Here is a 202,988-nt window from a genome sequence, read left to right on the forward strand (position 1 = left end):
TGGGCTGAGCAGGCAAGGTCTGAGATGCACATCTCCTGCTAGGGAGTCCTGAGTACCTTCCAGTAAGCAAAGCCAATGCATTATTAAGTCCGATTGCCTGAAAAGACTGTCCTAGAAATGTTTCACAGTGCTGAACAAGTCATTATGAGACAGCTTTGGAGGGTTTGGATCTATGACACTTACAGGACCATATCTGTGGCTTTTTCCAGGCAGCTGAGTTACTTTTTTCCACTTCTTCCTGCCTCTCCTTTATCAGCAAGCCCCAAGATCTCCCATTCCCCTTGGATGATACAAACAGATTTTCAAAAGATGGAAACAGTATAGAATATCTCAGTGTTTACATGTATATTGGAATATTTTCTGTTAGGCTTCTTTATATTTATTTATTTGGCTGTGCTGGGTCCCAGCCACGTCATGCAGGACCTTTGATCTTTGTTGTGACATGCAAACTCCTAGTTGTGACACGTGGGATCCAATTCTCTGACCAGGTACCAAAATCGGGGGTCCTGCATTGGGAGCACAGAGAGTCCCAGCCACTGGACCACCAGGGAAGTCCCTCTGTTAGACTTCTTAAAATTACAAAGAATTTGTGCTTGGGAAACTTTTAAGTACTGTAGGGACACAAACTGAAATAAACATGATTGTTTTCCTGAAGGAGTTGACTTCATTATATTAAAGTATCTTGACTGAATATGCGGGAAGAGAGATGAGTTAATACAGGGTCCCCACTTTTTTTTGCCCTCTAAAATCCACACTCTAGGACTTCTGTAGTTTGTAGTTTTGTTGCTAAGTCACATCTGACTCTTGCGATCCGAACGACTGACTGTAGCCCGCCAGGCTCCTCTGTCCATGGGATTCCCCAAGCAAGAATATTGAAATGGGTTTCCATTTCCTTCTCCAGGGGATCTTCCCGACCCAGGAATCAAACCCCGGTCTCCTGCATTGCAGGCACGTTTTTTACTGAGCTACAAGGGAAACCTATAGTTTGAGGGATCCAATGATGATGCATGGGCAGGGCCACAGCAAGGTCACCCACACCCCATTCCTTAGAGTGAAATCTGGGGATGCCCCAGGCTTTCCTACACCTCCCATGGCTCAGGCACCCTGTCGCTAACCTGGCAGGTTCTGCTTAGCTCTGCAGCCCCACACTTTAAGAGGACATTGTTTACTTCCATGTGCTCATTGCTCAGACTAATGACTGGATTTGGGAGAGCGATACTTAACACCTTCCTGTTTACCTCTCTAAGGAAGGCCTGCCATATATATGTAGAGAAAAAGGGCCTCTTGGGGAATGGAGATTCCTCTGAATCTTTTTGTAGAATTTTCCTTCCCCTGCCTCCAGAAAGCAATGACAAGCCTCTATCCTATAGGAATGGAATCCATCCCCTTACATCTAGGAAAAGGGATGGATTCTGAGGCCAGAGTGTACCTATAACATTTTTGGATGCGTGCTGAGATATCATATATTTCAGTCCTCTGGCTGAATCTATTGATAGTCCAGTGCTGCAGTGCCAGCTCCCTTCTCATTACCAACCCCTCTACACGTGCTCCTTAGGCAGAAGCTGTTACTATGGAAATACATTATTTTTAAAAACAGAAGCAGCCCCAGGCTTGGGAAGTATCTCCAGAACAAACCCACACGAGCAAGGAGGTTAATAGGCTGTCTCTTAGGATGAGGGGGGTCAATATTCCATGTTCTCAACCTCTCTCAGGTGGGTATCAGCTGGACCTCTGCCAGGCACTTCTGTTTAGGACAGATGCTCTGCAGCTACACACCCAGAGCCTAGCTTCGGCTAGGAACCAAGAAGCTACGGAACCTGGGAGTGTTGGGATAAGGGGTTGATGCTATCCACAGGGGGTACCTCCTTTTTAACCCCACAGGCGTCCAAACTATGGAAAGCTAAGGAGCGTAGGGGAAAGCAGAGGCGGCATCTCTTTGAGTGCAGTTACTCTTGCTTACTCTTACCTTGAGCTCAGGGGAGCAGAGTACCCCCGATTCCAGGATGGGGCGGGGTAGTTAAAGATCCCGCCTATTTCCCACCCAGGAACCTCCTCCCCGTTCCGCTCCTCCTCCCACAGTCTTCCAGAGCTGGAGTTCCCGGCTCCCTAAGCCCCGCCCCCGCGGGTGCGGCTCCTTTAAGGCAGGGTGGGGGCGGGGGGCCGGCCGTGTTGTCAGTGTCAGCTCTGCGCACGCAGCCCTCCGGGAGCCAGTGCCGGCCCGTGAGCCACAGCGTCTCTGCAGACGAGTCTCCGCCCGGGTCCGGCGGGGCGCCCGCCGTGGGAGGAGTCGGGCGCTGGCCGGCGACTAACCCGGGTCGCACTGGCGGATCAACCGAGGAGGGCCCCGGACTACGGAGAGAGGGACCCCGGCGTCGCGACCCCCCAGGAACCTCCTCTTCTCGATCTGTGGCACCCCCTAGTCCCGGGCACCCAGCCCCGGAGAGCCCCCAATCCCGCGCGCCCAGCCCCGGGGGAGCCCGCCCCCGCCCCGCGGCCCGCCCGGGCCATGCTCCCCCGGGGCAGCGGCTGAGCCTGAGCTGGAACCGGGACCGGAACCCACGCGGAGCATGGATCCGGGTTGGGGGCAGCGGGACGTGGGCTGGGCAGCCCTGCTGATCCTCTTCGCCGCCTCACTGCTCACGGTGTTGGGCTGGCTGCTGCAGTATGCCCGGGGCTTGTGGCTGGCGCGGGCCCGCGGGGGCCGGGGCCAGGGACCCGCCTTCGCTGCCGAGCCCGCCGTCTCCCTGCGGGAGCTGGGCGTGTGGCGCTCGCTGCTGAGGCTAAGGGCGACTCGGGCCGGCGCACCCGAGGAGCCAGGCGTCCGGGGCCTTCTGGCATCTCTCTTCGCCTTCAAGTCTTTCCGGGAGAACTGGCAGCGGGCTTGGGTTCGAGCGCTGAACGAGCAGGCCTGCAGGGATGGGGTGAGTTGGACAGGACCTAGATGGTCCCCCCACTCTGCCTTTTTTTTTTTTTTTTTTTAGAGGAAGGACTGCTCAGGCCAGGAGGATCGTATGGGGGTGGGGATCAACTGAGGAACCCCATGGCATCTCTTCCCCTCTGGGATCAGAGAGAAGGGTGCAGGTGTGACTGGGCATTGTGGAAATCCAGCTATATCCCAAATTTTCTATTCCTGTGGTCTAGGTACTCTGGCTCCAAACCGGTGCACAACTTGCTGTTCTCATAGCAACACTAATCCCTGTGCCCCAGGGCACTTCCGCCTAGCCTAGGTGCTGGTTGTGTGTGTGGGGGGGGGGGGGCAGTGGGGGGAGAGCAGGGCTGGCAGGCTTCGAAAAGAGACAGGTGCACCTGTGAAAGAATCTGCCTGGTCCTCTTGCCACCACACCCAGTCAGCACTTCATGCCCCAGATCCCTGGTGTGACCAGGCAGGTCCCTGAGAAGCCTGAATCCCACCCTTCACCCCATCCCTCAGTAATTTCACTGCTCCAGTCTAACACATCCTTCTTCATGCTCCCTGCCATGTCTGTGTGGAAGGAAAGGTGTTCAGGTGGAAAGGAGACTGACAATCCATGGCCCTCCCAGCATATGAGCCTAGAGCAGTCCCTTGAGGGTCAGTCACAAACCAGCCCAGCCTACTTCCTCCCATTGCGCCACCAGCAGCTGGCCTCCTAGGAAGTGGGGCAGGAAGCATGGTCATAAGACTGAGGTGGGAGTGGGAAGTGAGACCTCCTTGTCTTGGGGTCCCCACTCTTCTTGGCCTTCACAGCCTGTGAACCGCCTCGCTCAGAAGGTTCTCCATTTCCAGCCACCACTAGTTGGAGGGCTTCACTCAACTAGCTGCCCAGATGCCTGGAAACAGAAGTAGACACACAAGAAAGTGCTCTTCCTCCTTCACCCAGCTGACCAGAAAGCCAGACAGCATCTGTCAGTCTGCACCATGAACTCAGTCTTCCACCCAGCTCTCCCTGTACCTTGTTCCTCTGTCAGGACTGACTCCCCAAGACGACCAACTCCCCAAGACAGCTGACTCCCCAAGACAGCTGACTCAGCTGGACATTAGCCTCCCTTGGAGGGGGTGGGAAGATTGGGGTTCTAACCACCCATCTCCCTTGGCCTGACCTTCAGACAAGACTGCTACAGTAACAGAGAAGTTGGCTTTCCCCAGTTTGCCAGGCAAATGAGCCCTGTGGATTTGTTTCTGTCTGTGCCCCCTCCTCAGTTCTTCCCATCCTGCTCCCTGGATGGGGCTGCAGCAGCTTGCTTCCACTATGGAAGAATTAGGAAGCTCTTACAACACCTAAGCTAAGCAGCTTTCTGCTCCCTAATGCCACCTTGCTCTCTGCCTTGAGGAATTAGCCAGGTCCCTGGCTGCTGAGCCCTCTGAGCTTGCTTTTCTTCCCAGTTCCTCTGGTAAAGTTCCCCCATGCTGAGCTAGCCTTCATCTCCAAGAATATGGGTAGAGTCATACTTTGTGCCTCCACATCCCATTTAGCTGGAAGAAGGCTTAGTTCTTGTCTTGAATAAGTGGCTCTACTGCTTTCACCCTTGGCTCAGCCGTGTCTCTCCCTGCCCAGCTAGGATATATAGGTGGCACCAACACCTTTATTATTATTTTTTCTATGCACACCTTTCTTCAGGGGTAGGGAAGAAGGTAGGGGGAGGAGGAAGGCTCCTGGCATTCAAGGAGGAATCTAGGGTCTTCAGCTCAAGGTGATCTGGTCTCTGAGGTGGTCTAGCTCCCCAGGTCTGCCTCACACCTGCAGACCCCTGAAGAGGTGTGATTCAAAAGAAACACTTCCTGTCCTAAAGCCCTGTGCCAAGGAGGAGCCAGAAGCCAGCCGGCAGCTGAGGCGTCTGCAGTGCCAGGGCCTAGCCAGCAACTGAGTAGGTCAGCCCTGCGGGGGCAGCTCCAGAGACCTGACCTTATGCCCACATTACTCCCCAGAGCTCCATCCAAATCGCCTTTGAGGAGGTGCCCCAACTCCCACCCAAAGCCAGCATCAGTCATGTGACCTGCATAGACCAATCAGAGCGCACCATGGTAAGGGTCTGATGGGTACTGCCTTCTTTAGGACTGGGGTGGGGGCTGATCCTGAGTTCCCTTTACTCTGAGGGTTCTAACCTGAAGTCTGTGAATGCCTTAGGAATCCCAGAATTGGCTTCAGGAGGTCGGAGAATCCCATTGAAGTTACAGGCAAAATGTAGTACTTGTGTGCATATCTGCATTTTTCTGGAGAAGTCTGAATTTTATCATTCTTTTATGAATTTATGACCACTCCAAGGGCTTCTCTGGTGGCTCAGTGGTAAAGAATACGCCTGTAACGCAGGAGACTCAGGTTTCATCCCTGGGCCGGGAAGATCCCCTCAGAGAAGGAAATGGCAACCCACTCTAGTGTTCTTGCCTGGGAAGTGCTATGGACAGAGGGGCCTGGCGGGTTACAGTCCTTGGGGTCACAAAGGAGTTGCAAAAGAGTTGGACCCTCCAAAAGGTGATTCCCAAGGGAAACTGGAGAGGGGTCTGCTGACCCACTCCCAGGCAGGACAGGGCAGGGCCGAGTTGAGCATCTTCCTCCATGCCTGACCTTGCCTCCATGCCTTGGCTGTCTCAGGTGCTGCACTGCCAGCTCTCTGCTGAGGAGGTGATGTTCCCAGTCTCTGTGACCCAGCAGTCCCCCGCTGCCGTCTCCATGGAGACCTACCACGTCACTCTGACACTGCCTCCAACACAGGTGGAGGGGGTGTGGGAAATGGAGTTGGGCAGGGGGCGGGAGGTTCAGTTGCCTCTGCCTTTTTGGTTTGGTTCCTCTCTAAGATGGAATTTGGGAAGAGAGGGTCCTAAGGGGTTGGAGGAGTCGGGCAAGTCAACCCAGTCCCTTTATCCCTTGTCCCCAGTTGGAAGTCAACCTGGAGGAAATCCTTGGCGAAGGCCTGCTTGTATCCTGGGCCTTCACTGATCGCCCAGATCTCAGCCTGACGGTGCTTCCCAAGCTGCAAGCCAGGGAGGTAAGGGGAAAGGGCTGGAGAGAAGAGACAGAACAGGGAGGGGGAGGAAGGGCTGAGGGCCTCACTTCCTTGTTCCCCTCCCTGCAGAGAGGTGAGGAGCAAGTAGAGCTCTCTACTATTGAGGAGCTGATTGAGGATGCCATAGTCAGCACCCAGCCAGCTATGATGGTCAACCTCAGGGCTTGCTCTGCCCCTGGGGGCCTGGTGAGTAGGCACTCAAAGCAAATAGTTTGCGTGCGTGTTGTCTCCAGTGTACTGTGTTGGGATTCTTGCAGCTCTTTTTACCTCCTCCTGCTCTTAGGTTCCCAGTGAGAAGCCACCCATGGCGCCCCAGGCCCAGCCATCCATCCCCAGACCTATCCGGTTATTCCTAAGGCAGCTTCGAGCATCTCACCTGGGAGGTGAGCTGGAAGGTGAGAGCCAGAAGCTTCTGGTGGGCTACCAAAGCTGTGGCTGCAGGCATTCCTGGCCCCTCTGCCCAGGGTATTACCTTTCTACTACTCAATGGCCTCTCAGCTTGGATATGAGCATTTTTACGTTTGTGGTTCCTCACAGGCACTGGGGAAGTGTGCTGTGTAGCTGAGCTCGACAACCCCATGCAACAGAAGTGGACCAAGCCCACGAGGGCTGGGCCTGAGGTGGAGTGGAGCGAGGACTTGACATTGTAAGGAGTGACTCCCCAGCCCCCACCCCTGCTCCCATGCGTGGACTGAGATCAAGTCCTTCCAGCGGAGCCCTGACATGAATCAGCTGTTTTCAGCTCTTAAGTTTTGCTGTGAGCCTCTATTGTATGCCGGGCCCTGGCCTAGTCCCAAGGGCTACAGACATGATCAAGATGCACCTACCTCAACCCTAAGTTGATCACCAGCTCAAAGCAGAGACAGATGTGCGTCAAGAAGATGGTATAAGTGCTCCAGTCCAGGTTTATAAAAAGTGCCACGGGCATGCTTAGGTGAGGGAGCTTAATTCCACAAAAATAAAGATCAGAGTAGGCTTCATGGAGGAAGTGGCATTTAAACCACACCTTTGAACAAAAGTAGGATTTCAACAGAGTGTGAGAGACCAAGGGTTCACGGCAGAGGGAACAACATGAGTAAAAGAAAAAGAAGGTGATTCAACACAGAGACTGGAAAGGCAGGAACCTGGAATTTCTGAATGCCCAGCTGAGGAGTATGGTCCCTGCTCAGCCCTGTCCCATTTTCTAAGGAAGAGTCTGTATTTAGAAGCATATTGGAGCACTTGTTCCATCTTATTTACATCCATCTCTCTCTGCCTCTGGGCTTCCCAGGTGGCTCAGTGGTAAAGAATCTGCCTGCCAACGCAGGAGATGCAGGTTTGATCCCTAGGTTTCGAAGCTCCCCTGGAGGAGGGAATGGCAACTCACTGGTTCTCTTGCCTGGGAAATCCCGTGGACAGAGGAGCCTGGTGGGCTTTACTCCATGGGGTCGCAAAGAGTCAAACACAACTGAGCATGCATGCATGCACTCTCTGCCTCTGGCCTGTGATCAATTCAAGGGTGGATTCAGTTTGTTAATCTTCCCCCTCCCTGCCCCACCTCTTGTTGGCCACAGGGATCTGGGCCCCCAGAGCCGGGAGCTGATCCTCAAAGTGCTGAGGAGTAGCGGCTGTGGAGACAGTGAGTATGGGGCAGGAAGGAGCATCTCTGGGTGGGTGCTGAGTGGGGCTGCCTGGTCATGGACCCAACTCACAGTGCCACCCCTTTCCCCAGCTGAACTCTTGGGCCAGGCCACACTGTCTGTGGCCTCCCCTTCCAGACCACTGTCCCGAAGACAGGTGTGCCCACTCACCCCTGGGCCGGGGAAAGCCCTGGGGCAGGCAGCCACCATGGCAATAGAGGTGAGAAGCTGCCCCCGGTGGGGAAACGGGAAGACCCAGGGGAAGGCCAGTCCTGAGGCCCTGGCTCTTTCCTTTTTCCACCTTGGCAGCTTCAGTATGAGGAGGGTTCCCCCCGGAACCTGGGCACTTCCACCCCCTCGACTCCACGCCCCAGCATCACACCTACCAAGAAGATTGAGCTGGACCGGACCATCATGCCGGATGGCACCATTGTCACCACAGTCACCACTGTCCAGTCCCGGCCCCGGGTAGATGGCAAATTAGGTAAAGAGGAGGAGCCTGGGAGTCCAGCTCTAGCCAGGGGCCCTGGACTGCGGATCTATGGCAGGACAGGGAGGGGACAAAGAAAGCCCTAATTCCAACTCCTCCTGTTTTCTGACCACATCTTCCATATTGCCTATGCCTCTCTCAAACTTTCCCTTGAAAGTGAAAGTTAAGTCGCTCAGTCGTGTCTGACTCTTTGCCACCCCATGGACTGTAGCCTACAGGCTCCTCAGTCCATGGAATTTTCCAGGCAAGAATACTGGAGTGGGTTGCCATTTCCTTCTCCAGGGGATCTTCCTGCCCCAGGGATAGAACCCAGGTCTCCCGCATTGCAGGCAGATGCTTTACCATCTGAGCCCCCAGGGAAGCCCTAAACTTTCCTGTACATCTGTCCATTTCCCTAACTAGCCCTCTCCCCTTTAAGCCTGGACCTACCAGCCCCCACAACAGTACTCATACTTCCACCTCCCCAAGTTCCCCTCTGTCTTTTCACACGTCTATCTTCCCTTTTCCCAGCCCCAGCTGCCTAATTGCCCCTCTCTCACCCCTCAACCTCTAGCAGCCCTTGGGACCCTCCAACAAACCCAGTGACCTCAGTGGCAATTCTACTCCAGGGCCTCTCCATGACATTTCTCCCAGCTCTACGGGTCCCATGGCATTACCCCTCCTTCCACTGGACCCCTATGCCATCTCTGCACACTCTCGGTATTTTCATGCCCTTGGTGGTCCCCCTGGCTCTTTCCCACACTCCTATTGGTTCCTGTGGTATCTTTTTGTCCCCGTGGCATCTTCTTAGTCACCCCTGTGATTAATCATGCCTTAGTCGTGAGTCAGACAAAGTCTGCCTCTCAATAAAGACAGTAGGGGGTGGGGGCCACTCTAAAGCACCTCCCAGCTCACTGACCCTCCCCCACCCACCAGACTCCCCCTCCCGCTCCCCGTCCAAGGTTGAGGTGACCGAGAAGACGACGACGGTGCTGAGTGAGAGTGGTGGCCCCAGCAGCACGTCCCACAGCAGCAGCCGTGAGTAGGGAATTGGGAAGTATGAGTGGTGATTGACACCGGAGTCCCAGAGTCAAAAACCACTTTGCGGGGGGCACAGGAGTTCAAGTCCAAGAAGGAGCTGGAGAGGAGTCAGGTTGCCCGTCTTCTGTATCCGTCATCCAGCAGGGGAGAGCCACCTTTCCAACGGCCTGGACCCTGTAGCAGAGACAGCCATTCGCCAGCTGACTGAACCCAGTGGGCGGGCAGCCAAGAAGACACCCACCAAGCGTAGCACACTTATCATCTCGGGTGTTTCCAAGGTAACAGGGCTCCGGGGAAAGGAGGGGGGCTCGGGAGAAAGCCCTCATGGGTCACTGTTGCCCGTTAAAACTTGTCCTTCCTGCCAGGTGCCCATCGCTCAGGATGAGTTGGCACTGTCCCTGGGCTATGCGGCATCCTTGGACGCCTCAATACAGGATGATGCAGGGCCCAGCGGAGGTCCCTCCTCACCTCCCTCAGACCCCCCAGCCATGTCCCCAGGACCCGTAGATGCCCTCTCCAGTCCCACGAGTGTCCAGGAAGCAGATGAGACAACACGTTCGGACATTTCTGAGAGGCCCTCCGTGGATGATGTTGAGTCGGAAACAGGGTCTACTGGTGCCCTGGAAACCCGCAGTCTCAAGGATCACAAAGGTGAGGTGATATTGGCAGCCCTTCCTTTTAAAAAAAAATGTACTTATTTATTGTGGGGTTATGCTGGGTCTTGGTTGCTGCGTGCAGGCTTTCTCTATTTTCAGAGAGTGGAGGTTACTCTTTGTTGCAGTGTGTGGCCTTCTCATTGTGCTGGCTTCTCGTTGTGCAGCACAGGCTCTAGGCGTGCAGGCTTCAGTAGCTGTGGCTCCCAGGAGCTAGAGCTCCAGCTCAGTGGTTGTGGCACACAGGCTTAGTTGCTCCAAGGCATGTGGAATCTTCCTCAACCAGGGATCGAACTCATGTCCCTTGCATTGGCAAGCGAATTCTTAACTATTGTGCTAGCATTGTTCCACCCCCACCCCGCTTTGATGCCCAGTTTCATCACCTGGGTCCCACTGGACACTTAGGGACATGGGAGCCTCAGGCCAGTCTCCTCCTTCCTCCTCCAAGGGATCATCAGAGTTCCCAGCCTGTTTCAGCCATGCCAGAGTAAAGACTGGGGTCTTGCTACGTTGGGTCTTGGCTTGGATCTTACAGGCGCGGGTAATAAGAAGAGACGCAAAAGTATTTCCCTTTTTTAAAAAACCTCTGTTTTTCTCTCTTCCCGGATCTAAGGGCAGATCTTCCTTCCCTTATTCTTTTCTTCTCTCTTTCCTTTCATTCTGTACTCTCTCCGCTATAAGAAATCCTTCCCTAGGCCAACCCTAGGAGTGTGACTGTAGCAGTGACACAGTCGGTGCATACCTGTGGTAGTTCTACTTTATAAGGTTGTAAGACTTGCCCCAAATATCCTCCTCCCTCTGCCAGTGCGTCTCTAACTATTTTAACTATTTATGATTTATGGCTTTAACTATTTGTGATTTAAGCCTGCATCACTTCTTGGGATAATGAGGGTCCTAAGTCCAAAGCCTGCTGTGTAAGCACCTTTCTCATTATATTGGTCTTGAATTTACCCCTTTAAAGTTTTCCAGACATACTGCTCTTTGCTCACATCCTGGAATCTAGTCAACAATCAAGGTCAACCCACTTTGTCCCTTTGTGATTTTACAGGCTTTTAGGAACACCTCTGCTCAGCTTTTTTCTTTCTATAGTAAAGAGGCCCAACTGTCGGTCTGTCCTCACAGAGTAGCCAGCCCTGGGACATTCCTCCTCAGGAGTGCACATAGAACCCCATGAGCGCCGCCATGTTTTTCGCAGAAAGGGCATGTTTTTTCTGTTCCGTGCCTTGGACCCCTTCATGCTCTTCCACGCTCTGCTCCCCACCTCGCCCCTCAGCCTCCCCTCTCCCCCTACAGTGAGCTTTCTGCGCAGCGGCACGAAGCTCATCTTCCGCCGGAGGCCACGTCAGAAGGAAGCTGGTCTGAGCCAATCACACGATGACCTCTCCAACACGGCGACCACACCCAGCGTCCGAAAGAAGGCTGGCAGCTTTTCTCGACGTCTTATCAAGCGCTTTTCCTTCAAATCTAAACCCAAGGCCAATGGCAACCCCAGCCCTCAGCTCTGAGGGCCCTGTTCACCCTCTGAGCTAGGAGAGAGCGGGAGTCCTCTCAGCCCTTTCCCCACATTCCCTTCCATTCCCCTCCCTGGATTCCCAACAGCCTGGGCCAGGGAAGCCCCCCGAGTTCCAGGAAGCCGTATCCACCCTGGGCTGTGGGGCCAGCTGGAAGGGTACTTGCAACGGGAAGCGTGTGAGAAGTGGACACCCGTTGCCAAGGACATAGAAGAGGGAGTGGGTGGCTGGGAGCAAGAGGAGGCTCTGTCCTGACACCTGTGGGCATTCCTCAGGCCCGTTTGCCTGCTGTTGACACCCACCCCCTCAGAGGAGTCCCAGGGTGCTCAGCTCCTCAGATGATCCTTTCTCCCTTATTTATTCTCTTTTCTATTTATACGTGTGGTCCCGGCCCCTCAGTGAACAGTGGATAGAGGGCATCTCTCCCAGGTGACCCTTCTCTCCTGTCCGAGGAGGGTTGGCAATTCCCTTTGGGATGGGGCTCCCACACCTCCCTCAGGTCCCCACCCCGACCAGCACCAGTGTCTGCCTCTGAGGACATTGGCAGCTCATAGAATGCCGGGCTGGTGCCCGGGATGGGGGGCAGGTACTCCCCACTCCCTGCCTCCCCTTCTGCTCCTCATCCCTCCCTCCCCCTTTATTACCGTTTTTGTACTTGATGCCTTCTCTGTGACCAGTGGCTCTGTTGGAAGGAGGGAGCCAGGAGCCTGCTGGGAAGCCTTCCCCAGAGAGATGGCTTTAGGAGTCTTATTTACAGACTGGGTGATGATGGAGCAAGAGTAGGGTTGCCCCTCTGTATAGTGGGAGATGATGATGTCCATTGCTGTGTGATGGCTTGGAATTTAATTTATTAAAGTCAAACTGGAGTTTATAAACTGAATAAATGGTCATCCTTTGAAAGGCAAATGGGTAGTGAGGCTGTGGTGTCAATCGAGTGGGAGGATCAGAGACAGGGACCCAGGTAGGGGAGGTGACACATACATTGGGTCTGTGAAGTTCTTGCACAGAGGGAGGGACATGTGGAGAGAGAATGGGAGTGCAGTGTCTTTGAAAGGTCAAGTTGTAGTGATAATTTCAATCAGGAAGAAAAAAAGCCTTTCAGCTAATACAAGCATCTTCATTCCCCTTCCTTGAACAGGCTGCTCCTCCTAGAATATAGGAGAGTCTGGAGTAGAGGCTCTGGATCTAGCCTGGATCTGAGTCCCAGGTCCACACATAATTATCTGCATGACCTTGGGGAAATTATGTAACCTCAGAGTGCCTCAGTTTTCCCATCTGTAGAGTGGGGACTGTGATTAATAGTAGCTATCGTTTGGTGTGGGTGAGAAGTAAATGAGTAAAGCGCTTAGAACTCAGCTGGCATACAGTCAGTACTCAATAAGGGTGAGCTGTTGCCTCAGAAAAGACAGATTGAAGGGGGAAGTCTCGTAAGGGTTTCATCATAATAAAAAGTCTTTCACTCCTAAATGAGGGCAAGTTTCAGGGGATTACGACACTAGTAAATTCAAGGATCCTGGTTCCTGTTCTCCCAGACCTTACTCAGGACTTGAAGCAAATAAGCTGCCGCAGGATGTCAGACAGAGCACTGAACCAGGGACAGAAAACCTGGGTTTACCACAGACCCTGCAAGTGACCTTGAGAAGTCCACTTCTCCTTTCTGGACCTCAACTTCCTCATCTCTAAAATGAAGAGTGGCCGAGATAATCTTCCAGGTCACTCCAGCCTTGACATTCTGACTAACCTATATCACAGAGGCTTTAAGGGTACCTGCCTTTGGTGAGTCAGCTTGGAGTTGTTAATATTCCCCCATGTTCCTGTCCATACTAGCCAGAGAATACAGAACATTTTGAAAGGGTGGCAGAATATGGATATTTGGTTCATTTGTACAGAGTGAAAGTGAAAGTTGCTCAGTCGTGTCCAACTCTTTGTGACCCCGTGGACTATACTATACTTTATTTTCTTGGGCTCCAACATAACTGCAGGTGGTACCTGCAACCATGAAATCAAAAGACACTTGCTCCTTGAAAGAAAAGCTGTGACCAACCTAAACAGCATATTAAAAAGCAGAGACGTTACTTTGCCGACAAAGGTCCATCTAGTCAAAGCTATGGATTTTCCAGGAGTCATGTATGGATGTGAGTTGGACTATAAAGAAAGCTGAGCATGGAAGAACTGATGCTTTTGAACTGTGGTGTTGGAGAAGACTCTTGAAAGTCCCTTGGACTGCAAGGAGATCCAACCAGTCAATCCTGAAGGAAATCAGTCCTGAATATTCATTGGAAGGACTGATGCTGAAACTGAAACTCCAATACTTTGGCCACTGACTCATTGGAAAAGAACTGACTCATTGGAAAAGCCCGTGATGCTGGGAAAGATTGAAGGCAGCAGGAGAGGGGATGAAAGAGGATGAGATGGTTGAATGGCATCACCAACTCAATGGACATGAGTTTGAATAAGCTCCGGGAGTTGGTGATGGACAGGGAAGCCTGGCATGGTGCAGTCCATGGGGTTGCAAAGAGTTGGATATGACTGAGCGACTGAACTGACTGACTGGACTATACAGTCTATGGAATTTTCCAGGCCAGAATACTGTGTAGCTGTTCCCTTCTTCAGGGGATCTTTCCAACCCAGGGATCAAATCCAAGTTTCCCCTATTGTAGGTGGAGTCTTTACCAGCTGAACCACCAGGGAAGCCCCAGAATACGGGAGTGGGTAGCCTATCCCTCTCCAGTGGATCTTCCCGACCCAGGAATCAAACCAGGGTTTCCTGCATTTCAGGCAGATTCTTTACCAGCTGAGCTACCAGGGAAGCCCAATTTGTATGAGAAATATGCCAAATTCTAGTCATCAAAACTCAAAGAGATTTGTCAAGCTCCTTCCCCTGATCTAAGAAATGAAACTCTTATTTGTTCACAGAGGAGCAGTTTATCAACATGACAAGACAGCCAACACACTGAACTCAGAATTTCAGAAGAAATTTTTTTTTTTATGAGAGGCCAGGTATTCAGGTTCCTCCTGGATCTGTGGATTGAGTTGTTGATGACTGGAAAACTTAGTTTCCAGTGCTGAGCTGCCTGGTGCAGTCACCTATTTTGTAGTGAAGAAGAGTCTCATCACTTTTCAAAAATAGAGATTTAAAAAATGAACGCAGAGGAAACACAAAACATAATTCAGCTTATCCATTTTCTACTTTCAGGAGAGATCCAGAGTTTTTGATGAGTATGAATTATGCTTCAAGGTTTTGTGGCAGCTTTTAAAGAACAAATCTCAGGATGTGTCTTGAATTATCCAGCTAAAGTTGTGGCCTGTTTTCAAGAGAAGCAGATTGAGATGGAAGTAAACTATGCTAGACAGCAAAGCACTGTCTCAAGTTTTGGAAACGTGTGCGTTTCAGAGATATCCTGAAATTTTTTCTCTGTAAAAATTGAGTCTACACAGCTGTGTGAATGAATTTTTCTTCAGGAATTGTTAAATTAAAGCCAAGAGCCATCTATGGTGGTTTAATTCTGAATTAAAACACGGCTGGCAATTTGTGAAGTATTACTAAAGCTATGTGCTTTTGAATGGATAAAGTTGATAAAACATTTTTGTTACTCGAATTATATTTTAAAACTCATTTTAAAATAGGGACAAAAGTTAATCACTGTTAGTAAAAAATTTCATGCACAAATTTCTGATTTTCTTGTGACTTCTACTTTTTATGGCATCTTTAAGTTCATTTTATTTATATTGAACATTTAACGGGTTTTCTGATTTTGTAAACTATATAGGCTTATATTTAGGCTAGAAAATATATCAGTCCTAATGAACAAATGGCAACCCACTGCAGTGTTCTTGCCTGGAGAATCCCAGGGACAGGGGAGCCTGGTGTGCAGCCGTCTCTGGGGTCGCACAGAGTCAGACACGACTGAACAGAGTTAGCAGCAGCAGGGTACATAATTTTTAAACAAATATGTCTTGGATGCTTACTGAGTTTCAGTTACTAGGCTAAGCAATGGGGTTGTAGAAAGTCACACACATACACACACTCCCTGTCCTCCCTCACTGAACTGAGTGAGTCAGTGCAGAATGCAGACAAGTTAAATAGGCAAATACAATACAATGTGTGCTCAGTCATGTCTGACTCTTTGTGGCCCCATGAACTGTAGCCTGCCAGGCTCCTCTGTCCAGGAAATTTTTCCAGGCAAGAATACTGGAGTGTGTTGCCACTTTCTCCTCCAGGGGATCTTCCCCATCCAGGGATCCAACCCTCCTCTCTTGCCTCTCCTGCATTGGCAGGAGGATTCTTTACCAGTAGCGCCACCTGGGAAGTGTGATAGATCTGTAATAGGGAAACACAGAAAAGGGATGTCCAGGAAGATTTCCAGGAAAAAAAAAAAAAGCTTCTTCTTTGAGACCAGAAGAATGAGTAGGAATTAGTTCCCATCAGTTTCAGAAGATTGTTCCAGGCAGAGGAAACATTAAGTACAAGGCAGCAGAGGAAAGGCGGCTACGTGCGGTGGGGAAGCTGAAAGAAATGCGGAGCTGGGGAGCAGAGAGTGCGGTCGAGAAGCACTCAAGATACGATGGGAAGTATGCAGGACCCAGATGCTGAAGGGTCCAGAGAGCCTCGTATGGTTTGGGGCTTTGGGGGTTTGAGCATTTAAAGCAGCGAGGTGGTTTGATCAGATTTGCTCCCTGCAAAGATCACTTTGAGAGCTCCGTCGAGAATGGTTTGGAGGGAGGCAGGAGTGACCGCAGGGAACCAGTTGGGTCAGTGTAGACATCCGGGATGGACGTAGCTAATGGTCAAGAGATGGGACTGCGAAGCTCAAGAAAGGGTGGCGGGGGAGGGGGGGCTTGAGAGATCCTGTGTTAAGGGGGCAGAATTTATAGGTCTTGGCAATGGAATGGATATGACGTGTGAGGGAGGAATCAGACATGACTGCCAGGTTTCAGGAGTCGTTCACTGAGACTGGTAACAAAGGAGGCAGAGTTGTGGGAGGAAGAGAAGATGGCCTAAGGAATACTGATATTTAAGAAATAGGAAGATTAAGAAGGTGAAGGACCCCCAGTTTGGGCCGAGCAGGGTTCGTTGTTCTGGGCACCGAGCCTCCGACGCCTCTTCCTCCGCCTCTTCCTCTGTCTCAACGCCCACGCGGCCAGCTGGAGCTGTAACCAACAGGAGGAGGGAGACCCCTCTCGGCTCACAGCCCGAGCTCGGCGCATGCCCAGTGGGTGCCGTGCGCCGAGCCTGCGCAGTCGGGGAAATTCGGGCCCAAGGGAAGCCTGCCTGCACTTAGCCTGCAGACCCGCGGCGTCCACAGCGCTACCTTCCCGCGCGGCCCGCTGCCGCTCACTCCCGCCCCTTCCGTGTTTTGGTCGCGCACGGGTTCCGTCAGTAGCAGTGGCGATTGGCTGTTAGAGGGATTTGAGAGCGACGATTGGCTGTCGTTGGCCGTCACTCCAGCTCCCCTCCCGGACACGGTGCGAGGTGGGAGGGGAGCTGGAGAGACCCGGGAGCTGACTGACGGGAGGTAAGCAGGGGATGCCGGGGATGGCGGGGTAGCATCGGTCTGTCTTTTGGGCCGGCTGCCGAAGCCAGGCACTTTTCCGGTCGCTTCGGCGAGGCGCTCTCTTGCTGCTCGGCCACGCTGTCTGCCTGGCGCCTGCAGCGCCCCCAGCCCCCAACCCCGACTTACTTTCCAGTCTGGGGCTTCCTTGCAGCTGAAGCACGATCGCCGCCACGCCTTAGGGGGAAGCCAGCGGGGCTGAAAGGGGGAGGTTTCCCTGCCCGAATGGTCTCCTTCCTTCTCTCCGAATTCTACCTGTGCTCCAGAGGCCCAGTCCCCACCGCTAAGGCAACATTTCCTACTTAGCCTGCCGCCTGTCCAGCTCCCTGTCCAGCTCCCCTCAACGGGCGCTTTGTTTTGGTGGTTGTTTAAACACGTCAGAATCTCATCTCTTCGGCCAAATTGTGAGTCCTTAGAAGGTTCCAGACCTTGGTCCCTCTTTTCTTGCATACCATTCAGGGTTCATTCTCGGTGCCTTGCGTTGCAATTTATACTCAAGTATTTGCTCGTTGCTTCTTACCATGATTCCCTATGAAAGGAAGGGTTAGGAATCCTTCGGGTTTTCCTTTTGTTGATCTTTTTGTAGCATTCGTTCTTGGATCATCTAATTCTTAGAAGCAAGGATACGAAGAGCCAACACTTGTTGAGTTAGGCTAAGCATTTTAATATCCATTATGTGTTTTAATCCATAAATCAGTTCAGTGAAACGGGCATGATTATTCTCGTATTAATAATACGTGGGAAACCCGGGCTTAAGTGACTTGCCTGAGATCACAGGGCTAGTAAATGTTGGAGCTTTCTAATCATATCAATCGATTCCCTCATCCACTGCTGTGATATTAATATCCTGTTTTACATTTAAGGAAACAGGTTCAGAGAAGCTAGGTGACTTGTCCAAAAGTAAAATAATGTTATAGATTTACTTGAACATTAAAAGAGCTCTTAGTAGGTGTGTGCTGGCTCTGCAGTTAGAACTGGAGAGAGCACAGACCAGGCTTTCTAGGAGCTCACAGCTTATTGGAGGAAACTTACAAAATAGCTACTCAATAAAGCATGCTTTGGGTATTGTGTATATGGATATGATGTCTTTGGTGAGGAGGGAATCAAACATAAAAAGGTAAGACAGGCAGATGGAGGAGGAGAACAGAGCCATGCTCCCTGGCTTTGAATTCTGTTTCCATCACTTCCTAGCCTTGTGATCTTGGGTAAATTACTTAACCTATCTGGGCCATTTCCTCATCTGTAAAGTGGGATAATCAGGCTGCCTACTTCAATAGGATTGTTGTACTAATGAGTTTTTATAAATATAAGACACTTAGAACAGTGCTTGGCATGTGCTTGCGTGCATGCTTAGTCGCATCTGACTCTTTGCCACCCCATGGACTGTAGCTCTCCAGTCTCCTCTCTCCATGGAATTTTCTAGGCAAGGATACTGAAGTGGGTTGCCATTTCCTTTTCCAGGGGATCTTCCCAACCTGGAGATCAAACCTGCATCTCCTGCATTGGTAGGTGGATTCTGTACCACTGAGCCACCAGGGAAGCCCAGGTTTCTTATACCCTCTGTGCTGCTGTGTGCTGTGCCTAGTTGCTCAGTCATGTCCAATTCTTTGAGAACCCATGGACTGTAGCCTACCAGGCTCCTCTGTCTGTGGAATTTTCCAGGCAAGAATACTGGAATAGGTTGCCATTTCCTCAAGGCGTCTTTAGAAAGGGGTTTTTGGTACTTCCCTGGTTGTCCAGTGGTTAAGACTCCATGCTTGCAAGGCAGGGGTTACCTTTTTAGTCCCTGGTCAGAGAGCTAAGATCCCACATGCCATGAGGTGTGGACAAAAAAAAGGGGAGGGGTTCCTTTGGTAACCAGTTAGATATAGTAGGTTCTTATACTTGTAAATATGAAAGATTTTATGCATTTTGTATTTTCTAGGGTTTTCCCCTTTCATTGTATACTAAAGTTCTTTTTCAGAGTTCCCGCCTCTCTGAAAGGCAAGAAGGAGCAATACCGCACTCCCTTCCTGGGTACCACAGTGAGAGTTGGTGAGAATCCTCAAGGAGGTGATGCTCAGGGGACAGAGTCAGGGCCTCTTAGTGTCTTTTCTTCCCCCAGAGATTTTTGTGTGCAGTGTCACCTGTCATTCTGTGTTTTGTTTTAATGAGGGAAACTATCCTTTTATTGTTCCTCAGACTCTGCTTCTGGAGGCCCCATCACAACTGGGCTGCTGAGTTAAAGGGCAGATTTCTAGGCCTAACCCCAGCCTTCCCAAATCTGAATCACTAGGGCAGGAGCTGGAAACCTCTGCATTTGTGTGCATATTAAAGGTTGAGAACCTTTTGTTTTTTATTCAGCTTTCTTCAATGAATGTTTATTACCCACCTAAGTGTGCCTAACACTGTGTATACCCAGTATAAACTGGACAGACACTGCCTCTTATGTGAAATAGAATTGACATTTTTGTTCGGAGGCTATTAGGGCAGTGGTGAAGTAAAGCACCAGATAGGTTAGGCAAAAGGAGTGTGTGTGGCACTTCATAAGTCTGATGGAGTGCTTAGGATGTGATCCAGTGAGAAATAAGGAGCTTCTAGGCTCATCTGTGTGCATAGGAAAAATGTGGACTTTGGAGTCAGCCTGACCTAACCCTACCCTCTGGTGTGTGATCTTGAGCAAACCAGTTAACCTCTCCGGGCCTTATGCCCTTATCTACCAATGAAATTAAGACCAGTGCTTCCCTCATAGGATGGTGTTGGTAATTAGATGACACAATGTGCTTAGTAGGTGCTTGGCGTATAGCAGATTAAAAGCAGAAGGGTTTGTTATCCCCATTCTGAAAATAAGGGTGTTCAGGAATAGAAGGGTTAAGCTTACTTGGCCAAGGTCACACAGCTAAGTAGGTGGTGGACAAAGGAGTCTGAATCTGAGCTCTGGGTCTTCAAAGCCATCTTTTTGAACCTGAGCGTTGTTCTGCCTTTTGTAGGAGTAATTCCTTCTTGATGGGTTGCTCTGGAGCTCCTTGAAAAAGTGTCTGTTAAAGTTCTTAGCTCAGAGCCTGGCACATGCTCAATAATGTCAGTTTGTATTCTCCATTCCCAAGAACACCAAACAGCTTCCAGGGGTTTGAAGAACTGCTACTCTGTCCTTACTGAAAAAGCACAGCGTTTCTCACAGGTCACTGAAAAACATCTCTTGGCTCTTGGCTCTAGGCTGGCTGGCTGTCCCGTGTTAACCCCCAGCAGCCCTTGGATGGAATCCTTACAGGTGCTGATTTCTTCCTTCTCTAGGGTGAAGGCCATGCCGCCGCCTGGGAAAGTTCCCCGAAAGGAGAACCTGGGGCTGCAGTGTGAGTGGGGGTCCTGTTCCTTTGTGTGCTCGGCCATGGAGGAGTTCTGCGAACATGTCACTCAGCACCTGCAGCAGCACCTGCAGGGCTCTGGGGAGGAAGAAGAGGAGGAGGAGGACCTGCTTGGTAAGGAAGCAGGACACAGGAAGGGGAAAGAGTTCAAGGGATGGTGGAAAATCTGACTCTCCTTGCCACAGAGGGAGAAGGCAGCCAGTGAGAGTGGTGGTTTATTTTCCTAATTGTGCTTTTTTAATTTGTTTATAAAAACATTATAGACTCATTCTGGAAAACTCATTCAGCAAGGATATGTGGAATGAACCTTTCCTCTTGCCATTAAAAGTCAATTAACTGACAGTACCTTAGTGAACATTCTTTTTGACCTCTCTCTGCATGTATATATATAAATTTGATAGGATTTTATTTTTTTTAAAGGATCATATTGTACAAGCTGTTGGTAGTGAAAGGTTGTTGAATCACAACGCCAGGATTCTTGGCCCCTGGAGAAGAATTCAATCCGGGGCCAGAGACGAGGCTTGATCCTCAGAGCTTTTGTGTAATAAAGTTTTATTAAAGTTTTAGGAGATAGAGAAAGCTTCTGACATAGGCATCAGAAGGGGGCAGAAAGAGTACCCCCCTGCTAGTCTTCAGCTGGATGTTATATAGTCACAAGCAGCCTGTTAATGAAAGAAATGTCTCAAAACTCAGAATGGCACCAGGCCCCTCACCCATAAGATGTATTTTGGGATAATCTTGGCACCAGATGGTTTATCTTGGGCCATAAAATGATTAACTTGAATCTTGAAGAAGAGCAGATCACCATACAAATAGTTTCATTTACATAGATTAGAGGAACAATATCCGAGTATAACACTGGTTTATCAAGTAGGTTCTGAGCCCAAAAGGTAGAACCGACTTGAAAACAGAGTTTGGGGTAAATGCATAGTACATTAGCATAGCTTAAGATAAACATTTCCATAAGAAAAAGGCATTGGTTAACTTCAGGTGAAACCAGATGTCATTATGGCAACACAGAAGTTTGAGAGAAACCTCCTTTTAAATTTGTATAGAGAAGGAAAAAATATCGCCAGTTTGTTTCCTCTTGCCCCTTAAGAGAGAGGAAAATGACACTTGCAGGCTGTTTCCTCCGTTTGGAGACCCCTGGCCTTCCTGCCTGTTACCCTCTCAGTAGTCTGCTTTTTTCACTCTCTGGCAGTGTTTTTATGTATTTATTTAACAGTGACCACCAGTTAGGAATGCATTTTATGTCACAACCCTGTATAGAGAAGTTAAATACTGAAAACAATCCTTGCCTTGATTAAATTTTCTGTGAATTGTTCTATTTTATTCTCTAATTAAAAAGAAATTGTGATTTGCAGTCCTCTAAATTGATTTCACTACCCACTAATGGGTCATAACACAGTTGGAAAAAAACTTCTACAGAAGGTATAGAGACAGCTCTCCTTTCCCCACCTCAAATTCCGTTTGAATCTGGTGACTGTAACCTATAACTAATAGCTTCAAAAGTCAAGTAATATTTATACAGAAGGGGAATTAGGTGATTATTATATTTTTAAAAGTACCTACTTTTCAAAACAAGTAAACCTCTATAGAGCACTGAAAATTTGGTGCTTAGAGAGATAGGAAGTAGACAGGAATAGCTGATAGGCCTTCCTGGAGAAGGCTGATCTTGGGCAGAATATGGGGGAAAGAAAGACCTATGGTTTGACAGGAAGGAGTGGGAGGCATCCCAGGTTCCTCAGGGAACAGCAGAAACTCCAAGCCACAGTAGCAAATGCCAGCCACACCTGCTGTGTCTGAGTCACTGGCACTGGGCTATGGACACACTGTCTCCCTGCCTAGACCATGCTTCCTCTCCACCTGGTTGCAGTTTTATATTTATGCACATGATTATTTTGATGTGTTTTTCTTCCTGACTGAAAGCTGTGCAAGGGTAAGGACTGGGACTCTTTTTGTACTTGTTGTTGTATTCCCAGTGCCTGGCATACAAGTAGTAGTCATTAAATGCTAGCATTTGCTAGATGAAATCCTGGTATACCAGGTCATCCCAGCCTGGTCCCTTGCTGCTAAGTGGAAGGAGAGCTTTGGAAAGGTATCAGTTGCTTCCTTCTAAACCCCTTTTTGCAGAGGAAGAATTCTCCTGCTTGTGGCGGGAGTGTGGCTTCTGTTCTCCGGACAATTCTGCTGATCTCATCCGCCACGTCTACTTCCACTGCTACCACACCAAACTGAAACAGTGGGGACTGCAGGCCCTGCAGAGCCAGGCTGACCTCAGCCCCTGCATCCTGGACTTCCAGAGCCGCAACCTCATCCCTGACATCCCCGACCACTTCTTGTGTCTGTGGGAGCACTGTGAGGTCAGCAGACAGAGCCAGGAGTAGGGATGGAGAGGGGTTGGGGATCTTAACTCAAGACTCCTTAATCCTTTCTGGGATACGCTATGTTCCTAAAGTTCCTGCTAGTAGCTTTCCTTCATTTCTGGGTAGCCCCTTGCTCAAACTTTCCTATCCCCACCAATTAATTTGGGAGAGAACCAAGAAGCCCCCCTCTGGACACCTGGGAGTAGGAGTCCCTCCACCCATCCTCAGTCCTTACCCCAAGTTGCTCCTGGCACAGAACTCCTTTGACAATCCCGAGTGGTTCTACCGGCACGTGGAAGCGCACAGCCTGTGTTGTGAATACCAAGTAGTCGGCAAGGACAACAATGTGGTACTCTGTGGCTGGAAAGGTAGGGCCACTCCTTAATTTCTGGCTTCTAAAGAAAGTTTGGGGTTGCTAAGGGACCAGGGCAGCTAGGGGCAGGACCAGTCCTGCAGGGCAGGGTTGGCTGCTGGCTGGAGAGACTTGGGGGTGGCTGGAGAGACTTGGGGGTACCAGACCCTACTCTGGGGGTTTGTGGCTGGACCTGACCAGGCCTTCCTTCCCAGGCTGTACCTGCACCTTCAAGGACCGCTTTAAGCTTCGAGAGCACCTCCGCAGCCATACCCAGGAGAAGGTGGTGGCCTGTCCCACCTGTGGGGGAATGTTCGCCAACAACACCAAGTTCTTAGATCATATCCGTCGCCAGTCCTCGTTGGATCGTAAGCAGTCGAAGAAGAAGGGACATAGGTGCAGGCTGTCCTACTTGGGGTGGTGGCTGGGGGCACGTTCTCAGGAGAGGGGGCCCCTCAAGGTTTCTGCAGCTTAGCTATATCTATCTTGAGGGCTCAGTCACCTGGCACAGTCTCTGCTGATGGGGACTCATTAGACGTTGTCACTCCATGCTTACTCTGTGCCACGACTCTTATCTCAGCGAATCCTCACAGCGGCCCTATGAGGTAGGCTTCTTATCCCCCGTTTTTGCAGATGAGAAAACTGAGGCTCAGATTAAATCACTTACCTAAGATCACACTGCTAGTAAGTGGGCAAGCTAGAATTCTAATTCAGGTTCTCCACTCCAAGTCCCACGCTCTTTCCATGATACTAGGTCCATCCATAGTTCCTCAAGCTCCCCTCTTCTTGGGTGGTTTCCCTCTGCCTGGGGGGGTTCCTCTCTCCCAGCATGCTCTCCTCCTCTCTGCCACCCCCCCACCTGTCTTCTGCCTGACCCCGTGCAGAGCAGCACTTCCAGTGCTCTCACTGTTCCAAGAGATTTGCCACAGAGCGGCTGCTGCGGGACCACATGCGCAACCATGGTGAGTAGCCGGCCACACCATCCTCCGGGCCTGCCCTCCAGGCTTCCGCGAGCTTTGCGGCCACAGACTCCTCTCTGCCCCTCAGTGAACCACTACAAGTGCCCTCTGTGTGACATGACTTGCCCGCTGCCCTCCTCCCTCCGAAACCACATGCGCTTCCGCCACAGCGAGGCCCGTCCCTTTAAATGTGACTGTTGTGACTACAGGTAGGAGGAAACGGGGTGGGAAATCACAAAACCTGGGTTCCAGGATCCCCCATGCTTTCTGATCCCTCCTGACTTTTCTTGGCAGCTGCAAGAATCTGATTGACCTCCGGAAGCACCTGGATACCCATAGCAAGGAGCCAGCCTACAGTTGTGATTTCGAGAACTGCACCTTTACTGCCCGGTCGCTGTACTCTATCAAGTCGCATTACCGAAAAGTGCATGAAGTGAGTGGGGCTGATGGTAGGGAGGGGCCGGCAGAAGGGTGGGGGTTGCCTGGGGCGGGGAGAAGCTGGCCTCACTCTCCCCTCCCCACCAGGGAGACTCAGAGCCGAGGTACAGATGCCACGTGTGTGACAAATGCTTCACAAGGGGCAACAACCTCACTGTGCACCTTCGCAAGAAGCACCAGTTCAAGTGGCCCTCAGGGCACCCCCGCTTTCGGTATGTCTCTCAATCTCCCCCCATACCCGGATTTCTGCATTTTTTTCTTCATACTTTGCAGCAATTTAAAAACCTTGAATTTGATGGTGCTCTGATGTCCACTATCTCCATTTAGGCTCGAGGAACCTCCAAAATATTGGTGGGGCGAAGAGTATTTTTCTAATTTTTGAATCCAGGAAACAATACCAAACCCAATAAATGCTCCCCAAAGCCCTGCAGCCAGAACCAGAGCCCAGAGCCAAGGGTCCTAATCAGTAGCTTCATGACCTTCTATAAATCCTTTGACAGCCCTACTGTCCAACACAAACAGTTCCTCTCTCTTCCCTCCCCTCCCTTTCCTCTTTCTTTAAAAAAATATTGGCTGCATCAGGTCTTAGTTGCAGCACACATGATCTTCATTGCAGCCCTACTGTGAAGGCTTCTAGAGAGAAGTGCAGGCTGCTCTCTAGTTGTGACGTGTGGGCTCTAGTTGAGGCACATAGGCTTAGTTGCCCTGTGGCATATGGGTTCTTGGTTCCCCCACCAGGGATTGAACCCCCATCCCCTGCATTGGAAGGTAGGTTCTTAACCACTGGACCACCAAGGAAGTCCCTCCCTTTCCTTTCTGAGTAATGAGCTTTCTTGCCTTTTCTTCTAAATATTATACAATAAAGACTTCTTTTTTTGTCTTTAACACCCATCACTTAGAATCCCAGGGCTTTTTCCCTCCTATTATCCCTTACCTTGCCAGTCTACAGCCTGTGTCTGCCCCCCGTCCCCGCCGTTCCCCCTGCCCCTGCTTGCTGTACCCTCCGTGCTCCTCCTTCACCAGGTACAAGGAGCATGAGGATGGCTACATGAGGCTGCAGCTGGTTCGCTATGAGAGTGTAGAGCTGACCCAGCAACTGCTGCGGCAGCCACAAGAGGGATCTGGCCTGGGAGCATCCCTGAATGAGAGCAGCCTGCAGGACATCATTCTGGAAACAGTGCCCGGGGAGCCAGGACCCCAGGAGGAAGCTGAAGAGGAAGGTGGGGGCGGTGAGGGCATAGCCCTCCCGGCCTCTCAGGACACGTCCAGCCCTATCATCCACGTGGTGAACCAGACCAACGCCCAGGGCGAGCGGGAGGTCGTCTATTACGTGCTGTTCGAAGCCCCAGGAGAGCCCCCACCCACCTCTGAGCCCCCCTCGGGGGGCGTCATGGGAGAGCTTCAGGGAGCAGCTGAAGAGCCAGAAGTCCAGATGGTGTGAAGGCTGCAGGCCTTGACCCTTGCTACCTCCAGGCCCTGGAGTCTGAGCCAGGCTGGTGGCAGCGCCCCTAGTGGGCAGTCCTTGTCAACGGATGCCTTTAGGAGTGATGCTGAGAGTAGCGTGGTCCACTCTGGAGCCAGCTTGCGTCACTCAGCGGGCTAAGGGGCGTCCTTTTTCAGCCAGTCCACATTCTTTGGTGATCCTGAAGAGTTTTGATTCTTTGACGGGGGGGCACCCTGGTTGTGTGTGTTTTCCTGTAGAGAGGACTAATGTCAGGCTTAAAACCCTAATCCCCTAGACATGCTAGAACAGGGATGAAAATCCATAGTCAGCTCACATCCATTCCTATCTGTAGGGGTCCTTGGGCCCAGGGATGCCAAGTAACTGATCCCTCCAAGGGCCCTTTCCTCAAAACCAGCCAAGGCATTTCCCTCTGAATGGTTCCTCTTATAGCCCCAAGGACTTTCATGGTTATCCTCAGGGATGGGATTAGAGGCACTGAGTTTGTGCATAACAATTGTTTTTGGTAATAAAAGAAACGTGTGGGCTGTTACTCATTTCTTCTTCCTTACGTTTGGTGGATTAACTAGGCAATGAGGAGATGCCGCTGCCCAGAAGTGGAGCAGAATAGTTAGGCTTGTTTCCCTTTTTAGTGACTGGGGTTGGTTTTGTTTTTAACTGTCCTTTTGTTCCCTGCCTTCCACCCCCTCACCCCACCTTTGGTGAAATTCTCCACTTCCTCTCGGAACATCCACCGAGATGGAGGTCCCAGGCATAGGCCAGCAGTGGGCAGTAGAGCGCTGGAATGGACGAGTGGAGCGCACCAGGGAGACGAGCACCCGACTGTGACCGTTCTCGGGGCTCTGGTGCTGGGTAGAGCCCGGCGCTTCGGGGTAGGACTTCTACAGAGGCGGCTCGGGGAGGGGTGGGTGTGAATGGCCATAGGGAAGAATGGGTACTTGGAGTCCCGGAACCAAGTTAGAAAGGTATGTGTCTGAAAGTGTGTTTTCCTGAAGAAAAGGGTCTTGTTTTTTCAGTAGATTCTTAAAGGGGTTGGAAACTTTCAAAACATGAACCATTTTTTTAGGCCTGTCTAGTCACATCTTTGGAGAAGGCAGTGGCACCCCACTTCAGTACTCTTGTCTGGAAAATCCATGGATGGAGGAGCCTGGAAGGCTGCAGTCCATGGGGTCGCTAGGAGTCGGACACGACTGAGTGACTTCACTTTCACTTTTCACTTTCATGCATCAGAGAAGGAAATGGCAACCCACTCCAGTGTTCTTGCCTGGAGAATCCCAGGGATGGGGGAGCCTGGTGGGCTGCCGTCTATGGGGTCACATAGAGTCGGACACAACTGAAGCAACTTAGCTGCAGCAGTCACATCTTAGCACTGTGTCCACTCTTAAGAGTCTCTGCCACTCTCAAGAGATCAAGGAAATATTCTTGGGTCTTGGATGGGCAGGAAGCTATCTCCCCCTTCAAAAATTAAATGTAATTCTTACTACAAAAAAGTAGTTTTTTGTGTGCCTGTTGCTGAAAAAATTCAGGAAGAAAAGTCAGTTAATTCCATTAGCCATTTACTGAGTTCTAAGGGTACAAAGATGGACAGACGGGTAAACGCAGGCAGGACCTGCCCTGGAGGGACTTGCAGTGCAGAGGTGAGGAAAGACCTAAGTGAGTGGTGAGGGCTCACTGAGGAGACAAAGAAGGAGCTGACAGGATTACTTGGGGAAGGGCTTCAGCAAAGAAACGAGTAGAGCTACCATCTACAAAGGGGGGGCAGGTTATTCCAGGCAGAAGACACTAGGCCTGAAATTTAAAGAGGGACTTCGTGGTCTCAAGCACTGAGGGCCGTAGGTTGTAGAGAGCAAGAAGACTGGGAAAGAAAGCAAAGCCACCTGGCAGGACTGCATCAAGATTTAGAATGATGATTCTGGCCACGATGGGGAATGAGAGAGCAGGCCGACCGAAGTTAAGGGGTTGCTGCAGGAATTCAGGCAGGAATTCTGAGGGCTTTAAGGTCAAATCAGTGTAGATGTTCATTTGCCTTTGCAAGAGCCCCTTCAGGAAACACCAATGTGTTCACCATATACAAAAATAAACTCAAAATGGGCTAAAGACCTAAATGTAAGACCAGAAACCATAAAATTGCTACAGGAAAACAAGCAGAACACTCTGACATAAGTTGTGGCAACGTATTTTTTGGATCTGTCTCCAAAAGTATAGGAAACAAAGCTAAACAAATGGGACCCAATTTTTAAAAGCTTCTGCATAGAAAACCTGTAAACAAAACACAACCCACAGGGGGAAAAAAAAAATATTTGCGAATGATACTCAGAGTATCCAAAATATATAAAACAACTCATGCAACTCAACTCAAAAAGAAAAAATTAGAAATTGGGCAGAACTGAATAGATGTTTTTCCAAAGATGACATGCAGATAACTGTTAGGGAAATTAAGATGGAGGAAGTCTTGTTCAGGTTTCAAAGACAAGAAAGCGGAGCAGGCCTCTGACCTTGCTTATGACCTGCCTTGACACTGCCTTGACCTCCCTTGCCTATGACGTTCCTGCTTGTGAATGCACTAATTGGTTCCAGTAAGGTGCATGACACTATAAATAAGATAGAGATTGAATCTTGAAATTCTCTTGAGCCCTGAGAATCTGGCCAACTCCCCAGGACCTGAAAAATTTCATAATTCACAAGATAAATAGCTTTGTAGAAAGATTAAAAACTAGAGCTGCATTTTTCTTGTAAACATGACGATGTCAGTTTGAAACTTAGAATTGTAACAGGGAGTCCCCAGAACTGCAATTTGAAGTCTTGCCCGTGGGTGGATGCACTGCCTGGGACCTTTTCTCAGTTGGGACTCCAGATGCTGTTACACATCCCAGTGCTGTTTGGATGTTAGTCCGGTTCAGTGATGTATGTGGTGTTTCTCTCTGCTGTTTCTATTTCTCTTTTAATGGTTGTATGTTGAAAGTGAGTTAGATACTTCTCTATTAAATATTCAAATTTTTTATTTGTGTATAATGAGTGGTTACTTTTGTTAAGGAATCCTCCGAACCTGAAACGAAACTTAGAACTTTCAGCAAAACAATAGCCAACAGGCATATGAAAAGATGCTCAACATTGCTAATCATCAGAGAGATGCAAACCAAAACCACAATGAGATATCATCTCACACCTATCAGAAAGGCTATTATCAAAAAAGAACACAAATAACATGTTGGTGAGGATGTGGAGAAACAGTTCACTGTTGGTGGGAATGTAAATCAGTGCAGCCACTGTGGAAAGCAGTGTGGAGGTTTCTCAAAAAACTATAAGTAGACCCACCATACCATCCAGCAATTCTGCTGCTGCTGCTGCTGCTAAGTCACTTCAGTCGTGTCTGACTCTGCGACCCCATAGACGGCAGCCCACTAGGCTCCCCCGTCCCTGGGATTCTCCAGGCAAGAATACTGGAGTGGGTTGCCATTTCCTTCTCCAATGATGATAGTGAAAGTGAAAGCGAAGCCACTCAGTCGTGTCCAACTCGCAGCGACCCCAGGGACTGCAGCCTACCAGGCTCCTCCATCCATGGGATTTTCCAGGCAAGAGTACTGGTGTGGGGTGCCATTGCCTTCTCTGACCCAGCAATTCTACCTGAATGTATATCTGAAAAAAAAAAAATGAATTCAAAAAAATACATGCACCCCAATTGTCATAGCAACACTATTTACCATTGCCAATATATGGAAGCAACCTAAATGTCCATCTGAACTGAACTGAACTGAAATGTCCACCAACAGATGAATGAATAAAGATGACGTAGTATGTATGTTCAGTTCAGTTCAGTCCAGTTCAGTCGCTCAGTCGTGTCCGACTCTTTGCGACCCCATGAATCGCAGCACGCCAGGCCTCCCTGTCCATCACCAACTCCCGGAGTTCACTCAGACTCACGTCCATCGAGTCAGTGATGCCATCCAGCCATCTCATCCTCTGTCGTCCCCTTCTCCTCCTGCCCCCAATCCTTCCCAGCATCAGAGTCTTTTCCAATGAGTCAGCTCTTCGCATGAGGTGGCCAAAGTACTAGAGTTTCAGCTTTAGCATCAGTCCTTCCAAAGAATACCCAGGGCTGATCTCCTTCAGAATGGACTGGTTGGATCTCCTTGCAGTCCAAGGGACTCTCAAGAGTCTTCTCCAACACCACAGTTCAAAAGCATCAATTCTTTGGCGCTCAGCTTTCTTCACAGTCCAACTCTCACATCCATACATGACCACTGGAAAAACCATAGCCTTGACTAGACGGACCTTTGTTGGCAAAGTAATGTCTCTGCTTTTCAATATGCTATATAGGTTGGCCATAACTTTTCTTCCAAGGAATAAGCGTCTTTTAATTTCATGGCTGCAGTCACCATCTGCAGTGATTTTGGAGCCCCCCAAACTAAAGTCTGACACTGTTTCCACTATTTCCCCATCTATTTCCCATGAAGTGATGGGACCAGATGCCATGATCTTCATACATATATATACAGGAATACTACTCAGTCGTAAAAAAATGAAATTTTGCCTTTTGCAACAATATGGATAGACTTGAAGGATATTGTACCAAGTGAAGTAAATCAGAGAAAGATAAATACTGTATGATATCACTTATTTGTAGAATCTAAAAAAACTAACAAGCTAGTGAAAAGAAGCAGATTCACAGATACAGAGAATGAATGAGTGGTTACTAGTTGGGAGAGGAAAGTGCGAAGAGACAAGATAGGGGTAGGGGATTAAGAAGAGACTTCCCTGGAGGTCCAGTGGTTAAGAATCTGCCTTCCAATGGAGGGGACATAGATTTGATCTCCGGTCTAAGAACTAGGATCTCATATGCTATAGAGCAACTAAGTTCCATGTGTGGCAACTACAGAGCCTGCCAGCTATAATAAAAGATCACGCAAGATCATGGAAGATCCCACCTGCCCCAATTAAGACTGGACACAGCCAAAAACAAATAAAAATATTTTAAGAAAAGAAATACAAACTATAATATATGAAATAAGCCATGAGAGGAAATTCTTTGGTGGTCCTGTGGTTAGGATTCTGTGCTTCCAGTGCTGAGGGCTTGGGTTCAATCCCTGACCGGGGAACTAAGATCCCACAAGTGGCACAGCCAAGAAAAAATAAGCTACAAGGATATACTGTATACACAGGGAATATAGCCAATATTTTATACTAACTACAGATGGAGTATAACTTTAAAAATTGTGAATTACTATATTACATACCTATAACATACTGCACATTGACTATAGTTCAATTAAAAAATATCTTTATAAAGAAGGCATTGAAAAGGTAATTTTAAAAACTGGCAACCCAGAGGAGAGAGGAAAAGCAAGTGAAGACTCCGTAAGCAAAGCTACTGCATCTCCAGGCTCACTCCTCTAGGATCCTGTGTTAATTTGGCTACCCCACACCCACTCCCTCCACTAAACAAGTATAATTCTGGTTCCCCCAATAGGCCTTCAGATAGCTGAAGCAACAGAAGTTCTTTGTGCTAAGCACCCTCAGCTTCTTCTAAACTTCCTTGTGTTGTGCGGTTAGGGGTCCCTGTTCCATCCCCACATCCTCGGGGCCTAGGGCTTTGGTAGTTATACCACGTTCTCAGCTTATTATGAAGCCACTGCCCTCTGACATACCTAAGCCTTTATATGTGTTGTTATTGCCCAAACCATGCTTCACTTTGGATGTCTGCAGTGGTGATCTTGGGCCTAACAGCAGGCCCTCGTGTTTATCCTCATTAAATTTTGACTTGTTAGATACAATTGACAGCTGTCTCAAAGTGGCACGTTAACAGGGCCAAAGGCAAACCCCCAAACAAAGGTTAGAGACCTTTCTCCTAATCAAGACCAGATAAAGACGGGGGCTGGCTACGACTCTGTGCTCCTGATGCGGTGGACCTGAGTTGCATCCCTGGTCAGGGTACTAGATCCCACATGCCTCAACTAAGTGTTCAGATGCTGCAACTAAAAATTCCGTATGCTGCAATCAAAGATCCCAAGTGCCACAAGTAAGACCTGGCACAGCCAAATAAATAAATAAATAAGTTTTAAAAATTATTAAAAAAAAGACCTGCTGCTGCTGCTGCTAAGTCGCTTCAGTCGTGTCTGACTCTGTGCGACCCCACAGACGGCAGCCCACCAGGCTCTCCCATCCCTGGGATTCTCCAGGCAAGAACACTGGAGTGGGTTGTCGTTTCCTTCTCGGATGTGTGAAAGTGAAAAGTGAAAGTGAAGTCGCTCAGTCATGTCCGACTCTTAGCGACCCCATGGACTGTACCCCACCAGGCTCCTCCATCCATGGGATTTGCCAGGCAAGAGTACTGGAGTGGGGTTCCATTGCCTTCTCCAAAAAAAAAAAAAAAAGACCAGATGAAGACTAAAACCTCTGAGCCCTGATGAGAGTATGGCGCTCCAGGAGCCCCATTCTTGTGTATAATTCAAAATGAAAATATTAAACTGGGAAGCAAATATAAGGAAGAACAGTACAATTATGCTTTCACAAACATATATTTATAACCTATCAAATTCTGACATCAATTTCTTTCTTTCTTTTTTTTTGGTGCCCATGTTTTGCTGGTGTTCTAAGCAATGGCGTGGGCTGCCCCTTGAGTGGTTACTCCAGCATTTACTGATGCCATTCATTCCTCAGCTGAGCAGAGCTCTCAGGGTCAGGACAGCAGCCGGGGAGAAGGGCCTTGCCTGCCATTTGTATGGGTCACACCCACACGAAATCCCGTTGCTCTGTCTGGACCATGGGGGCAGCAGAAGACATTTTGACCTGATACTGTATGATTCTGGCTCTCCAGGAGGAGGGGATCCAGGGCTCTGTGTGCCTGGGTTAGAAAGTGCTAAACTGGAGAGACAGAGTATTGGGTCTAAGCAGTCAGATGCCTATGGAAGATATTAGAGGCTGGGGGTGGGTGAGAGCAGATCCCTGGAGGGAGCAGCCTGCCAATACTAATTTGATTAGAGTTTCATCTAGAGTCAGATCGTGGTGCCTGAAGATTAAGGAGACACCTGTCTCACTCTTCACAATGGGGTGAAGGTAGGAAGAGAGGGCAGGTGGTCCAAGAGGGTGGAAGCTAATGCTTCTTTTCTCTTCTTTGGAGCAAGTCCCTAACCTCCGACAAGAGCAAGGAAGAACTGAGCCAGTAGAAAAGAGAAATATTTCTCCAAAATGAGAAGAAGGAGAAATAGTCATGGGGAAAAAAGTCATTTCTGTCAGATTATGATGTAGGGGATATAGACTTTCAGTGAATGAATGAATGTGGGCAAGATCAGGAATACTATGGTGCATTTGGAGAATGAGGAGCATACTCATTTCATGTACAGTGGCAGAGGAGGCGAGGCTGAGAGGGAGGTTCAGGGGTTTGTGAAAACTTTTCCTGGCATGCTAAATATCTGCATTTCTTGACTGGGAGAGGAGTATGCAGGACAAGTGGAGAGAAGGAGCTTGGAAAGGACTGGAGACACCCCTTCTTTAAAGTAGTGGGAAGACAGAATAAGAGGACATGGATTTAGTTTGTAGGAGGTATAAGGTGCGAGGGGCATTTCATGCCTGGAGGTCTCTGTTTTCTTGATAGAGTGGGGATTAATGTGACTGAGGGATAACCTGTTGGATTAGGTTTCTTTATAAGAATTGTCAAGTTTTAGAAATACCATCAATAGATATAGGAGTGGGATAGATCACCTGACAAGTCAGCAAAGCTGAAATCTAAGAACAGGCAGAGGCAAGTTCAGCGCAAACAGACACCTTTTTGAAGCCGATATCATCACTCCTGGAGCAAAAGAAGAAGAAAGAAAACTGGATTGATCCTTAACCATGATCTTCCAGCCTAGACATGAATTGCCTAGGGAGAAGGAGCAAGGTAATTAGAGCACCCAGAGATAGATAGTGACATCAGCTCTGGACACGGAGGCCCTCGGAGGCTAGTTAGAGTCAAATAAAGTGAACCTTTGAAGATTAGAGGGCAGGAGGGAAAGGTGGTTAGAACAAAGGGATATTTTTAAGGTTTTTTTTTTAAACTGAGGTACAGTTAACTTACAATGTTGTGTTAATTTCTGCTGTATAGCAAAGTGATTCAGTTATACATACATATATATATATATATATATATACATTCTTTTTCAGATTCTTTTCCATTATGGTTTATCACAGCTCAGTTCAGTTCAGTCACTCAGTCGTGTCTGACTCTGCGATCCCATGAACTGCAGCACGCCAGGCCTCCCTGTCTATCACCAACTCCCGGAGTCCATCCAAACCCATGTCCAACCATGTCAATGATGCCATCCAACCATCTCATCCTCTGTCGTCCCCTTCTCCTCCTGCCCTCAGTCTTACCCAGCATCAGGGTCTTTTCCAATGAGTCAGTTCTTCGCATCAGGTAGCCAAAGTATTGGAGTTTCAGCTTCAACATGAGTCCTTCCAATGAACACCCAGGACTGGTCACCTTTAGGATGGACTGGTTGGATCTCCTTGCAGTCCAAGGGACTCTCAAGAGTCTTCTCCAACACCACAGTTCAAAAGCATCAATTCTTCAGTACTCAGCTTTCTTTATAGTCCAACTCTCACATCCGTACATGACTAGGAAAAACCATAGCCTTGACTAGATGGTTTATCACAAGCTATTGAATATTTTAATAGCTTCCTGTGTTATACAGTAGGACCTTATTGTTCACCCACTTTATATATAATAGTTTTCCATCCTATACCGCTCTATCCCTCCCTCAACCTCCCTTTCCTTTGGCAACCACAAGTCTGTTCTGTATTGCTTTGAGTCTGTTTCTGTTTTGTGGGTAAGTTCATGATATGTGGTATCATATGGAATTTGTCTTTCTCTTTCTGACTCATGTCACTCAGTGTGATAATCTCTAAGTCCATCCATGTTGCTGCAAATGGATTTTGTTTTGGAATGACTAAGTAGCCTTACATTGTATGTAGGTACCATATCTTCATCCACTCATCTGTCAGTGGACATTTAGGGTGTTTCCATGTCTTGACTATTGTGAATAGTGCTGCTATGAACATTGGGGTCAAAATACCTTTTTGAATTATAGTTTTCTCCAGATACATGCCCAGGAGTAGGATTGCAGGATTGTGTGGTAGCTCTATTTTTAGGTTTTTAAGGAACCTCCGTACTGTTTTCCATAGTGGCTGCACCAATTTACATTCCCACCAACACTCTAGAAGGGTTCCCTTTACTCCACACCCTCTCCAGCATTTGTTACTTGTAGACTTTTAAAATCATGGCCATTTTGACTGGCCGAGGTGGTACCCCATAGTGGCATTAGTTTTGATTTACATTTCTCTAATAATTAGCAATGGCGAACATCTTTCTTGTGCCTATCAGCCATCTGTATTTCTGCCTTGGAGAAATGTCTATTTGGTCTTCTTTCCATTTTTTGATTGGGTTGTGTGTGTACGTGTGTGTGAAAAGGGACAGTTTTAAATGGAGCTATTAAGAGTCTGGAGTATGTCCACAAGGAAGCAGGCTGCTGAGTGGAGACAGAGGTCATTGGAGTAGCGGAGACCAAGGGAAATAAAGCATTTTGAACCCCTACTAGCTGTAGCCTTTCTTCTCAGCCTCCAGTGAGTAATCCGTGTTAGGAGCAGGAGAAAAGGTCACAGAGAAAATCTGGGCAGACACCTGGTCTCAGGCTGGTTCCATGCAAAGGGTACAAAGGGGTGTGGTGGGAGTTCAGGTTCTAGGAAAAGAAAGATGGCAAGCTGAGACTGGGAGGCAGAGGTGTGTGGATTCTCAAGGAACGAGAGACAACGACTTGGGCAGAGAACCTTGGCATTCTGCACCTCTGAAGAACCCCTCATTTTCTTCTTATCAAAAGGAAATGGCAGTACATCTCAGGTAAGAGATGGAGAGAGAAATATCACACTTTATTTATTTATTCATTTTCTTACGTTGAAGCCCAGTATCTTGGTTTCAGGTTCTTCTAATGGGACTTACATATAAGCAACTGTTACGACGTAGGAAACGCTGTTCGGATTTCATGCCTCTGACTCTTAAGCACACTTAAGCTATTCACAACTGCATTACTCTCTATTACACAGTATGTCTGGCAGTAAACTGAAACTGAATTTGCTCAGGTGCGTCTGACTCTTTGCAACCCTACTGTAGCCTACCAGGCTCCTCTGTCCATGGGATTTCCCAGGCAAGCGTACTGGAGTGGGTTGCCATTTCCTTCTCCACATACTTTAAAAATATACTTCAGTATTGCTTGATTTTGTTATATATGTTGTATTCTGATTTTTTAAACAAAGTTTTGAAAGTTAGTTGAGTTTTGGCTGCCCTGGGTCTTTGTTGCTGTTGCCTCTCATTGCAGTGGCCTGTCTTGTTGCAGAGTATAGACTCTAGGCAGGTGGGCTTCAGTAGCTGCGGTGCTCAGGCTCAGTAGTCGTGCCTTGTGGGCCCTAAGTTGCCGGGGCGAGGCATGTAGGCGCGGGAGCTGCGGTCGCGTGTCGCGGGGCACGCGGACTTCAGTAGTTGCAGCTCTTGGGCTCGATAGTTTCGGCTCTGGGCTCAGTAGTTGTGGTGCATGAGCTTAGTTGTTCTTCGGTGTGTGGAATCTTTATGGACCAGGGATCGAACCCATATCCCCTGCACTGGCAGGCAGATTCTTGTCCACTGCACCACCAGGGAAGTCCTAACAATAAAGTGTTTTGTTTTGTTTTAAGTAACATCAGGGACTCTTTGTAGGTACCACTCCACTGCCTGGACTCAGGTGCCTATACCCGTCTTTACTACCTACCTCCAACACCTCCCTCTTCATCCACCACTCTCTTCCATTTCCCCAAGTAGACAGCAGAGGGTCCTTCCATTGACAAATACACTTGATAATAATCTATCCAAAGATGAGAGGCTGTCCTGGTGGACAAGAAACCTGGCTTGGTGGAAGCAAAACTGAGTCAGTTTCAAAGTCCTCAGTCCAATTTCTGCCCAGCTCCCATAGGATCCTGATACCCTTCCCTTTTCCCAATAGGTCCGTAAATCTCCTTATCAACTGCTTCTCCCACAAATCCGTGCCCAGAGCACCCTGTGTCTGCTTGATTACTTCCTGGCACTAAGCTGAGACAGGAATTTTCTGCTTCTGCCTTGCTCCTCGTAAGCCAATTACCATCAACACTTACCTATCTGGGTCTAGGGAGCCTGTCCTCGATGGAGGCTGTCTTGGTGGTGATGGGAGGGGAGGTTCTGGAATGGGAACTGGGGAGGATCCTAGAGACAGAAGAGGATCAATGACAGGGAACAGAGGAGGTCTATTTGAGGAGAGGGGGAAGGGTTCATTGAGGTACTGAGGAAAAGTCCAGGGTAAGAGATTGGAAGTTTATTTGGGGGATGAGAAATCAAACTGTACTCCCAGACTAGCAACATCAGCATCACCTGGGGACTTATTAGAGATGCAGATTCTCTGCCCTCACCCCAGATGTTGAATCAGAAACTCTGGGGGGTCAGGGACTGTGATCTGTGTTGTAAGGATCCCTCCAGGGGATACTCATGTGTGCTAAGCTTGAGAACCACTATTCTTGAGTTAGAAGGCCTCTTCTAGTAGTTAGAGGTGTGCATACTATGGAATCAAAAGTCCTGTCTGGGAAGGTATATGGAGGGAGTTGGAGGTATCTCCCAAGATGAGAAGGGTCTACCCTAGTGGCTTCTAGAAGGTTGGAAAACTTCTGTATCCTAGAAGGGGAAAAAGCCTGTTTAGGAGAGTGGAGATGGATCTGCTTCATCAAATGGGAAGCTGACACTACCAGGGACTGAGGAAGCTTGGCATTGTAGACCAAGTCATGGTTTAGAATGTGTAGTCTTGGATTTGGATCCCTGGATCCACCACATGAGTTGTATGACCTCACACTATTTCTTAGCTTCAGTTTCCTTATCTGAAACATGAGAGGATAATAACTGGCCTTAGTGGTCCAGTGACTAAGACTCCACATTCCCAGTGCCTGAGTCCCAGGTTCAATCCCTGGTCAGGGAGCTAGATCCCACATGCCACAACTAAGAGTTCGTGTGCTGCAAATAAAAAAACAAACAAAAAAAGAACCATACATCCTGCAGGCAGCAACTAAATACCCTGCATGTCACCATAAAGATTGAAGATCCTGCCGGTCAGAGCCAAAACCTGGTGGAGCCAAATAAAACAATCACAATCACAGTAACAAATACTGGCCTCTAAAGTTGTGAGGACTGGTTAGACTATTTAGTCAACAGATAGCTATAGAGTGGGTTTTCTGTGAACAAGTTCTGGGAATTCAGGGGAGAAAGAGACAGACCTAGCTCCTTCTTCAGAGCTCATATCCCTAAGATGAAAGCCGAGCACATAGGAGACATTAAAAAAATGTAGTTCCCTTTCCTTTGCCAAGGAAATGGGAGATTCTTCTGGGGAAAATGAAATTACTTTGAACCATGATAAGTCTGACTTAGAAAGTAAGACTTAGAGAGTAAGGATGCATGATCTGTTTTTGAGAACGAAAAATCACCAATCTAGGCACTTGAACACTTGAATCTCATAAGAACCTTCTGAGGTAGATATGCAGGATTTTTGTCATTCCCACAACTTGAATGACGCTCAGAGAGGGAGAGAAATTTACTTCAGTACAGAATTAGTGAGAGCACCAAGGGTAGAATGCACATCTCCCAACTCCAAATTCAGGACATGAAAGAAGTGTTCCCAAAATGGGGAGAGGGTGTCCTGTGTCCTAGAGAATGTCCCAGGGAAGAGACTGCCTATAGTAGGCACATGAAAGTGAGAGTGAAGTCGCTCAGCCATGTCCAACTCTCTGCGATCTGATGGACTGTAGCCTACCAGGCTTCTCAGTCTATGGGATTTTCCAGGCAAGAGTACTGGAGTGGGGTGCCTTTTCCTTCTCCAGGGGATCTTCCCTACCCAAGGATTGAACCCAGTTCTCCTGCATTGCAGGCAGATGCTTTACCCTCTGTAGGCATATGACAGGTGTTCTAACCCAGGAAATTGGAAACTTCATCTAGGGTAGTGGCTCTCAACTTGGCCTGCTCAGTGGGATCAGTTGGGGAGCATTTAAAAATACTAATACCTGGATCCAACCTTAGGGATCAGCATGAACTGCTTTAGAATGTTATCTAAGCATCTTTTGAAGATCCCCAAGTGATGCCTAGTCTCAACCAAAGCTGGGGATCACTGCTCTGGGGCTGGGGATATGAATCACACAGGGTGGAAAGCTGGTAGAAGACTTAGGAATGTTGATCTCTGAGGATAGGGATGTCTGACCTGAGGAATGGAGACAGAGCATTCCTAAGAAGGGGAGGAAATTTTCCTGAAAATTGTCAGGTTATATGCCATGGAATGGAGGAGAATGTCCTTAAGCTGTGAAGGTTATGAACAGCCTGTCCGGAGAGTGGAGGGAGACAGTCCTGGAACAGGTTTTCCAGGGGCTTCACAGCAGAGTGGGTAAAAGTGAGGGCTTTAGGGTTTAAGCCCTTTTCTGCTGCCAATTAGATATGTCTTCTTGGCACATGGCTTAACCTCAGAAACCTCAGAAACTTATGCCTCAGCTTCTTTATCTGTAAAGAGTTGTTGTAACACCTGCTTGTAGGGATACTGTGAGATTTAAATGAGATAATGCAACTGTGGGGAGGACTGAAGGTTACCTTGGAGAATAGAGGGTCCTGGGGAACTGTGGTGATGTGGGGCATAGGATCAGAGGAAGGTAGACCTCTGATGTCGGGGGCCTCGTTAGGCATTACTGACCAAATGGAGGCACAGCCCCAGACCCCTCCCCTCATTCCGCAGGCATGGACCCAGGATGAAGAAGTTAGGCCTTGTAATTCTGACTTGTTTTTTCCTCTCCTCGGCTGAGTTGACTGAAAAGGAATATTAAGGTGCTTATTGTTCTTGAGAGGAGCATGAGAAGGCACAAAGCCTTCTGCAGCTGTGCTCAGAAAATAATTCACAAAGTTAATCATTGACATTTGTTTAACGACTTTTACAAAAGAGTGTTCCAGGATGAGCACATAGGCCGCAGCTTGAGGCCATAGGAGGGATTGCTATCTGAAGCCTATTTGTGAGGAGAATGTTTATGGCAAAGGAGTTTACTGAATTTAGCACTTAGAAATAATTAAAACAGTTAGAAATTAAAGATTTAAGGAATGTTGTAAAGTTAGCATATTTTACTATAGCTTATAGAAGTTAGGAATTTTTAGAGACACTATAGCTAGGAGCCTTTTTAAGAGATAGTGAGCTCAGGATGTTAGGGGCAAACAGGACTTAGGAAGATAAGTAGTAAACTGAGGAATGTAGCATGAGTTACAATGTAAATCATAAATTAACTATAGGACACATTAGAAGAAGTAGATGATAGATGGTAAGGTTGATTCCGAGAGAATCACTGAAGCAGGAACTCTGTTTGAAGAGTAACAATAATTTATGGACATAATAAATCTGGATGAGGGGGAACTGAAAATGTCAAACCTCTGACCTAATGCTTTTGTAAAAGTATAAAAGAAAATCTTAAACTTGAAATAAATAGGCAGTCCAAGAAAACTGAGAGGCTGTCCCATTGCTCGCTGACACCGTTCATCTCTTCAGGTTGAATCCCTGGGCTCTGGAGCTGGACTCCGGCACTCTAAGTCACAGGGCAGGGCCTGGAGGTGTCCTGCAGGGGCCGCCAGACTCCAGGCTGCAGAGAGGCTGGGGGACAGGGGTGCAATCTGCGGGGCAGAGGTTTGACTGCTAGTAACCTCTGCTGCGGTAAGGAGAAGCCTCAGCAGTGGCAACAGCCTCCCCAACCATCCATCTTTGCTATGTGACAGGTGGGAACTTAAAAGCTCAGGTCACGTGTCTCAGCTGGCTAGCCTACTTACCCCTTGAAGACTGGGGCTGGGGCAGGCTGGGGCCAGGAGGAGATGCCTGAGAAAGGCACAGGGCAGGGGGAAGCCCCTGGGTGCTCTGGGGTCTTAAAGGCTTGTAGGGTGAGGGTAAGGATGTACACGTGTGTGAGAAGATGCCAAACACAGTGTTCTGCTCTACGCCCTGGCACACACGTACCTCCAGCATCAGGCGTTGTCTGTCTTAAAGGCCCGAATTTGCCTGGGAGAACCGAGATTTCTACAGTCGGAGATGGAGAAGGAAATGGCAACCCACTCCAGGATTCTTGCTTGGGGTGGGGGTGAGGGTGTCCCATGGACAGAGGAGCCTGACTGGCTGCAGTCCACCGGGTTGCAAAGACTGGATGACTTAGTGACTAAATGGCAATCAGCTGGAGCAGGCTGGGCTCTGGGTACCGGTTTAACCTTGGAGCTGCCTCTGAATTCTCCAAAAGCAGTTCTGTCCCTTTTTGACTGGTCTCCTGGTCCTCAGAGAGGAAAAGGGGAGGTGGAGAGGATGTCCCAAGACTCTTGCTTGGGAATTCCTAGGGGATGCTGAGCTCAAGGGCCAGAACTGAGGGAAACTGATGGGGGGTGGGGTGGTGGTGCAGACAGCCTGGCAGCTCCACAATCCCTTGACAGTGACGGAATCTGCACCCTCCAACCCCTCCCCCACCACCATTGTATAGTCTGAAATTCAGGGACCTGTCTCCACTGAGCGACTTCAGCCCTCTTCACCGCCTCGGAGTCGGCCTTTTGCCACCAATCTCCAGTCCTGGGTCCACACTTGCAGTCTCTCCCGCACCCCGCGTAGCCGGCGCTTCTCTCCCCTTCGCCATCCTCGCTTCCCCTGGCTGAGGGGCGGCGTGGGCCCTTTAAGAACCGCAGGACCGGCTGGCAGCAGCTTGGGCAAGAGCCCATAAAGGTTCGGCCGAGAGCCGGCGGGTTCGGAAGGACAAGGCACCAAAGATCGGGCTTAGGGAACCGCGTGTGCACGGCCGAGAAGGGTAGGGGCACGCCCCAGTCGCCCCTCCGCAGACTTGTCATCTCTTTTCTGACCTGACGCTCGAGCCCTCCCCTGTCGCCTGCCCCGCCCCGGTCCCGCCCCGGCCCGGCCGCCGGGTTCGGGAGCCGGGACACCGGGCCCAGTGCCGCAGCCAGAGGCAGGTAAGGAGGACCTAGAGTCTCCATCCTCAGCCCGTGGCAGCGCTCATCATCTCAGCTCTGCACCAGCCCAGGGCGCCTCAAGGTGACCAGGCTTGCGGAAAATGGGAGGGGAATGACCCCCAATGCGGCGTTTAGTTGGCAGTGTGGGCTTTTGAGTCCGGGTGGTGAGCCCGTTCCAGGCGAGAGTCCAGGGCGCGCGGACCCAGGGCCGCCGGCAGGAGGGACTGGCCAGGGCACCTCGCCTAGAGATGGGGAGGGCGGCGCAGCAGGAGGCCCAGAGCCTCCCCTTTCTCCGCCTTTGCCTGGTCCATCCTGCAGTCACCCTGCTACCCTGATTTCCTAGCAGGCAGAGGCTGCTGCACCCCCAGTCCTCACCCCCACCCCCATCCCCGCCGCGCCCCATCCAGTCCCCAGAGACTGCTGGCCTGCAGGGTAAGGAGATTAGAGCCTCCGCGGGCAGGAGGGAGCGGGTGCGGGCTTCAAGGGGCCCGTCTGGGGCTGGGGCTGCTTGGGACCGAGGAGAGGTGGGGACTGAACGAAGCTGCGCTGGGAGTGGTGGTCGGTGGAGGGCAGATGCTCTGGAGGTGGGACGTGGGAGCTTCCGGTAGCCGATCTACCCTGAGAAGGAGGCGGGGAGGCGAGGGCACAAGAGAAAGCAAGGGAGCTCCGAGCCAGGGATGGAGGTCTGCCCCAAACTGAGCAGGGCCTCTCCCTTCAGGCCGGACTTGGCCTGATGGCAGAGAAGACTCTGGAGGCCGTGGTCTGTGGACTACGACCTGGAGCTGTGGCCATGGCCGTGGCGCTGGAAGATGGGGCGGAGCCCCCTGTGCTGACCACGCACCTGAAGAAGGTGGAGAACCACATCACCGAAGCCCAGCGTTTCTCCCACCTACCCAAGCGCTCAGCGGTGGACATTGAGTTCGTGGAGCTGTCCTATTCCGTGAGGGAGGGGCCCTGCTGGCGCAAACGGGGTAAGGGAGCAGTGGGCCCCCGTGATTTGCCTCTTCTGGAACAGGAGGCCTGGGTTTGTCCCCTGTTCTACAAATCCTGCAGGAGCCAGTCCACTAAAATCTCAGCCTCTCACTTACTCTGCAGACAGCTGAGGTGCCAGGGTTTGAGCTCCCTTCACACCTGTAAGCACCAGGGGACACTAGGTTCAATGGTTATTTCCTCTTCTAAGTTGATGCTATTGCTTCTGGTCCTTGAGGAGTTGTCCTTTTTTGTTTCAGGTAGAGCTCCTACCTTCTAGGGTGGATATGAGAAAGTCTGGGCTGTACGGCAGCGGTTGTCCTCAGTGGTTAGCAAAAATCCTTGGCCCTATGGAGCACTGCTAATTTTAAAAGATGTTCTCATTCCTGTCTTCTTACTTCATTCTTGCCAAAGTTCTCCAAAGCAGGGAGGGTGAAGGGTTGGTAGGATAGGTGACATCTTGTTGTTTAGTTGCTAAGTCTTGTTCGACTCTTTTGAGACCCCATGGACTGTAGCCATCCAGGTTCCTCTGTCCATGGTATTTCCTAGGCAAATTGGACTGGGTTGCAATTTCTTTCTCCAGATTTGCCCGACTCAAGAATAGAACCTGGGTCTCCTGCTTTGCAGGTGGATTCTGAGCCACCTGGGAAGCCCTTTCTATGTTGCTAATATGAAAACTGAGGCCCAAAGAAGTTGAGTAACTTGACTGATGTCACACAGCTAATAAGTGGCAGTCTGAGGACCAGAAGCCAGGTTTCCCAGCTCCCCTTGCAGTGCTCTTTTCTCTCTCTTATCTTCCCTGTTAAGAATTCCCATCTTCACTGCTTCTCTCTTTAGGACAAGTGGGTAATGGAATAGCCTGAGGCTCCAAATTCTCTGAATCCTCACCATCTCCCCTCCTTTGCTCCTCACCCTTTCCCCCTTCCCTGGGCAGGTTGAGCTGGGAATAGAGAAGCTGGGGTTTCCCCAGAGCCTGGGTGTGGATCAGGGGTGGAGTTGGGACATTCTTCTCCGAGGTTTAAAAAATGTTTGGGGTGCTTCAGGGCAGAGCTGAGTCTGTATTCTCTCCGTACTCCCAACCCTCACTCCCATGATCGACCAAAAGATCACAGGGTCTGAGTCACTAGAATATGAGATATCTGGGCTCTCTGCTTAGTGCCCTTGGTCCTGAAGCCAGTTTGGGGCACAATCAGGAGGTACCTGTTATTTCCTTAACCCTCAGCTTTTAGGAGTTCCCTGGTGGCTCAGACGGTAAAGAATTTGCCTGCAATGCAGGAGATCAGGGTTCGATCCCTGGGTTGGGAAGATCCCCTGGAGAAGGGAACGGCTACCTACTTCAGTATTCTGGACTGGAGAATTCCATTGACAGAGGAATGTGAGTGGTACAGTCCATGGGACCCCAAAGAGTTGGACATGACTGAGCAACTAACACTTTCAGTTTTAGGAGAAATGAAAATGCAAAAGAAGTGTCTAGATGGGCCAACTTTCTGGTGGCTTTAACTCAACTTACTAGCCACAAATGGGCACCCCGACCAGGTCCTGCCCTCCTTTGCCCTTGCCAGCCCCATTCTGTTCTACTGGCCATTCTGCCATCTTTTGCATCCCTTGTCCCTCTCTCTGCCCTCTGTACTCCTCTCTCTGCCTGCTTTTCTCATGTGAATCCCTGTCCTTTTCTTTGGAGGATAGAGAGCAATTAGAGGCAGTGGTAAAGAGGCTGCCTCTTGATGCAGGAGACACAGGAGACACGGGTTTGATCCCTGAGTCGGAAAGATCACCTGGGGAAGGAAATGGCAACCCACTCTAGTATTCTTGCCTAGAGAATCCCCATGGACAGAGGAGCTTGGTGGGCCACAGTCCATGGGGTCACAAAGAGTTGGACATGACTGAGCATGCAGGCACATTCACTCATTTCAAGAGGAAAAAGAATAAGGGGCATGGAGAAAGGGAGATTCTGACTTTCCCAGGTCAGAATTTGTCACCTGCTTCTCCTAATTATATATGACATTTCTTGATATTCAAAACACTTTTCTATTAATTATTATTAATCTCACTTAATAGTCATAATAACCTTTTTTTGTCCTTGGGAGGAGATACTTCTATCCTTATATTACAGATGAGGAAATGGAGGCCCTGAAAGAGTAAGTGACTTCATAAAATTGCAAAGAAAGTTACTGATGGGGGCAGAGCTAGAACTCTGGTGGGTCTCCATCCTGAAAGCCTGGGAGGCAGGCCCTTCCCAGGTTGAGCAGTTGGGGTCCAGCAGGAGTCCCAAGACATGGGTTCTTAGCCAGTTAAGCTGCGTGATCTTGGGCAGACTGCCTACCCTCTTTTGCTGTCACTTTCCTCACCAATAAACAGGGATGATAAGAATACTCACTGCATGGGCTTGTGCAGCTCAGCTGAGACATTAGCCATGAAAATGCTTTGTGAAAGGCAAGCGTTAAGATAATATTTGAATTCGACATCAGAGTTCAATCAAATGCTTAGTGGTAATTAAATGAGGGGAAGGTTTATCATTGCCAATTTTTTCCTGCAAAAGAAATCACTTCTTGTGTGGAGCTCTGAGAGGCATATGCTGGTGTGCACAGCCACACGTCTCCCTGATTGATGGTGACAATGACTGAAGCAGAGGGTTGGAATTCATGACGTCCCTTCTCCAAGTAAAGAACTTGCTGTGTGACTCTGGGTGTCGCTGGATGTCTCTGGGCCCTAGCTGCCTCATCCGTTGCAATAGCAGTGACTGAGGCCATGAGCTTTGTAAACCAGAAAGCACTATCCAGGCAGTTAGTATGATCAGGATCCCACAGTGGGCACCAGAGGATCCCCTGTCTGATGGAATATGTTCAGAAGGACAGCTGGGTGCTGTGGAGAGAGGGTGAAAGATCACATCCCTTCACTGCCTCTGCTAAGGAGGTAGAATGGAGGGAACTGGGCTCCATAGGGGATGGAAGAGAGTGGTAGTGAGTGTTGGCTGGTAGGGATTGGTGTTTCAACCTCACTGAGGCAGGCCTGTAAGCAGGGCAGGCAAGGCCAGCCTCCTTGACTTATCTTTCCTCTCCACCTCCTTGTCGCGGCAGTTGACTCTGTGGAATCTCTGCCCTCTGCTCCCTGGATTGTATTACATATATGTTGTTATATAGCAGCATTTTCCTCCCAAAGCCTGGAGAGCCTGTGCCTTCCTTTTCCATTTTGAAATGCTGCTCATTCTTCAACACTTAGCTCAAATGCCACCTCTTCCATGAAGCCACTCCTGATTTTCCCCTTGCCCCTCTACCCTCATCAGTTCTATTTTCTAAATTCTCATCGCACAAGACTTATGCTTGTATGATAACCCTTACTTTATCTTTCTTCAGATCTATAGATGATTTCTTTTTTAAAAAATTACTTGTTATTTATGTGACTGTACTGGGTCTCAGTTGCCACACGTACTATCTGCAGTCTCCATTGTGGCATGTGAGATCTTTAGTTGTGGCACGCAAACTGTTGGTTGGGACATGGGGGATCTAGTTCCCTGACCAGGGATTGAAACTGGGCCCCCTGTATTGGGAGTGTGGAGTCTTGGCCACAGGATCACCAGGGAAGTCCCCATAGATGTTTTCTTGTCTATCTCTTTTACCTAGACTATCACTGTCTTGAGTGCAGGAACTGTGTCTCCCTCTTTTTATTTTTTTTTGGTTGAGTGTCTGATACAGAGTTTGGAATGTAGTGTATATCAGTAAGCATTGTCAAATGGAATTAACATTAAAATGTCACCTGCTTTTAATGCGCTCTATGTACCAAGCACTGCATCATAGACTTTACATACATACGTATATATATATTAATTTCTTTCTTTGTGGCTGTGCTGTGTCTTGGTTGCCGTGTGGGCTTTTCTCTAGTTGTGGTGAGCAGGGGCTGCTCTCCAGCTGCCATGCGAGGGCCTCTCATTGTGGAAGCCTCTCCTGTTGCAGAGCACAGGCTCCAGGGTGTGCAGCTTCAGTAACTGTGGCGCACGGGCTCAGTAGTTGTGGTGCACAGGCTTAGTTGTTCCATAGCATGTGGGATCCTCCCAGTACAGGCATCGAACCCATTTCTCCTGCACTGGAGGATTCTTTACCACTAAGCCACCAGGGAGGCCCTGCTTTACATATATTATCTCATTGAACCTTTATAGCAACCCAATGAGACAGATACTACCTATCTTACAAGGAGGCACCTGGAGCTCAGAGAGGTTAAGCAACTTGCCGCAGGTCACACAGCTAGCTGGTGAGTGTGGAGTCAGAATTTGAATACAGATCCAACTGATTCCAAATGTATACTCTTAATGCGTATGCTGCCTCCCAGCGAGTGAAAGGTGAGATTTTACTGGGCCACAGTAGGGGCTGCTGAGATAAGCCTGGTGGGGAGACACAGCACGCTGATGAAAGACTTTTAGACGGAGGCCAAGGCTCTGAGAACACACATTCAGAACAAACACTTATTGAGCATCTAGTACATGTCAGCCAATCTGCTAAGGTTACACACACAGACCCTGTCCCCAAGGAGCTCACTGACTAAGAGGCTGGGGGAGGGGGCTGAGGGGCAGGTACCTCAAGTAACAAACATGCTGGCATATGAGAAGTGCTGTGGGAATAGAGGACAGTTGGCTAGCTCAGCCTGGAAACTGGAAAAGCCTTCCTGGAGCGGGTAAGAGAGTGACCGCCAGGTTTGTAGAAGAGAAGTAGGGTCCTCTGTTGGGTCCCCTCTCCATGCCCATCCATCAGATGCGGGGGTTTTCCCGTGGCTTTCAGAAGAGCGCTGTCACCTCGGGCACACTGACATTAGTGGTGGTTGCTTCTGGGGGGACAGAATGAGAGGGCACAGGTCATCACTGGGGCTCTGAGGGTCACTCTGCCATCCTAACCAAGTCACGGTGAGTAGAGCCTGCCTAGTTCACTGATAGCCATGGCTCCTAAGAGTTTGAGGTGTCTCTGTTCACTGAAGCGCTGATCAAAAGTTCCTCCCTCCCTCCCGCATTGCAGGCTATAAGACCCTCCTTAAGTGCCTATCAGGTAAATTCTGCTGTCGGGAGATGATTGGCATCATGGGCCCCTCAGGGTCTGGCAAGTCCACGCTCATGAACCTCTTGGCAGGATACAGGTAAGGACAAGGCTGGGGTAGAGTGGGGGCAGGGCCCAGGAAGAGAGGTGCCCTGGGGAGCACGGTAGAGGTTCCCTGACCTCCACCCCTAACTGACGGCGTTCCTGCAGGGGGTCTGGAATGAAGGGGCAGATCCTGGTCAACGGGAAGCCGCGGGAACTGAGGACCTTCCGCAAGATGTCCTGTTACATCATGCAGGAAGACATCCTGCTGCCACACCTCACGGTGCTGGAAGCCATGATGGTGAGAGCTGGGCAGCCCTTGCCTCCTCCCAGTCCCCCAGGTGCCTGCTGTCCCCACCCTTTCCATTGGCCAAGGGGTCAAGGCCCTGCTGCCCCCACGCATATCTGATCCGCCCTCTCTCTGGGCTCCAGGTCTCTGCTAACCTGAAACTGAATGAGAAGCAGGAGGTGAAGAAGGAGCTGGTGAGTCAGGGCGGGGTGGGGGGGGCGGAACAAGGCAGCTGCCCTTTCCAGGCCCTGAGATCTGGGGTGCCAGATGGAGGGATTTGGGTGGGAGAAGAGGGGTGGCCAAGGCTGGGATGCTGGATTTAAGGGAGATGCCTATTTAAATTGGGGTGGTGGGGCTTGCCTGGTGGCCAAGTGGTTAAGACTCCACACGTCCCTTGGAGGGGTCCCAGGTTCCATCCCTGGTCAGGGAACTAAGATCCCACATGCCGTGCTGGGTGGCCAAAAAAATAAAACAATTAATAAATATTTTGAATAAATAAATACATCGGGGTGGTGCTGGGGGGAAGCAGAGACTCTGAAGCTGACCTGGGCTGGATCGGGGGCTGGGCCAGGTGACAGAGATCCTGACGGCGCTCGGCCTGCTGTCCTGCTCCCACACGAGAACAGCCCTGCTCTCCGGCGGGCAGAAGAAGCGCCTGGCCATTGCCCTGGAGCTGGTCAACAACCCACCTGTCATGTTCTTTGACGAGCCCACCAGGTAGTTCTCCCCTCCTCTCCTACTGGGCTGCCCCCTCCCCTCTGGCCCAGAGCCAGAACTGGAGGCTGCATCTGCTCCACTGCTGGAGACCAGAGCACGAATTTGCAGCCTCCTGGGGCCAGAGAAGGGCTCCACCCCTGCCAAGCCTGTTGCCTAGCAGCCCTATCCTTCACCCTCGCAGAAATCCCCATGTCCTCCCTGGCTGATGCCACCCGCTCCTTCTCTCCCCCACAGCCAATCAATCACAGAGTCCTGCTGAGTCTACCCTCTTTCTCCATCTCTCAGATTCACCCCACCCCCATTCTTAGTGCCAGTGCTTAAATTCAGGACATCATCAACTCTTGCCTGCATTTCTGCAACAGACTCCTCTCTCCTTGTCTCCAGTCTCTCCCAGCCCATCCTTCCTCCAAACTGCAACCAGAGTGAACTTTCTAAAAGACAAGTCTGGCAATACTTACTCCTCTGCTTAAAACCATGCAATGATTCACATTTGCCCTCAAAATAAAGGCAGAGGACTTACAAGGTCTGGGGCTGAACCTACTTCTCTGGCCTCACATCTTGCTTCACGCTGTCTTGTATTTTATGCTCTAATAAGATTGAATCGCTTATTATTCTCTTCGTCAAGCCATGTGTTCCATGCCTTTGAGCCTTGCACATGCTGTGTCTTCTGCCTGGAATGCCCTTCACCACTGCACCTGCCCTTGCCCCCTCACTTGACTTAGCTCTTTCTTCTGCCAGACTCACTCAGGAACCTCCTCTGACTCCTCTCCCAAACCTTTGTACAGTGGAGGTGAATTCTCCCCTACTTTTCACCCCCTGTTTCTACAGCATGGTCCACATTGTCTCAAATGATCTGTGCATTTCTCTCTCTCTCTCCCTTCCAACCAGAGTCTATGTCTTATTTATTTGCCCTTGTAATCCCAGTGGCTGGCATTCAACGAGTGCTTAATAGTTGCTTGTTGCACCTAACCGTAGTCTGGGCTTCTTGGTACCTCTAAACACCTGAATCATACAATGTGGATGGGATATAGGGGTGGCCAGAGTGACCCCCTTCCTGCCATCTCCCTCGCCCTTATAGCAGCTGCCCCATCCAGACACTCCCTTGGCCATTCACACCTCACCCTGCCCCCTGGTGGCCTCTCTCTGGACAGTGGCCTGGACAGTGCTTCCTCTTTCCAAGTGGCGTCCCTCATGAAGTCCCTGGCCCAGGGGGGCCGAACCATCATCTGCACCATCCACCAGCCCAGTGCTAGGCTCTTTGAGATGTTTGACAAGGTGAGGGTCTCTGGGACTCAAAGGTGACTGACCAGCGATGGGGAGGGGGCTGGGGGTCCGTCAGGGTGTGGTGGGACCTGCCTGACCCACTTGTGCTATTTTCTTGGCCTTCTTTTTCCGCCTCAGCTCTACATCCTGAGCCAGGGTCAGTGCATCTTCAAGGGCATGGTCACCAACCTGATCCCCTATCTGAAGGGGCTCGGTTTGCACTGCCCCACCTACCACAACCCGGCTGACTTCAGTGAGTAGGGGCCTGGTGGTCCAGGCTGGGATATGGTGGCAGGCCAAATCCAGGGGTCCAGATCATGTACTTGAACCTCCTGGGGGCAGAGATCTCACTGTCGCCTGCCTTCCACACACACTCAAGGAACGGCTGGCTTGCCCTTGGGAAGCAAGGAGATACCTTAGCTGAGTGCACCCCCTCTGTGTCCCCCAGTTATCGAGGTGGCCTCTGGCGAGTATGGAGACCTGAACCCCCTGCTGTTCAGGGCTGTGCAGAATGGGCTCTGTGCCATGGCAGAGAAGAACAGCGGCCCTGAGAAGAATGAGGTGCCCACTCTCTGTCCCCCTTGCCCTCTGGTGAGTAGGGGTGGAGGGAGCAGGATGCAGAGCTGGGGAGGGGGGACAGGACCGTGGACATGGCCCAGCCAGAGAGGCTGTGCCCCAGAGGCATGCCAACCACTGGGTACTTGGAATAGACCTACTATTAGCTGTGTGACCTTGGGCACATTACTTAACCTCTCTGAGCTTCGGCTTTCTCGTTCATTTATTTGTTCAACAAATTCTTACCAAGCAGCTGTAGTGCCACCTGGTAAGCAAGGTTGAATCTGTCTCTGGCCTTGTGGCCAGTGTGGTTTACTGTAATCTTTAACTTGGGGGTGATGATACTTATTTCACAGGCTTATTGGGAGGACTAATTAGATTAGTCACACAAAGCTCTTCCTACTCTAGCTGGCTCTTTTCCTTAAATGAGAACCTGTGACCCCAGGGGACCAGGAGGGTTATTGTTGCTGTTGTCATCATTACCGTTGTTAAAAATAGTATCGTGAAACTGGTTGCATAAAGGTATTATGCCCTTAGGATAAACGTATTCAATGGATTAAAATTTCCCCAGAATGACTGGGAATTCCCTGGCAGTTCAGTGGTTAGGACTCTGTGCTTTCGCTGCCTAGGATGTGGATTCAATCCCTGGTCAGGGAACTAAGATCCCGCAAGCCATGCAGCTCAGTCAAATAAAGTTTAAGAATAAACAACTGATCTATTTGTAGCCACCACAGGTGTCCTTGACTCCCCTTCTGTCTCCTCCCTCCCCACTTCTGTTTACTTCCTCTTTGTGTCTCTCTGAATCTCACTCTGATTCATACCTCTAAGGCCAGCTTCCAGGTACCCAGCTCAATGGTGGAGAATTGTGGAGGACCCTTGTCCCTGGGGACAGGCTCAGGGGTTTTCCTACCGACTGAGCTGGCTGCGTGGTGGGGGCGTGGGGCAGCCCCTCACCTGATCCAGTTTCCTCTCCCCAGGAAGTGGATGCCATTGAAAGCCACACCTTTGCCACCAGCACTCTCACGCAGTTCTGCATCCTCTTCAAAAGGAACTTCCTGTCCATCCTCAGGGACATGGTGAGACATCAAGTTGGAGGAGGGGGAGGCTGGTGTTGGCCTGGCCTTGTGTGGTGTAGGATCCCAACAGGGAGATGGTGATGGGTCGCCCTCCCAGCAGCCTCCCAGTGCTCCCGTGGGTCTCTGTGCCCGTGAGGGCACACCCACATTCCTATGCAAGTGTGACTCACCCATCCCTAGCCTGTGATCCATCCTCTTTCCCCATGATCACCCCTTACACAGGTCCTGACCCACCTGCGGCTCATATCCCATGTGGTGATTGGCGTGCTTATTGGTCTCCTCTACCTGCAAACTGGCAACGATGCCAACAAGGTCTTAAACAACACCGGCTGCCTCTTCTTCTCCATTCTTTTCCTCATGTTTGCCGCCATGATGCCAACTGTGCTCACCTGTGAGCTGAGATGCCCTGGGTATGGGAGGGCGTGGGGAGCATGGGGTAGGGTCAGGGTGCTATGCCTCATCAGCCTGTGTCTTCAGTCCCCTTAGAGATGGCAGTCTTCCTGAGGGAGCATCTCAACTACTGGTACAGCCTCAAAATGTATTTCCTGGCCAAGACCATGGCTGATGTGCCCTTCCAAGTGAGCCTCTTTCTCCTACCTCCCTGCTGCCTCCCTCCTGTCTTGCTCCTTCCATCCTTGCTTCCTGCCCCCGCTTCAACCTTGTTACGTGCCATCCTTCCCTTCACTTCTGCTTACTTAGCAAGAGGTGGTGAGTACCAACCATGCACCAGGCTCTTTGTCAGGCCCTGGGGGTGCAACAACGATAATGACGGAAGTAGTCTTGACCTCATGGAATTTGTGTTCCAGTGGGAATAAGAGAGGGCAAACAACACATGATGAAAATAATAGCCCTACACATGACTCTTACTCAAGGCAACAGAGAGCAGCATGGGCTCTGGAGCCTTGCTCTCCTTGTTAGCTGCGAGACACTGGGCAAGTCACCTAATCTCTCTTGGCTTCAGTGTCTCCATTTGTAACATAGAATGATGATAATATCTACCTTGGATTGTTTATGAGAATGAGATGAGTTAATACAGGTAAAGTACTTAGAATAGTGCTTGGCACATACTGAAGTGCCCAATAATGTTTGCTGGGTTTGATTGTTATGGCCACCATCACCCCCTTCCAAGCACCAGGGTCACCCTGTGAGCAAATTAGAAGAGGTGTTCCTTCCCCAGGGCCAGGGTGCATTGTGCCAGGGTGAGAAGAGTACAAGCGGGGGCTTGGCCTCTGGTTGCCTCTTGGTTGAGGGCCTCGTACAGGGAACAACCCTCACTCCTCCACTTGATAGTCTCGGTCCCTGTTGCCCAGGAACTGATGGGGACAAAGGGCTCCCCAGGTGGCGCTAGTGGTAAAGAACCCACTTGCCAATGCAGGAGACGTGAAAGACACAGGTTCAGTCCCTGGGTTGGGAAGAGCTCCTGAAGGAGGGTATGGCAACCCACCCTGATATTCTTGCCTGGAGAATCCCATGGACAGGGGAGCCTGGTGGGCTATGGTCCATAGGGTTGCAAAGAGTTGGACACGACTGAAGTGACTTAGCACGTACACTGGGACAAAAGGCTCTCATATGTAAAGGAATTAACAATATAAAGAATACACTGGTCCGGATGGGATGGATCTTCAAAGAAGTCACCAGGCCTGCATGGGTCTGAGTGGGCCTGATGGAAGATGAATGAGGCTCTTAGAGCCGGGGAAGGGGACCCGTGTCAGGCTCATGTGGCAGCATGAGCAGGAGTACAGAGGACCAGGCGTGGACACTCTAGCAATCGCTGTCCTAAAGGCTCCTGCCTGGGTGGAGTGGAGGGTCTTGGCCGCTGCCCAGCCCAGTGCCTGCTCCCCAGGTGATATGCCCAGCTGTGTACTGCAGTATCGTGTACTGGATGACAAGCCAGCCGGCTGAGACCAGCCGCTTCCTGCTCTTCTTAGCCTTGGGTGCCTCCATGGCCTTGGTGGCCCAGTCTTTGGGGATGCTGATTGGAGGTGCCTCCAGCTCCCTACAGGTGAGCGGCTGGCACGTGGGGACCCCCAAGAGAGGGGTCGGAGTCTTGTGGGAGGAAGCAGAGGCTGTTCTAAGGAATGGGATGGATCTCTGGGAAGCCTGGGCAACCCCCCAACCCCGATCCTGAGTCTGTCCTGGTCACCCCTGTGATGGCCCGGTCCCCCTCCCTCCCCTGCAGGTGGCCACCTTTATGGGTCCTGTCACCGCTGTCCCCGTCCTCTTGTTCTCCGGTTTTTTCGTCAGCTTCAAAACCATCCCCAGTTACCTGCAGTGGAGCTCCTACCTGTCCTATGTCAGGTCAGTACCCCTTCCCTTACCATCCGCCCCTGCTCCTCCTTGCAGGAAGTGAGAGATTGCACCTGGCCTCTGGCAGTTTGCCCAGGTGGCAGGGGCCCTGTGCTCTGCATCCTGCTCTGATGCCTATGATTGCCTAGGTATGGCTTCGAGGGTGTGTTACTGAGCATATATGGCATGGGGCGAGAAGACCTGAGCTGCCTGACGGAACACTGCCCTTTCCAGAAGCCAGAGAACATTCTCCGAGCCATGGACGTCGAAGATGGCAAGCTCTATATGGACTTCCTGGCCTTGGGCATCTTCTTCCTGTTCCTGCGGCTGCTGGCGTACCTTGTGCTCCGCTATCGAATCAAGTCTGAGAGATAGAGCTCTGCTCCGGCCTGGGCCCCAGACCTTCGGGACTGTTTTAACCTTGTAGACTTGGGCCCTCCCTTCTCTCAGCTCCTTTGTAGGCTGGCTGGCAGACTGTGCTCCCAGCCTTGGCCCTAGGGGTGGGGGTGACAGGCCTCTCTGCCATGCCCAGAAATCTTTCCAAGTTGATGCAGTCTGTAGCTTCCTCCCTCCTCTCTCCAACACCTGCATGCGAAGACCACTAGCAGGCTGTCACCCTCCTTCCTGCCCCGCCCCCAACACCCTCCTCTGTTGTCTGCCTGGGAGCCCCTGGCTCTCCAGGGCCCCTCTTACAATTGACCAAAGTGGCCCCCCTTTTGGGTCCCACCACACAAGTGTTTGTAAACTGGCTGTTATAAGGCTGGGCTTCTAGGGCTGGGTCCCAGTGAAGTCCCCTGGATGTTCTGTTGGAATGGGGCAGGGACAGGCTCTGGAAGTCTCTTCTTCCTTCTCCTCACCTCTCTCCACCCCTAGACCCTGGCTGGTCTGGACAATCTGTTGGGACAGGTGTCTGGATCTGTCTGGGCCATCCCTCGCAGTCCTAGGGGTTGGAGAGGCCTGGTGCCTTGGGCTGTCCCCCGGACCCCTTTGGTGGGGGCTGGGCCTGTGGCTCCACTGCAATAATGTCTCTGTTTCTTTCCCATCTGTTGCTGGAAGTGGAGAATGCACTTTATTCCAGGGTGGCGGTGAGGGTGGGGTGGAGGCGGTGGTGGTGAGTGGGCGAAGACCCAAGCCTCCTTTCTTGCTGTTCACGTGGTCCCGCAGTGGTCCTGAGTTACAGGCACATATACACTACACAAACAGGCAATCTCAACCCTACACACACTCGCCGTCCCCCCGATGGCTCAGAGGAAGGGTGATGGTGGCATGGTGGTGGCAAGTGCTGTGGGGAGGGCAATGCCAACCTCTTCCTGGGGCTCCCACTTTGACTCTAAGGATGAGGCTGATGCTGCCCAGGCCGTCTCCAGGAGCTGCAGGTGTCTACCCCCCGTCTTCCCTCCTTCCCAAGCCTGGGGTGGCCCAGGGCACCAGCTCCCTGGCATCAGGACCCCACACAAGCACAAAGCGCGAGCATAAGTTGGACATGGTCGCTGCCACCCCACTGCTCTTCTTTTGTGTGTCAAGCTGGCAATGTCACTCCTCCACCCCTTCCACGGCCACTTGCTGCTCATTCAAACTCCTGTCCCTGTCCTGCTACCTGCTTCCTATCAGCCAAGGTGGGCCCTGGGGGTCAGAGCGGCATGGCCGGGGCACCGGAGTGACAGATGCACCTAGAACATGTCTGAGTTTCCTGGGATGGCTGGGGTCCAGGCTCATTCTACTGCTGATTCCCTCTTCCCTTAGGGCACTTGTCAGCCCTTCATCCTGTGCACATACCTCTCTATCTTCCTTACCCTGCAACGGATTCTCCCCATCACACAGAGATGCCCATTGTATTTGTGGGATTTCACTCATTATTAATAAAACCTATATTTATACAGTATGCTGTGTGGAAATGTGTGTGGCTCTGGCACTCGGTACCATGGGCTATGAGGTGGTCTTCAAAGCTCTTGGCAAGAAGTCTATGCGCTTTAGGGAGCTGTGGCAACAATGGACGGGAAGTCCTAGATGGAAATCAAGCTGGTGAGTGTGTAACTTGTGAGATATCTGTATTATGCTCCACATCTTACAAATGCTTATGTTCACTGTCTCCAGGGAGTCTCAGATCAAACCCACATTACCCCTCGTGACAACCCATTTTGCAGATAAGAGAGCTGAGACTTGGGTTAAGTAACTTGCCAAAGGGCCCTGAGTTAATGGAAGTGGGAATCAGCTCTGGCAACCAGGTCTTCTGCCTCCTGCCTCATCCTTGGCATCAGCTGATGATGCTTATTTATGGTGGATCTGCAAGCTGTGAGCTTCCTAGGTGGCACTAGTGGTAAAGAATCTGCCTGCCAGTGTAGGAGACTCCAGAGACATGGGTTCGATTCCTGGGTGGGAAAGATCCCTTGGAGGAGAAAAGGCAACCCACTCCAGTATTGTTGCCTGGAAAATTCCATGGGCAGAGGAGCCTGGAGGGCTACAGTCCAAGGGGCTGCAGAGTCAGACGCAGCAAGCATACACATACATACACACACATGCAAGCTCTGTGCATGGGTTCTGTATCTGTTGCATGGGTGTGTTCGTGCCTGACTGATAGCTGGCTCTCTTTTCAGAACTCACTGAACCCTGGTTCCCCGATTGTGCCTATGGGAGAGAGGGGCCTAAGCCCCAGGATAAGAAGTGGCAGGGACCCCACTGAGCTCAGCACAGCTTTCCCCATTTCTTTTTCACTTCTTTCCTACTGAGCCACACTTCCAGGGCCAACCCATCAGCCATGAGGACTGCTCTGGTTGAAACCATTTGGTGTTGTCTGGGGGCTCCGAAGACCTCTGGTACCATAATTTTTTATGTCTCAGCACAGAGAAGATAGAGAGAAATGATTCATTAGAATAGGAGGCTCGTGAGACTTACAAGCAGGCAGGCAAGGGATGCTTCACCCAGAACTTACTGGGCTACAGTTTTATAATCAAAAGAAAAATGAGGAAGCGGAGAAGAACTTCTTTGTCTTTGACATCGTGCTTCTATCATCAGCTCCTTCTCCAGGTTGAGCAGGGGAGTTTTCTTGTCCCTATACGGTCAAGCTAGGTCCACAAATTATGGACCAGATTTTGTTTATGTGTGCAGAGGGCATGTCCCAGGAATCATTAACCATTGTTTTCTTGTTTTGGAGCATGTCTTGTGCTTCTGTTGCATGGTTTCACTGCTAAATAAGCCTGTGTGGTTTTGTGGTTAAGCAAACCTGCTTTCTTGAGTACCCATTAACTTACAGGGGTCTCCCATATTTCTTTACTTACAATTGCCTAGTGGGATTATCTATTTAATCACCTACTTTGTCACCGTACTCTGTCTCTGTCACTGTGGCCTGAGATTTGAAGTAGGCAATTGTCTGGAAGGCCTTAAGGGCTGGTAGCAGGATTACCCAAGAAGGAATACATTGTCTCACCCTCTTCTCTCCTCATCCTGAGCTTGGGGACTGAAGGAAAGGGCAGCATCAGTCCTGCTGGTTGCCCAGAGTACCCTAGTAGTGCCACGGGCAGAGCTAAGTGCCCTGGGCTAGAGCAGGGCCCAATCTATGACTGGCTGGATTCTTGGCTGGAGATGGACAGAGTTTCTTATGGGGGTGGGCATGGGGGTTGGGAAGCAGGAAGTCTGAGTCCTAGCTCCTGGCATTGTAGTTAGCTTTAAGGGCCACTCTGGGTGCCGCCTTCTCCCTGGTATAATGCCTATAGATGGCTCCCGTAAGTCAGAAGGCACAAAATCCCACCACTACATAGTCTTAAGATACTTCATTTTTACTTTCTCTCTCTCTTAATATTTATTTATCTGGCTGTACTGAGTCTTAGTTGCAGCATGTGGGATCTAGCTCCCTGACCAGGAATTGAACCCAGGGGCCCTGCATTGGGAGCGCAGAATCTTAGCCACTGGACAATCAGGGAAGTCCCTTCTTTCTCTTTTAAGATGAAATTTAAAATACTTTCAAAAGAGTAACACTTATAAGTTCACATATTTGTACATTCCCTTAGGAGCTAAAGGAAATGAATAGCCATTCCAGAGCCAGCAAGGGCCCTTCAGGCACAGAGAACATTCGTAGAGTGGCTCACCTAATTGGGAAGAAAGCACTTTTGTTTCTTGCAGCAACCCCCTGTGGCTGAGAGAAGGAGTATGATCATTTCCTCCATTTACAGAGAAGGAAACCAAGGCGTGGAGAAGTGCTTTGAGCAAGCTCTCAAGTTGCAATGCTCTGGTCACCGAGATCCTTCTCAATTTCTACTCCCAGGCCCACTACCCTGCGGAGGTGCGGGGCAGCTTTCAAACATGTTTTGAAATGGACCCACTCTCCCTGAATGCCAACCTTCCTGGACCCAGAGATCGTTTCCTTCAACACGGCGCCACCTTCTGCATCAGGGTCCGTGCAAGGGGCAGGAGGACAGCGGTAACCAAGTCTCGTCTCTGTGCGGCGGCTCCGTGGCACCTGCCGCCTCATCCTGAGGTCAGACGACAGAGCACGTGCCCGCAGCATGACTCACAGTGCTTCTGTCTGCAAGAGGCCAGTGAAATTATATGTCATTAATAGAGCCTGCGTGGCTGCCGTCCACGCTGAGGGGGCGGGGGAGAGAAATGGTTTGTTCCGTACTGGGTCCAGTAACGCAGCCAGAGGCCTGTCTGCCCCGCGTGGCTAGGGAAGTGGAGGGAAGCTAGAGGGGCCTCCCAGGCCCTACAGCCGCGTTCCCAGGGTCACTCTGCCTCCTCTCCCCTCACCCCTTTCCCCTCCTACTCCCTGTTCAGAACTCTGTTGGAATCAAATGTGTTGTTTTCCTGCTGTCTGGAATGCCCTTTCATTCCTTGTTTTTTTAAGAAAAAATTTAATTGACGTATTATTGATTTACAATGTCTCAGGTGTATAGCGATGTGATTCAGTTTTTTATATATATATTAAATTATATATATATTCTTTTTCAGATTCTTTTCCATTATAGGTTATTACAAGATACTGAATATAATTCCCTGTGCTATTTGCTGTTTATCTATTTTATTTTTACTTTTTATTTTAAAAAAAAGTATTTATTTTTTTGGCTGTGCTGGGTCTTAGTTGTGGCAAGTGGGATCTTCCATCTTCATTGAAGCACGTGGCACCTTTTTAGTTGTGGCATGTTGGATCTAGTTCCCTGACCAGGGATTGAACCCAGGCCCCCTGCAGTGGGAGCGTGGAGTCTTAGCCACTGGACCTCCAGGGAAGTCCCTGCAGATTAGTCCCTGTTTTATATGTAGTAATGTATATCTGTTAATACCAAAGTCCAAATGTATCCCTCCCTTCCCTTTCCCCTTTGGTAACCAAAGTTTGCTTTTTATGTCTGTTTATTTCTGTTTTGTAAATAAGTTCATTTTTAAAATTAATTTATTTTCAATTGGAGGGTAATTGCCTTACAATATTGTGTTGGTTCCTGCCATACATCAGCATGAATCAGCCATAGATATATATATGTCCCCTCCCTCTTGAACCTCCCTCCTTATATCTTTTTTTGTTTTTTAGATTCTGCATATAAGTGATATCGTATATTTGTCTTTCTCTGTCTGACTTACTTCACCTAGTATGATCATCTCTAGTTCTATCCATGTTGCTGCAAATATCATTATTTCCTTGTTTTTTTGGGCTGAGTACCATCTTATTTTTTAAGATCCAGTTTAAAGGTCACAGTCAGTTAGTAACTTCCTCTCCCAGACTTTCCTAAGGCTTCTATCTGCCTCTGAAGCAAGGTCCTTTGGGTCCCCTAGAGGGGAGCTGCTCTGATCTGGTCCTTGTTCTGAAGAAGGAATTCATAGGGCCTGGACTCCATCTTAGGCCTGTTCATGCTGATCATGCTCAGCCACCTTTCCAATGGGCTCTGAACTCTGTGTTTAGTGCCTATGAAAACAGCAACAGAAAAATAAAACCCCCTCCAGACAGGGGAACCTTGAAGATCATATCTAGGTGACTCATCACCTAAGAGAAAACCTACACTAATCACCCTTCCTCCAGACAGGCCGCAAGTTTTTCTGTGTCTGTCGGAGTGTAACCTCGGGTTTATTGATTATTGGCTAACTGTTTGACTGTTTGAGCACATGAGCACATAGCACATGAATGATGGGTTACTGGGATTGTATTTTCCTTGGTTTATGTAAGTCTCAAGGAATTTGGAGTGGTGGGTTCAGACACGTATACATGGGGTATAAAAGATTTTCACAAATGCTGGTCAGGGTCCTTGGCTAAGAGGAGACTCTGCCTTGGGCCCGCCGGTGTAATAAACTGCACTCCACTATCTGCATTGTCCTTCAGAGTGAGTTTGTTTCCCGGAACGCATGGCTACAACAGTTCTTCTTGTTCTTGATGTTCAGTCTTAGCCCAATACACATGTTTGGTGAAAGAACAGATGTTTACATGTATAAGTAAACAAGGGGAAAAAATAGTAAACAAGGATGGAGAGTAGAGATTGAGTCAGGAGATAGATGGGCTCCAGCCTAGACATTTACAACTGGGCTCCTGTTTGCATTTCATGGGGCTGGAAGAAGCGGGCTTCAGCCTGGATAGTTAACAACTGTTTGCAATTCCTGATATGAGACAGGTAGGCTCCAGTTGAGGAATTTATAATCAGCCTCCCCCCAGTCTTTGTCAAGGTAATAGTCATGGCAAGGACAAAGATATGCAAAACTCTGTTCGAGTAAAGGATTAAGGGATCTCCATTCCCCCCTTTTTGGGAAAAAGGAGACACTACACATGCGCAGAAAGGCTCCTTGAGGGTCAAAATTCAGGGGATAATTCCAGGCAATAATGAATGAGTCTTGTGCCTCCCAGAAGCCTTCACTTTGAGATAAATCTTGACTGAGGGATGCCTGTGCAACCAGGGGAGGGTCCCAGGGTAGGTCAGGTGCAGAAAAAGAAACCAGGTAATTGGCTGAAGGAAGACAAAGACCCAGAAGAACTGACCTATATAAATGACTTCACTGCTATTTTACTGCGCTCTTCCTCTCTAAGGGGTACGCCCCTTCTTTCCGGGTGTACATCTCTGCCTTGCTTCTGCCTTGACTAAACAAACCATTTCTCTATATGCTCTCCCACCTGTTGTGCTATGTCTCTAATGATACTTTGTACCAACATTTACAATTTCTGCCTCTGTGATACATGTATTTTTCACTGGGGACAAAGATCCAGGGAAAAATGTTTTCTAGCCTCTAGCCCTTGTTGGTCTGGTGGCTAGGATTTCTGTTTATCATCCAGGCTACCCAGGTTCAGTCCCTGGAGAGGGAATTAAGATCTTGCTTCAAGCCACTGCTCACTGCTGCCTCGCTGAAATCAAGATCACAAAGCCCTCTCTTCCCAGCCCTGCCCGGCTGCCTCTCTACCAGTTCCCTACTGCACGCCTCTGTTCAGTGCACACCTGTGTTTGCTTGCGGAGGCATGCCCTGGCTGTGGGTGGCGGGTGACGCCTCCCTCAGCATCAAGGGTCCTGAGCATGCCAGGTATGGAAGCACAGGGACGAGAGTGAGGGTTTTGAGGACCAGGAAGCCCCAGGGCTAGGCTATGACTGGGTGCCAGACAAGAAGGGCAGTTAGAGGTGGGAGCAGTCCCTCGCCCCATTCTTCTCTCTTCCTTGAGGCAAGTGACCAGAAGCCACAGACAGAGGTTCTGGGCAGAGGTGAAGAGAGCCAGGTACAGAGAGAAGACCCAAGATCCCAAGATCTCTGCCAGGAGGTAGGCTGAAGCAGTGAAGAGGCACAGAGGGAAGAATGTTCTGGGGATGAGGGAGTGAGATAGCCTTGGGAAGGTCCAGGGGTCCGAGGTAGGAAGACCCAGGCCCCAGATTCTTGATCTGGTTCTTCCAAGTTGGGTCAACTGGGGGTGCAAGTCATTTCACCTTTCTGAGCGGCAGTGCCTTCATCTGTACAATGGGCGTTGCAAGAAGCCCTGCCTGAGAGATGGTGACTAATGGGATGAGATTGTCGCTGGGTGACCTGCAGAAGACAGCTCCAGCCGGATGGAGGGGTGTAGCATGGGAGACGCGGGGAGATGGCTGGACGAAGGCGGAAGAAGTCCCCGCCCCGGGCCTGCTCTCCGGGCCCCCAGGCTGTCTCGCTATCTCCCTCGTCCCAGGACCCGGAGGCCCGGAACGCTGAGGCGCGTTCTCGCGCGTGCCCGCTGCCGGGCGGGTGGCCAGAAAGGGCAGGGCTCCGCGCAGGCGGGCGGGGCGGGCAGGAAGCGCGGCGCCGCGCCGAGGCCTCTGCGAGTAAGCGAGAGACTCCGGCGGCGACCGCTCCCGGCCTGGACCGCGGCGGGTAAAGGTCTAAGCAGCGGGGACGGGGCGGGGCTGGGCTGGAGCCGCAAGGAGCTGGCTGCCGGGGTTGCGTAGGACGCAGCGGTGCGCTGAATGGTGGCCGTTGTGGCGGGCTCTCCTCTTGGGTCTGAAACCAACTTGAACAAGGAAAGCTGGGGTCCCGGATTAAGGCTCTGGATTTGTGCGAGCACAGACCTGGTACCTTTCCTGCGGTGCCCTCTTCTTTTCTCATTGCTCTGGAGACCAGGGGTGATCCTCCGAAAGTTACCGTCCCCACCCCCGCCCCCACCACGAGTCCCATCTTGAATCAGAGGCCCTGCGTCTGATTTTTTCCCACTGAGCTAGTTTCCCCGAGCTTTTCCAGCTTGCCAGGGCCGCCTCTTAACCCTTCTTCTGCAACCGGGACTCCAGATCTGAGCCCCAGCCTGCACCTCCACTGGTTGGCCCTGCTGGCAATAGGGCCCAGTGCACGCACTTCTCCCTAAGTGTGTCCTGCCCTTAAAGAGCCACATCCCAGTGGAGACCGGCTGCCAAATAGCTGTGTGCTTCATTTAAGGGAACTCAGGGATGGAGAAAGACTGCCCAGGAGAGAGGGACTTTAAGCAGTTTTTAAAAGCTTGGGTAGGATTCTGGAGAAAGGTCTTTCCAAGCTGATGGAAGAGTATGAACAAAATTAGTAAAGTGCAAGCGAGATTCGGAAAGCCTGGTGGATAAGTCACCGGTCAGGGGCATTATCAGAAAAATAGCAGTTGTAGGTCAGGTGTTTGGACTCCATACAATCAAGGATTTTAGGGAGGTGATTGGTGGCTGGGATGAGAGATGGGAATGGAATGGCACTGAAGGCAGAGAGAAGGTAAAGAGAAGAGGGGTCCCCGGAAGTCTGGGGAGGGTCTGAGTTAGCGCAGGGGTGGGAGGGATGATGCAACAGGAACAGGCTGGCAAAGAATGGGGAGGAGGAATGGCCGGGCTGTTTCCAGTGGTTGAAGGAGGAGGGAAGAATTTGAAGACAAAGTGGTCAGATTTCAAGAAGAAATCATGTGATTGGGAAGATGTGCGGTAAAGTAACTGAACAGGGACGAGGGATGCTGAGTTCAGTTCTGCGAGCATGCATCTTGAAGCACAGGCAGAATGTCCATATGGAGACACCAAGTAGGAAGTCCTTAATTCATTTATCTATTATTTATGCCAGCCTGAAAAGCAGGTTAGATAAAAGTCACAGAGAAGATAAAACGGTCAAACTATTAAAACCCAGCTAAAAGGACCCGATAGCTACGGAAAAACTTTAGAGGAGAGTGGATGATTGTTTACTGGGAATTGTTGGCTCAGAAAAGCTTCTGAACATGAACACAGAACTCCTATGAGTTTGCTGGAAGCCAAGCAAAAGAAGAAGAGGACAACAAGGGGGACTTCCCTGGTAGTCCAGTGGTTAAGACTCCGTGCTTGCATTGCAGGGGGTACAGGTTCCATCCCTAGTCAAGGAACTAAGATCCCACCCACATGCTTTGCAGTGCAGCCAAAATAAATAAATTTTTTTTTTTTTTTAAGGACAACTAAATAGTTCATTAGGCTGGAACTCAGGAGAAAGGCGATCATGAAGCCATAGGGTAGAGGCCGTGGGTAGTAGGAGATAAAATGAGATCACTCAGGTGGGGGATGTGGAGGAGGCAGGTCTGAAGGCCAGGCCAGGGCTTTGGCGACACTGACACTTAAGGCAAAGCTAATGTTCTCTTGAGGAGGAAGGCCACCCTTTGGCCTGCTCGGGGAGGTAGGGTGGGAAAGTTGGGGTGTGTGAGGTCCATTCATACCATTTTTCCTGCAGGGGAACAGGCTAGAAGGCGGTGTGCTCAGTCCCGCAGGCTCTGACCTTTTCTCCTGCCATGAGGTGGGGCTGCCATTTGCCCAGGGCCTCTTGGAGCCCTGGTCTAGGAAGAGTACTCCAGCCAGCAGGTGAGCAGGAAGCAGGGGTTTCTCTTTCCAACTCTCCCTTCATCTTCAGAGCCCAGACGGCACCCCCAGGAGGACAGGGATCCAGACACCGGGCGTGCTAGTTCCAGCTCTGTGATTCACTAGCTGTTGACCTTGAACAAGTCACTGCACCTCCCCAGCTTCCTTTCTCCCATCCTAAACTAAGGGAGTTGAACTGGAAGGTCTTTGAGGGTCCCTGTAGCTACATAAGCCCAGGAACACTTGTCTGACTTCATTTTGTGTTAAATAGATATTTATTGAGTGCCTGCTGTGTGCCAGACAGACCCTGTGCTTAGTTCTAAGTAGATAATTATGAACAAAACAGATGGAATCCCTGCTCTCATGGAAGAATGGGTGTGTGAATGAATGTTAATGAAATAATTACATAATGAAATATAATAACTGCTGCAAAGGGGCAGTTCGTGATGCTGTGAGAGCAAATGATGACGGGGGTTGACGTAGATGTGGGGGTCTATATATTGTTGAGCTGATGTGGGTGAGTTCTTGATGCTATTTCTTCCTTCTTCTTTCTCTCTGTAGACGAACGTATCCCCTTCTTGATTCACTGGAGTTGGCCTCTTAAAGGGGAGCGCCCTCTTGGGTCCCCGAGGTGAGGCCTTGGTGTCATACTTTAGGACACATCTGGACACAGAAGAGTAGCCTGGGAAGGGTCAGGACTTGCAGAGAGCTTGATGCCCTGGGGAGAGGTTGGTCTTCGGTGGGTAGAGAGCGTGGGGAGTCAGCTACTAGATCTAAAGAGGAAGTTGGCTTATATCATCCATGGTGCAAGTCACAGTGGTCAGCCAGAGGAAGAACTGGTGGGAGGTGGGCGGAGTCCGGCAGAAGCCAGCCTGAGTTCCAGGCAGGCAGGGAGCAGTGGGGAGCTGGAGGGCTAGGGGCGAGACCTCAGGCCCTGGGAAGGGTGTGAGAGAGTCAGACAAGGCTCTGGACTTGGATGTCCATGGTCAGGGCTGGATCTCAGGAAGCCAGAAGTCTATCAGCTGAGGCAGGACTGGACTCTGAGCCTCTGTGGAGCCTGAGCCCAACAGCCAAGCCCCAGCTCACTCCCTCTCTTTGCTCACAGGGCCTTTATACGCCACAACGGAAGCTCAGTGGGCAATGGTCCTTCATGCGGGAGGCATGGACAGTTGTTCCGGGGCATTGCTGCATCTGGTAAAGGGACTGGCTCCTCAGTCAGCCTGAGGAGAGGGGCTGCTGGGATCCCAGGGGGTGTGATGGGGTCGGGGAGGGTGGGCAGAGAAGCAAGCAGGAAGGTGGTATAGAGCACCGGTTACCTTCGGCCATCTGTGGACCCACTCTCCCTGGCCTTATTATCCATCTATCTGTGTACCCTTTCCTGCGACACTCGTGCAGTGCACACTCACGATGTACAAAGCACTGGGAGGGACACATCGTCCCTCTCTTCAACACACTGCCTCTAGCTGTCAGGGTGATCATGCACAGATAATCGTGCAACCGGTCAGCCCAGACTCACCGTCACTCATCCCATGGCTCCTCACTTCCTGTCACAGGGGTCTGAACTTCCTGGACATTCTGAGCAAGTCTTGTATGTCCAGCACCATTTTGGACTCCAGCATCTCTTGACTTGGCAGCTTGACCCTACCATCTCCCTAAGCTCTTGCGTTTCCCTGCCCCTCTCCCTAACACCCCTCTCTCCTCTTGCCTTCCCATTCAGAAGCTCTCCAGCGGCACCGCCATAATCTGGCCGAGTGGTTCAGTCGGCTGCCCAGGGAAGAGCGCCAGTTTGGCCCGACCTTTGCACTAGACACAGTCCATGTAGACCCTGTGATCCGTGAGAGCACCCCTGATGAGCTGCTGCGCCCACTGGCTGAACTGGCCCTGGAGCGTCAGCCACCCTCTGCTGGGCTCCCCCCACTAGCCCTGTCTCAGCTCTTTGACCCAGATGCCTGTGGGCGCCGGGTGCAGACGGTGGTGCTTTACGGGACCGTGGGCACAGGCAAGAGCACGCTGGTGCGCAAGATGGTCTTGGACTGGTGTTATGGACGGCTGCCAGCCTTCGAGCTGCTCATCCCCTTCTCCTGTGAGGACCTGTCATCCCTGGGCCCTGCTCCTGCCTCCTTGTGCCAACTTGTAGCCCAGCGCTACACTGCCCTGAAGGAGGTTCTGCCTCTGATGGCTGCTGCCGGCTCCCGCCTGCTGTTTGTGCTCCACGGCTTGGAGCATCTCAACCTCAATTTCTCATTAGCCAGCACAGGGCTTTGCAGTGACCCTGAGAAGCCAGAGGCGCCAGCTGCCATCATCACCAACCTGCTGCGCAAATACATGTTGCCTGAGGTGAGTGTGCCCTGCCCTGATTTGGTGTCCCTAACTTGCCTCCTAAGGATTTTTGCGTTCGAGGTCCACATATTTAATACATAGGAGCGTAGGCTTTGGGTTAGTTCAAATCCTTCCCCTCCGCTTCTGAGCTGTGGGACTGAGCTGGTCAGTAGCTTCTCCAGGCTTCCACTTCTTTCTCTTCTTGAGTTGCGTTGATCAAATGAGATGCTGCATATGAAGTGCTTAGCACGGTGCCCTGGATCATAGTGGGTCCACAGTAAGTCTGAGTTATTATTACTGAGGTCATCATCATCTTCACCCTTGGACTCTCCTCCCTGGCAAGTGAGGCAGTGAGGACACCAGGGTCTTTCTTAACCCTCCACCATGCCCTTCCCAGGCCAGCATTCTGGTGACCACCCGGTCCTCTGCCATCGGCCGCATCCCTAGCAAGTACGTGGGCCGCTATGGCGAGATCTGTGGCTTCTCCGATACCAACCTCCAGAAGCTCTACTTCCAGCTCCGCTTCAACCAGCCAGACTGTGGGCCCGGAGCCGGGGGTGTGTCGGTCACGCCGGCTCAGCGCGACCACCTGGTGCAGATGCTGACCCGGAACCTGGAAGGGCACCATCAGATCGCCGCTGCCTGCTTCCTGCCCTCCTACTGCTGGCTCGTCTGTGCCACCCTGCACTTCCTGCATGCTCCCACGCCAGCCGGCCAGACCCTCACGAGCATCTACACCAGCTTCCTGCGTCTTAACTTCAGTGGGGAGATGCTGGACAGCACTGACCCCTCCAAGTTGTCCCTGATGGCCTATGCGGCCCGAACTATGGGCAAGCTGGCCTATGAGGGTGTGTCCTCCCGCAAGACCTACTTCTCTGAAGAGGACGTGCGCGGCTGCCTGGAAGCCGGCGTCCAGACAGAAGAGGAGTTTCAGCTGCTGCGCGTTTTCCGCCGAGACGCCCTGCGGTTTTTTCTGGCCCCATGTGTGGAGCCAGGACACGCGGGTACCTTCGTGTTCACCGTGCCCGCCATGCAGGAATACCTGGCTGCCCTCTACATCGTGCTGGGTTTGCGGAAGACGACTCTACAGCGGGTGGGCAAGGAAGTGGCTGAGCTCGTGGGCCGTGTCGGGGAGGATGTCAGCCTGGTCCTGGGCATCATGGCCAAGCTGCTGCCCTTGCGGGCCCTGCCGCTGCTCTTCAACCTGCTCAAGGTAACAGCCCCAGGACCCCTGGCTGCCAGTCCCCATCCTCCCTGTTTACCCCCTGCTCCTCTCCCAGAAGGAACCTGTTTTCCCTGCATAACTGTGAATCTCCTTCTTGGCTCTGTTTCAGATCTGGGCAGTCTGGGTTTTAATGGGATTGGGGTATAAGGAAGAGGGAGAGAGAAGCCATAGGCAGGGGAACGCTTGGAGGGGGATCTGAGGGTGCAGGGACTTTATTAATAACAATCCCATAATTCTAGTCTTCGTTGCTGGGCGGCAGGGGTCACTACAGTCCAGGGTTTATCCTGTGCTTTGCAGGTCCAGAAACCCAACTGTATCTATTCCTCAGAGGTGATTAGACTCTGGGAGTGACGTCTCATCCTAACTTAATCACCAGAGACAGGTTTATAAAGCAGATGCCATTTTATTCATTTATATCAGGAGGATAAATGGCATTGGTAATTGATTTAGGACAATCCGTCCAGGGTGCAGGTCCACTCCAGAAACCAAATAACAGGCCTGAGGACTGTGCTGTGAGCAGTGCAGATGCACTAAGTTTTTGATGGGAAGAAATATCCACTCTCAGCTGATGTCTGCCGGATGCCTTGTAAATGAAACACTATTATAATCCTTTTTATAGACGAAGAAACTGGGGCTCGCAGAGGCTGAGTAACTTGACCAAGGTCACTCAGTAAGTAGAATAACTGGGATCTGAGTGCAGGTTTTATAGTTCTGAATCCTGTGCTTTTTCTGCTAAACTTTACTGATGTACTATGGATATTTCTGTGAAGCTGTGGTGCTTTGCTGGTAACTCCGGTCCTCTGTAGAAATGTTTCAGTTACCTATCTTGAAGAAGCAGGGCCTTGGTAAGTGGACAAAATTTTAACAAGTTTTCCTTTTTATAGGCAGCAAAACGTCAGGGTTAAGAATAGGGATTCTATAACACAGCTACCTGGGTTCAAATCCAGGCTCTGCCACTTAACTAGCTGTGTGACTTTGTACAAGTTACTTAATCTCCCCGTGTCTAAAGGTCCTTATCTGTTAAATGGGAATAATGTGTGTGTTCATTCACTCGGTCATATCCAACTCTTTACAACCCCATGGACTGTAGCCTGCTCAGGCTCCCATGTCCATAGAATTTTTCAGTCAAGAATAATGGAGTGGGTTGCCATTTCCTACTCCAAACTGGAAAAATAAAGTATCTGTATCATTGGCCCTATATGAGGATTAAATGTCTTCATCTGCAGATCCTGGCACATAGTAAGTGCTATTTAATTGTTTGTTAGGGACTTCCCTGGTGGTCCAGCGGCTAAGACTCCACCCTCCCAATTCAGGGGGTCCAGGTTTGATCCTTAGTCAGGGAACTAGATCCTACATGATGCAACTAAGGTTTTACATGCCGAGAGTAAGACCCAATGCAGCAAAATAAAAATAAATAAACAGCTTAAAAATTTTTTTTGCTGTTAAACATAAACAGGCTCAGGCAGCCCATCCCTTCTCACAGCATCAACCCAGGCAGGAAGGTAATGGCCATTGCTGAGGCTGCTCCACCCCTTTGAGGATGTACTTGCTTCATCTGGATCGCAGTGAGGTTGTGGCCTCCTGACGGGATTCAGAAAGCCGCTCAATTACTTGAGGGGGCACCACACCCCCAGCCCCTCTTGGAGGGAGGGTTGCCTAGCAGAGGTTGGGTCCCATCTGTGCCTATATTAGCCTATTGATTCAGCTTCCCAGAGTGACTGTTTTCGTATCTTGTGTCCAGATGATGGTTGGGGGAGGGACACCCTACCTCCATGGTGAGAACCTTGCCTGTAACAAGTGAAAAAAAACAAAAGGCAGGCATTAGAGGTTATTGTTCAGTTGTTCAGTTGTGCCTGACTCTCTGCGACCCCATGGACTGCAGCACATCAGTAGAAGAGGTGCCACACAACAACCTCGTGGCTCTGGCTGGAGGTCCGTCCTTCTCAGAACCATTGCAAACATGGGAGGTGATGTCACCAACCTCCCAAACATTCATTTTTTTTTGACAGATATTTGAGTGCCTGCTGTGTGCTAGACAACGTGTTAGATTCTGAGGAAGAAACCTAACAGAACCCCAGGTTTTTGTCTTTTTTGATCATGCAGTCTCAACACAAACATGTCAGCATAGCCATATGATTAAAAATCTTGGGAAGTGCCTGGAAAGCCAAGTTCCAGGTGCTGTGGAAGTGTGTAAGGTGGGGACCTGATTTAAGGGGATAAGGAAAGCAGCTCTGTAGGAAGGGCATTTAATCTGATCCCTGGAGGATTAACCAGGAGAAGCACTGGGGGGAAAACACTCCAGGAAGAGGATGTAGCTTTGAGGGAGGAAAAATCTTAGCACTGTCAAAAAGACAGAAAAGAGAGAGAGAGAGAAGCAGAGAGGACAAGAGCAGAGTGAGTGAGAGGCTGTGATGAAGGCACTGTGGTTGGCAGGGGCCTGTCAATGAAAAATTAATCAGTCGTCCATCTGTTGCAGGAGGGAGGACCCTTTCCAGGGCCTGAGAGTGGGCTCTTGTCTAACTCTTGGAAATGAATTGTCTGGGGAGACACATACTGACAAAGCAAGAGGCTTTATTGGGAAGGGAGGTCCAGGCAGAGAGCAGTGGGAAAGGGGGTGGAGAGAAGCAGAACTGCTCTGCACTGTGACGCACAGTCGCAGGTGTTATGGTGATGAGATTAATTTCTGGGCTGTCTTTGGTCAATCATCTTGGCCCATATTTAGTCTGACTCAGGGTCCTTCCAAATGGCGTGTGCATCTCTTAGCCAAGATGGATTCCAGTGTGCAGGATTCTGGGAGGTTAGTAGGACAGTATTATGGGGCTGGCATCTCCTCCCTCCTTTCGGCCCCTCCCAGATTTTCCAGGTTAGTTTTTGGCAGCAGCACCATGTTCCTCTTTGGGACCTCCTACTGTGAGATAACTCATGCAAGTGGTCATCATCGCTCTGGTCAAGGAGGGCCGCTTCAGTCAGTGGTTCCGTAACATATCTAAGAAAGAAATGGAAATTTTAATTCAAGCCAATCTGAGGATTATAACCTGGGAGACAGTCTCTCAGAGAGTTCTAAGAACTATTTCAGCGGTAAAGAGGGAGACCAGTACATATACTGTTTTGTTGAAGGGAGTGTGTGTGTGTGTCTATGTGTGTTTAGTTGCCTTAGTCGTGTTGTGACCTCATGGACTGTAGCCCATCAGGCTTTTCTGTCCATGGTATTCTCCAGACAAGAATAGTGGAGGGGGTTGCCATTTGCTTCTCCAGGAGATCTTTCTAACCTAGGGATTGAACCCACATCTCCTGCTTGGCAGATGGGTTCTTTACCACTGAGCCACTAGGAAGCCCCATCTAGTCATGAGGAACAGACATCTTAGTTAATGGTTTTAGTGCTTTCCTAAGTATGGAAAGATGCAAGAATCCAGGTTCATAAAAACTCCTGAAAATATCTAACGACCAGTTCTGTCAGTTTCAGTCCAGTTCAGTCACCCAGTAGTGTCTGACTCTTTGCGACCCCATGGACTGCAGTACACTAGGCTTCCCTGTCCATCACCAACTCCTGGAGCTTGCTCAAACTCATGTCCACCGAGTAGGTGATGCCATCCGACCATCTGATCCTCTGTCGTCCCCTTCTCCTCCTGCCTTCAGTGTTACCCAGCATCAGGGTCTGTTCCAGTGAGTCAGTTCTTCGCATCAGGTGGCCAAAGTATTGGAGCTTCAGCTTTAGCATCAGTCCTTCCAATGAATATTCAGGACTGATTTCCTTCAGGATGGACTGGTTGGATCTCCTTGCAGTCGAAGGGACTCTCAAGAGTCTTTTCCAACACCACAGTTCAAAACCATCAATTCTTCCATGCTCAGCTTTCTTTATAGTCCAACTCTCACATCCATAGATGACTACTGGAAAAACCATAGCTTTGACTAGACGAACCTTTGTCAGCAAAGGAATGTCTCTGCTTTTTAATATGCTAAGTTGGTCATAGCTTTTCTTCCAAGGAGCAAGCGAATTTTGATTTCATGGCTGCAGTCACCATCTGCAGTAATTTTGGAGCCCAAGAAAATAAACTCTGTCACTGTTTCCACTGTTTCCCCTTCTATTTGCCCAAAGTGATGGGACTGCATGCTATGATCTTCATTTTTTGAATGCTGAGTTTTAAGTCAGCATTTTCACTCTCCTCTTTCACTTTCGCTGTCAGTTTAACCAGAGCACAGATTACCTCATCCTGATCTTTGCCCTGAATTCCTTTCAAGGTTATTATAGGCCAGCAACTGCAGTGGCTGATGACTTGATTTTGTAGAACTGTGTGGTGGGCAACATTCTTTATTTTACAATCCCTTTCCTTTCACTCTTAATTTTGATCAAGGTTTGGGAGGCAGTTTGTGACCAGTTTGTTCCAGGGAACTAGGACTGCTCATTCCCAGGTCAGGCAAGGATTTCACTGATGGGTCACTCAGTGTGCTGTTACTGGACTAGGCCTTGTTAACAGTAGCCCAAATCTTCTGACCTGCCTGTCTTACTAGTCTGTTATGATCCAGAAAATGATTCCCTCTTGTTGCTTCATCCCATATCTAGAGTTACAACTTACAGTCATTCATCTTATAGAACTATATATTTGATCAGTATTTCAAGTTGCCTGGCCTTCCCTAGTGGCTCAGTTGGTAATGAATCTGCCTGCAATGCAGGAGACTCGGCCAGGTAGGGAAGATCCCCTGAAGAAGGAAAGAGCAACCCACTCCATCACTCTTGCCTGGAGAGTTCCATGGACAGAGGAACCGGGCAGGCTGCAGTCCATGGGACTGCAAAGAGTCAGATGAGACGGTGTGATTAACTTTCACTTTCAAGTTGCCTAATCATGAATTTTATCTGAAGCTCAGTCACATGGTAATTCAGGGAACAACAGTCTTATAAAATAGGCAAATGCCAGCAAATTTGGAAAACTCAGCAGTGGCCACAGGACTGGAAAAGGTCAATTTTCATCCCAATCCCAAGAAAGTCAATCCCAAAGAATGCTCAAACTACCACACAATTGCACTCATCTCACATTCTAGTAAAGTAATGCTCAAAATTCTCCAAGCCAGTCTTCAGCAATACATGAACCATGAACTTTCAGATGTTCAAGCTGCTTTTAGAAAAGGCAGAGGAACCAGAGATCAAATTGCCAACATCCTCTGGATCATGGAAAAAGCAAGGGAGTTCCAGAAAAACATCTATTTCTGCTTTATTGACTATGCCAAAGCCTTTGACTCTGTGGATCGCAACAAACTGTGGAAAATTCTTCAAGAGATGGGAATACAGACCACCTGACCTGCCTCTTGAGAAACCTATATGCAGGTCAGGAAGCAACAGTTAGAACTGGACATGGAACAACAGACTGGTTCCAAATAGGAAAAGGAGTACATCAAGGCTGTATATTGTCACCCTGGTTATTTAACTTATATGCAGAGTACATCATGAGAAACGCTGGACTGGAAGAAACACAAGCTGGAATCAAGATTGCCGGGAGAAATATCAATAACCCCAGATATGCAGATGACACCACCCTTATGGCAGAAAGTGAAGAGGAACTAAAGAGCCTCTTGATGAAAGTGAAAGAGGAGAGTGAAAAAGTTGGCTTAAAGCTCAACATTCAGAAAACGAAGATCATGGCATCCAGTCCCATCACTTCATGGGAAATAGATGGGGAAACAGTGGAAACAGTGTCAGACTTTATTTTGGGGGGGCTCCTAAATCACTGCAGATGGTGACTGCAGCCATGAAATTAAAAGACGCTATTCCTTGGAAGAAAAGTTGTGACCAACCTAGATAGCATATTCAAAAGCAGAGATATTCCTTTGCCAACAAAGGTCTGTCTAGTCAAGGCTATGGTTTTTCCAGTGGTCATATATGGATGTGAGAGTTGGACTGTGAAGAAAGCTGAGCGCTGAAGAATTGATGCTTTTGAACTGTGATGCTGGAGAAGACTCTTGAGAGTCCTTTGGACTGCAAGGAGATCCAACCAGTCCATCCTAAAGGAGATCAGTCTTGGGTTTTCATTGGAAGGACTGATGCTAAAGCTGAAACTCCAATACTTTGGCCATCTCATGCAAAGAGTTGACTCATTGGAAAAGACTCTGATGCTGGGAGGGATTGGGGGCAGGAGGAGAAGTGGATGACAGAGGATGAGATGGCTGGATGGCATCACCGACTCTATGGACATGAGTTTGAGTGGACTCCGGGAGTTGGTGATGGACAGGGAGGCCTGGTGTGCTGCAATTCATGGCGTCGCAGAGAGTCGGACATGACTGAGTGACTGAACTGAGCTGAACTGAATAAGTAATAGACCTAATAGCACTGATAAGATCATAAGTAAGTATTGAAGCTAAGATCTCCCATGAGGTGAGGCCCAGTATCCTCCCAGGTCATCTGAGAAATCTTGTTTTGCATCAATCGATAGCTTCAAGGAAAATGATATATTGGCATTTTACATAAAGTTCACCTAAGATGTTTGCATATACAAGGTGAAGGGTAGATCATCGTGACCCCTTAGAAGATTGAAAAAGGAATGTTATCTTCAAAGAAGCCACATAACTGACACCAGAAAAAGAAACTGATCTTTGTGGCAGGTATTTTTGCCATTGGGGAAGTCTAGTTAAATGTAGAATGGAGATGCACAGTGCATACCAGAAGGAAGGGAGGAGGCCCAAATGGGCAGAGAAAAATTTTCTGTTTAAATTTTTCTCGTCTTACCTTAAAATATGAAATTTATTTCATCAGGTCAAGTCATGAAGGGTCTGAAGTAGTAGGAGTGACATCAGTCATTGCTGCTGTGATGACAGTGATGATGTTGAAGATGGTGATATATTTATACCACCTAGCAACCCACTCCAGTGTTCTTTCCTGGAGAATCCCAGGGACGGGGGAGCCTGGTGGGCTGCCGTCTCTGGGGTCGCACAGAGTCGGACACGACTGAAGTGACTTAGCAGCAGCAGCCTGGGACCAGGCTAGATGAATAGTATACGCTAATTTCTTCAAGCTAAATGCATAGTATATGCTAATTCTTTTCCACCAACCTTGAACTTTGAAACAGAAGGGGTGTTAGGGAAAAAGAAAGAATTTCCTTATGTCTGGAGTAAGTGAGACAAGTGCTGAGAGATGACTCTGGAAAGGTCCAGTTGGGGGCAAATTCTGCAGTTTTCTATTGCACATGGGCAGCGGGGAGCCACGGAAGGTGCTGCAGGAGGGGCGGGTGGTGTGAGCTGACAAAGCACGCTCCGGTTTAGAGGAGACCGTGAGGCTTAGGCAGGAAGGCTGAAAGGCAAGCAGGAGGCCGCACCCACCCCCCAGTCCTCCGCACTGCTTCCCTTCCAGGTGGTTCCACGAGTGTTTGGGCGTGTGGTGGGTAAGAGCCGCGAGGCAGTGGCCCAGGCCATGGTGCTGGAGATGTTCCGAGAGGAGGACTACTACAACGACGATGTCCTGGACCAGATAGGTGCTAGTATCCTGGGCGTCGAAGGTCCGCGGCGCCACCCAGACGAGCCTCCAGACGATGAAGTCTTTGAGCTTTTTCCCATGTTCATGGGCGGGCTTCTGTCTGCCCACAACCGGGCAGTGCTGGCTCAGCTTGGCTGCCCCATCAAGACTCTGGATGCCCTGGAGAACGCCCAGGCCATCAAGAAGAAGCTGGGCAAGCTGGGCCGGCAGGTGCTGCCCCCCTCGGAGCTCCTGGACCACCTCTTCTTCCACTATGAGTTCCAGAATCAGCGCTTCTCTGCCGAGGTGCTTGGCTCTCTGCGCCAGCTCAACCTGGCAGGCGTGCGCATGACGCCCCTCAAGTGCACGGTGGTGGCAGCTGTCCTGGGCAGTGGAAGGCATGCCCTGGATGAGGTGAACTTGGCCTCCTGCCAGCTGGATCCTGCTGGGTTGCGCACGCTCACGCCTGTCTTCTTGCGTGCCCGGAAGCTGGGGTGAGGCCCTGCCCTCCTGCATGGGCAGAGGAAAAGGTTCTCTGGAGACCAAAGGGAGCGAGGAAGGACCAGGGGTTGGGGTGAGTCTGGTGTGGGTGGAGGTGACAAGAGCCACGGAAGGGGACGCAGCTGTGGGCTACAAGAGGTGCATGATGAGGGAGGGTCCTGGTGGGTGGGCGGGCTCCAGGCTGAACTCCTTCCTTGGTTTCTTACCTCCCCTCTGGCCACCTTCTGCTCTAGGTTGCAACTCAACAGCCTGGGCCCCGAGGCCTGCAGGGACCTCCGCGACCTGCTGCTACATGACCAGTGCCAAGTGACCACCCTGCGGTGAGTGCCTGTGCAGGGGGCTCCATCCTGCTGGCCAGCTATGGTCAAGGGTGGGCTCTCCACTTCCCAAATGCCTGGTGTAATAAACAAGACCCTGACCTACCCTCCTTACTCCCCCACCCTCCTCTCCCCAATCCTCCCTGTCTAGTACAAGCAGCCAGGCAGGGGGAAAGTACCATGGGTCGTAGCCACCTCTCACGTGGCTAAAATCAGCCTGGGGAGGGCCCAGTGGAATAACACCCAGTCCAGTTGCCTGGTGACAGCACCACTGATTCCCTCCCAGGATTTTCCCTGTTGCCTCACGAGTTTGACACTGATGCTGGGCACTCAATAGATGCTCCCAAAGTGTTGGCTGGTTGACTAGCAACCGAGATGCCTGGGTTCCTGATTTTAGGTTGGAGTAAGGGGAGATGAATAGGGTGGGAAGAAGGAGGGGCAGTTGGGAACAGAGGGCAAAGCAGGGATTGGAAGGGAGTGAAAAAAGGAGGAAGAAGGGGAGGGGGAGAGGGGAAAGGGAAGGGGGGTGTCACAAGGAGAATGGAAGGCAGGAGGAAGGGAGGGAGAAGCCAGCTTCCATCTCACTCTTCCCCCTCTGCAGTGAGCTTACCCTTATTTCTCATTTCCTGGCCTGCATTTCTCTGCATCCAGGCTGGTCTCTGCCCCAGGCGATGCACCCTTTAGGCCCAAGTCCCGGTGCTCAGCACAGGGCATCTGCTAGGAGCTCTCATAACCTTAGACTGCTCGTGGCCCTAGGCTGTCCAACAACCCGCTGATGGCGGCGGGTGTGGCTCTGCTGCTGGAGGGGCTGGCAGGAAATACCTCCCTGAAACACCTCTCTCTACTGCACACGGGCCTTGGGGATGAGGGCCTGGAGCTGCTGGCTGCCCAGCTGGACCGAAACCAACAACTCCAGGAGCTGAACGTGGCCTACAACGGCGCTGGTGACACGGCGGCCCTGGCCTTAGCCAAGGCTGCCTGGAAGCACCCTTCCTTGGAGCTGCTGCAGTGAGTTTTCCTGCCCCTCCCCCACCCTGTCCCATCTTCCCACCCCCCATCCGTGATGGGCCCTTCCCCTGCCCTGATTCTCCACCACTGTTTCTCTTAGGGTCCTGGTGGCCTGGTTCCTATCGACTGTGGTCCCACTGAATTCTAGTGCCATCCCTGCCTCCCAGTGGCCACCGCCCTCTGTCTCTGGCATATTGCAGACACTCTCCCCGTCGCATTCCACAGCTAGGGGATGAGTTATGAGACCCTTCGCTTTCTGTCCACCCGCCCTCCGCCTTCCTTCTCGGAGCCCCACTGAGTGGCATCTACTCTGCTCTCTCCCGCTAGTCTCTACTTCAATGAGCTGAGCTCAGAGTGCCGCCAGGCCCTGCGGGACTTGGGGAGCACTGCAGAGGGCGGTGCCCGGGTCGTGGTGTCGCTGACGGAGGGGACAGCAGTGTCCGAGTACTGGTCGGTGATCCTGGGTGAAGTCCAGCGGAACCTCAACAGCTGGGATCGCAGCCGGGTCCGGCGCCACCTGGAGCTGCTGCTGAGGGATCTGGAAGACAACCGGGGAGCCACCCTTAATCCCTGGCGTAAGGCCCAGCTGCTGCGGGTGGAGGGCGAGGTCAGGGCCCTCCTGGAGCAGCTGGGCGGCCCTGGAAGCTGAGACCGTGGCAGCAGTGTGTGTCCCCTGGCCCCAAGTCCTCTCTGTCTGTGACTCCCTAGCTTCCACTACTACTTCTAGAAAGATCCCTTCCGGGGATGGATGGAATGTGCACACAGGTGTGCCAGTTGCTCTCCTAGGGCATGTCCAACCAGTGTTCCGAGTCTGGAGTTTCCAGGATCGTGGCACATGCCTCACCTCCCTTCGGCTAGAAGGGCTGAAAGATGTGGCATTTGGTGGCCACATTGTCCCTTAGCGTGTGTACCTGCATGCTAAGTCGCTTCAGTTGTGTCTGAGTCCTTGCGACCCTTTGGGCTGTAGCCCACCAGGCTCCTCTGTCCATGGGATTCTCCAGGCAAGAATACTGGAGTAGGTTGCCATGCCCTCCTCCAGGGGATCTTCCCAACCCAGGGATTGGACCCATGTCTCCTGTGTCTCCTGCATTGCAGGCAGATTCTTTACCGCTGAGCTATTCAGGGAATACACCTGTCCTGTAGCAGCACCACCAAGCGCCTCTCTGATCATGCCACCAGGGGGCACTCTTCTCATGTCGGACTTGCTGTCCAGATGTGTTGGAGGGTTTCTGCGTCCTGCCTTTATGTTTTCTGGGGACCCCCAGGTTGCCAGCAGCCACTTTCCTCTCTCACTGGTGCTGTCTCCTCACCGTCATCCCCCTTTCACCAATGGTACCCAAGCTCGGTGGCCCCTAGGGACGTGGGCACTGACTTGCTTCTATTAAAGACCTGTGTCTTCCAACTACTGTGGCCTCTATTTTGCCTGGTGCTTTCAAGAAAGGGTGCTGTTCTTGGTCATTCTGGTTAAACCACTGGCCACTTTCTATTGCAGATGTTTCTTGGGCACTGAGTTCAGAGGCAGTGAGGGCTGGGGAGGGGGTGTTACATGAACTAGATGGGGGGGGTGGCCTTATTGGGCCATAGGGCTTCTGTCACCCATGTCATACACTTATCCCAGGCTTGGAATTACAGTGATCAGCAATTATAGTGACCTTTCTCTGCGCAGAGGGGGACCTGGGACAGCAGCAGAGCCTCCTGAGAAAGTCGGGGCTCAGGAATGGGGCGGGAAGGACACACACACTTCCCCAGAAGACAGGGCTCTCCTCCCCTTAACCATTACCCAGCTGCTTCTAAGGCAGTGTCTTGAAGGAGGCGGGACGTGGGGGCGGGGGTAGATGGGAGGATCAGCTGGTTTCGATGGACCTTGTCCTTACACTGGGCGCTGGGTCGCAGATCCAGCCATGGAGGCAGCTGCAGGTAGGAGGCCGGGAGAAACCCTCTGGAGGGGATTTCAGGGCAGAGCGTGGATTGGAAGGGTTTGGGACTAGGACACACTTGGTATTGGGGCTTGGAGCCCTGAAAACAGACTGGAAGTTAGGAGGTGAGAGGTGAGTGGGTGGATGTGTCTGCCTTCCTGGTCCACGCCCTGAAATCTGATATGCTCAGATTTCTGTGTATATCAGGTCTGGGCCAGGGAGTGGAAGGAAGGGGAAGGGAAGACCCTTTGGGAGCAGAACACAGGGCAAGTCCTGAACTTGGGGTTCCCCTAAGTCCTTTCAGTTAACGATCATGGAAGTGGAGTCTCGGTGGGGAGACTGCCGCTCGTCCCCTCACCCCTTCTTTGCCTGGCAGATCTTCAGGACACAGCCTCCTTGGCCCTGTAAGTGCCGTGCTGTGAAAGACTGGGGCAAGGAGAGGAGGGAACTGAAGCTGGGGAGGCTCATCAGCTGCCTTTGGCACCTCAAGGCGAGCCTGGGACCCAAGTCTGGATGTCAGCTTTCTCCTATCTGCGTGACTTGCCTCCTTGCAGGAAGTTTGAGTTTAACCCAAAGCTGGGCATTGATAATCCTGTCCTCTCCCTGGCTGAAGACTACGACCCTTCTGGTAACCTCCCCCAACCCCTTGGGGCAACCACTTCCTTTCCCCAGAGCCACCAGGGCACCATAAAGCATCCTGTCTCCTTGGAAACCACTCACCGTCTCCCTCTGATGACAGCCTTGGTGGGGAGTGACTACCTGGAGGAGGAAGGGGGCTGGGCTTTTTCCTTCTGTCCTAGCCACTCTGCCTGGGCTGTGTTCAGCCCCACTACCCAACACCTAACTGGGCAGAAGCCTGTTCGCTGTTCAATCACATAGGCAGGGGCTACCAGGCACAAGGTGACTTGGGTCATGTCCCCTTTCCTCCGCATTTTCTGCTGCCCACCTCCCCATCCAGATCTCTGGAGCCTGGAACGGCCTCGCTTCTACCTGCTGAATAAAGAGGAGGGCAGGACTTTTGGCTTCCACCTGCAGCAGCAACCAGGCAGGGCTGGGCATGTGGTGTGCAGGGTGGAGCCAGGCTCTTCCGCCCAGCGCCAGGGTCTTCGAGAAGGAGACTGGATCCTGGGGGTGAACAACCACGTCGTGGAACATGAAGATTATTTGATGGTGAGGTTGGGCTGGAATCCCGGTAGTACGAGGGAACATTCTGTAGCACCTGGGGGAGACAGAAGCCTCTTGGTCACCTCCCTGGGTATGTGGGGGTGACGTATCTCCCACATGGGAGGTGGGAGGGTGGGGGGTCACCTCCCCCATCTCCCAGAATTTAGGGATGTCCCAGGTCAGAATGGCTGGGTGAAGGCCTCCAGAGAGCTGGTTCTCATGGTGAAGAGTGTAGCTTCTAGGGAGGGGACCTTCATAAGAGGGGCCGGCTCAAGCCCACCCCGCGTGCCTGCTGTTCAGGTGATACGCCGGATCCGGGCCAGCGGGCCTCGGGTGTTGCTGACAGTTTTGGCGCAGCATGTGCACGAGGTGGCCCGAGCTCAGCGGGGGAACAACGCCACCCACCTTTGTCCCCCTCTCGGCCAGAGGGTCCGGCCTCGACTGTGCCACGTAGTGAAAGACGAGGGCGGCTTTGGCTTCAGTGTCACCCAAGGTGAGCTTAGAGCGTGGGAGGGGTCAGAAGGGGGGCTCTGAGCCCTGTTGTGGGTGGACAGCAGGCAGAAAGTCACTCTTTGGGCTTCCAGGACATCGGGGTCCTTTCTGGTTAGTGCTGAGCTCTGGAGGAGCAGCTGAGCGGGCAGGAGTGCCCCCTGGGGCCCGGCTGCTAGAAGTGAATGGGGTCAGTGTGGAAAAGCTCACACATAACCAACTCAGCAGGAAGGTATGGCTGCTTCCTCTTGTCCTCACCCCTCTGGGCTTGTCCCTGTCTTGGGAAGCAGGCTCTCAGTCTCCCAGTCTGATCTTGTACCTCCATCACCATCCTTCCCTTTCCACTCTGTGCTCGCCACCCCCCTCCCCTCCCGAGGGCTTCATTCTAGGGCCTGGGAAGAAGGGCTGGGAGGGGGTGCCTGCTTCTGCCCTCCCTCCCCAGTTGGTTGATGCTGATGCCCTGCTGGGTCCCCACAGCTTTGGCAGAGTGGCAAGCAGGTGACCCTGCTGGTGGCAGGGCCAGAGGTGGAGGAACAGTGTCGCCAGCTGGGAATGCCCCTGGCTGCTCCTCTGGCAGAGGGGTGGGCACTGCCCACCAAGCCCCGCTGTCTGCATCTCGAGAAAGGGCCCCAGGGCTTCGGGTTCGTGCTCCGGGAGGAGAAGGGCCTTGACGGTCGCCTCGGTGAGTGGGAGCCCTGGGGATAGCGGTGGGAGGGCGGGCCGTGGGGTGGGCACACCAGTGTCTGCATCCACCGCTCAGTGCACACAAGTGGTGGCCCTGGCTGAACCCCAGCCCAGGGCCTCCTCCTCCTCCTGTGTACCCCGGGGTCAGTCCCCCAGTGTGCACACAGTGGCCTGGGCTGGCACTGGGGGACAAGGAGGGGAAGGAGCCATGAGGATGTCTGCGTCCCAGGTCAGTTCCTTTGGGAGGTGGACCCAGGACTGCCAGCGGAGAAGGCCGGGATGCAGGCTGGGGACCGGCTGGTGGCTGTGGCTGGGGAGAGCGTGGAGGGGCTGGGCCACGAGGAGACAGTGTCCAAGATCCGGGCGCAGGGCTCCCGAGTCTCCCTCATTGTCGTCGACCCCAAGGCTGACCGCTTCTTCAGTATGGTGCGAGCTGAGGGGCTGGGGCTAGAGATGGGGCTGGAATGGAGCAGGGCTCAGGTTAGGGAGGAGCACGGACTTGTCCTGTTCCTCTTTTTCCAGGTTCGCTTGTCTCCGCTCCTCTTCTTGGAGAGCACAGAGGCTCCTGACTCTCCCCGGGGTAGTGGCTCAGTCTCTGCTGTTGAGACCAACAGCCCACTTGTCGACACAACAGTGGCTCCTGTCCCGTGCAGCTTCCGCCAGTGCTTCCTGTACCCTGGGCCTGGCGGTGGCTATGGCTTCCGACTCAGCCGTGTGGCCAGCAGGCCTGGTCTCTTCATCTCCCAGGTGACGGATGCCCCGGGCACCTTGGATGTTTTCAATCCTTTGCTTCTTGATGAGCCTTCTTCTGCTTCCCTCCCAGAGCCCCAGAATACCCAGCAAACTTTTCTGTGGTGTTCCAGGCTCCTCTAGACCCCACCTATTCCACCAGGTGACCCTAGGAGGCTCCGCTGCCCAGGCAGGGCTGCAAACAGGAGACGTGATTCTGGAGGTGAATGGGTATCCCATGGGTGGAGAGAATGACCAGGAAAGACTTCAGCAGCTGGCTGAGGCGAAGCCACCCCTATGCCTGAAGTTGGCGGCCAGATCTCAGCAGGGCTTGGAAGCCTGGATTCCCCCAGGGTCCAGAGAGGTGAGGAAGTGGAGATGGATGAACTGTGAGCAGCCAGAAGAGGAGAGGGCGTGGTCAGAGAGGAGGGCAGAGCGGGAGGCTACAAGGTGAAGCAGTTTGGGGGACCCTGGTTGGGACTTTAGGCCAGGGTAGGTGGGAACAGAAAGACCCCAGAGAAGAAGCCCTATTCCTGGGCATTCCAGTGCAGGTGGGGACAGGGAAAAGGAACTCTTCTGTTCCCTGAATGACTTCTTGCCTTCTTTCTTTGCTTAGGATGGGGTTCTGGCCTCAGATCTGCTGTAGCACCCCATGCTTGGCAATGATCTGCCCAAGCTTCCCTGTCTTCACCCTCCAGCCTGAGGTGGTGGGAGCTGAGATGCTCTCTTTAAACCAGGAGCTGCAGCTTTAGGACTCCTGATACCTCCAGTCACAGGATTGTTCAAGGTCTCTCTCCCTTCCCATGGCTCCACCTCCTGGAAGAGGGTGTGGCCAGAGCCCTCAGGTGGGCCCATGAGGGAGCTTCCCATTTGATTCTGGAGGTCATGTGGGGTCTTTGGGAGCTGTGCCCCAGAGATGAAGATCTGCTTGAGATGAACAGTATGATTTTGTGGTTTATAACAAGAAATATATATTAGGTTTTCCTATCCTTTCCTGGCAGAGAGCTTCTAAAATCCTTGGGATTTCCTAAGTAATAAGAGTGATAAAGGTGTCTTCTGTTATTCATAATAAGGCTTGTTCAATTACAGCTATCCTTGTTAATGAAGTACCTTTCCGCAAGCACCTAAGAATGGGGCACTGGTTTCCAGGGGAACCGACCATGTGATTAGCAAGCTGGAACTTTCAGTGCCACCCCCACCCTCAGTCTCCTGGGAGGGGACAGGGGCTGGAGGTTGAATTAATCACCAGTGATCAATGGATTGATTAATCATGCCTACATAATGAAGTCTCCATAGAAACCCAGAAGCACAGGTTCAGAGAGCTTTCTTTGTTGATGAACACATGGAGGGGCAGGGGGTTGGCACACCTGGAGAGGGTATGGAGCTTCCATGCTCATACCCCACCCCGTGTATTTCTTGCATCTGGCTGTTCTTGAGTTGTGTCCTTTGTAATAAAATGGTGATCTAGTAAGTAAACCATTTCCCTGAATTCAATCACTCTAGCAAATGATTGAACCCTAGGGAGGGGGTTGTGGCTATCACTGATTGATAGCCAGTTAGTCAAAAGCACAAGTGACAACCTGGACTTAAGATTGGTATTTGAGGTTGAGGGCGGTCTCGTGGGACTGAACCCTTAACCTCTGGGGTCTGATGCTATGGCCAGGTAGATAGTGCCACAATTGAGTTAGACTGTAACACAAAAGTTAAATAATGTCTACAGAGAATTACTTGTTGTGGGAAATCACCCCCTCCTCCCTTTTAAAATGTGTTATATTCATTTCTCTTGGAGAAAGTTTAAGCACCATGGTGGTGTGGTGGTTTAGCTGCTCCGTCGCATCCAAATCTTTTGGGACTCCGTGGACTGTAACCTGCCAGTCTCCTCTCTGTCCACGGGATTTGCCAGGCAAGAATACTGGAGTGGGTTGTTATTTCCTTCTCCAGGGGATCTTCTTAATCCAGGGATTGAACTCAGGTCTCCTGCATTGCAGGTGAATTCTTTACTAAGCTACCCAGGAAGCCTTTTAAGCTCCATAGCTAAAAGGTGCACAGTTGTGCATAGTGGAAACAACTGTGTGTAGTGAGTAGAGTCCTGATGCTCATTTCTACCTAAACCTCCACCTGTTCTACCTGAAAGATCAGTCTATAAGGATGAAACACAACTTACTGAAAGGAAGAATCTACAGAGGGTGAAAATGAACTGTTTCTGCTGTTTCTATTATGGTGAATATACATTCTGTTATTCCCAAGAGATGGCAAAACAGTTAGAATATATTTGGTTATTCCTACTTTATACAAAATTAATTAGACTAAGTAAACTTTTTAAATGATATTATAAATTCAATACAAGGCAATGCTGGGAATTCTTTTCACAATCTCCCCCTTCCGTATTTAACCAGAAATGAAGTAGAACTGAGAACATTGTAGTAAAATAAAGGAGAAGCAGAGAGTATTCCATTTTCAGGTGGGCTGTGGGGCTGGCTAGGATTGAAGCCATCTGGAACTTTCCCTAAGCATGACTCCAGGATGTTGGGTATATTATAAGAATTTGGAGACTAGCTGCACCTTCCTTCTGTGGGCACCTGAGGATTGTGGGGCCTATTTATAGAAATAGCCTTTATCCACAAATCTGGCTGCCTTTGTTGGTGCTGGTGGGGATAGGGTGACCAAAAGGGCTCAAGGCTCAAGGGGTGGGACCCAGACTCCCTAGGAGAGAAGTTGAGACCTTGTCAAATTTCTCTCTTCTTATTCCATCTTCAGGATAATGGGTCAGTCCAGAACTGAGATATTCCCATGAGAGGCACTCCTCTCTGCCAAAAAAACACAGCTCACAGTCCTGCTGAGGTCTACATCAAGACAGCTTTATTGCTGGGGCCTCAGAGGGCCCCAGAGACTAGAGACTGACAGCTTCAAAGATCCAGGGGGTTGAGTCCAAACTGGCGGAGCTGCTCCTTGAGCCTGGCGTGGAGTCTCAGCACAGCCCCGTCCCACTGAGGCTTCACAGATCTCAGCTTGGCCAGGAGCCGGTCCAGGCTGTCCTGAGGACACCAAGCTTCAATCTCAGGAAGGAAGAGGGTAGGGTAAGGGGTGCCCGCAGCCTGGTCTGTAAGCTTTCCCAGGCAGTGTTTTCTTCAAGCTCTTATTCTTAGTGGGTAGGCATGGTTGTATCCCCTTAAGACACAGCAGAATCCCCTGTGAAGATGCTTCTTTCCCTTCCCCCTGGTCTGTCATTGTCATACTCGCTGGGATTTGTGGGGATGGGGAAGGGCTGGGCCCTGGGATGGCTGGTCTTCAGAGGATAGGGCTTACATGTAAGATTTCCTCATACTTGGCCTCCATGTCTGCCACGTGGGCCCGAAGCTGAGCCAGAGTCTGGTCCCGCTCTCCGAGGGCCTGCTTGGCCTCCCTCTGGGCAGCCTCAGCCTCCCTCTGGCACAATTCTGGGGGAGATGGTGCCAGGGAGGAGGATGAAGGAGGACAGGATTGTGACACTCTGCCTCTGAACAGTCTCCCACCCAAAGAGCACAACATGAGCAGGACTGTTCCAGACTTCCCCAGAGCCGTCAACCTCCCCTAGTTCCTATAAAGAGCTGACATATACCGTTAAGGCACAGGAGAGGGGTGGGGGTGCTTGGGACAAGAGATTTGGCTCCCAAATCAGGTTGCCATTCACTACTTGTGTAACATCTGACACATCTCTAAGACTCAGTTTCTTCCTCTTTATAGAGAAAATGACACGTGCTTCACAGGTGTGCTCTGAGAGTTAAATGTGATAATGTGAGGACATCCCCAGTGCCAGTGGCTAGGACTCTGCGCTCCCAGTGCAGGGGGCTCAGGTTTGAGCTCTAGTCGGGGAACTAGATCCCCCACGCTGCAACTAAGAGTTCACATGCCCCAGCTAAAGACCCCACATGCTCCCAACTAAGACTGGGGGCAGCCAAACAAACAAATAAATAAAAACACATTAAAAAAAATGTGATAACGTGTGGGAAAGCACCTCGTATGTAGGAGGTGCTTAAAAATGCTGATTGCATTTGAGATAAGGCAAAGATTAGGAAAGGAACTCAGGGTCTTCGTGGGAAGATCAGCAACTCTTGGATATCTAAAGCTAAACTAAAGCTACTTTAAGATAAGAAAACTTTGAGGGCAAAATTGTGGAAAATCTGTGCCATGCTAAAATTTTTCAACTCTGTCCTGTTAACCAAGATGGAAGAGAGCAAAAGCTTCCTGTTTGTTTGTTTGTTTTTTGTTTTGTTTTGCTTTGTTGCTTATTTAGAAGCTCATTTATTTATTAGCAAATAGTTATTCAGGACCTACCACACATTAGGTCTTGAAGATACGGAGGTAAGTAATTCAAACAGTTATATTCAAGCTTGCTTTCATTCTAAACATCAGCCAAACTAAGAGAGACTGTGTTTTGCTCGTGAGAGACATGTGGGCAGTGGGGAGTAAGAACTGTCTTTAGAGAGACCATTGAGAGAGGGAGGTGCAGTGAGAAAGTTAGGGCTTCTTCATTTATAACTAAAAGGTTAAGATTGGGTATTTTTTGCTATCCTGAACCTTCTGTTGCAAGTAGTAGAAGAGTCAGTGGGGGAAGACAGTATGAGAGCTTAAATTGCAGTTTTCTAAAGAAAGACCATTCTAACTCCACCCCTTCAGGCTGGACTACATCAGTGTGATCCTCTGAGAGAAAGTGCTGTGAGGGCAGGGTGTGCTGTGTGTGCGTGCTAACTCGGTTAGTGCTTGACTCTTTGTGACCCCATGGAATGGGGCTATCCAGGCTCCTCTGCCCATGGGATTCTTCAGGCAAGATTACAGAGTGAGTTGCCATGCCCTCCTCCAAGGGATCTTCCCGACCCAGGGATGGAGCCCACATCTTTTAAGTCTCCTGCATTGGCGGGCGGGTTCTTTACCACTAGGGCCACCTGGGAAGCCTACCTAACTGCTCCTGCAGGCCCTTCACTTCTTCCTCCAGCTTCCTGGTGCGACTCTGCATCGCCTCCTGCAGGCTCCGGCACTGACGACTCATCTCTGGCAGAGCCGTGGGTGGCCAGGGACCCAGATGGGGAGAGAGCAGTGGAGAAAGGACAGAAGTTGTGGGTGGGGAGGGCTCTGCTTGGTCCAGTGGACAAGTGCATAAAGGTCTGTTGAGGGCCTTCCCTGGCAGTCCAGTGGTTAAGACTTCACCTACCAATGCAGGGGACGCGGATTTGATCCCTGATCTGGAAGCTAAGATCCCATATTCCTCAGAGCCAAAAAACCAAAGCATAAAACAGAAGCAATATTGTAACAAATCCAATAAAGACTTTAAAAATGGTCCACATTAAAAAAAAAAAAATCTTAAAAAAAAAAAGTCTTCTGGATTCTTGTGGTGATCTGAGAAGGTAGGGACAGAGCTAGGAAATAAGACACCCATCCGCTATGGTAGCTCAGTATGTGAATTCAGGCCCTCCTTCCCACCCACTCCCACGGGAGGAGTGAGATAAAGGCTAGGGCTGCGTTTCATAGTCCACGGGACATCAAGCACAAAGCACTGCATGTCACGGAAGGTTCCTGCCCAAGACCACAGAAGGCCCCCTCAGGATTCCTGTGGGTGCAGGGAGGGCTGAGGCTAGGTATGGCGGTTCGAAGTCCTCCTTGTCTCCCTTTCTAGCATCCTTGGGCCCTCCCAGTTGTCCTCTTCCGGGCCCCTGTCTCCCGCCCACCTGCTCGATCAACCTCACACCTGCATATATGGCCTTCCCTTCGCTCCGGGCCCCCTCCAGTTCAGCCTCCAGGTCTTTGATCCTCTGCTTCAGCTGGTCTTCCGAAGCCTTGGCTCGGCGGGCTTCATCCCTCTGCAGAGCTGTGAACAGTCCAGAGCAGCCCTCTGCACTGGTTGGGGGCTCCACTCAATCAATCAGCCCCCATGGCCTTGATGGACTCTGTCCACCTTCAGAAACCTGGCGGCAGCCTGCCAGTCTCTCATCGTCATTCTGTTTCCCTTCCCCGCCTCAGAATCCTACAGACTCTGTTACTAAGAGGGAAAAACTCCCTCTGTGTTCCAGCTATAAAAGTTAGCTTTCTTTATCAACCCTCACGGCCCACCCTGTCCTCATGACCCCAGCTCTTGACAATCTTTTCCCATTAGGGGATGGTTAGAGATCAGCTCAGCCCTCCACCATTGTTCCAAAACTTTAAGCTCCCAGGGATACACAAATGCCCACTGTCTCTGTTGCCGAACTTCTACCCTTCTTACCCAAGCGGTCTTGGAGCACCTCCTTTTCCAGCAGTGCCAGCCTGTGCATGGATTCAGCCTCCACATCTGCCCTGGCAAGACAGCAGACCCTCAGCTTGTCAGGATCTCAGCCTTCCCTACCCTCCTCCCACCCTCCTCCCATACCCTGGACTTCTCTTTTTTTTGTGGGAGATACAAGGACCATTAAATGAGGGATCTCTGATAGCAAAGCCTAATGAGTTCACTACCCAGCTCACAGTAGGTATTTGAAAGATTGTAATGAATATACAAGGAAGGCACACAGCCAGAAGGGATTCATGGGTGCTGATTTTCCCATGTTCCCAGCTCCATGGCACCCGAATATGGATATAAAGGGGGAAGGCCAAGACAGCTCCATCTTGTCACGCAGAGGGATGAATTCTCTCTGGAGGTCTCTGAGCCAGAACAAGGAGAGGCTGGGAGGCACCCACCTCCACCCAGTCTGACTCACCAGCACCTGCATTTCTTTTCTTCTTCTGGGCCCCAGCTTTTGTCCCTTTTTCTTTGGTCTTAGGTGGCATCTCCTTCCTGTCCTGGAGGGAGGGAGGGGGCTCATATTTAGGTCTGGACATGGAGACACTCTCCTGACTCCCTAGACGGAACCAGGAGTCCCAGGAGAATTAGTGCTCTCATCTCCAAGTCTGTCTCTTACACTTTCCAGAAGCTTCAGTTCTTGGTTTCCTTGGAAACTTAGGCAAGGCTGGGGCCAGGGGGAAGGATGAACCCATTTCTCTCTACCAGTCAAGCTCTAAGTACAGAAATCATTCCTCTCAACCCTCTTTCAGAGAAAATAAAGCTCAGTACCTGGCCCCTTCTCTCTTCCCATCATCCTTACCCTGCCTCTTCCTTCCTCCAAGACCCTCACTTGTCTCTGTTGTATCTCCCTGTGGCGTGACCCACTTTCCAGGAGGGGCAGAGAAAAGGCCCAACCAGCTAGGAGCCGGAGGAGGAGATTGTGTTCTGGGACCCAATCCAGAGTGGCAAATTTCATTTGGGGGTGGGACTGAGAACTGGAAGGTTGGGCTTCTGGAGGCTGCACGTTGTCCAGGCAACTGGGAAACATGGAGCTGTTAGGAAGGTACATGCATGCTTGCTCAGTCGTTATAATTGTGTCTGGTAGAAGGGGCTAAATACAATGCTTAAAATACCAAGGTCTCAGAGGGCCAATACTCTTCTTGTCCCCAGATCCTAAGTGTAGTTTGAGGAGAGAGGGCTTTGGAACTGATTAAATATGATTCACTTCTATGTAGCACTGCCTGCAATTTGGACACTTACAAATTATAGATTTACACATCCAAAATAATGCTATTGCGCTGATACAGAGGAAAAGAACTCACGGTAGCCATTTGGGGTGATTTACATTTCCCAAAGTCTCATCAACAAAATGACATTATTAAATAGGCTTAAAATTGAAGATTTCAGGAAGGTATTCTACGGTGAATGAGGGAAAGAAATTCAGGAGATGGTGGTTGAGAGAGTTTCCTATTTCAGATAAATGAGACACAGAGGAGAGTTCGACCTAGGACCTCAAGGTGCTGTGCTAAGTCACCTCAGTCGTGTTCGACTCTTGCAACCTCTTGTGACCCCATGGACTGTAGCCCTCCAGGCTCCTCTGTCCATTGGATTCTCCAGATAAGAATACTGGAGTGGGTTGCGATGCCCTTCTATCCTGACATAGATGCAAATCAAGAAGAAAGGGTACTGGTTAGAGACAGGAGCTTTTGAGTTCTCATCCTTACCCTTCTCCAGATATGTAAATTTGGGTAAGTCATTTTCCTTGCTCAGCCTCAGTTTCCTAAATCTTTGATTTTGTAAATCTTGAAAGGCTTGGATTTTCACCAGGTATTTACAGGACTATCTTCTTTTATGGTGACTTAATATATTTCCTCTTTCTCCCTATTCCTGTCTGTGGTTGATTTTCAGACAGGTGCTGAGAAAATAACCAGCTTGGTTCCCTGTGGCATTGAGTTGATTTGGGCTCCCTCTAGTGGATTTTCTTGACCTTCTAGTAAGTCTCCTGAATTTTTCTATTTAAATTATTTATGGAGCAATGTTGGGGGCACCCCTCATTTAGGGGTGCTGCCTAGCATCTTGCTGGAGTCACGAATAGTTGGAAAAATAAATCTGGGGAAGGGAGAACGCTGAGTGGCTTGCCCTGGTTAGCTGTTCCCTCCCCGAAACCCCTCTCTCCAGCCTTTTGCTATTGGGAGCCTTTGCTGTCTGTCTGCCACCCAGATTTGTGAACACCAAAGTGGCTAAAATGAAAACAGCAGAAACTTCAGGGCTTTCCCCCTTGTGGATTTAGGGAACTGCAGACTCTTTCTTTAGATATTTCTCTGTCTTCCTCAACAGTTTTGGTCAATTGCCTGTTATCAAGAACAGATCTGAAGAAACAGCCATGAGATCTTGGGGGCCAGGGGTGCGGTGGGGGTCATAAATCCTTCTTCTAGGTGGTAGCAGATTCAGGCAGAGCCTGAGGATATTTATTTGTCACCTTCACAGGTGCAGGATACCTCTCTGACCCCAGGGACATTTTACAGAGTAAAGGGAAGAGCCAGACTTGTTCTTCGTGATGCTTACTGTTCCTCTATTTCAGTGTCAGAAAATCTTGCCCACATGCCCCAAATCAGAAGAAGAGTTTTCTTCTAACCTTGACGCATGTTTTCATTTACTCCTGCCCTCCCCACACCACCCCATCCCACCGACAACCCTCTCTCCCCACGTAGGAAAGCAGTAGAGGTCTCTGTCTGTCTTTCCCCTCATCCAGAATTCTGTGCTGGGGACTTTTCCATAGAATGATTAATGTCTCTGCTAGGCTGAGGCAGGGAGTCACATACTGAGGAAGAGATTACAGAGAATAAACAACATATCGTGTCTCAGAAGAGCATTTACTTTTCAAATACGTTCAGTCAACTGACTTTCAGGTGCAGAATGAGGATGTGGTTTGGGGTGAAGGTGAAATGGAATAAGAAGAGTGCCACGGATCACATGATGCGATACAAACTGAGCCAGCTCTAGAATCATCCAGGAATGAGAATGACACTGTGCTCCACGATTCAATCTCTAGTGCATTTTGAAAACAAGCCAAGTGAAAATTGGGAAAGAAAGGTCAATCTTTCGTTCTTTTTTTTTTTTTTTTTCATTAACCTCAGTTCAGAAGTGAAAAGAGGAAAGATCATTTCAGCAGAATTCTGCCTTCCTTTAAATAGGATCCCATTTGGGGGTTTTAAAGAGATACAGAGAGAAGGTCACCCTCTCTACTTTATTCAGATGTGAGACACAGGTCATCATGCATTAAAAGAAATATGGCTTGCTGCAGCAGGAGCAAAGTGCAAATTACACCATCCCATTCTATAATATACAGACCATACTGAACGTAATACAAATTGGAAGCCTTAAACCAAGCCAGAGATGGTGTAGATGAGCCACAAGCTCATATGCAACTCCAAGGGTTAATTTCTCACCCTGAGAAATCTGTATGCAGGTCAAGAAGCAACAGAACTGGACATGGAACAACAGACCAGTTTCAAATTGGGAAAGGAGTACGTCAAGGTTGTATATTGTCACCCCGCTTATTTAACTTATATGCAGAGAATACCATGCGAAATGCCGGGCTGGATGAAGCACAAGCTGGAATCAAGATTGCCAGGAGAAATATCAATAATCTCAGATATGCAGATGATACCACCCTTATGGCAGAAAGTGAAAAAGAACTAAAGAGCCTCCTGATGAAAGTGAAAGAGGAGGGTGAAAAAGTTGGCTTAAAGATCAACATTCAGAAAACTAAGATCATGGCATCCTATCAGTTCATGGCAAATAGATGGGGAAACAATGGAAACAGTGACAGACTTTATTTTTTGGGGCTCCAAAATCACTGCAGATGGTGACTGCAGCCATGAAATTAAAAGACACTTGCTCCTTGGAAGAAAAGCTATGACCAACCTAGACAGTATTTTAAAAAGCAGAGACATTATTTTGCCAACAAAGGTCCATCTAGTCCAAGCTATGGTTTTTCCAGTAGTTATGAATGGATGTGAGAGTTGGACTACAAAGAAAGCTGAGCACTAAAGAATTGATGCTTCTGAATTGTGGTGTTGGAGAAGACTCGAGAGTCCCTTGGACTGCAAGGAGATCCAACCAATCCATCCTAAAGGAAATCAGTCCTGATATTCATTGGAAGGACTGATGCTGCAGCTGAAATTCCAATACGTTGGCCATCTGATGTGAAGAACTGACTCACTGGAAAAGACCCTGATGCTGGGAAAGATTGAAGGCCATAGGAAAAGGGGACGACAGAGGATGAGATGGTTGGATGCCATCACTGACTCAATGGACATGAGTTTGAGTAAGCTCCACAAGTTGGTGATGGACAGGGAAGCCTGGTGTGCAGCAGTCCATGGGGTCGCAAAGAGTCAGACACGGCTGAGTGACTGAACTAAACTGAACTATACTCTATTAAATCTAGGATTTGACTATGAGGGGGAAAATGTCCCCTTGCATGTCTACAGTGTGCTAGGTACTGTGGAAGACCAAAGTTGATAGGACAGTGTAGCATAAGTTCATACCCGAATGTGTGCTCCGCTGCTCCAGTCGTGTCTGACTCTGCGACCCCTTGGACTATAGCCAGCCAAGCTCCTCTGTCTATGGGATTTTCCCAGCAAGAATACTGGAGGGGGTTGCGATTTCCTCCTCCAGGGGATCTTCCGGACCCAGGGATCAAACCTGAGTCTCCTGTGTTGAAAATGGATTCTTTACTGCTAAGCCACTGGAGAAGCCCTCATATTAATGTGTGATAGGTGAGAAATAGATGGTTATGGAAATTTAGAGGAGAGAAGAATTATTCTAGCTGGAGTGTCTGATGAGGAGGACAACATTTAAGTATAAAAAATGGATTGGACTTCATTGCACTCTTTAGGCAGAGGGAATGCTCTGAGTAACGGTGATGAAAAAAGAATTGTATTTCGTGACTTGGTGAGTCACCCAGCATAGAATATATGTACTAGAATAGTATAAAACTGCAAGGTAGTTTGGAGTTAGATCATGACTATTAACTTCATTAAGGAGGCAATGGGGAGTGCTGAAAGTTATTGTTTTTTTGTTGTCAGAAGTATACTTTAGGAACACTGGTCTGGTGACAGAATGGATTTAAAGTGGCAGGGAAATCAGTAAGGAAAAGGTTTCTATAGACGCAGTGGGAGGAAAGGAGGGCCTACAACTAAGGCAGAGGGAATGATCTGAGTAACGGTGATGAAAAAAGGGTGGACACATCAGGGGTGGGAAGTTTTGACAATTATATAAGAGCTTTGCCTGTATTTTTTCTTTAGCCATTCTAACTCTTTCTAGGTAAGTACTGATTAATGGAAATTCTACCGATAGGAAATGATAATTCTGACTCCACAATCAATTGTAGATACAGGCCACTGAGTTACAAACAAGAATGTCTGGCTGAAGAGTCTTTGAGTTCAGAGATCTTTTTTCACCCCTCTCTTCTAGGATCATTTGATAAGCTTAATTCCCTAATCAGTCAAGAGCTTTGTAGAAGAGCTAGGTGGGGAATCTAAGGCGGAACTGAGTACTTATTGACACACCAGGGGCTGCAAACTCCCAAAGCTGAGGCTCAGAATTAGCAAATTAGGGCAGGGCACTTCCTTCTTCAGGAGGGAAGTTCTGTTTTTTCAAAGTTCTTCCAACGGAACTTTGAGACTAGAAAAGTGGAAGTGACTGGGAACTGCATTGCTGTTCCTGGGAGGGGCATGGCCTCCTCAGGCCAGGGCTCAAAGCTCAAGGTTTCTGTGGTCAGGGCCTGATAACTGGCCTACCCACCTGCAGAACAAGGTGCTAAGCAAGGGAATCTTAAGGCAAAAAAAGGGGGAAGTGTTTTTTTTTTTTTCAAGAAGGTCAAAGGGCCTGGAAGAAGAACTCATGGCCTGATGGCGCTAGCCTTTCTGAGGTCTAATCAGGATGCAATGATCTGCAGCATTCCCATTCCTGGTCCTGACTTAACTAGGAGTTTAAAACATGAGGGAGTGGGGGAAAAAACTTCCCTTTTTCTTCCACAATGTTAGGAGAAGCAAACAAAGTTCAGTTTCCTAATTTGTCAGGTGTGGGGTAAAGACAACATCGAGATTCTTTCCATGGCACGTCTTAATTTTTTTTTTTTTTTAACAATTGGGGATTCCCAGGTGGTGTGAGTGGTAAAGAACCCATCTGCCAATGCAGGAGACATGAGAGATGTGGGTTCAGTCCTCAGTTGGGAAGATCCCCTGGAGGAGGGCATCAGGACTGAAGCGACTTAGCATGCATGCAGATGTTTTCTTAAGGCTTCTCAGGTGGTAGTAGTGGTAAAGAATCTGCCTGCCAATGCAGGAGATGTGGGTTTGATCCCTGGATGGGGAAGATCCCCTGGAGGAGGGCATGGCAACCCAGTCCAGTATTCTTGCTTGGAAAATCCATGGGCAGAGGAGCCTGATGGGCTACAGTCCATGGGGCCACAAAGCGTCAGACACAACTGAATGACTGAGCACGCACACTCCCCCCCCTAAAACACACACTCTTTTCATAATGTAGAAAGGAGCTTTCACAAAGCCAGAAGTTTAGAAAAAGTTTAAGCTCAGATGCCATTCTAAATTTGACTCTCATCAAATTCCCAAATCTCCTTTCTTCTAAAATCCTTTCCAAGAATCATTATAGGTAAAATAGTGCAGTAGACTCCCTTTTAAGAAGACTCAGTATAAACTAGATAACCAACAAAGACCTACTCTGTATCACAGGGAACTATACTTAATATTTTGTAATAACTGTAAGTGAAAAGAATCTGAAATATATTAATAGGTACATATAAAACTGAATCACTTTGCTGTACACCTGAAACACAACATTGTAAATCAAATATACTTCAATTAAAAATAGAAATAAAAATAAAAAAAGAATTCAAATGACCCCTCACCACAAGCCTGAAATATACATGAAACTGAAGGTTGACTCACAACTCAGGCATCAATTTCTTCTATTAAAGTAGAGGTTCATGTGGGTAACCCTCTGAAAAAAACCACTCAGAATCAGTAACTCAGAAGAGGTTACAATCACTTTGTGGGAGAACTGGTCGAGGCCTTTGTTCTCATTCTGATTAACCAGTGGAACTTCCTAGCTCTACCCGTCTTAACTTAAATAGCCCAACGACCTCCTCCAGGGCTGACAACCCACAACCCAGAAGGAACATGGAGGGCCGGCTTCTGCCTAGTGCGCAGACTCCACGTTAGCCCCGCCCCTCCCTTTCCCCAACTCTTCCAGCAGGGGGCGAAGGGGGACGGTTCGGCCTGGGCCCGCCCCCCGGGGGCAGGGACGGGGGAGGCGGCGCGGAAACTTGGCGGCGGCTTTCCGGGCGCGGTGACTCGGGAAGGGGGAGGCGCAGGAGAGGCCGCTCCTCAGTCCAGACGCGGCCGCTCGCTTCTCCGAGCCCCGCGCGCTCCCCCCGGGCTCGCGCTCTGTGAGGGGGCGCGCCCGCGCGGACTCGCGCGCCCGGCGCCGCCCACTCCCCTCCCCGCGGCCGCCCCTCCCTCCGCCGGACGGCCGGCGGCGGCTGCGGCGGCGGCGGCGGCGGCGGCCGGGAGAGGCCCCTCCTTCACGCCCTCCTTCCCTCACTCGCAGCCGAGCGGAGCCGGCGGACGCGGCTGGGCCCTGACCCTCTCCCGGGCCATGGCCGGCAACGTGAAAAAGAGCTCTGGGGCCGGGGGCGGCGGCGGCTCCGGGGGCTCCGGCGGCCTGATCGGGCTCATGAAGGACGCCTTCCAGCCGCACCACCACCACCACCACCACCTCAGCCCCCACCCGCCGGGGACCGTGGACAAGAAGATGGTGGAGAAGTGCTGGAAGCTCATGGACAAGGTGAAAGGCCCCGCGGAGCACCCGCGGGAGCAGGGGTGGGCGTGGGCGGAGGGGCTGAGGGAGGGGAAGGAAGGGACGGAGGAAGCTGGGGGAGGGGACGGGTCGTGCAAGGCTGGGGAGGCGAGGAGCCGGGGTGACGGGGCCGAGGGCTGGGGGCTGTGGGGGTAGGGAGGAGATCAGGAGGACGGGGGTCGGCGGAGGGGGAAGGGCTGCGGTTGGGAGTCGGGGGGAACGTTGAGGTGGTGTGTTTGGGGTTGCGAGACAAAGATGGGGTGGGGGCTGGGGGAGGTTAACTGGGGAGCCACCGGGGCGGAAGTCTAGTGGGGCTGCAGAGTTTGGGGCTCTGCGCAGGATGTAGGGATGTGGGTCACGGAATTGGCCCCGGGAGATAGGAGGGAGGGGGCGGTGAGGAAGAGCGCTTGATTTACCGGCTGGGACTGAGCTGGACGGGCTCTAATTAGGGAATTCGGTTTTACGGGCTCTCGTGGAGAGACCTGGGGTCCTGACAACTCCGCGGGCAGACTGCTCTGGGTGAGCGTACAATTTTTTTTTTTTTTCCTTCCCTTCTTCTCATTAAGATGTGACAGAGATAAAAGAAATGGGAATATTTAAATGGGCCGAGGAAGGAACTTTCCTCCACATCTAGCGCTGGCTCAAGTTTTTCTCTTCCAAAACATTGGATGGGATCCATTGCTGGTGCTGAGATATGCACTGATTAAACCACAAGTTCTGGTTATAACCTTTATCTTCGGAGAGATACGTTGACCGAGTGGGTTAAGCAGCAGATTCTGACTCCTTTCAGAACTTCCTCCTCATACACAGTGCTTTTTGTTGGGTTCTACTTTTTTTGTTAATTATCCCGACTCCTTATTGCAGAACCTGACTTTAAAATTGTTAGATGAGCTGCTTTACTTTTTTTTTTTTTAGCAAGTGTAAAAAATAACTTCACTTTAAGCTTGGCATTTAACAGAATTTTACTTCCTTAGAGTATGTCTGTATAATGAAAGATAGTAGTTAGTCCCAAGCCTAACGGTTTGTTCCAGAGCATTCAGTTTTTCCTTTCTGTTTTTCAACATTTATCAATAACTGATTTTTGCAAAATTCATTCTGTAGATGAAAGATGGTTAGAAGGATCAGGCGTATATTGTAAGAGAATGGTGTTATTTCCTCCACAGTAAAATTGGTTTTCTTTGGTTCCTCTCTGAGCCTAGGTTCCTCTTCTGTAAAGTTTTTCATGGATTGCTTTGGACTAGAAACAGCTAATAAAAGTGATTATGAAGCACTTGGCAGATATAAATGTGCTGTAGAAATACTTAATAAGTCCTGTGTGAATTAGCGCTCCTGTAGTGCATACCAGTGGCTTCAGAAGCTACTTTTTCAGGGCTGGTTTTTCTCATGTTAAGTAATTGGTATTGTAATTACTGTTACAATGCTAATTTCATTCTTAGAAATTGCAGTAAAACCATTACAGAAAGGTAGGCAGTTAAGGGAATTTTAAGTGGATTGATACTTTAAAAATATATATTGAATATATTCAAAATCTGAAGATTGTAGGTTTGCATTTTGGGGATTTAGAGTTGACTTAAAAAGTTTCTCCTGAAATTTGCATTTCTAATTAGTTTCTCATTTGAGACACAGGTATCAACCTGCAATGTATCAAGATTGTATTGATTAGAGACCTCTCCTTAAAAATAAAACTTTTTGTCAAACTCTAGAGTCTCTGTAATGTAGTCCTTAAAATGGTTGTCCCCACCCCTTAAGCCTTAACTCCCATCTTTTTAAAGAGTGTGTAGTATGATTTCTTCTGCAGAATGTTTAATTATTTGGGAAGAATAAAGACCTCTGTTTTGAGTCAAAGGCTTTTCAGGTTTTGATAGTTGAAGGAAAGTAGGTTTCTACCTTTTCCATTCTAGTGTAGGAAGAGCGGTGGTTTTATTCTTGTGTTGATTGTTTTGAAAGATGAATTTTAGTAGTCTGTGCCCTGTATCACATGTTACTGGTTGTGCTGAAATGAAAGCTTCGTTCTTCTTTCTAATGTGTTAATCCGGTAGATTTATTCTGCTTTCCAGATTTTCTGAATACTCCTGTAATGTTGTTAGAGTGTGCTTTTTTACTCTTGATGTTTTGAGCATAAATGTTCTCTTTTTTCACTTTATTGTTGACAGTCTTAATGTATCACTAACCCTTCTTGACTTCATGTTGTATAATACAAGTGATGAAGAACTTCGTGTTAAATCCACAAATGTCCCACTCATTTATTGAACTTAGCTCTAAGTCACCATCTCTTACCTGTTTTAACCTTGTCATTAAAGCTAGGTGAATATTATTCCAGCCTATTATTAATCAGCTTATTGATTTAGTACTGGAAACTGTCTCCTCTCCTCCGTATTTGATATACATGGATGGAGAAGTTGGCCTAAGTCATGGGTTCTGGTCAGTGTAGGTTCAATTTACTATTCCATTGCAAAACTTGAACTCATTGTTGGAAAAATGCTTGTGCTAGGATGCTTGTTATTAAACAGAAGATGTGGTTCAGTCTCTATAGTTTTTTTTTCTTTTTTTCCTTGCCATCCCAGTATATTGTAATTGATATTTGTGAAGCTACCCGTATGTGAAGAAAGTGGCTAGTAAGGAAGTAGACAGCTGGCTAGGGGGTAGAGAAAGCAATCATATAATTGCCTTAAATGTAAATGTGGAAATATCAAGTATTGAGTTTAGTGAGAGACTCAAAATTCCATTGGGAGATAGAGTGGGAGTTGACGAACTTTCTGTCATGGAACAGGTAGTAAATACTTTAAGCATTGCTGGCCACCTATGCGGTTCTATATTCTTGGCTGCTGTTGTTTTTACAATTCTTTCAAAATGTAAAAGCCATTCTTATCTTGCAGGTGTACAGAAAAATCCATCACGTTTTAGTTTGTCCACCACTGAAGTAGAGCATCATGCCGGCAGTATTTTAGGTCCCTGCTATGTTTTTATTTTAAATTAGCTTATGTTAGTAAAACCTCGAGGTATTGATTTATTTAATGGAATATGATTTATTGGAAAAATGCTTTCCTTTAAATCATGGATTTGAAAAAGCTTTTTAAAAAGATAATTCTCCTACTACTTACCTTTTCTGGCTTGCTGTAAAAAAAATCACCTTAAGTAACTTCTTGTATTTTGGAAGTAAAATGCACGTAACAGAATTTATGAATCCGTATGTTTCATTGGATTGCTTTCTCCCTTCCTTTTTACCTTTCCCCTATGTTTGCATGCTCACTAAATCCCAAGGATAGCACTACGTGTAAATTCTTGCATTCCAGGAGATTCCATTATAGTGATAAGTGACTAAGTAAGGATGTTCAGTGCGATACGGGATCTCTTAAGTTTAAACATCACGTACAGGGACTTCGCTGGTGGTCCAGTGGTTAAGACTCTGCACTGCAAGTGCAGGGGGCATGAGTTCAGTCCCTCGTTGGGGAGCTAAGATCCCACATGCCACGCAGTTTGGCCAAAAGATTAAAAAAAAAATGCACATATTTCTTCTCTATCCTAACCTCTCAAGATGTAAATATCACGAGGACAACAGCTGTAATCTCTTTATCTCCTGCAGTCTCTAATCACGAGGTCTTACACAATAGTAAGTGCATTTGTAAATATTTGTTAAATGAAATTGCTTTGTGTGTCCCCAAAGGAAAACTGAAAGGAAGAGGTATGCAAGTGGTAATCATTATTAATTACATTAATTTCTTTCACTAGTTCTTTGGCAGTATCATTCCTCTTTTTTGCATACTTAGCTTTGAAGAGGTTATGTTACTTAGTTAATAGGGAGCTTGACTTAGAATCCAGGATTACCCACCTCCTAAGGCTTAGTTGGGGCTTGTACCTTGGAAGGAAAGCTATGACAAAACTAGACAGCCTGTTAAAAAGCAGAGACATCACTTTGCCAACAAATGTCTGTACAGTCAAAGTTTTTCCAGTAGTCAAAGTATGGATGTGAGAGTTGGACCATAAAGAAGGCTGAGCACCAAAGAATTGATGCTTTTTTGAACTGTGGTGTTGGAGAAGAGTCTGGAGAGTCCCTTGGACAGCATGGAGATCAAACCAGTCAATCCTAAAGGAAATCAACCCTGAATATTCATTGGAAGGACTGTTGCTGATGCTGAAACTCCCAATACTTTGGCCACCTGATATGAAGAGCTGACTCATTGGAAAAAAGACTGTGATCCTGGGAAAGATTGAGGGCAGGAGAGGGGGAAGACAGAGGATGAGATGGTTGGATGGTATCACCGACTCAGTGGACATGAGTTTGAGCAGACTCGGGGAGACAGTGATAGACAGGGAGGTCTGGCATGCTGCAGTTCATGGGGTCACAAAGAGTCAGACACGGCTTAGCAACTGAACAAGGCTTAGTTATTTCCTCCATACAGTAAGTTCTCAGGTATACAACAGTCTTGATAATGAAAGTCATTTTTCAGAAAGTGACCTGTGTAGGTATACAACAGCAATCCTCATGCATACTCTCACACCTCCATTCACACACAAAGTAGATATTTTCTTAAATGATATTAACATGATGTTTAACTAGTACCATTAAAAGAAGTATCTACTTTTAAGTTAAAGATTTGTGTCTTTTCAAATTATGTGTACTGGTTACTTTGCATGGTTATTGTGGCGGCTTCTACATGTTATTTTTCTACGATACTTAATTCATGTTATCTGTGGTAGCATTTATCACTTTTTATTTCATCTGTCTCTTCCTCCACTAGATCTCTTCAAGATCAAGGCTTTGTCTTAACTTCAGTTCCTGTGTCTGATATATAGTATTATACTTGCTGAATGAAGTGCAGACATTTTAATAAAGTAAAATGAGATTGAAACATGCTCCCTTATTTTCTGTGTGATTAATTAGGGGGATAAGGTAGGGAATTTTTTATTTTTTGAGTGTTGAATTAAAATGACATTTGCTAAAAGTAGTTTTTACCTTCTTTTGGTTATAAAAGTGATACATAGTCATTGTAAAAAAAGATGGTGTTGTTTTCAAACCTGTTAAGAATTCCCCCAATGGATGTAATATTCTCTCTTAATTCTTGTGAAATGTGAGCTCACTGAGCATTTCATGTGATTCATGATAGAAATTTTGAAGGGTTCAGTCTGGGGAAGAAGATAATCTGCTCTGTTTATTTTGTGGCTTTGATTGAAGTTTTTGGTGACTCTTGCTATAATGAAACCTGTTTTTCATACGTTGTTAGCTGTATACACATGGGCAAGTTGGTTCCCCAAGTCTACTTTCAGTGGAGTTCATGTTACAGTGAACCATATGAGAATGTCCACTAATGACTAGCCTAGAGCATTCAAAGAAAAATGAACTAAGTATTAAAAGAAAAGTGAAAAAAATAAATAAAAAGAAAAATGGTCTAAGTATTTGTTTGAAAACTGGGCCTAAATTTCATTCACATTTCCCAATGAAGTTATTAATTCTGATCTCCATTAGGTTTGTTGGAAGAGGGGAATTATAACAAGCAAGTCATTGTGAAATATTTTCATGATTAGCACATTTTGTGCTGGAAGGAAATAGGTGGGAGTAGTCAACCAGGAGCACTGGAAGCCAGCCTCAGCTCTGTCCCCACAATGTTCCTTCCTGCAGCAGCTTCCAAAAGGAGGAGGGGAAAGGGGTGATGGCATTCATGGTGCACACCCATGGGGAGTCAAGCCCTAGGAGATGGAATGTCACCACTATAGAAGCTCCTTAATCAGCAGTGACTCGGGGTCTCCCCTCTGCAACTTCTGGGACGGGTGGCATGTCTTACTCAGCAGTGTCCACTACCTTGGGCGCCTCCTCACAGCCACCCCTGACCTTCCCTGTGGCTCTGGGATCAGCCATGAGGAAATCTTAAAATGAGGCCAACCCGCTGCTCCTTCAGTGAGGGGGATGGGATCCTAATTCCTGCCTCCTTGCTTAGCCCTGGGCTTCCCTGGTGGCTCAGTCAGTAAAGAGTCTGCCCACGATACGGGAGACCTGGGTTAGATCTGTGCGTTGGAAAGATCCCCTGGAGAAGGAAATGGCAACCAACTCTAGTATTCTTGCCTGGAGAAATCCATGGACAGAGGAACCTGGAGGGCTACAGTCCATGGGTCACAAAGAGTTGGACACGACTGAGTGACTTTCACTTCTTAGACCTATCTGAATAGCAGTATACAAATACAGCACTCTTTATGAGAAACAATTCATGGATCATAAAATATATTGAACAAAATGTAAGTCTCCCTTTAGTCCCCTACCCCTAAACTACTATTCTCTCTAGAGGTAACCACTGTCTACTATTTGGGGTCCATCCCTCCAGTTCCTTTTTCTAAAGGGCTCTGAACAAGTTGTTGCCTTCTTAGCATTTAGTCGCAAAGACTGACAGCTACTAATTCCTTATATTGTGGAGCAGTTTACAATTTCACATCTGCTGATACGGTAAAAATTTCAAAATAATGTGTCTTATGAGATCGAAACAAGATTCAGAGAAATTAAGTAAGATAAGCCACCCAATTCATAGTTTTGTTTTTTAATGTGGATCTTGAGCTGGTGTTCAGACTCTGTTAAGTGAGTTTTATAAACCAGTGCTTCTCAGACTTTAACATAAATTCAGATCTGTGGATCTTGTCTGAATAGGTCTGAGGTGGGGCCTGAAACTGTATTGCTGACATGGATCATACTTCAAGAAGCAAGGCCCCTTCTACAGTTACTTTTATTTTAGATAAGTTTGACAAATTTTATTAAAAAAAAAGTGGAGTATCTTATTTATGTTTAAGATATTATGTTCTTAAATTTGATAAGTGGTATATATAATGTTTTTAATACATATAAAATACATTGTTAAGCAAAAGTGGGATTTTTAAACAAAAGTGCTTCTAGAATGAAAAGATTATCTACGTTGATACAACATGTAGGTCTCCTTGAATTCTTTTTTTAAGTTTTATTTAAGATTTTTTAATATGGATATGTTATAAATCATAGTCTTCTAGGTTGTTTCTGATTTTTAATATTAGAAACGGTGTTACAGTGACAATCTATTAAGCAGTTTCTAGGTGTTCTTCAGGATAAACTTCTAGAAATGAAATGTACTGGGTCAAGGGAATCATACATTAAACTTTGAAAAGTATGTATTGGCACATTGCCTTCCAAAAAATCTGCTTTTATCCGCAATCCTTGTCTAGTTTGTTGATTTAAATATGGTAGCTGATTCCTAGTTTCTTTAGGTGAAAATTGTGTTGGCACCTTTCCACATCACATTTTCATTGAACTTCTTGCTGGGTGCTAGGGAATTAAGAATGAGCCAGTGCTCACATTTACAAACTAGAGATATAACTGAACTTATACCGGCTGAGGAATCCCAGCCCTGCTCCCTATACCCCACACCATGGGAACCATCAGGCACATCTTTACCTAATCCTTGAGACCAGAAAGGGAATTGGAACTGGGGAGGTGCTTTAGACCAAATTGGAAACTCTGCAATACCCTGATTCACAGTTGTGCTCTCATTAGGGTCTGACATCCAAAAATGATGCTAAAATAATTTAATCTCTAGTTCATGCTAAGTATTTGGTTTTGAAGTTGCATTGATAAGTCTGGGAAGAGAATTATTTTTTCCTTTTAAAGACAGAATCCATATATAAAAACTGCACAGTTAAGCTGTAAGCACATGTCAGTTGTTTAATTTCCTATTGACTGTATTTTTGTCCTGTGATTAATGTGATAAGTGAAAATAATGAGATTGGTAATTAGTTGTAAGTGGCAGAGTGTTTTTAATAAATAGTGTTGGGTGGTAGTTGAGAAGTTCAAAGTTCAGTTCAATTGCTCAATCTTGTCCGACTCTTTGAGACCCCATGAATCGTAGCACGCCAGGCCTCCCTGTCCATCACCAACTCCCGGAGTTCACCCAAACTCATGTGCATTGAGTCAGTGATGCCATCCAGCCATCCCATCCTCTGTCGTCCCCTTCTCCTGCCCCCAAGCCCTCCCAGCATCAGGGTCTTTTCCAATGAGTCAGCTCTTTGTATGGGGTGGCCAAAGTATTGGAGTTTCAGCCTTAGCATCAGTCCTTCCAATGAACACCCAGGACTGGTCTCCTTTAAGATGGACTGGTTGGATCTCCTTGCAGTCCAAGGGACTCTCAAGAGTCTTCTCCAACACCACAGTTCAAAAGTATCAATTCTTTGGCATTTAGCTTTCTTCACAGTCCAACTTTCACATCCATACATGACCACTGGAAAACCATAGCCTTGACTAGACAGACCTTTGTTGGCAAAGTAATATCTCTGCTTTTGAATATGCTGTCTAGGTTGGTCATAAGTTTCCTTCCAAGGAGTAAGAGTCTTTTAATTTCATGGCTACAGTCACCATATGCGGTGATTTTGGAGCTGCCCAAAATAAAGTCTGCCACTGTTTCCACTGTTTCCCCATTTATTTGCCATGAAGTGATGGGACCAGATGCCATGATCTTAGTTTTCTGAATGTTGAGCTTTAAGCCAACTTTTCCACTCTCCTCTTTCACTTTCATCAAGAGGCTCTTTAGTTCTTCTTCACTTTCTGCCATAAGGGTGGTATCATCTGCATATTTGGGTTATTGATATTTCTCCCAGCAATCTTGATTCCAGCTTGTGCTTCATCTAACTGGGCATTTTGCATGATGTACTCTGCACATAAGTTAAATAAGCAGAGTGACAGTATACAGCCTTGACATACTCCTTTTCCTATTTGGAACCAGTCTGTTGTTCCATGTCCAGTTCTAACTGTTGCTGCCTGACCTGCATACAGGTTTCTCAAGAGGCAGGTCAGGTGGTTTGGTATTCCCATCTCTTTCAGAATTTTCCACAGTTTATTGTGATCCACACAGTCAAAGGCTTTGGCATAGTCAATAAAGCAGAAATAGATTTGAGAAGTGTTGGGCAGAAAGTGAAGAGGAACTAAAAAGCCTCTTGATGAAAGTGAAAGAGGAGAGTGAAAAAGTTGGCTTAAAGCTCAACATTCAGAAAAACTAAGATCATGGCATCTGGTCCCATCACTTCATGGGAAATAAATGGGGAAACAGTGGAAACAGTGGCAGACTTTATTTTTTGGGGGCTCCAAAATCACTGCAGATGGTGATTGCAGCCATGAAATTAAAAGACTCTTACTCCTTGGAAGGAAACTTATGACCAATCTAGATAGCATATTCAAAAGCAGAGACATTACTTTGCCAACAAAGGTCCATCTAGTCAAGGCTATGGTTTTTCCAGTGGTCATGTATGGATGTGAAAATTGGACTGTGAAGAAAGCTGACTGCTGAAGAATTGATGCTTTTGAACTGTGGTGTTGGAGAAGACTCTTGTGAGTCCCTTGGACTGCAAGGAGATCCAACCAGTCCATTCTGAAGGAGATCAGTCCTGGGTGTTCTTTGGAAGGACTGATGCTAAAGCTGAAACTCCAATACTTTGGCCATCTCATGCAAAGAGTTGACTCATTGGAAAAGACTCTGATGCTGGGAGGGCTTGGGGGCAGGAGGAGAAGGGGACGACAGAGGATGAGATGGCTGGATGGCATCACCGACTCGATGGACATGAGTTTGAGTGAACTCCGGGAGTTGGTGATGGACAGGGAGGCCTGGCGTGCTGCGATTCATGCGGTTGCAAAGAGTCGGACACGACTGAGCGACTGAACTGAACTGAACTGAACTGGGTAGTAGTTATAGTTCAGGTCCCTGGATGGGTTTTGATAAATCAATAATGGAGAATAGTAATTTGAGTAAAAGCCTTTTTTTCCTTGGGGCTATTACTAGTGATGATATGTTTCTCTTAAAAAATAGGGGTTTCTGATTACTATTTGAAAAAAGTCAGGAGTTGTTTTCACTTAAATACTTCACTGTGTAGTTACACTTGTAAAACTTAAAATCTCTTTTAAGTTTCTAAGTTGATTAGTTTCTAAAATTTGAAGCTTTAAGAAGACTTTAAGAAATTAATTGATCTAACTTAATTTGTAGAAGGAGAGAGTCCTAGAAAGATGAGTGACCTGCTCAAGGTCACATAGCCAGTTAATGTCAGTCACCAGACTAGGACCCAGGTCTCTTGGCTCCTAGTCCTTTCTGGTGTACTTCCTGTTCTCTTGAGCAACTGATTCTTTAAAACTGAAATCAAATTTTCTGTGTTTTATGTATAGTTCACCATACTGAATACTTGCTTTTGAAGCATAGTGGTTATTTTAATCATGCTTTTTATCATACGAAAAAGTTTGAAATGAAAAATGCTTCCATGGATAAGGTTACAGAGATAAAAATACTTAATCATTCATAGTCTATAAGTTATACTAAAACTATAAGCTTATAGTTTTCTGCCTAACTAGAAATTTCATTCCTTAGTGTTGTAGAAGATTCTGTGTTCAGAGTAGAATTAGGCAATTTCCAACCATAATTTATTCCTCTTTATTGTAATCATAGCACTTTCCAAATTTTTTTTTGTTGACTGTTGAGCCCTTGGCAGAAGCAAAGGGAGGTGTTAGGCCAGTGAGGAAGCTATTATGAATGGAGTATATGGCAGCTGTACAAGTATATTGTTGGTTTCCCGGAGCTGAGTGTGTTTCTTTTTGACATTGTTCTGAGTGATGCTGTAAATGTACAGGCAGAAGTAAACAAAAGGAAGCCATTTTTGCTATTCTAGGACTTGTAAAGCAAAATAAAATTAGGCAAATGGAGAATAGACAAGGAAAATATCTTTCAGAAATTTTTTTGGTGAAGTTTTAAAGCTCAGAATGCTCATTTGTACTTTAGAGGTTAATGAAAACTAAGTGTTTAAAATTCTTTGCGACCCCATGGACTGTAGCCTACCAGGCTCCTCCGTCTATCCATGGGATTTTCTAGGCAAGAGTACTGGAGTGGGTTGCCATTTCCTTCTCCAGGGGGATCTTCTTGACCCAGGGATTAAACCCAGGTCTTCCACATTGTAGGCAGACGCCTTTAACGTCTGAGCCACCTTGTATCCCTAAGTAGTAAAGGCAGGTTCTTTTGGCTTTTGATGTTTGTTAACTATTGAGTTGAATTATTCACAAAGGCTTTGGGAAACTTTTCCCCTAGAAGCTCTAAATATTTAGGGAATTTTTTTTTCTGGAGATTTTAATATCAAAAAAGTTACTCAACCTATATACTTTCCTTATGGTCTGTGTTAGTGCTAAAGACTCAGAATTGTCAGTGGAGTGCTGATTTTCCTGGTCATGTGATGATTTATCTTTGAAATATCTTGAGAAAAGCAGATATTTAATCTACAAACAATCTTTATGAGGTCACATTCTAAGGAGGGACTGGTAACATTCATGGGATGTACCATGGGATGGTGGTGGTTCAAAAATGTGAACTAATCAAGTGTTTAGGAGACATTTTAGACCTCATGATATTTTAAATCTGTTTGTTGTGAGGGGTAATATGGTTTTTCAGTTCATTGTCATTAACAGCATTTATTGTTTGCTTACTATAGGTTGGGCAGAACAATTTTAGTTTAGTTTTGTTAGTGGAAGGAAGTGTACCTTTTTTCCCAGAGGTATTAGGCAAATACTGCATTTTAGCTTGAATTCTTAATACATTTGCTTTGAAATAGGGAGAATATAGGAGAAGACAATGGCAACCCACTCTGGTACTCTTGCCTGGAGAATCCCATGGACAGAGGAGCCTGGTAGGCTGCAGTCCATGGGGTCTTGAAAAGTCCGGCACGACTGAGCGACTTCACTTTCACTTTTCACTTTCATGCATTGGAGAAGGAAATGGCAACCCATTCCAGTGTTCTCGCCTGGAGAATCCCAGGGACAGAGGAGCCTGGTGGGCTGCTGTCTATGGGGTCACACAGAGTCGGACAGGACTGAAGTGACTTAGCAGCAGCAGGGAGAATATATGGGTTAGGGGTGTGTGGCCTTGGATATAATAAATTTGGAGGGACCTCTGCTTGATTTGAACCTTTGAAGGAGTGGATACTGTAGCTTTTGCAGGTTGTTGGTCACCCTGTTCTTGGGAGGCTTGCTGCCTTTTCTCTATCTTTTGGTTACGAAGTAGTCTGAGACCATACACGTTTGGAAGGCTACCTGCAGCATGGCCAGGATGGTAGGAATAATGGGGTCAGTTTCTGGGAGTTATCAAAAGGTTATGTGAGGTCTAACCTGTCTTCAATAGATAATTCCTGTGTAACCTGCAGATAACCCTGGTCAGGTTGTATGGAAATGGGGAGGGGACGAGCCTTAAATGTCTGCTTTTTTTTTTGAAATTGTGCAGTCCCTTCATAAACACTTATTATGAGATGGGTATTATTGTCTTACAGGTAAAAACTGAGACTCAGAGGTTAAGAAATTTACTGAAAGTAAAAGACAGAAATAGGACATTCTGATGCGGCTATTTGGTGTAATCTTGTTGTATTAAAACATTTCAATTCAACACATAAACACATATATTTTAGGCTTTCTCTTACTGTCTGCTTTTTAATTCCCTCATGCTCCACATCTCTCTCTCAATGACCCTCTTTACCTTGCTCCTTACATTTTAGTCTCACTGACCTTTCTGTTCCTCAGATCCAAACCTGTTCCCGCTCTAGGGCTGTTGGATTAGTTGTTCTCTCTGTTTGACCTACTCTTCTGCTGATTCTACGTGACTGGCTCCTTCCTGCAATTTTAACTGAGCCTAAGTTCATCTTAGAGAAGCCTTCCCTACTCACCATGCTACAGTGTCACTCAGTATTTTCTTATTATTCTATTTTAATTATATGCAAAGAAGTTGATATTTTTCTTATTGATTTCCTTTTGTTGTTTATTGCTTGATTCCACTCAGATTCAGGATTATTGTATTTTCACTTCTATGTCCCAGTGCCTGACATATTTGTTGAATGGGTACATTAAGAAAAATCAAAACCAGGTGCAATCTTCTTAAATATTTGTGTCTGTTTCAACCTGTCCTCACTCCCTTTCTTCCTGTTTTAGGGGAAGAAGGTGTCCCTTCTTTCTATGGTATTAGGTGTTTAGTGTTCCTAGCTGGGTTGTAGACCCCATTTAATTTATCTTCTCTTTTTGGCTCTTTATCCATGTGAAACACATTCCGTAGTCTCTGAAGATAAAACCTTCAGTCTTGGTCTCTTAGTCTCAATGTCACTCTCCCCTAACTCCTTCCGTGCACCAATTTAAGAACCTACCATTTTAATTTTTATTATAAATGTATATTCTCAGTCATAAATACCTGCCTTACAAATGAGATTTTGGAATGTAATACTTATAAATCAAAGACTACTTTTTAAAAATTAGTATGAGTTCATAACTCTGTTGCATTTCAAGTATATTGTCTTCTGAGGTAGAGTCCTGTTTCTTGGCTGTGTTGTTCCCTTTTGGCTTGAAACCCTTAATAGGATGAGCCGCTTCCTAAAACACTGTTAAAATATTCATAAATCAGATATTTTTGTTGATTCAGCTTGTCTTTATTTGCTAGGCTTATATAGGGCTCTGTTTCAAGAGTACAGGAAATGATGTACAGAGGATAAAACATTTAGTTTAAAATTTTTCATATGCTCTTACATCATTTGAAGAACAATTAGCAACTAAATTGGAATTTTGCAATTGTTCTAGATGGACCTAGTGATTCCAAAGTTGTTCATCACAGTCATATTTGTAATAGCGAAGATTTAAAAACAATATTAATGTTAAAGTGGAGGGGATGGTTTAAGATGCAGTATGTCCATAGAGTACAATCATTTAGATGTCTTTAAAAAGTTTATATAAGCTTTTGGTGACACAAGAAAATAGGCATTTTAAAATATGAATTAAAGCATTGGAAGTCAGATTTCTTCTTCTACCAATGTTAGACTAGGTTGTTTGGAACCAAATAATGCTGCTGGCAACTAGAGAAGCTAGAAGAGGTCAAAGAGCTATAAAGGCAATGAGGAATTAGAGGCCAGGATCTGGAAGATAAGGAAGGCTCTGAAAGGTAAGCCTGATTTTTGAGGCTGCCTTGCCCATGAGGTCATTGTTGATTCTAAAAGCAATAGGTGAAGAGGCCAAATAGAATTTTCAAAATGCTCATGTCATGGAGGACAAAAAACTGGAATTAGGGCCTGCCACGGTGGAGGGAAACACTCTGGATTTGGGGGTTGAGTCCCTGAGGGCCTAAATTATAGGAGTTATTTACTTCTGTCTTTACAGGGAACTGAAGACTGAAACCCAGCTTTTTAATCTCAATTTTGGGTTAGATTAAGACAACCTGGAATTCCTCATGTCCCTAGCTAATCTGTTTGCTAGAAGCAAAAGCAAATCCTTTCTGGATAATATCATCCATAGCCTCAGATTATCTCTATAATTTTTTATATATAGTGTTCAGTCCTCAATAAAAATTAGGAAGGCTTATGAAAAGGTAAACTACAATGAACAGGAAAGATTGATAATAGAAACATACAAGGGATACAGATATTTGAGCTGTCAGTCATGGGTTTATATCTATGATAAATGTCTTAGAAGAATTGAAAGTAAAATTGATAATTTTGTCAGAGATCTGAAATGGTAGATAATGAAATAGAAATTCTAGAACTGAAAAACAGAAGAACTCCAGAAAGAAAAACACCAATACAGTATACTAACACATATATATGGAATTTAGAAAGATGGCAATGACGACCCTGTATGCAAGACAGGAAAAAAGACACAGCTGTGTATAACGGACTTTTGGACTCAGAGGGAGAGGGAGAGGGTGGGATGATTTGGGAGAATGGCATTCTAACATGTATACTATCATGTAAGAATTGAATCGCCAGTCTATGTCTGACGCAGGATACAGCATGCTTGGGGCTGGTGCACGGGGATGACCCACAGAGATGTTATGGGGAGGGAGGTGGGAGGGGTGGTTCATGTTTGGGAACACATGTAAGAATTAAAGATTTTAAAATTAAAAAAATAAACTAAAAAAAAACCCAGAAGAACTGATTGTTAAGAACTGATTGTTAAAGAACTCAGTGGTTGGGTTTAACAGCATAAAGCTGAAGGAAAAACTAGTGAAGTGGAAGATAAGTTGGAAAAAAATCTAGACTGAAGCTTTGAGAGACAAAAGGATGGAGAGTGTGAGAGACGTATGGAATACTGAGTAAAGTTCTCATGAACAAGTACTTGAAATTGAGAAAGAGAATAGAGAGAATGAGGCAGAAGCTGTATTTGATGGGAAATTGGTTGAGAATTTTCCAAAACTGGTGAAAATGAAGTCATAAAGTGTTCTCAACACCAGGAAAAATCCAGAGTAAACTGCACTGAGGCACATTATTAGTAAAGCCCGAAGAAAAGAGAAATCTTATAAGCGACCACAGAATAAAAGACATTTTATATTCAAAGGTGCAGCAGTGAGACCGACAGCAAGACTTTTCAACAGGAGCAGTGGTATCCAGAAGGCATGCCTCATTTTATTGCACCTAACAGATAATACATGTTTTATAAATTGAAGGTTCGTGGCAGCTCTGTGTTGTCAGTTGAAGATTAGCAATTTTTTAGTAATATTTTAAAATTAAGGTATGTATATTATTTTAAAAGACACATTACTGTTGGACACTTAATAGACTGCAGTATAATATAAAGATAGCTTATGTGCACTGGGGAACCAGAAATTTTGTGTGAGTTGCTTTATAGCAGTACTCCCTTCATTGCAGTGGTTTGGTCTGGAAATGGTGGTATCTCCGAGGTATGCCTGTAGCTGAGGAGAATTTACAGCCCATAGCCTATACACTAAAGGGCATAGGGTGTTCTTGAGGCTGAAGGAAAATGATTTGAGATGCAATGAAGAGGATGAAGGGTGGTTATGTGGGTAAATATGAATGAATGTTGTCTGTATAAAATAATAAATAGTAATGACTTATGAACTTGATATGCTATTTGGGGTTAAAATGTATGATAGTAATAGCACATGACTTGAAAAGAGTAAATGGAGCGAGTGCTCCATGTCCCTTGCATTGTCTGGGAAGTGTAAAAGTACTACTTGATACAAGTTTTCATGAATCAGTGCATTTTATAATTACTAAGGTGTTCATTTAAAGAGTAGCAGAAGAATATATATTTGACAAGCTAATGGTGAAAAATGGGACAATAAACGTGTAAACTAAATAAGGGCTAGAGAAAGGGAAGGTAAAGGAATGTGAAACAAGAGAGACACATTGGAAACAGTAAATTATTTTACTTACTATACTGTCAGAACTTATTAAGTGAACCATATGAAATTGGCAGTATTTGACCTGCAATAATAAGTTTCATAATTGAAGTGTAAACAGGTCAAATTAGTTAAAACCAAAGATTGTCAGGATGGATTAAAAGGAAGCCAGTTATATTCTGCACAACAAAATCATGCCGTAAATGTAAGAATCCTTTTCTTTTTTTTGGTGCACAGCTCGGCTTGCAGGATCTCAGTTCCCTGATCAGGGATTGAACCCAGGCCATGCAGTTGAAAGCCCAGAATCCTAACCACTAGCCCCCTATTTGTAAACTTTTTGATGATGGCTAGGAAATCCCGTGGATGGAGGAGCCTGGTAGGCTATAGTCCATGGGGTCTCGAAGAGTGGGACACGACTGAGCGACTTCACTTTCACTTTTCACTTTCATGCATTGGAGAAGGAAATGGCAACCCACCCTAGTGTTCTTGGAGAATCCCAGGGACGGGGGAGCCTGGTGGGCTGTCATCCATGGGGTCGCACAGAGTCGGACACGACTGATCCGTCTTAGCAGCAGAGCAGTCTGACCGATGTAAGGTGACCCCTAACTGTAGGTTTGATTTGCATTTTTCTACTAATTAATGATGTTGAGCATCTTTTCATGTGTTTGGCCATTTCTGTGTCTCCTTTGAAGATGTGTCTATTGAGATCTTCCTTTTATTTTTTGATTAGGTTGTTTGTTTTTTGAAATTGAACTGAATGAGCTGGTTTGTATATTTTGGAGATTAATCCCTTGTCAGTTGCTTTGTTTGAGAACATTTTCTCCCATTCTGTGGGTTGTCTTTTGTTTTGTTTATGGTTATGATTTGTTTTTGTGTCTTAACTAATACTTCCCTTTTGAGATCATAAAGTTCAACAAATATTTTCCAAATTTTTTTCCGAAAATCTTCAAAGCTTTTTCTCTGCACAAAATCTTTAATTCACCGGAAATTTACTTCTTATGCAATGTGTAAGGGATATATTTTTTCCATATGGATAACCAGTTTTCCAGTAGTTTTTCTCTTTAATTGGTTTGTGGGTTTGCTGTTTTTTTCGCCATGCCTCAGGGCATGCAGGATCTTAGTACCCTGACCAGGGAGAGGACCCGCCCCAGAAGTAGAAGTGCAGAGTCCTAACCACTGGATCACCAGGGAACTCCTCTTGGTCTTATTTGTAATGCCGCTTCTGATACTGAATTTCTATACGTGTGTGTCTCTGTTTGGTCTCTCTTCTTATTCATTTGGTCATTTATATGTCTTTGGCCGATATCACATTATTTTAATTGTAAGATATGAAAGAGTCTTGATAGCCCATTGGGTAAATACCTCCTACTTCAAAATAGGCTTGACTGGTTTTCATTTCTTTTTATTCCATGTGAGTTTGGGATCAACTTGTTAAGTTCTGCGAAAAAGCTCTTTGGGGTTTTGATAGGAAGTGCCCTGCATTTATATACTAACTCGGGGGAGAAGTGACATTTCCTTAAACATGATACAATTCTTCCTTAATTTCTGTTTTTACGGTCTTCAGTAAAGGTTAATAATTTTCTTCATAAAAGTCTTGTAAATTGTTAGATGTATTCCTAGGAGCCTTAAAATTTTATTTAAGCCATTTAAAATGACAACAATTAAAATCATGTTTTAAACTTATTTATAAAATATTTATGAATGCTGTTTTGGTTTATTGGTTTTGAATCCAGTAACCTGTTAGACTGTTTGTTTCTAATGCTTTGTCAGTTCTCCTTTATTTTAATCATGGACAGTTATATCAGCTGCAAATAAGATAAATTTTATTTTTTTCTGTTACTTATATTTTTACCACCCATGTATGCATATCTCAACAATTTAATGGGATATCTTTGTAATAGTAGTGTAGTCATATATGAGTAATGGTGTTAAGTATATTTTGTTTTCTGGTTTCTTTAGATCTGTTTTGAGAGGAGCATCCATGTGGTAGTATGGTGGTGGTGGTGTAGTCACTAAGTTGTGTCCAACTCTTGCGACACCATGGACTGTAGCCTGCCAGGCTCTTCTGTCCTTGTCCGGGCAAGAATACTGGAGTGGGTTGCTATCTCCTTCTCCAATGTCGTAGTGTATTATTGCTAATAAATATACTACAGTTTATCCACTCTACTGCTGATGGACATTTGGGTTGTTGGTAGTTGTTAGTTGTTAAATATTTTTGTATATGTATCCTAGTATACCTTTCCAGGTGGAGATCTGCAGGTTGGTAGAGCATATGAATCTTTTAGCCTGACAATATAGTGCTGAACTGTTTTTCAGGGTGGTTTTATTAGCTTAGATTCCCACCAGTAGTATTTGAAGGTCCTTGCTCCTTTCCAGTGATTTAACATTACCAGTTTGGTGTGTGTAGTGGTAGTTGTGAGCGTATGATTTTCATTTTAATGAAATTAAAATGATTAATAAGATCAAGGACCATTTCATATGTTTAGTGGTTATTTGGATATCTTCTTTTGTTGTGTTCTTGTTCAAGTCTTTTGTTCATTTTGTATTAGGTTGTATCTGCCTTACTGATTTGTAGATGCTCTTTATATATTCTGGATATATATATATATATATATATATGTCTTAATATATACATATTATAAATATCTTCTCTGTTTCTGTACATGCGTTTTCACTCTTTCATGGTATCTAGAAATTCTTTGAGAGTATGGTAGAGTTTAATATTTTCCTTTATTGCTAGTGTATTTATGGTCCTGTTTCAGAATATTTTCTCCATCATGAGGTAATGAAAGATAGTTTTCCTATCTTCTAAAGCTGCCTTTCACATTTGGGTCTAGAACCCATCTAGGTTTTTGGTTTTGTTTTGTCCTTTTTTTGAAGAGTGGATTCTTTTTATTTTATTCATCTTAATTTTTGGCCATGCTGTATAGCACATGGGATCTTAGTTCCCTGGCCAGGGATCAAACCTGTGTCCCCTACATTGGGAGTACAGAGTCTTAACCACTGGACCACCAGGGAAGTCCTTGATTTGTTTTGTTTATTATATAGTATAAGGTGAGGGTTTAGTTTGACTTTCTTTTTTTCCTATGTGATTGTACCACTACTGTTTTTGGAAAGATCGTCACTCCATTGTGATAAGTCAAGGGTCTATATATGTGTGGGTCTGTTTCTTTACTGAAATAGACGTTATTGTTCTGCTAATTTATGTTTTTTTCAGACACAGAAAAATCTATGTAAATGGAAAGTGCTAAATAAGAATAAGAATGAATACAAATTATTAACCATTATAACAAATATAAAATATACTAAAGTCACCAGTCAAAAAGACAAAGATTGTTACATTGGATTAAAAAAATCTGACTATATGTTTTTTAAAAGAGACCTACTTAAAGCTAAGAACTCAAAAAAGTTTAAAAGAAGGTAAAATAAATTACCAGGCAAACATTCTGAGAGTCTTGCATTTACATGGGAAGAAACGGTGTCTTGAAAGAGTTGGTTTCAACTCTGCTGGGTCCAAGAGTCTGTGCTCCTGTCCCCAGTGGCCGTCAAAGCTCTAGGCTCCTACATTTATTTCCAAGGTCTTCCTCCCAGGGCAGCCATGTTCTTTATTTGTGCCCCTGGAAAATTTCTTTGTTCTGTTGTGGGATGAGCCATGCATTTCAAAGAAACTTGCTGTACTTCGTCTAGCATTTTTTAGGCGTGTGTGTGGGTGTCTCCCCCACCCCAATTGTTTAGTCTTCTGTGTGTTATCTGAACTGTTAAATACAGTTTTAAGAACCCACCCTTTCGGGGGACTGCTAAAAGTGATTGGGGGGGTGTTTATGGATCATTATATTCTCGTGCATTTTTCGTATTTTTGCAAGAGAGCACATATTTTATAACTTTTTTAAATTAAAAAAAGGAAGTTGCCCGTAAGATCCTCCAAGTAATAGTCCTTCTTTTCCATTTGTTGCAGGTGGTGCGGTTGTGTCAGAACCCAAAGCTGGCGCTAAAGAATAGCCCACCTTATATCTTAGACCTGCTGCCAGATACCTACCAGCATCTCCGCACTATCTTGTCAAGATATGAGGGGAAGATGGAGACACTTGGAGAAAATGAGTATTTTAGGGTGTTCATGGAGAATTTGATGAAGAAAACTAAGCAGACCATAAGCCTCTTCAAGGAGGGGAAAGAAAGAATGTATGAGGAGAATTCTCAGCCTAGGTAATGGAGAATACTACACAAATATTTATTCAGGTCTGTGACTGCCCGAATGGGTAACACATGGAAGTAGTTGAGTTGGTTTTAATTTAATGTCAACAGAAATAGAACGCAAAGATTACATTTTGACTTAAAGATGTGTTTTGTGTTAAAGGTTGCCTTGGAGGGTAGTGATCCATCCCTAGCTCTGATCATTTATTTACCTCTGAAAAGTGAGTGACTTACAGTCAGGAAGATGAGCTGGAGACAGGCGGTTTTTTAGAGATCCGGAAGTTTGTGGATAGGTGAGAGTTTGAAAGAAAGTAGTTGGAGTTGACAGTAAATAGTAAGGGGTCAGATTTGGACCATGAACTGTGGCCTGCCAGGCTCCTCTGTCCATGGGATTCTCCAGGCAAGAATACTGGAGTGGGTTGCCATGCTCTTCTCCAGGGGATCTTCCCCCACCTAGGGATCAAACCCGTGTCTCTTACATACGTCTCCTGCATTGGAAGGCGTGTTCTTTACCACAAGCTCCATTGCCTGAGCCTCATTTGCCTCATTTGCCTGAGCTGGTAGCATATTAAGTAAAGTTATAAGTTGGGGATAATAGAAAAAAATTAGCTAGTAGTTTGGATAACTTTAAAAAAAACTAAACCTAAGTGAAATGACATTTCCTTTATAGGTAAAGTAGATTTTCAAATAGAAAAGAGTAGAATACTTTTCAAATAGAATTGGCAAAATGCAGTTAGTGCAATAAATATTTGAGGAACCATTAAATATTCTTCTATAGTTATTATATGCTAAAAACTGTATTGGCGGTTCCGTATGTTATTGGCTTGGTTGTTGTAAATTACGTATGGGGAGAGAAATAGATTGATTGCATGTATGGTATAGTTGTGTTTTGTCCAATCGGAATTAAATATTAACTTACCTGGAACAAGTAATAAGATATAAATTCTGTTAGAACTTTATAGGGAGTAACTTACTCTTGAGGAGTGACTTGAATTGGGAGGGACAATAATTTCTGAGGGCATTCAGTCAGTGTGCCAAGGAGTAATTTACTAAATGGTATCCTTGTAGCCTTTGATTCTGTTGGCTTAGATTCTGGGAACTTTCATCTCTCACTTAAAATTTTACCCGCATCATTACTCATGTTAACTTTACTGTGACAAATGACTCAGGTTTGGTCCAGAGTATTAGAATTTTCTTCTTAAGAAGATTTCTGGTGACTGAATTCTATTTGTAGGAACTTTTATAACATCTAATTTATATGAAAATGACCTTTGTCTACTCAAATTATTTAAATTTTATGGCTTTTGTTAAAACCATGACTACTTAGACATTGACTAATCAGTCATTTTGTATTGCTAAATTAAAATAAAAGTAATTTTGGACTTTATTAAGTACTGTAACTTAAGAGTAATTTTATTTATCATCCACAGTTGTACTAGGTTCTAATTCTAGGAGGTGAAAAGAAGAGTTAAGCATTTAATTCTGATGTGATAAATGCTTTAATAAAAATATATACAAAATGCTGTGTGAACAGTTTTGCCTAGTGGCATCATGGAATGTGGCACAGAGAAAGTATTATTTGAGCTAGATTTTGAAGGATCTTTCAAAGGAATTTTCTAGGCAGAGAAGTGAAGCAAAGGCCTTTAACACAGTGGCATGAAAATGCAGGCTCTGTTTAAAGAACGTGAGCAGTCTGGTTTGGCTAGAACTAGGGGAGATAGATAAGCTGGAAATACAGGTTGGAGTCAGATTGTAAAGAGCTGTTTTTTGACCTCTAGAATTTCTCCTGTTGATAACATGCTGCTATAGAAAAGGTTTTATTAATTTATTTTTTGAATTGTTGTTCAGTTGCTAAGTCATGTGCAACTCTTTGTGACCTCATGGACTGCAGCTTTTTTAAAATGATGAAACAAAAATTGTAGATTTTTCAATCTTTTTGGAGCACACTGAACATTGACATTTTATTTTTTTAAATTTTTATGACTGATAGTTCATCACTGAGAGGCAGGATAGTCTACTGGTTAAGAAGAGGATTAACTCTGAAGCCAACTGCCTTAGTTTGCATCTTAACTTTTCCGCTTACTTAGTGAGCGACTTCACTTTCACTTTTCACTTTCACGCATTGGAGAAGAAAATGGCAACCCACTCCAGTGTTCTTGCCTGGAGAATCTCGGACGGGGGAGCCTGGTGGGCTGCTGTCTGTGGGGTCGCACAGAGTTGGACACGACTGAGGTGACAGCAGCAGCAGTGTGATTCCTTGGTTTCCTCATCTGTAAAATGAGATAATATAACTTTTCTTGTGGGGAATTTGATAAGTAAATGTTGGTACTTAGAACAGTGAATTTTCTTGTTGGGAATTTGATAAGTAAATGTTTGATACTTAAAACAGTGATTGGCGTATGGAAAATAATGAGTGGGTTAGCTCTTATTATATTAATCATCTTCATTACTTTTATTACTATAAACATAGATTGTTGTGTCAGGCTGTTTGTTATTAGTAAGCGTAACCTAATGGGACTTCCCAAATGGTGCTAGTGATAAAGAACTCACCTGCTAGTGAAGGAGATATAAGAAACAAGTGTTCAGTCCCTAGATGGGGAAGATCCCCTGGATAAGGGCATGGCAACCCACTCCAATATTCTTGCCTGGAGAATCCCATGGACAGAGGAGCCTGGCGGGCTATAGTTCGTAGGGGTACAAAGAGTCAGACATGACTGAAGCGACCTAGCAGGCACACATACATGCAGTGAAACGCATAAACCAGTTTTCTCTTACTACATGGCTTCACAAGATGCTTGTAAGTTCTTTTGCTTTTTCAAAAAAATCTTACTGTCAATATGTTTGTTGGTATCAATTTCATTTCCCCTAATATAAAGCTTTTAATCCACTATAGGCTTTGTCCATACAACCAGGCTTGTACAAATTATATATAAAGTGGGAATAAATAAATTTGAGGTGAGAATACAATTTTTTTTAGTAAAGGAAAATATATGGCTTTATGATCTTTGTGATCTGTATTTTGGTTGTTAAGAGGCTTTTTTCCTATGCAATTTTAAAAATTGAGATAGAATTCATATACCATAAAATTCACCCTTTTAAAGTATATAATTTAGTAGTTTTTAGTGTGTTCACAAAGTTGTGCAACCGTCACTACCACTTAATTCCAGAACATTTTTATCTCCCCAGAAAGCAGCCTCATTTTCATTAGCAGTCACTCCCCATTCCCTTCTCCTGCTTCTCCCCAGCCCTTGATGACCAATAATATTTACTTTCTGTCTCTGTGCATTGCCTGTAATAGACATTTCATTTACATATGGCCTTTTTTGTCTAGCGTCTTTGACTTAGCATGTTTTCCCATTCATCCATCTTATAGCATAGATCATTACTTCATTCCTTTTTATGGCAAAATTATTTTTATATTGTATTTGTGTGTGTGTGTGTGTGTGTGTGCGCTAAGTCCTGTCCAACTCTGTGCGACTCCATGGGCCATAGTCCTCCAGGCGCCTCTGTCCGTGGGATTTCCTAGGCAAGGTTACTGGAGTGGGTTGCCATTTTCTTCCCCAAGGGTCTTCCTGACCTGGGGATCGAACCCGTGTTTTCTGTGTCTCCTGCATTGGTAGGCGGATTCTTTTCCACTGTGCTACCAGGGTATTTATATTGTATTGTAATTATATTTTATCGATATTGTATTAACATTTTGATTACAGACATTTGGATGCTTTTATTACTAATAATGCTGCTATGAACATTTATGTGCAATTTTTTGCGAGACTATATGTTTTCAGTTCTATTGGATATATATCTAGGAGTGGAATTGCTGAGTCATATGGTAATTCTGTATTTAACATTTTGAGGAACCACCAAATTGTTTTCCACTGCAGCTGCACCATTTTACATTTCCCAAGCAATGTATAAGGGTTCCAACTTCTCACCGATACTTTTATTTTTTTTGTTATAGCCATCTTACTGGGTATGAAGTAGATACTCATTGTTTTGATTTTCGTTTCCCTAATAAGTAATAAAATGAGCAATCTTTTTATGTTTATTCTCTGCTTGTGTATGTTCTCTGGAAAAATGTCTATTTGAATCCTCTGCTTGTTTTTTTGACCTGGGTTACTTGGCATCCGGTTCTATCACTTCATGTCATGTAGAAGGGGAAAAAGTGGAAGCAGTGACAGATTTTATTTCTTGGGCTTTAAAATCACTGCAGATGGTGACTGCAGCCATGAAATTAAAAGACACTTGCTCCTTGGAAGGAACGCTATGACAAACCTAGACAGAATATTAAAAAGCAGACATCACTTTGCCGACAAAGGTCCATTTACTGCTGCTGCTGCTAAGTCACGTCAGTCGTGTCCGACTCTGTGTGACCCCGTGATGGCTGCCCACCAGGCTCCTGTCCCAGGGATTCTCCAGGCAGGCATACTGGAGTGGTTTGCCATTTCCTTCTCCAGTGCATGAAGTGAAAAGTGAAAGTGAAGTTGCTCAGTTGTGTCCGACTCCTTAGCCTACCAGGCTGTAGCCTACCAGGCTCTTCTGTCCATGAGATTTCCCAGATAAGAGCAGTGGAGTGGGTTGCCATTGCCTTCTCCAAGGGTCCATCTAGTCAAAGCTATAGTTTTCCAGTAGTCAGGTAATGATATGAGAGTTGGATCATAAAGAAGGCTTAGTGCCGAAGAATTGATGCTTTTGAACTGTGTTGCTGGAGAAAACTCTCGAGAGTCCCTTGAACAGCAGGGAGATCAAACTAGTCAATCCTAAAGGAAATCAACCCTGAATATTCATTGGAAGGACTGATGCTGAATCTTCAGTACTTTGGCCACCTGATGCAAAGAGCTTACTGTTTGGAAAAGACCCTGATGCTGGGAAAGATTGAAGGCAAAAGAAGAAGGGGGCATCAGAGGATGAGATGGTTAGCTAGCATCACTGACTCAGTGCACATGAATTTGTGAGCAAACTCTGGGAGATAGTGGAGGATAGGGGAGCCTGGTGTGCTGCAGTCAGTGGGATTGCAAAGAGTCAGACACGGCTTAAGGACTGAAGAACAACTTGTCTTTTTATTGTTGAGTTGTAGGAGTTCTTTACATATTCTGGATACTAGATTCTTATCAGATATATGATTTGTAAAACTTTATTCCTATTCTGTGGATCATCTTTTCACTTTCTTGGTAGTATAATTTGGTAGCCTTTCCCTTCTTCAGGGGATCTTCCCAACTCAGGGATTGAACCCAGGTCTCCTGCATTGCAGGCAGATTCTTTACCAGCTGAGCCACAAGAGAAGCCCAAGAATACTGGAGCGGGTAGCCTTTCCCTTCTCCAGGGGATCTTCCTGACCCAGGAATCAAACTGAGGTCTCCTGCATTGCAGGCAAATTCTTTACCAACTGAGCTCTCAGGGAAGCCCAGATTCTTACCAGATACATGATTTATAAAACTTTATTCCCCTTCTGTGGGTCGTCTTCTCTCTTTCTTGATAGTGTCATTTGAAGCAGAGAAGTGTTTTATTTATTTATTCGGTTGCACCGGGTCTTAGTTGCCACACACAGGCTCTTAGCTGTGGCGTGTGGGATCTAGTACTCTGACCCGGGATTGAACCTGGGCCCCCTGGATTGGGAGTGCAGAGTCTTAGCCATTGGACCACCAGGGATGTCCCTGAAGCATCAAAGTTTTTAATTTTGATGAAGTGCAGTAATTTTTTTCTTTGGTTCCTGTGCTTTTGATTTCATAGCTAACAGCGAAAGTGACAGTGTTAGTTGCCCAATTGTGTCCGACTCTTTGTGACCCCATGGACTATACCTCTGTTCATGGAATTCTTCAGGTAAGAATACTGGAGTGGATTGCCATTCCCTTCTCCAGGGGGTCTTCCTAATGTAGGGATCAAACCCAGATCTCCTGCATTGCAGGCAGATTCTTTACTGTCTGAGCCACCAGGGAAGCTTCATAGCAAAGAAACCAGTACCTAATCCAAGATCATGAAGATTACAGTTATGATCATTTTGTGTTAATTTTTGTTTATGGTGTAAGGTAAGGGTCCAACTTAATTCTTTTGATTGTGGTCATCCAGTTTTTCCAGCACTATTTGTTGAAAAGACTGTCCTTTTCTCACTGAATGAAGTTGGCATCCGTGTTGAAAGTTAATTGACCATGTGTGTGAAGTTGTATTTCTGGGCTCTCTATTTTATTTCATTGGTCTATATGTCTATCATTATGCCTTCCCTGGTGGCTCAGACAGTAAAGAATCTGTCTGCGATGTAGGAGACCTGGGTTCAGTCCCTGGGTTGGGAAGATCCCCTGGAGAAGGGCATGCCAACCAACTCCAGTATTCTTGCCTGGAGAATTCCATGGGTAAAGGAGCCTGGTGGGCTCCAGTCTATGGGGTTGCAAAGAGTCAAACACAACTGAGCAGCTGACTTTAGCTTTCTGTATATATATCTTTATGCCAGTACCACCTCATCTTAATTACTGTACCTTTGTAGTAAAGTTTTAAAATCAGAAAGTGTAAATCTTCCAATTTCGTCCTTTTTCTAAATTGTTTTGGCTTTTTGAAGTCCCTTGAGATTCTTATGAATTTTAGGATTAGCCTGCCAATTTCTACCAAAAGGGCAGCTGGAATTTTAATAGAAATTGCACAGGACCTTTAGATCAGTGCAGGAATTACTGCTATCCCAACAATACTAAGTCTTCGCAATCTATGAATGTGGGATGACTTCCCATTTATTTTGGGGTCTTTAATTTCTTTCAGCAGCATTTTGTTTTCTATGTACAAATCATTTACCTCTTTGGTTAAATTTATTCCTAAGTACTTTACTCTTTCAGATGCTATTATATGAAATTGTTTTTTCTTAGTTTCATCTTTGGACTGTTCGTTGCTGCTGTGTAGAAAGAATATGGTTCAGTTTTGTGAAGTTTTGTGTATGATTTTGAATCCTGTAACTTTGCAGAAATCATTTATTGGTTCTGGTAGTAGTAGGTTTTTTTTTTTTTTTTAATGGATTCTTTAGGATTTTCTACAAACAAGATCATGTCATGTACAAATAGAGATGGTTTACCTCTTCCTTTTCCATGGGGATGTTTTTAATTTCTTTTTCTTGCCGAATCACTTTAGCTAGAACCTCATGTGTTGGATAGAAATTATGCTGAATAGAAGTAGTGAGAATAGACATCCTTGTCTTGTTCCTGATATTAGGAGGAAAGCTTTCAGCCTTTCATCACTGGGTATGATGTTAACTGTGGAATTTTCATAGATGCCCTTTATCAGGTTGAGAAAGTTTCTATTTCTTTAATGTTTTTATTTTTTAATCACAAAAAAATGTTAATAGGCCTTTTATGATTTGCTCCTGATTTTTCTTCTTGGGAAAGGAAAATTTCTGGGCTCTTGAAATTCTAGAAAAAGTGAGTATCTTGAGTTGTGTTAAGGACAAGAATGCAGGCAAGCCCAAGGAGTAACTGAAATCAGGGTTGAGAATCCTGCCAGGACACTACCTGCATTCTCTCAATGCAGATTAATATCTGAATTGTGGGGAAATCTGGTCTCTGCCAGAGGCTTCCCCGGTGACTCAGTGGTAAAAGAATCCACTGCCGATGCAGGAGATGTGGGTTTGATCCCTGGGCTGGGAGGTCCCCTGGAGAAGAAAATGACAACCCACTCCAGTATTCTTGCCTGGGAAATCCCATGGACAGAAAGCCTGGCACGCTACAGTCCATGGGGTCACAAAGAATGAGACACAACTCAGTGACTGAGCAACAGCTGGCCTCTGCTAAACCCAAGATTTACATCTTACAGGTTTCCACCATAGCAGAGCATCTGTGTCTTGATCCCCCTTTTGTTTTAGGCTTGGTATAGACCAATTGATTATCTATGGACCAATCAACTCTAAAAGAAAAACTTAGTTCTATGATTAATCAAACATGGGCAAAGTGTCACTTCTAAACAAGCCTGCTATGGCTTGGGGAACATATCTGTTGCCTCAACCCCTGTACATGAGGGAATTTGTTCCCAGACTGGATGTTAAGGAGCTTATCCCTTAAATATTCTGTAGAAGAGTGTACATAAGTATCTCAGTATACAATACAGTTACTTCCTGTTTTTATTTTAGAGAGGATATTAGATGAATTAACTTCTCTGAAGACAGATTTGCCCTCATTCTTCTTAGACTTTGTAGAAAATGAATTAAGTGAAAACCATAAGCTGCTTTCTTGCCTTTTATCTTTAATTCTGGTTTTTGCACCTGTTTTCCTTAGTGTGCAGGATGTTATAGTAGAAGCTGAGTGGGATTATATGGTGCAGTTAATTTAAAAATTATCCTACAGTATTGTCATTGTCTTATTGTATTCATTTTGGAAGTTAGATTAAACTTTTCTGTTGCATGTATATTATCTTTTTAGAGGTGGTTAAAGCTGAAATTATCAAAATTTGGTTTTGTTATATTCAGCCAGGAAGAATTCAGAAATAGATAAAAGCTTATGTGCTAACCATTCATTAAAGAAAAAATAGTAATGAGTATTTTCTCTGTGGTAGACACTGCTCTAGGAGCACTGATAGAGCAATAAACAGAAGATAGTCCCTTTTCTCACAATGCTTATTGCGAAGAGTTGTACATGACTTAATGATTGAACAACAAAATTATAACCTTATGTTCTGTCTCTTTACATTTGCTTCAAAAATATAACCACTGAACCAGTATTCGTTTGGTTTCCGGGTTATCCTCCAGTGGAAGAGTGGTGATTCACAAAGAAATGGCAGAATTTGTTACTGCTGTAGTTTTTCCCTAGTAGCCTGAAAATAGGTATCAACAAGTATGGCAAATCCTATTGGTAGATAATGGTGTCTTAGATCTGTGTTGAGGAGTTTGGGCAGAACTTGAGGTGTTTTAAAGCTTGCATAACATGACTTGTAAATGCATTGGATTAGGTTTCTGGTTTGAGCACGTGGATGATGTAATGGGAAGCCATGGAAAGGTATAAATAACAAGGGAAAGTCATGATCTGATTTTTATTTTACAGTGCTAGTATTAGCTGTTGTGTCGGAAATGGATTAGGCTTGTGGAGGTAGCAGTGATGAAAGTAGAGGGAATAGGTTAAAAGGTTACTGCTATAGACCAGATGAGATAACTTAGATTAAGGATGAGAAAGCTGAAAGGAAGGAAAATAGAGTGGAGCTAGACCCAATAAGAATTGCTAATGGATTGGACAAGAGAATGGTGAGAAGAATGGGCAGGGAAGAATCAAGGATGCTTTGTAGGTTTGTGGTCATTAACTCTGCCAACTGGTGGCAGCATTTACTAAAATGGAGAATTCAGAGTAGAGATGGGAAAAGTAAGTTGAGAGTAAGGGAAATTAAGAGTTCCATTTTGGACAACTTTAAGTTTGAAATATTTTCATGAGCCATCTAAGGTGATACATCAAACAGGCAATTGCGTATATTAGAGTTTGGAGTTTAGAAGGAGAGATCTGGAATAGAGAGAGAATTTTGGTAATATTCAGAATAGTATTTAAAGTCAGGACATCTGGTTGGGGAGAGAAATCATCAAAGGAGACTTAAGAGGGGGCACAACTAAGGAAGAAAGTAGAGAATAGATTAAAATAGCCAATACAGTAAAAATCAAAAACAAAAGAATTCTCTCTAAAATGGAACCCTGCTATGCTGTTGGTAGAACTGTAAATTGGTGCAGCCACTGTGGAAAATAGTATGGATATTCCTCAAACAAAAAAAAAGGCAACTAAAAATAGAATTGCCGTATGATCCAGCAATTCTATTCCTGGGTATTTACCCAGAGAAAACAATAATTCAAAAAAATAAATGCACCACTATGTTCATAACAGCACTGTTCACAATAGCCAAGACATAGAAACAACCTGAATATCTTTGAACAGATAAATGGATAGAGAAGATGTGGAATACACACACACACAGATGTACATACACATCATGGAATAGCACTTGGCCATAAAAGAAGGATGAAATAATGCCATTTGCAGCAACACGGATGGACCCAGAGGTTATCATGTTAAGTGAAGTCAGTCAGATAAAGACAAATACTGTATGATATCACTTACATGTAGAATCTAAAATACGGTGCAAGTGAATTTATCTACGAAACAGACACTCACAGGTATAGAGAACATACTTGTGGTTGCCGAAGGAAGGGAGGTGGGTGAGATTTGGGAGTCAGCAGATGCAAACTAGTATATATAGAATGGATAAATAGCAAGGTCCTACTATGTAGCATGGGGAACTATATTTAATATATTTAATATCCTGTGATAAACTGTAATGGAAGAGAATATAAAAAAGAATGTATATATATGTATAACTGAATCTCTTTGCTATATGGCAGAAATTAATACATTGTAAATAAACTATACTTCAGTTAAAAAAAAAAAGAAATATCCTTCCTTCCCCTCCTCAAATTCTCTCTAAATACAAAACTAGCCAAGGAAATAAGTAATCCATGAAAGAAGTGGATTGCAGGCAGATTCTTTGCTGCCTGAGCTACGAGGGAAGCCCTTCTATCAATTTGTTAGTCGTAAAAAATTTCCTTTTGGTCTATAAAATTGGCAAAAGACAAAAAAAGGAAAATCTACTTATAACTAATGTTTCAAAGGAGGGGGTACAGGAATGTGAGTACTCCTACCTGGTTGTGGTAGAATGAAACTGGTTTAGCCTTTCTGGAGGGTGATTTATCAGAAAGAACAGAGAAGCAGTTTGGGTTAAAATGCAGTTACGAAGCTATTCATTTAGATGCTGTATATAAAAGGGAAGAACTGGAGACAACCTAAATGTCCAACATAAGATAAATTACATACACAAGAGAAGATAAGGTGTGCTATGTAGACATAAAAGTTTCTGTCAATAAAGATTTTTGATAGGCAATATATTAAAGAAATAGTAAAAATGTCAAAAGGTACATATTTCTAATTATAAGGTGAATAAGTCCTGTGGATATAATGTACAACATGATGACTATAATATTTTTATAAAGGAAAAGAGGCTACAGAATTGTATCTGTAACTAATAAGATCACATTTTTGTAAAATGTATTTAAGAAATATAGAAAAAACATGGAAGGAATGATACCAAAATATCAACAGTAGTTATTTCTAGGTATTGGAATTAGAGGTAATTTTAGTTTTCTGTCTATTTATATCTTTTCTCAATTTTCTCCAACTAATATATAATCAACCAAATTATTTTTTGAAAGAAGAAAAAGACGTGATACTTCTTAGGTGACGACTTGGATTTACAAGGACAATCCTGAACTTCCCATTTCTTGTAGTAAGATGATTGGTAGGTTCAGTTGAGTTCAGTGAACCTAGTCAGAGTCCCAAGTTCTCAGCTCGAGAGGCTAGAGAACTGGGCTCAAATGTACAGGGTGAAGTTTATTGAAGGTGAAGAGTCACATTTAGTTAACACCATCCTGTGCAGCTATAATATGACAGCACTTACAGACCAGTTAATCATAAATTACTGTGGTTAATTGTTAATATTGATAATAAGATCTTAAGAAATTCTAGTGTAGGTGTTTGGCTGAATATTAGTGCCTAAAGTACTGTTTGTTTTAAAACAAATATCTGCATTGTCGTATAGAGCTGTTGTTAATTGATATAGTTTTCTCCTCAAAGAACTTTCATGTATGTGGATTATATATCTATCAATATTTATCATATTCACTATTAAAACCAAGAAAATGAAAATATTTAAAATAACATTTAATAATAAGCCCATTACATATTAACATAAAATAGTTTTTTAAACCTGAAAACGTTTTAATAGAAAAAAAATTTTTTTTCCCTTTTTTGGCCACATCATGTGGCTCATGGGATCTTAGTGCCCTGGGCAGCTTACTGAACCTGTGCCACAGCAGGGAAAGCCTGGAATTCTAACCAGTAGGCAACCAAGGAAACTGACCACTAGTTCTAAGGGAACTCCTTGGGAAATATTTAAAAAAATAAGTATCTTTCCATTTTCACAAACCCCTTAAACTGCCTCAGACAACATTTTGTACTTGGTTACATCAAAATTCATTGGTCTGTCTTGCATTTGGAATGAATCTTTTACCCGTGCATGGTTTTATAGCGTCATCCCTTAATCACTTGGAAAATATTGGTTCACTAGGTTATGTAGATTTTCCAAGTGTTGACACATGACTGTATAATCACATTCATTAGTTAAACATCATTAGAAAAGTTTCATTTGGAAGCTGTTAAGCTCATAGTGGAGGATGGGCAATCACTTGTTTTCCTTGAAGTGACAAGTCACTTTGCTTATTTTGGAGAAACTGCTAAATAGCCGAGTCTGAGTAACCATACTTTATCTATTAGTCATTCTTTGAAGCAAAAATGGTGTTCTATGCCATATGTGAAAATCCCACAGCTAACATTATACTCAGTGGTGAAAGACTGAAAGCTTTCCACTGACATCAGAAGGGATTTCCCTGGTGGTGCAGTGGCTAAGACTCCATGTTCCCAATGCAGGGGGCCCAAGTTCAATCCCTGGTCAGGGGACTAGATCCCACATACCACAATTAAGACCTGGCACAGCCAAATAAATAATTTTTTTTTTCAAACGAAAAATAAGACAAGGACGTCTGGTTTCACTGCTTCTATTCAACATGATTTCTGTTCAGCATATGAAGTTCTAGCCAGAGTGATTAGGCAAAATAAAAGAAATTAAAAGCACCCACATGGAAAAGGAAGAGGTAACACTATCTCTGTTTGCTCATGACATGATCTTGTTTGTAGAAAATCTTAAGGAATCCATAAAAAAAAACCCACTACTACCAGAATCAATAAATGATATCTGCAAAGTTACAGGATTCAAGATCAAACACAAAACTGAATTATATTCTTTCTACACAGCAGCAATGAACAATCCAAAGATGAAACTAAGAAAAAACAATTTCATATAATAGTATCAGAAAGAGTAAAGTACTTAGGAATAAATTTAACCAAAGAGGTGAAAGATTTGTACACTGAAAACAAAAAAAAATGCTGCTGAAAGAAATTAAAGAAGACCCCAATAAATAGACATGTCATGTTCATAGATTAGGAGTGAGTCAGTATTGCTAAGATGCTAGTACTACCCACATTGATCTAAAGGTCCTGTGCAATTCCTGTTAAAATTCCAGCTGCCATTTTGGTAAAAATTGACAGGCTAATCCTAAAATTCATTAAGAATCTTAAGGAACTTTAAAAAGCCAAAACAATTTAGAAAAAGGGCAAAGGTGGAAGATTCACATTTCTTGATTTCAAAACTTTTACTACAAAGCTACAGTAATCAAGATGATGTGGTACTGGCATAGGGATAGACATATAGACAAATGGAATAAAACAGAGAGCCCAGAAATACACCTTCATACATATGGCCAATTAATTTTCAACAAGGATGCCAAGTCTTTTCAACGAATGGTGTTAGCAAAACTGGATAACCACAATTAAAAGGATGAAGTTAGACTTTCACTTTATATTGCATATAAAAATTAGCTTTAAATGATCAAAGACCAAAATTAAAGCGCTAAATACTAAACCCTTAAGACAGGTGAAGATCTTCATGATGTTGGATTGGGCAGTGATTTCTTGAGTTACAACACCAAAAGCACAGACAAAAAAAAAAATTTGATCGGTTGGATTTTATCAAAATATAAAAATTTTATCCATCAAAGGACACTAACAAGAGAATGAAAAGACAACCACCAACTGGGAGAAAATATTTGCAAAGTCTATATTAGATAAGGGATTTAAATCCAGAGTATGTCAAGAACTCCTGCAACTCAATAGAAACACACACGCACAAACCCAGTTCAAAAATGAGTAAAAGATTTGAATAGACACTTCTCCCAAGAAGTTATGTAGTTGGCCAGTAGGTGCATGAAAAGATCCTCCATGTCATTAAGAAAATGTAAATAAAAACCACAATATAACCACTTCACACTCTTTAGAGTGGCTATTATGAGGAAAGCGAAACTAACAAAAGTTGGTGAAGAGACATTGGAATCCTTTTCCATTTCTGGTGGAGATGTAAAATAGTGCAATCACTTTGTAAAGAATTTGGTGGTTCCTCAGAAAGTTGAAGTGGAATTGCCATATGCTTTACTGATTCCGCTAGGTATCTACCCCCAAAGAATCAAAAGCAGGGACTTAGATATTTGTGCACCTGTGTTCATAGCAGCATTCTTCCTGATAGCCAAAAGGTAGAAACAACACAGGTGTCCCTCAGTAGATGAATGGACAAGCAATAAGTGATGTACTCATGTGATGGAATATTATCCAGCTATAAAAAGAAATGAAATTCTGATACATGCTACAACATGGCTGAAACTTAAAAGCATCGTACTAAGTGAAATAGATACAAAGAGACAAATATTGTAAGATTCTGCTTATATGAGGTATCTAGACTAGGCAAATTCTTAGAGACAGAAAGTTAGAAACGAGGTTGCCAGGAGGCTGGGCAGAGGGAGAGTAGGTAGTTATTGCTAACATTTCTGTTTGGAATGATGAAAAATTCTGGACATGGGTAATGGTGATAGTTATACAACATTGTGGATGTACTTAATGCTACAGAATTGTACGTTTAAAAATGGCTTGCAAAAGAAGATAGTCCTCAAAAAAAGCAGCTTCTTCAACTAACTAAACATGGCACGAATGCTTTTTGTGAGGACAATTGTCATTACAGCGAGAATGCTTCTGGGGTACTTCTCATTTGGTCAGACATATTTTTAAAAATATTCTCAATATTCAAAATCTAAAGAAGTTAATGGTGTTTCCTGTTTCATCAAGGATATTCTGACGTACAGTTAGCACTTTTTTTTATTTTACTGCAAATCATGGTGATGAATACGGTGCCTCCGTGTGCAGTTCAGGGCTCCTGCCTTGATTCAGCCAGGACACCAGCAAGACACAACTCACCATTGACTGTGTCTTCGGTGCAAGTGTCAACCCAGTGGAAAAGATGAATCATGTCACGTCTTAAGTAGTAGTATGGAAATAGTTTTGATGTTGCAAACTCTCTGAAAGGGTCTCAAAGACCCCTAGGGATTGCATAGCACACTTTGAGAACTACTATATTGATATACAAGTTTTAAAAGTGCTACAGCCACGTTATAGAGAATGAAAAGTAGTGCAAGGAAAAAGATAGTGATTCATGCTGCTGTTATTTTGATATAGTTTCTTTTAGTCTCTTAGAGTGACTTGATGTTATACTGTTCCAGTACTGTCTCATAATCCTGGAGCAAGGCAGGCTAATCTTAACCCTCTTTTATGTTTGAACCATTATACATTTCAAGGAAACAGAATATCAAGGCTGGTAAATAGGTTTTAATAATTGCTGGTCCTATAGCTAGGGTGTAGCTGCTTAGATTGTTGTTTTGAGGAGTTCAGTGGGTAAAGGTTGGATTAGAAACGTGGAATAGAAGTGTCTTTCTTGGACTTGGGAAAGAGATATGACATTGTCATAATTTGTTCTTTGTACTATTTTAGTCTAAAATTCATAGTTTTAGAAAATCTTTATCTAATTTCTTCAGAAAAAAAAATTTTTTTCCCCCTTAGGGGGCTCCATTTATATGTATATTTGGCTACTTGATGTCATCCCATAGGCCACTGGTACTCTGTTCTTCATTTTTTCCCAGTGTTTTATTTTGAGGATTTTCTATCACTGTGCTTTTGAGTTAATTAATCTTTTCTTCTGCAGTAGTTAATCTGCTGAGAATCCCTTCCATTTTAGTTTACATGTCCAGAAGGTAGGTTTAGATCTTTTTTATGTCCTTTATCTTCAACATGTACAAGAATTTCTCTGCCTTTTTGTACAAATATAGTTTAAATAATTATTTCGATATTCTTGTCTGTTCTGTCATTGGTGTCACTCATGGATTTAATTCTGTTGATTTGTTCTTATCCTTACTTGCTTATTGCTTCATTTCATGTTTGCTGATTTTTGATTGGATGCTAGACATTGTTAATTTTACTATGGTAGGTGCTCTATACTTCTGTATCCTTATAAATATTCTTGAGCTGTATTTTGGGATATAGCTGAATAGTTTGATCCTTTTAAACCTTGTTGCTGCTGCTGCTGCTAAGTCACTTCAGTCGTGTCCGACTCTGTGGGACCCCATAGATAGCAGCCCGTCAGGCTCCCCCGTCCCTGGGATTCTCCAGGCAAGAACACTGGAGTGGGTTGCCATTTCCTTCTCCAATTTTAAACTTTGTTAGGCAAGGCCAGAATAACTTTAGAAAAAAATATTAACCTTTCAAAAATTGAAGTATAGTTAATTTTGTACAATGTTGTATTAATTTAAGGCATATATCAGGTATAATTATATATATATATATAGAGAGAGAGATTTCAGATTCTTTTCCATTTTAGATACTGAGTATAGTTCCTTGTGCTATACCGTAAGTCCTTGTCATTTCTTTTATGTATAGCAGTGTGTGTATGTTAATCCCAGCCTTCTAATTTACCTGTGCTCCTCCATTATCTCCTTTGGTAACCATAAGTTTTTTTCCTATGTCTCTGAGTCTATTTTTGTTTTGTAAATAAATTCATTTGTATCATAAGTGATATATGATATTTGCTTGACTTCACTTAATAGTCTCTAGGTCTATCATATTGCTGCAAATGACATTATTTTGTTCTTTTTTTAGCTGAGTAATATTCCATTTTGTGTGTGTGTATATACACAGATATAAATGTGTTGTTCAGTTGTCCAGTTGTGTCCGACTCTTTGCAGCTCCATGGACTGCAGCATGCCAGGCTTCCTTGTCCCTCACCATCTCCTGAAGTTTGCCCAAGTTCACGTCCGTCGTATCGCTGATGCCACCCAGCCATCTCATCCTCTGACAACCTCTTTTTCTTCTGCCCTCAATCTTTCCTAGCATCAGGGACTTTTTCAGTGTGTCAGCTGTTCACATCAGATGACCAGAATACCTGGAGCTTCAGCTTCAACGTCAGTCCTTCCAATGAGTATTCAGGGTTGATTTGCCTTAAGATTGACTGGGTTGACCTCCTTACTGTCCAGGGGACTTTCAGGAGTCTTCTCTAGCACCACAGTTTGAAGGCATTAATTCTTTGGCACTCTGCTTTCTTTATGGTCCAGCTCTCTTGGCCATATGTGACCACTGGGAAGAACATAGCCTTGACTATATGGTTGGCAGAGTAATGTCTCTGCTTTTCAACATACTGTGTAGGTTTGTCATAGCTTTCTTGCCAAGAAGCAATCATTGATTTCATGGCTGCAGTCACTATCTGCAGTGATTTTAGAGCTCAAGAAGAGGAAATCTGTCACTCCTTCTATTTGCCATGAAGTAATAGGGCCTGGTAGCTCAGCTGGTAAAGAATTTGCCTGCAATGCAGGAGATCCCAGTTCAATTACTGGATCGGGAAGGTCCCCTGGAGGAGGGATAGGCTACCCACTCCAGTATTCTTGGGCTTCCCTGGTGACTCAGATGGTCAAGAATCCGCCTGCAATGCGAGAGACCTGTGTTTGATCTCTGGGTTGGAAAGATCTCCTGGAGGAGGGCTTGGCAACCTACTCCAGTATTCTTGCCTGGAGAAACGCAAGTCACAAAGAGTCGGACACAACTGAGAAACTAAGCATAGCACAGTGGGGCCGGATGCCGTGATCTTAGGTTTTTTTAATATTTAGTTTTAAGCTGGCTCTTGCACTCTCCTCCTTCACCCTCATCAAGAAGCTGTTTAGTTCCTCTTCACTTTCTGCCATTAGAATGGTATCATCTGCATATCTGAGGTTGTTGATGTTTCTGCCACCTATCTTGATTGCAGCTTGTAACTCATTCAGCCCAGCTCGGCTCATGGTGTGCTCAGTGTATATATTCAAACAAACAGGGTGACGGAAGATATATAATAGTCTGTAGGTCCATCATGTTGCTACAAAAGGCATTATTTCATTCTTTTTTTTTGCTGAGTAATATTCCGTTTTTGTGTGTGTGTGTATACACGTATACACACATACACATGCATACCACATCTTCATCCATACACCTGTCAGTGGACGTTTAGATTGCTTCCATGTCTTGGTTATTGTTAACAGTGTTGTTATGAACACTGGGGGCATGTATCTTCAAATTTAAGAGTTTTCTCCAGATAGATGAATAGCTTTTAATCTAGCTGCATGCCAGAACTACATGTGCTCTCTGAATTACAAGATTCCTCCCGCCACCTCCTATGTGAGAACTGGGGCATGTTCCTGTACTCCTTTCATATGGGTCGTCCCCAACCTCAGGTTGCCCTTTGCTTATTGGAGCTCAGCTGTGGATTTCCTGAGCTTGTGCTCTCTATGCATGTCTCTCCTTTCTTGTATTCTGTACTGAGAACTTCAGCTGCCGTGGTTTCCCCAGACTCAATTCTGTTTTCTTAACTAAAGAGACGGTCAGGTTCTGCCTGGGTCCCCCCTCCCAGTACTGAGACCTGGAAACTCTAGGCAGTAAGTGTAATCAATCATAAGGGTTCACCTCCATTTGTTTCCCCTCTCTTAGGGATCACAGTCCTCTGTTGCATGATGTCCACAGTCTGGAAACCATTATTTTATATATTCAGTCCAGTTTTTTAGTTCTTTCAGAGAGGGCATATCCAGTCTCTGCAAATTCCACCTTGGGTGAAAGTAAGTCTCAGTCTAAAATTTAATTTGGAGTTTGAGTTTTCCAGATTCAAGTATCATTAACATTTATCATGTGATTGCTGTATGCCTGAAAAGTTCAAATGTGGTCTAATCTTTACTGACTCCCTATCTCACCACACTTATCAATTGGGCACTCTCTCTTTTATGTTGAACAAAAAGAGCATGACCTTTGCCTTTTCACTTTATAGATGTGGAAACCAAAGCTCAGAAGGTTAGACTACGTCACCCAAGTGTATGAAGTTATTAAGTGCCAGGGCCTTTTAAATTTAAGCTAGTCTCCCAAGTGTTTATTAACAATTACTTTGGTTTTCTTGGTTTGAATTTACAGGAATAATGATTGTGTGTTTCATTTCATATTACAGAAACGATCCCTTGGAGGCCATATTTCAAGTAGTATATGAAATGGTAAACTACATAAACTTGGGGAAGTTAAAACGTTTTAATAGACCTGTCTTTTGAACAGGCAAATATTCAATATTGTGATTTACTGCAGGATTAGGTATTCACATAGCAAGAGAATTTCACTCAGAATATTTCTAACAGAACATAGGCTTGATTATGCAGATAGAGAGGGAATATGAAGGTACCCTGGCCTTTGCCTCCCCTCAAAGAATCAGTGATGACTTTATAAGACCAGAGCAGTATAGAGAAGTAGGCAGTGAATGTTGAGTAGAATGTGCGAAAGCCTTTTGTAATCACTTTGCTCTAATAGTGCCAACCAAGACTTGCTCTAAAACCATAATACTTGTGAAGTCTACAACTGCATTTAAATTAGGACATCTTAAAGAACAAGCTCAAAGGCTGGCTGCGAGAATGTCTTTTTCCGGACTATAGTATACAAAGCAGCAAATGCTTGCTAGAGATACCTAGTAGTGTGAAAATGTTAGAAACAGTAAACTTGAATCCTGGGAACATATATATATAGTTTTACTTGCTGTTTATTGAACCTGAAGTGTATGTTTTGTTCAGAAAGATTAAAACCCTATATATTAAATTTGTTAAAGAAATGGAATAAAAAACTCCCATTAGCATTTTTCTTTTCTCTTTGTTTAAACCCTTCCCCTACTCCTTTTACATGCAAAACACTCATCCTGCTTAGCATCTAATAAAATATATCTAAATGATTTAAGGGAAATAGATGGGGAAACAGTGGAAACAGTGGCAGACTTTATTTTGGGGGGCTCCAAAATCACTGCAGATGGTGATTGCAGCCATGAAATTAAAAGATGCCTACTCCTTGGAAGAAAAGTTATGACCAACCTAGATAGCATATTCAAAAGCAGAGACATTACTTTGCCGACTAAGGTCCGTCTAGTCAAGGCTATGGTTTTTCCTGTGGTCATATATGGATGTGAGAGTTGCACTGTGAAGAAGGCTGAGCGCTGAAGAATTGATGCTTTTGAACTGTGGTGTTGGAGAAGACTCTTGAGAGTCCCTTGACTGCAAGGAGATCCAACCAGTCCATTCTGAAGATCAGCCCTGGGATTTCTTTGGAAGGAATGATGCTAAAGCTGAAACTCCAGTACTTTGGTCACCTCATGCGAAGAGTTGACTCATTGGCAAAGACTCTGATGCTGGGAGGGATTAGGGGCAGGAGGAGAAGAGGATGACAGAGGATGAGATGGCTGGATGGCATCACCGACTTGATGGACGCGAGTCTGAGTGAACTCCAGGAGTTGGTGATGGACAAGGAGGCCTGGCGTGCTGCGATTCATGGGGTTGCAAAGAGTCGGACACGACTGAGCGATTGAATTGAACTGAAGTATTCAGAGTTACTATTTCTTAACTTGTTTCATTCTTATTCTTATGATATTTTTCTTATTTACATTTAAAATAATTAGTTGAATGTTTTATGTACCCTGTAACATTGAGCCAGATTGTAGCGATCCCTTTTCTTCTATTCTTCTGATCTAGCTTAAAAGGGCATGACTAAAAAGCCGCTTTTTAGTGGCTTTTTAGGAAAGGAAATCTTTCATCATTATTTCTGTTAACAGTGAGTTTGAACTGAGTTCTCTGTTTTCTGAAAAATAATTTTATTTATGTATGTGTTTACGGCTGTGCTGGGTCTTCATTGCTCCGCGGGCTTTTCTCTAGTTGCAATGAGCGGACGCTGCTCTTAGTTGCAGTGTGTGTGGACTTAATGCAGTGGCTTCACTTGTTGCAGAACTCAGGCTCTAGGGCACTCGGGCTTCAGTAGTTATGGCACCCGGTCTCTGAGCATAGGTTCGGTAGTTGTGGCACATGGACTTATTTGTTGCTCTGTGGTGTGTGGGGTCTTGCCAGACCAGGGATTGAACCTGTCTCTCCTGTATTGGCAGGTGGATTCGTTACCACTGAGCCACCAGGGAAGCCCCAAGCTAAGTTCTCTTGACATGAAACATTGTGAAGGGCTCTTTAGGCCTGTATATGACTGAATATTACCTATTTTATTTTTTATTACTAGATTAAGGTTGCATAGATTTGATGAGTGATTAAGGCACTGCTTAATACCACAGGACCTAGGTATTTGGTTTTTTAAAACTTAGAGATATACGCTCATTGAAAAATTATGGGAGGGGGAAAATGTTGAGAGAAATGTCGTACATATACACTTCAAAATAGTAATAATAAATTTTATGTCATGTATAGTATATTTGTCATTACTTTTAAAAAAAGAAATGGCATGATTCAAAGGCTACTAAAATTTTCTTTATGCAAGTATTCATTCAGCAAGTATTTTTTAAAATTAATTTACTTTAATTGGAGGCTAACTACTTTACAGTATTGTGTGGTTTTTGCCATACATCGACATGCATCAGCCACTGGTGCACATGTGTCCCCCAGTCCTGAACCCACCTCCCTCCCCACCCCATTCCTCTGGGTTGTCCCAGAGCACCAGCTTTGGGTGCCCTGCTTCACGCATCAAATTTGCACTGGTCATCTGTTTTACATATGGTAATATACATGTTTCAGTGCTATTCTCTCAAATCTTCCCTCCCACGCCTTCTCCCACATAATCCAAAAGTCTGTTCTTTACATCTGTGTCTCTTTTGCTGTCTTCAGCAAGTATTTTTTTTTTTAATTTAATTTAGCTTTTGCTTTTTGGCCATGCGGTATGGCATGTGAGATCTTGGTTCCCCAACCAAGGATTGAAACAGTCCCCCCTGCATTGGTGCATAGAGTCTTAACCACTGGGCTGCCCCAGAAGTCCCAGCAAGCATTTTTGAAATCTTGCTCTCAGTGCATTCTAGGTGAACATCAGGCTTGAATTCATAAATGGAAGGATGAGCCTGTATAGAGACACCTATTTTCTTGGTGTCTTGTGGAGAGAAGTGCTCAAGTACAGTTGGCTGTGTCTTGGGAGTGAGCTCCAGGAAAGGGGCTCAACTTCCTGCATTGTATCCCTGCACTCTGTTTATGGGGGTCAATGTGATATGTGAGGTAAAAAGTATGTTTGGTGCCACCTCTTTATAGGAGTTGCTGAGAACCAGTTGCCTGGTAACTAGAGACTTTGGAGGTGGCGGTTCCTTGGGAAGATGTTAGGAGGAGCCCCTGGTCCTAGTTAAGCTCGTTGCCAAGCAATGCAGAAAGAGCAAGATGACCAGTCAGGGGTCAGATGCAGTAATCTGGGAGTGATGGTCGTTGTTTGTACTAAGATAGTAACTGAACTGTGGTGGAAATAAAAAGTCACTGGATCGATAAAATAATTACATATATATACACACATGCACACGTTGCATATGAGTAGCTTATTCCTCTGTTTGCTAAGTAGAATTCTGTTATATGGGTTTACCACAATTTGTTATCTATTGATGTACATTTTAGTTGTCTCCAGTTTTTGGCTACTATAAATGCAGCTAACAGGAACATTCATGTCCAAGTCTTTGTGTGGATATGTATTTTAATTTCTTTGGAGCAAGTATTTAGGGTGATATGTGTGTGTGTGTGTGTGTGTGTATACACACACATACATATATTTTTTTTAATAAGAGAAGCCTGCCACCTCTGTCCTTTTCTGACTCCATCCTACATACCCCCATACTTCCAAAGGGAGAAATTCCAAATCTTTTCAAAACGGTGTTTCAGTTTCTTTTAAACTTTTAGAAGTTTATTGAGATGTGACTGACATACAGCGTTGTGTAAGTTTAAGGTGTGCAGTATGTTGATTTGATAAAAGCTCCATTTCATTTTGATTATCCCATGTGAGTGAATTAGCAGATAGGTCATTCTCAACAGCGTCCACAGCCTTATAGAGATATTCACAGATCTATTTCTCTACTTGCTACCTCCTTCCCAAATTACCTGCTAGACAGGCCATAGTAATATCTTTCAGCCATCTCACACTCAACATGTCTGAATACTGAATGTTTCCTCTTCATTAGCAAACCAGCTTCCTCTTCTAAGTTCCCTCGGTTAGGACTATATAGTGTGGTGACAGGCATTAGTTATGAGACTGACTCTTGGATTAATTTCTTTCAACCAAGGTTTCTTTCATCTATAAAATGGGGGTAAGAGCAGAATCTGTCTTAGAGGATTGTGTGTGAAAATTAATTAAGTAATAAAAAATATAAAATGCCTGACACACAGTAAACCCTTTAAAAATATTAGCTTTATTGTATATGTATGGCTGAGGCCCTTTGCAGTTCACATGAATCTACCACAACATTGTTCACTGGCTGTGAAAGAAAGTGAAGGTCGCTCAGTCCTCTGACTCTTTGCAACCCAATGGACTTCTCCAGAAGTCCATGGACTTCTCCAGACCTGAATACTGGAGTGGGTAGCCGTTCCCTTCTCCAGGAGATCTTCCCAACCCAGGGATCGAACCCAGGTCTCCCGCATTGCAGGGGGATTCTTTACCAGCTGAGCCACAAGGGAAGCCTGTTCATCGGCTATACCCCAATAAAAAAACAAAAAGTTTTTTAAAAAAGTATTAGCTTTATTAACATTATTTTTAAGACCCTACTCTCAGCTGCGCAGGCTCAGTTTCATCATTTCTTCCCTCGTACTAATCATCTCATTTTCTTGATTTTACTTCTGCAGTCTCTCTCAAATCTGTCTTATTTTACTGCCCATTTTTTTGGGCTCCCATTACCTTTCTGCTGCAGTACTATCCTGATTGAGCTTGCTGCTTTTGTCATTTCCTCTCTGTTTCATCTTGCATACTGCTGTCATTTATGGCCTTGAAACAGATTCGATGTCACCCCTCAGTTCCAAACCCTTAATGACTTCCTGCTGCATCTGTAATCTCTCTCATCTTGGTAATTAAATCTCTACATTTTGAGTCCTGCCTGTGTTACCCAGTTTTATCACATGCTGCCATGATTCTACATTCTAGCCCATGCTCAGTCGCTCAGTGGTGTCTTGACTCTTTGCGACCCCATGGACTGTAGCCTACCAGGCTCCTTAGTCCATGGAATTTTCCAGGCAAGATTATGGTGTGGGTTGCCATTTCCTTCTCCAGGGGATCTTCCTGGCCCAGGGATCGAACCTGTGTCTCCTGCCCTGCAGATGGATTCTTTACCCCTGAGCTACTGGGAAGCCCATGTCCATCTATTTGCTGGTCCCTGAACTTTTTTCTGCTGAGCCTTTGCCTTGGTCATTACCTTGACGTGGAATCCCTTGCCCTCCCACATTGTCTTTTGGAATCCCATCTATTCTTTAAGAAGCCTCCTAAAACATACTAGTTTTAATTAATGGTTCTCCCACCCATGCTCTTTTGACACTTCAGTCTACTTTACTTTACTCTAGTCCTCAGCAAAGTCTGCCTAAATGTGTGAGTTTGCTTTGATAACTGGTCAGGGCCAGGAAGACCTTCTTTGCTGTGTTATCTGACATTGTCTTTAACTATAGCTTTTTAATAAAACCATATTAAATTTTGTAAAATGCTGCTAATTAAATACTACTAACTAAAATACTAACACCAGAGTTGTACAGACATAGATTCTTGAACTTGAGAATTATTTTTCATGGAAAATACATTGCAGAAAATGGCAGTGATAAAGATTCTCTGATTTTGATGCCTCCACATAGAGGAGATTCAGTTAGATATAGAAAATTTCTTCTTTCCCAACTTTTGAGCAAAGTTGCTCTGTGTTTGTTCTGGGAAGCCATGTATTTGAAATGGAAATGGATGTCTGATAAATCATATACTCAGGAGTTAAATAATTAATGACAATTTGATATGCTTTTTATGTATTTGATTAGATTCTATTAGAGCTGTCTCTTCCTCAGTATATAATTTGTCTGTGTATTTGTATATTTTAAAGTTGTTTTTTTTTTTTTAAGTTCACGGGATAAAACTTCTGAAGGTGCTTGGTAGTTTTTGTCACTTGTTGAGGGGTGTGAGAAGTTTTGGAGATTTCGGTATTATGTTACTGATGTATTTGTATATTCTTTTAAGTCATTGATGTAGAGAAATAGTGGGCTTCCCTGGTGGCTCAGACCGTAAAGAATCCGCCTGCAGTGCAAGAGGTGAAAGTTCAATCCTTCGAGGGCATCTTCTCCGGAAAGAGCCCTTGGAGAAGGGAATAGCTCCCCACTCTAGTATTCTTTCCTAAGAAATCCCATGGATGGGGGACCTGATGGGCTGCAGTCCACGGGATCACAAAAAGTCAGACACAGCTGAGCGACTAAGCATGCACACAGAGAAACAGTAATCAGTTCTCAGGGTTAATTTGCTTTTAGCTGCAGACAGATGCTCCAGTGTATGTAACTTACATAGTTATCTTTCAGAATGTGGGTTGAGTAAATTCAGAGGTTATTTTGAAAGATAGGGAAGTCTGATTATATTCTTGACCTCTTTAGGAAATAATGATGATAGTACCTTAAGTTAATGTAACTTAGTGAACATTTGCTAAATGTTTCAATGAGTTTTAAGCTGTTTTTGTCTTTTCCAAATGCACTAAAAACCAAAGATATTAACTTATAAATACTATGTTTTTATAGTGTGTGCTTTAATGAGAATATCACATTAGTCATTTAAAAATAGTGATGAGTATAAGTGACCTGCTTTACATGAGTTAGGAAAGAAAGAATGTATCTGTGGGAAAAAATAGTAAATCTTTTCCAGTAGTGAGTGGAGAAGCATGGCAAATCCTTAGTGCCTTAACTCAGGTGATCAAAGTTAATATCACCAGTGATGTCCTGGGACTTCATGTACCCTCCAGTATTAGGTGATGAGATAGGCACCTCTGTGGTATTGTGACCATAAGGCTGATAACCCCAGTCAAAGCATGAGAAAAACATCGGCTAAATAGAAACTGAGACACATTCTACAAAATACGTAACTGGTAACTCCTCAAAACAGTTTAAGATCGTGAAAAATAAGGAATGACTGAAGAGCTATTACAGACCAGGGGAGACTAAGGAGATGTGTGGATAAATATAAGGTAGTACCCTAGACTAGATCCCTGGATAGATAAGAACATTAATGGGAAAAGTAACTGGTAAACCCTGGATAAAGTCTAGGGTTTAGTTAATAGCACTGTACTGATAGTTTCTTAGTTTTGACAGATGTACCACAGGAATATAAGATGGTACTATTAAGGGAAACCATTGAATGAGGGGTATATGGGGGAATGCCTTGTACCATCTTTTCTGCTTTTCTGTAAATCTAAAATCCCACAATAAAATGTTTATTTAAAAAATAAGGAATATTTTTCAATCCTATAAATTTATGGACTGTCTAAGTGCAAGGCAGTGTGCTCACCACTGCAGGGGATAGAGTGTATAAGACACCTTCACTGCGCCTGCCCTTAAGGAGTTGTCATCCTGTTGGGGAATAAGACACCTGATACACAGCGGAACATGATGAAGCCAGTGCAAAGTATGAACAAGACGCTGTGAGGCACGGCAGGCGTGTGTCTGAGTTTGAAAGTAGACACTAAATGAAGACTGGGAATACATTTCTGAGAAGATAGCATTTAAAATGAATTTTGAATGGGCAAGATTTCCGTAACCATAGTCCTTGGAAAGGAAATGATACATATCACACCAGCAAGCCTGAGCTCTTGAATCACAGACTTGCTCTGTCACTGGCTCTGTGACCTGGACAGCTCATTTGATGTTACTAAAGTCTTTGTTTCTCCTTGTAAAATAGGATTAGTAATTTCTGTTTCAAAACATTATTATGAGAATTAAATGAGGTATACATATAGCTTAACAAAGTACCTGATGCATGAAAAAAGTGCAAGTGTTGGTTGCTCAGTCGTGTCTGACTCTCCGAGACCCTATAGACTATAGCCTGCCAGGCTCCTCTGTCCGTGGAATTCTCCAGGCAAAAATACTGGAGTGGGTAGCCATTCCCTTCTCCAGCGGATCTTCCCAACCCAGGGATCGAACATAGGTCCCCCGTGTTGCTGGCAGATTGTTTACTGCCTGAGCCGCCGCAAGAGCGTATCTGATCCATAGTAAACTCTTAATGTTACTATGAGAAAGAGAGACATAGATTATTGATATAACACCATCACCATAGGCCTGGGGCCTGGAAAATATAGAATGTTTTGGGAAATACTGAGTAGTGTATGTCTGGAAAAGTGAATCAGGACCATACTGTGCATGCTTAGACTTATAAGCAGAGTAGCTTGAACATTTTTAGTAGTTACTGGTAAATCATTGAGGATTTTGGTGTAGGGAGATTCAGGAGATTGAGTCTGTGATTTAAGGTTGTAATAGAATTAGAGGGTCATGTTGGAGATTGTTTTGCAGGCTGCTGCCTTCCCCTTTACCTGGTGAATGAGATTAGTGTTTCTTCAGGTTTAAAATTCTATGAAATGGCTCCAAATGCTCTGAATAATACTGTTCTAATCTGTTACCATGTAACTTGGGGGGTCTCAAAAGCATGACCATTAGTATATTATCAAATACACTTAATATGTGTTAAGTAAAAAAGGTCATTGATATTTTTAGATATATTGGCTTAGTACTTTCTTCTCAATAGGTGATGGTTTTTGCTTCACCTCCCTCCTTTTTTTTTTAGCAGCTTAAGCCGATAAGAGTTAAACAGTACTTCATTGACTTCCTGTGAAGCTTTGCTGAAAGAAGTTCCGTTGTATCTATTTTTAAAGCTGATTACTGTGAGCAGAGGATGCTGCTGTTGAGTTATAAATGTCATCTCAGTATGTTCTCACTCAGCGTTCTTTGGATGACACTGGTGTTTGCATATAAAGTTTTGGAGTTTAATGAATAGAAAAAGCAACACAGTTATGCCTGAAATGGTACCAGTAAATGAAATACTTAAAAGCATTGATCATGTCACTGTTGAGCAGTATGATTATTTCTCATCATCTGTGGAGGTTTTACAGCTCACACCATGACTGAGTGGCAGAGGGAGTTATATTGTGACCGTATTTGGGAAATACTTGACTGCTCCAAAACGGTATTGTATAATGGTGTGCAGCTTGTTTGTCAATCATTGTATTAAGTGTTAATCATTCTGAAATTTACTCCCTGGGAAGTACAGGATCATTGGGTTTACAGATACTATTAAAATAGATTATTGGGGTTTTCCCCACCAATGTTTTATTATAAAATTTTTCAGTCATACAGAAAAATTGGGAAAAATTTTTACAATAATTATATACCTATCACCTAGATGCTACAGTTACCTAAATTATTGTTTTCAAGAGGAAAGTTGCACTTCCTTTGCTTTTTACAAATAAAAGTTTTGAGCTTTGAACCATTTTCACATGTGACAATATTTTCACTTAACTGGGATGATTTTTGATGTTATTTTTTCAGAAATGATAAAATTCTTTGAGTAAAATAATTCAGTACATATTCTAGAATTTAGTAGACCCCTAGTACTAGAGTAGACAACAATATTTTAATTTATCTCCATATACGGTTAACTTTTTAAATTCCATAAGATGTAAGTTATTAAATTTTTGCAGGCAGAAATAAAATGTACTTTTAAAAATTCTTGTTTCTTGACATTATTTCTAGCCCTCTGTCATATAAGGGTAAAGTGCTGCCTTTCTCTCATGACTTCTTCAATCTTATGCAGTTAAACTGCTGAAGTTAAGGTTTCTTTTCCAGTTTCAAATCAGTGATAATAACTAACATACATTTATACATTTTTATAAGTGGAAAGATACCTTTGGGAGTAATTGGTTCCAGTTTCCTTATATTACATTTGAGTCAGTGGAGGCTCAGAAAGTTTAAATAACTGTTGCAGGACACAGTAAGTTAATGGGAGACCAGGAAGTGCATTTTAGATTTCGAGTTGTCTTTTCCCCCTGTGTTTTGGCCATGCTACGCAGCATGTGGGATCTTAGCTCCCTGGCCAGAGGCTGAACCTGTGCCTCCTGTAGTGAAACATGGCGTCCTAGCCACTTGACTGCCAGCGAAGTGCCTAGTCGTCTTGACTGTTATCATATATATTTTCAAGTACTCTTTTGCAGAAAGAATAAACAGAGCATGCTTGTCAGTTACACAGTTTAGCCACTGAATGACAGCAGCTGACTATCAAAATGTAGTTTCAGAAAAAGGAACTATGGGAATATCTTTATGAATACATTGGACTGATTGTTTTGTAAGTCATCATTAAACTTTTTTTCTAGAAGATCTCAATCTCTTAATAGTAATTTCTCAAAAGTCTTTTTCTTGAAACTTTTTGGGATGGAACATTCTCATTATAACAAAAAAGAATGTACTGTTCTCTGTGCTTAACTTAAACATTAATAGATACACTTTAATATAGAGGGTTAATACATCTCCCCATACTATGTTCTTTTTTCCATTTCCTTTTTGCAAAGTACTTTGTGGCCAAGAGTAACATGGCAGCTTGTGTTTTAGTATTTTGTGTAATAGAAAATTCATTGGTTGGCCTCCTTTAAGGAGTTTTCTGTTTGTTTCATGTTAATATAAAGGCTACTTTCCAACACTGTCTTGCTTTGATCTATAGAAATGGTGATTGTGGTTTCTGTCAGGTTGTATTTATCTTTTTACTTTTGAAGCTAAAACAGGAACAGTGGTTATTTAATTTTCAATATCCTTATGTATTGGTGACACGTACATCTTAGTCCCTTTTAGCTGAAAGTATACATGGGAAAATGTATACCATTACATTAGGCCTGAGGTACAAAGGTACTTTGGCTTTTAGAGTAGGACCTGAGGTTGGGGAGGAGAACTCACACCAGTTCTGAACCGTTTTAAAAACTGACACTGCATACTGAATCAGCATTGATTCTGGGGAAGTTGTGAGACGACAAGAGAAAAGAAAGATGGAAGCTATAGAGTAGAATTTGCAGTTACTTAGATGTGAAGGTTAGTGTTAAGGGTAGTAAGAATAACTGCCTTCAAATATTGAATTAAAGAAAAGCTTTTGCTACCACTCAAAAGTTAAGAAAGACAGGTTTTGTCTTCAGTGCATTTACAAGAAAAATTGAATAGTTGTATTCCTCTGTGGATCTTTGGAGAAATGTTAGAACACATTGTATAATTGAAGTAACTGCTGACAGAATTTTGAAATGTAATTTCTTACTTGTAATAAGCCCAAATATCCATCTTGCTTCATTGCTCTAAGTTTACAAGTTTAGACAGATTTTGCTGGTTAAATTCTGCCCTGAAGGCACTGAACCATAAGCCTACTGCCTTAAAATGTTTTTGAATAGAATTGCAACTCAGACCACTTATCAAATACTCTGATCCATGCATGGGCTTTTATAGTTTCTTTTTTTTCCTTTTAAGAAGTGTGATGCTTATGGTGCACATCTCTGGTGGTTTTAAGAAATATAAGCTGGCTTTTTGGGGGATGCATCCTTGAATAGGAAAATGTTTTAAATTGATTTTCAGTAACTGTGTCAGCCAGCACTTCAGATTGTTCTTATGCACCTAGTGCCGTTATATCCTTGTGGTCAATAACTTTCTTCTTGTTGTGGCGTACTCCACAAATTAAAATAACTTTTTGGCCCATTATATTTTGGTTCGTGTATTTTATCTCTGATCCAGCATAGTACTGGATACCTGGTAGATTCTTAGTGGAAAATTATTTGAAAACTCAAAGATATCGACATGGCCCAGTCACCCAAACACTGGCTTCCTACCTTCACTTCAGAATTGGCTTGAAAAATCACCACTCAGAGAGGACTGTATACGACCATCCTCTCTAAAGACGGCAACCATACAGGCCTCTCTTCGCATGCCCTGCTTTGTTTTTCTTCAAAACCTTTTTCTCATACAACCCTGATACCAAGGAAATGGGAGTGCTGTAAAACCAGTGCTCTAAAACTGCCTTCAAATACTGAATTAAAGAAAAGCTTTTGCTACCACTCAAATTTTGTCTTGTTCATTGTTGTATCCATCCCTTGTCCCTAGCAAATAGTATGCAGTCACATATTTTCTGGAGGTGTATTAAAGGTTAGAAATGATGCCAGAAGGATATAAATATACATCAGAAATGAATTCAGCCCTCATGTACACAGATAACTGTAGTACAGGATGGGTTCAGATGACATGAAGAACTGCAGTGAAAATCCTCAGGGTATTTTAGAGGTTTGTTACTTCTAGCTAGCCTCCTAGGAAAGTGACATTTAAACTGAGTCTTTTTCAAATTAAGGAACAAATACATAGTGATTCAGAGATGAAAAAGTGAATCAGGGTAGTATGTATAAGAAAAGGTAAAATGAGAAAGAAATGCAGAAAGGCAAAATGGTTGTCTGAGGAAGCCTTACAAATAGCTGAGAAAAGAAGAGAAGCTAAAGGCAAAGGAGAAAAGGAAAGATATACTCATTTGAATGCAGAGTTCCAAAGAATAGCAAGGAGAGATAAGAAAGCCTTCCTCAGTAATCAGTGCAAAGAAATAGAGGAAAACAATAGAATAGGAAAGACTAGAGATCTCTTCAAGAAAGTTAGAGATACCAAGGGAACATTTCAGGCAAAGATGGGCACAGTAGAGGATAGAAATGGTATGGTCCATTTCTGGTCCAGAACAGAAGCAGAAGATATTAAGAAGAGGTGGCAACGATATACAGAAGAACTGTATAAAAAAGATCTTCACGGCCCAGGTAACCACGATGGTGTGATCACTCCCCTAGAGCCAGACATATTGGAATGTAAAGTCAAGTGGGCCTTCGGAAGCATCACTATGAACAAAGCTAGTGGAGGTGATGGAATTCCAGTTGAGCTATTTCAAATCCTAAAAGATGATGCTGTGAAAGTGCTGCACTCAATGTGCCAGCAAATTTGGAAAACTCAGCAGTGGCCACAGGACTGGAAAAGTTCAGTTTTCATTCTAGTTCCAAAGAAAGGCAATGTCAAAGAATGCTCAAACTACTGCACAATCGCACTCATCTCACACGCTAGCAAAGTAATGCTCAAAATTCTTCAAGCCAGGCTTCAACAGAATGTGAACTGTGAACTTCCAGATGTTCAAGCTGGATTTAGAAAAGGCAGAGGAACCAGAGATCCAATTGCCAACATCTGTTGAATCATCGAAAAAGCAAGAGAGTTCCAGAAAAACATCTACTTCTGCTTTATTGACTATGCCAAAGCCTTTGACTCTGTGGATCGCAACAAACTGTGGAAAATTCTTCAAGAGATGAGAATAGCAGACCTCCTGAGAAATCTGTATGCAGGTCAAGAAGCAACAGGTAGAACTGGGACAACAGATTGGTTCAAAATCGGGAAAGGAGTACATTGTATATTGTCACCCTGCTTATATAACTTATATGCAGAGTACATCATGCGAAATGTTGGGCTGGTTGAAGCACAGGCTGGAATCAAGATTGCTGGGAGAAATACCAGTAACCTTAGATATGCAGATGATACCACCCTTATGGCTGAAAGCAAAGAAGAACTAAAGAGCCTCTTGATGAAAGTGAAAGAGGAGAGTGAAAAAGCTGGCTTAAAACTCAACATTCAGAAAACTTAAGATAATGGCATCTGGTCCTATCACTTCACGGGAAATGGATGGGGAAACAATGGAAACAGTGACAGACTTTATTTTGGGGGGCTCCAAAATCACTGCAGATGGTGACTACAGCCATGAAATCAAAAGATGCTTGCTCCTTGGAAGTAAAGCTATGACCAACCTAGATAGCATATTAAAAAGCAGAGACGTTACTTTGCCAGCAAGGGTTCGTTTAGTCAAAGCTATGGTTTTTCCAGTAGTCATGTATGGATGTGAGAGTTGGAGTATAAAGAAAGCTGAGCGCTGAAGAATTGATGCTTTTGAACTGTGGTGTTGGAGAAGACTCTTGAGAGTCCCTTGGACTGCAAGGAGATCCAACCAGTCCATCCTAAAGGAGAAAGTCTGAGAATGTTGCTTTGAGTTGCTAGCGTTTGATTGGAGAAATACAGTAGGCAGTTGGAAAGCTACCAAGGCCTAAGATTTGGGAATCTTTTGCAAACTAGTTTTTGAATCCTTGAGTTAGCAAAGGAAGATTCAAGAGAGTGCATGGAGAGAGAAAGGAAATGGAGAGCAGATTCTTCAGTTCCGAGCAGATTCTTGGGAAATAGCTATTTTAGGATAGACAGGAAAACCAAAGGAAGAACAAAAGCAAGTAGGAGAACCAAGAGAGGATGACACCGGAGAAACTAAGGAAAGACATTTTCAGGAAGAAGTAGGATTCAGACTGTTTCTTCCAAAAGGATCTCTGTTGTAACTTTGTAATATGCATATTTTCTGTCATGTATGTTACTCTGCAGTGCTGTTTAGCATAGTTCTTTACAACACATAGTTCTCAGCAATTTAGCATATCTTAAGGGAATCAGGACTCTCTCTTGCTTATCTTTAAGGATTAACATTTGGGAAAATGTTATGTAAATATTAGGGTTTAGTGCATTGTGCAGTCTGGTGTCCTGCTGAAGACTTTGGGAAGTCATTGGGAATAATTTGTGCTTTGCAGATTTTCTATATTATTATCTGTGATATATATATATATATATATATATCAATAGTCTCTGTTTTTGTTTCCTGTTTATTAAAACAGTAACTGTCCTAACCAGCAACAATTGAAGGCTCTTAAAATACCAAGAGGAAAACAATTAATGGAGTTTAGGGATTGGATAAGTGATTGTGTTTTTCAACTTACTTACTTGAGCTTTACAACTTACTTGAGCTATTTGGCATATGAATTATTTTAGACTGACTTCAATGAATATTGATTTTATCACTTTTTTGGTGCTTTCAGAAATAGGAAAATTAGAAAGAGTAAAACTTGATTCAAGTGCAAAAGACAGATACCAGAAAACTTAAGCTGATTTGTTGAGAAAAGCTGATTAGAAAGATTTCAGAAATATTTTGCAGAAAAGTTAGGGCTATAGGGACTTGGTGCAGCATTTTATCTAGGAAGGACAAAGATGGGACTAATGGTGAAAAGAAAAATCTGTGTTAAAGAGAATTTTGAGGCAATAAAATTAATCATGGATTGACTTGAAATTTTATTGTCTACTTGTATGACAAGAATTGACTTTTGAATACATAAATACTAATTGTTGAGGCAAGGGAAACTAAGCAACTGCACAAGTAGCTGGTTTGGTGAATAGCAATATCTAAGACATCTGTATCTTGTTCTGTAGCAGTACCGTTAAAGATTACCGAGATAATCTGATTTAAGTACACACCTGAAAGCAGAGACAACATCTGGTGTATTGAATTGGTACTTTATAACCACAACCATTAAACAGAGGTGGTCAGGCTAAAGTTAACTTGTTAAAATACAGTAGTAGCATGTGCACTTATTTAGAAGTTTTTACATGGTTTGGGTGTTAGCTTATTTATTTTTAATTTAGATGAGTTGCGATAATTTAAACATCCAGATTAGTTTATGCAAAGCAGGAAATAATATATTTTGCTTTTCTAACATCTCTTTTGTGAGTGAATGGTTATAGCAGTGTACAACTTCTTACACTTTTTGGTTGAGTCCTCTTTTATCTATCAGCCTAAAAAAGGTAGATTTGTTCATAGAAGTTTACGCTCAGTTATTAGGCCTGATTAATTTAAGATTAAAAGTCTTGAAATAGATTACTGCTAAAATTTTTTTTTTCTTATTTACCTGTTAATGCCTATTTGCACGGAGGGACAGGAGTGGACTTTAGTGAATGCAGCAGTCTTTCTTGCATTATAATCACACACCTGGTGTAGTGGATTCAGCACATTTAAAGTAAAAGTAATTTTATGTGCTCATTTAACCATTGCACTTCTGATCATTTTTAGGCGAAACCTGACCAAACTGTCCCTGATCTTCAGCCACATGCTGGCAGAACTAAAAGGAATCTTCCCAAGTGGACTCTTTCAAGGAGACACGTTTCGGATTACTAAAGCAGATGCTGCAGAATTTTGGAGAAAAGCTTTTGGGGAAAAGTAAGTGTCAAAATAATGAATTTGAACTGTGAAGAACTGAAGCTTGTGTTTTGGGTTTTTGTTTAGTTTGAAACAGAAAAATAATGAATATATGCATAACTACTTCCCAACTGTGGTATTAGCCTAGTTTTTTTTGTTGTTGTTGTTCTGATCATGTTTGTGTTTTTTTCCTTAGAGAAGTAGATAGACCTTTGCAGTTCTCTTGAAACCCATGCTGTTCTCTTTTTCCTCATCCATTATGCTGTTAATGAACACATACATTTCAAAGTATTTGCTATTGCAAGCAGTGCTACAGAAAAGAAAATTGTTATTTCCCTTCATATGCAGGGGAGAAAACAAAACTGTATTTGCTTTCATATGCAGGAGTTTCTCAATACTTACATACTTAGGAATGGAATTGCTGAGTCAGGGGGTTTCACATCTTCTGCTTTGCCAAACATTGCCTAACTGCTTTCCAGAGTGGTTGTACCAGTTTCTGTTCCTGTGAGTAGCATGCACGTGTTCCAGTAGCTCTGCAATTTGGCTAACTCTGGTAATATGAATTGGTATCATATTTTGCTTTATATTCTTAATGACAAGGGAGCTTGAGCACCTTTTCACATTTGTCACCTGTCTAGATTCTTTTTCTGACTTGGCGGTTTCTATTCCTGACTTGTCTGTTTTCCTATAGACTTGTCTTTTTCCTATTGTAAGATACTAATTCTTTGTTAGTCACTAACATTAGAGATGTCTGTGGCTTGTGTTTCCACTTTGTTATATTGTCCTTTTTATTTAAAAAAAAATGTCTTTGGCTGTGCTGTGTCTTTGCTGTTGCACAGGCTCTTCTTTAGTTGCTGCAAGCAGGGGCTGCTCTCTGATTGTGGTGCATGGGCTTCTCATCGCAGTGGCTTCCCTTGTGGAGCACAGGCTCTAGGACATGAGGGCTTCAGTAGTTCAGATTCCCGGGTGCAGAGCACAGGCTCAGTAGTTGTGGCACAGGGACTCACTCAGCCGCTCCATGGCATGTGGGATCCTCCTGGAATAGGAACAAGGATTGAACCCATGTCTCCGGCATTAGCAGGCGGATTCCTTACCACTGAGCCACCAGGGAAGCCCATGATTTAAGTATTAACATGAATGTTCTTGAATATACTCTGAAATTTTAAATTAAAGAACTGAAAAAGTAGAAAACAATAAAATTTTTCAGTTGAGTATACAGATCCTAATGTAAGTCTCTCTTTGAATGCTTTTTTTTTTAAATTGCAATATAGTTGATGTACACTGTTAAGTTAGTCTCAGGTATATACTGCATATTGATTTGATGTATGTTAAATGCTTGCTTTATTTTAAAAAGTTGTGTTTAAGCATCAGATATAGAATAATTAGTGATTTAAAAAAACCTAGTTGAAGAGGATAGGCATGAGTTTAACTTTGTTACTTTAACTTAGTAACTATCTACTTTCTAGAGTTTGAATTGCCACTTGATCTCTTACTTTCAGGCAGGTGAATACATAAAGGCAATGAGATTTTACTTTATTTTTTTAATCTTGAGAAGTAGAAATCCCGAAGTACCCTTTGCTAGCCACATCTGGAGTTTAATCATTCTTTTGTTAAATAATTTCTTCTTCATTTGTATCAGAACTCTTTTCTTCCTGTACCTTAAGCTTTATATTCCTCAAGTCTAGTCCTTGATAGTGTGGGTTCCTCAAAAGAATCAGAGTGTTTTATGTGCTTTAAAAGGTTAGTTTAAACACAGTGAGTGAAGATCTGGCCGCAGGTTACATCTCTAATACAAAAAGGATAATGTCATCTCTCTTCCTGCTTCTCTAATACAACAAATATCTGAAGGTGAGAAAGGGGATTAACATGTGGCACTCTGCCGAAGAAAAGTGGGAAAAGATGTCTCTATTATTAATTTACTCATCAGGAAGTTAAGACACGTATCATTTATGCCCTTTCTGTTATCAATGCAAAATATAATTCAGTTTCTCTAGGAAAATTAAAGTAGATTTTGAGAATTTAAAGAGACTGTTTTCCTTGACTGTAGTAATGCCTGGAATTATCTGCTATCTTCTTCTGTGCCTTCTCTCTCACCCCCACCCCAATCCTAGGACAATAGTCCCTTGGAAGAGCTTCAGACAGGCCCTTCATGAAGTACATCCCATCAGTTCTGGGCTGGAGGCCATGGCTCTGAAATCCACTATTGATCTGACCTGCAATGATTATATTTCAGTTTTTGAATTCGACATCTTTACAAGACTCTTTCAGGTAGGATGCTAAAATGTTGGCTGAACTAATTATTGCCACTTTTCTGAAGGGGAAGCTTTTAAAAAAATAACATCTGGACATTTGGGAGTTTGCCTATTATAAAAGTATTTATTCTAGAAACTGTAGTTTAAAAAAAGGTTAAAACTACTCTGTATTTTATATTTATATATATATATGTAAAAAGAGTATATAATCTGCTTATTCTCCTCATATTTATAATATTTCTCTGTTGTTAAATATTCTTCTTTACATCATTTTTTTTTCTTTGCATCATTTTAATGGTTGTATTTTACCCTGAAAATGGGTATAATATACTTCCTGAGTTCAGTTACTGGACATTTATGTATGTTTCCAGCTTTTTCTCCTGTGGTATTAAAATTCTTGACTAATACTGAGATGCATTGATGGTTCACAACTCCTTTCCTTTTCTAAAAATAATGTGTGTATATGCTACCTTGCATAAACCTTTATTTGGAACTTGTTACTTGCACATCAGGCCTTGCCCTGTTTTCTCTGTTTTTGTCTGTTGTTTAACCTCATCATTACTCTAATAGCTCCAGCAGGTTAGAGCTGCCTGAAAATTTTCTGTATTTTGCACAGTTAGGCTTCTCTCTGTGTGTTACTTTCTTCGTAGCTTTTCGAAGTTTTTGTTTCCCAAACATGTTTATCTTCCCTTAAAGTAACAATATGGTTGAAAATTTGTGACACTAAATGGAGAATTTATATTTGAGTGTTGAGATGGTTTTTCCTTTTGTTCTTCATTGCTCTGAGGCTGGTTGTATGTTTGGAGCTGGATGGTCTGATTGGTCTCTTGTTTCCTTAGCCCTGGTCCTCTTTGCTCAGGAACTGGAATAGCCTTGCTGTAACTCATCCTGGTTACATGGCTTTCCTGACATATGATGAAGTGAAAGCACGACTCCAGAAATTCATTCACAAACCTGGCAGGTCAGTGGAATGAAGCAAAGAGGCTTATTCACCTGAATTTTATTCTGTGACCTTTGCTGAAAAGGAGGAAACATGATCTTTCACTAGTTCCCCAGTGGCTACATTTCTGTGGTAGGGTTGATGTCTGTTTATCAGAGGAATTGACTTATTCAGATACTATGATTTGATAAATGCTTTCAAGCCACTTAAGAATTAAGCTTTTGTGCCTTTTCCTTTTGGTGTGGAGTCACTGAAGAATCTATTATTGATGGTCTTTTTGATTTTTGTCTCTGTCTCATCTTCCACCCTAATGCAAACCTATGTAATCAAGGTTTTGTTTCTCTCTGTTTTCAGTTACATTTTCCGGCTGAGCTGTACCCGTCTGGGTCAGTGGGCTATTGGGTATGTCACTGCTGATGGGAACATTCTCCAGACAATCCCTCACAATAAACCTCTCTTCCAAGCGCTGATTGATGGCTTCAGGGAAGGCTTGTGAGTACCTACTGTTGATCCTCTGTTAGAGTCTAGGAACTTAGGGCTGTGAAACTGCATCATTAATGACTTTATTCCAGGTTTTCTCTACAGGTTAAGATTCAGGAAACATATTAACAGCTTACATTGTTTGAATTTTCAACTTCTGTAGGACTTCTGTTTTTATTTAAAAAGGATTCCTTGAGTGAAATTTTTTTTTCCTCTACTATTTCCCTTGTTACCCTGAGTAGATTTTATCTTTCTTTTTTTTCCACACGTTAACTTATTTTCAGGTCTCTATTAGATTTTAAAATATATAGTACTGTCCAAACACAGGGGCCTCCCCTAGAGCTCAACAGGTAGAGAATCTGCTTGCAGTGCAGAAGACACAGGAGACACGAGTTTGATCCTTGGGTTGGGAAGATCCCCTGGAGAAGGAAATGGCAACCCACTTGCCTGGAGAATCCCACGGACTGAGGTGCCTGGTGGGCTAAAGTCCAAAGGGTCACAAAGAGTGACACAAAGACAGGAGTGAGCTACTACAACACTGACAACATGAGCATTGTCCTCCAGACACTGATATTCTTTCTCCAGGGCACAATGCCACAGGCTGTATTTTAATCAAGGGGTTGATAAGCTTTTTTTGTGAAGGGCCAGATAGTAAATATTTCACCAGTCTTTGCAAACCACATAAGTCTGTGTCACTTGGTGGTGCAGTGGTTAAGAATTCACTTTGCAGTGCAAGGGACATAGGTTCGATCCCTAGTTGGGGAACTAAGATCCCACATGCTGCAGAGCTTCTAAGTCCACATGCTGCAGCTAGAGATTTCAGGGCCACAGTGAAAGATCCCTCATGACACAGTGAAGATCTCCCGTGCTGCAATTAAGACCTGACTCAGCCAAATAAATAAATAGATAAATATTTTTTAAATGTATTTCTATACCAGTTAGCAGAAAATGTTACCAGTTATTTGACTAGGCAAAATTAGGATGACTTAAATGTTCCTGATGGCAGCAGGCTCAGGCCTTCATCCTATGTTCATTTTAATTCAGCAGAATTTCTTCAGGCTATGGGTTTTTGTAATCTCTGCTAATATTTATGACTTAAGTTCCTGTTTATTCTAGAATTCCTATTTCTTTGGGAATTCAAATTGATTATCAGTTGGTAACCACTAAGAATACTAACAGTTGACCAGGTATGAGAAAACTACTTGTGTTTTAAAGTGATTAGGAAAATCCATTTTTCACTACACATCATTTCTACAGTAATGTTAGAACTGAAAGGGGTATTTCACTAGATGTCAGAGCAATTTGATGCTAGAAGCTTCCTGGTGGTTGATCTCAGTGGCTTAATTTGCTTCTTGTTACTTTTCTTTCAAATTGGTGTCTCTTAGTGTTAAATCTGTAAACAAGGGTGTTTTAAGGTCTTTGGTTGAAGCAAATGTCGTTTTTTTAAATTGAGAATTCACACTTATTTTGTGGTCATCCACAGATAAAAATAGGAGTTGGTAAGTTATGGCGCACAGACTAGGTCTTCTAGTCTGTGTCTAAGATAGTTTTTCCTTTTCAGAATGTTGTTTAAAAAAGAAAAAACGAAGACTGTGTGACACAGACTTATGTGGCTTGCAGAGCCTGAAACATTTACTAACTGGCCCTTTACAGGAAATGCTTGTCAACCCCTTAATTAAAATAGAGCCTGTGACACCCTGGAGAAAGAATGTCAGTGTTTGAAGAGTATCTTCTTAGAACTGATCTGTGTTATTTAATTTTTTTGAAGTACTAATAAAATTTCTGTTTGCACTTCTCCTAAATTGCCCTTTTAGAGTGAGAGAATTCCTAGATAACATTTGTCTGTATTAGTAAGCAGTGATAAATTGGCTTCAGTAGACCCCCAAGATTGGTTACTCTTTTTACAGCTATTTGTTTCCTGATGGACGGAATCAGAATCCCGACCTGACAGGCTTATGTGAACCAACTCCTCAAGACCACATCAAAGTGACCCAGGTGAGTTTTGTTTTCCATTTTAATCATATTTCTAGACCCAACCTTCTGTATATTACTCTGTAGAACTGACAGAATTATACTAAGTGATTGGAACACTTAAAATTTTAAACCATCGACTAGATTAGTGAATTTACATGTGTGTGGTCTCTTTTTAAACCCTGTTTCTTAAAATAGAACCAAGACTAGGTGCTTTCTGTTTTACCTGTTCACTGTTGTGACACTCCGTTTCCAGGCAAAAGATTAGTGTTACGAGTAACCATCTTCAGTTTTCCTATTTTTAGCATTTATAGTTGCAGTCATTCATTCATTCATTCAACAAATATTTGTAGCAGACCGAATAATCTCCTTTTTCTTTTTTAATCAAAGGAGCAATATGAATTATACTGTGAGATGGGCTCCACATTCCAACTGTGTAAAATATGTGCTGAGAATGATAAAGATGTGAAGATTGAGCCCTGTGGCCACCTCATGTGCACATCCTGTCTAACATCCTGGCAGGTATGGATCCAAACCATGCTTTTTCTCAGCTAAATAATCACAGTGAAGAATTGGGGATTGTATATCCTTTATGGATATAAAGAATGGTTTTTGGGTAGGTTCTAAACTTTTGGTGCTTTTTTCATTTTTAAGTACTGTATTTTTAGTGGATGAATATTTTAAGAACTTTCAGATGTGTCTGTTTCCTTTGTAGGAATCAGAAGGCCAGGGCTGTCCTTTCTGCCGATGTGAAATTAAAGGTACTGAGCCCATTGTGGTTGATCCCTTTGATCCTAGAGGAAGTGGCAGCCTGTTGAGGCAAGGAGCAGAGGGAGCTCCCTCCCCAAACTATGATGATGATGATGATGAACGAGCTGATGATTCTCTCTTCATGATGAAGGAATTGGCTGGTGCCAAGGTAAGTCTGCAGTTTAATAGATTGTGGCAAAATCTATCATCAGCTGTGCCCTAAAGCAGTAGATCACTTAACAACATCTAAAATACAAGGAGTAATAATAGCTAATATTTACTGAACATTTACCATGTGAAAGAGAACCATGCTAAATACTTGACTACTTTAACTCATAATCCTATATTTATCCATATTCATGTAACCCTATGAGTAGAAGCTATTATTATTCTCATCCAGCAATTGAAGAAATCAAGGAACAATGCGGTTAAGGAATTTGCTGAAGGTCACACTACTAGTAAGTTGAGCCAGAATCTGTGGCCAGGCATCCCGCCTTCCAGGCCCATGCTCTTACTGTCTGTATCTTAGAACTGGATTCTACTCGGATAGCTTGGTGGAGAAAATGAAGGAGGAGTAAAAGAATTGGACCGTGTCTTGCTACTGTGACTAGAATATTTTCTCCTTGTTTTTCTCTCTAGTGGAGTCTTGGCAGTGGAAAGTAAGGTTTAGGCAGGAGAAACAAGGCCTTGTTAACAACTAAATAAATGGCAACTAAAGTGATTAGAGGGTGGTAGGAGGTACCGTACAGAGACTACCGTACAGAGACTAAACTAACTAGAAAGGCCCTAGTAAAGATAGGAAAGATAAAGGCCAAGAAAGAATGTGACCAGATTCTGTTACATCAGTGGTAGGATAAAACAGATTTATTTGCTAATTCAAAGTAAGGCAGTCACCGAAGATTTTAATAAATATAGGGCAGACAGAGGTTCTAATATGCTATCAGTTCTCTAGTTTAGGCTGTTACAGCTTTCATAGGAGGCAATTTTTGGTGCAGAAGAATCTTTCTTTTGTGTCAGCACCTGGCTACCTGGTGCATGGTTGGTGCTCAGTAAATCCTGAGAAGGTGGGTGGGATTCTCTTCAGTGATTGTGTACCGTTTGTTTCTTCCTCTGTCCTCAATGCCACTTCCTTATTTCAGGCTCTCAGAAGCATAGGTTCTCCCTGTTTCCAGAGTCATTGATCTACAACACACACCTTGATCATCTCATTCCTTTGCCTCCTGCTCTTTAATGACTTCTCATTACTTAATGGGTTAGTCAGTACATTCTCTGTTCTAGGCACTTTGCCCTGATAATCCTTTCCACTTTGTGTTTTATGGAAGCTGAATCATCAAAGATTTCTCCATGCTTTTGTCTTGATAGTTTGTATGTAATTTAGCTCAGTTTTCATATCCTGAGAAATCTTTCCAGACTATACCCTGCTTCTCCTACCCCTAACTCACACATATTTACCCAAATATAATCTAGGTCTGGCTAAGTATTTCTGGGATACTGTGAAATGTCTGCCATAGAATTTACCACCTGGCAATAAAAAGTATTTCTTGGAAATTGCATGGCAGTGGTTACAGTTCCTTGCTTCCACTGCTGGGTTTGATCCCTTGTTGGGTAACTGAGATTCCACATACCATGTTGTGTGACCAAAAAATAATCATTTCCCATTGTAAGTTCCTAGAAGGCTAGAGTCACCTCTCATTTGTAACTGGCTACTCACAAGTGAGCACATAGTAATTGCTTTGGATGTTTGGGAATTAAAAACACATTGAAACAGAAATTCATGAATGTGTCTATGCTATGTGGATAGTTGAGGAAATCTGGACTATTTGAGTACTGCATTTTAAATTTTTTGAAGTTGACCCTTATGGGCGTTCTTTTGCAAGTCTGTCTATAGGGTGAATTTCTAACAGTAGGATTGCTAGATGAGAGTATGTCCATTTAAACTCTTTGAGAGAGGAGAGGGGATATAATTAGTGCTGGGGCATATGGGAATTTCAGAAAGCAATGGTATTTTGTTTTTTTAGCTGAAAGGTAGGTTCTATGTGGGTGTTTCATCTTATTCTTTGTACCTTATAGTTCATTATCTACTTTGTATGGATAAAATATTAGAGTAAAAATATCTCTTAACTCTTTTTGGATAGACATTAAAATTTGTTCCCTGTATTTTTTGTCCTAAGGTCACTCCTAAAGTATATGCGACTATGAGAGGACCAGCTTCGTCACATCCCAGTAGCTTGTTGTTTTGTTGCTTAATTTTGATTTGTTTTTAAAATAGTGAATCTACTTTAAAAAATATCCTTGTGATAAATACACATGGTTTTTTTGTTGTTGTTTAAAGTTGAAAAGAATTGCTAAAAATGTCGGTTATCTGCTTCCATCTCCTCGAGCTCCTGTGTCCCATTCAGATTTTTCCATTCCTAAAGCTGTTCCCTAGCCATAGGCTATACTGCTTTCTCCTGATTTTTCGATATTGGTTTTATGTTTAGAAAAGGATTGAAATCTCTTATCTTCCTCCTTCCTACTCCCTAACTTCCGACTGTAGTTAATTGGAATGTTTTTTGGTTCAGTCAGTATTCAGTGTTTAAATGATTTTTGCTCCCTGTTGTTTCAAGTATATACTATAATGTGATTACTTTTGCTTTGTTTTACAACCTTCCATTTTTCTGAAATAATTGATTTGTTTTTATTTCCTTAGTTTTCAGTTTGTACCTGTCACTACCAAACATCCTCTTGATATAATTTTCTATGGAGTAAATTCTATGCATGTATTAATAAAGTAGATACTGTATAATGTGGTATACTGATGTATGGGAGCCTGTCATGTTCTGGCTCCAGTGTGGACTGGTTTTCCACTGGGTGTGCTGCCTTCTGTCACCCTGAAGTCTCTCTTCGCCATCATCATGGGACGTCATTGCCTCTCATCTGTGTTGGATTTCGTAACTCCCATGTTTTTCTGTTTCTTGCTTTAACTTCCTTGTTTGAGTAGAGTATGCTCTCAAAATAGCATGCTGTGAAAAGGTGAGAGGTGAAATTTTTGAGACATCTGATATCTTAAAAATGTCTTTATTCAGCCCTCAGACTGTCTAAATATAGACTTACTGGGTTGAAAAAAATTTTCACCTCTGTGAATTGTTACAGCCTCAGTGACTTCTAGTTTCTAGCAAATTTTTACTCTTTAGTGCCTCCTTTCTCTCTGTCCTCAGAAGCCGTAGAATATTTTCTTTATCCTTGATTCCCTGAAAAGGGTGTTGTTGTTTGGCTGGTTATGGGTTTCTTTTCTTTCTTTGGGCTACCTATGTAATGAACACTTTCTATATGGATATTTATATCCCTTAGGTCTTGCAAATACTTTTTTTTTTTTTTTTGTAATTTCTTCCTCGGATGCACTTTTATCCTTTTCTGGAGCTTTATTATATGTTGAGATAAAAGAACATTTTAGGGATTGGTTATGATATTGAGGCATGAATTGAAGAATATGATTGATTAGCTCAACCCTCTGCCCTTTAGGGATGAGAAGGAGTGATGATTGAGGAGGGGGATCAAAATAGGCAAAGAGGACTTTCCAAACTGAGAAACAACTTGAAGAAAGTTAAGGAGGTAGGAATTCCTAAATAGAAAATTACAGAAAACGCTATTGGTTAGGGAGACCAAATTAGACTCATGAAAGCCAGGTAGGAAAGTGACATTTTATGACATGGTAAAGTAGGAGTTACTGGTGGATGGTTTTTGAACTAGTGAGGGTTTAAGGATGGTTAAGCTGGTAATGGTGAGCAAAATGATTTGGCGAGATAAGAAACTAGAAAGTTGGGAGAATCGTTGGAAGGTGGTTTTGATAAATTAGGTCTGAGGTTGGTGAGTAGAAAGAAAAAGAAAATACAGATATGCCATTCTTTTGTGGAAAAATAACAAGATACAGTGAAAGAAAGAAAGTGAAGTCACTCAGTCTGATTCTTTGCGGCCCCATGGGCTGTAGCCCGCCAGGCTCCTCTGGAAAACCATGGAGTTTTCCAGGCAAGAATACTGGAGTGGGGTGCCATTTCCTTCTCCAGGGAGTCTTCCTGACCCAGGGATTGAACCCGGGCCTGCCCGCATCGTAGGCAGACGTTTTACCGTCTGAGCCACCGGGAAGGTGCAGTGACTGACTAGATATTGGTGATGGAGGGAGAGTGAGTGTGGCTTTCCACTTTCTTAACCCTTGAGGGGCGGCGCTGCTCATGCTCCGTTGGTGTGGAGGCTGTGTTCTTGTGTGAGTCAGAGCAAGCAGCCTGTAATGCAGGCTTTTCCCCTCATTCCCCGCTTGGCATTAATGATAGGACTTAATATGGAGATGGCTGTTTTTCTGTCATTTTACATAAGTGCTTGTAATACATATTTGCCTATTTTCCATCTGTTTTGCTTTCAGGAAATGCAAATGCAAAGTAGTATTTTGTATAAATTCTCGTATATCTCTTGACAGCCTACTTGGACAAGCTTATCAGCTATTCATCACCCTGCTGTGGGCAGGGAAATGGAAAAGGTTATACATTTATTTGTTTCTTTTGATTTGACACAATTTTTGGAATACAAATTGACCAAAAAATCAACCTTTTTAATTACTGAATCAAAATAACATTTCTTTGGAAGATCACAAGATGCTTTTTAATAATACCATCGATCACTTTATCTTATAAATCTCTTTTTTTCTTTGAATCATAATAACCTCTGGAGAGTTTATTTACTTTGATTTTTTTCTTCATTCTGCTCCTTAAGCATTATTTTCTTAGATGATTTGTTGAGAGATTAATGTGTATCCCTTTCTTTTAATATGACTTTCTTTTTTTAATCTTGAAAAGGTTTTTCTTCTTCTGAAGATTAAGAGATGTGAAATCGTAGTTTTTTTTTAAATTGTCAGCTTGGAAGCTTCTTACAGCACAGCAGTTTCTAGATAGAAGCTTTGTAGCTTGTATCCTTATGGTGCTTTTGTGATTGAGAGCGCCCTCTTATGGTAACATATAAATAATTCAGAAAGCACTTCTGTAAGCCAAAGTCAAGCTCATTGGTATATTCACTGTTCATATTATACTTCTTTACATATTTAGGAGTTGAGAGTTACCCCTCCTCCAAACAAGAATAACCTATTAGGAAATTTTCACTTGTATTAGGTGGAACGACCTCCTTCTCCATTCTCCATGGCCCCACAAGCTTCCCTTCCCCCAGTGCCACCACGACTTGACCTTCTACAGCAGCGAATATCTATCCCTTCAAGTGCTTCTGGTCTTGGAACTGCTTCTAAGGTAAAGCGTTATCCATTTCTGCAGTTTTTTCTGATTCTTTTTTGTGGATTAGTGGAATTTGATTACTTCCATCATGCTTCCATAGGCTCCTTCTGGCTCTCTTCATAAGGACAAACCATTACCAATACCTCCCACTCTTCGAGATCTTCCACCACCACCCCCTCCAGACCGGCCGTATTCTGGTGGAGCAGAAACCCGGCCTCAGAGACGCCCCTTGCCTTGTACACCGGGCGACTGTCCTTCCAGAGACAAACTGCCCCCTGTCCCCTCTGGCCGCATTGGAGAAACGTCATGGCTGCATCGGCCAGTCCCCAAAGTACCAGTAGTTGCCCCAAATCCTAGTGACCCCTGGACAGGGAGAGAATTAACCAACCGGCATTCACTTCCGTTTTCATTGCCCTCACAAATGGAACCCAGAACCGATACGCCTAGGCTCGGAAGCACATTCAATCTGGATACCTCCATGGTGAGTCCTGATTATTATTGAAATTATTTATCTTAGTAACAAATATTTGTGGATGACATTGATGGGGAATGTTCTATGGTGTGTTTTATACTGGATTCAGAGATAATATAATTCCTGTTTTCAAGAAATATATGTTAATATGTTTGTGAATGCAAGAAGCATATTTCTGCCATGAGTTATATAAATAGAAAACATTTTAATTTTGGAGAAAGAAAAGATTATTTCCAGATAGAGCAATCATGAGGGCTTTACGAGAAGAGTGGCATCTGAATTTTAAGTATCCTTTCCAAAGTAGATACTGTTTTAAGATAGACCTACAATGACAGAAATGCTTAAGATGTATTGTGGAATAAGAAGTGTTTAATTTGAGAGAAGGAGAAGTTTTGTGTATCAGAGTAGGAAAGGGGGCTAGAAAGGAACACTGTTGCTAGACTAGAGGGCACTCTCCCAGAAGAACTGGAATTATTTGGTGTACATGAAGATTAAATTAGTGCAGTAATGTGACCAAAATGATGGCTTAAAGAGCGGAATCTAGGAATAGAATGCAGAATGGATTAGAAAGAGAATGGATTGAAAGAAGACAGGTTAGCAGTCCATTGGATAAGCAGGAGATAAGGGATAGAACTAGGGGTGGGAGCGGGGTATTCCTTCTTTTGTTGGTTCTTTATGCACTCAGCAAAAAATCTTGCCCTTAAAAAATTTACATTCTACTGGAGGAAGGATAGAAAATAAACAGGAAAAACGATAAAATAGAAAAGATACTGGATGCTGATGAATGCTGTGGAGAAAAATAGGGTGAAAATGGTATAGAGAAAGCTGGAGTTGGGACAGGGAGGGACACGAAGGGGCGACATACATTTCTGAGCAAAGACTTGGAGCAACAGGGGATGGAGGGAAAGCAGATGAGTTTGGGAGAGTCTGTGGTTGTAATCACAGAGAGGTTCCACATAGCTGGTACAGGGTAAACGAGAGGGAGACTCCTAGTCCAGGAGCAGAAGGGGGAGCCTGATTATAGGTAGAGACTTTAGGGAGCATGAAACAAAGACCCAGTGAGTCTTGAAAGCAGTTGGTCAGTGGAAAAAAGGATGAGAGGTCGCATATACATATATGCACATATGCACACACCCCAGAGGTTTAAAACCTGGCTAACTAGGGATAGACATGTTGAATTTGACACGAGCCATTAAAGGAAGAATTGGCCAGTGGATAGTTAGAAACCCAAGAAGAAGATCGAATTGAAGGGTAAAGTTGAGAAATGCTGTGGTCCTTAAATGAACTATGTATTTCTTGGTTGAAAGGAAAGGGGGAAGGTAACTTAGCATTTAAGTGGCATTTATGGGATAGGCAGTCTTAATTAGTGAGAATGGATTAGGTTTGACTTTCAGTGGCATCAACATAGAAAAATACGTAGATTTTTAAAGCTAGAGTGCTATTTGTGCAGACAGCCAGTTTCCTCAAATCTTTCTAGAATTAAAACAAACAATTCCCATTTCCTTGCCTCATTTTTAGATCTATCCTCCCTAACCCTTATGTTTGAACCTTCAGCTATACTTTCGTCACATATAGTAAGCCCAAAGCATGGCACTGAGGATGAGGTCTCTGTCTCTATGACTGTTCTTGTTATTTTGAATAGGTTAAATAAGAGGAGATGCTTAGCTATATTAAGAACATTGTTTTTTTTTTTTTTTTTTAACTCTTTTCTTTCTAGAATATGAATAGCAGCCCATTAGCAGGTGCAGAGTGTGAGCATCCCAAAATCAAACCTTCCGCATCTGCCAATGCCATTTATTCTCTGGCTGCCAGGTAAGTTTCCTAAAACTGTATTTCATACAATGGAGTTGATACTTTCAAACAACTTGTTTATAGGAAATTTAGAAAACCCAGAGGGTTGTAAAGAAGAAAATAAAAATTGACCTGTATTATTTAAAAATTATCACGTATTGGACTGTTTCTTTCCATTATTTTCTCTGTGTATATGTACATAGTAGAAATGGAAAAGTAGGAAGTCAAGATATATCTGGAGTAACAGGCAAGTTTGGCCTTGGAGTAAATAAAAATGAAGCAGGGCAAAGGCTAAGCGAGTTTTGTCAAGAGAACACACTGGTCATAACAAACATCCTCTTCCAACAACAAAAAATGAGAAGGAACTTTGAGACCAAAAAAGCAAAATAAGGTACAACGTGGAGTGTATTGTGGAAAACTTTCATATAGGCAGGATATTGGGCAGACAGCCATCCAGAGGCATTGTAGCTGCACTGAAAGGGGAACAAGGGAGTATAAAGGGGCTAAAGCTAAAGATAGAATCTGACTCCTAAAGGAGAAGTGTGTCTGCAGCAGTAGGAACCCGGTGGGGCGAGCTGTGGGGAGAATCTCTTGCCATTATTCCTCACAGACCATTAATCATCTGTGTCAGCCGAAGCTGCTGTTCAGTTTTCATATTAGATGAAACAAAGGTAAAGGTTGGTAGGGAACTTACCTGGCTTGGTCATATTCCTTGTGAGCAGGCTAAACCCAGTCACAGAGCAGGGGAGGGCATGGGACTGCAGGTGTAGATGGAGCTCACAGAATGGAGCCAGTATGGTTTCAGCTACACAGTTATTCAGGAGTGTGTCATTTAATTTCCACAGTTTTGTGACTTTTCAGTATTACTTTTTTTTTAAATTGATTTATAACTATCTGCTGTGATTAGAGAAAATGTTTTGTATGATATTTTAAAAAATCTGTTGAGACTTAGTTGTGGCCTAACATGTTGTCCATCTGTAAGGTGTCCTGTTTGTGCATGAGAAGAGCGTGTGTGCTGTTATTGTTGAGTAGAGTTTTTCTGTGTTTGTCTGTTAACGTCTAATTGGTTTATTGTACTACGTCCTTTGTTTCTTTACTTATCTTGCATTTGATTGTTCTGTCCATGATTATGAGTGGGGTGTTGAAATCCCCAGTTGTTGTGGTAGAGCTGTCTGTTTCTCCCTTCAGTTCTGTCAGGTTTTGCTTCACATATTGATATTTGGATGGCCTGTCATTAGGTGTATCAGTTCAGTTCAGTCGCTCAGTCACGTCCCACTCTTTGCAACCCCATGAACCGCAGCACGCCAGGCCTCCCTGTCCATCACCAACTCCCGGGGTCCACCCAAACCCATGTCCATTGAGTCGGTGATGCCATCCAGCCATCTCATCCTCTGTCTCCCCTTCTCCTCTCTTTCCCATCATCGGGGTCTTTTCCAGTGAGTCACCTCTTCGCATCAGGTGGCCAAAGTATTGGAGTTTCAACTTCAGCATCAGTCCTTCCAGTGAACACCCAGGACTGATCTCAGGTGTATAAATGTTTATAATTGTTAAAATTTTCAGTTTATATAATTTTCTTTGTCTCTTGTAACCTTTTTTGACTGAAAGTCTATTGTGTCTGAATATTAGCATAGCTCCCTCCTCCCGGCACCCCTTTGGCTACTATTTGCACAGAATAACTTAATCCATCCTTTGGCTTTCAGCCTGTTTGTGTCATGGAGTCTCAAATGAGCCTCTTATGAGCCTCTTATAGATAGCGTATCATTGGATTGTGTGTTTTAATCCAGTTTGCCAGTCTCTGACTTTTGATTGGAGAGTTTAGCTCATTTATATTTAAAGCAGTTACTGATATGGAGGGACTTCTATCATTGTGCTGTTTGTTTTTTGTATTCCCTGTAGTTTCTTTGTCCCTCATTTCCTGCATTACTTTCTTTTGTGTTTAGTTTTTCCGTGTGTGTGGTGAAATGTTTTAAGTTCCTTTCTCATTTCCTTTTGTGTATATTCTATAGATTCTTTCTTGATGGTTACCATAGGGATTATACATAACATCCCAAAGCTGTAACAGTATAATTTGAATTTATACCAGCTTAACTTCAGTAGCATGTAAAAAACTCTGCTCCTTTACTGCTCCACCACACCCCTTTGGTTGTTGAGTCAGTAAATTACATCTTGATATATTGTGTGCCCCTAGTTCTTTTAAACTAGATTATGATCTAGTTCTTGTAAGTGCATTAGTTTCCTAAAATTTATACAGAAAGAGATTTAGAGGTACCAACCAAAGTTACAGTAATACTGGCTTTTACACTATTTAATTATGTATTTTTTTCCCTTCAAATGCATTGGTCTGTTAATCATGTAGAAAAAAAAAGGTACTGTTACAAACCATTCTTACAACAATACTAGCTTTTATAACTGTCCGTGTATTTACTTTTATGCACGTCTTTATTTCTCCATACAGCCTGAAATTACTGTCTAATGTTTTCATTTCACCCTGCAGGACTAACTTGGGCATTTCTTGCAGGGCAGGTCTAGTGGTCATGTACTCCCTCAGCTTTTGTTTATTTGGAAATATCTTGATTTCTCCCTCAATTTTGGAAGCAGTTTTACCAGATACAGGCATACCTCAAGAGACATTGTGGTTTGGTTCCAGACCACTGTGTTAAGGTGAATAGTGCAGTAAAGTGAGACACCTGACTTCTCTGGTTTTGGTTTCCCAGTATACATAAATGTTCTGTTTACACTAGGCTGTAGTCTATTAAGTGTGCATTGCATTATGTCCTACACACACACACACACACACACACACACACACACACACACACACACACACACACACATATCTTAATGTAAAATGTTTCATCGCTAAAAAACTCTAACCATCACTGGAGCCTTCAGCAAGTCATAATCTTTTTACAATAGTAATATCAGAGATCACTGATTACAGATCACTATAACAAACATAATAATGAATAACCTTGAAATATCTTGAGAATTACCAAAATGTGGCTCACAGACGTGAAGTGGAAAAATGCTGTTAGAAAAACGGTGCTAGTAGACTTGCTCAATACAGTTGCCACAGGTCTTCAATTTATTAAAAAACCCAACAAAGTGCCGTCTGTGAAGTGCAGTAAAATAAGGTATGCCTGTGTAGGATTCTTGGTTGAGAGCTTCTTTTCTTTTAGCATTTCAAATATAAGCCGACTGTCTTCTGGCCTTTGAAGTTTCATAATCTCATTGAGGATCCCTCATGTCTGCTGATTTGCTTCTTTGTCTTTGTCTTTTAAGAATGTGAGTCTTTTTGAGTTCCTTTTACTTGGAGTTTGTTGGACTTGCCAGATGTTTGTGTTCATTGAGTTGGGAAGTTTCGGGCCCTTATTTCTTCATCTATTCTCTCTGCCCCTTTTCTCTCTCTCTTCTAGGACCCCCACAGTGTGTCTGTTGGTCCTTTGATGGTGGTATGTCCCGCAGCTCCCTTAGACTCTGGTGTTCTTCAGTCTTTTTTTCTTTCTGTTTATTCCTCAGCCTTGATAATTTCCATTGTTCTCTCAAGGTCACTGATTCTTTCTCCTCGCTGCTCAAGTCTACCTTTGAATGCCTCTAGAGATTTTTTTTTTTTTCATTTCACTTGTACTTTTCAGTCTAAAATTTCTTTTTTGTTTCTTAGGTGTTTCTGTTTCTATTGATGCTTTCATTTTGTTCCACAGGGTTTTCTTGATTTTTCTCCATATCTTCCTTTAAGTCTCACGGAAGTCACTTCAGCCAGTGTGGGAGGGACTTAGAACAGTGCAGGGAGGCGCAGCAGCAGTGGCCTTTGTCAGCACCTCTGTGAACAGGAGCAGCAATCCGTGATTAGAACACAGATTCCCAATACTTGAGGGGCTGAGTCCTTTTTGTCCACCTTAACTCCTGAATATTATGTGTGGGCTGCTCCAGGAACGTTTGTAGAGCTGCCTGTCCTGTGACAAGGGCTGGGAATGGATAGCTGCTACTATGCTCAGAACTGAAATTAATAGCAATTTAGCATCCTGACCTTTACCTGGCAGTTACAAGCCTTCAGCAGACTCTGGAGTTCCAAAAGGGTTACATCAGACAACAACTACCATCTTCCCAGAATCCTCATTGGGTATCTGCTTTTTGTTTCATTGCTTTCTCCTCTTATATTTTTTTCTTCCAACTTTCTTTAGGCTTTATTTGTTAGTTTTCTAGCTCCATGAGCTGGGTGCTGTGTTAATAGGCTCAGGCTGCCATAACAAAATACTGCATGCGGACTGGGCAGTTTAAGCAGCAGAATCTAATTTTCTCATAGTTCTGGCGACTGGAAGTCCAAGATCTATCAGGATGTCAGCTATTTGGTTTCTGGTGAGGAATCTCTTACTGGTTTACGTGCTCGCATAACCTTCTCACTATGTTCTCATATGGCTTTTCCTTCATCCATGTGTCGAGGGAGGGGTATAGAGAGCAACAGCAGGCTCTCCGGTGTCTCTTCATATCAGGACACCATCCTGTTGGGTTGGGGCCCATCCTCATGACCTCATCCAACCTTAGTTACTGCCTCAGATGCCCCATGTTCACGTATAGCCACACTGGGGATTCGGGCCTCAGCACAGTAGTTTTGGGAAGGATACACAGTCAGGCCATAGCAGATGCTATAGCTGTAAACTGCAGATTTTGCTAAGTCATGTTTTCTTTATCATTCACTTCAAATTATATGATGATTTTCCCTTTGTGATTTCTTCTTTGACTCATCAGTTGTTTATATGTTCCCTGATTTTCAAATATTGAAGATTTTCTAGTTATTTTTCTGTTCCTGCCTTCTAGCTTCCTTCCAGTGTGGTCAGAAACCATACCCTGTGATTTAAATATATGCTACTTGTGGGACCTTCCTTATTGACTAGTTTATGGTAAATTCCATATGTGTTATGACCACCTTCATTTTATAAAAATGAATATTCTGCAGTTGTTGGACAGAACATTCTGTATATGTCAAGTTTGTTAATAATATTCAAATGTACTATTTCCTTGCTGATTTTTTTTTAAAATTTACATGTTCTGCCAAATACTAAGAGGCATTATGTTAATAACTCCACCTATAATTGTGGGTCTCTGTTTTTTCTGCTTATTTCTGTGTACTTGTATGTGTATTAGTCTATGTAATTAGGGTACATAGAAATTGAGAATTATTGACTAAATAATCATTGCTCTTGTTAGTCCATTCACTCTCTGATTGTCCTTCTAACTAGCTGTAGTTTGCTTTATTGTTATTGTTCATTTGCTTAAGTCCTGTCCGACTCTTTGTGACCCCATGGAGTTTGACTTATATTAAAATGTCTGTATCATAGTCCTAACCCCTGGACTCAGCTCTGTTTTAGTGTTTGCTTGAACTTTTTCCATCCTTTTACTTTCAACTTTCCTGCTGAGGGGATGTTTGAAGGTATGTTTCTCGTAAGCAGTATATATAGATATACTTTTTGGCCTTTTTCCCCCTTAAATCCTGTCTAGCATTTTTGTTTTAAAATATGTGTTCCCTACTCTTTGCCCCATTTTTCCTGTCTTTGCTCATTTTTTTCCCCCTAGTTTCTTTCTTTGGGAGTAAAATAGTTTTTCTTATACCATTTCACTCCGTATATTCTTTTAACAGTTATCTTCGGGATTCCAACATATACCCTTGACTCGTGATCATTAGAGTCCACTTGGAATCAGGGCCTCTTAACACTTTAAGGACATTTAAATTTCCACGTATTTATCCTCTAGTATTTTAATTTCTTCCTGCTTTGCCACCATTCCATCCGAAATCTTCTTTCTGCCTAAATAACTTCCTTTAGAGCAACAGAGGGAGAGAAAGAGGAGGCTGCGTTAGTATATCTTCTATTAATGGATTCACTTAAATTTTCTTCGACCTAAAATATCTTTTATCTTTCATTTTTTAAAGATATTTTTTCTAAATATAGTACATTCAACCCTTGAACAATTCAGGAGTTAGGGGCACCAACCCACTATGTATTGGAATATCCAGATATGACTACAATACACCCTCTGTATCCACAGTTATACATCCAAATTCAACCAACTGTATGGATTATGTACTACTATAGTATGCATTTATGGGGAAAATGTGTATAAAAGTGGACCAATACAATTTAAACCCATGTCTTTCAGCACTTTAAAAATATCATCACACCGCCTTTTGATTTTTATTGTTTCTGTTGGAAAATGAGCGTAATGTTGCTCCTTTAAGGGTAATGTTTCTTTTTCTGACTACTTATAACACCTTTTTGTCTTTGGATCCCAGCAGTTTTACTATAATGTGCCCATGTAGTTTTCTTTATATTTATGCTTAAGGTTTTTGAGTTTATGGGTTTTGTCATTTGATGTTTTTAATCAGTTTTAGGAAATCTCAGTCACTGGGAATTCCCTGGTGGCCCAGTGGTTAGGATTCTGTGCTCTCACTGCCAAGTGTCTGGGTTCAGTCCCTGGTTGGGAAACTGAAATCCTATAAGCCGTGCAGTGCAGCCCCCTTCTCTCCAACCCCCCCCCGCCCCCCCCACCAAAAATCAGCATGGGAAATCTCAGCCACTATTCCCTTTTTCTTTTTTAACATTTTATTGGAGTATAGTTGATTTACAGTGTTGTGTTAGTTTCCAGTGTGTACTGTTTCTTCAGAAGACTGAAACAGTGCACTCTCTCTTCTGTGACTCCAGTTACCTGAAAAGTCAGTCTTCTCGTCATACCTCGTATAGCTCTTTTGCTCATTTCCATGTTTTCCATTCTTTTTCCTCTCTTTACTTGAATTGGAATAGTTCTTACTCTATTTCACTTGCCTAATCTTTTTCTTTCTTTTTTTTTTTTTTTCAGTTTCTAATCTGCCCTGGAATCCATCTAACAAATACTGTGTTTTTAGGTTCTAGACTTTTCATGTATAGCTTTCTTATAAAATTTCTTTTTTCTTGCACATATAAACTATAACTATTTTAAAGGCCATATTTCAACTTTGTCTCTCTAGTTTGGCAAGACAGCCAAAGTACTGCTGCTTTTTGCTTGGTTTCTCAGGATCTTGTCCCATGCATATATGGTTTAAGGATTCACAGTAGCTCTAGGGAAAATTGCAGGCAGCATTTCAAACCTGTGTCTGATTTTTGACTCCTTGTGTCTTGGCCATCGGGGTATTCCCAGATTCCAGTCCCTGTCTCCGCAGTCTGTTGAAAACTACACCGAAAGCCCAAGTTCAGAGCTCCTAATGCGGGGCTTATTGCAGTGTATTCTCCTTGCCTCTGGAAAGAGAATATGCCTCTGCTTCTTTCTTCTGTGTAGTCTCCTGCTTTTATAGCTGCCTGTTACAGACAGACAGTCAGACGATACTTCCTACTTGGCCATGGCTGCAGGGATGTAAAATGCATTTATGTTTGAGATCAATATAGTGTTATGTTTTCCCTTTTTTTTTTTTTCAAACTTAGCATTATATATTGGGCACTTCTTCCTTCCAGTTAAAAAGTTCTTAAAAATCCTCACTTTTAACAGTTGCATATTATTACGTACCATGACTGTTTTGTTGTCGCTCAGTCCTGTCCGACTCTCGGCGACCCCATGGGCTGCAGCACACCAGGCTTCCCTGTCCTTCACTATCTTCCGCAAGTTTATGACATCGTATATTTAATCATTCCTGTTGTTGGATATTTATTTTGTGTGAAAGCTTTTAATGTAGTGACTTGACTTCAGTGTGTCTTTCTACATAGCCAGAGATGGAGCCAAGGTAGAATTACTGTGACAGAAGAATGTGAATATTTCAACGTATGTATTGCCAAAATGCTTAATGAGTAAATGATGCAATTTTATATTTTATTAACACCAACAAAAAGAATTGTAATTAAAATTTTCCTTTTAATGACCTTTTTCTCTTTATGAAAATAGTATGTTATAAGAATATTTAAAAAACACAGGTGAGCAATGCTAAAGAAAGTTAGCAGAATCTTACCACCTAGAGTCAGACAGTAATTGGCAATAGGTAATATACTCATTGCCATTCTTATGTGTTTAGAATCATGCTTGCTGTTTTTTACTAGGAGTATCTTGAACATCTGAGGATGTTATATATTTCTTCTGCCACAGTGATTTTCGAATTACTTCAGGTAATTGCAAAGCAGTTCATTCTTTCTGTTTTTTTATTCTTCCTCTTCCAGACCTCTTCCTGTGCCAAAGCTGCCCCCTGGGGAGCAGTGTGAAAGTGAAGAGGACACAGAGTATATGACTCCTTCCTCTAGGCCCGTGGGACTTCAAAAGCCAGAAGTGAAGTGGCCTCCGGAGATAGCGCAAAGTTCACGGTAGGTTCACAACAGTCCTGTTTGGGAATTCAGTTGACACCAACTCACTCACCTGCTTGGCTTGCTGCCTGCACATAGCGTTATCCAGCCAGAAATACAGCAGAAAGATGTGTGTAGCCGCTAATGTTTTAAGCTTCTTGCAGCTGCAAGCAGTTCCACTTAATGTTTCTTCAGCATCACAGTTAATTTCAAAAACATTCACAGCTGTTACTCACAATAGGAGTCAATCTTACGATATTTGCTAGTAGTGGCACTGGTGAAGGGAGAGTGTTATCTCGATAGAATCAGGGTCTAGAGCAGTTGTGAGTAAGTGACTCCTGCTAAGTCTGCAGATAACAGAGTTCTGTTTCTGAAGATCATTATGCCACTTTTCTTCCGGTCCAGAACGTGTGACTGTGACCAGCAGATGGATAGCTGCACATACGAAGCCATGTATAATATTCAGTCCCAGGTGGCGCCGTCCGTCACAGAGAGTGGTACCTTTGGTGAGTAGTCATTCTGCTACTTTATTTACTTATTTAAATTTATTTACTCATTCGGCTATGCCAGGTCTTAGTTGCAGCACGTGGGATCTTTAGTTGTGGCATGCAGACTCTCAGTTGTGGCATGTGGGATCTTAATTCCCTGACCAGGGATCAGACTTGGGCCCCTTGCATTGGAGACACAGAGTCTTGGCCACTGGACCACCAGGGAAGTCCCCAGTTTTGCTGCTTTAACAATCACTGATGTGCCGGAGGAATGAGCTGGTAATGTCTGGCCAATGAGAGCTTGATCTAAGTGGAATATTCGTAAATAATTTTCTTTGCAAAATATCTTTGATCTATGGCAGTAAAGGCCTTTCTTCTCTTTTACTTCTCATTCACACAGCCAGTTCCATTTGGGTTTTTCATCCTTCCAGGGCCTAGCGGCCCTTGTGTTATATGGCCTGGACCTGCAGTTCTGGCAGCTAGCTCCGTCTTACTCCCATTGCTTTTCAACATTGATGAAATTCTTGTGTGTGTGGGTGGTGAATACTCAATTCCCATATTAACTAGCTTACCAAGTTGAAAGTTCAGGAAGGCAGTACATACAACAGGGCCCTTTGGCTGATCTTCCAAGGTGAAATGCAGATGAAAATGTTGACTGAATGCTGTAAAGTGGTGCTTGAGTCTTGGATTTCAGTGGCTGTTAACCTTGGCCAGGGTAGCTTTTGACATATTTAGAAAAGTAGACCTGCAGGATTGGTGCAGATTTTAGGTTCCTTGTTTCTTTTATTTCTACCCACAGGGCCACACAGTGTTTGGCCCATAATGGATATTCAGTAACTGATGCCATATATGCTCGATGAGTGGATGTCCCTGTCCTGAAATGTTAGAGAAGTACGTTAGAAAAAGAGGATGACTGCACCATCTTTTCTCTAGGTGACGGGAATTTGGCTGCAGCCCATGCCAACACTGGCCCTGAGGAGTCAGAAAATGAAGAGGACGGGTATGATGTCCCCAAGCCACCCGTGCCTGCGGTGCTGGCCCGCCGCACGCTCTCCGACATCTCCAACGCCAGTTCCTCCTTTGGCTGGCTGTCCCTGGAAGGTGATCCCCCAACACGTGAGTCTCCAGGCTCCCTCAGGTTTTCCTAGAAATGCTGTGTGGCTCCCTATTTATATCAAAACAGAGATGGCTGCCAAGTGACAGTAAGTCAGTAGCCGAAAGGAGTGGACCAGAGTGGGAGGAAAGCTGGTCCTGGGGCCCAAATTGGGAAGTTAAAGCTGATTTAGACTCTTGAGAATTTTGCCTGACGTAGAAATAAGGTTATTCCTTACACCCTGGCTCTGCATATGCTGGGGGTAGTAGACTTTCTGGCTCACCTGAGCATCCGTGATGACAATGATAATTCAGCTTGATGATTCGGAGCACACATTCCTGACTTTAGGCCCTGTCCCGCTGAAAGGGAGGCGTACTGGCTCTGGAGAGCACACTGAGTGGGCCTGGAGCCAGCCCACATTTGGACCTCGACTGTTAAGGGCTGTCCTTCTTGCACCTGTGGCCGCTTGGGAATGCAGCGGCCAGAGTTTCTGTCACTTTAGTAACGGAAGACAGCCTTTAGGACAGCTGGTGAAAAAAGATACATAGCATCCATTGCCCAAACAGGCAGTGATTCCCTGCCACCCAGCCTTGTTTAATGCTTCTTCACTGTGACCTCGGCTTATTTCTATTCCTTGATTTGTAAAAGGAGAAATCTAGTGTCTGCTCTGGCCCCTTAGAAATGTTTTTTGACTTATTTAGGCAGTAATGCATGTGAAAATTTGGTGCTCAATGTAAAGTGTGTTGCAGATGTGTGTGCAGGGCAGCGTGGTCCCTGTCAGTAGGGCAAGTGCATGGTGTCTTTAGAAAGTTGTCCTGCCATGAGAGGAAGGCTGTACACTAAAACCCTTAAAGCTGTAGAAACCCAGCCTTGTGACTGAAGAACACATGGAGCCGACTGACAGTGGGTCAGTAATATCTCATACTAGCACATCGTTATTAGATGAGGCTTTCTCCCCACCCCCACCCACCTCCAGATTTGCAAATACTCTCTTTCCGATTTCTTCCAGACTTCACTGAGAGTGCCCAGGTTCCTGAGAGGCCACCCAAGCCGTTCCCTCGGAGAATCAACTCTGAACGGAAAGCAGGCAGCTGTCAGCAGAGCAGTGCTGCCGCCTCAGCCGCCGCCTCCCCGCAGCTCTCCAGCGAGATCGAGAGCCTCCTGAGTCAGGGCTACTCCTATCAGGACATTCAGAAAGCCTTGGTCATTGCCCACAACAACATTGAAATGGCCAAAAACATCCTCCGGGAATTCGTTTCTATTTCTTCTCCAGCCCACGTTGCCACCTAGCACACCCCCTCCCTGCTGCAGCTTAGAGGACCGAGGAGCCGGGAGCTCTTGCTCAAGTAGCACCTGAAAGGGCGGCTAGGTTCCTTTGGAAACTTCACAGTGAGATCTTGCCCTGTCTGTGGGGTATCACATCTGTGGTTCCAAGATTTCAAAGCAGTGGACTGAGGACGGAACAGCTAGGAGGCTTGATTCTTTTCTTTGTTTTAAGAGTGCATTTGAAGGTGTCCTTCAGTTCCCACTTGGAAAGAGTGGATTTTTGTGAAATGGTAGCCTACCTGGGGAACAGTCCAGAAAGCAGAAGTACTGTGCTGTAAATCCTAATTGAGGACTTAAGACTTTCTTGGGTTAAGGATATGGTTGTGTGCGTTTTGTCCGTCCGTCTGTGGTTGTGTGTGTCCTGTGATTATAAGATTAACCTGCTGTGTGTGTAAATTCCAGGCGGGGAATTAGCACAAGAGGTATAGGAAGGAATCTTAAAGACTTCCATCTACTGTGGTTTTCTCCCCAACCCCAGCGTGTGTTACAACTCAGACACTCCCCTCTGGCTTAGATTACCATGTGCATAGCTGAAGTCTTGTATTTTTAGAACACCTCCCCTCCACCCCCACCCCGCTCTGTCTTTTCCCTGTCTCCTCTGTCCTCCTTCTCCTTAGTGTCCGTCATTGGCAGTGGGCTTGCTATGATCAGCCTCACTGACGCCAAGCAGCTTATAGGATGTTCTTTATAATGTGTGATGGTGTTGGTTTGTTTGGTAGATAGATGGGGAAAAAGTACTGTTGCTCTGTCATTATGGTCCTGTTTGATACTCGCAGCGAACACTGGTCACTCCGAAGCACTGTTTCTATAGGAACATTGAATCTGTTTTTAAAAAGATGTTTTAATTATCGTAATTACATAATGACTGATATGAGATAGAGGCCTTCAGATACATTCCATGCTCTCCCCAGAAAGTAGTCTGCGGGAGTCAGTTGCCTTGGTGCCAGGTATGTGTTCTAATGTAGGTCATGAGATTTTCTACTTAATGGAAAGGGGAAATCATTTGTTTCCAGCATGGCTTTCTGGCCCAAATACCATGAAGCACTTAGGAAGCTCCGTTCACACGCTCTCTACCTTGTTATACATAAAATGCACACAGCAGACAATAAAGATTTCTCTCTTCAGCTTTTCTTCCCAGTGAATTTCAGCTTATATGGGTGTCTCCCTGTGATAATGAGCCAGGTTATATTTTCAGAGATGAGTTTTTTCTTTCCTCTTTAAGGAGTTGGGGGTATTACTCCAGGGTAGCACAGCATTTTGCTGACAGTTAGCACCAACCCTACACTGGTGCTGCCTGGCGACTCGCTTTTCTCTTTGTGCCTATGGCTTTGGGAATGTAGCATTTCCTTCTTCCTCCCCGTCCCCATTCTTTTTCCCTCTAGCTCTCAGATGCTCTTTAGGGACTGCGTTCCCCGTGGTCTTTAGACATCGCTGGTGTGATCAATGCCTTTGCTGCACTCAGACAACATGACAAGCCCTGCAGCTTGTGCCCTTGCCAGCTGGTAAAGAAGACTCGGAGTTCGCTCGTCTGTCCTGTGGATGCTGCCAAGGGACCTCTTGATTTCAGTTAGTTCTCCAGCCCGAGCCTTTTAACTGACTTCCCTGGCAGTGGGTGGCCTTCCTCCTGGTCAGAAACAAGCCTGCTCCTTGATAAACCCACCTGCCTCACAATCTAAAACCTGGTTTTGTCTCACAATCCAAACAGAAATGACTTCGCATCTGGTTTCTTTCCCATGTTATCATCTTTGGACTTAAAGCTTTTCCTAACTGTTTTCTTGGCTTTCAGTTACTCTAAGATCTTTTGTTTTTCTCCTCTTGCCTCCGAGCCATTTACATTCCCAGAGTGGATGGTTTGGGGATTCTTGCTGAATTGCCGTGGTTACCCATTGTCTTCTCTTTATGGAAGAAAATGACACAGCCCCCAGCAGGTGCAGGAGGGCCTGAATCTGGGTGGAGGGGCAGAGGAAAGCGCCAGAGAGTAGCAAAGAGGACCGTAGTGTCTCCCACTCGAAGCCAGTGTAGTGTTCCACTTGCGGCAGCATTCATTTTGCACTTTGTTTAGATGTGGAAGGCCTAGGTGAGGAACTAGAAAACCTGGCGGCGGCCTGCCTGCCTCTGCTGCTGGAGTTTTTCCTCGTCTGCAGATACTGCCTGTAGCCTGAAGATCTGTCAGGAGAGCAGAGCAGTGGTCCTGCAAGTCCTTCATCTTTTCAGAGTGCGTGCAGAATCTTCTTTGAAGATTATGTCCTTACGTATATATGCTAAAGGCAAGCTTATCCTTTTTCTTTCCATAATGGTTCATTGGGTCATTCAGTACTCAACAGTTCATTGAGTACCTGTGTGGTTCATTGGGTCAGCCCTCAAACTTGGTGTTGAACATATGCACCATTGCTTGGCCTGGTTCTTCGCTTGTTGGTTGTTTATCTGCAGGCACTCAGGTCTCAGACCTTTCTGTCAGAGGTTCCTTTGGGTGCTCTGAGTTCATGCCTGGGTCTGAGCCTGAGATTGCCAGGTGAGCCTCAGGCAAGTTTTTGCATGGCTCTTGTTTTGAGGATATTTCCAAAACCAAAATTTCTTAAATTTTCCTTTGAGGCACCAGTCACCCATTCTTCATCCTCAGTTTGTGTGGCAATTTTTAATTCTTTGGTTCTGCTATTGCCCTTTCACAAGTGGGCTTTGAATTTTGCCATTTGGAGCAATCACATCCCCTTTCTCCCTCTAAATTACAAATGGTTCCTCCTCTGTTAGCTATCAGGTAAGTAAGGTAAAAACCACTTTGCTGTTTTCCCTTTGCTCAAATGCATTAGGCTCTTCGGTTCAACCCTACTTCCCCGTGTCTCCCTGGACTACTTTCCACAGCCCTCCTTGATGCTGGGTGGCTGTTTCATCCACTGCCTCTGCCATACTCCTTCCATTAAAGTCAGGGGTTCTCAAGGTGGAAAAAACCTGTGGGCTCAGTGATATACCTACCTCCCTTTAGGTAAATAATAGATTTGGCAGTCTGTCGTCTCAGCATTTATCTGTTAATATTTATATCAATATAAATGGCCACCTGCGGGTGGCCATTCGCTCCCCTGACTCTCTGTGCCCCCAGCCCTGCTCTGCGTGTTGTGCCATCCTTCTGTTCTTCTGCTTCTCATGCAGACTCTTAACACCAGGGCCCAGGGCGTGGGATAGTACTGCTAGTATCATTTAGCTGTTTTGTGGATTTAGAAGAAAAATTAGGGGGGTTGCTATTTCTCATACTTAAAATATTTATTTCCTCTATAGAAAAGTAAAATATATATTTTATGGTCCAATCAGAAACCTCACACATGAATTTTATATATTTGCTTGCAAAGTAGGGACCAGCTGTATGTTCCCTTTAACAAGATCTAGACCTTTTTTGCATGTGACCAGCAATGGTTTTAGTGCAGAATATTCTCCTACCTCACGTCATGAGAGGCAAAGGGGTACAGGCCCTCTTCCCAAACTGTAAATCTCCTCTCAGGCTGTTGGCCTTTCTGACTCTGCAGTGACCACTGCCCATGGAATAATGATATTCTGACCATTGGCCTGGCTCTCACAGAGTGTGTGTCATTCAGCAGGTGGTTATGAGTGAACACCATGAGCCTGAAGTGCCAGCTCTGTGTTCTCCCCTGCCACCACAGGGCGGTTTACTGATGTTGAGGAACTGTACTTGGACTGTCTAGCATGTCCTTTTGGCCCTAAAATACCCATTCCTGGTTCAGTCGTGCAGTTTATAGTCACAGCTCTGTGCAGACATGCGTTTCCTTATAGAGCTGTCCTGGTTAAGAATCAGTTCAAGATGCTCCCCTTAACCCCTGTTATCTTCCTATAGTTTTGACAGTGTCTGGGAGATTCCTCCATGTAAGTCTCATGGATTACCCACCATTTTTATGTGTTTACAGTCTGTTTGGTGGGTCTGTTCATCGGCTCAGAGTTGCACAGTAGGGCAGTCAAATGTTTAAGGAAAGCATCTGCCTACAGTCCCCTTTCCACTCTAGTGCCTTCCTTGATCTTTTTACTCAGCTGCTTGTATTCCTATTTTCCTTTATTGGGAAGTTTTCTTATGACCCTTTTGGGACCTCTTACCATCTCCCATCCTGTGTGGAATTGGTTTTCAATCATTCCACAACCTTTCTGCTAATCCTGTGTCTCTTTAGAAGGGCCGAAGTTGTGAGAGGAGGATGAGCACCTGTCTCTGGGTCCTGATCGTCCACCAGTTGTTTGGTCTCCCGAGAGCCAGGCAGTGAGGTAGACTGAACTCAGTTCTCAAAAATGTCAGCCTGTATCTCTAGGAGTATGGAGCTGAGAGACCCTGGAACTTAGTGTAAGAGTCAACACGTAATTCTCCTGGATTTTCGTGCCCTAGAAATTCGATCTGAAGTATTCTCAGCATAAAGCATTACTCTTACTTTGATCTCAGTCTACATTAGCAGCCTCATGTTAGAAAGGCATGTTGCCACTTAATGCATGGAGGAGGGCGCATAGTGGAAGAAGGTCAAGGCTGTATGTTTGACCATCCTGTTGAGCAGTCCTTCGGATACAAGAAACAGAAGAATTCAAGCAGAAGGAAGGAGGGAGTCATCAGGATGCAGACTGTCGCCCAGAACCCAGCGAAGCAGTACAGCTGATTCTGCATGGAGCTGAGAAACTTTGCAACTTGACCTTTCTCCTCCAAGGAAATCTGTTTGTCAGTAATATGTGGCCCTGAAATTGGAACCCTAGGCCTCAAGTCCTCATGACCCCCCAGTTCTAGGGAGCATCACTTTAACAGATACCCAGCTCCTCTTGTTCATATTCTCAAGGAAGACTGTCATCAGCCCAGCATATTGATCAGGTGTGGACACCCAACCAGTCAGCCTTTGCCACACAGGGTGGCAGCCGCATGTTAGTTCAGGCGGGAAGAAGGGGCAGTGGGAGGTTCTGACTGGAGGTGAGAGAGACCCTAAATCATTCTGGGTTGTCCAAAAAGTTCAATCAGCTTTTGTGCGTGATGTCATGACGTGAAAACCCAGATGCGCTTCTTGGCCAAACCAATACTTTAGTAGTAAAGTTTACCATACTGCTTTCTCGAGAGGGGAAAGGCAGGCGTGGGACTGTGTCTGGGACATTGAAGAAATGCTTAGGTTAACGTTAACTTGGGTTACTGTCTTCACTGTTTCTTTATGGCCTGTTTTTCTTTCCTTTATGAGTCCTGGCATCCAAGATTTCTTGCCTCTTTCTTCAGGACCCGTTTCTCGTGTTCCAGAGCTAATCTGTTGTTAGGTGACATTTCTTAGCCTTCATTTAATCTCAGGTTTCTGGCTGTCTTTCGGTTTCTTCAGAGAGCAGATCACAAATCCCCTGTCACCCCTGCCCGTGGACTTCTGGGTTCTCTTCAGGTTTTAGTGCTGAGAACATACTCATTCTCCGGGCGCGTGGCCTCAGTCCTTCCATGTCCTCCTCCCCACCCTTTCATCTAGTCTTTCCTCTGCAGTGATGTCCTTAGGCAGGCCTTCTGCGGTACCTCAGAAACTACTTTGCAGTAAGAATTTATGGCATTGGGACAGTTGCCAGGATGTGAATTAGGTATAGATTCCAGTTGAGAGTTGCTACTGAGAGCTCTTTTGACAGGATGCATCTGTCCTCTCTGTCTGGTTGCTTCCTTTGTCGTCCTGTAGTAAAGCCTTTATTTGTTGTTTTTTTAAAGCCATGTTTCTGCTTGCCTGAATCTTCTGATTTTATTTCTCTCATCCCAGAGCCTGTCCCTTGTTATTAATGCATTTCATAATTACTCAAAACTTTTTTAAACTACTGGAGTCATTTGATGTACATCGAAGTCACCTAATAATCCAAAGATACACGCTGAGGCCCGTGGTGAAGGCTGGGGCCTGTGTGTTTGAAATTCCCTTGTAGGCTCCAGAATTCAGGGGCAGAGGGACAGCAGTGCCTCTTGCCTTCACTGAGTCCTAGGAAGTCTGGGTTGGTTTCAGAGAGGGAGCACCAGTGTTTCTTGTTTCCACAAAGTAGCCCAGGAGTGAGTGGGGGAGTCGGGGTGGGGAGAGCCAGGCCTGCCTGGAGGCCCCCTGCCAGTCTTCTGGAGAACACGGTGCCAAAGGGCCAGCTGTTGACTAACAGACTAACAACTGTTTGGACATCTTGCTGCCCCTTCCCTTGTTCATTGCTTGAGAAAAATGTAGCTGACCACTCGCTGTGTGTGTAGAGAGCAGAGGCTGAATGCCAACCTACTGATCTGGCAGTGGAACAAATCAGAGTTCTCATGCCCGGCCCCAGATTCTTATTTGGCCCCCAAAATGTGAGAGGCGCCCTTCACAAATTCTCCTTCTGCTGCTGGATCACTTTGGGAGGCCAGGGGATCCTGCTCGGTACCGGCTGTCTGAGCCTCCCCAGGCCTGGCGCCGCTTTCATGCTGGGTCCCCGCCTGGGGTATGTGTGTGCCTGCACCCAGCGCTCTGACATAGGTGCTAACATGCCCTGTGTGTCAGTCCCCTCCTCCCCACCTCCCTCTGACCGCGTTTTGTGGCTGAGGAAGCTGTGCTTACGGCTGTCTGGAAGCTGATGAGGCAGGGGACTGCACGCAAGGCTGTAGACCACGTGTATTCTCTTCCTTGGCTTCTTCTGCTGTCGGGGTGAGTGAGCCTGCAGGCGCCAGGCCCACAAGAGTGGATGCCTCCTGACCTGCCTGTCTCAGCCTTGTTTTAGTGTCTTGGCCTTGGCCTCCTGCTGAAATGTGTGGCAGGGGCGTGGCAGCTAGGAGGTCCCTCCTCCCTCTGCTTTCTGGCTGTGGTGACTTGGTATTTTTAACCTTATATATCTTTTTCCTTTATTCAAAACAAAACAATTTTTAGCACACTGAAAAAAAAAAAAAAAACCAAACATTTTGTGCCTTTCTAAGGCAGCACTGTATCCCAGGCTGCATTTTAGGACTTAATATGGAAATACCAGAGTCTTAGCTCCTCTACCTTGAGTGTCATTAGTTCTCCAGTCTAGGGGAGAGGAAGTGTCTCCGTGCGGCCGGGGTGGTGGCACCCAGGTGCAGCGGGTTAGCGGTCCCTTCTCCCAGCCACAGTGCTGAGTTGGAAGAAATGAGCATTGTACCCCAGGATGGTTTGGTTGGCTCCAGTCAGAATCTTAATTGTCAGGTTGGATGTTCTGTACTCAGGAGGAGACAGAACGTTCCATGACTGCCAGGTATCCTCTGGACCGCCTCAAGTGACCCAGCCTCCCAATCCTGTCAATGACCCAACTACATGGAACAGTGTCGGGTGGACTCCCGAGAAGAGGAGGTTGTCTATCTTGTCTTTATGCTGGATCCTGAACTGGCCTAGACCTCCTGCCTCTCTCTTAAGACTCGGCTTTCCTTTCATTTGACAACTTCAGTCGTAGAGCATTAAGCAGATAGTGCCTCTGCAGGGGTGAGTTTTCCCCTGGGCAGGGTGGCAAGGACCACGTGCCGGAACAGAAGCCTGTCCTCAGTATGGTGGCCACTGTAGATCTCAACAACAAAAGTTTTCTGTATAATGACGTTTTACTTGTCTCTTCCCCTCTTCTCAGTTCTTCCTTGCCTTTAACTTAATAAAGAATTGGGAGATAGAAACAGTTCTTTTCAAAGTCCTCCTTTATTCAGGATTTTGACATTCTTGGCCTGGGTGGGGCTGGAGAGAACTTGATGCTTTCTCCAGAATGAAGAGTCCCATTTGTATATCAGTGTTAAAAATAAAACAAAATGAAACCTTAGATGAGATTTTTGTGGACTATTTTAAAAATGTGTCATTAATATAAAAAAATTATATTAGCAGTATTTAATCATTCTCACCTGTAAAGAATAAAACAGAAGGTAAATATTCTTACAGAGAATAGCAGAGCTTTAAGAGTCATTTTCATTTTAAGTCCATTTTGTTTTGCCAATGTATTAATGTTTAGAGGTTCTGTTATACTAATGTTATTTATTAATTTTTTTCACTTCCATACACAGTTAACTAAAGAGCTTTTTCAGGCACCCATGTCTGTAAAAAATATTTTTAAATAAAGTTTCTTTTGTTGTAGCAGACCAGAGTTCTTGCTCATTCCTGGGTCAAGGAGTAATACCTTGGGAAACTACAGGGTCCGATGTATAACCCCACCAGTTCATCACCAGACGTCTGTTCTGCTACCTGGAGGGCCGTCTAAGCGACAGGAAAGGGGCAAAAACTTGCCGACAGCTCACCAGACTCTGCAAGTTGCCTTGATCAGGGCAGCTCTGTGCTAAGGAGCAAGCTTATCCTCTGTGTTAGAGCTCGAGCCCTCTGCTGAGCAGCAGAGATGACCTCTGGTCCCTGCTCCCAACTGCAAAGGGCTCTGTGTTCCTTTTGGCATGGTTCCAACTGCAGGCCGCAGGCTGCTGTGGTACCCATGATGAATAAAAACAGTGAAGATTAAGGGACAATTAAGCTTTATTTTTCATATATATATATATATACACACACACACATATAAAAAGGAAACAATTTGCAAATTTACAACCTAACAAAACTATATATACACACACACGCATACACACATCCACGCAGATACACATACACGCCCCAAAGCTCTAGCCAGGCCCATTTCTCATCTCCAAGTACCATTCTCCCATTAGAACCCTGGTGCTAATATAACTTTATAGCTTTAACCCTTGTAAAGGACAATCTGGACCTCATCTCCAGCCCCTACCCCCAGCGTTCAGTCATAACGTGATTCCTAGAGAGGGTGGGGGGAGCCAAGTGAATGAGGGTGCTCGGGCCCAACGGCCTTCACTCTGGAAAGCTGTGCCCGGCATCCTTACTGACTATCCTGTAAGGACCACCACCAGGTCCTGGCTTCTGCCCAGGGAAAGAAAGGAGTGTCGCAAAAGGGACTCCAGGAGCAGGCAGGCAGCTGCTTCCATTTACTGTGGTGGGGGGGTCTCCCCAGAGCTGAAGTGAGCAGCAACCCTCACCCGCGGAGAGAGGCCTGGGCTCACTGCAACCACACTTCAGCGATACAACTGGATTATGAAGCCAGCCCTGGAGCAGGAAGTCAGCTCAAGATGAACAGGCTACCTAATTTGGTTGCTGGTAGAAGACAGGTACTTACATCCATAATGTGTAAAGAGAAAACAAGTTCTGTAAGAAACTCTCCTATGCATTTCTGGGATACTGAGGCCCCTCCTTGGTTTGAACAAATTGAGACCGTGGTGGACAGGTCCCCAAAGAGGGGGCCTCCAGGGCCACATGAGGTCTTTCTCAGGACAGCTCAGGTCCCAGCCCACGTGCCCTCTGAAACAGGGTCTGCAGGTGAGCTGGGGGCGGGTGGGGGGGGGGGGGTCTTCTCCACTTCAGTAGTCCACTTTAGAGGCTTTGGCGACCATCCTGAGTGCTGGGGAGGAGGCTGAGCAGGGAACAGGGGAGGTTCCAGGCAGGACAGGGAGCGCTGTGTGATTCAGCGGCTAGTGCCTCAGATCGATGTATTTCTCTCCCTAAAGAGGGGTGAAGAGCAGAAGTGAGGCAGGAATTCGGAGACACAGACCAGGGTTTAGGTGTGAGCACTAAAAGAGAGGAGGGACTGAAGCCACAGCTGATGGACTAGGTGCAGCGCCTGGAGGGAAGAAGCCAGGGTGGGGTGGGGGCGGGCGGTGGCAGGGCAGGGAATGAGAGATGAGACCCCAAATCACACTGGGTCGCACGTCACACCTAGTGATGTGAGCCACCAGCGCCGTTCAGGAAGTGGTGACAGACTGGGTCCTGCTCTTGGTCCTGGGGGCTACCTTCTCCGGGGTCCCTCAGCCACCTGCCTGGCCCTACCAGCTGTGAGTAGTGTTAGGGAGACAAGGTGGGAGCTGCTCCCCATTGGAGATGGGGAAGGATGAAGGACAGAGTTAGTGTTCAGCAACCGTCAGCCCCTGCTGCTCCCAATCCCTGAAGACTGTCAGGCTCTGGCCACGGGAACTGCCTCCTACCTGGTCTCCTGGAGCCCTCTTGTCACCGCTGCTGCCCTGAAGGAGTCCCATCTCTTCTGGGAGCTTATCTGACTTAACTTCAACTACAAATTCGCTCTTACGAGACGGGGGCAGCGTGCTGGGAGGAGGGAGGGAGGCAAGAGGTTGGCAACTTGAGGGCAAGGGAAGGGGGGCTGTCAGGAGGGATGGGGCACTGGGTGATGACGGGCCCTTGGGTGTTCTGGGCCAGCTGGGGAGGGGCAACAGGGAAGAAGGGAAGCAGTGTGGTGGAAGGAGCTGGGTAGTGGTGGGAAAGCAGGTGTCCCAAGCGAGTGGGCCAGGGGCTGGCGGGGGAACGTCCCTGAGGAGGCAACAAGCTGGCAGCGTGAGATGGGGGGTGGGTGTGCAAGACGCCAGGTACCATGCTTACATCTCTTGTTTGCCTGACCGTCCACATGGCAGCTTGCCCTTCTTGTGGAAGAAATAGAGGACAGCGCCCAGCAAGGCCAGGACCAGGACGCACACGGTCACAGCCACGATGACCACGCCCTTGCTTTCCGGCTCTGTCAACTTCTTCTCTGTTCCACAACGACACTCAGAGTCACTCCCTGCCCCAGGCTGCCACATTACCATCACTGCCCTGCCCAGTCCAGGGCTGATGGAAGGTAGGCAGCTGCCCAGGGCTCCCCTGGGCTGGGCAGGGCAGAATGAGGATGCCCGGTCCAGCCCAGCTCACCTGTTGAGGTGCCGTTGGCTCTGGCAGGGGGGCTGATGGTGGAGGTACTGAGGTTGGTGGTTCTGTTGGAGTCTGGGGTGGAAGACATGAAATGGATTGGGGTCAAGGGTGGGATAGGAATGAGCCCAACCCCGCCCCCTCTGCAGGACCCGGCCCTTACCCAGCTCCAGGAAAATGATGGTGGTGTTTCTGCCCAGGGAGTTGGAGGCCACGCACTCAGCGCCTGTCTCCAACAGCTCTGGGGTCACCAGGACGTTCAGGACACTCAGGACATTCTGTGGCTCCTGGTCTTGCTCACTTGCCTGCAAGGAAAGAGAAGCAGCTCAGGGGTGGGAGGGTGTCGGGCAGTGGCTGCAGAGCCTGCAAGGGGTCGGCCCAGCACCTGGGAGGCTGCCGTGTGCCTGCTCACCATGCCGTGGACGCTCCACACGATGCTGGGCCGAGGGTGCCCCGAGGCTTCACAGGACAGATTCAGCACTGAGTTCTCCTTCACCCACATCTTCTTCTCCCTTGATGCCATCCACGGGGGCCCTGCGTGAGGGCAGGGCGGGTTGAGACAGCACACTCTGCCCACCCGCCACCCACTCCCACACCAGAGTGCCCTAGGGCAACAGGTGATTTCTGGCCCCCAAAGAGCTTGAAAACACTGACCAACTCAAGGGCCTCACCAAAGATGGCCACGTTGACCAGCTGGGAGCGGTTCAGGCCGGGAACACTGGGCACAGAGGCCAGGCAGCGGTAGCCTCCCCCTTCCTCCCGTTTCAGGTTGTGTAACTGGAGCACCTGCCCCTTTGCCAGTAACTTGCCTGTCTGGGGTGAGAGATGGGTCAGGGGTCACTCCCAGGCCCACCCATCCCCCCAGAGCCTTGGGCCCACCTGGGTACCTTTTCTCTCAGCCACTGGAACTGAAGGTCCTGGTTGCTCTCGGCCTCACAGTTCAGGGTGAGGCTGCTGCCCTCCTGGCTCTCAGGGGCTGCGGGGCTCACCCGGACATCAGACACATCTGGGGGTGCAGCAGTGGGGTCAGGCAGGACAGGGCGGGTTGGATTCCCTCTTGCCCCAGCCTGGTCCCCCTGTCCTGGGCCCCCAGCCCCTCACAGTTCACCACCAGCTCCTGTTGGTCGCTCTGCAGCGATGTCGTGGTCTCCAAGTCCAGGCCCTGACATTCGTAGCGGCCACTATGCTCCTTCTGTGCAGGATCCAAGACCAGGACCCCGTTGTCATCCGTCCTCTCTTCCTCCATCTCCCTGGTGTTGAGGTTCTGGGGGAGGACGAAGGCGTGATCAGAGCGGACCTCCAGCCACTCCTGCATGCCCGCCTCCACCCAGAACAGAGGGCCCTGCACCTGCTTGATGATGCTGAAGTGGGGCTGGGGGTTGCCATCAGCCAAACACCTGATTTCCACACGGTCCCCCTCCTTCAGCATCCCCTCAGGCTCCACTTCCAACCACACTCTCTCTGCCGGGTCTGCACAGGCAAAGGGGACAGTTCTCAGCCCAAGAGCGGCCTTTGCGCCGGGTGGGCAGATGCTCGCAGGACTCAGCCCCATTGTGAAGAGTCGGTACTCACAGAAAACAGGGACGGTGACCTCCTTAGATTCTTTCATGTGGTTCCCACTGGGCAGCCGGTAGCTGAGCTCACAGTAAAACTGGGCATCTTTGTCCTCCTTGGACACCTGTGCCTGCAGAACACTGCGCAAGGTAAACAGACCACTCGACTCCTCCGTCTGGGATGACTGGATGTGGACCCCTGGGCAGGGAGGAAGGGGAGAACGGTTCGGTGAGTCTCCGCTCCGCCTCCATCCCCACCCTGTGGCATCTTGAGTCGGGGAAGGAATGGCAGGGAGCCCTTGTAGAGGGCCACGGATCATTACGAATGCCACCTGCAACCCTTCAACCCAGCTCTTTACTGCTTGCTACCTACCCCAAACACACGTGGGCACTCATACAAGGGTGTGTGCAAATAATACTGCAGTGATTTAAAAATACAGAGAAAACACTATGGACATCTACTAACCAGAATGAATGGTCAGCTAGATCATATTATAGCTATATTATATATTACATTATAGCTCAGCCCTGTGAAATGCTGGGCAGTAGGTAAACAAACAATCAGGTAGTTCTAAACAGAGCGATCCAGCAAGATTTCCAGGACTTGTTGTCAAAAGGGAAACAAAGTATAGGGCAGGCCGTGCCATTCAGATCGGGGTTTCTCCACCTCAGCACTGAGATCTGGAGTCAGAAGTACTCTGTGCCCTGTGGGATGTTTACAGCATCCTTGGCCTCACTAACCCCCCACCAGATGCCAGTTGCATCTCGCTATTTGCAACAACCAAAAATATTTCCAGACACTGCCAAGTGTCCCAGAGGAGAGCAAGATCAGCCTTAGAAGAGAACCACTGATTTAAGTAATAAAAAACAAAACTCTATATAGTCCTAGATATATTTACATGTGTGAGTAAGGACCTAGAAATAGGCTTGAAAGAATACATACACACTGACAGCAGAGATATTTCTGGGAGGGGGGCCTGGGGCAGGAAGGAAAATTTTCCTTCTAGATTTTCTGTACAGTTTGAACCCTAATGATAATATTTTCATGGATGGCTTGTGTACTTGAAAAAAAAAAAAATACAATAGTGACTTCCCTGGCAGTCCAGTGATTAAAGACTCCATGCTCCCAACACAGGGGTCATGGGTTTCATTCCTGGTCGGGGAACTAAGATCCGGCATGCCTCACAGTGCAGTCAAAAAAAAACAAAGTAAAAGTGCAAAGCGGTCCCCATACAGTGCCACAAGCATGGCTTCTAAGGGCAGAGAGGATGACTTACGGTTCTTCTCCTCCTTCAGGGACTGGCCGTTCTTGTACCAGGTGACTTGAGGAACAGGGTACCCATTCCTTCCGACGCAGGTGGCAACCTAAGGAGGGCAGGGTGTGAGGCTTCCTAACTCTGTGACCTGGCCAAGCTGCCCCCTCTTAGCTCCTGCCTACCCGCCTCCCCCAACCCCGGGCCACCCCAGCAGACCTCACCTCCACAGGCTCCTTACTGTTCACAGAAATGCCCAAGGTATTGACCTGGATGCTTGGCTCCTCCGGAGCTTCTACAAGGGAGAGAGATGGGGAGGCATGTAGGACCACCGCTTCCCATGCCCCTCGCTGCCCACAAGGCACGGACAGGGCACTCACTGTAGACACGGAGCCGGATGCGGTGCTCCTGAGCCCGGCGCTTGCCCTGGCACGTGAAGATGCGGTCATCGTGGGGGGTGATGCCGGTCAGGACCAGAGTAGTCCCTTTGTCCTGGAGGCTGAGCCGGTTTTGGTACTCCCCAGGCTCGCTCTGGCCCTGGCCCTGACGCACACGGAAGATGGGCATCCGCTTCTCCTTGTGGACCTGAGTGGAGGCAGCAGGGCAGGGGTGAGGGTCCTGGGGCTACATGAAGGGCAGGGCCTCCCGCCCCTGCTGCCCTCTTCTGCACTCACAGAAAACCAGTCCACGTGGCTGAGGTTGCCCTGGGCGTGGGAGAGGCCACACTTCAGAAGGGCTGTGTGGCCCACTTCCACCTCCACCAGCTCGGGCTCCGGCTGCTCGGCCTCTCCGGGCACACCTGGGGGGGTCGGGGGGGTACCAGCAGCTGTGTGAGCTCCAGCTGCTCACCATGCCCTTCGCTCACACCCACTTGTAGCAGCTGTTCTCTCTGCCACTTCAGTGAGGGTTCGAAGGGCACGCTGTCCTCTCTAAGCCTCAACCACTCTGTATGACCCCCCAGCCTGGGGACTGGCCCTCTCCTGGCTCAAGGGAGCTGGGGATGGACATTTCTGGTCATTGGAGCAGAGACCCTGAGCACCAGGAACTCCCAGATGAGGCTGGCAGAGGGTGGGCCAAGAGGAAGGCCCCTTTCCTTCCAGGCCCCCTCCTCCCTGGGTGAGCTCAGAGTGAGGGAATGCAAGGCACGTGCCAGGCCCAGGCACACAGGCCCTTTTTGTCCCCACACCCAGGGTAAGACATCACTACTCTACCCTTTGCCCCCCAACGCCCCCCCCATAAGACCCCAATGGGCAACCCTGGTCAGGAGACCCCTATCTCCTACTCCATAAGCAGCATCTCTGTGAATTCCCACACTCTCAGGGGACCCCATCCTGGGAGTCTTGTGAGTACAGGAGGGGTCAGAGTCATGGAGGGGCCAGAACCTCTCCCTGGGGTCAGGGTCAGGGGTCAGGGCAAGGGCCAGGCAGTGGGCAAGAGTGACGTCAGCGGTGCCAGTGTCCTGCCCGCCCCACAAGGAGGTGATGTCACTCCATACCATCTGGTTGGACTTGGGTGCCTGGGTGGTTGCCCTGGGCTGGCTCCCATACAATGAGGGCTGTTGGAGTGGTCTTCAGCCCAGAGCAAAAGCCTCAGCTCCCTGACTCGGTTTCCCCAGCCCTAGAAGAGCGGGGCAGGGTGGGGCTGGACCTTCTGCAGCACTGGAGCCCCATGCAGCCCTTTCCCCTCCATCCCCCAGGAAGACTTTGAAGGCAGCAACCCAGGGTACCCCAGGGACATTGTTGGCATGGGCACGAAGCCATGGCATTGGGTATTGTCCAGACCTCCCCTTTCCCAGCCAGCCAGCGGCTAGAACCCGGGAAACGGAGCCAAGAGAAACGAGCGACACCACTGCGGCCATACAAGGGTAGGGTGAGCCCGGGAGCGCCCGGCTCCTAGGCAGTTTCAGAGAAAAACTCCGAGGTGCCGGGGCCCTTTTCCCACCTGAATCTGGTCCCATTCCGGGACGTGTAACAAACAAGTCTGGGGCGCTCGCACTCTGAGACTCTGCGATCCCTAGTCCCTGCCACCTGTGACCCCGTCACCCGGGTAGGGGCGAGGGGACCCATACGGCGCTCCAGTCTTTGCCAACGCCCTGGCAGGGCGGGAGCCGCCGTTCCTCCCCCTCGCGCTCACCTCTAGCCTGGCTCGAAGCCCAGGCGGGAGAGGGAGGGGTCGGTGCACCCCTCCAGCTAAGAAAACTGCGTTTTCCAGCAACAGGCGGGCGCGGAATTCAGGATTTGGGGATGCGCTGTAGCTGCCCCTCCCGCCAAGGCTCCAATCACGCTCCCCGCCCCCCGCCCCCGAGAAAGCACCTGAAGAAAAGCTCTCCCCAGAGCCCGAAGGGACTCTGCTCCACCCCTTCCCGCTGCAGGCAGCAGCCCCCTCCCCGTCTCCCGGGTCCTGCTCCCGGGATGGTCTGGAACAGAGGCTGCAAACGGGCCATAAAGAAGAGTTGTACGCGCGCAAGGCGCCGGGTGCCGGGGACCCGGAGAGGAGGAGCGCACGCCGCCGCGCAAAGCCCCGGCCCCCGCCGGGATGCGGGCTCTGCTCCCGGGCACGCTCCGCCGAAGACCGCCCCGCCGGACCGTTCGGGGTGCGAGGCCCCAGCGAGCTCACTCACCCGCGGCGCGGCGAGAGCAGCAGCAGACGGCGAGCAGGAAAGCGCAGATGAGCCCGGACCGTCCCATGCTTCCCGGCCGGAGGGCGAGAGCCAAGTGAGGGAGCTCGCGGCCGCCGGGGGCTGACGTCAGGGGGGCGGGGGAGGGGGCCCGGGCGCCCGGGCCGCCCGCCACGCCCCGCGCAGCCCACCCCCCGCCCGGCGCGCCGTAGCCCTAGGGGGCGGGCCCGGCGCCGAGATGCCCGGAGCTGCAACAGCGCGGCGCGGGGTTAGGCCGGAGCCTTCCTCCCAGCCCCCCGCTAGGGAACGGACAGGGGGCGGTGACAGGTGTCTCCGAGGCGGCTGCAGGGAGAAGCTGGCCCGGATGCTGGAGTCCCGCCGGGTCAGACCCCGCTTAGCCCCAGCCAGCCCTTGTAGCCCTGGGGGACCTCCTGGCCGAGGAGCCACTGGCAGGTCCTTAGTGTCCTTGATGGGGACCTCGCTCCCTTTTAAGCTCTTCTGCCCGCCGCCTCCTCCACTCCCCCGGACCTCTGCCCCAGAGAAATCGGGCTTCCCAGAACGGTTGCACCACTGCGGCGGCCAGCGGCCTGGCACTGCCCCCAAGTCTTGCAGTCCTGGCCGCTGTGAGGGAAGAACCCTGGGCCCAGGGCCCACAGAGCCAGAGGCATCTGTACTGGGGAGTGGAGACGGCGCGCTAAGGGTGGTCCCTTCATCCCCAGCTCCTGAAAGTCTCAGACCAGAGGAAGCAGGGAGGGGCTGAATTCACAGGCCCGAAGTTGTCACACTTGTCCCACTGAGCCTGGATCTTGAGGTTTCTGCTTCTTCTGGCTTCACTCACTGAACCCAACCTGGGACTCAGTTTCCCCTGAATGAAGAAAAGAGGGAGAAAAATGAGTTAATGGGCACAAGCTCTCCAGCTTTCTCCCCCCATACCTGTTGCTGTTGCTGAGGGTTGATGGGACCCCCTGCAGCAGGGCTCTGGCCCCCCAGCAGCTGAGGGTGGGGGGTTTGGAGGAGGAATCAGAACTGACTCCAGGCTGCCCTGCCCAAGTGGAATCTGTCCCAGCGAGGCGAGGGGACCTGCATCTCCCCTTATGTCCAATGCCTGGGTCTTCGGGCCCCTTGAACCTGAACTGAGGCTCTGGAGAGTGAGACTGATTCTTGTCTCATAGAGACAGACCCCCAGCTCCCTGGCCCTGGGAAACGGGTCCACATCAGCTGGGACCCCTCTAACTGGGATGGTCTAAAGGAGGCCTGGATTTGGAATAGAGTCCTGTCCTAGGCAGGGCAGCCTTGCCTCTGGGTGGGGGAGGAGCAGGGTGAGGCAGCAAATGGGCAGGTGACTTAGAGGATGCTCCGGGATGGCGTTTTGATGACGCCGAGATGACTCTTGAGCCACATCAGCCCTCATCTTTCAGATCCTTGCTGCTCCCCTCCTCCGTCTCCATTAATTTTCAGCCAGAGGCCATGCCAGGCAGGCCAAGCCAGGGGCTTGGAGCCCAGGGTGGGGGTGGGGGGTAAGAGAATGATGGTGCTTCCTCCTCCCCCAGAGTGAATGTATGGACTGGCCCAGGGCCCAGAACGGAATGGATGCATTTGTTTTTGTCTGCAGGGGCAGGAATGGGAATGGCTGAAGGATGCTGTTTGCCCTGGCAAGCTCAGAGCTGGGCATAGTATTCTGCTTCCCTGCCTCCACCCCCCTTCCCTTCTCTTAACACCATTAACTAATCATTCTCCTCTCTCCAGCCTGAGAGCAAAGCCAGCTAACCACCAAGGACGGTCAGTTCAGAATCCTTCTTCCGTTGTGAGAAGAGTGAAGCTAGGAGGGGGTGGTGGGGCTGCCTCTGCGGTGAAAGGGAAGTGAGGATAGAGCCCAGGGTGACCTCTGTGTCCCACACGTCCCCACCAAACTAGCAAAGAGACTGTCCTTTAGGGAAGCCAGTAGCTTAGGGTGCTCTGGGCTGCCAGGGAGTGGGTGGTAGAGGTCAGGGGGCAGACAACCTCAAGAAGGCTTCATTGAGTGGGGCCGCGCTAGGATTCCAAACCAAAGAGGTCAGGTCCTTGGAGAGGCTTCAGAGGGGACTGGAGGCAGAAGCAAGCAGAACGAGGGCAGCACAGGGTGAAGGAGCGGGAGGTGGAGGGTGTCTGAGATGGGCATCTGCAGGAAAGAGAGGAAGCAGACGGGGAAGAACTTTCAGCGAGAGAGGATGGAGGTCCAGCAGAAGGGGAGCGCCAAGGAGGCCACTGTGGGCTTTCCATCTGCAGACCCTGGTGTGCCTGGACTCGGTGGAGGTAGCCTTGCCCAGATGCAGGCCAGGATCAGCAGAGCCCCTGACCAGAGCCCTAACTTCCCTGCCTCATTTCTCTCCAGAAGGAATGGGTAGGAAGGCTGCCTTCTTCACTCCCACGGCAGACCCAGGGGGTGCAGAGGCCCTTGGTGTGTCTCTTGGGCATAAGTCTGACCACAGGTAGAGAAACTGAGGCTGCGAGGGATGGTGGCCACTGTCTGAGTCCCTCAACTCCTGTCTCTGGGGTGAGTGGGGGCTTTCATTTCATTGTACAATGTGGGACCACCCCCATCCCCCATGTGGAGGTGGAGGTAAAAAGACAAGGCTAGTCCTGCCCCGGGGGGTTAGCCCTGCTGGGGTGAGATTAAACCCAGGAGTCCTCTCTCATACTGGGTACAGTGGTCTCCCACCAGCCCCGTCCGGTGGAGGGGCCTTAACCAGGAGGATATGAGAAGGTCAGGCTGAGCAGAGGAAGGAAGCTGATAAAGACAAGTTTACATCTGCAGTAAGAGAAGGCACTATGGGGTGGAGGGGGTGGGCCAGCAATATTGGCGATGACTGAGGCTGGGGAATCCCCCCCTCTCCCTGGCCTGGCCTAAAAATAGGGTTCAGTCTGAGTCTTTGGAGGGGAGGTAAGAGAGTTTTTTCCAGTGTTGGGGGCTCTGAGCTGGGAGGAGACTGTGCTAAGGGAGTGAAAAAACGGGGTAGGAGGAGGGTGGGGGGCAGTTGCTGCTGAGGCAGCCTCGGGCCAGGAAACCGGATATTGGGGGGCTGGGTGGAAAATGTTGGGGAAGAGATTGAATAGGGGGAAGCGGCCCCTGTCTTGGCCGGACGTGGTCGCACCCATGTCCTTCGCACCTGACTCCAGGCAGGAAGGAGATGTGGCCTGGACTGAGCTGCGCCCCAGAAACACCATGGGAGAGGAGGAGGGTGACTTGTGCTGCTGGTGGTGGGTGGGGCGGGGGGGAGATGGGAGGGGCTATTTTTAAACTTGGAGAAACCGTCAGTGAGTTCATCTCCACCCTGAGTGCTGGAGGAGGCAAAGGCCTCATTGTACAGGGGTCCAGAGAAGGGGCGGGGGAGGGGAGGTGGCACAATGACCGGGATTATATCAGAGCCGGGTGGGGAGAGGAGGGCGCGGGAGGGGGCGTCTCCATCACAGCTGGCCTACTGAACTCCAGGGTCGAGCCAGGCTGGGGCTGGGACAGGGGGGTTTTCCCACTCTCACAGAAGCCCCCTCTTGTGGAGGTGGGATCTGTCTCTGGCATCCGGTGTCGCATCCTGGGGAGGGGGCTGTGGGTGGGATTCCCACAGCCTGGCTTTCCCAGGGACACTGCAGGGTCCGTTCCCAGGCTCCCAGCATTCCAGCGACTCCCCTGGGAGCTGCCGGCCTCTCCTCTCAGCCCCTTCCCTGCTAAGTGGGTGGGGGGAGAGAGGGAAAAGAGGATGTGGCCGCATGGGGACTCTTCCTGGGGATTAGGGACCCATAAACTAGAGGGAGGGTTCGCAGTGAGTGTGGTGTGCAGAGGGGGACCCATCCCTCCCATCCTAGGCCCCAGCCCTGCTGAGCCGTCCCTCGAGCCTGGACTGTCCCCTCTAGTCCTCTCCGACCCCAGGTCCCTCTCCCTCTCCACATGGGCCGCCCTCCAGCACCCAAGGCCTCAGCCCAGGGGATCCCAGGTCCTGCCCAGGGAAGGCGGGGCATCCGGCTGAGCTTGCCCCAATCCAAACATTACCATAAATGCTCAGGCTGCTGCGGGCCGGGGAGGGGCTCAGGCTGGGGACCTTGGGGGCTCTCCGGAAGCCCCAGATCCGGTCTCCAGGCCTTTCCCAGCGAGGGCCGGTAGAGGTGATTCAGTCTCTGCTTTGGGAAAAGAAGGGGGAGCTGAGTTGAGGGTGGGAGTCGGGTGGAGTTTGGAGAGAGAGCCACATGACATGGGGAGTCCCTGAGCACTGCCTCTGGGGGTTGGGGGGGTGCGCAGAGACCTCTGATGGAGGGGAGGGAAGGATGATCCAGCCAGGATTTCAGCCTCGGACAGGGCTGGGGGCTCCTGTCAGCTGTGATAAAGGATTGTCTTGCTTCTGGTCCTGGGTCTCTGCTCTCTGGCCTCTGAGGACCCAAACGTCTTCCCACTTCTTCCTCCCATCCTAAATTTGGAGAACAGAGCAAGCTGGGGGCAGGGAGGAGGGCAAAGGGCCGGAAGCTGGAGCCTACATCTCTCCCCCTCGGGGAAGTTCACATCCGCTCCCCAAAATACCATCACCCAGGAGGAGGAGTGTCCCCAGAGAGCTGTTTAAATTTTGACTTTGAGTTGTCCCTGAGGAAGGGCCAGCTAGTCTACTGAGAGGAGCCTATAGGAAGCCTAGTGATCCCAGATTCTGCTACACCCCTGGAGACACCTAGAGCTATGAACAACCCAGGGAGAGCCCCGGAGCAGGGGAGCCTTGTTCCACTGCACTCTGGCAGGGCCTGTGACCCCTTCTGTTGTTGCCACAGCTGGCCTTGGAGGTTGCCAGAGAGGTGGGGGGAAGGGAACAGCAAGCTGGGAGGAGAGGGACACTGAACCCTGTCTCCAGGGTCCGCGGCCTCAAGGGAACTTGAAAAGTAGAGAGAACACAGGATTTGGAGTCAGAGAAAATCCCCAGACCAGGTCAGACTGGGCCTGCGTTCTCCCTGGCACCTTCCTTCTATGTCCCAATCACACTGTAAGGAGCTAGTTCAGCTCTGGTCTCCAGTGTGCGAGCACGCACATGTGCCCAGGCCCTTCAGTCGTGTCTGACTCTTTGTGACCCCGTGGGCTGTAGCCCGCCAGGCTCCTCAGTCCGTGGGATTCTCCAGGCAAGAGTACTGGAGTGGGTTGCCATGCCCACCTCCAGGGGATTCCTGACCCAGGGATCGAACCCACATCTCCTGCATTGTAGGTGGATTCTTTTACCAACCGAGCCATCTCAGAAGCGCTTGTCTCCAATACCCGGCTGTAAACTCCATGAAGGAATTGGTGGCTTTGAGATCTCCCTGCCACTTAATTAACTAATCTTGGGTGAGTGGCCAAACCAGTGACTGTTGAGAAGGGACATGGCAGTGCTCAGAATGAGAGAAGCAGCTACTCATAGCTAAGATTTTCACAGGGCTGTACAACTCAGCCCATGACTTAAGGGTCATTTTCATTGCTAATGTTTATCTTGATCTTTGCAACAAAAAATGAGGAAACTGAAGTGAAAAGAGTTACATGACCTAAAGTCGCACAGCCTGTGAGTAATGGAGCTACATTTTCTTCAGTGGGGTAAAATACGCATAACCTAAAACTTACCCTTTTAACCACTTCAAGTGTACAAGTCAGTGGCATCAAACATGCTCACAGTGTTATGCAGTCATCACCTTTGTCTAGCTCCAGAACTTTTTTGATCACTCCAAGGAACTGAAAGTTGAACCAAGATTGATCCAGCTCTCAAATATGGGCCCCCTACCTGTGATAATTTGCAGCTGGATTAAGTAAACACATCATGGAAAAAGAAAGCAACAGATTGAATACCAACGAATTATGTGGTATAAACAGGAAATGCAACAGGGATTCACAAGAGGGAACATCTATGGACGGTGCCTGCACTGGCTAGGAAAGCCTTTCTGAACGTGTGGAGGCTCCAGTGAAAAGTCAGGTTTAGATAGGGGAGGAATGAGGCTAGATCATTCCAAGCAGAGCAAATGGCACAGACAAGGAGAGGAAGGGGGAGACTGAAGAAAGGGACACACACGGTAACAACTGCTTCTTTGGTATTAAAGAGTTTCAGCATCAGCATCTGGCTAGAAGGTCAGGCTGACGCCGGGAGGCCGGCAGACATGAATTGCTGTTTGCACAGCCAGCTCACCGCTTTCACTTTCATTGTATGTTTACTTAGAGTGTCTTGAGGAGCTTCAGCCACTGCTACCACCTATTGGCACCACCTTCATACAAACAGCTGGTGCTAAAATAAAGTGTTACATGGCGAACTAGAGATTCAAGTGGGTAGAGGGTGCATCCACGGGAGAGGTTGGGCACATGAGGTGGGGTAAAGTCATGGGGGGAGGAACTTGGATCTTAAGATAGAAAAGGCAGTGGGGACCCACTGCAAGTTCTTGAGCAATGATGTAACGAAATTGGAATTGAGGTTTATAAGGCTTTCTCCATCCTAAAGGGAATCATCCCAAAGGAAGTCAGTCCAGCCTAAAGGAAATCAGTCCTGAATATTCAGTTGAAGGACTGATGCTGAAGCTAAAACTCCAATACTTTGGCCACCTGATGTGAAGAAATGACTCACTGGGAGAGACCCTGATGCTGGGAAAGATTGAAGGCAGGAGGGCAAAGGGACGACAGAGGGTGAGATAGTTGGATGGCATCATGGACAGGATGGACATGAGTTTGAGTAGGCTCCGGGAGTTGGGATGGGCAGGGAGGCCTGGCGTGCTACAGTCTATGGGGTTGCAGAGTCAGACGACTGAGCCATTGAACTGAAGGGTTTCTCCATTTCTTCTTGCCTGAGAGCGCCCCCTGGTGCCCCTAGTTTAAATTGTTCTCTCATCTCACGGAAAGCAGGTAGGATGGGAGGATGGAAAAACAGAACTGATCAGTTGGAGAAGCCAGAGTCTTAGGCTTCATTTCAATTCATCCTAAGTGATGCCAACACTGCGGTACAAACAGAGGTGACGTGTGCACAGAGAGGGTTTGCTTTGAAGGAAAAGGGCATTGTGGCAGCTCCTTTCTCTGTCTCATCATTGAACTAGGATGTCGTGTGTCAGATACTAAGCTTGGGGGCGGAGGATGGGATCATAATTTAGACAAGGTTCATGGGCTTAAGAGATTTGTACTCTAGTGAGGCAATGCGTGCTTGGTTGCTTCAGTCGTGTCCGACTCTTTGTGACCCCATGAACTGTAGCCTGCCAAGCTCCTCTGTTCACAGGATTTTACCAAGCAAGAATACTGGAGTGGGTTGCCATGCCCTCCTCCAGGGGATCTTCCTGACCCAGGCGTTAGACCTGCCTCTCTTGCACTGCAGGCAGATTTGTGAACGCTGGGCCACTGAGGAAGCCGTAGTGAGGGGGACTGACAAGTAAACAATTAGAATATAATGTGCAAGTACTAGGGTGCACAAATGTAAACAGTTACTTAACTCAGCCTTAAGTGGCCAAGGAAGGCTTCCTGGAAGAGTTGACGCCTACCTTCATTTTAAGGGATAATGGCAGGTAACCGGGTAAATAGGGTATGGTAGCGTCCTCTGTGCAGGAGACGGCTAGTGGTTGGTTCATATCCTGCAAGAGAGGAATGAATTTAGTGAGGTATGAGGCCAGATTACACCGGATTTGTAGACCCTGATAAATGGTTTAGCACAGCAGGGTGTGTATAAACGGTTCCGAGCAGGGGATCTCCTGCCTATCAGTTTACCTCCATCTGAGTTCAGGCACAGAGGGACAGAACCAAAGGTCTCATTTTTCTTCTCTTTTTTTTAACTAATGAATTAGGCTGTGCCAGGTCTTAGTTGCCTCATGGGAGATCTTTGTTGCCAAATGCGGGATCTTCTTTTTTAGCTGCAGCATGCAGGATCTTTTTAAAACTGCAGCTTGTGGGATCTAGCTCCTTGACTAGGGATCAGCCCAGGCCTCCTGCATTGGAAGCGTGGATGGAGTCTTAGCCACTGGACCACCAGGGAAGTCCCCCCAAAAGTTCCACTTTCTAAGGTCCTGTCTCCCCTCCCAGATCTGTCCAGTCTCTTGGTGACTGAGGTTGGAAGCATCCAGCTGCTTCTGGGGAGGCTGCTGCTTACCTGGGTTATACCTGCTCTACCTGGGGTATGGCCTTATTTTAACTTTGAACATGCCAATCCATCTGATCATAAAAGTTTCACACTAGAATAAAACATAAGCTTGGGAGGAATCTGGTCCCTTATGTCACCCACCATGACTGAGATTCTCTTGGCAGCCTTCTCCCTCTACCACGTCTGACTTGAGATGGGACACAACACTTCTGAGTCCCCTATCCGCAGTCCTTGAATTAACTCTACTCAGTGGAGTACTGCACAGCTGTTAAAGGGATAAGGACACTCCCTATATGTTGATATGGAATGGTCACTGGAATATAATTTTATTTATTTATTTGAGGCTCATTGACATTTTTATTAAGGTATGGTTGGTGTGGAATATAGTTCTAAATTTAAAAGCTTGATATATAGTGCTATATGTGGAATGCTACCATTTGTATAAAAATAGATAAATATTTTTATATGATCAACATCTATTTGTACTTTCAAATAGAAGTAATTAAAGGAGCAAAACCTCCAATACTTGTGTGGCCAGGTCAGATATAAATGAAGGTTCACATATTGTATGTCAAGCTGTTTGAATTATTTGAAGGATGCTGCTGCTGCTAAGTCACATCAGTTGTGTCTGACTCTGTGTGACCCCACAGACGGCAGCCCACCAGGCTCCTCTGTCCCTGAGATTCTCCAGGCAAGAACAATTTGAAGGCTAGCTAACTCTTAAACATGCTGTACCCTCTTACCTTGACAAATAAGCTTTCTAATGACAAAATTAAAAGATATGTAATGGCACAGTTTTTGTATGACTTAAAGTCAGCAAAATATTCAAGATAATTTAACTTAATTTTCATTATGCATGCCTGGGTGTCCTCAAGAAGGGCCAGCAATGTTGGAATGGATAATAAAGTCACGTGCAACTCATAAGTTATTATATAATATTCCATTAAATAAAATGTTCTTGTCTTCATTTTGGCAAAATCCCTAATTACTTTGTGTAATAAAAATCTCATAATACATATTCTATTGCTAGGAATGCCAAGTTAATTTACTTTTCTTGAGTTATTGTTTTTAGCTGTTTTAAAAAATAAATTTCAATTTAGAGAAATGTTGCTCCAAACTGAAATTATTACTAACAATTTTAAAGCAATACTTGGATTCATAACTGAATCATAAATTTTGCACCTCACATTTAAACATTATAAAGTAGTCACAGATAATAAATATTTTACCCCTGAAAATATTTTTCATCATGTAAGTCTTTATCATAATAATTTTCAACAGCCTTTAAAGCAATATCTAGATCCATTTGCTGTTTAAATTTTACTACTTGCAAATTATTCAATGCTGAGCTCTTATTTTAAAAAAATACCAGAGTACTGTTTTGTTACGTTTCTTAAAATCTCTCTGCAATTGAAGCTGTAATTTGAACTTGGCCAGAAGTTAGTCTCAAGAGAAATTAGTTTGGGGATTATTTGCATGTAAGTCTTTTCCTTTATGCCCTTGCAAACATTTTTATTTCCTTGTTTTAGCTTCTCTTTTTATATATTTAATTTTATTTTGAAATAATTTCAAACATTCAGAAAGTTTGCAGAGATAGTGCAGACTCCCTGTATACTCTTATTTATTTTTTTTTTAATTTTTATTTTTACTTTATTTTACTTTACAATACTGTATTGGTTTTGCCATACATTGACATGAATCCACCACGGGTGTACATGCGCTCCCAAACATGTACCCCTCTCCCACCTCCCTCCCCATAACATCTCTCTGGGTCATCACCGTGCACCAGCCCCAAGCATGCTGTATCCTGCATCGGACATAGACTGGTGATTCGATTCTTACATGATAGTATACATGTTACAGTGCCATTCTCCCAAATCATCCCACCCTCTCCCTCTGAGTCCAAAAGTCTGTTATACACCTCTGTGTCTTTTTTACTGTCTTGCATACAGGGTCGTCATTGCCATCTTTCTAAATTCCATATCTGTATACACTTTAGTTAGAATCAAAGATGACTATTAATGTTTTGCACAGATTTTGCTTTTTTCTCTTTTGGCCAAGCTACCTGGCTTGTGGGATCTTAGTCCCTCCACCAAAGATTTGAACCCACACTCTCAGCAGTGAAAACTCAGAGTCCTAACCACTGCACCACCAGGGAGTTCCCCAGATTTTGCTTTTTTATTCTCTCTAAATTAAAATTTATATTAAATTTTAACTAAAATGTTTTATTTGATGTGTGTACATATGTATAATTATTCTAAATCATGAAAGTAGATTGCATACAGTGTGCTCGTAGGTCCCTTTATACTTCAATATTTCCTGAGAAGGATATTGTCCCAT

At 45.9% G+C, this 202,988-nt stretch overlaps 9 protein-coding genes and 1 non-coding gene across 47 annotated transcripts; 7 read left to right on the forward strand and 3 right to left on the reverse strand.

The window, feature by feature from the left end:
• The first annotated feature begins 2,166 nt into the window (after positions 1-2,166).
• C2CD2L (C2CD2 like) lies at positions 2,167-12,178 on the forward strand. 2 transcript variants are annotated; one of them, XM_027979290.3, is made up of 14 exons: positions 2,167-2,921; positions 4,904-4,999; positions 5,568-5,687; positions 5,851-5,961; positions 6,049-6,165; positions 6,263-6,374; positions 6,517-6,625; positions 7,533-7,597; positions 7,691-7,818; positions 7,908-8,082; positions 9,004-9,105; positions 9,250-9,386; positions 9,474-9,759; positions 11,055-12,178. In XM_027979290.3, exons 1-14 carry the CDS (start codon positions 2,568-2,570, stop codon positions 11,264-11,266), a joined length of 2,124 nt encoding a protein of 707 aa, XP_027835091.1. In that variant the 5' UTR covers positions 2,167-2,567; the 3' UTR covers positions 11,267-12,178. The 2 variants fall into 2 exon arrangements, with proteins under 2 accessions (XP_027835091.1, XP_027835092.1); XM_027979291.3 differs by having other exon boundaries at positions 9,253-9,386.
• Positions 12,179-16,755: 4,577 nt separating this feature from the next.
• Positions 16,756-26,277, forward strand: HINFP (histone H4 transcription factor). 2 transcript variants are annotated; one of them, XM_027979293.2, is made up of 10 exons: positions 16,756-17,228; positions 20,098-20,282; positions 22,302-22,531; positions 22,791-22,902; positions 23,102-23,254; positions 23,771-23,848; positions 23,934-24,054; positions 24,140-24,278; positions 24,371-24,495; positions 25,307-26,277. In XM_027979293.2, exons 2-10 carry the CDS (start codon positions 20,108-20,110, stop codon positions 25,722-25,724), a joined length of 1,551 nt encoding a protein of 516 aa, XP_027835094.1. In that variant the 5' UTR covers positions 16,756-17,228; positions 20,098-20,107; the 3' UTR covers positions 25,725-26,277. The 2 variants fall into 2 exon arrangements, with proteins under 2 accessions (XP_027835094.1, XP_027835093.1); XM_027979292.2 differs by having other exon boundaries at positions 16,756-16,788.
• A 15,250-nt stretch (positions 26,278-41,527) lies between these two features.
• On the forward strand, positions 41,528-55,872 carry ABCG4 (ATP binding cassette subfamily G member 4). Of its 6 annotated transcripts, XM_060399753.1 has the most exons (16): positions 41,528-41,857; positions 42,122-42,207; positions 42,494-42,746; positions 47,745-47,862; positions 47,973-48,105; positions 48,237-48,287; positions 48,665-48,810; positions 49,962-50,085; positions 50,212-50,326; positions 50,522-50,664; positions 51,606-51,704; positions 51,927-52,095; positions 52,182-52,282; positions 53,548-53,706; positions 53,884-54,002; positions 54,140-55,872. In XM_060399753.1, the coding sequence occupies exons 3-16, from the start codon at positions 42,509-42,511 to the stop codon at positions 54,363-54,365; spliced, it is 1,941 nt and encodes a 646-aa protein (XP_060255736.1). In that variant the 5' UTR covers positions 41,528-41,857; positions 42,122-42,207; positions 42,494-42,508; the 3' UTR covers positions 54,366-55,872. The 6 variants fall into 6 exon arrangements, with proteins under 6 accessions (XP_060255736.1, XP_042088896.1, XP_011950963.3 ...); XM_042232962.2 differs by having other exon boundaries at positions 41,528-42,207; XM_012095573.5 differs by lacking the exon at positions 42,122-42,207.
• LOC132657860 (uncharacterized) lies at positions 54,802-60,266 on the forward strand. Its single transcript, XM_060399773.1, has 2 exons — positions 54,802-56,012; positions 58,249-60,266. The coding sequence occupies exons 1-2, from the start codon at positions 54,802-54,804 to the stop codon at positions 58,313-58,315; spliced, it is 1,278 nt and encodes a 425-aa protein (XP_060255756.1). The 3' UTR covers positions 58,316-60,266.
• Positions 60,267-62,226: 1,960 nt separating this feature from the next.
• On the forward strand, positions 62,227-78,435 carry NLRX1 (NLR family member X1). Of its 4 annotated transcripts, none has more exons than XM_042232963.2 (10): positions 62,227-62,476; positions 64,098-64,225; positions 64,784-64,853; positions 65,328-65,416; positions 65,940-66,559; positions 66,939-67,754; positions 75,103-75,698; positions 75,939-76,025; positions 76,779-77,030; positions 77,358-78,435. In XM_042232963.2, the coding sequence occupies exons 2-10, from the start codon at positions 64,156-64,158 to the stop codon at positions 77,677-77,679; spliced, it is 2,922 nt and encodes a 973-aa protein (XP_042088897.1). In that variant the 5' UTR covers positions 62,227-62,476; positions 64,098-64,155; the 3' UTR covers positions 77,680-78,435. The 4 variants fall into 4 exon arrangements, with proteins under 4 accessions (XP_042088897.1, XP_027835096.2, XP_027835095.2 ...); XM_027979295.3 differs by having other exon boundaries at positions 62,227-62,285; XM_027979294.3 differs by having other exon boundaries at positions 62,227-62,279.
• Positions 78,436-78,889: 454 nt separating this feature from the next.
• NHERF4 (NHERF family PDZ scaffold protein 4) lies at positions 78,890-83,488 on the forward strand. Its single transcript, XM_042232965.1, has 11 exons — positions 78,890-78,947; positions 79,323-79,350; positions 79,501-79,574; positions 79,905-80,116; positions 80,411-80,603; positions 80,695-80,831; positions 81,077-81,281; positions 81,513-81,709; positions 81,806-82,030; positions 82,176-82,376; positions 82,629-83,488. The coding sequence occupies exons 1-11, from the start codon at positions 78,932-78,934 to the stop codon at positions 82,656-82,658; spliced, it is 1,518 nt and encodes a 505-aa protein (XP_042088899.1). The 5' UTR covers positions 78,890-78,931; the 3' UTR covers positions 82,659-83,488.
• Positions 83,489-84,849: 1,361 nt separating this feature from the next.
• Positions 84,850-89,141, reverse strand: CCDC153 (coiled-coil domain containing 153). Of its 24 annotated transcripts, none has more exons than XM_004016568.5 (7): positions 89,101-89,141; positions 88,717-88,798; positions 88,248-88,313; positions 87,735-87,854; positions 86,948-87,040; positions 85,319-85,449; positions 84,850-85,047 (listed from the first exon to the last, which is right to left on the reverse strand). In XM_004016568.5, exons 2-7 carry the CDS (start codon positions 88,784-88,786, stop codon positions 84,919-84,921), a joined length of 609 nt encoding a protein of 202 aa, XP_004016617.4. In that variant the 5' UTR covers positions 88,787-88,798; positions 89,101-89,141; the 3' UTR covers positions 84,850-84,918. The 24 variants fall into 24 exon arrangements, with proteins under 24 accessions (XP_004016617.4, XP_042088913.1, XP_042088903.1 ...); XM_042232979.1 differs by having other exon boundaries at positions 84,850-85,068; XM_042232969.1 differs by having other exon boundaries at positions 86,948-87,196.
• A 6,763-nt stretch (positions 89,142-95,904) lies between these two features.
• Positions 95,905-184,533, forward strand: CBL (Cbl proto-oncogene). Of its 3 annotated transcripts, XM_027979317.2 has the most exons (17): positions 95,905-96,149; positions 116,247-116,494; positions 151,246-151,392; positions 153,483-153,639; positions 154,463-154,584; positions 154,918-155,055; positions 156,951-157,038; positions 157,405-157,536; positions 157,730-157,933; positions 162,215-162,274; positions 162,900-163,031; positions 163,117-163,497; positions 165,206-165,300; positions 173,451-173,591; positions 173,976-174,076; positions 174,992-175,174; positions 176,161-184,533. In XM_027979317.2, exons 1-17 carry the CDS (start codon positions 95,961-95,963, stop codon positions 176,439-176,441), a joined length of 2,799 nt encoding a protein of 932 aa, XP_027835118.1. In that variant the 5' UTR covers positions 95,905-95,960; the 3' UTR covers positions 176,442-184,533. The 3 variants fall into 3 exon arrangements, with proteins under 3 accessions (XP_027835118.1, XP_027835119.1, XP_060255732.1); XM_027979318.2 differs by lacking the exon at positions 162,215-162,274; XM_060399749.1 differs by lacking the exon at positions 116,247-116,494 and having other exon boundaries at positions 96,015-96,149.
• TRNAG-CCC (transfer RNA glycine (anticodon CCC)) lies at positions 115,237-115,309 on the reverse strand. The gene has a single exon. It is a non-coding gene; the product is annotated as a tRNA-Gly (tRNA).
• Positions 184,534-184,897: 364 nt separating the features above from the next.
• Positions 184,898-192,672, reverse strand: MCAM (melanoma cell adhesion molecule). Of its 3 annotated transcripts, XM_027979319.2 has the most exons (16): positions 192,577-192,672; positions 190,631-190,755; positions 190,337-190,541; positions 190,181-190,251; positions 189,981-190,068; positions 188,723-188,902; positions 188,499-188,620; positions 188,252-188,414; positions 188,038-188,156; positions 187,822-187,963; positions 187,563-187,684; positions 187,314-187,455; positions 187,154-187,225; positions 186,848-186,995; positions 186,439-186,556; positions 184,898-185,958 (listed from the first exon to the last, which is right to left on the reverse strand). In XM_027979319.2, the coding sequence occupies exons 1-16, from the start codon at positions 192,641-192,643 to the stop codon at positions 185,929-185,931; spliced, it is 1,914 nt and encodes a 637-aa protein (XP_027835120.1). In that variant the 5' UTR covers positions 192,644-192,672; the 3' UTR covers positions 184,898-185,928. The 3 variants fall into 3 exon arrangements, with proteins under 3 accessions (XP_027835120.1, XP_027835121.1, XP_060255735.1); XM_027979320.2 differs by lacking the exon at positions 186,439-186,556; XM_060399752.1 differs by having other exon boundaries at positions 184,898-186,556.
• Positions 192,673-202,988: the final 10,316 nt, after the last annotated feature.

The sequence above is a fragment of the Ovis aries genome, chromosome 15 (genome assembly GCF_016772045.2).
Source record: "Ovis aries strain OAR_USU_Benz2616 breed Rambouillet chromosome 15, ARS-UI_Ramb_v3.0, whole genome shotgun sequence".
In the NCBI taxonomy this organism is placed as follows: domain Eukaryota; kingdom Metazoa; phylum Chordata; class Mammalia; order Artiodactyla; family Bovidae; genus Ovis; species Ovis aries.

Bases quoted from the DNA above. Each gene is read 5' to 3' on its own strand.
- C2CD2L (XM_027979290.3), top strand. From the start codon at position 2,568: ATGGATCCGGGTTGGGGGCAGCGGGACGTGGGCTGGGCAGCCCTGCTG. The intron at 6,626-7,532 runs GTAAGGAGTGAC...TGTTGGCCACAG, and splicing joins TGGAGCGAGGACTTGACATT to GGATCTGGGCCCCCAGAGCC. The intron at 9,106-9,249 runs GTGAGTAGGGAA...TCCGTCATCCAG, and splicing joins CACGTCCCACAGCAGCAGCC to CAGGGGAGAGCCACCTTTCC.
- HINFP (XM_027979293.2), top strand. From the start codon at position 20,108: ATGCCGCCGCCTGGGAAAGTTCCCCGAAAGGAGAACCTGGGGCTGCAG. The intron at 22,532-22,790 runs GTCAGCAGACAG...CTCCTGGCACAG, and splicing joins GTCTGTGGGAGCACTGTGAG to AACTCCTTTGACAATCCCGA. The intron at 23,849-23,933 runs GTGAGTAGCCGG...TCTGCCCCTCAG, and splicing joins GGACCACATGCGCAACCATG to TGAACCACTACAAGTGCCCT.
- ABCG4 (XM_060399754.1), top strand. From the start codon at position 42,509: ATGGCAGAGAAGACTCTGGAGGCCGTGGTCTGTGGACTACGACCTGGA. The intron at 47,863-47,972 runs GTAAGGACAAGG...GCGTTCCTGCAG, and splicing joins AACCTCTTGGCAGGATACAG to GGGGTCTGGAATGAAGGGGC. The intron at 51,705-51,926 runs GTGAGACATCAA...CCCCTTACACAG, and splicing joins TGTCCATCCTCAGGGACATG to GTCCTGACCCACCTGCGGCT.
- LOC132657860 (XM_060399773.1), top strand. From the start codon at position 54,802: ATGGGGCAGGGACAGGCTCTGGAAGTCTCTTCTTCCTTCTCCTCACCT. The intron at 56,013-58,248 runs GTGAGTGTGTAA...TTCTACTCCCAG, and splicing joins CCTAGATGGAAATCAAGCTG to GCCCACTACCCTGCGGAGGT.
- NLRX1 (XM_042232963.2), top strand. From the start codon at position 64,156: ATGAGGTGGGGCTGCCATTTGCCCAGGGCCTCTTGGAGCCCTGGTCTA. The intron at 64,854-65,327 runs GTGAGGCCTTGG...CTTTGCTCACAG, and splicing joins CGCCCTCTTGGGTCCCCGAG to GGCCTTTATACGCCACAACG. The intron at 77,031-77,357 runs GTGAGTTTTCCT...CTCTCCCGCTAG, and splicing joins CCTTCCTTGGAGCTGCTGCA to TCTCTACTTCAATGAGCTGA.
- NHERF4 (XM_042232965.1), top strand. The intron at 79,575-79,904 runs GTAACCTCCCCC...CTCCCCATCCAG, and splicing joins TGAAGACTACGACCCTTCTG to ATCTCTGGAGCCTGGAACGG. The intron at 81,710-81,805 runs GTGCGAGCTGAG...CTCTTTTTCCAG, and splicing joins CTGACCGCTTCTTCAGTATG to GTTCGCTTGTCTCCGCTCCT.
- CCDC153 (XM_027979301.2), bottom strand. From the start codon at position 88,786: ATGCCACCTAAGACCAAAGAAAAAGGGACAAAAGCTGGGGCCCAGAAG. The intron at 87,879-88,247 runs GTAAGAAGGGTA...CAACCAGTGCAG, and splicing joins GGTGCTCCAAGACCGCTTGG to AGGGCTGCTCTGGACTGTTC. The intron at 87,197-87,734 runs GTGTGAGGTTGA...CTGCATTGGTAG, and splicing joins AGGGAAGGCCATATATGCAG to GTGAAGTCTTAACCACTGGA.
- CBL (XM_027979317.2), top strand. From the start codon at position 95,961: ATGGCCGGCAACGTGAAAAAGAGCTCTGGGGCCGGGGGCGGCGGCGGC. The intron at 96,150-116,246 runs GTGAAAGGCCCC...CATTTGTTGCAG, and splicing joins GCTGGAAGCTCATGGACAAG to GTGGTGCGGTTGTGTCAGAA. The intron at 175,175-176,160 runs GTGAGTCTCCAG...GATTTCTTCCAG, and splicing joins GGAAGGTGATCCCCCAACAC to ACTTCACTGAGAGTGCCCAG.
- MCAM (XM_060399752.1), bottom strand. From the start codon at position 192,643: ATGGGACGGTCCGGGCTCATCTGCGCTTTCCTGCTCGCCGTCTGCTGC. The intron at 190,756-192,576 runs GTGAGTGAGCTC...CGACCCCCCCAG, and splicing joins CTGCTCTCGCCGCGCCGCGG to GTGTGCCCGGAGAGGCCGAG. The intron at 190,542-190,630 runs GTGAGTGCAGAA...GCCTCCACTCAG, and splicing joins GCCACGTGGACTGGTTTTCT to GTCCACAAGGAGAAGCGGAT.